This window comes from Paramisgurnus dabryanus, chromosome 5 (assembly GCF_030506205.2).
Source record: "Paramisgurnus dabryanus chromosome 5, PD_genome_1.1, whole genome shotgun sequence".
NCBI classification, from domain to species: Eukaryota; Metazoa; Chordata; class Actinopteri; order Cypriniformes; family Cobitidae; genus Paramisgurnus; species Paramisgurnus dabryanus.
Genome location: NC_133341.1, coordinates 7,045,815 through 7,334,172, shown reverse-complemented (window position 1 = coordinate 7,334,172; position 288,358 = coordinate 7,045,815). Strand labels below are relative to the sequence as shown.

The following is a 288,358-nucleotide window of genomic DNA, read 5'->3' as shown; positions in this document are numbered from 1 at the left end:
GTATCAAATAGTAAAAGCAGAAAAAAAGACAAAAAGACAAACAACACTTCAGGGTGGGACAAGGCCTAACGTTCGTTAAGCAGAGAGCACCATCACTCACACGTGCACACACGCACCACAGCACACTACAGCACGGCACACTGTGAACACAGCACTGCAACCAAATAAGGAGCCCACCACCTTAAAGGAACAATCTGCTGGTACGGCCAACCCACTCCTGAAGAGGAAACAAAAACAAATAAGTAACCTTTAAAAGACACAGTAAAAAGAACATCACCTTTAACAATATGGGTTTTTCATAGAATCAACTGCCCCAAAAGTTGTCACCGTAGGCGCCGCGTCCGGTCACCCCAGCTACCACACAGCCAGCAGGCTTTAATATGCAGGAAGCCAGTACACTGGTTACAGAGGCAATGAGAACTATACTGAGGGGAAAACACCTCACAAGTCACCAAAACAAATAGAAAACAGTTAACTTGGCTAATAAAGAAAAAAACACAAATTATAGCTCAAGACTCAAACCAATAAAGAAATAAAGACCAAAAGAATTTAGATTCCATTAAAGTAAGGTAATCAAAACAATAATCAAAAATGAATAAAGAATAATCATGCTAATAAGAATAAATGAAAATTAGAAAATCAAAACCAAGAGAGTTCAAAGTAGAAAAGTAATGCTAGTGGCAGTCAGGTAATGACTACTTTGTCACACGCCAATGTTGAATCAGTTACTCACGCTACAGTTGGAAAACACCACGCCCCAAGTCCAGACCACGGTCCAGCTGATCCTGTAAATACTGCAATGCTGCAACAATAAACTATTAGCATATGAGCAGCGCAATGTTAATCAGCTGGTATAATCCAGCAATCGCCGCAAACAGCACAGATCAGCCGCAGCACAGAGCGCCACCCGTCAGAAATGCAAATTAGAATTCCCAGCTGAACCAAGCGAAGCAGACCATGCAGAGCGAAGCAGGCAAAGCAGAGCGATGCAGGCGAAGTAGAGCACAGATGAGGTAGCGCGGAACCCCTCAGTAGGGTTAATACAGTTCAGATGACGTAGCGCGAAGCGGCTGCAGTTGAAAGAAAATTGTAAAGCCAGCAGTGTAAGCAATGCACATAGCGCAAGGAAGCCACGCAGCCAGCAGCAAGCCCACTACAGCAACCCACTGTAACGTCCCTTGCACCTTGACCCACACCTTAAATAGGAAAATAACACACTTTACTCAATCAATCATTACAGCCTTTATAATATTAGGAGTAAAGTCACCACATACCTGTATTGGAACTCACGGAGCACAGATGGAGACGTGTAATATAAACGTCTCCATTCACGCAGCGATTGACGGGTTTCCCGAAAAGCTCCTCAGTCCACCCTTAAGTCAATGAATTTCATCAAGCCCAGTGTAATGCACCATAAACATTGCAAATCATTCACTGAAAGCAGCCCTTACCTTACTACCATTTGTACACAAAACCCGGAAGTACGGCGGCTCGCTCGCTGATGGAACAAACGCACCTGCATAACGTGAACTGAAATGCTTTTATAGGCAGATACCTGATCGTCAACAACACCCGCATCAGCTGGCTAGATGACGTCAGGGGATAGCAAACCGTACTACTACATTCTACCCCCCCATTCGTCGTCGTCGTCCCGACGATGAAACAAACAAGACTCTAATTCCAAGGCCTAAACCACGCCATAACTGCATTAGTCCCACAGGCTGGAGCATCTGGAGCACTTACACTTCCAGCTCCTACCGTTCGTGGCAAATGGTGCACATTAGAATGTTGCCCTGCCCCTACTCGTCCTGTCCGACGTGGAACCACACCTGGTGGGTTAGAAGTTTGCCGGGAAGGGGGAGTCACTACAGGTGCCAACTCAACATTGGCTACTTCTGTAGGTGCCGGAGGATCATTGGCATGCACTATTCCAGCTGGTTCTGGCCTTGCTGCGTTTTCGCTCTGAGCTAACGGTACAACTCCCCAAGTCCCCATCTTCAGGTTCCATTTCAGTCTCCAAGGGCACAGGTGTATCAACAGAACTTTCAGAAAGGTCATCTGATACCACCTCCCCTTGGGCCCGAAGTTTCAATGCCGACCGATGAACATGTCGGACTTGAGTCAAATTGTTTACGGGAGCTATTGTATACACAGAACCCCCAGATGGAGGGGCTTTAACCACCTGATATACAGTGGAGCTCCAAAGGTCATGAATCTTATGCCTACCTCGAACCCCATAGTCTCTCAAATAGACAAACTGGCCCTTCCCTAACGGCAGTTCTTTTACCCGTTGATCATGGCCTGCTTTACGCCGGCTTGCTGCAGCGTGCAGCCGCTCTCGGGCACCATCAACCGCCACCTGCAACTGTGCCTGATGCTCCTCAATCCACTTGTGGACTCTACCTGGCACAGGCTCTTGTACTTGCCCGAGCAAAAAGTCTATGGGCAACCTTGGTTCTTGTCCAAACATTTAAAAAAAAGGGCGACTCGCCAGTGGCCTGGTGGGGAGTGGTGTTATAGCAAAACACAACCTGTGCCAGGCAGGATGCCCAATCTCTCTTACGGTCAGTGGGCAAGGTCCGCAGCAAATTGTGTAAAGTCCGATTGAACCTCTCACACTGGCCGTTACCAGCCGGATGGTATGGAGTGCTGCGTGACCGTCCTACCTCATACAGGCTACACAACTGTTGAATCAAAGTGGACTCAAAATTGCGGCCCTGGTCGGAATGAATCCGCCCAGGAACCCCAAACTTGAAGAACCACTCCTCCACCAAGACCCTAGCCACAGTGCTCGCCTGCTGATCCCAGGTGGGAATGGCCACTGTAAACTTACTGAACACGTCAGTCATCACAAGCACATTTTCTTGTCCAGCCTGGGATGGCTCCAACACCGTAAAATCAATAGCTACAATCTCGTTTGGACGAGAGGCCAGCAAATGCCCCATGTAGCTTCGAGGGATTGGTGCCACATCTTTAGCTTGTTGACACCGCTCGCACTCCTGAACCCACTGTGCCACATCTGCGGACATGCCTGGCCAGTAACAGCGTTGCCGTACCAGTTCTAAGGTACGTTCGACACCTTGATGTCCATGCTGCTGGTGTAAAGAAGTTAACACCTCTGGCTGTAAAGCTATTGGCACGACAACCTGAAGCACTGACTCCCCTCCATCTGGACGGAAAGCCCTTCGATATAATAGGCCCTCTTGCTCTACCAACCGGTCCCATTGTCGGAGGAGTGTGATAACTGGCTTAGCCAAAGTCCATCGCGCCTGTGGGCCTGGGCGCTGCCCTTGCCGCCAAAATCGCAAGGCTTCCCCTACCACTGAGTCTGTCTGCTGTAAGGCGCTGATATCAAGCGCTGAGCGACTAGGCCAAGCCTGCATTGCATGCAAAGTGATAACTTCCCCTGGCGTTACCCTTATTGCTCGCCTCAGCAGCCCAGGTACCACAGCACCCAACTGCCCACTATCATCGGCTCCCAGCTGCACAGTAGTTAATCGTGACAGCGCATCGGCATTCTGGTTGGTTCTACCCGCTCTGTACTGAATCACAAAATCAAAGGCGGCTAACTCAACAGCCCACCTTTGCTCGGTAGCACCCAACTTAACTGTAGCAAGATGACTTAACGGATTGTTATCAGTACGTACAATACACTTATGCCCCAACAGGTATTCACGAAACTTCTCAGCCATGGCCCATTTAAGGGCCAAGAATTCGAGCCTCATGGAACTATAAGTGGCCGTATTCCGTTCCGCAGGTCGAAGACCACGGCTAGCATACGCGATGGGTCTAACCTTCCCTTCGACTTCCTGTGACAGCACAGCCCCAAGCCCTGCATAACTGGCATCGACCTCCAATATGAAAGGACGCGTAAAATCTGCATATGCCAACACTGGTGCCGTGGTAAGCTTCCGCTTCAAAGTTTGAAAAGAGTGCTCACATTGTGGGGACCACACCGCTGTCAACTCTAGACTGCGCTTACCTACTTTACCTCGCGTTAACTCTGCCACTATATGATGTAACGGGGCTGCCAATTTTGCAAATCCCTCAACAAAACGCCTATAGTAGCTAGCAAACCCCAGGAAGGTCCTCAGCTCGGCCACTGTCCCAGGACAAGGCCACTGAGCTACAGCCTCAACCTTACCTGGGTCTGTTGCCACTCCGGAGGAAGAAATTACATGCCCCAAGTACGTTACTTTCTCCTGAAAGAATGCACATTTTTCCAGCTTTACCTTCAGGCCTTCGGCCCTCAAGCGACCCAGCACCATCCTTAACCTCTCGAGATGCTGTTGTACAGACGATGAAAACACAATGATATCGTCTAAGTACAGCAAAACAGACTGGTGCCGCTGATCACCGAAGAGCCGCTCCATCAGGCGCTGGAACGTACTTGGGGCATTACACAACCCAAATGGCATCCGATTCCATTCGAATAATCCAAATGGCGTGCAAAAGGCAGTTTTGGGACGGTCGGATTCAGAGACGGGAACTTGGTTATACCCACTGGCCAGATCTAGAGTAGAAAACCAGTGGGCACCAGTCAATGAATCCAATGTCTCCTCAATCCGAGGTAACGGAAACGCATCCTTGCGTGTTTTGGAGTTAAGCTGACGGTAGTCTACGCACATGCGTAAACTACCGTCCTTCTTCTTAACTAACACAATAGGGGAGGCGTATGGGCTGCAGCTCTCCCGGATAATTTGTGCATTTAGCAACTGACTAATATGAGTCTTAACCACTTCGTACTCTGATGGTGGGATACGTCGGTACCTCTGCCGAACTGGAGTGTCATCGATCAGGGGGATCTCATGGGAGAGCAGGTTGGTACAACCCAGGTCTCCTTCATGTGTCGAAAACACGCTTTGATACTCTCGAAGGAGAGCCCTAACCTGATTTTGTTCTTCAACTGACAGTCCTCCTAACTCAAGCGACGCTATCGGCCCTAACATATCTGATGCATCGCAAGAGGCCACCTGAGCGGTCATGGTTGAGACCTCCGTCAATCCATTTGGCAACCCCACAAAATATACTTCCCTCAACGTACCTATAACCATAGTGGGATACAGTACTACATCAACGGTACCGACGTTTACGACCGGGACCGAAACAGTACCCCCGCTCACCTGTACTAATGAGGGTGAAGCCAACAGTCCTGCAGGCAAACCGGTCTCAGTAGGTTCAAACAACACGGTCTTACCTGCAAGTAAGGAGGAACAGGTAGCTGTGACAAATGTCAAGGTGCCGCCTGAAATGCGACACGCCTTGTGCCCCCTTACTTTTACATTATTCCCGCGATCAGCGGCGCGAACAGCTTGTTGACAATTCTGAAATACCTGAATCATGTTCACATCCCCAGCCAAACTTGGCAACTCGAATAATGTGGATCCATGACGACCGAACAGTTCCCGGTAGCAGCGGCTAAGAACATTCATGCCTAAAATACCAGGCACGTCCAGGCCACTGCCCGGAGGATCACGGACCACCAATACTCCAAAATTAGGAATTTTACTACCGCACAGCTCGATATCCAATTCAAGATACCCAATATACGGAATTTCCAATCCATTTGCTGCTCGGAGCTGCAGCCAGTGACATGATTGCAGTCGGCCCTGGCCCCATGGTTCAAACATCAACCGGAAACACGTTTCCGTGATGGTCGACACCATGGAACCAGTGTCAACCAAACAGGGCACTGAAACCCCCCCAATATTTACAACAAGGCGTGGACATGAGGACACTAGTCGGGAACCCGTCTCATTGCCATAAACAATACGAGAGCCACGCGCACTCCCTACCGAGCTGTGGCTCAGCAGCTCGGTAGGAACTAGTTTTCCGGACGGTTAGGGCCAGGCAAGGACCTTGGTTCACCGGCCGAAGGAGCAACAACCAGGCCTGGTGGAGCACGAGGCGGACGACGCTCCCCATCGCACTCCCGTGCAAAATGACCCGGTTGTTGACACCGTCGACAGATTAATTGAGTTGGACGAGGTGCACGACCATGGGAAAAGGTAGTTTGATTCCGGGCGATTGTCTGGGTAAGCAAATCTAGCTGCTGTTGCTGCCTATGCAGCATTTCTCGTAGCTCACTTAACTCAGATGTACGATTTCTCTGAGCCCAACCCATCTCTGGACTTCCCCGTACCTCATACTGGATTCCACTCACCAGGGGGACTGACTGACTTCTACCCCTAACACCCCCTGGTAACCCCTCTCTTTCCCAACGGATCGCTTCTCCCCGAACCTCTAGCAACGTTACAGTGGGCTGACGTCGTATCAATTGTTTTAATTCTCTACAGAGTGCATTATCTGACACGCATTCGACAAATTGATCCCTTACAATTACATCACCATTTAAAACTTCACATGGCGACTGGTTTTTAACTTTTTCAAAAAGACCCAACAACGCCAAAGAGAACTCCAACAATGTTTCTCCTTCACGCTGTCGCCGAGAGAAAAATGCTTCCTGCAGTGCAATATACGACTCTGCACAACCATACACTTCACGCAAAGCTGCAATAATTTTGTCTGGATCGCTTTTATCAGCACTAGAACGGTATTTAATCTCGTTTCGGGCCTCTCCTTCAAGGTGGTCATAAAGGAAAAAGGCTTGCTCTTCTGGTGTCATATTACGAACTCTCATACACGCTCGGGCCTCCTCAAGCCACTCATCGAGACTGACACCAGATCTGCCATTAAAATTTGGCCAGCGTCGGTCTCTCGGAATAAATACAAAACGTTCGACTGTACTGGCACCCACATCAGCCGACCGTGGTGTAGATGGGCGTGCTGCGCTACCAGATGGTGCTGCACTACCAGATGGTGCGACAGGATCGGGCAGCTCAACCGCCGCACGCTCCTGTCGCAGCCTCTCATTATCAAGTCGTAATTGGGAAACTAAGTCCCGCATCTCCTGTAATTCGTTTTCCATGGCGTGTTACAAAAGTACTCACCCAATCACTGCTGTCACCAGTATGCTGAAAAAGAAAAGGAAAAAAAACTCTCCTCAAAGTCTGAATCTGATAACCAGTCGAATGCCCTGCCGACCATACGCCAAATGTGGCAATGCTTAACTAAGGATTTATACCAACTACACCACCCGGGGGCTACTCCCGGGACTGCCCTCAATTTAACAGCACACAGGTTTGTCACGACTGGGTCAGGTATCAGACAAGAGTTGAGTCAATCAAAAAAAAACTTTATTTAAAATGAATTCAATTTTATTCATAGTATCAAATAGTAAAAGCAGAAAAAAAGACAAAAAGACAAACAACACTTCAGGGTGGGACAAGGCCTGACGTTCGTTAAGCAGAGAGCACCATCACTCACACGTGCACACACGCACCACAGCACACTACAGCACGGCACACTGTGAACACAGCACTGCAACCAAATAAGGAGCCCACCACCTTAAAGGAACAATCTGCTGGTACGGCCAACCCACTCCTGAAGAGGAAACAAAAACAAATAAGTAACCTTTAAAAGACACAGTAAAAAGAACATCACCTTTAACAATATGGGTTTTTCATAGAATCAACTGCCCCAAAAGTTGTCATCGTAGGCGCCGCGTCCAGTCACCCCAGCTACCACACAGCCAGCAGGCTTTAATATGCAGGAATCCAGTACACTGGTTACAGAGGCAGTGACTGCGTTTACATGCAGCCAATAACCCGTTCAAATCCGGAATATTAGCAATAACCCGGTCGCGCACGTCCATGTAAACACCGGCAAAAACCCGAATATGCTCATATTCCTGTTTTTAAAATCCCGAATATTACCCCTGGGTTACCTCTTTTCTAACCCGAAACTTTGGTCATGTAAACGCGCATCGGGATATTCCAATCAAAAGGAACATTGATTTGTGTACTGCGCATGTTCTATTCGCAAGGAATCTTGGTCTTTTGAGTAGAGGAACTTCTTGTATGCGCCAAAAAACCCACAGGGAGTAGAGGTAAGCATGGCGAGAGAGATGCGCCACACTTTTAGAGCAAGGAGGAAACCAATTGCAACAACCGCGTTTTTCACGTTAAATTAATATATAGCTATTTTTGTTTTTCAAAGCATACATGTATAATAAAGGCCAAATAGATTGTCAATAGTTATGAGAGTAACTTGCTTTTTTGTGTGAATTTGAATTCAAAATGTAATACTATGCTATTCATATTTCTTTAAATACAGTGAATGAATGAAAAAGTTAAAGATGACAGAATAACTGTAGCGTCGTCTGCATCTTGATTCAGTTTCTAAGATTAAAATTACTTTAATTTAACTGATCAACACAAATACAAAGCGGCATAACTGATTGCTCACCAGCATTAAAACCACTTAGAATAAAAACCTTTGGTTTTTTCTTTGTATACAGCGTCGGCTCCGTGGATAAGGATGTTGCAATAACGCCGGTGGCTTTATTATTAACTGACTGAATACTTATACCTGACATTTAGATATGAAAGTTTATCATCAACAGTACCTGCGTGAAACATTATAAACATTGATGATCATCTGCCGACTCGACTGTTTCTGCACGTTCTCAGTCCGCTTAATTAACGGCTTTTCATTCTATCCGCGTGAGGTAAACATTTTTGTTCTGTACTTTTTTACTTGCATGTATTTCTACATATTTTCGGCAAAGTAACACTCAGGATATACTGTAAGTTATTATAGATAGCATATACGCTTGTTCTGAAAGGATGACAATTATAAAAATTATCCATCCAGCTTAATTTAGCCAAAATAATGATTTATTCGTTTTCATACTTTATAGATGTTAATTTATCTACTAATATATTATTGAAAATGCCATAAATAAATATGCATTGCCTTCTGTAAGCTATTGCATTCGTTTTGTACATTTATAGGTGCATAAATACTGTCTAATTTTTAATTTCTTTAAGACACGGTTGTGTTCTGTATTTACCGATGCTCTGTAAATATGCACTTAAAAAACCTTCTTGTTAGAAAATCGTTCTTCAATTAATTTTTTTTTTCAAAAATATATTTAGCTGAAGGCTAGTATAGCTTGTTAATCTTTTTCTCATAAAAGGAAAGACATGTAACTTAGCCTACCCTGCTTCTACATCGGTGCAGCTTGTTCTGGATTTAAATAATAATTTTATTTTAGTAAATGAAGGCGGTAAAACCGCATTGCGCAATAGTGAGCCACGCAAAATCACCGCATTACCTTTTAATCACAGTTTACATCGGGATATTGCCAATTCCATGTATACAGGGGTAACTCTCTCTGCTCACGCATGTAAACGGGTTATTCCGAATGTTTCAGAAACCCGAAACCCAACCTTAACCTGACCATAACCCGAATATTTACAGCATGTAAACGTAGTCAATGAGAACTATACTGAGGGGAAAACACCTCACAAGTCACCAAAACAAATAGAAAACAGTTAACTTGGCTAATAAAGAAAAAAACACAAATTATAGCTCAAGACTCAAACCAATAAAGAAATAAAGACCAAAAGAATTTAGATTCCATTAAAGTAAGGTAATCAAAACAATAATCAAAAATGAATAAAGAATAATCATGCTAATAAGAATAAATGAAAATTAGAAAATCAAAACCAAGAGAGTTCAAAGTAGAAAAGTAATGCTAGTGGCAGTCAGGTAATGACTACTTTGTCACACGCCAATGTTGAATCAGTTACTCACGCTACAGTTGGAAAACACCACGCCCCAAGTCCAGACCACGGTCCAGCTGATCCTGTAAATACTGCAATGCTGCAACAATAAACTATTAGCATATGAGCAGCGCAATGTTAATCAGCTGGTATAATCCAGCAATCGCCGCAAACAGCACAGATCAGCCGCAGCACAGAGCGCCACCCGTCAGAAATGCAAATTAGAATTCCCAGCTGAACCAAGCGAAGCAGACCATGCAGAGCGAAGCAGGCAAAGCAGAGCGATGCAGGCGAAGTAGAGCACAGATGACGTAGCGCGGAACCCCTCAGTAGGGTTAATACAGTTCAGATGACGTAGCGCGAAGCGGCTGCAGTTGAAAGCAAATTGTAAAGCCAGCAGTGTAAGCAATGCACATAGCGCAAGGAAGCCACGCAGCCAGCAGCAAGCCCACTACAGCAACCCACTGTAACGTCCCTTGCACCTTGACCCACACCTTAAATAGGAAAATAACACACTTTACTCTATCAATCATTACAGCCTTTATAATATTAGGAGTAAAGTCACCACATACCTGTATTGGAACACACGGAGCACAGATGGAGACGTGTAATATAAACGTCTCCATTCACGCAGCGATTGACGGGTTTCCCGAAAAGCTCCTCAGTCCACCCTTAAGTCAATGAATTTCATCAAGCCCAGTGTAATGCACCATAAACATTGCAAATCATTCACTGAAAGCAGCCCTTACCTTACTACCATTTGTACACAAAACCCGGAAGTACGGCGGCTCGCTCGCTGATGGAACAAACGCACCCGCATAACGTGAACTGAAACGCTTTTATAGGCAGATACCTGATCGTCAACAACACCCGCATCAGCTGGCTAGATGACGTCAGGGGATAGCAAACCGTACTGCTACATAGACAACCTACATGAACCACTGAGCCACTGCCGCCCCGGTTATTTAGAACAAATAACAAGACAACAAAGAACAGGAATCAAACAAACATGCTCCACAGCTTTCTGTTCTTGGAAGAAGTAAAAGTTAAAGAAGAAAAACGATAGTGTGTGTGCAAATGCTGTCTGTTGCCTTTGTATAATTGTTTATAGTGGAGTGTCCTGTCTAAATATTTTCACGCGCATGCGCTGTCGTACGCGCACTGTCCGCACGGTCTCAAATTTTGGGCTGCACGCGGACGGTCCGCGCGGCCGGCCGCGGACCCTCCTGATGACGAAAATGACGTCATGCAGACGGCGCGCATACGCGGACGTCCCTAGTATACTTTCGGCTTTAGACTACAAGCAAACTAGGTTCTGCTTTAGATTACGCAATGTACCGCATAATTAAACAGAATTTACAGTGTACCTATTTGTAACAACAGAGTACATACTAGTAGGTATAAGGGAACAATGTGCTAAGTTTGGGGTGATAAAGAAGTAACAGGATATGAAGTAGCTATCATGTAAGTATTTTAAAACTACAGGGTACCTTTTGTAATATTACGTGGTATGAATGACTTACTGTATTAGGCAAACGTTTATAGGTAATATTGAGAAATGTATAGATTTTTTTATTATGATATTATTTATCATTTTTCATATTCACTACTTACCTGATGAAAGTGTATTGTAAACAGTCGATGAACAAGCCACATCAGCAAATAAATTATACCATAATCCACATAAATTTTATTCAGTATACATGCTATATAACTGATATTCTGTAGACCATTTAGCAAGATGTGTTCACATTTATTTTACATTTTGATTAAGTTCTAAATTTTCTGTTACTTGTATTTGTTCTAGTATTAATGAATATTAATATTTTGTTCAGTGTTAAAAAACTGATACAGGAAGTGCTTCTAAACCAGTGTTGTTTACATCTAACAAAATGGTCTGTAATAGTGCAGCTAATTTATTTATTTAATCGTGTTTCAAGGCAAGTAAATAATAATAACTTTTTTTGTTTCTAAAAACAAATGGTGCTAAATAGCACTTAAAATGGTTATTTGCTCATAATCATAGAAGGACCATTTTTTAGTGCCATATAGCAGTGGTTCTCAAATGGGGGTACGCGTACCCCTAGGGGTACTTGAGGGTACTGCAGGGGGTACGTGAGAAAGTTGGAAACCTAAGTAATAAATCATGGAAATCATTAAATCATGATAATATTATTTTTATATGAAATCAGGACTACAAAAAGATGGTTTAAAAAATAAATTAACAACTTTAAAACATATTACAATTTATTATTTATTTATTGAAACACGGATCCAGAATCATGAGCGGTGTCTGCGCGCGAAATAATGTAAGTTAGGACTCGGAGAGGATGAGATAAAATGGAAAGGTGGCTTCTTAAAAGAGGACAAGCTCCTCCAACAGATGAACATGCTAAAAAGAAAGATAAAAAAACAGAGACTCAAAAATACCGCCAGTTTCGCGAAGAATACATAGGGATGGGATTTACGTCTACTCCACATAACCCTCCCCAAGCATTGTGTTTTTTATGCGGTGAGCTGTTAGCTAACAGCTCAATGAAGCCAGCTCATCTTCAACGGCATCTCCGGACTAAACATCCAGGTCAGGTCGGGAACTCACTGGAGTTTTTTAAAAGAAAATTTCATGAATTTACATCATGCCAAGAGAAGATGAAAAAAACTACAAGTGCATCAGCAAAAGCACTCGAAGCATCGTATGCTGTGTCTTTACTTTTGGCGAAAGCAAAAAAGCCATTTACCCTGGCTGAGGAATTAATTATTCCTGCGGCAGCTGTGCTCGCTGAGACCATGCTGGATAAAACAGCAGCAGACAAGATAAAAACTGTACCGCTGTCAAATGACACCGTTTCACGTAGAATTGACAAGATGGGGACTGATATAGTTGAGCAATTGGTGGATAAACTCAGGACTGGTGAATCATTTTCACTTCAATTGGATGAATCAGTTGATGTCAGTGGACAGGCACAATTGGTTGCTTTTGTGAGATACATGGATATCAGCGACATTCGCGAACACATACTTTTTTGCAAAACACTGGAGGGGAGAACAACTGGACAGGATATTTTCAACATTGTTGATTCGTTTTTCTCAGAGCACGAAATCAGCTGGAAATCCTGTACCAGTATGTGTACTGACGCAGCAGCGGCAATGACAGGTCGTATCAAAGGCCTGATCGCGCATGTAAGGCAGAAGAACCCTGACATCCTGTGGACACACTGTGTTATACACCGAGAATCTTTGGCATCAAAGAAGATGAGCCCGGAACTTAATTCCGTGTTAAATGAAGCTGTTAGGGCAATAAATTTCATAAAGTCGCGACCACTGAATGCACGTCTGTTTCGGAGATTATGTGATGACATGGGATCTGAACACACCGAACTTCTTTTACACACTGAAGTCCGCTGGCTTTCGAGAGGCAAAGTACTGAATAGGCTGTTGGAGCTGCGAAACGAGGTGGGTTGCTTTTTGTCAGACAATGCGTCCCCTCTTGCCACTTTGTTTAAGGACAATAACTGGATTGCTAAACTAGCGTATCTGGCAGATATTTTTACTAAACTTAACGAGTTGAATCTCAGTCTGCAAGGCAGGGACACTACGATTTTAAAACTTTATGACAGAGTTGATGGTTTTCTTCAGAAAGTGGAGCTGTGGAATAGACTGTGTGCAGAGGGCGATTTTAGCTGTTTTCCTCAGTTTCATAGCTTCGTTTTAAGTGAAAATATGGAGAGAAGCACATTAAAAACTTTACTGGATGGACACTTAGTTAATGTGATGTCTGGTTTCCAATCATACTTCCCTGATGTAAAAGAGAAGTCTGAGCAACTGGATTGGGTTAGAAACCCTTTTACACTTTCTCAAAGCAACGGTGTCACGCTACCTATTCATCTGAGGGAGGAGCTATTGGACTTATGCACAGACCGTGGATTGCAAACTACTTTTGAAAACTGTTCATTGACAGAGTTTTGGGTGTGTGTGAGGAGAGAGCACCCTGAGCTAGGGAAAAGGGCTTTGGAACACCTACTTCCATTTGGCTCTACCTACCTCTGTGAAACCTCATTTTCAGCAATGACTCAAAAAAAACTAAACAAAGAAACAGACTTTGCCTTGAACAAAGTTTGATAACAGCTGTAGCTTCCCTGCCACCAAGAATGTCAAAGATCTTAAGCGAAGGGCAGGCCCATGTATCCCATTGAAAATATAACTGACAATACTAGACTTACTAGACTTAAGCATACTAGACTTGTATGAAGACATGTAAAAACCTAACTGTTTGTTAAAACACACTGAAACTGTTGAAAACTGTTTTAAAAAAAGATGATACCATGTAAAAACTTAACTGTTTGTTAAAACACAGTGAAACTAATGAAAAAAAGTAAAAAAAAAATGATTACATGTAAAAACCTAACTGTTTGTTAAAACACACGGAAACTGTTGAAAAAAAGGTTACAAGGAACTTTAATTGAACAAAAAATGTCTCTGATTTACAGTTATGCCTAAAACTTAAGAATTTACATAGTTGCGTAAAGCTATATACATGTTTATAAGCAATAAACCTGTTCTGGGGCATCAGATATAATAACTGTCTCACTGTCATTTCACTGTATTTTAAAGCAAAATGTTGTTACCTGGTCAAGGGGTACTTGGCTTGAAAAATCATAAAAAGGGGTACTTCAGCCAAAAAAGTTTGAGAACCACTGCCATATAGCACCAGTGATGCACCTGTATAGCACCTGTGTAGAACCATATAGTGCTATCTAGAACCATATGTGGTGCTATAGTGGTGCTATATGGCCCCCGTATAGTTCTTCATATAGATGCAGATGTCACACGGTGACGATTTCCAAGGGGGCGGAACCAAAAGATGGGGAAGATTGGTTCCGCCCGGAAGCGTTCCCGCTCGGACGGGAGAGTAGGAACACCGGAACTTCCGGAAAACGGCGCAAGGCGAAATCAAGTGGATTGAACACAGGTGTGGATGATAAACGTAGCGGCTGGGGATTGGACGCTGTAAAGAAGAGAGAGGTATAAAAGACAGCTTTGAATACAAAGTTGGGGTAGTAGTTTTGGTAGAGGTTCGTGTGCGTAAGCGGCGGTAACAGTGCAGCATCTGACAAACCGTTTCGGTGTAGAAGAGGAAGGACCTGGGCACAGTTGCGTTGGAAACAGTAAGAGCTGTTGTTATTGGAAACGAAGCAGAAGAGGAAAACAGAGCCAGAGGCTGGGTATGTGATATTTATGAAGACTTTGGATACGGATGGATGTATGTGTACTACTGTTGTGTTTTGGAGTATCGAGGAGGAACGACTCACCGTAAGAGCTGCTGAGAAAGATTAGAGTGGTGTATTTGGACACGGGTGAAGAGGATCTCATCGGTCTAAAGGAGAAGGAGACAAAGGAGGTCATTGTTAAACCAGTGTGAGTACTCAGCACCTGGGACAGTGTGTATTGTGGAGCCATCGTGTTCAACGTGTGTTGGGAGCTTTCAGTATTTAGGTGTACGGCCCTGCCACGGAGTAGAGTGGTGGGAGAGCCGGTATTGACGATCTTGGGAGAAGCACGGGGCCGCAGCAGCGACGTCTATCTTGCTGGCTTACACTTCCAACGCCCACCGGTCCCAGGTGAAATTCGAGGAAGACGGGGCTGTGACCTTAATGTGCACATAGAGTGCTGTGGGTGAGTCTGTGCTTTGTGGTGAGAATACACTTTGAAATTAGTGCAGTGGTATGCTGTGTTTGTGTTGTCGGTAGCCTCTACCTACATTGAGTTCGCCGTGGGAGAACGAGAGGCTGTGGAAGCCGGCTATACCACCCATTGTATATGCTGTGTGTGTGTCCATGTATTAAAGCTTCCAGTGTAATACCTGTTGTGGTCATCTTTTGGATCTGGCCTGACTCGGTGAAACGGTGGTGAAGGATTGCTGTGAGTAAAAACAATATTAACAAGTGTTGTGTGTATGAAAAACCTCGTACTGTTGTAGGAAGGGTGGCGAAGGACTTATCTCACCTGTCACGGAGCCTCTTCAAAGGTGCGCCCCTGTCCAGTTCTCTGTAGCCGAATTGGAAGAGAGGAGAGGGCAGCGTTCAGCTCGGGGTGACGGTGCTAGATTTTCCCCCTGTGCAGTGCCAGAGGCCTCTGGGAAGTCTGCATCATGACGCCGTACCATCTCAAGGTTTGGAGCTTAATTACTAGCCACTTGAAGTGAAGTCACCGTAAGTCCACCATTCCCGAGCAGCATTGGATGTTGTGATTCCCTGTTGGAAGACCATAAGTTGTTACCAATTGAAGTGAAGTTGAAGGGATACAGAAACTAACGTTAACTTGCCTCTGCCTAGGAAATGTACTGCCAGAAATAAAGAGTGAAAATCCTCTGTGTTACAGCTAAAAGCCTGCAGAAGGAGAGAGAACCTGCCTACCATACCTGTGAAGTACTTACCTGTACGTCGTCACGAGCTGACTAGGTGAGAGTGAAAGCCCCAGTGTCTACTACGAAATCCTCTGTGTTACAGCTAAAAGTCTGCAGAAGGAGAGAGAACCTGCATACCATACATGTGAAGTACTTACCTGTACGTCGTCACGAGCGGACTAGGTGAGGGTGAAAGCCCCAGTGTCTACTACGAAATCCTCTGTGTTACAGCTAAAAGCCTGCAGAAGGAGAGAGAACCTGCATGCCATACCTGTGAAGTACTTACCTGTACGTCGTCGCGAGCTGACTAGGTGAGAGTGAAAGCCCCAGTGTCCACTACGAAATCCTCTGTGTTACAGCTAAAAGCCTGCAGAAGGAGAGGGAACCTGCATACCATACCTGTGAAGTGCTTACCTGTATGTCGCCACGAGCTGACTAGGTGAGAGTGAAAGCCCCAGTGTCTACTACGAAATCCTCTGTGTTACAGCTAAAAGCCTGCAGAAGGAGAGAGAACCTGCATACCATACCTGTGAAGTACTTACCTGGACGTCGTCACGAGCTGACTAGGTGAGAGTGAAAGTCCCAGCGTCTACTACGAAATCCTCTGTGTTACAGCTAAAAGCCTGCAGAAGGAGAGATAACCTGCATACCATACCTGTGAAGTACTTACCTGGACGTCGTCACGAGCTGACTAGGTGAGAGTGAAAGTCCCAGCGTCTACTACAAAATCCTCTGTGTTACAGCTAAAAGCCTGCAGAAGGAGAGAGAACCTGCATACTATACCTGTGAAGTACCTACCTGTACGTCGTCACGAGCCGACTAGGTGAGAGAGAAAACCCCTAGTGTCTGTTACAAAATCTCCTGTGTTACAGCCACAAGCCTGCAGAGAAAGAGAGAGAGAATCTGAATACTGAACCTGATATACCCTAGTGGAACGTCAAGGGTTAGATCAGCCTGCCACCGGGAACACCCCCAGGTATACTAACGCGAACCCCCACTTACCCTTTTTGTTTTAATCTGCCTCCAGGAGGAAGAGGAGGGCGCCACGAGATCAAGGAAACCAGAAGTAGGAGTCTGGCCATTTACCCGGCTCACCTGGAGGACAGACAGAGCGACCCTTATTTTAAACTTACCCTTGCCCCTTTCCCTCCTTATTTTAAATAAATTAAATAAAGAGACTTTTAAATTTTACTTACGCTTGTGTTTGTCTGGTCATTGGGTAGATTTTGGAACCTCCTCGAGGTGGAAACTAGGGGCATGGCTTGTTTACGTCTGTGGTCCGCCCCGACCTGTGACACAATATAGCACTAAAAATGGTTCTTCTATGATTACCATAAAGTGATGTAGAACCATATGTGGTGCTATAGTGGTGCTACAGTATATTGCCCCCCTATAGTTCTTCATTGGTGCTTCATAGGTGCTATATAGCACAAAAAATGGTTCTTCTATGATTATGAGCAAAGAACCACTTTTAGTGCTATTTAGCACCTTTTGTTTTTAGAGCGTATGCTGTAGCTAACCTGGCAACTAGCTGGCAACTTTTTTTAATAACACTTTATTTGAAATGCGTGAGTCACGCAAAACCTATCACCTTTCAGCCTGCTGATCCTGCTCACATCACTCACAGCTCGACTCCTCATTGCAGTGCAGTTATTAATCCCTCTTTACTCACACCCTTCTCTTTGCTTCTTTGACTGAAATGCTTGTATTGAAACATTTTACACAGTTTTATTCTAACAATGATAACACTGCTACTACAGGCAGTAATACAGCACAAAAGTAAAAAATTGATATGTTTGTTAAACGAAATGAATAGAAAACTGGAGATTCGGCACCAGCAGAGAAAACAAGACAGACAGTGGACCTAATCAACCAAAAAGCTAGCCAAAAAGAAAGTGTGATGACTTTTGTCAGAGTCAAAATGTAAACACAAATGCATTATTATTATTCACTTTTGAACAAAATCTTATTTAATGCAAAGTGATAATACATTTGCATGTTTATTTTCTCTTTTGAAAGTGTTGTTTTTGCTGTTAAGTTTTAAAATATAATGTGATTAAATACATTTCAACAGTTAAACTTAAAGGAACAGTATGTAGGATTGTGGCCAAAACTGGTATTGCAATCACAAAACTTGTGGCTAAATCTGGTACTGCAATACACAAAATGACAACATAAACATCAGTTGAGGGCTGCAACTGCACTTTATAAATGACAATATCCTGGCCAGACCACTGTTGTCATTGATATAAGTATTTGAAATTCGATTTCTTAATGTCTAGTGACATATCAGGGCCATTTTATGATTAATTGATATACATTTCTAGCATACTGTTCCTTTAAAGCCTAGTTGATTAACATTTTTTGGGGGGCGATTGGGGACAGGTGGGCCTCGAAACCCTTTGCTACCTCCAAAGTGGGAAATGGCAGAAAAAGTTTGAGAAACACTGTGTTTCTGTATTATATTAATGTTTAACAGCCGTAGCATCATGGTATGAATTATGAAGAGATGGAATTAGATAGGACACCACTGAAAGCCTAGGTGTAAAATACACTGCCTGCCACTAAAAGCAACAATACTGTATGCATGCTATATAACCATATTATATATTTTTATCAACTATATATCATACTACAACCCAACTGCATTTTCTAATTTTAGTAAACAAAACTACTTTTGCTACTTGTCTGTTGTATTTGAATACATAATGGCCCTCATTTATCAAAAGTGCGTACACCAAATTTCCAGCGTACACCTGGCGTACACCCAAAACCACGGTGACTTTGAGATTTATCAATATGGACGTTGGCGTACGGCACGCTCAAATCCTATGCCAGCTCAGGAGGTGGTGTACGCACATTTTGAGTTAGTGCAGAAATGCGCAAACAATTCCTAACACCACAAAACGCACTGTCAAACTAAAATATATGATATATTATAAAAAAAAAAAAAACATAGTAATTATAAACTTCAGTGTTTATTTTTATGCAAGATGTACTTCAATGTTTAATTTATGAGACTTTACCAAAGCATTTGATTTGTAGGCATATGTATTCCTTCAGTTGAGAGCCTGGGCGCTTTACCTGACGTTTAAGGGCAAAGCATGTGAGCGGAGCGGAGCCTTGTGTAATATTACCATCAAAGCGCCTCTCTAAAAATTCTGCTCGCTCAGCACCGCTCGTTGAACCCAGAACGCCCTTTGATAATTTGCTAGTTCGAGAATCTGTAAAAACGTCTAGCAATAAGTTATGGGAATTCAAGTCTTATACATAAATGTAAAGTAAAAAAGATTAAGACAGGAAGATTAGACAGGAAGAAAACATTGAAAGGAAGTGCGGAGAGACTGTAAAAGTTAGCAAATATTCATCCTGGAATCTGAAGCGGCACATTGCAAGAAAGCACAAGGATGTGCTACGAAAACATGGTAATACTGCATCAAAAGTAAAAAAGTAAAACATGTGGATGTCGTGGAAACAAATTGTTAATTTGAATTATATCCGGAGCTCCGTATCAAACTGGATCTTAGCTAACAAACAACTGTATGTAAATACAGAAAAACACACTACAAAAGTTACTACATCATTTTAAAATATTATTTAAAAAAAACTTAACCGAACCATTAAGCAGACATATAGGGAATGTTAATGTTCGTCACCGCAGTGTTGCATTATGGGACGTGGGCGCCATGTTTAGAGGCACCGCCGACCGCTATGCCATTTAATTGTTGGTGTGTTAAGCTAAAACTAGGTAAACTTGAAGAAGATCCAAAGAAATTGAGGAGTTTGAAAGAAAAAGAGAAGGGAGCCTATCGGGAGAAACTAAGTGCTACTGCCAAAAAACTTTATTTGGACAAATAAACAACAGATCCATATGATTAAGCAGCCCATGACTGGATCCAGACGCACCTCCGCTCACATATCTGTTATTATTACCTTGTTTTTGGATTGAGTGCATACACTTTACAGGTGTTTAAGAGCTATTAATACCTAAGTATCTTAATGATTCTATAAAAAAAAAAAAATCCTTTGTATTCTGTGCATACAGTGCATTGAATCAACACATGTTCATAAGATGGCACTTCTGTTCTTAGCCAAGTTATTAAAACAAACAAAATGCTAAATATTTAGCTAACGTTATGTCATTTTAAAGAGTCACAGTGGGTTTGAGCAGTTGCATTTAATAAAAAATATTTGTTATAATCGTCAAAATTGTCTAAAGATTTATTTTTATAACTCATGTGGTGAGGTTGATCAGAAATGAATAAATAACGTTACATAATTTACATTTACTAGTTAGTTTGACAGTGTAAGCATAAAAACAAGACAATTTAAGTGGTTCTGCTTTTATTAATCACAAATTACTGAATGACTGAAAATGCAGCAAACACACTCTTGCTGATGCAGGGATTTTTTTTGAAAAGTAAAGGTTTTTCTCCTGATTGCGGCAGGCAAACCACGCGATCCGGGGTCTTTTCGTCAGCTCCTCCACCTGCTTACCCCAAATAAAAGCTGAAAACAACTTATTCCGTTGTTCAGTTTCCTCCCTGAACGATCGTGTGACCTGCTGTGGCAGTTCTTGATCGAACAGTACTGACCAAACATATCGAAGTTTATTAAAATCTTGACAGAAAATACAAAAACAACCTCCCAACACACTAACTCAAATAGAGCGGAATAGGAGGCGATCCTGCAAATATGGCGGATTACTCGTAATGCCACACGGCATGACGTCAACTCCCTATAATTTAGATAGGCAACAGTAAATAATAATAATAATAATAATAAATAATTATTCTTCTAAATATCTGTTAGCAGCTAAGTCTATACTTAAAGCAGCTGAGGGTTGCTGGACGGTGTATTTTGTACACGCTCACTTGGCTTAAGTCAACTGTCATTAAATCAATGTCCACTCACCATTTGAATGCTCAGAGTATTCATTTTATTCAATGTGTTGCATTGTTGTAACAGCATGGCCTTGTGATACGGTCAAAAAACTGTGTGTTCACCTTCCTCCAGCAACACCTGTCACCTGAAGGAAGGTTCCTACCTATATTCACTGAATATAGAACAGTGACACCTAGTGGACACCTTTACAAGACAAATGGCTCTTACAATATCAATTAAGCGTCATTAATAATAAAAATAATACACTGTAAAAAAAAAATCCGTAGAAATTGCAGCTGGGTTGCCGGTAATTTACCGTAGATTTAAATTTATGTTATTTACTGACAACATTTTGTTCAAAGTTAAATGAACATTTAACATTTACAAGTCTTTGTCTTTACAGAGTAAAACTAAAAAAACAGCATCAAGCAAAACATTCTGGGAAACAAAATCTGAAGCAAAAAAACTGAAAAAGGTTGATGATGATTTCTGGTTACCAGAATGCTTTGCATGAGGCTGTTATTGTATAGTTTTATTCTGTAAAGATAAAGACTTGTTAATATTTAAAATTTATTTAACTTTGAACAAACTCTTGCCAGTAAATAACATAAATTTGAATCTACGGTAAATTACTGGCAACCCAGCTGCAACAACATTGTAATTTCTACTGAATTTTTTTACAGTGTAATACAAATATTACAAAACGTCATGCAATTATTAGTGTGTCTTTAATCCCGCTCTTTAAACTCCCAAATAAAAAATTTTGTTTCTTTCCACATCCCTGGTTTCTCTTCTTTGCCGTCTTCCATATGTGTCAATGTTGTAAAATGAGGGCGTGGGGGAGGTGGAAACTTGAATTTATATGGGCGTGTTATTCTAATGACGATTGTTTTCAGCCGCGGCATTTATGAAGGGCAGATATTGCACCTGAATTTCAGAGGTACGCACAGCTTCATAAATCAGGCGGTGAGAGGAGTGTAAGCATAATCTTACGCCAACATATACGCCCGTTTCTACGCAAGAATGATACATGAGGGCCATTGTGAGTATATGAAATGATTAGGGGGTATTTTGTTTTTATTATAAATATTCTTTTCATAGTATGATGTTTTATATTGTTATGTTTCATGTAAAATGCATTAAAATGCGTAAAATGTATTTGTTTTGTTTCTAAAGATGTGGGTTTTTTGTATGTTATTTAAGTTACTGTTGTAGGGATTAGTAGCATTGTTCCTGTAAGCTGCTGAAGAGAGCATGTAACACATGTACGAAAGTGACCAAATTCACATAAGACAGAAATTATGTCTTAAATAATAAGTTCGACCATAGACAAAACGATTAAGATGGCAACCTGTGTCATCTGGGGGGCACCCTAATGCCCCCCCCCCCTACACTCACACAGACACCCTGATCTGACTGGTAATATTTGTTATGCATATGCACACTGTCAGAAAAAAAGGTACAAAATTGTATACCTTTTTTGTCGCTGTGGTGGTACCCCAAGGTACCGCTTTGTACCTTTACAAGTATATAAACATAATACAATGTTGTATCTTTTGGGGTACATTACTGTTTTACCCCATAAGGTACAACATTTTAATGTGTTGTATACCCATAAAGGTACAAAAAGGTACCTTTTAGGGTACCACCCCAGCGGCAGAAAAAGGAACAACTTTGTACCTTTTTTTTCTGACAGTGCATTACGGCACAGTCTGCGCCTTTGCATTCAATCTGTACACTGTATATCACCACTCTGAGATGAAGAACTGCTTACCTTGTATCATAACCCAAACATGTTGTGTTGCGAAGATGAGTTAGATGATAATAACTTTATTGTACTGGCTGCCTAAGAAAAAAAAAAAAAAGAAAGAAAGAAAGAAAGAAAGAAAGAAAGAAAGAAAGAAAGAAAGAAAGAAAGAAAGAAAGTAAAAAAGAAAGCGAGAAAGAAAGAATCATTGCTGATTAACATAGTTGTATAACACTCATTCATTCACTCAATCATTTATTTTTACAATTCGAATCATATTGTGCTAATCATATCTCATCAAGTGCTACATCTGTGTTATAGTTATTATTTAAGCCTAATGAATGAAGGTCAGTGGATCTAAACGTTTCACGTGTCAATATAAATTCAGCAAGGATTAATAGTTGGCGGGATTTCATTTTACTACATTTTGGATTCAACAGTGTAAGTAGAATATTTTTCCTTGTGTTTTTGTGTTTTGTTGATTTAATACAGTTATTATTTTAAAAGCATTTGCATTTATGTCGAAGCAGCTGATTTGTGCTCACCTTTGATGTCCTCTTATAAAAAACGCAATAAAACTATGTTTCTTGGTAAACACCCAACTGGGGAATGTATTGATTGTAGTCAACAAGAAAGTGTTGAACATGATCTGCGTCACTGTAGAAAATACAATAAAGAAAGAAGTCAGTTTTTTTTCAGTCATCAAAGAAAGTTGATCACAAAGACTTTTATACAGCAGGTATTCTAGGGGCAAAGAAAATATATGATTACATCATTAAGTTTATAAAAGAAACAAAGCTAAGCAAAATCATTTAAATTTATCTAAAATGTATCTATTATTCATTTTTTCCACTTAAATCTCATAAGCATGTATATTGTTCCACAATGTTAGTCCAGTTAGTAGCGGTAATGCATCCATAGATATGTATAAAGGCTAGATGGCTTACCGCTGAGTCCCTAATGGCATCACCTGGCGGCCATCTTACGACAGGACGCTCGCTCACTCGTAGCATTGAGTTTAATGGTGAAGGTACTTTTAAATGACCATAACTTGCTCAATTTTCTACCGATTTTCAAACGGTTTGGTTTTTTACAAACGTTATTAACGTGGCTATAATACTGGATGCTTTGACATGTTTCATGATTTTTTTATATATTTTTAGTATAGGTATGCAGTGTCATAGTTACATCTTTGACGTTTATAATAAACCAAACCGTTTGAAAATCGGTAAAAAATTAAGCAAGTTATGGTCATTTAAAAGTACCTGCATCATTAAAACTCAATGCTAGGAGTGAGCGAGCGCCCTGTCCTAAGATGGCCGCCAAAATGCAGACGTTCCACTCAATTGGCCAGCAGGGCGGGCGAGCCATCTAGCCTTTATACATATCTATGAATGCATCTACAAGTTGGTTTGCCAACCGCCAATAAGCACCAAAGAAGAAGTAGAAGAAGAAGAAAACTACGTTTCCCATAAGCACTCGCGTTGTGGTTGGTAAATTACCCACAAGTCAATTCGTCATCTATTTCACCAGGAAGGTCGTTCGTTCGTTCGTTCGTTCTGAGTGCAGCTCGCAAACCTCGCACACATTAATCCTCAAACAATGCTCGGACAAGCGGTGAGAAGATTTGCAACCTCCGCGGTTCGCTCCAGTCACTATGCTGAGGGACCAGGGAAGGTAAGGACAATATTGAATGTTTTAGTTAGTTTCTGTTTAAAGCTTCCGCACATGTATGATCATCGATATTGCGGCCTGCTGTAATAAGAAGCCCGCTCTGAGGTCGTTTCAGTTGTAACTTACGTTAAGTTATCGTTTTTAAGGATTATTTAAGGACCACACGTGGCTATATTTTGTATAAATGTATTTACATAACTAATGTTGTGATAATTAGCATTACAAAATTGTATGAAACCGCCTGTACTCCTAGTTTAGCTTTGCTTAACGTTAGCTTGGCATGTAGTGACTGATCAGGTCACAGCGACTTTGTGAACTCCTTATGAAACATTTTATGTGAATTTAAAGTAAATGCATTTTTTTGTTATTTAAATGGTCCTTATGTTTACTCCGTGTGTTTGAAGACGTTGTTTTTTCTGTTATCAGTTGTTTGAATAATGTCTAGTTGTCATGCAGTTCTGTTCAACTGCTGTTTGATTATCTTCAGTATATAAGTTGCCTTACATAACTGCACGTTTAAAACCACTTTAACCAACAATTTTCACGGAATGTAAGCTAAACCACTCTCAGTCGATGTCAGTGAAGAATCCTGGCAAGGTCACAGCAAGCTATATTTAATTAAAATTTAATAAATGTAATATTGTCTCAGGTAATGTATATGGCTTTATTCATTGTTCTATGTCCACTTTTATTCATTAAACTTTTTTTATATCCCAAACTTTTTGCAGAACCTGCCATTCTCCGTAGACAACAAGTGGAGGCTTTTGGGCATGATGGTGCTGTTCTTTGGCAGTGGGTTTACCTTCCCATTCATTGTTGTCAGGCATCAGATCCTGAAGAAGTGAAGCTCCTACCAGTCACTCTCTGTAAGATATTCATTAGAATTCAAATTGAATTAAGCAACTTCACTTTAACTTTGTTTTTGTCCTCCCCTTACATTTATTCTTTCTAATTTTCTTTTACAGCACAGCTCTCATCTTCTATTATGGATCCTGCATATAATGTTATTGTAAATAAAACAAAAGATTACATTATCATGACGTTTGTCTGTTTTTTTAAGACTTGAAGCATAGGTTAAAAAGTTATGTGAATAGTTTCTGCTATGTTACAAATGAGCTATAAATGTCTGCGTTGTGTTTGGGGATTAGACGGTATGAAAATTTCATATCATCATTATTATAGTGACCAAAGTTATCACGGTTATCAATATTATCATGGTTTTGTTAAGATGAGATGGAAATGTTCAAAAAGAACTGATACACACACTAAAAACATTTCAACAAATTTATTTTTGAAAATCACAATTTAATATTTCATGTCCCTGAAACTATTTTTGTGGTAAAAAAAATAAGATAAATCTGTCTAATACGTTTACAGTGAATGACAACAATACATTATCCCTTAAATGCCGCCTTGTGCAAAAAACTGTTGCGTGTGTGCGCCTGTGTCAAACTGATTCTGGCTGGACAGGATTTACTGCGAGTTTTCAAAATCATGGTAACCAAACACGTTTGTAATAATTAAATTTTAAACGATAATACTAACCAGCAGAACATTTTATCGCGGTAAATCGCGAAACCGGTTATTGTCCCATCCCTAACTTGTTATATATTGTAAAATATGATGTACAGTAGTTTGGTTCAGGGTCGGGTGGCAATAAAAGCTGCATTTTTTTTGTTGCTAATTTGACAACAGCTGCTAATATAGCTTACCACACAGTATATGGATGGTTTTAAAAACATGAATTTGTGAAATGATAGTAATTTTAACTGGCAGGAGACTTTCACAGACCTGGCTTTGTCATTATTTGTCACACTTATAATGTGAGTTGTATTGTGGGGTATAGTTGGATGCTGCACATTTTGGTACATATAGAAGGTAGGTCATCCATTTATTCTATGCATACATATAAAAATACTTTCCACTGCTGCAGTTTTCTCCCAAAACAATTAAAATATTAAGGGAATGTTTTAAGAAATGTTTTCATGGATTAAATCAAGTTCAAGTGAGCATTATTGTCATTCTGCTATATGTAGAGAGACAGTACAAAAAAAAAAAACGTCTATGTTGTGCCTCATATGACCATGATGCAGTACATTTGACTCATACAAACTTGCATCTAACTGGCTGAAAGAAGTAATCTCTACATATATCATGCATAAATATTCTGGTTTTAACAAAAACATTAAACGAGCCTATTTACAATCTGCTCATTCTTCATGTGATTATGATATTTAATTAGTATTCAATTGTAATGTAAAGCATGCCCTAGTTTCTTAAAGCACCTATAAAAGGGCATCGGGATAGAATAGGCAGGCTGTGGTGTATGTAGCCCTATATGTTAATGTTTCTTGCGGAGTCTGAAGTACATTTGGAGTACTTTATAAACAGTATTGCACATAAGGTAAAAAACTTAGCAAGAGGCTGTTTATGAAAAGAAAGAATAAAGGCTGTAAAAAAGCTTGCATTTATACTATAGTAGAAGTTCTGTTGCAGTACCCATAGAGCTTCCTAAGCTTGAGAGCCCTCGATAGATGAAAGTATTTCTAAAATAATGTTTTTTCAATGTGGAAAGTATTTAAATAGAATGTCAGTTGGAATTCTGGACATGCAGTGAGAAGTCACTCACACCTTGATTGCCTGGCTTCTCAATATAAAGATATAAACAAAAACAATTCTGAGTGGTATTGTTGACCCTCCACACCTTGCAGTTTTTATACTTCTGCTGCTGAATTTTGATATGAAACCATTTCAGTTCAATTAACCTTCTACTGCTAAAAGCTATCAATACCTGTGAACAAAACAAGGAGGGAGACACAAAGCGACAGGCTTAAATTCAAAAGAACTAGCATTATAATTTTATTTCACTGGTTGCTGGCTCAGTCAGGTTTTATACATCATTCAAATGAATGGGGTTTGCCATTTGTAAAGGGACCAGAGGGGCTGAGAACAATTCAAACCATCCTGTTCAGCATTTTCTTTGGCTGATGGATCCTGCTAATTTCCAAAAGAAAGGAGAATACTGAGACCATATAGGCTACTGAACTGTTCTGGCCTATTTCCACTTTTGACTATTCTTCTATTAAAAAACTTTGATAAATGTCACATTAATTGTCAAAGAATTTATGTTTTTAGGAAACATATCACTTTACATATTAATTTCTATTCCTGTCAGGGTTATGATAAACTTTTGCCTTGTTTTATAAACACACTCCACTGTCAAGTTCAGTGTGACTTTCAAGGCTTCATTGTGTTTTTTGTGTACTCACTTAGACTAACCATTTATGTATCGCTATAACACTGTGTTGTCCTTGAGAACAAAGATGATATCGCAGCCAGTGCCAGAACACTAAGGTCATAAAGAACAGGCTATTAAAATCAACCAGCCCTAAATCAAAGTCTGCAAGATTGTATGATAACTCTTCCCTAGACATAGACCCTGATTAAAATAAAGCATAGCCATTAAAAATCAATTCCATAATTGTATATTAATGTTTAATGATTTTGGACTGTCATGCAGCACTATAAAGTTAATGTACCATCAAATTTGCCATAAGCAATGAAAATCAATGCAACAATACGCTGAGTTTGTTAATTGTAGATAGATTTGTATTTGCTTCAGCTCTGAAGCAAAAATGTCAAATTCTAGTACTTTTAATAGAAAGCTATCATTTTGCTCCTTTTTAATATACTAAGATATTTGCATTAGCCTAACCTTTTAATATCTTTCTTGCTTCATGTGGCTGTTTTACGACATTATATTTGTTAGCCGACATAAACCATACATTGATTATTGATTAACAGTATCAGTACTATACAGTTATGTATACAACAACACAGTATATAAAATTATATATTTTTTTACATTTTTAAAAAATATTCTCATCACATATTATTAACTTCAGAGGAAGCATCTCCCATAAAATTACTTTTGTGCTGTCTTTGCACATTGGTTTCAATCATTAGCCAAATGATGAAATTATTCTAAGATAAACACCATTACAAAGAACAAACTGTGTATTCTTTCAAGGTATCGGTTGTGAAGGATTCACTATTGTCAGACACCTTTAGTCTTATGGTGTGTGGGAAAAAGCTACACTGTAAAAAAATTGCTGCCTTAAATTTTTTTGTTGAATCAATTCAGAATTACAAGTCATGTCAACCTACTATTATTTATCTTGACAAGAGATGAGTTACTAAAACTTATAGAATATAGTTGAAAAAAGTCATTCTTCATTTTTTAAGGTATAACAGCTCATCTCTAGTTAAGAGAAATAATAGTAAGTTTAAATGACTTGTAAATCTGAGTTGATTAAACAACAAAAAATTTATAAAATAATTTTTTATAGTTTATTTCAATTTTGGGGAAAGTATCAACATATTTACATTTTACATTCTAAGCTTTGAAGCTGGTCAAAGTAACTGGAACAGAAAAAAAATAAAAACACCTTCAACCCATTTTTTTTATTGATTAAATATATTCAGTTTTTTTCCATCCAGGGGAGAGATGGATATAGTTTTTTCAACCAATATACATGATTCTGACATCTAATGTTGTTATAAAATTAACATGATCTGTTCTGTTTTGTAGACATTATACAGTGTTTTACTGTTATTTGTAATAAGTCATACAGAGTGAGGGTGTTAACACATAAATTACCTGGCTGACTGTATACAATTATTTTATAATGTTTTCTTCTGCCATGTTGCTTTTGCATGGAGCTTGGGGGATGTTTGTGGATCATTATTTGTTCCTTTCCATAGGTGCAAGCTCTCTTTACCACCCACAGACAGGAATAGACATATTTTGAAACGGTACATTTCGGCAGCTATACCTTTTCATTTGTTAGCTTCTACCTGTAGTGTTTTGTGCATTGGCAAACATCATGTGGCCTATTAAAATATACCTTCACAAAACAAGTTATCACGTACCAGGTGCATATGTGTTCCACTACGGACGTAGCAGATGTGACTGTTCCTTATGGTCAGAAATTCACTTGTTAAGTCTGACATCTTGCAGTGCTTCCGGAACCAACCGTTCTCAAATTCCATATGGAAATAATTAAAAATCACTCTAACATACCTTCATATCAAAATCTCCATAATAAAATCGGAGCTGACCAGACATGGAATCATGGACAAATGAGTATAGATGCTTGGACTGGTAATAATATTCCTTATGTCATGACTTAGTGATATAAGATGACTATTGATTTGGTTAGTCAATCTGGTTAACAAAATTAGCAAAAAAAATAAATAAATTGGAATCACTGTAAAATGTAATAAGTTGAGTTAACTTAAGGAAACCGATTGCCTAAAATGATAATTTAAGTAATGTATTACTTTTGAATTGGTAAAACTAAAGAGTATTTGTAGCCTAACTTATCAAGTACAATTAAGTACTGGTGACTCAAAAACATTGGTTGAGGTAATTCTCATTAGAGTTCTTTACTAGTAAATATAAGAAAACGATTGCCTAACATTTTTAAGTAAGCTAAACTAAGAAAAACGAGTAAAGCAAAAAAATGAACTTTGTCTTTAAAACATTCATTTTATTGTAACAATGTACAAAAATATCAAAAATAAAGAATTTTTAAAACAAAAAAGTTGTTGGTGAATGATTAAAATAACCAATATTCAAACCTACAATAAAACATTTGTGTTACTGCAAACACAGATAACATACTGATTAAAACAAACATTTTTGTTGTGGGTATAGGAATTTGTCACCCATCAATCTGGATACAAGACCCAAAATGCAACAATTGACCCAAGACCTTCTTGTTTCTGCTTTTACAAAAATATGAAAAACAAGTTTAGTTACTGCAGTTCTAGTTTTTGTTTCCAGGCTGGCAGTTGACTAAATTTCCCTCACAAAATCCAACAACAGACTTACAGTAACACAGTCTTGTTTCTGCCATCATAAACTCAATTAAACGCAATTACAGTTTTATTTCAGTGAAAGAAACGAGGTGCTGCGTCATGGTCCACAATGCAGTGGTATGTCCAGAGATGGTCAATATTTCAAAATGGAAATCCATTGGATCCATTAAAAAATTTATACTTTAAAATTTAATAAGAATTTAAAATGTACTTAAAATAAAGGGAAGTGCTCTGTGGTCACTGGTCATATATCGGCTGGACATCACGATGATGGGAGGCCAGTAGATCAGTGGTTTGAAGAGCTTCATGGAAGCAGGAACTGGATCTGTTAGTCTCAGCTTCCTCAGGTTTGAGGACAAGACAGGGAGAGAGAAACAAAATCCTATTAGCGTATTTTTCAATGTTGAAAAGCCAAACATTGAGTCAGCTTCATCTCCACACTTAACACAAATCAAATTGGGTGAATTTTTGTGTAATTTAGTGAGCATATTTACGATCCTATGAAGTCCTGTTAATTTTGTGACCTAATGACCTTTCCCCCTAAGACCACTACCAGGCAATTTTGCTTTTCTACAGCAAGTAAAAATTATCTGGTCAGATCATCTTTATATATCTGAGTGTTCAAGATTTCAAACGTATAATCATTTTAGAGAATCAACTGCTATTTTAATTACTTTGAACAAAAATGACTGCATTCATTTACCATCGTCAGAACACCGTGAACTAAGTATGTGTATATTAACAAACAACAGTTATAAGTTGAAACGGATATTATTAATAATCAAATCAACAAAACAATTTTTTATTTTATTCTATTATTTAATTTAATTATTTTCTTTTATTTTTATAGTGTTATAGAATAAAATTGTGTGAAATTTAAGTTAACTTTAATTTTCATTTATTGCTCAATTAATAATTTATAGGCAAAAGAACACAGTAATAAAAATTCCCCCTGCCTATTGAATGCGCTGCACCCAGTCCAGTAGGTGGCGGTAATGACCCTTCAGTTGCCAACCCCCACTCAAGTCAAAAGCGCAGTATAACTAACTTTGAGCGCGAAACTTGCTGTGTCTCATTTAATTTAATTTCGATTTAATTTTTTTTTTCAAATAAACTGAATTGTGGGCTATCTGCAGCAGCAAACGATACACTTCATGTATCCTTTAAATTCCTGTGAGAGAAGGGCACATTCGAAGGTCGCCTACAGAGAGTCCTTACTTACATTTCTGAAATGAGAGAGAATCAATGACGTATGCAACCTTAGAATGCAACCTCTAGAGCAGTGGTTCTCAATTCCAGTCCTCGGGACCCCCCTCCAGAATGTTTTAGATGTCTCCTTATATGAAACACCTGATTCAGTTCCTCCGCTTGTTAGAGTGTTAATTAAGGAGCCTGATGAGTGAAATCAGGTGTTTCATATAAGGAGACATCTAAAACATTCTGGAGGGGCGTCCCGAGGACTGGAATTGAGAACCACTGCTCTAGAGGACGCAACCTGTGATGAGACACAGCGACTGACAGGGAGGGGACTGAGAGGAGGACAACAGCAGTGACAGCGGGGTTTTAGAGGTAAGTTTAATATATTCAGTACGTTTTGGATAAGTTTCTTGCTGTCTAGTTTGTTTCAGCTTAAGTAGTCATTACCGTTAGGGGAGGTTTGCAAGTTTATGTCGTAGTAATGTACAGTAGCATTACCTTGCGGCTTACTATGGTTTGATGATGCTTAATTTTTTGTGGGTGTTTTTGTAAATATGCCTTAATTTAATGTTATTGCACAGAATTGTTCAGTCATTATTTTGGATAACCTTATGAAGCCTGTTCTTGTTGTTAAGGAACAGTGATTAATATGAGTTGTTTATGTAGCCTACTTGGAAAAGTAATTCTAGAAAAAGAATGTGTACAGACATTTTCACAAACATTGTTAATATAACTGTTACATTTGCATGTAACTTGTATAGAAAGAGCAGCTTTCTGGCAACAGGTGGTGTGCTGTAGTAATATATTTAAAAGGTTCATATCTCATGTATTTTTACATTCCTTATATTTATCTAAGTTACTTATGTAAGAGTTATCCTTCTTTTAGATATTTGCAAGATGGTTATGTTTAAGCACACATTGCAGCAGGCTAAGCATTTATAGCTTGACATGACTAGAGTCAATACCTCACCCAAATTCCAACCAAATGTTTGGATCAAAACCTAATAGTGCCTAATAGTGTTTTTCCCTTAATTTTTTCTCTTTTTGTAGGCCAATCAGAGTGATTTCCTGAGTTCTCTCACATATGGTAAGAGTGAATTTCTGCCAGTTGATGCATGTTACATGTGTATATTTGGAATATACAAATTTGCCACTCACTAATTAGCTTTAAACAAAATGCTCACCACAGTTCTTAAAATGTATTAAGTTAGTGTTAAAGTGAAAATGCACTAAAGATAACAAAAGGTTAAGTCTTGATAGATAGAAACTTAAATCAGTTATTTATTTTGTAGGCTATTGAAGATATGGTATGCATAGTATTTTGTATTTATGCATCCATTACATTAAAATAGCCATTTAAAACAAACAAGTGAATATGCACAACCAGACAGGGAAAATACATGTATATGAGATCTTTAACCCTCATAAGCCCCGAGTTCCCTGGGGGTAAAAATGACCCCAGAAATTAAAGCATAGATCAGCCCAAAAACTTAACACATGGCATGTGGAACACTCTCAAGTCCATCCATTGCTATAACACCATCCAAAATTAATTCTTTATCAGAGAAATCCAATGGCAAACCTTGTGGAGACATTGGGCTGTCCTCTGGCATAACAGTGAGAATTCCTATCGATACTTGAGGTGCAACAATATCACAGTCCTAAGAATGAAAGAAAAGCAATATTAAAATACAAAAAAATTATATTGCAAACGAAAACAGGGCCTCAGTGGGAATTGTCAGTGATAATTCAAACATTTTCTGCAAAAGCATTATTAAAACATTTAATAGAAATGTCTTTTTAGTAAACAGTTACATCCATCCCATTATCGGTTTGGTTTCAAACATGACTCAGGTGATTAAAGAAGCCTCCAACACTAATTCTAAAGTAATGGTGGAATGATACAAACATTAATGCAGTTACTGTGGTGTTGTTAGTAGAATATCACATAGCTGGGAAGAGCTCTTAGCCAATCAGATTTGAAAACCAGAAAGAACTTTTTTTATATATATATTATATTATATATTTTTTTCTTTTAAATTAAGTTTATTGTTACTATTGTTAAAAAAGAAAACCCTTTCTGTAGACTTCATTTGCATTAGATATTCTGAAACTTTTATCCAGCTGTGCCTTTCTTTGATTCGAAAACTTCCAGAAAACGAGAAGTATGTTTATCAAGGGCTGAGGAGAATTCTTGCTTGAGGTTTTTGCTTGTGACGCGTTTGAACTCAGCAATAACCTATGAAAAGAGGAGAACAAAGGAAACAACACATTAAGACTTGAAACATTTTTACATGCCCTAGATAAAATGTGTCTTAATTACCCGACTTTCCCTGAAGAGCGCTGACCATCTTTGTAAAGTCTCTTTTACTCCAGGCTCCTTTTCAACCAACTCTTTTCTTCTTAGTGAAAAAGTTATGTCAATGTACTGTGCTATCAGTGTAGAACTTTGGTGTCGTTTCTTCATTTCATCCACAATTTCTAATAGTTTTGATTCCATGCTGCTTTCATTTTCACCAGAAGGCATATGGGGTATAATTGATCTCAAAACTTTTGGTTTTCTTGACATTTCTTGGAGAATCTTGGCTTCCTCTTTTCATTGAATTAACAAGAACATCTGTTCATCCAACTCTGCCTAGTTTGCTCCTGTTTTTCCTTTATACTGTTTTTCCATCCAGTAGAGGAGCCTGGTTCAAAAAGACATGGATGTTTTTTGACAAGCGCCGAACACTATTGAAATCTTCTTCACGGGGATATGCTTTAAATTTGTACATAGCCTCAGCAATCTTTTCAAGCACTTCATGTTTCATGTCCCTAGGAACATGCAAGTATGTCTTATCTCTAAAAAAAACAAAGAGGTTTCCTTGGCGCTGTCTGTATTCCACATCCACGTGTGGCATGACGAGGGGGGTTGGGGAAATAACTTTGCGACAAAACAAAGATTTTTCATAAACTCCGACTACGCCACCCCGGGGCTCACACCCAGGGAAATATTCATTACACCCAAAAGGGCGGTTAGGCACACAAGTTCTTTCCTCTTTAAAAAGAAGAGTGAGCAAGAGACGTGGGTATAGTACAAAAATAGATTTTATTTACACGTAACCCCTTTAAAATGAGCACTCCAAAACATACAGTCACTCCACTTCAAAATGCATCACAATCACACACACTCAAAATTAAGGTTAATGAAAACAAAACAAACATATAGTAACCAGCAGGGCTGAGGTTCCCAACGGGAATAATCACTTAATCACGACTGGTGTTTACAAAAAGGCACACACACACACACACACACACACACACACACACACACACACACACACACACACACCCCACTGTGCATTCAGATTACACAACCACACACTTCAAGTGTTACACAGCACCCACTGAGGAGGAAGCACCACCATCGGACAGATCCATCCACCCGTGGGACCCCAGCTCCTGCAACAAATCAAAACAATATGAATAATTGGGTCACACAAAACAAAATGGTGGCGACCAGCCTTATTTCACAAAGCCGACGACCAACACACACACACAATAAAAGAAATTACATTTATAACAATTAATAAAAGTAATTATACTAGTCCAAACCACAGGGAAATAGTAAGGCAGTACAGAAGATGTATACAATTAACAATGTTTTAGATCACAATTATGTAATTAAGTAAGGCTCTCGGGAACCAGCTATAATGAGCAGTCCAGAATGTCAACAACATTGCTCATAACCCAAAAACAGGTTTACAAACACAAATGATAATCCCCAAAATTAAGGAAAAACAAACAAAAAGACGTAAGTTGATGCATTAAAAGCAGAGCCAATGGAAAGCGACTCGTTTCTCTCACACCGAGAGCGAACCATGGCTCTGAGATAGTAACGTCTCACGTGGAGCGTAAACGCTAGGCTCACAACAGAACCAGACAGTACACAGTCCAGGGTGCAATCGCACAGATAATGATGTCGGTGACAGCGGTGCAATCAAAAGACAGCGCAATGGGAGACGCAGCGTAGAACGAAAGGGAGGATCCTAAATTTAACAAATATAATATTAAAACTACACACAACATCATACCCTCAAACATTAAAACTTCGTGCTAGACACTTACCGAGAAGTGGTATCACCCCAGACAATTTACTATTTTAAGGCACAGGTTAACCAACAGCAGGAAAACCAATAGCCAACTGAGGGTACACCATCACGTACACCACTGACAGCACAAGGGCACCAGCATGACAGACAACACACTAAAACCAACACAACATTACTTTTAAATGACAAACATAGATTAAAACTGCTAACCATAGCATGTTAGAAAGAGCTCACCTGCCGATAACGTTGTAAACACCCAGGGGGAAAACAGGACATGACGCATCCCGGGCAGCAGCCAATCGGCTCTTAAAAAGGGACTGCCCCTTCCTGATTGGTGAAATCAGCTGTCAATCACAGCTCACCTAATCCTGCTACACACGGAAAAGCTGGGAATTTCAAATGTTTATGTCCATGGATAAAAGAGGTGTAAAAGGTGACTCTTATTGAGAGATAACAGAAATAATGTTGGTGTCGGCCTGGCTCGGTGTAGGTGATGTAATGGAGATTACCTTCAAAGTAGGCTTCTCAGGTTAATCTGCAATGTCAGTAAGGTTAACAAATGTATTGTTCAATTCAGCGTCTTCATACTGAAGAGAGAACATGTATGGAAGATCAAGATGCTGCCCAAGGTGTTCAGTCAGGGAGTCCAGGGTTTGTGGTTTGCTGGGAAGCGTGACCTTCCGGAAATCATTTTCAGTCACAATCACTCTTAACTCTTTCACCGCCAGCGTTTTTAAAAAAAGTTGCCAGCCAGCGCCAGCGTTTTTCATGATTTTCACCAAAGTTTAATGCCTTCCAGAAAATGTTCTTCTTTAAATATATAAACATACAATATACCAAATGAAAGAACAGACACTCTGCTTTCAAACAAAAAAAAAAACCGTTTCATCCTACCTTTAGTGGTTCTTTTGCAATCAGCTTTTGAAAATGGGTAGGTTTTTGCAAAAACACCATATTTTGAGCAAAAAGCAGAAATAATTCAATTTTTGTGACGGACTTTTCATAGAGATCCCATTCAGAGCGATCTTTAAAACAGACACGGACATGCAGCAGCTTGCCATAGGGCAATACTTCCGGGTTTAAAAAGTTGCGAAAGGGCGCCATCTGGTGGATAATAGCGGTATTGCGGAAAGACGGAAAATCTCGTCATTGGCGGGGAAGCGTTTTCTCTTAATTGACGAGATATCTCGTCAATGGCGGGGAAAGAGTTAAAACAGCTCTAGTCTCCATTATGTCATGTGGACCTAAAAAATATTTGAGAAAACAAATGATTTTGAATGTTCCAACAATTTGCCTGAAATCAGGTACACCTGAACAGGAGCCAACAGGAACAACTACATCTGGGGCCCGTTTCAATAAGGAGGTTCAACCAACTCCGAGTTTAAACTTGAACTCTGAGTTGACTTACTCTGAGATAGTAAACTCTGAGTTTTCTGTTACAGAAAAGCTGATCTGAGTTAGTTAACTCAACTCTGAGTAGGTTGACTCTGAGATAAGCGTGTGCACAGCCACAATGAAAAGCCATCATCAATGAAGCTCAGATATTACGATTTACCATGGCAACAGCACGTGACAAAGAGGTCTTAATCATTTTTACTACTAAAACTGAAAGTGTTACTGCAAGTGTACAGCAACTACGAGCATATATTTTAAAGAAAAGAGTTGTTTTTGTAAATTGTAAATGTGTACATTTAATTTTTCATCACAGTTAAAATATCCGAAGTAAATAAACTGAGGACTGTACGTTATTATATTCATTTACATGCAGATGCAATCCATGGACAAAAAGATGACAGCGGCTCAGCTAAAAATGAAATCAAGCATAATACTTTGTAATATAAGGCTACGAACTTTACAAATGTTTGTCATGAATAAAAAAAATTCACCGAGCCGGGATTCGAACTGCGATCACCGACAGTACGTCTGCCCTAACTACTGCATACAGCGCTACCCACTAGACCAGCGATAATGACGAGTGAATATGTAAGAAATGTCAAGACAACTGTATAGATGTAAGAGCACCACAAAGACTGATATTAATATAAGGATGTTTATATATCTAAAATGACTGCAAAAAAATAATAATTTCGCTCACATAAATGTAAGTGGATATGACAAAAAAACACTCGGGGTCTCAAAATCCTCTCACGACATAAATCTAACTTTCTACAAATGAATGCAACATCATCCTCTACAGGATTCTCTATAAAAGTACTCAACATTTTAGTCACTAAGACGGTCTATGCACCTAACTAGTATATCATATTAGCTTTACAAGTCATTTCAATTTACTGTTTTAATGCTTTAGTTGAAAGTTTAGTGTAATATATAAAAATATAAAGTATTAAGTTAAAATGGTTTGCACTGGCAATTTAATGATAACTTAAAGACAGCTAAAAACATTTTACAGTGTACATAATAAAAATGTGCGGAATGAATGAATGTACTAAAGCAACTAAAAAGATTAAACACCGCTACTCCTTTAAAAAAGGGGAGGAGACCGCAAGAAACTCAGAGTTTACAGGATAAAACCTGCTCCCGACCAGGTTAGGTTCACAGAGTAAGTTACCCCGGAAACAGACTCTGAGTATAAGTTACCTCTCCTTCTGAAACAGGCTTGACTTACCCCGCTGTCTCGGGTTCAACCTACCTCCCTTTTTGAAACAGAAAACTCAGAGTTTCCCTCATTTCAGGGTTAACAAACTCAGAGTTTTCACTTAACCACCTTTCTGAAACGGGCCCCTGGACAGTACTTAATGCCATCAATGCATACTGAGGATGTAACAAGGACAGTGCTTTGAGCACCAAAGTTGTTCTGTATAACATTCTGAACATTCTCAGGAAAAGATGAAATCAGTGTAACTGCAACTTTTTCCATCTGCACAGAAGGTTTGAAAAAAAGAAAATGAATCCATGTGGTACGCCATCATTCTTTGATGTCGGACTGACAGAGTTTGAGGGACATTTTTGAATTTTTCAATTCTTTGTCAAATGAATGATTTGCTTGAAGAATTTATGTTTGCCTTCAAAACCCATTGTCCAGACATCTCTTAAAGGACCATACATTCTTATACGTTGTGGGTAATGCTCACCTTTGTGCTCTGAAATTTTATCCCCAAGGAAATCAATAGTTTCCTCAGTGAATCTGAAGGCCGTCACCAGTTCCAAAATGTCTTTCAAAAGCATTCAAATCTCCCATGATGGATCATTCTCTGGGATATCAAATCCAATCATGAGGGGACGAAGTCTTACCCAATTTTCATGACCATTACCACCAATTGTGCCTCTAGAGGCAAAGGCAACTGGAATAGTTTGAGGCTGATCAGTCTTGTCCATGAATTTGTATGGAAACTGCTTGATTGTTCTGTCTGTTTTCATTGATCAAATCATTAAGACTCACTGCCATTTGATGACACCCTCGTAGGGCGCACTCACACTATCCAAACCAAACCGCGCTCGGGCGCGTTTGACCCCCAAAGCCTGGTTTGTTTGACTAGTGTGATTGCTCTGTTCCGCGCCCGGGCGCGGATTGGTTAATCGCGCTGCGGCCGTGTTGCAGAGGTGGGCCGGAGCGTGGTTCACTTCGCGGAAGGCTGTGATGTGAGCAGAATCGCGCCTGAGCGCAATTCAAAAGATGAAGACGTCAGTTGCGCGACCACTCACCTTCATCTGCCTCCGTAAAAACCTTTTGATGCGAGCAGCAGGGTTACGTGCATGTCCGAGCTGCACATGTGAAAAAAAACTAAGCAATATGATGACATGTGACAGGGCTGTTTATAATCGCGCAACAAACGACTCCGAATAAAAAACACAGACTTATCATTACGGTGGGTTCCAGTGTTAAGAGAGCGCGTTACTTCCTGCATTTTTCAAAATAATCGCATCTTAATGACGAAAGCATGCCTGGACTCGGGTCGTTAAAAAGTAGAGTGTGAGTGCGTGCACCTGGGGTAGTAGGGAGGGGTGACAATCACTCTGGGGCATGGTTTGGTTTGGATAATGTGAGTGCGCCCTTAAGAGATCATGCATGAGGTCAGTTGGAAAGCTGCCGACAGTGTGACAATAGTCTAGCTCTCTCTGAAGTCACAACTACCTTTCACACCATACTGTTTAACCAAACTCTTTTAAAACTTTTTCAACTTGCCTGTAGTGATTTTGCTTGGTCCTGGATTCAAATGCTCCTGTCCGTACCTCTCTTTGTTGAAATTCTCTCTTCTTCACCACACAGAAGCGACAGGGGTTTTCCATAATAAAACTCTTTTGGAATCCTGCCAAAGAATGGGCACCAAAATTATCAGCAGACACACAGAAAATAGTTCCCAATACACATTCTCCTAAAGGCTCTACAAAGATGCCATGTTTCTCTAATGTTTTCAGGTCTGGTACAAGAGAGTGTAGAACTTTTTCATATCCATATTGTTTCACTGCATTAGCTTTGCATAAGATTGCCAACTGAATTGCATGAAGAGAAGACCGATACTTAGAGGGAAGATTGGCAAGGACCCTGTAAACATTTCTTGTTTTCACAAAGAACATCTTGTGTTTCTTTTTTGAAGTGCCAAGAGGATTGGCAATCTCAGATTCATCAGTGTAAAGGGTAAAATCTTACATTTTTCTGCCATCAGAAAATTATTCTCAGAGTAGTTAGTGCCATCTCTGTAAGAGCTTATTCCACATGCACTGTCATCTGGAGCAAGAACTTTATCAAGGACCTCTGATCTGTTTAAAAGCAGCTGTAACATGTTTAGTTTAGTTTAGTTTTATTTAAAATTTGACAAGACAGGACATTGCAGAGCAAAACCCTGAAATGTGTCAAACATACACATACTCCAAGAAAAATATCTAAAATATATATATATATATATATATATATATATATATATATATATATATATATATATATATATACAAGAGATACACAGATAAGTCATCTATTCAGCAATCTTAGAGCACGAGGAATAAAGGAAAGTTCATGGCGTTTAGTTTTACTTCTGGGTACATCAAATGTTCTGCGCCGCCGGAGAGAATAAGCAGGAGTAGAAGCCGTAGGCAGGAAGCAGTGCAGTGGTGACATACTATCCTTAACTCTTTCCCCGCCAATGACGAGATATCTCGTCAATTAAGAGAAAACGCTTCCCTGCCAATGACGAGATTTTCTGTCTTTCCGCAATACCGCTATTATCCACCAGGTGGCGCCCTTCCGCAACTTTTTAAACCCGGAAGTATTGCCCTATGGCAAGCTGCTGCATGTCCGTGTCTGTTTTAAAGATCGCTCTGAATGGGATCTCTATGAAAAGTCCGTCACAAAAATGGAATTATCTCTGCTTTTTGCTCAAAATATGGTGTTTTTGCAAAAACCTACCCATATTCAAAAGCTGATTGCAAAAGAACCACTAAAGGTAGGATGAAACGGGTTTTTTGTTTGAAAGCAGAGGTTCCGTTCTTTTATTTGGTATATTGTATGTTTATATATTTAAAGAAAAACATTTTCTGGAGGGCATTAAACTTTGGTGAAAATCATGAAAAACGCTGGCGCTGGCTGGCAACTTTTTTTAAAAACGCTGGCGGTGAAAGAGTTAAAGCTGTAGTCTACGATGTTGAAAATCGGTTGAGAAAGCCTGATGCGGTTAGTAAGTTTTAAAAAACTCATCCCGCCCCTCTGTGCTACCTGATCCCTCCCACCGGGAAACGAACTGAACAACGTCACTCATTCAAGCTTTGATCACTTGTAGTAAACATCAGAACAGAGATTTACCGAGCAGTAAACACATAAAGCCTTGAAGGAATGAACAATTACAATTATGATTGCAATTGACGTTATTTACTTTCACAACAACGTTTGGCATACGTTTCCCCTCCTGAGCTTCAAGGAATGACTTTGTAAATATAATTACTTTGACCCGTGATACGCGATGCTAAACGGCTAACATTCCAAAGCCGACCGGCAGCATGAGCATGTTGTTGCCAGACTGATAAAAAGATTTATGTAACACCACACACCAGGCACGTGCACACATAGACATCAAAGGGGGCTTGAGCACCTGCCCTTTTTATTCCTGGAGAGAAAGTGCCCTTTTTTTCTTGGGTGTTTTTAAAAAATAAAATAATATGATGTTTATTCATATAACAACTGATGTCTGTCTGTTTCTTGTGTTTTTTACTTGTTGCTTATTTAATTTAACATGAATTTATTCAGGAATCATTTAAATGAGATTAAAAAACTTATATAAAGAAAAACAGCGCTATTTGTGGCACACAAACGGTTAACAGATGAGTCCCGCCTCCAAAATTCACATCGCTAATATGATTGGCTTTACCTTTCCTTAGTCCCGCCTCTCTAACTAACTTTGCTTTATGATTGGCTTGTCTATTCTCGTGCTGCATCATTCGCGCTTCAAGCGCCAAATCTCAGCCTGAACGAGACGCGATCATGTGCATGATTATGCAGGCAGCTACCGGTAAGTGTGTGAGGAAGAAAGCATTCTTATATTAACAGTTTTATGCACAAAATATGGGACACGTTGTTACACATAACGATTCAGGGACATTGTTTTCCACGACAATCCCATATTAACCTGAAGAGTTGCAAACTTGTAACAGTATAGTGTATGTAGTTTAAACAGACTGCACATAAAATAATAAAGCACAAACAATAAAATAATTGCTAACTGCAGTAGTAAGCTTTTTTGTTTGCGTTTTTTGTAATGGCTGTTAAATAAGTATAATGTGTTATACTGGAGTGCTGGAGTAGATTGGGAAGAAATCTGATGGTTCAGTATTTTACTTGCCCAGTCTGAATTTTCACTGACATCACAAAAAAGTAAAATATAAAATAAAAATAAAATAGGCCTAATCTATATTTGTTGTTTCTGACATGTGTAACCCTAATAAATATGAAACCTAAGATTAAAGGTGCCATAGGATGTGTTGTCATAATATGTTAAATTGTTCTTTGACAATTACATAGAAGGTATGTGGCTTTATTAAGTGCAAAATTATCCAGAAACGTTTTTACATGTCTATTTACAACCCTAGAATTTGTCATTTTAATTAAATGGTCTATTTTTGCCCTATTTGAAAGGGTCATGAATAATAATGTTGAGCTCTGCTCTGATTGCTCTGCTCTGAGAGGCTCATAGAGACAGAGCGCCGATATGCAAATTTGAAAACCACGCCCACCGGGGGGGAAAACAATCCAACCGTCTCCATTGACTTTGTATTGCGAGAGGCTGCCTCCTTGTCATTTCTGGCTTATAACAAAAAACAGAATAATGCCTAAAAGCTGCTGTGTGACAATATGTACAGCTAACAAGCCAAAGAACCCAGAAATAAGTTTTTATAAGCTGTCGAGCCGTAAAACCCAGCTTTTAAGGAGAATAAAGTGGATCGCCGACTACGTTTCCCCCTAGTGGACGCAGTTCTACTAATAGAAGTACTATGAAAAGTTGCCTGTTTCCACTTTTGTTTCTTTAAACGCTCGTTTTATGAGGTCGACAGCTTAAAAAAAACTTATTTCTGGGTTTTTTGGCTTTTTAGCTGTACACCTTGTCACACAGCAGCTTTTATGTATTATTCTGTTTTTAATTTTAATCTGTAAATATGTTTTTATAAGCTGTCGACCCCAAAAACGAGCGTTTAAAGACACAAAAATGGAAACAGGCAACTTTTCATAGTAATACTATTAGTAGAACTGCGTCCAATAGGGGGAAACGTAGTCGGCGATCCACTTTATTCTCCTTAAAGACAGGGTTTTACGGCTCGACAGCTTATAAAAACTTATTTCTGGGTTCTTTGGCTTGTTAGCTGTACATATTGTCACACAGCAGTTTTTAGGCATTATTCTGTTTTTTGTTATAAGCCAGAAATGACAAGGAGGCAGCCTCTCGCAATACAAAGTCAATGGAGACGGTTGGATTGTTTTCCCCCCCGGTGGGCGTGGTTTTCAGGTTATGACGCGCGGCGCTCTGTCTCTATGCCAGAAGCTCACATTAGTAAACAGACCTTATATTTTGAGCCCTTATCAGACAAAAATACATTTTGAGTAACAACTAACAACTAATCAGCTAAACGCTAGCATATGATATAGCATTTATTGGCATGTAGCGCTAACTCAGCAGTTACAACTTTGTTTTTAGCATTTTAACAAATTTGTAATTAATGTGTAATTTAATGTTTTCAAAACATGCACATTGTGTAATGGCTTCCTTTGCTGCTCTATAAACCTAGACTACTAAGGAGACCATGGTGTCTGTGTAAACTGATTATTTTGTAGACATCTTTTAAAAAAGGAAACAATTGCATGAGTTTGAGGAAGATAAAATTAATTAACTTTTTAATAATTTTTTTAAAAAGGAAGTCAGAATTGTGTTAATATATATACCCTTTGTTAAAAAAAAAGAAATATACATAATTATGAAAGGTGCACTTTATTTCACTTGAGCCCCTGCCCCTCAAAATGTCTGTGCACGTCCATGCCACACACAATCTTTGTAAATATAATTACTTTGACCCGTGATACGCGATGATAAATGGCTTCAATGCCGACCGGCAGCATGAGCATGTTGTTACCAGACTGATAAAAAGATTTATGTAACACCACACACAATCTTTGTAAATATAAGTACTTTGACCCGTGATACGCGATGCTAAACGGCTAACATTCCAATGCCGACCGGCAGCATGAGCATGTTGTTACCAGACTGATAAAAAGATTTATGTAACACCACACACAATCTTTGAAAATATAAGTACTTTGACCCGTGATACGCGATGCTAAACGGCTAACATTCCAATGCCGACCGGCAGCATGAGCATGTTGTTACCAGACTGATAAAAAGATTTATGTAACACACAATCTTTGTAAATATAAGTACTTTGACCCGTGATACGCGATGCTAAACGGCTAACATTCCAATGCCGACCGGCAGCATGAGTATGTTGTTACCAGACTGATAAAAAGATTTATGTAACACCGCACATAATCTTTGTAAATATAATTACTTTGACCCGTGATACGCGATGGTAAACGGCTAACATTCCACTGCCGACCGGCAGCATGTTGTCAGACTGATAAAAATATATTTATGTAACCTCACACAATAAAATTATAAATAGATGCGTACCTGTTCAACAAAAAGTCAGCCGTGTCGGCGTCGGTTTTCAGCCCCAAATCTCCCTGAAGCTTCCTCCAACGGTCAATTGCGGACCCTTTATTGATTCTACTTAGAGTCCGGCATTTTTCACACTTTTTTTTTACCTCTGCTCTTTCCTCTACAGACTTCCCTTTTCTTCTAACCTTTACTGTAGGGACAAGAAGCTTGCTGCTGTCAGTTAGTTTTTTTTCCATTAGGTAGATGTTGCTGCTTCGCTAGCTAACATACACTGACACAAATGTCATGTCGCAGGTACGAGAGGGGCGGGGTGGTGAGCGATGGGGTGGAGACGCGATCGCGAGGTGGATTTTCAAGCGTACGGGGATTTGATGAGAGCAGTTAACCAATGTAAGCTGTCCGGCCGGACAGTTTACATTGGTCAATTTATCTGCCGCCGTACACCCAATAGACTGAATGGATTTTTAAAATTCTTTTTTCTCTTCTTATTGTTAGGATTTTACTGTAGAACCATAACCAGCATCTAAACGAGTTTATTAATAATGAACAATCTTTGAAATCGTAGACAATAGCTTTAAGTGTCTTAGTAAGAGTACGTATTGTGGCATCCTCACGCCTCTCATTTAGTGTTGGGAGAGTTGAAGACGGAATACCTATTATCCGACAACACCGCTTTTGAATCCTCTCCAACTCCTCAGAGAGACTTTTAGGAAGTCCACCCCATACTGGACTAGCATACTCAAGAACTGGCCAAATAAATGTCAAATATACTTGCACTAAAGCATCAAAAGGAAGTCCAGCTTTTTTTGCAGCACAAAGATAGTGTCTTCTGGGGCGTGCCTTTGAAATCATGTACTTAATGTGGGCATCCCATGACAAGTCAGATGATATTTAGACTCCGAGCAATTTAAAAGTAGAAACTCTGCTAATTGCATTCCCTGAAATAACAGGGGAGGGAGGGGAGGGAATGTTGTCCTCTCTTCTGGCACTGATAACCATGTCCACAGTCTTAACTCCATTTATTGCCAATGAGCGTTCCTGTCCCCAATCCACTACAGAATCCATGGCCTTCTGAGTGAGTCCAGGTAACAATCCCATTAGGAACTCTGTTATTGTTAGGTCATCAGCATATTTTACAGGTATCACAGACGGAGGTAAATATGAATCCAGGCTATTTATGCATTAGACAAAAAAAACATGTTTAAGATTGGCACATATGCAAAAGACTATGATTATTTGTCGAGTTTGTATTCTATTGGCATGATGTCACGAAGTGACTTCATACAGCGGAACCCAAAATGGCAGAAATAGTTCCACCCGGACCATTGTCCATGAAACACACAGCCAGTTCCGGCAACTCCGGGCAAAACAAATTTGGGGATTATGAACAGGTGTGCAAAGCGAACGTGGCGATTGGTGATTGGACATTGCGGAGAAGAGGAGACACATAAATAAGGCATCAGGAAGACAGTAGGGGAGAAGTTTATTCCGGCAACGCTGGGGCTGAGACGGAAGCGATTGGTGTGTTTGGAGAGACGTATTGATGCGAATATTGCAGACTGGGCGCAGTCAAAACAGGGGTGAAGAAAAACGGAATTAAGTGTTAAATCATTCCTTTTGAAGTATTTGCACTGATATGTACTGTTTACCTTGAAGAGACTGTGTACATTGAGAAGCCACCGGAAACGCATTGATAAGAGGAAGGAACGGAGAAATTGTTGTACTATCGACCTTGGATACACCAGACATCTGGAAGAGAGAGGGAAGTATTAAGTGTCAATGAAACTGTGAGTTACGTTGGAATTTTTGTCTTGCCAGTGACACCCTTTCTAATACTGTATCCCAGTGTATTCCCTGTGTGTCCGATCAGTGTGTGAGCAGCCCCACCCGTGTCAAGGATTGGTGGGTGAGCCGGAACCGGCCGAGAAGAGGAAGGAGTGGGCTTGAAGATTGTGCTCTCGACGTTCTCATATGGTCGTCCTCTTCACCAGCCTTTCGACTATTCAGGACGATAGCCCCGGCCCAACGTGGTGATTCCGACCTTAAATCACTGTGAGTGTGTGAAGTGCGGTGGGTGAATCTTTTGACGTGTACACTTAAGAAATTGTAGTGTTGTGCTGTGTCAGTGTTTTCAGTGATCACTTCCTAGGCCGAAGAGAGAGCCTTGTCATAGAGGAGTGGATTGGTGATGTTGGCGGCTGTCTTATATATATATATATATATATATATATATATATATATATATATACACACCCGACTGCGACCCATTAACCCATTCCCCCGCCTGGAATATTGTGTGGAGTATGGAAAGAGGGAAAACTTGAATTAGCTGTCTTTGTGTATAATTATACATCTGTTGAGTGCTGTCAGATGCCCGCCCCCGTCTAGATCTCTTGTCCTGCTGTTTGGAAGAGAGGAGAGGGAAGCGATTGGCCCACTCGAGCAGTACATCACATGGTGTGGCGCCTTACCTCAACCTACCCACCTTTGTTATACCATCTGTGGGCGTGCTAGGCCCAACGGTGCAGCAGCCTTGACCTGTACCTCCATCTGCCCTTCTTGCCTGAAGCAAAGAGGTGTTGTATCTCTCCCTAAATGTTCACTGAAGTATTATACTGTTAAAGGGAATCTGTGTGTTTGTCTGTGTCACAAGGCGGGGCTGGCTGCTGCTATAACTAAGCCACGCCCCTTCTTAACGTCCACCTCGAGGAGGTCCCCAAAGCCAACCCAATGACCAGACAACACAAGTGCACGTAAATATAAAAGCATAAACTTTGTTTAAATTAATTAAAATGGAATATGGGAAATGGGGAGGGGAAAGGGATTTAAAACTAAACTTCTTCGTTCTGCCCTCCAGGTGGGCCGTGAACGGGAGAGGGCAAAAAGGTGGGGGGGGCAATGGAGTCAAGTGTCCAGAATCCAAGACACTGCAGGGGGTGTGGGACTCAAGCTCCTCCGCCTGGCTTTGGGTTCCCGTGGCGCCCTCCTCTTCCTCCTGGAGGCAGAGTGATCAATAAGATAAGTGTTGAGCTTTCTAAAACTTCCTTCGTCACGTACCCTTTTCTGACCGACACCAGGTCTCTTCAGTACGAGGTGCTAGGAGGTGGTTGTCGTGAGTGTTCCTTTAACTCACGTATATGTCTCCTCTCTCCCTCTTTGCAGGCGGCCGCTAGAACACAGAAGATCAGTTTATTATATTTCGATGGACTCCCTCTCACCTTTTCTGCCGGGAACGACGTACGGTATCTGCAACACAGGTAAGGTTTTGTTAGTTCCTTTCTCCACTCTCTTTCTCTCCCTTTCTCTCCACAGGCTGCGGACGGGGGCACAAAAGTCGGTTGTTCAGACTGCTAGTTTCCTCTCACCTCTCCGCTTGAGACGACGTACAGTAAGTACGGGACAGGTAAGGTTTTCTCGTTCTCTTTCTCTCTCTTTCTCTCCACAGGCTGCGGACTGAGACACAAAGTGGGTTATTCAGACTGCTAGTTTTCTCTCACCTCTCCGCTTGAGACGACGTGCAGTAAGTACGGTACAGCTAGGGCTCTCTCGTTCTCTTTCTCTCCACAGGCTGCGGACTGGGACACAAAAGTGGGTTATTCAGACTGCTGGTTTTCTCTCACCTCTCCGCTTGAGACGACGTACAGTAAGTAGGGTACAGGTAGGGCTCTCTCGTTCTCTTTCTCTCCAAAGGCTGCGGACTGGGACACAAAAGTGGGTTATTCAGACTGCTGGTTTTCTCTCACCTCTCCGCTTGAGACGACGTACAGTAAGTACGGTACAGGTAGGGCTCTCTCGTTCTCTTTCTCTCCACAGGCTGTGGACTGGGACACAAAGTGGGTTATTCAGACTGCTGGTTTTCTCTCACCTCTCCGCTTGAGACGACGTACAGTAAGTACGGTACAGGTAGGGCTCTCTCGTTCTCTTTTTCTCTCTTTCTCTCCACACAGTAACACTCCTGGTCAGATGGCAGTCAATTTATATAGGCATTGTATTTGGATGAAAGGTGGTGGACTTACAGTGACCAGGCTCTCACGATTCGCCGGATGTTTCGAGACTGTTTGGTTAGGCAACGTCGGGGGCAAAACCTCCCAACGGCTGCTGCGGCTTCAAAGGGAAAAATGCTACGCTGTCTCACCGAGCCGAGCGCTGCCCTCTCCTCTCCACTTCCTAGACTGTAGAGGAACTGGACAGGGGCGCCGCTTTGAAGAGGCCTCGGGACAGACGGGATCTACTCCACCTCACTCTGCAACAGTAAGCGTTATGTAGATGTATGTACAAGCAGCATTAATTCTTTAGTTGTACTCACACAGCCTCTAACGGTCAACTCTTCACCACCACTCTGCAGAACAACCCAGATACAAAGGATGACTGCTGACGAACACCACGGTAATACTACACATCCAGAGCTCACTCACAGCATAGGCCAGGTAATAACGACTGACACCGGCAGCCTTTTCCTTCTCCCACGGCGAGGTTAGCGAAGGCAGGGGTTTTCTGACAGTACACACACAGCAGTACACAGCACCACGTCAAAATGAAATTTCCACAACAACACAAATTCACCCACCGCACTCCAAAGTGAACACTTAGGACGCCCCGTCTTCCTCCACTTAACCGGAGTCCGTTAGACGATGTTTAGCACGGCCCAGTCAGCATTCACATCGCTGTGATAGCCCAAGTTTTTCTCCTCCGGCTCACCCACCACACTGTTTAGGGGTAGGGCCGTCCTCCTTTTCCTAGAGTCGTTCGCTACGAAACAGGTTAGTATACAGTGTGTCTCAAACTCAATGTTTCATACTCACAGTCACTGTAAGGTCTTCTCTGATGCTCTCCTTTTTGATACACACAGGCGATTACTTCCAGCCTCACAGAACAAGGCGTTTCTTCCCCCAACAGGGTTGCACAGAGATTTCACTTGTATCACAATATCCTTAATATAGCAAACACTCACGCTAACTCCGCTTCTCCTTTTGTTTCGTTTCAGTATCCAGTAGTCTCCAATCGTCTTCCAACCACTATGGTTTACTTCGTCCCACACAGCCACGCCAGCTTCAGCCTGAGAGGAAACAGCCCAACAGTAAACACACCAAACGAGCTCAACAACTGCACCCAAACTGTGGTTTTGGATGATCCTTTATACTGCCCTGCTCGTCGTTTACTCCAATCATCAACCGCTAATGTTAACTACACACACCTGTGTGCAATTCGCTGATTTTCCCGCTCACGGCGCTTACTGGAAGTCCGGTGTTCGTCTTTTCCGGTCCGGACGGAAACACTTCCGGGCGGAACCAAACTCTCCTATTTCGGTTCCGCACCTGGAAAGATCGTCACCGTGTGACATCTGCTGCCAGTCTGCAGGTCTGAGCCAAACGCTCTGTGTCGTCTACGTGTTCCACTACTTGTTAGAAGTCAATGTCAAAGTGTTCCTTAGAAGTCTGTCCTAGTGAGGAAGGCTAGAAGTTTGTTGTGTGAATATACATCCTCTCCAGCCACCTGAGCCTCGAAGAGCTAAAGCCTGATGTACGCCTATCTACAGGCCTGTGAGTTGAATCCATTCCAGCTAAAAGCCTAGGATACTCACCCGTAAACTTACCTGTACGCCCAAATCCAAGAGCCCAGTGTACCTCCTCGTATATTCACACGTACGCCCAAAGCTAAGAGCCCAGTGTACCTACCTGTATACTCACCTCTACGCCCAAAGCCCAGTGTGCCTCCTTGTAAATTCACCTGTATGCCCAAAGCCAAGAGCCTAGTGTACCTCCTTGTATACTTACCTGTACACCCAAAGCTAAGAGCCCAGTGTACCTCCTTGTATACTCACCTGTACGCCCAAAGCTAAGAGCCCAGTGTACCTACCTGTATACTCTCCTGTATGCCCAAAGCCAAGAGCCCAGTGTACCTCCCTGTATACACACCTGTACGCCCAAAGCCAAGAGCCCAGTGTACCTCCTTGTATACTCGCCTGTACGCACAAAGCCCGAGCTCAGTGTACTTATCTGCATACCTACCTGTATACCTACCTGTACGCCTCAAAGCTCCAAGTGCAGTGTACTTACCCGTATACCTTCTAGACGTCTCCAGCTCCAAGCCCAGGCACGCACCTGTATACCCTTTGGATGCCCAAAGCCCCCAGCCCATCGTACTTACCGAATACCTTCTAGACGTCTCCAGCTCCAAGCCCAGGCACGCACCTGTATACCTTCTGGATGCCAGTTAAGGTACTTTCCTATCCACTCACCAGTGTGCTTACCTGTATCTGCCCTTTACGTCCAGGGAGGGAGGTTGGAGCGTTCACCTGTAGTCCACCTGGAAGACACAAGGAGCGAAAGCTGAGAATACTCACCTGTAATTCAGGTGTGGATAAAGAGAGGGAGGGAGGAAGTTGGGAAGACCTACCTGCAAATCCCAGTGAGAGTCAGAAGCGACTCAGATACAAAGCTCTCCAGTCCCAGAGAGCTTGGTCATTTTAAGAACCCCTTTCCCTTCCCCTTACCCTTTTAAATTAATAAATATTGTTTTATTTTACTTGCTCTCGTCCGTCTGGTCATTGGGGTGTTTTTGGGACCACATCGGGGTGGAAACTGAGGGAGGAGCGAGATTCACGATAGTGGTGGTCCGCTCCGACCTGTGACAATAACTATTGGAAATTTTCTGTCAAAGTATGATGCTCTTTTATTGATGGTAGATAGAGGCTCACCAGAATCAGTCATTTTTAAGATAATTGATTATCCTTTGTGACAACTTTTACAATGTCTTTCAAAACATTCAAGTTGTCTTTGAAAATCATTCAGGTCACCTCCTTCATATTCATCCTGGCCAAACTCTGTAGAATCAACTAAATCATAGCAAGAAGATATACTCTTGCTGTAAATCTGAAAAAATATTTTGCAACAATATTTTAAAACATGGTTCACAAGTTCCTCTACTTTTATGAGGATTAAATGTGGAATTAATTCTGCTTTCAAAATTGCAGTCTTTGTATGGTCACTGAACTATTTCATTATTTTTCAGATGTTGGCGTAAATTAGCCTGGCTCCGCCCTCCTACGTGCTTCCGCTTAATTTTCATTTCGCTTTAGCAGTACGTCTGGGATTGCTCTATAGAGTTTAGTTTTCTCCTGCAAAAATCTGCAGGACCAATCAGCGAACAGATGGGGGTGGCTAAGAATGATGACGTTGAGGCTGTGCGTCAGTTTGAGTTGTAGTTCAGTAATGGCAGCGGAGAAAGACGTGAGAAAAGCTATTCGGTCCGTTGTTGCAAAACTGCAGAATATACAGAAGTTAAAGCCAAAGCAAGAACCAGGTTTGCTAAGTTTTGTTTGTCTGATTATTCTGACTTCTTGTTTCCGGCGGTTTCGGTGCATGATATATGCTTTGGCAGATCCTGAGTGACTCTGGGCAGATCCAATAGTTTTAAACTTCAACAGAGGACCCTCCTTAACGGAAGTAACGCTTTAGAATGGAGCGTGGCCAGACTCTCTGTACAAATGAAATGAATGTACGAGAGTCTGGTTGGACCAGGCTAGGCATAAATGGCAGGGTTCTTTAAATTCACAGAAAAGACAATGACATATCAAAGGTGTTGGTTCTGATCCACTTGTTTGTTTTGCTTTATCAGAGTGATTTCTTGTTAAATGCACTTTTAGAGCATTGAATGATTTAAAAGAGCACAAATAGTCTGTGTGAAGACAAGGAATTTGATCTTGTGTAGCTTCACACACATATATCAACACCAATTATAAACTTGTTACTTCTCCATTGCATACTTATTGCGTAATTGACCTATGGCTAAGTTATGCCCCCTCCACTCACTCGGACAAACAAGCAACATTCAATGACAGGCGGTATGGCAGCTGTGACAGTAGGAGACATTTCACATGAGGCAATTGATGATTTTTGGAGACAGAAAGATATATCATCTCAGAGTTTCCAAAAGGGTCTTAACTATGCATTGGAGGATTGTAAACGCGATAAACCACATCTCGTTGCCATCATGATCAAATTAAATATGTACAGGTCTAAGTTGCATAAGTTTCCAAGACAAGCCTTTGTATCATCCTTACCAAGAGTACTTTTCCGTTAGTTTGGTGCTACAGTGTTTACATGAATCATTCAGCACAACATTGCTTTTACAAATAACATTTGTTAACTCGGTTACTTACAGATACGTTAATGACGTTAAGTGACATGATGTACAACGCAGCTAGAAGCTAACGTTAACGCTTTCTAATGTTAGGCTAACGTTACGTTCGAGATGTTAAAGATAACGTTCAATGTAGACATCAGATGTAGACATCCGTGTTTAATTTATAACTTAATCCAGAGCAGACACTTATCTAGGTTGAGATATGGCTTGGGAAAGGGTAAAAAAATATGTGTAAAAAATACAAAACGTCACCCTGCCTCTCGTGATACCTAGTGTCGGAGTTGCATGTACCCCATGCACACCGTTTGACCATTTTAAAGTTAAAATGACAAGAAAAACATATAAAAACAAATGAAAACTAACTAACTGCAATGCATTTTAATGGACATAAAAGCAGAGAATGTCCGAGTGTATTGGGTTAGGCTATGCGCACAGTGATTGGCTCATCGCGTTTGGGGGCGTGGTTTAGCCATAGGTCAATTATTGAAGTTATAGACTATAACTTCAACTAATCATTTACACAAATACTTGTATTTCCCTTATGTTTTTGTTACCCTATCCAACTCTGCAACTCCCTAAAACACTTTTATCTTTAAAGCCAGACGATTGCCAATTATTAGATTGCTAAGAGCAATCCAACGTCATCAATTTGATATCAATATATTAACAAAATAGTACTGTTTAAAAACTTTGATTAATATATTGTTATTTTGTAATGACAATGTAGCAGTTAAACTATAGTATTACCACCACCTATTGTATATCTTGTGCATTCACAACACTTAAATTTTTAAGTAGGGCTAAATTAACAAGTTGAGTTTAAGCACTTTGTGTGGGGAAAAAGTTGGAATTACTTAGTTAAACTAATGTCACCAAACTTAACAAAATATGTTAAGTTTACTTAAATATTTTAGTAAGCTCAGCAATTACATTTTACAGTGTATAAATCATTACAATACTTTTTATTGCATAGGATAATAAATAAAATGTATAGTTGATTCTAAAGGCAGTGTGGTTCAGGTTTGAAATTCTGGTTAGCAAAACTACATTTTAGAAAGTAGAACAGATTAGCAAGTAGAACAATGTTCAATTTTAACAGCTGTTGAGATTTAGATACCAGAACTAAATATATGTCTCTCTCGCACAAGCCTGATTAGCTATAGAAGAGAAGAGCTAATTCCTTCCTAAATCATTCTCTGGCTTCACATATGTCTGTTGTCACTGTTGGCAGGTGTCCACAAATGTTAACACTGACAGAGGATCCAATTTTCTTAAGCAGCAGTACTTCCAATATAGCCTTTGTTCATAATTAGTTTTTGGGGAATGGAACATTTTATAAAATTATGTGTTATACATATGTTAATATGAAGGCTTCACCTTTTTATGGAAGCTACGCAAAACATTTGCATAGCTTTTTAACCAGAAAATGTCTGACTACATTTGTCTACAGTAACTTCAATCCAAGTGAAAAACATTTATAACAAATAATATTAAAACAATCACAACAAAAATAATTTCACAACAATATAAAGAGAGGCATACTGAAGCAAGAGGTTTAAAAGCCATCTTTATAAAATGTTACAGTACCTGATGGGGAGTAGGCCTGCTGCATAATAAATTAAACAAAAAGGAAGGTTGGGGTTATAAAGGGACTTCCAACCTCAGCAAAATCTTTTAGTATGATATAGAACCTTAAAAAGAGCTGCTGAGAATGTGGATCAACCTGGTACAAACATAGCAAAATTGTAGTGCTTACTCTTTGTTTTTATCAACAGTTGTGCTGAGTGATGTTTTTTGTCATCCAGGCATTGATGACAACAGTAAAAGGTTGTCATTTTTGCAATTTGCAGCTTCTAATGCTGTAGTCGTATGTACCTGCCTTGACTCACACAAAAGCTGTATCAGCTTCTACAGTAGCAGAACCAATTCACCATATTCATTAGTTGTATAGTTTTCAGTTTCCCTCCTTTTTTATTATCATCATGGTGTATATTTTAGTTTAAAACCTGAAAGACACAGTTTGTTGTTTGAGTTTTGGTTGTAATTTTATTTTATTATTATTATTATTATTATTATTATGTATTTATTTAACTCTATGAATCAAAAGTGTATATGAAGGGCTCAGATGTAAAACCCTCTTAGTCCGCCTTGCTAATTCTTGCAGATTAGCATTTTTTATTAGACTCTTAATGGAAGTAATAGCAAAAGTAATTGATGAACGTATAATGTGTGTCGATAGCATTTGGTTAATATCATTACCTAATTTTTGACAGAGGTGGCTTTTAGAGGCTTTTGTGTCTAAAGCTTTTCATATATCCGTTTATATTTCAGTGCTTTTAGGGGATATTGTTGTCTATATAATTTGTTTTTACATCACAATCCCCAAAACATGGCCTGGTTTTAAAAACAAGGCTTCGCTAAATAAAGAACTTCAATTCAATTTAATTCAATTGTAGCTTAGTTCACTTTTAATCTTTATCTGTGTCACTAAAAAAAAAATAAAGCAAAATCCTTCACAGCATGACTTTTTGTCTTGCAAGGAGGACCCTGGTCTTTAAAGTCAAGGCTTCAGGCTTTTAAATTGAAACAAAGAAAGTGCTACAAAAGCATTGCTTATTTGATTCATTTGAACAAAATAAACCAACATCCCAACAAACAAGCAGTGCATATTTGATATTTATATTTATAATACATGTACTTTGTTTTGTCTTGGTTTAATGATCTTTCAAGTATTTATCATAATATTTAATTAGTGAAAAAACACTAGAAGAAACACACAGAGGGAACAGATTTTGACAGAACACAGGACATCTTCTCTACTTAATTTCTATTCTAATTATTAATAGATTTCCATATGAATTCATCGCTCTAGTATGTCCGTTTAAGGGCTTATTGCAATCATAAAAACCTACGTTTATCTTCAAATGGTGTCTTCGACGATGGTATTATATAAAAATAAAGGTAATCTTTTTTTGCATTCCTATTCTAATCTACTTAACAGCACAACAGGACATTTTCTAGTGAGTTATCTTGCTCGTTTCACTCGTGTCTAATTCATTTCCACTGTTTTTCTGCAACCGCATTGGGCGCGCAGCTTGCAGTTATGTAACTGTAACGTCTACTCCAAATTGGTCTATAAAAGTCAATGTGTACCTTCAGCTGTGTGCTTACCATCATTTGACAAAATATCTTCTTTTGTGTTCAGAAGAACAACAAGAGGGTTAGGAACAGCGACGGATTGACAATCTGTGCATTCTGGAAAAGTCCAGATTGGCCGTCCAACCGAGGGCTGTCGCCCAGCCATTGGCAAAAAAAAATGCAATATGAACAGCCAACAGCAGGGGCGCTAATACAATTACTTATATGCTGCTACTTGTAAAAAAACTGCCCTGCCTACTAACCATTATGTGATTGGTCCGCGGTTTTCCAGAGTCAAATCCGCAGCAGAATGGCTAGCAGAAAATGTAAGGAGAAAGGTGGATGAGAAAAAGAAAAAAAAAAAGAAGGCAAGTCTCTCAAGACTGATGCAGCACATTGTAAAAAGCTCACAGAGCTTTTTGGTTGCAGTGCAACTGCCAGCAGCACTACATCCCTTAGCCAGACTGATGAGGGACAGACAGTAGTAGCAGGACACATTATAATAGGCTGCCTTTATCCCTATCTTAGCAAATTACATAGTCAGTTAGCTATCAACATGGGTGTGCATGGGGTGGAACGGTACATGTGTATTAGTTTTGGCCGAATCAGTACGGGTGTCACGGTTCGGTGCATGAATTTACACAGAGAATACATTATATAAAATAAATAAAACTTGTGGAAATTAATGTAATGCAGAACTACTGTTAGAGAGAGACGTGATGTGAGAGTGTGTGTGTATCTGGTAATTATCACGTTGTGGGGACCCAATGTCCCCACAAAGATAGGAATACCAGTATTTTTGTGACCTTGTGGGGACATTTTGAGGTCCCCATGAGAAAACAAGCTTACATATCAAACAGGATGATGTTTTTTGAAAATGTGAAGTAGCAGAAAGTTTTTGTGATGGTTAGGGTTTGGGTTAGGGCAGGGGTGTCCAAAGTCGGTCCTGAAGGGCCTGTGTCCTGCAGAGTTTAGCTAAAACTTCCCTCAACACACCTGCCTCAAAGTATCTAGTCTGCCTATTAAGACCTTGATAAGCTGGATCAGGTGTGTTTGATTAGGGTTGGAATAAAACTCTGCAGAGACACCGGCCCTCCAGGAGCAGGAGTGGACACCCCTGGGTTAGGGGAAGGGAATAGAATACACAGTTTGTACATTATAATAACCATTACGTCTATGGAATTTCCCCACAAAACATGAAAACCCAGGTGTGTGTGTGTGTGTGTGCGCGTGCGTGTGTGTGCGTGCGTGTGTGTGTGTGTGTGTGTGAGAGAGAGAGAGAGAGGCGCGATCGAACAGTAGAAACATAAAGACAATACATACTCTGCCATTTTGTTCATACAGGACATCATTCAAACTGCAAAGTGTTTGCTTATATTTGTGTACACTCGCAATAAAACAAAACATTGTGCTTTTGTCAAACTGTAAACTCTTGTCAAACTGTAATCTACAGATGTCATCTAACCAAAATCTCTCTCTCTCTCTTTCACACACAAACACACACACACACACACACACACACACACACACACACACACGCGCACACACACACACACACACACACACGCACATTCTGGTTTCCATGTTTTTTGGGGACATTCCATAGACGTAATGCATTTTATTCTGTACAAACTGTATATTCTATTCCCCTTACCTGCCCCATTACCCTAACCCCAACCATCACAGGAAACTGTCTGATACCTTAGATTTTCAAGAAACATCATTCTGTTTGATTTATTAGCTTGTTTCCTCATGGGGACATCAAAATGTCCCCACAAGGTCACAAAAATACTGGTATTCCTATCTTTGTGGGGACAATTGGTCCCCCCAACGTGATAATTACCCGGCCGCACACACACACACACACACACACACACACACACACACACACACACACACACACACACACACACAGTTTAAAAGCAAAACATATTTATCCAACCCCATTTAAAATGTATAATAGCATTGTGCATTTTTTATGGCTGAGGCTTCATTAATAAACACAACTTTATTATCATCTTTGGTTTTGAGATGTTACTTGTTGTGAATACCTTGTCTAATAGTCTGACAGTATCCTGGCTAGTGTCTGTTGCACAGACGGGCCTATTTGGGAGAAAGTACAGGGCTGTTTTTTAGCCCCAGTCCGTCCCTGGTAAGGAAATGATGACAGAAATTTCATTTTTTGATAAACTATCCCTTTATTGCCATCAATTACCCTTTTAGTTTGAATACTTTAAATAATTGAAATGATTATTGCACTTGAGGTATCTGCACTCTGAGTTAAAGACTACTTTAGTCACTAAGTTAAACTTTTGTTGCAATGCCTAAACACTGTTAACCCAGGGGCCTTTACCATGAAGCCGGTTTAAGTGGATAGCCAGGTAAGTTTAAGATTAGTTTGCGCCAACCCTGGGTTTTAGGTCCCATGAAAGTAGCACGGCTTTAATCGGTGTTCGTCGCCATGGTATCTTACGCTGCACGGCTAACCTGCCGTAAGGTTATGTTCTGGATTCGAGATCTGAGACTGCAGTTTGTACTCTGTTACAATGGCTTCACCTTTTCTTCCCAATCCTGTGGACATCGGCGCACAAATTGTTAGAAAAGCAGGTAACACTTTATTTCGATAGTCCACTTTAGACATTTTACTGATTATAAGAAACTTTGCAACTACTTATCAACTACTTATCAACTACCAATCTTTAGATAATTAGTAAACTGTCTGCTTAATATCTACTAACACTTGATTGCGATGATATCTCAACAGACATTCAACTGTCTAGAAGTATCTTTGCATGTGCATGTCAACTTATTCCACTAACCCAAACCTCTTCCCTAACCCCAACCCTTACAGTCTACTAATACTCTAATGACAGTTAGTTGACGTATAGTTGCAAATTATTGAAAGTTAGTTGACATGTAGTTGCAAAGTTATTTATAGTTAGTAGAATGTCTAAAGTGGACTATCAAAATAAAGTGTAACCGAAAAGCACTTCGTAGAGAAAGAGTTTTTAGGGACAGACAAAATCCTCTTGACTTTCATGATGATTATTTGTATGAAAGGTACAGATTTTCCGCGGAAGGAATAACATATATTTGCGAACTTCTTGAGCCGCATATTACAAATGTGACTCGTCGAAGCCATGCCCTAACTGTACCACAAATGGTATGTATTGCTTTGCGTTTTTTTGCAACTGGTACATATTTGTATGCGGTCGGTGATGCGGAGAACATTGGAAAAAACACAGTTTGTCGAACCATTCGCAAGGTGGTCCTCGCACTGCAAGGTTACATAAATAGTTTAATTGTGTTCCCTGGACATTTATCGCCCATGTCCATAAAAGAGGGCTTTTATAAAATTGCCGGTAAGATATTCATAGGGTCACATCACATGAACAACTGTAACATTTCACATTGTTTTTTTCCCTTCAAAAATCAGATTTCACTTAGAGCTCCTAAATGTATTAGTAGGTAAATGTTAAAACTGGTTGTATTTATTTTTTTCATTATTTTAAATAATATGATAGGATTCCCTAGAGTCATAGGAGCAATAGACTGCACACATGTTGCAATCTCCACAGCTCTGGGAGAACATGAGGCAGATTATGTGAACAGAAAGTCCTTTCACAGCCTTAATGTTCAGGTAGGTGTACTATACATGCAAGAATTGTTTTTTGCATTAACAGTGATCTTTAACGTAATAGTGACTTCATCAGATAGGACAATGATTTACTGTACATTTGATCTGCAGATGACTTGTGATCATGAATGCATGATCACAAGCTTGGATGCCAAATGGCCTGGCTCAGTGCATGACTCACAAATTTTCCGTGAGTCTGTGTTGTGTCAGCGATTTGAGGAAGGCAAGTTAAATTTGGTAAAGTACAAAAACACTTTAACATGTTCATTTTAATTGTGACAGCCAAACTAACACAATTTTACCCTTTTCTGTTCCATGACAGGGACTTTTGATGGCCTGTTGGTAGGAGACAGAGGATATGCATGTCAGAGGTTTTTGCTAACCCCCTATCCTGACCCTCAGACAAGGCCACAAAACCGCTTCAATGTGGCCCTCAGTAGAACCAGGGTCAAGATTGAGATGACCTTTGGCATCCTAAAGGCACGATTCAGCTGCCTTAGGCGCTTAAGAGTATCACCAGAGCGGGCATCACAGATAGTGGCTGCATGTGCCATTCTGCACAATATAGCCACTATCAGAAAGGAGAGAGTACCACCACAAAATCACCTTCTCCCTAATGAAATTGACCCAATTACAGTTGACCACCCAGCTGGCGCAGCTGTCAGAAATGCTATCACAACTCAATATTTTACTTGATAAAAATCACATTGACACTGCAGATAGGTCTCAAACTGTTTTATTTTTCATGTCATGTGGCTGGGGGGAGAAAAAGCAAGAGAAAGTTACATTAATAAATATTCATAGAGTTCATACTGAAAGGTTACTAGGTTAAATAAGTTCACATACTGAGGTCTGTTTGTTCCAGCTGCTTGATCTCCAATTTAATTTTTTTAATTTGGAGTGTTTTCAGCTCACAGTCTAGCTCCTTCAATTTGCAGTCCAGTTCAAGACTTCTTTTGTAAAGGGCCCTGACTGAGTCGGTTTCCACCTGAAACAATTCAAATCACAAACAGCCAGTAAAACTCTTCTGGAGGTTATTAAAAAAAAAAAAAACACACACAAAAAGTGGCATGACTTTTTACAAACATAACACTGACTTATTTATGTCAAGTGTTTAAAGCATTACCTTGTTCACATTCCTTCTATAGCCCATTGAGGAAGAAAGGGCTTCAGTTTCTGGGGCAGGTGGTGTAAAATCCTAGAAAAAAAAGATGTGTTCATGTGTAAGGGCCAGTCACTTATGACATTCAAATGTGTGCAACAATAAAAAGCCCACTGCATTCACCTCAGCAACTGTGTCAGAACACACAAAAAGAGTGTCTTCATTTTCTTCACCCTAATAAATAAACGTAGTAGGCCAATGTAAAACATAACTATTATAAATCAGGTTAAGTTCATGGTGTTCTGTCTGCTGCATACTGACCTCTGGGCAGGAGACTGTGTGTACAAGAGCTGGCCTCATCAGGGACACTGCATTTCCCTGTACTGCAGAACATAGAGTCAGCCATATTTAATACTTTAAAAAGTAGCAATGCATTGCACACACATACCCAGTGTTACTTGCTTCGAGGAGCCAGCACCAGGGTCAGATTGCACAGCACCTGCAATCCCATCCATAATCGGCCGCCCCTTATTGTTACTCAGAGCCAACTCCTCTGCCACAGAGTATTCTGGAGCAGACCCGGCGCCAGACACAAATTCACGGACGGGGATTTCATTTTTTCAGGGGGGGCACAAATGAGAACAACCTCACTGCAATGCATAATATCATTAATTATGAATTAAATGGACAAAAAAGCGAGGAAGAACTAACATACCTCTCCATTAACGCAATACAAGGGAGAAGTCGTAAAGATTGAACCTAGCTTACTAAAGCAATCTAGACGCAAATAAAACACGTCGCAGGGCTCGACATAACCGCTTAATATCAGAGACAAGTGGATTTTTTAAAAGGCCACGTGAAAGATAATTTTACTTGCTCGATCGAACAAGTAGCCTAGTCTGATTAAAAACGCCAATAACAATCACCAAAAAACGATAATGATTCGGCATACTTTAGTCTCAATGGCGACCGAACGTGCATAATGTTATTACGCAAAGTTAAACAAATAAGCACAGCATACACAAAGTGAGTTAACAAAGTGGGTTAAACATACTGCGGTAAAAATTTGGATTTTTTTAATAACATGATACAATTAAGCAGCATCACATCACGATTGAAAATGTGACAGATTTAATGACAGTTCACTAAACAAGTAATTAATATTAAGCCACTTACATTTTAGACGCAATGTTGACTGTCTTCATGGGACCAATAAAGCCTGATTGCATCGGTTTGGTTTTGTCAACTCAAAACCAATCCTGAAACCCCGAGTTTGTTCAGCTACCTTCATGGTATAGGCCCCTGAAATTGTCTTTACTCAAACAATCAAGGAAAAATCATTAATATTTTCTGTTTTGAAGCCAAAGCTTAAATTGATTTGTTGATTTAACTGTTAACCTTACAAAATCTATTAAAATAAAACATTCAAGTAAAATGAACTTAAAATTATTAGTTCATGTTGTGAGGAATACCCATAATCCTTTGCGCTTGAATATTTTGATTATTTTCTGCTTTTTCACAAATTAAAAACTGATAAGAACTTTCTCTATTCAAATATTTGTTAATAAAATGTCATATAGGTTCAAGCTCTTATATTATTGATGTTTTTTTGTTGTAAATTATAATTTTGTGAAGTCACCGTTCAGGTGATCAGTGTTTCCGTACATGAACCCTGTTCAAAACATTTTATTGTATTTCTCTCCACTGTACTTACAATGTATGTTAAAACACATTTTTGTGTGTTTCTGTGGAGAATCACGTTTATTCAATGATTGACTTAAAATCAGTCATTAATTTTTGCTATAATATACCATTTATAACATTAAAAGTAATACAAAGTGATAAAAACTAAAGTTATATGCAACAGGTTTCCTCACACATTTCTAGTAATGTCATCTAAACTGGGTTAAGAGTGCAGGAATATTGGAAGAAATTAAAACATTAAGTACATTAAACTTAAAATTAATTGTTATTTCAACCAGGCAAAATCAACTTTTTTAGGGCAACGAGTTTCCATAAATGTTTTAAGTTCAATCAACCTGTATGGGCTTACAGTGAATGATTTCCATGATATATACAGCTTTGAGTGGAATTTCCTTATCTCAGATCAGCTATGCGACCGACCTCTTTTTCTGAAATATTTTTGTGTGTTTCTCGCGTGGACGAGCCTTACAGAGGTTGTAAGAAGTTAATTACTTTTTATAGAGGCTAAAAACTGTCTTTCTGAAACCGTTGCTTTATAAGACCATTGCTTTAAATTACTCTTTTCAGTCTCTCTGTAATATTGCCTGGAAATAACCATTCAGTTTTAGCTTATGATAAATGAGCTGTGTTCTGTAATTCTCAGATTTTATTAAATAGATTAATCATAAATTCATTAAAGATGTATCCATTGGGTTGAGCAGCAGATTAAATAAGTAGCCTATATGGCATGTCTATTTCTGTCTGTTCGTCTCTTTCTGTCCAAATCCTTGAGATATTGAGTTAATAAAAGTTCAAAACATGGAAAAGAACAAGCTGAAGAAAAAAAGAGTGAATGGCCTGCTCTCATGCAACAGTAGTTTGTTAATTTAATTGCAGTTAGAGTTGGTCAGATTGCCTCAGGGATATAGCTGACTGACATGATCAAATTAAAATGAGAATTAAAATGCTGCTCTCCAATGATTTCTATTTAACCTTGTGGTCTTAAATAAATATCTTTTACAAACATGTTGGCAAAGTTAAAAGATTGTGGGCTTTCTTTATTAGTTAGGTTAAGGGGTTGGATAATAGTATCTCTTTATAAGTATACTGCATCTGAATGTGTTCGTGTGGATTATGCTTTGTTTACATTGTGGGGACTGCACTAAAATGTCCCCAGAAGGATAGTAAAACCTGTGTGTGTTATAAACTGGATATAATATCTCATGCAATTCATACATCATGGATTTCAATATGTTTGCTTTGTGCTTTTATTGTTGCTTTAGCTTGTTTGAATAGGAGCCAATAGAAAGAAATATCCCAAGTGACAGAGCCATAACCCTGAACACATACACACAGATAGTTTAGCCATATTACAAACACTTACAGACACTCTCTTAACACTTTTAAAAACCATGTATGCTTCCCACTGACAAAAAAATTATATAGTATAATTTAGAATTCACATGCCATGGATGGGTTGCCATAATATCACTTTTGAGTCATTTTACAGAAATATTTATCTTTGGTATAATAAGCTGTCTTATTATTTATTTCTTTTTCCAACATTTAAACTTAAACCACATTATTAGATTACTCTTTGACTTTATGAATTCATATAAATCACAGCTTATGTAAATGTCACGCCCAAGGGGCTGGCTATGCTTTACTTAAAGCCACGCCCCTTCTCAACTTCCACCTCGAGGAGGTCTCCAAAGCCAACCCAATGACCAGACAACAACGATAGCAGGTAATATTAAAACAATCTTTATTTATTAAATATTTAAAATATGCTTGGAAATGGGGAAGGGGGAATTAAAACTAATATCAGGCTCTGCCCTCCAGGTGGGCCACGGCCGAGAGGATGACAGGGAGCACGGGGGCAACTGGGGTCCGGGACGTGGGACTCAGGGTCCGGCCTGAGTCTAGTTATCCGTGGCGCCCTCCTTCTTCCTCCTGGAGGCAGAATCAAAATAGAATGAGTGTGGGGGTTAATGTCCTGGTTGCGTACCTTGGTCTCCCTCGTGGAGGCTTTCGTCCTCGTGCTCACACGGTTCTTTGTCGTGTCACTCCCTTTTTCTCTCTCTCTTCACAGACAACAGCTGGGACATAAGACACAGTTAGTTCAACTTGGCTTTCTCACCTCTTCGCTGATTACAGCCTACGGTAAGTATGAGGTTCACACTGTTCGTTTCTCTGGTATTCACTCTCTTCCTCTCTCTCTTCACAGACAGCAGCTGGGACATAAGACACAGTTAGTTCAACTTGGCTTTCTCACCTCTTCGCTGGTTACAGCCTACGGTAAGTATGAGGTTCACACTATTCGCTTCCTCTGATATTCACTCTCTTCCTCTCTCTCTTCACAGACAGCAGCTGGGACATAGACACAGTTAGTTCAACTTGACTTTCTCACCTCTTCGCTGGTTACAGCCTACGGTAAGTATGAGGTTCACGCTGTTCGTTTCTCTGGTATTCACTCTCTTCCTCTCTCTCTTTACAGACAGCAGCTGGGACATAAGACACAGTTAGTTCAACTTGGCTTTCTCACCTCTTCGCTGGTTACAGCCTACGTTAAGTATGAGGTTCACGCCGTTCGTTTCTCTGGTATTCACTCTCTGTCTCTCTCTCTTCACAGACGCAGCTGGGACATAGGACACAGTTAGTTCAACTTGGCTTTCTCACCTCTTCGCTGGTTACAGCCTACGGTAAGTATGAGGTTCACGCCGTTCGTTTCTCTGGTATTCACTCTCTTCCTCTCTCTCTTTACAGACAGCAGCTGGGACATAACGGAGTGCCTACACCTCACTCTCTGCAATAGTGGGTAATAGGTAGATCAACGCATCAACACTAATGACCTTTAGTTGTACTCACACATTCACCAATCCTTCAGTCCTTCACCGCCGTTTCTTCAGAAGTACCCCAACGTCTGGACGGGAAATCGTTTCCGTAGCACCGCTTCGTTATGTGGACCGAAAGCGTATACACAGCATAAATTCTGATATCTTCTGCTAAGACCGGCAACCTCTTCGTCTCCTTTGACAAAGTGTACGAAGGCGGGGGTTTGTCTGACAAGACACACAGCAATACACAGCAGTACACAGCAGTACACAGCACCACGTCAAAAGTGTAAGTTTCCACGACACAAAGACTCACCCACCACGCTCAAGTGCACACAAAGGACGCCTGTCTCTTTACACTTTGCCCAGGTCCAGTGGTTGATGGAAATATTCGGTCTAGCTGATGGCCTAGTCCAGGGGTTCTCAAAGTTTACATTCAAAGGTCCGAATCTGAATTCTCATCATTTTCATAGGTCCGGAAAAACTTTATGTAAATCATTTGTTTATATAACAAATCAACACAAACAGTTTGGGAAAAACATAAGTGTATTTTGCATTTAAAGTAAAAATTTTTTTAAACATAAACACAAGAAATATGCAAAAAGTAACCAGGTGCAAAATACAGAGCAATCTAATTAGAGAAATGGCACAGTTTGTTCTCCATCAGATGCATAAACCATGGCAAAAAAGTGTGGTTGGTAGGCAGAGACACTGACCAAAATTAGGGGTGCACATATAAATTGGTTTATGATGCTTGCTATGCTTCTCATGAATTACGGTGAAATGCCGCTACATCCAAAAGCCAGGGGGCGCTCTCGGGCAGAAACTTAATATGCGCTGCAGACGAAGAACAAGACACACGCAGCTCCAGGAAATGTCTTAAGGATATATTTATATTGCTGTTCTTCAAACCTTTTCAGGTATTTTCATGATAATAAAGAATATGTATAAAGATTATGTTTGACGAGTGTTGCTTTTTCAAATGCATGTTTTAAACGACTCAAACCAACAGTGATTGCAGATTGATAAGGACTTACTGATCAAAAGCCGTAGTACGTGAAGTAGCTGTGCATAATAGGGACTTTAAGCAACAGCTGAGAATGGAACGGCTACGGCGACCGGAAGTATGCTGTCAGACCGCCGTAGCCAAGAGCGTAAAAATCACTAAGCAACCGTAAACAGGACAGCGCAACGCGGTATTAATTCATTTATTAAGATACAAAAATATGTAATTTAAAAAAGCAAGAGAAGGATTGCTTTTGTCATTAAATGACAATCTTTTGTCAGAAGAAGAGTTTTTACTATTTTATAATGTAAATAAGTCTTAAAACCTAGATTTAAGCAAAACTGAAAATGTTGAATACTTAAAATCTTTAAAATTAGCTTAAATTTAAAACATTTGAACACATATTATATAAAAGACTTTTGGTACAATCATAAACTGATGCAATAACAATGTCATATGCCATAAAACATAACATTTATTTACATAATCTCTCACGTTGTAGAGACTACGGCAAATCAGGGCTGCGTTCAGCCCCGACAAAATGTTGCACAACGTTAATTAAACTGAAACGGTGATGCATTGAACACCCTGTTGTGATGACGCAAGAGTTGCAACTACGGTAGCTGAGAGGCCATTCTTTGTGTTCTTTTTTATATGTCTCTAAAGCCTGATGAAATCGTTATAAATGTGTGTTTATTACTGTAAAATACCCTCAATGTTTCAGTCACTGACCTTGCTGTCCAGAATGAAAGACAACATTCCAACTTGAACCCATTGAGCGAGCTGTCTCTTTACTATCGCGTGGTTTTATACATCTTGCCGCTGATTGGACCGACATTTCTGACACACCCACCAAACAAGAGAAAACGCTTCTAAAACCTGTTGCATTCCGTTGCACACCGTTTCCAGGAAACATGTCGTTCAACCCGGAAATCGTAGCAAAACGTTGCGCACCGGTGTGAGATTGAACGTGCCCCAGCTGTTCTCCCGTCGTAGACCGTTACAGTAGAACGTCGCAAAGTAGCAGTTAAATTTGCGCATGCGCAATACAATGCCAGAATGCTGTTGCCGTTCCACCAGAGGCTGTTGCTTAAAGTCCCTAATATCTGGGTGTGATGGCTACAGCGTCACACAGGAAATTTTTAAATAACTCGTTTTATTTTCGGACCAGGAATACTCTTAAATCTAAAAAGAAAACAAAACTAAACGAATGGTTTACACGTTCAATATGCATTTGTAATGTAGCAAATGCTCACGTTTAATCAATCACATAGAAATTAATGCACTTGTAATATGAAGTGGACGCGGGTCCGGATCAAGTTCTCGTCGGGTCCGGATCCGGACCGGAGTCCGGACTTTGAGAACCCCTGGCCTAGTCGCTGTGTTTAGCTTCCGTCGGATGTTTCCTCGGCTCACCCACCACACTATCTCAGGGGTAGGGCCGCCCTCCTTCTCCTGGAGGTATCCACTGAAAATACAGGTTAGTGTGCAAGGCGTCTTCACCAAATGTTAATACTCACAAACACCGTCAACGATAAATATCGACTGTCCCTTGTTTCTGATCCACACAACAGGCAACATTAATCCTGCAAAGCAGGGCGTTTCTCCAGCGTTTACTCAATCCACTTGCAGGTCTGTACTCACATATACTCCGTTCTCTTCTTCTGTTATGACTGTGCTTACGATTCCATTCGTTCGTTTTCCAACCTTTAAGGTTCACAGCATAGTGATGGTCAGTGGTGTCAAAAGTATTCATATTCATTACTCAAGTAGAAGTATAGATACTAAGGTTTAAAAAGACTTTTGTAGAAGTTGAAGTATCAACTCAAGCTTTTTACTCAAGTAAAAGTGAAAAAGTACTGGTTTCAAAACTACTTAAAGTATAAAAGTAAAAGTAATGAAGGAAAAAAATGTCATTACGGAAAAAAGCCTAGGCTGCGCCACAGGGGCCTATTGTGCACTACACTATCTCCTCTAAAAAATGTTTCTAAAGGCCATAATAACTATAGTGTTATATTAAAATGTTAATGTTAAAAAAATTGGGATGCACTAGGGCCAGGGGTAGGCAACGTCCGTCCTGGAGTGCCGATGTCCTGCAGATTTTAGCTCCAACCCTTATAAAACCTTGGCTACCTGTAGTTTCAGGTGACTTTATAAACCTTTATTAGTTTGTTCAGGTGTGCTTGATTAGACCTGGAGCTAAACACTGCAGGAGTTGCCTACCCCTGCACTAGGCTATCTGTTTCAACCACATAGGGTATATGCCCATTAAAAATGAACGCATTTCAATACAATGCAAACAAATACATTAAAGCAGTGGTTCTCAAACTGGGGACCGCGAGATGGTGCCAGGGGCCCCAGTTTTATAATATTTTATGAAAAACATTACTTTATTATAAATTCTGTGTAATTAAACCTCAGAAAAATAAGGCTACTAAACAAAAGCAATACATTGTATAATTGAATATGTTTTGTTTAATTCAAATTTTAAGTTTTAGAATGTTTATGTCATACATTTTCTTTTGGGGGCCGCAAAGGAATCCACTGTACACAAGGGAGGCCGCAAAAAAAAGGTTTGATAACCACTGCATTAAAGAACCAAATATGTGTACTACTGAACATTAACATGTGTTCCATAGAGAGGAAGATGATGACTAGTTGCCTATAAATATTGTAATGGTGCAAAAAGTCAAACTTCAGAGCAGGGCCGCTGCTGGCAAAACTTTTACAGTGGTGCCCTCTTTAGTTAAAAAACAACAAAATCACACACAACTATAGTATGTGTGAGAATAGAAATATGCTATTGTTATCATTTATAATTGTATTTTGACAGTAACACAAACTACAAATATGCAATTATATATTATAGCCTATATTTCTGCATCTGTACTTGTGTTAGCTAATGGACTTTAGCTTAATCGATTGTGACAAAGCTGATCTTACATGTCAGTATAAATCCAAGCAATTTTGGAGAATAATTCTCCAAAATTGCTTGGATTTATACTTATACAAGAAAGACATAATTATTATGTCTTTCTTGTAAGTAAATTAAAAGTCAGGTTTAAAGAGCACCTATTATGGGATACACGTTTTTAAACCTCCTTTTGTGTGTTAGTGTGTATTAGTACATGCTAACGATATTCAAAAAGTACATACCTCAAAGAAAACGATGACGCGAGTTATCGTCTCTAACGTTTGAGGACTACAAAAAACACTCGGATTGTAGGCAACAGTTTACTTCCTGGGATTAGTGACGTAGATAAGACCAACATTATCATAGTTCAGCCCTCTCTGCTTTGCTTGGGTACGCCCTCAAAGACGGGGGTGGGGAGCACCGAGTCAGAAGAGAGCTAAAATGGCGGAGGTTGGGAGTCCCTGCTTTGACTCTGTTTGCAAACTCTTGTTTCATCGTTTAAGCGATTAAATCTCTCGAGTAGACGCTGTCTCTTTAGATGCGAGGGCAAAATAGCACTTTATGGACTTCCACAGAGGACATCATGTTTAATACCGTTCCGGAAAAATCCAGTCAGAAGTTGTTCACGGAGTTTTCACAATAACTGCTTCTCATGAACTGAAGCTGGATTTGCGCGACGTCTCCTCCTGAAAGTTGGATTTCTGTGCACTTCTGGATCACAGGCTGTAAGTATTCACGTTTATTATTTGCCTTTTACTGTACAATACGTAACCGGTAACCGGAGATTAACATAATGTGCGTGTAGAGCTAAGCTTGCAAGCTAATTGTTTTGTGTTGTAATACTGTATTTCATAAACAACGTACCATATTTACACACTTGCATGTTGAATTATGCAGACTATCGTTTTTTTTATCGATGTTGGTTTAGACATGTTTACAAACTTGCTAAGTTGCTAAGCTAAATACAAATACCAGCTAAACTGTTACCGGTAAAATTTGTTCTCATGATCAAACTCAAGAAACTCTAAGTACAGATGATTTGTTTAAAGTTATATGTATTTTACTGTTGTATTTACTTGAAGCTTTCTTAGATTTTGAAACGAAGTAAACACGTAATGTGTGTTGCTAATGTTGGGCCATGTAATATGTAATACATTAACGTTTTAATGAATAGTCTAACGATTTATAGTCGTTGTACTCTATTGTTATAATATGTCTTTTTGACTGAATACATGTTTGTTTTATTTGTCTATATCCTAGATTCGCAGCTGGACACATCCTTCTACACTGTATGCAAACATGCAACATCATTACACACAGTACAAGGAGTCAGACTGGCATATGAGGAGCAAAGGTGTGTAACACATATGATGTATTCAGCTAGTGAAACCACTACCAGTCTTAGATGTATAACTGATGATGACAAAGTTTTTTTTTCTCTGCATAATCATAGGAACCCAGGCAGTAGCATCGTTTCACAATGTTTCCATCACCATCATCAGTGGATGCCTTTGCCTTCCGTAGCCTGAGATTTCAGATTTGCAGCAAAAAAAAATTATTTTCTCATTTATTGGAATGCTGTGCAGGTATTTAAGTATTTTAGTAACTGTGTTAAATAAAGTAGTATTTACTTTTACAATAAATTTATTGCTTGTTTATATTTTTACAGGTTGTACCTTGCAACCATCCATTACAATGTCACCAAGCCGTAACAAAAGCAGGAGAGGGAAAGTACAAGGCTATGTTCCCAAAACACACAAGTGACATACCGTAAGCAGTAATGTTTTATTTCAAATACATTCATAATTAAAAACTTAATGTATGAAGCAGGGAAATAAATGATCAAAACAAAAGATTTATTGACTGCAATATTTCTACAGTTATGTGGAGGATGTGATCAGGCTTGTGTTTGATGAGGTATTTGAAGATAAGCTGAAGGAAACCCCGATTCCAATGGACCTGGCATCACAGTTTGAGAGACCTTCAAAGGAGGACGTGATTGCATGCCATCTTCAGTGCAGGGGTCGTCGAAAGCCAAAATTGTGACCGATCTGATCAGGAAGCTCCAAGCATATCTGGAGAACAACACACGACAGGATGATAACCTTATAGTGTCGTCTTAAATAGCACCAGCTGACAAAGCTTTGATATGCCATTTATCTGAATAGATAGCTGTAAGAAATGAATTGAACAATTTTTGAAACAAGAGCACAATATGGTTACTAAAGTATGTTTATTTGTATATTGTTTAACATTTAAATATATATTTGTAATAAATAAATAAAACTTTTGACTCACTATTATATTTTCTTTAAAGTTACATCTTTTGATCTTTTGGGTACTTTGCTACTATAATGATACGTTAGTGTTATTGGTTTAAAAATGTAATAAAACTTACTCTAGTCCTGCACCTCAAAGGCTTATAGTCGGTACAATAAATGTTCTGTGTGTAGGGATTTAGACAATTTGTGCAAAACCTGGATGATGAATCACGCAGGTAAGAGGCCCTGGAACCTGTTGCATTCTCCTTAAAACCTAATAAGTAAAAACATAGCACTTATAATAAAGTTTACCATGGTGAAATAATGTAGAACATTCATTTCAATTAATACTTTCTTTGTGCTACATTTGGTGTTTCCATATAGTTTGCACAGTGATATAGTATGTAAGCAGTCTTTTATAATAAAGTTTACTATAGTAAAATAATGTTAACAAATGAAATAGTTTTATAATCATTTCAAAAAATACTTTCTATGTGCTACATTTGGTGTTTCCATATAGTTTGCAAAGTAATGTAGTACGTTATAATTACCTTTTGGATGTCTTTGCAACACATTTACGTCTTCGTTTAGCATTCTGGCAGAGCTAAGGACACCTAAAAAAGTTAAATCCAATCGCGTTCATTGACGGAGATCGTTTATATCGTAACGGCCGTCTGAACTCTCTGGATCTAGCTTGAAGTGGTAAGGCAGTACAGACACCATCGTTTATAGAGAAATATAGCGCTTGTTTACGTTGCCTGTGACTCTCAGTCAGAACCGGAAAACCCACGCGTAGTCAGGGGCGTAACCTTTCAAACACACGCCGAACCCAGTTGACCAATAACAGTTGAGTAGTCATCTGACCAATCCGAATACACTAGACATTTTGGGAGGCGGAGACAGGAACTAAATCCGGGCGTTTTCCAGACATGCAGAAATCGGTGAGGTATGTAAGCAATTTATAAGACTCACAGTGCATTAGTTCAAGTTTTAATAACATGTATGTACTATGGGATATTACAATAACGTGCTAACGTGCTAATTTATTAGCATAATTGGTGCTCTTTAAGGAAACAGTTGATGTATATTAACAAACGCAAAAGTTGGTATGTATGGTTATGTGTTTGATTGATTTAACACTCAAGCATTCAGATAAGTAGGTTTTGTTAATGCAAATAACATTTAGGGCAGTTATTGGCATATACAAAACAACAGATGTCTTTAGCATAGATATCTTTGCCATGGCTCAAAACGCAACGCAGCACAATGTCATGTAAGTTGAACAACTGAAGTAAATGATATAAATTAGTATTGTTACACTATTTAAATCACACAGATGAGTTGGTGTCAGCAGCCAGCTATACATTTACACATGCTTGTGAATGTGAACTGACCTGAAAGTGATGCGCAAGTTTTTTTCCTACTTTTCCATTTTTAGACAGAATGCCGCGTTCTGTTACTGTACAAACAGATGGCGGATGATATCAAAGCATCGCGAGAGCAAACTGCTCCGCATGCTTTCTAATCGCTCTCGCGGTTCTTTTATGTTTATCTTTGCAGCACTATCAAATAAACTTTTGATCATCTGCAGTCAGCTGGGGGCGGGGATTGCGTACAAACCAATAGGGTCTCGGAATGGTGTATGTTTATACTTCTCATCCAACCACAATCGCATTCATCTGGATGATGCAATTTCTCAAGATAGGTTTTTTTAACGATGACAAACTGAATGTAAAAAAAAGCAAACAAGCCGAAATTAATGGAAGTAACGAGGCGATTTTTAAAATGTAAGGAGCAGAAAGTACAGATAATTGCGTGAAAATGTAAGGAGTAGAAGTAAAAAGTCGTCTGAAAAATAATTACTTAAGTAAAGTATAGATACCTAGGAGAGACGCTGAGAGAAAGACGAAGAGAGGAGTCGCAAGCCCGAAGCTCCGTTGAGCTTATCAGCTAAATCCTATTTTTTCACTATCTTATTCCTATCTATATAATATAACTTATTAGTTTATCTTAGGAATACTTTACCTTGACGATTACTGAATTGTATTACTAAGCGAAACGATTTTATCACTTGTAACACCCAGTTTTAGCATATAGCCCTCTAGCATTTCTTACCGTCTGTTTACTTAAACCTGCCTTCTTTGGCGATCTAATGGCGGATTCATCCGAGGTATGCTTTTCTGATCTGTCCACACCAGATCGGGAAGCTGTGAAGGAGGTGCTGCCCGGCCTTCGCAGAGTCAGCGTGCCTCACATCACCCTGACCACAGACACTCGTAGGCGGCCGAGGCGTACTGCGAGCCAGCACCCGTCTCGATGCAGCTTCACGGACCGCGTTCAGGCGAACGGAGACGCCATCGCCCAGCATGAACACGGTAAGACTCCGCTTGTCATTGTAACCTGCACTACTTGCCACATGTACAGTTTAGCTTCTTCCGTCAGCATAGAGGGGTTTACATGTGCTAAGTGTATTGAAGTAGTAAGGCTGACGGAGAAGGTTGCTGAACTAGAAGCGCGCATCCGAACGCTAGTTGAGGACAGTAAGACCGCTAATGTTATTGTTACAAACACTGTTTCGGGTGCGCCTAGTGTTAAGCGTAATACACATGGCTCGGTTCCGACTTCAGAGTCAAGGCGGCTGACTAACTGGGTGACTGTCAGGCGGCATAGTCACATTCGGCACCCAAATCACGCTCCTGTTTTAATATCAAACAGATTTTCTCCACTCAGCAATACACCGGCTGAGACGTCTGTTAAAAGTGCCCTGGTTATTGGAGATTCTATACTCAGGAACGTTGACATTGAGGCACCAGCCACCATAGTCGATTGTATACCGGGAGCCAGAGCGTCTGACATTAGATCCAAATTAAAAGTGCTGGCTAATGCTAAACGTAAGTTTTCTAAGATTGTTATTCACGCCGGCACGAATGACACCAGACTCCGCCAGTCGGAGATCACCAAAGATACTATTAAAGAGGTGTGTGAAATTGCAAAAACAATGTCAGACAATGTAATTTGCTCTGGTCCCCTCCCCGCCTACCGGGGAGATGAAACTTACAGTAGATTAGTGTCTCTTCATGGCTGGATGTCAAAGTGGTGCCCTCAGCATAACGTAGGGTTTATAGACAATTGGAAGCATTTCCGGGGAAGACCTGACCTGCTAAAGAAAGAAGGCCTCCATCCGTCTCCGGAAGGTAGTGCTATACTCTCTAGAAATCTGACCAATAGTCTTACTTTTGATATAGTCTGACTATCCAGGGCCCAGGTCAGGAAACAGACAGATCGGCTTACCCATCAGTCTGTTAGCTGCCTTGACATGTCAAGATCACATATATCCCAGCACATAGAGCCTTTTTTACCAGAGTACCAACACATCTCGACTGTGTCTGTTCCTCGAACAAATAAATACAGAGCACCGTCTACCTCGTCTCGTACAAATCTTATTAACATAAAATTAGAACACAATACACTAAAAGATGAAACTCAACTGTTAAAATTCGGCCTTCTTAACATTAGATCGCTTACCAATAAAGAACCTATTATCAATGAAATAATTACTGACCAAAACTTAGATGCACTCTGTTTAACAGAGACCTGGCTTAAAGCAGACGATTACATCAGTTTAAACGAATCCACCCCACAAGACTATTATTATAAACACGTTCCTCGCCTAAAAGGGAGAGGGGGTGGTGTAGCTACAATATACAACAAAATGTTCAAAGTAAACCATAAATCAGAACTAAAATTTAATTCGTTTGAAATAATACTGTTAAACATGGAAATAACTGATCGTAACAACAAACAGCTTTCGTTCATTTTAGCTACCATATATAGGCCTCCGGGCCACCACACAGATTTTCTTAAAGAAATAGCAGACTTCCTATCTGAGCTTACAGTCACTGTAGACAAAGCTCTTATCGTTGGTGATTTTAACATCCATGTGGATAACTCAAAAGATGCATTAGGACGTGCGTTTATGGATGTTCTAAATTCTCTCGGTATTAAACAAAACGTGTCTGGACCCACGCATACTCGTAAGCACACATTAGACTTAATTCTGTCACTCGGACTCAATATTAATGACATCGAAATATCACCCCAGAGCGATGCCGTTTCAGACCATTGCCTTGTGTCATACACAATACTTCTAGATAGGACCGCTCAGTCTACAACATGCTACAGATTAGCCAGAACAATAATTTCCACCACTAAAGATAGCTTTATTAGCACTCTTCCAGACCTGTCTCAAATGAAACATGTAGCAGATAACCGTGAAGATCTGGATATTATAATAGAAAACCTGAACAACGTTTGCTCTAGCACGATGGATGCCGTTGCTCCCATACGAAAAAAGAGAATCAAAGGAAAAACGCCAGCTCCATGGTATGACCATCATACTGCAGCCCTTAAAAAAGTAGCTAGAAAAATGGAAAGAAACTACCGAAACACAAAGTTAGAAGTATGGCGTTCAGCATGGAAAGAGAGTGTTCAACACTACAGACAGGCTATTAAAACCGCCAGATCTACCTATCTCAGTACGCTTATTAAAGAAAATCATAACAACCCTCGTTTCCTCTTTAGCACAGTTGCGAACCTGACTAGAAAAAAAGAACAAACAGAAACCAATAGTAAATTACAACACAATAGTAACGACTTCATGAACTTCTTTACTAACAAAATTATTTCTATTAGGGAAAACATAGAAACTACGCAAGCAGCCACCACTCAACCCAATAGTACATTTACCACTAGATTATCATACGAACATCTTGAGTCATTTAAACCTACTACAATAGAAGAGCTCTCTAAATTAGTAACGTCATCTAAATCATCGTCCTGTATATTAGACCCCATTCCCACAAAATTACTAAAAGAGGTATTTCATGTAGTGTCCGACTCGGTACTAAATATCTTTAACTCATCGCTAGAATTAGGATACGTTCCAACAGCTTTCAAACTAGCAGTTATTAGACCGCTCATTAAAAAACCAAACCTTGACCAGGGAGATCTTAATAACTTTAGACCAATCTCAAATCTACCTTTTCTTTCTAAAATATTAGAAAAAATAGTGGCAAGCCAGCTACGCACATTCATAGCGAATAATAATACATATGAAAAGTTCCAATCAGGATTCAGGCCCCACCATAGCACAGAGACAGCGCTGCTTAGAGTTACAAATGACCTCCTATTAACATCCGATCGTGGTGAAATCTCAATCCTTATATTACTAGACCTTAGTGCAGCCTTTGACACAATAGATCACAGAATCCTACTCAATAGACTAGAAAACTAGATCGTATCTAACCAATCGATATCACTTTGTTTATGTAAATGAGGAAGAGTCACATCACTCCCCCGTTAAATACGGCGTACCTCAGGGATCAGTTCTAGGCCCTATCCTATTCTCGTTATATATGTTACCTCTAGGAGACATTATCAGGAAACATAACATAAGTTTTCACTGCTATGCGGATGATACCCAGCTTTACATCTCGTCACATCCTAGCGAAACCCACCAGTTTGCTAAGCTAACAGACTGCATTAGTGATATTAGGGACTGGATGGCACATAACTTTCTTATGCTAAACTCCAATAAGACAGAGATACTTATTATTGAACCAAATCGCTCCAAACATAATATGTCAGATTACAAGTTGCCCATAGATGGCTGCACGGTGGTGCCATCTTCCACGGTTAAGAATTTAGGCGTAATGTTTGACAGCAATCTATCTTTCGATAGTCATATCTCCAACGTCTGCCGCACAGCATTTTTCCATCTTAGAAATATCTCAAAAATACGCCATATGCTGTCTGCATCAGATGCAGAAAAGCTTATCCATGCTTTTATGACCTCTAGATTAGACTATTGTAACTCGTTACTCGGGGGATGCCATGCAAATCAGGTAAACAAGCTACAGCTGGTTCAAAACGCCGCCGCAAGAGTGCTTACTCGATCTAAAAAGTATGACCACATTAGTCCAATTCTGGCATCTTTACACTGGCTACCAGTTAAATATCGCATACAATTTAAAATATTACTAATCACCTACAAAGCCTTAAATGGCCTAGCGCCCTCGTATATAAAAGAACTACTATCAGAATACAATCCACCACGTAAACTGCGATCACAAAATTCGGGTTACTTAATTATCCCTAGAATATCAAAAGTGTCTAAAGGTGGTAGATCCTTTTCCTACTTAGCCCCTAAGCTCTGGAATGATTTACCAAAAAATGTTCGAGTATCAGACACAGTCGATCAATTTAAATCTAAACTTAAGACATTCTTCTTTAACAAAGCATTCACATAGAATGTCCAGTAAATGTACTTTTCCCGCAGTAGTTATTTTGTCTAGAACAAAGCACTCACATACCTCATACGGGTAATTTACTCTTGCCGCAATAGTTAGCCTGTCTGGAACCGAGCTGAATTAAACCACTATAATGTATGACACTTGCATTACATGCGAACGGCCCCTACGCTAATAGAATTCTGTTTTTGTCTCCCTGTCTCGTCCTCGACTCTGAGGACAATGAGACAAACAGACCCAGTTCCTGTTGCTGTGAAGGTCATCGCACCACTAATCAACTGGCTGTCCTTCAACGTGACGCCCAACCGATGCGCGACCAACGGCCACCGGCTGAACCAGTTTAATCCGCTTACACGCTTCCTATCCCTACCGTGTCTATATATTATAAATATAAATATTAATCTCTCCCTAGGGTTTTTTGTCCTTCTAGGATTTTTTCCCATTGGGTTTTCTCCTAGGGGGTTTTTTAGTCCCAGGGAGAGTCAGCCAACTTTGGCTTAACTTAGCACTTTACTGTATACGTTACATTATTAATATGCTCGCTTACACGGTTTTTTATCCTTAGCCGCTATATTCTACTTCTTATACTATGTATTGATTTTCAATGTTCTCCTCTACATCTACTCATGTAAAGCTGCTTTGCAACAATTAACAATTGTGAAAAGCGCTATATAAATAAAATTGAATTGAATTGAATACCCAAAATATCTACTTAAGTAAGGTAACAAAGTATTTGTACTTCGTTACTTGACGTAGTTTTTGACCTCAAAATAAAGCAGTGGTTCTTAACGTTATTCCTGGAGGCCCACTGCCCTGCACATTTTGTATGTCTCCCTTATTTAACACACCTGATTCAAATCATCAGCTCATTAGAAGGGATCTTCATGAACTGAACTGAGTCTGTCAGATAAAAGAGACACACAAAATGTGCAGGGCAGTGGGCCTCCAGGAATAACGTTAAGAACCACTGCTTTAAACATCATCAAACAAGCAATTGTCAATAAACTCAGATAAAAGGCAATATTCCTTTTCCCCCCACATAGAAAAATGGTCTGACCCGAATGTATAAATATGCAAGACAATTGTCCCGCCTTCCCTAAGGCGGAGTCACAAAACCAGGAAGTAGTGAGTATGCCACATGCTATACAATGGCCATTGTTAATATACTCTGTTTGAAATAAAATGTGTTTTACCTCAAAATTGCCTCAGTGTGTTTCAATATACATTATTGGGAACTATTGCAGGTACTCTGCTTGGCACTGATCAATAATATGTGCACCTATTAATGAACAAAACATATATGTGCACGGCATGTACGTGTTCAGATTGAATTTAAGCACATAAAACACAACAAACAGAACCCAATGTTAATGATTGTTTAAAAAGACAGGTACCCCAATACACATAATTGACATTCTACCATGAGTAGCATGATAGTAATGACAACATACAACCCGTAATAACAATATATCTTCAGGAAATGGGAAGAATGAAGTTAAGTGATGTAATCAGTGTGATAATTATTTCAAAATGAATAGTTTTTGTTAAACGAAAACACCAGTTATACAAAATTCAATTTTAATTGTAGAAAAAACTGTTTTTGACCTCAAAATAAAGCACTTTTCCTCTGTACTTGACAGTGGGCATGAGCAATTCTGTGGTGCTTGGAATTCCGTATCATTAATGACTCAAAAGAATGAAATTGCTCAAAAGTGTAATATTTCTGTAAAGACTAGGGACAGAAAAATGGACATTTCCATAAAATGACCCTGTTGTGTGTGGGCTAGGTTATTTGTCTGTGGAAACAAGCAGTATGTACTGTATGTCACAGATGTTGACTTTGAATTGGAGAAGTGATATTAAAGGTACAAGCCTTGAAAGCAGACAATCAAACCCATATATTGTATTATAAGGTACCCGTACAGACACTTGGAAAAGGTCTGTGAACGGCCGGGCAAAATGAATGGGGGGGTCAAATCATTGCTTCGAGCTGTAGAGAGATATACAGGGTGTATGGGTTTTGAGTGAAAAAAGGACACAGACACATGTATATACGTGTCGAGCACACAAGGGCTTATATTTGTATACTTTATATAATCGTATACTCCACAAGGAATAATATAGAGATAGGATCAAAGAACAGACACTGAACAGACACGGATAGAATTGGAAAAATAAACTGCGGAGAGTGAATGTGGCATTTGAAGGTGGTTTGGTTCATGAATGGTGTGGGCTCAATTCTCAGTTTAACTCCGGTCATGGGGCATATTGACTACCACAGAAAAAATATGATGAAAATAAAACCAGACTATAGAGCTAACATTACATTTACATTATGAATTTGGCAGATGCTTTATGCAAAGTGTCTTCTCATGTCTGCAGAACCTATAAATGTAACATGAGCTTTTATTCTCACATTTTCTCTGCCAATTGCTTAATAGTCAGGGAGCCAAAGTCTCAAAAATGGGTTGAACCTGGCATGGTCTGCCATACTTTTTATTTGGGTTTTTTTTCTGTTAACTTTGACCCCGAGAACCAATCATTGGAGGGTCTGCTCTGCTGGAAAAAAAAAAAAAAAAAAAAAAGCAAAAATTTTTTTGGCCATTTTTGTGTATGCTTCTGTCACAGGCCGGAGCGGACCCGAGATGCTAAAGGGTCACGCCCCTCTCTAGTTTCCACCTCGAGGAGTTTCCCCAAGACCACCCCAATGACCAGACAGACAAGTATACTACAATTTAAAATGTAACTTTATTTAAATATTTAAAAGCAAGGGGGGAAGGGGGAAAGCGCAATTTAAAACAAATTTCTTCTTCTCGCCTCCAGGGCGGTTTGGACCACAAAGCGGGGGCTGGGACTCCTTTCCAGTTTTGTCCTTCAATCCGTGGCGCTATCGGACATCACAAAGGTAAGTTACTCACAAGACTTGGGCTTTCCATTCACTTCGGGGCGTTCACTGGGACACAGGTGAGTGGTTCACACTGTTAACACGGTTCGTTCCTCCTTAAGACGTTGCTGTAAGCAAAGATAGGCGACACATCACAAAGGTAAGTTGCTCACAAGACTTGGGCTTTCCATTCACTTCGGTGCGTTCACTGGGACACAGGTGAGTGGTTCACACTGTTGGCACGGTTCGTTCCTCCTTAAGACGTTGCTGTAAGCAAAAGTATGTTACACACCACAACGGTAAGTTACTCACAAGACTTGGGCTTTTCGTTCACTTCTACAGACAGTGGGCTTTCGCAGCGGCATCCGTACACAGTATACCTCCACCCGTCTGCTTAAACTCCTTGGGTGTCGTGGGGACTGATGAGTCGAGTGACACAGAGCCGAACGCTTCCCTAGCTCCCCCTCCTTTTGTAATAACAGGGGTCGCGAGCTGGGGCGAACTCTCGACAAGGCTCCGCATACACCCGGGGTTACTGTTGGATTGATCTATACACAACTACGACCCTCAATCCGTACAGTGCACATTGACTGCTACTCACTCTGATGTACCGCCGGGCTTCGCCACTGCCTGCTTGCTGGAGTGGTGGGACTCTTGCTAACACACAGGGAGGCAAAACAAAGGAAGTTTAGTTTCCGCTTCTCATGGGGCTCGGGCCACAGCGTGTTCTTTCCTTCTCACGACCCGTCCGGGGCCAGGGCAGTTTTGGTCGCTACAAGCACAGCATACACAGCAAGCTTAGTGAAAACACCAAATGTTAACCACAACTCACCCACAGCACTCTGCACACACACTTTACGTGAATTTACGGACTTGACCGCCTGGCCTCGACCCCCTCGTGAGGCTGGCTGAGCGTTGTTCTGGCCACAGAGAAGACGGGTTGGTACACAATTATAATCAATGCAGCCCCTGTATGTTCTCAGTTACCTCTTCGGCTCACCCACGCTTCTTGTATCCGCAGGGCCAGATGACAAACAGCACACGGTTCCCCAGTTGAGTTTCCTGCCCGGGTTTCCGGCTGGTCCGCGGCTCGCCCACACTTCTCTCTTCAGTGGGGCCAGGGACCTTCAACACACTTAGAATGTACACCAAGCAGCTCTTCTTCTAAATACTTCATCAACACACATCAACTGTTACTCACTCTTCGTTGTCAACACAATCCTGCAACAATGCACTCGATGACTCGGTATTAGCCCACTCACAAGTGAAATTGCCCAATAATCTCTTCGCGCGGTCGCCTTCTACCTCTTTCTTCCCCAAGGGATCGATGTAGGTCAATAAAGCGAGTCTGCACAGCAGCAACACAGCGCACACAAAGTACACCAAAAGCACCCCGTTTGCTGTCTTCAAAGGTCTTTTTGTACTCTGCCTTCCCTCCTCGTTGACCTATCGTCAAACGCTGTCTTAATCGCCCCCACCTGTGTGTAATCGGGCTTGATTTAGTGCTCGGGGAAACCCCGGAAATTCCGGTGTTCGGAATCAGTCGTCCGCGCGGAACTCGTCTTCCACACTTTTGGTTCCACCCGCATAAATTTTCCTCAAATCCTCAGTGGGTTGGGTAAGCTGTCAATAAATGCATTCCCGATACACAGAACAAATGTGCTGACAACATCCAGTGAAAAAAAATAACTCTTAAAACACATTTCTGCATAATTTAGCATAAATTTGATTTAAAAAAGTAGACATTTTCTCACTTTTTTCCAATATTTTCATCTTTTCTTCATTGGCAATCAACTATTCCCCCAAGTTATGACATCTGTCAATATGCCATTCTTTTCACCAAACAGTATACTCATTCAACAGAAAAAATTATAAAAATCCAAGCAAAATCATTGGGTCTGTGATGATTTCACTACTAGTTGGCGATCAACAGGCTCAGAACCTTAATAGAATTTTTGGCTACTTTAAAAATTCTGAAAGACACACTGGATAACATGATTGTTAATGTCTTGATTGTTGTGTGAAGACGATGGATATCTTCCTACCTGTTCATGCCATTAAAGAAGCTCTGACAGGGAACTATAATGTTGCTGCTTCAGATCTTACATCCCTCAGCACCTACATACTTACCGGATGTGACACAGTGAGCTATCTGAGCTAAAGGTGGGCCTACACAACTGCTATTAAACACCTGACAGACATTCTGCCGCTGTGCAGGTTCTGTGATCTGAGGAAAGCCAAGATGTTCAGGAAAAGGTTATAACAGCAGCATGGCGATACATGGTGTCACTCTATGACAGGAGTGACTTTGGTGGTACTCTAGATGCACTGCAAGCTCATCTCTTTGTGAGCATCAAAGGAGACATGCGTTTGCCTTCGACCAACTGAAGATGTCTTCCAATTACACCTTCGCCAATCCCTGCATCAGTTGGCTGTGTGTAAGTGGGCCAACATGGTTCCGCCAACCTTCCCAGCTGCCACTGATTTTGGGAGACAACTTGTCAATGGCAAATTTGTGGCAACCATGATGCTGAAAGAGGCAAAGCCTTCTGAACTCAGACACAGCAAATACTGCCGCTGCAAGAAAAGCATGCATGCCCGAGGATGCTCCTGGGCAAGAGCCAATGTGAAGTGTGGAATTGCATGTCTCTGCACTGGGGATGTTTAAGGATTGAACTTGCACTTGCAGACAGGAACATGTAAGTAGGCTGCGCGCGTGTGTGTATTAGAGAGAGAGGGGGTTGCATCTTTTATCACACTGCTGTATAACCCACCCTGTCGTTCTTGTTTGCTGTCTACTCAGGTGGTGAGGGTGAAGGTCTGTCCCCAGAGCAGTATCTGCAGTGTCCCACCCTTCTGATTATCCCACATCACATGTACCTGCATCTAGTTAATTAAGTTATGTTATTTTTTTCCGTTAAAGGGACATTTCACCCATGGAAACATTAATGTTTATTGAAAGTGGGTCATATTTGTAGTCGAAATGTAACATACATTTCATGTGGTGCTTATTAGGGCGCATTTGTATGGAAGACAATAACTCCCACAATGCACAGCTCTGTAAGCCACTCCCAAATAAAATAGAAACACTTTATAGTCAGTCGTCTGTTTGTCCCTGCAGCCTTTGGCTGTCACTTCCAGTTGACCTTTGCTATTCTAAAATATGTATCTAGAACGCTGCTGTCAATATGCAGTGCAAAGCTTGGGTGGTTCACCACACAAACGTCCATATCCTCATCTGATGTAGAAATTTTGTCCAGAAGAAACTGGCATCTTTGAAATTCTCTGCAGCAGACAGACTCCATTTCTGTGTCTGTAGGCGCACAGCAAGAGCATAGGCACCACCAGTCCCTCCCAGCTAGAGTCAGTCCAGGCTCCTTGCCTGCAACAAGCAGGTCTTCTACCTCGGTCTTCTACCTCCTGTTCCTCCATCTGCCTCAGCTGCTCTTCCCTGTATTGTGGCTCATAAAGATAGCCACGAACATCCGAAAATCGAAATCACCCTCTTCCATATCATATTGATAACCTTCCACCATTGTTGGAAAACATCAAGCCTGGCTCCACAGCATCTTTTAGCTTAGATTCCAAAAAGATGGCAGCTGTATCATTTATTTTCGTGTATTTTCGTAAGTCCCACCCACTAATCTGTAGCGAGTGTGGGTCCCACCCATAGCCCCCCCCCCCTGGAAAAATAAGTACAGAGTGTTTGTAGTCTTACACCCGCGACAAAGATATAGCAATTCCTTCTTTCAATGACGCAAAATGATGATTTTTACATCATTGAAAGAAGGAAGTACAACACTGAAATCTGTATTTCTCCCGTCTCAGGGGAAACTGAAAATGATGCCAGACCATTCAAAAACATGACTGGGTTTCTAAAGCTACAAAGCTTAATTCAAATGGGTAAAGTGTCTCTTTAAAGTTGTAATAGTTGTCATCTGAGACAATAAAATAATAAAAGTCATTTTGCTGTATTATATTTATTGTGTGACACATTTCCATTGGGAGAACAGGGTTATGTTGAAATTAAAAAGATCCCTAGACCATGATGTTTAATAATGTGGACATTAACAATTATGTTATCCAGTGTGTCTTTCAGAATTTTGAAAGTAGCCAAAAAGTCTGTTAAGGTTGAGCCTATTGATCCCCAACTAGTAGTGAAATCATCACAGAACCATTAATTTTGGTTGGATTTTTATAATTTTTTCTGTAGAATGAGTATACTGTTTGGTGAAAAGAATGGCATATTGACTGATGTCATAACTTGGGGGAATAGTTGATTGCCAATGAAGTAAAGATGAAAATATTGGAAAATATTGGAAAAAAGTGAAAAACGCCTACCTTTTTGCATTAAAATGATGCAAAATTATGCAGAAATGTGTTTTAAGAGTTATTTTTTCAGAGGATGTTGTCAGCACATGTGTTCTGTGTATCAGCTTACCCAACCCACTGAGAATTTGAGGAAAAAAATAAATTTTCACGATTTTCTGATAAAAATAAAGGGTGCATACACTAAAATGGCCACCAATTTTTTTCGCGATATTTCCAGCAGAGCAGACCCTCGAATTATTGGTTCTTGTGGTCAAAGTTAACAGAAAAAACACTTATAAAAAGTATAGCAGACCATGTCAAGTTTAACCCATTTTAATGAGCTTTTGAGACTTTGGCTCCCCGACTATAAGTCAAGCTCAGACTTTTATGCGTTACACTGTAAAACATTTCTGAAGAAATTACAGTATTACTGGCAACTAGCTGCCAGTAACTTACTGTAGATTTTACATTTATGTTATTTACTGGCAACAGTTTGTTCAAAGTTAAATGAACATGAAGCATTTTCAGTTTTTATCTTCTACAGTAAGTTACTGGCAACCAGCTGCATAATTACAGAATTTTTTACAGTGTACTTTGCGCTTACTTCCGAGTGTGAAATTTATCTTTCACACGTGGAGACATGAACAAAACTGCGTACATGTTTAAAGGGTAAGACTACCTGTGTGGGTTTTACGCGTTTACATGACCCCACACGTTATCAGTTTATTAAGCATAATCAGCGTAAGACTCTGCATGAATGCAGTCACTGTAGTGTCCTTTAATATATATCATGTAATCTTTAATATTTATTTTATTTTTAACATATATTGTTAACTATATTTGGTTTAATATGATATTTATTGAAAACATATTAGAATGTTATAATTATATAGGGTAAATGTATTTAGATACTTTTAAACATAGTTGTGCCATTATCAACCAGAATTTACCCTATTATTGTGTCTTTGACTATATTATTTTTATTACACTTATGTTCCCAGAGAACATAAAATGTATACAACAATATAGCTTAAAAAAGATTTCCTGTCGGCTTTTTGAACGACTGAATAGAAAACCTGAAAAAATCTACAAATCCCATGTAAACACAGTTTTCTGCATATGTTTATTAATTTGCATGTTAACTCATAAAAACAGGTTTCGATAAAAAGCTGATTTTTGATAGTTATCTGCTTATTCTGTGCATGTTAACGGCACTCAGTGATGGAATCAAATGTAACCCTGCCTGTGAAATCCAGGGTAAAGTCTAATAATCTAATAAAGAGATTAGGAGGAACGTTTGATTTCACTCATTGATTTTACATTGATTTGAGCATAGCTCTAATTTGATCTCTGAAAACTGATGAGAACTGTTTGGGCGATGACAATATGGTCTGTTCCCTTAAGTCGGTCACTACGACATCACGTCGTGACCGACGAATTGGGAACTCACTTAGAGAGACCAATCTGCTTCGTATACTACTAAAACGGCAATGAACTTGGCATTGAGATATTTGCATAATGCTGGCGCCGCCCCGCCAGGTGCGTATATAAGCAGCAGGTGCAAATATGGAAATTAGCTTTTTTGCTTCGAAAGCTGGCATATCTGCTACTGAGAAGCTACTCTCTGCTCTTCTGGGAACGGTTGCTGAAGTTGGTTTGACAAGCAGTACTACCACAGACGCCGCAGTTCCACTGCTCTTCTTTATTATTTTGAGTTTCAGTGTGTGCGTTGCCTTTCCCTGTGCGCATTACCAGCTGAGCACCTATAGAGTGATTTCCCTGAAAGAGTGATACGTGAGAGCTCTGTGTCTTTTTAAAGACAGCCACTCTCTCGTATATTCGGAGATCAGTGTCCTTTTCAGGATAGCTTTTCCTCCGTGCGATCTTAGATGCAGAAGTACAGGGGTTCCAGAGACAGTCACGAGCGCTGTTTTCGTGCTTGGGCATCGAGCACCCGAGGCAGCATTCGTGGCGGGTTCTCGTTCTCTCTGTGAGAGCACGACGCCCGCGCCCTGCAGTGCTGAATGCCACCATGGTGCGGCTGCGAAGCGCTCGCAGGACGCTCTTCGCATCACTACGCTGAGCAGGTCGAGGGATGCGTCCTCCACCTCCCAGCCTCATCGTCCTCCAGTTGAGATCCCGATGGAGACTGCAGAGTCATGTTCTACGATTTCTGCCGAATCCATTGGACCTCCTTCTGGTCCCGTCACTTCTGCAGCATCAGAGGGGAGCCCCCTTTTTCCCTCCGAGGCGGAGTCGTCCCGGAGATAGCGGCCGTGCCCGCTTGAGCAGCAGAAGCGGTAGAGTTGGAGGGGTTAACCCCCCTCTGCCCGAACTGTCCCCCCTGCATGATTGGTTTTCCCGTGGGCACGAAGAGCTGACTCGATGGAATTCTCGGCCATCTACGGCCGTTCAGCCTTCACCCCTCACCTCCCTCGCTGATGGAGCCGCTAAGGGTTATGTCAGCTTCCTTTCGGTGAGCGGAGGGTCGTGATGCAACTGTGACCTGGAAGGACCGTTCGACCCTTCCTTCGCAGGCTTGGAGTCCGAGCCTGTGGAGAGGCGGCATCCGTTGCATGCCATCCCTTGCATGCCACGGGGCTGTGCACGTCTTGAGATCAGCGCGTGGGAGGCCACGACCCTTGATCGTGCGATGTCCACCACAGTGGTCCAGAGCGCCACCTTTGGCTTTGTCTGGCTGATGCGATTGACGCAGACAAAAATAACTTCCTGAATGCTCCTGTCTCACAGACCAGCCTCTTCGGCGAGTCCGGGAGTTTCCACGACGCAGGCGATGTCTTAGGTCGTGCCCCGGCGGAGGAGGGCTGCCCTGGTCCACCAACCCCGGCTCCTCAGTCTGCCTCTCGCCGAGGGCGTCCTTTCGGCGGCCACCTCCGTTCCCCCTCCTTGGACCCCATCTCGGCAGCACAAGGGAACCCGTCATGAGCAGCTCGCCCCCCCGCTCAGCCCGCTACCCGTGGCAAACGGAGGTCCTAGCGGCCCGAGTCGGGTGACCCGGAGTTGAAGAGGATCACTCTTCGGAAGAGAGCCGGGTGGAAAATCTTTGGTTTCATTTTGTTCCACCGGCTGTCCAGCCGGTACCCACATAACCACACTAAGAGTGCATTCCTCTTCCCTCTCCAGGTCTCCTGAGGATCGAGAGAGCCGTGAGCGGGCACACACCAGCTCACCATCTTCCTCTAACGCCAGCCGGTGTTTTTCGGAGTCTGCGCTCTCCGCTGAGGAGACCGGACGACCATCACCCTCCCCGGAGTCTGCGCTCTCCGCTCAGGAGACCAGACGACCATCACCCTCAGCGGGCTCAGGTCAGTGTCACACACACACACTGTAGATGTTCATGCTCAGGGCACACGCACCGGCAGTCACACCTGTCCCGCTCCACTGCCCCACCGCTGGTACTTCGGTACTGCCGTTAATTCCCATCGTACGGTCCCTGAGTGCTTGGCTTCAGCTCACCAGCCCGTCTCATTGGGTTTTACGCACAGTCCGCCTCGGTTACGATATACAATTCAACCGGCACACCCCCAAATTTGGGCATTCGTTTCACTACTGTGATAGCGTCCGATGCACATGTACTGCATGCAGAAGTCGATGTACTGCTGGCGAAGGACGTATCGAGCCGGTCCCTCTTACCGAGATGATGAAAGGGTTTTCCAGCCTTTATCTCATAGTTCCCAAAATACGCGACGGGTTTCGACCGGTCTTGGATTTACGTGCCCTGCTCTCCAAATGAAATCCTTCAGGATGATAACGCCAAAGCACGTATTTCAATTTTCAGATCGGTTTGCAGCCTTAGACCTGTAAGACGTGTACTTCGTGTGTCCATCTCCCCTTGCCATAGGCCGTTTCTTTGCTCTGCGTTCGTGGGGAAGGCATATCAATACTAAGTACCTCCATTCGAGCTGTTTCTCTCTCCCCGTGTCTCCATGAAAGTGCTAGACACAGCATTAAAACCCCCGAGAGAGAGCGTTGTTCGCATTCTGCTTATATTTACGTTGGCTTATAATAGCTCGTTCTCGGCAGACGCTGCGCGAACACAGAGATTTAATGCTTCGGCATCTCGCTCGTTTAAGTCTTCGGTCAACTGGGAAAAGAGTAACTTTGCCCCGTGCAGAGGATCTTTTTTCTCGGTGTGGAAATAGACTTGATCGATTTATCGGCATGTTTAGCAGAAGCGCGCATCCATACAATTCTGACTTGCCTCGATTCATTTCGAGGGAAGAACACGGTCCCTCTGAACAATTTCAGAAGCTCCTGGGCATATGGCAGCTGCCGCGGCTGTGACACCGCTCTGGCTGCTCCATATGAGACCGCTTCAGCGTTGGCTTTACGATCGAGTCCTGAGGAGAGCGTGGTGCACTGGCATACACCGTGTAACCATTACCCCTGCGTGTCGTTTCAATTTCACCCCGTGGTCAGACCCAGCGTTCTGAGGGCAGATATGCCCCTGAGACAGGTCTCCTGGCATTCTGTATCACATACGATGCCCCCTGAACGGGGTGAGCAGCCACGTACGACGGGCTTGCAGTCTTAGAGGTGTGCATAGCACCCCAACTGCTGCGAGCTGTGGGCTGTATATCTGGGACTCAAACGCTTTGCTATGGGAGCTGCGAGGGAAGGATGTATTAATTCGCACCGACAACATTGCAACTGTTGCGTATATCAACCGTCAAGGCGGTTTTGCGCTCTCGTCACCTGTCGCATCTTGCTCGTCATCTCCTCCTTTAGAGTCAGAAGCATCTGAGGTCCCTTCGTGCCATTCATCCCATGCTCGCCCCGGCGAATAGCGACTCCACCCCCAGACGGTTCAGCTAATTTGGAAGAAGTATGGTCGTGCGCAGATAGATCTGTTTGCGTCGCCGAACAATACCCATTGTCGCCTGTTTTATTCACTAACCGAGGGCAGCCTTGGCGTGGATGCGCTGGCACACAGCTGGCCGCGGGGGATGCGCAAATACGCATTCTCTCCAGTGAGCTTAATCGCACAGACGCTGTGCAAGGTAAGGCAGGATGAGGAGAGCCTTCTACTGGTCGCGCCTTACTGGACGACCAGGAATTGGTTTCCAGAACTGATGCTCCTCGCGACAGCCCCTCCCTGGTGAATTCCCCTGAGGAAGGACCTTCTTTCTCAAGGAAGGGGCACATTATGGCACCCACGCCCCGACCTGTGGGATCTCCATGTATGGTCGTTGAGCGCGTGCAAGGTTTAGGTGATTTATCGCAAGCGGTATCTAACACCATCGTCGCAGCACGAGCGCCGTCTACTAGACACGCGTTTGCGCTTAAATGGAACCTTTCCGTCGATTGGTGCTCTTCGCTATGCGAGGACCCCCGAGAATGCCCTATTAATGTCGTGCTTACATACCTTCAACACCGGTTAGATGGTAGGCTGTCCCCTCCCCCATTAAAGTTGACGTCGCCGCTATATCTGCACATCACTTTTTAATAAACGGCAGATCGGTTGGCCAGCACGATTTAATAATTCAATTTCTAAGAGGCGCACGAAGGCTGCATCCTTCGCGCCCTCCCTCTATTCCTCCTTGGGACCTGTCCATGGTGCTGAAAGCCCCCCGTTCGAGCCTTTGTAGTCTGTGAGTCTGAAGTTTTTGTCAATGAAAACTCTGACCCTGCTTGCATTGGCCTCTGTTAAGAGGGTAGGTGACCTCCATGCATTCTCCATCGACAATTCGTGCCTTCAGTTTGGTCCTGCTGTCTCGAGCGTAACACTCAGACCCAGACCAGACTACGTGCCCAATGTTCCCACCACTCCCTTCAGAGATCATGTGGTGAGCTTGCAAGCGCTGCCCCCGGAGGAGGAAGACCAAACCATGGCTTTATTATGTCCCATACGGGCACTGCGCCTCTACGTGGATCGCACGCAAAACCTTAGGACCTCAGATCAGCTCTTTGTCTGTTACGGTGGTCAGCAGAGAGGGAAAGCTGTCACTAAGCAGAGGATGTCTCATTGGATAGTTGATACTATCGCCCTTGCTTATAATCTGCAGGGCATTCCTTGTCCATTTAAATTGAGAGCTCACTCTACTAGAAGTGTTGCCTCATCTTGGGCACTCGCTCGTGGTTCCTCGCTAACAGATATCTGCAGAGCTGCTGGTTGAGCGACACCTAACACATTCATTAGGTTTTACAGTGTTCGTGTCGAGCTGGTCTCTTCTCACGTTCTATCCTCATCTGGGAGATCACTGAGCACCGGCTCGCATGTCGGCTTGGAGCCTCCGACTGGTGCTTCACATTAAGTGTCAGTATGGAAGGCCATTAAGACAAAAATGCGTAATGGTTTGATTTGTCCTTCCTCCGCTGCCCTGGCAGCCTGATGTTGCGGAGCATCCGCTGCCAGCCTCTCACTAGCTGCATCCTCGCGAACCTATGTGTTTGGCTCGGGCATCCACAATGCGTCCCTTTTTGAGTATTTTTCTGTGGGGTTAATCCTACTAGCCCACGTTTCCCTCAGCAGAGCACTGCTTTGCTTACACAGCCACGGCTGTCTTTTTACCTCAACTACGGTTGACTTTCGCCCACCGTCAGCCCTTAACAGTGAGGTGGCTTCCGCAGCGTTCCTATCCCGCTCAGATAGGGTGCTTCCCAGTCGCTGGCACTACTGTGGGGATAAAGGAACATCTAGTGCCCGGCCTTCTGCCTTAAAACCTAATTCTCCTTCTCCTTAAGTGAAACCGGAGGGCTTTAAGCAGACACTGGAAGAGGTCAGCCCTCAGTGGCGTTTTGGTAGGGATTCCCAATTCGTGTAACCCTCGTTCCCTGAAGGAAGGGAACGGAGACGTCACGTCCCGTCGCCACAGGGCTGCTCCCTGCTGTTTTTTCGGTCGGTCACACTTTTCGGCTTTCTCAGCGAAATGAAGCTAATTTCCATATTTGCACCTGCTGCTTATATACGCACCTGGCGGGGCAGCGCCAGCATTATGCAAATATCTCAATGCCAAGTTCATTGAGGGTTACATACGTAACCGAGACGTTTCTCAGGAGGAAAATATGAGAAACATGGGACATTATCAGAAGTCCTAATTTGCTTTACATCTAATCCTGTCTAGGCAGAACAATGACATTTTTAATTGTTTTATAAGAAACAAAAATAATTGTATTTGTGTGGTAATCAACAAAAAGAGAAGAGAGACTAATGCTAATTAATGGATTTTACAAAATGTTTCAAATCTGAAGTAACAACCACAAAGTCACTGTAATCAGTGTTTAAGTAATATTTAGGAGACCACAAAAGATTAGACTGTTGTGTTCTTCTGCACTGGATAATACATTCTCTCCATTCTGTAATATATCCCACCCCAAACCTTGTCTTCTTTGACATGGTCTTTTCTATCTGTTCTCAGAGCACCAAAGAGGAGGAGTTAGTTTATGTGTGTATATGTGGCTAATGACTGCTTATATCTGAGCTCCAGCTCCAACAGGGATGATGATATGCTGTTCAGCAAAAACATCAAAGTTTGTTTATCAACACCCTCAGCCTTGATATAGAATCACAAGAAATGTTCCATTGTGGTCTTGACTTTTATCAGGATTCAGTTTCTCAGAGTAGATACCCTTACAAAATTAACCATAATTTTTTGTACACTAACCACACTTGTACACTGGTTTTTGGTGTATTTATTACTATAAGTAAAACCATGGTTTTACTACACTAATCGTGGTTTAACTGTGGTTTTTGAAAACCATTATTTTGTGAAAACCATTGTTTTATTACAGTACCATGTTTTTTTCTTGCTATAGTAAAACCATGGTTAATTTTTGTAATTTTTTGTATTTTTCTTTGTAAAGACATTTAGTGCCCTTTCTGAATCATCCTACTTTGCTTGAACAAATGCCACTCCAAACATTTCACTCTAGAAGTTCAAATTTCAATCTGCTCATACAAACAAAACAGAGTTGCAGTGGCGGACGGTGACTTGGGCGCTCGATGCGAAGTTCGTCACAACATGTATGTAGCCCATCGTTTGTGTGGTTTTTAATTTCAAAATATGTTTTCTGTGTGTTGAGTAATCCTATGTGCATCACGTGTCTTGTTTAAAAACACAAGCAACACATATGACACTCCGAACACATGAATTAGTGCCCCTTGGATGAGCAGTCACGATACGCCATGGTTAAAAGTGTTTACATTATTTTGGAAGTCAATAATATCTTGACATCAAAAATAGTATTTTACCATTTCTTTATGTAGATTGAACTTACAGTTGTGATAAAGTATAGCAGTAACCTGATAAATCACTATTTCTAGTAGTAGTAATATTTCTGCCTTGCAAATTATTTACTAACAGATAGTAGTGAAATAGAAAGATAATAGACCCATTAGTCCCTTTCACACATACAGTCTTTACTGGTAATTTACAGGTAAATTGAAGTTAACAGGTCATGAGTGTTAACCTTTCTGGTAAAACAGTGCTGTCAAACCAGTAAGAGAGGTTGTAAGGTTACCAGTAATCTACTGGTAATCGCTACGTGTGAACAAAATATATAGATTACTGCCACTTAGAAATGACAACGTCAGACCGCGCTGACAGCTTCGGGGCAATCATAATGTTTTGATACAGATGACACGTGAAGATTGCACACCTGAATTTAAAACAAGTTCGGTATTTTACACTTAAAGCCCTGTTTTCAGATTGTTTATGATGAAATAAAACAGTTTTGACTGAAATTTGGACATATGATGCTGGCCCGAGAATTTTTTGGGTGTTTGTTGTATCACCTCCCACCTCTACAATGGCTGCATAGGTGCAATTGAACAATCCTTCCTAAAATGCATTAAACTTTCGTTTACAAAGACGTAAAAACTCACCGCGTGGTCAGGGGTGTTGACTGATATGCTCACACAAAAATCGCTGCAAAAGATGCTTTCCAACAGGTTTATCGTAGTTTTTGTTCAACTCCATTGACTTGTATTAGATGTGCTGGGAGGTACAGTATTACTCCGCAGGTAACGTTGTTTGTATTCTTGCAATTGGCAGAGGTGGATTATCGCCACAAACTAGGCTGGAGTGTCTATATTCAAGCTATATTTTGAACAGCTTAATATTCATTTTCTTTGCTTCCCTTTAAAAGAACAAGACAGATTTGATCATTTTTGTAAATGCTTTGATTTGTAATTGAATGTGTAATTTTTTAATACATCTGATAAACTCTATATATAAAATGTTTGCACATTTTATTAGAACACTATTTTTGAACACACTTGTACTCTATAAGTATTTCATCCAAAAGTTCACTTCTTGTAACGAAACAAGCTCCTTTAGTTCTCTTTTTCGGACCAAAACACAAGCGTGTAACTGAATGAGAAAATTGTAGGCTAGATGGATTCCTAAGTATCTCTAAGTGGTAAGATGGACTGTAGTCTTGTCCTGTCACCTCCAGAGCTTGAAAATTTCTGATGGCCTCTATTTTGGGTTCAAGCTACACCACTTTACTCACTACAATCACAGGCATTACCATTTCTGTAAGAGACCCGTTTTTGTGAGAAGCTATTTCCCCTCCTCTATAATAAATGCATTCCATGACAAACAGTGTTCACATAAAGTAGAGAAACTTTTTTCACATTCATTGTTTAAGAGCTTGTGAATTCATAATATAGTAAAATGTTAAAGCATAATATTCAGTAATGGCACAGACAAATAGTATAAAGACATTATTTAGACTGGTCTAAATAAAATGCACTAACAATATTTAGATATGAATAACCCAACAATGTCAACTGTAAATTGTCCACCATTACATTAATACACTCAAGTGTTCACTCTAAAAACAAATGGTGCTAAATAGCACTAAAAGTGGTTCACGAGCTCGTAATCATAGAGGAACCATTTTAAGTGCTATATAGCAGTACCTGTGTAGCGCCTGTGTAGAACCATATTGTGCTATATAGAACCATATCTGGTGCTATAATGGTGCTATATCATCCCCGGATGTATCTTCATAAGCGGTTCATATGTGCTATATAGCACTAAAAATGGTTCCCCTATGATTACGAGCTTTTAGTGCAATTTTGCACCATTTTTTGTAGAGTGTAGTAGCTTGCTAGCACAGCAAAAATTGGAGGGTATAAAAGTTTTTAAAGTATAAAAGTCACTATAGAAAGCCATCATAAAACATGAAAACACAACTGTGTGTGTTTTCTGATTTGCACACAATGGGTGGAAATCACCGGTTCAAAGACTATAACTCTTCATGTACAATATTAAGCACATTATGCATGCATGATGCAAAATTAACTCTAATCAAAGGCATGATCATTGTGACATATGCTGACAATCTATTGATAGTGATTCACAGGAAAAAATGTCGGTCCAGAACCAATGCTCAAATGGCTACAACATTTACATTTAGGCATTTAGCAGAAGCTTTTATCTAAAGCAACTTACAAGGATTAGGTCAAGCAATTTGTTTTATGGAGACAATAATAAAAATACATACAATTTTAGTTACTGCAGTCAGTAACAATAGTATTTTTGCAAAATATGATTTTTTTGTTGCTTTTTGAATGTTGCAAGAGATGTGGCTGACCGGACTCCTATAGGAAGCAAGGAGTAGTAAAGGAAAATGAAATTTGAAATGACATCAGCTTCTTTTTAAACTGGTGATGACACCCAGGGAAATACACTAATGATTTTGGTGAAGATGGTTTCATTGCCAGGACTGGTATTTGTTCATTGTTGGGTTCATTGTCTGGCATTGGGGCCAGCACCTTTGCCATATCAGCGTAATTAAATCAATAAATCAAGGCATGCTTCAGATAGACACACAATTCAGAAGTCCAACACAAATTTTATGTATTTTCCATTCAGTGCCAGTGTGAGAGAGGGGAGCGTCATTTCAGTCCTTCATTCAGAGGAACTGAAATGTTGCCGAGAATGTGCCCGAGAATTGTAAACAGGATTTATGTATTTTAATTAAGCATTTGCACTTTTATTTATGAGTGAAGAGGCAAGGCTAAGGGAAATGGCCCGTTACTAGAGTCGGGGGAATTTGCTTCTGGTATATCTCATTGTTCCTAAGAGACGGGGACACAATCCTTGCACCCATGCCAAGCATAACATCACGCTGTGTTAGGATCTGAAAGTCATGCAACTTTATGGGTGCAATCGAATCAGGTAATTGAAAATCTATGGAATCAATGGTGTAGGTAGTTAAAAAAAAAGAAAATATTTATTTCTATTTAAGTAGAAAAGCTGGAAACCGAGGCAACAGAATGATCTCCCGGGTGATTTTAGCATTCACCACAAATCTACATCTCAACAGGTGTGAATCTCTGTATTTTCTGTCAAGCTAGTGCACTATATTGCTTCCTGAGAGTGACACAACTTTTGTAATGTCTATTGTATGCCTGTTATGAGGTGAGACCGAGGCTAGCACATCACATTTAAGTAAGATCTGTCAGAGTTACTTTCTGCTGCAGAATAAGTCTCTTCTGTGGCATTAATATAAGATGCCATATTAGAACACTATATAACTTTGTGACTCAAGTTAAAGTGAGACTTGGTGATAGGCGAATTGGGAGAGACATTCTCATTGTCCTTCATAATAAACTATTCATAAAATTGCTGTCCTGTCACTTTTATGGTTGTTCTCTGACTGTCTATAGCTTCAGTGGGAATATATAGTCTTCCAGCAAAAAAAGAGACTCTCACTCTCTTTCAGAATTAACCATTGTGTGGTTGCCTTTGTTGCTGGGGAAAGAGCGAACCCTGCTGGAGAGAGGAAACACATTTTTGTTACGTGAACGAAGATCCAAGTGTCTTGTTTGTGATTATTTTATTAAAGGCTTTCCTGTAGAAATAACAAATCACTAGGTTAATCTTTGTGTGCAATGTAAGCCGACACAAGAAACAATATGTAGCCCATTCCTTGTCCCATTTGTGCGCTGTTTGCAAGTTAATAAATATAAGCAGTGCATTCTTTACTTGCTGAGATATTGTTTTACTATACAGTAATAATTTAATGTGCTTTCATATGCACAGGCCCCATTCTCTTCATAGTTTATATTTATTTTACAATGTTATTAGCAGCCTGTAAACGGCATCTTACAAAGTGAATGCTAAATTCAGTGTAAATATGATTTGATGAATCGAACCTGTTGTAGCAAAAACAACAGCTCTCTTATATGGGTATATGGGTTTAGTATTTATTTATGTTTTATTTTTTATGATTTATATTCATCAATATTAAATAATTTTCAACATCGTTGATTTAACGTTAAATCAATTATCTCTGCTACCTAGCTACTGTAATATTTTCACTGGATGCTGTTTGTGCCATTTTATTGCCATTCCAACTAGTGTATTGTGTAATACCAACATTAACCAAATGGGGGCAACACAAACACATTTTCTCTTTAAAAAAGACAATGCAGAATGGAGCCATTGTAAGTTGATTTTCCCATCAAATAATATTATTATGTAATTAATCCTCTCTGGCGAAATATTGAAACTGACTCTTCATAGTTAAGTTTTTTAGTAGTGTGTGTATAATACAATTTAGTAATGTTTCTGTTAATTTGCCCCTCACAATAAAATTTTTAGAAATATTAAACAAACCCAAAAAGACAATTGGCAGGAATGCAATGCTACAGGAAGTACAATGATCAGAAAAAAATATATAATTATAAAGAGATAAAAAAAATGCTTTGTCATGTTTATATTCTCATGAGATCTTATTCTGCAAATATGTCATGACATTCATTTTTAACAGGGCCTGCACATTGTAGTGGATTTCTTTTGATCTACTGATGAACTAATAGAATTTGTCACTGCTTAAAGGCGGCCACTGCTTGCTATGAGGCGGCTGCTGCACGTGCTGGGTCCTATAGGCTTTAGCTTAATTTTGATGAAATTATATTCAATTTGGTTGCACATTTTGTCGTGGATATATCCCTCAAATGTGAACTGCAGTCCCTTTTGTCTAGCTCTCTCAGATATTTCACCTGTTCGCCAAAAATGACGAATTATGACTAATTGTGCATACATACTGTAATACACTTGCCAGGCGCGAAAGCTTGTCAGGCTCAGCAACAGTAACTAGGGTGGGTGGGGCTTAGCGAAGGGTCAATTGTTTCTGAACTGGCAAGCCAAATTTATCTGATTTATAATATCAGGATAAAAAGAATAACTGCTTGAATACAAATATACTTGAAATTTTATATCATACACTCTAAAAAATTGGTGCTAAATAGTACTAAAAGCTTGTTATCATACGGGAACCATTTTTAGTGCTATATAGCATCTAAAGCACCTATGAAGAGCCATTCGGGGGTAAAATAGCAGCGCTATTGCACCAGATATGGTTCTAAATAACACAATATGGTTCTACACAGGTGCTACCACAGGTACTTAAAATGGTTCCCCTATGATTACGAGCCAGTGAACCACTTTTACCGCTATTTAGCACTGTTTGTGACTTTGATTCATTCTCTATTTGGGCAAGAATATATACTACTTTAAACAAATATATATTTCACCCAACAGGGAACATTCTGACATTATTTACGTACATTAAGTTGTTTCATATCTGTTTGTCTGGTTACTCAGTTTAATTGCAATACATTGGGGAAAGGAACTTTCTAACATAAAAAAATTGCACCATAGCAAATCGGAGGGACTACCTTCATATTTTTTTCCATTTCCTATTGATTTTCACTGAATAAATTATTTTAAAAGTTCTCTTTTCTATTCTACATGAAGGTGATTAAAACAGTCCATATTTAAACAATTACATGTAGCCTACATTGCAACTCATCTGCACTTCTCCTCATCCTCCATATGTTTGTATTGAATTCTGTTTATGCTTATCATTCTGTATTTTGTATGGCTGTGTGTGTATAGAGCAGAAGGCTTGAGCAGTTCAGGACAGCAGTGCTTTCTGAGGGCTCTTGAGTATGCGTCACAGATGGGCAGCTGTCATGTGCACTCAGCATCAGTATAATCAGAGCCACATATGGCTCCTGATTTTCATTATAGAATCTAAAGTTCATACTATAGAGACTAAACATTGCAGAGATTAAACCTCATATAGAAAATATCAATTTTTTATTTATTAATCATTTTGAATTATATGTCCTGTCCTGTCAGTCGATAGAGGATTTCACTGGCAATGCCAAAGTCAGGGGTCTGATTTCCAAGAAGCATAAAATGTACCATGAATGCTGTTTTAAGTCATCTGCAAGAAATATGTAAATGTGATTTATGAGTTTATACATAGTACAGAATCAGAGTAGAATTTTGTAATTCAAAATAGTTGAAAGTGTGTTGCAAAGAAAATTTTACCATGCTTTTGACAATACTGTAAATAAAAAAAACTGCAACAGAACTTATAGAAATCTTAATAACTCATCACACTCTCCCACAATGGTATTATAAAAATGCAGAAAATGTATGTTATTAAAAAAGATAGGTGTTCCAATGTGTCAAAATGTGTTTCCTATACATATTTGCTTTTAAGTGTCATTCTAGTATTATTTCTTATGTTGTAGTTCTAAACAAACAAATGCCAAATAAGAACTGGCATAAAATTGCCAGACAGATAAAGCAGTTTTAAAGCTTATCCCTTTGTTTGGCATCATTTATTTCACACCATGCTGCTATATGTCCAGAGGGATTTATTTGTATGAAGCAAACATGACTTAAAATTATGTCATTATTTTCTCACTTTCTGATTTCACAATTTCTCTGTTCTGATGAAAACGAAGGAAGATATTTTAAATTTTTTTGTAACTAAACCGATGAGCCACATTCACTTCAATAGTAGAAATAAATAATACTATGAAAGTGAATGGGGCTCATAAACGATTTGTTTACAAACATTCCTCAAAATATCTTCCTTCGTGTTCATCAGACCAAAGAAGTTTAAACAGGTTTGAATCATCATGAAAGTGAGTACATGATAACAAAATATTAATTTTTGGGTGAACTATCCCTTCAATATAGCATGCTTCATATTGCAGTCGTCAACCAGAACCACATACAAAAATTCCAGTCAGTGCAAAATGCAAAATTAATGTGCAGGGTCACTATATTTCCATTGTTATAGCCACAAAGCTGCACTCTCAGAAAAAAGCAAAAAGCTGGCGTGGGATTCACTAAAGACTTGCAGTGGATAATTTACGCTGAAAATGAGTAGCCTAGTTATTTTTGCGACTGATCTTATTGCATATTATGCATTTCTAGGAGTTTCCTTTCAGACGCAAAATTTGGAAGTAGATTATTTATAGAGCACCTCCGATTCACGATTTTACATTTCCTTTGGTGTGTAGGTGTATATTAGTACATGGTAATAATATGCAAAAGTAACGTACCCCAAAGTAAACAATGACGCGAGTTATCGTCTCCAACCTTAATCTCTTTTCTTGGACTACAACAAGCACACAGATTGTAGGCAACAGTGTACTTCCTGGGACATTGTCATAATTTCTCCCGCTTTGACTCACAGCCTGTAAGTGCACTTCTGTCAGCATTGCATTGTGAGCGAATCTTTCAAACATGGTAAGGAGCGTCACATTTCTGGCTGGCGTCAGAGGTATTCAGGCCAATCACAACGTACAGATTAGCTGGCCAATCAGGGACACAAAGCTTTTCAGGTGGATGAGTTTTGTACAAAATCAATGCGTTTAAGGAAAGAAGTATATCTAGAGCTACAAAAATGTACGGTATGCGGTAAGTATTGCTCTTATTATATCTAATTATATTATGGCTAGACATATGGTCAGCATAAATGGGTTGAAGGTACAGATGTCTGGGTCTGCTGTGTCATACACTATAAATACAACATAGGGTCATTAAGAGAAGTCTTGAATGTACTGTATGCATCCTTTCACTCCATGAACTGGTGGAAGAATATTGATTCAGTTTACTCCTGAGTGGCTTTATTGAATTCTCTTAGAGAATCTTTGTCATTGATCGGCAGCAAAAGTCACTGTTGCCATTGATACCATCGGATGACAAAGACCAATCTTTACACACTATGTGGTTTAGCTTAATTGTTAGAGATTTAACAAGTGATATGCTACTTTAATGCATTGCTCTATATTTCAGGGGATACGTCAAGTACCTTTGTATTATTTATTAGCATGACTAGTGGCTTAGCTATGTTTCTTCCATGCACCCACTGTCAGAAAAAAGGTCCTATGTACTATTTAGGTATGTAAGGGTCCAAATATGACCCCATCCATCCGTTTGGCCCAACGGCGGAATCCAAACGAGGATTATAGCGCGTTCTGTCTTTTCCGGCGCTTGCAGATGACGTTTTGGCATTATGCAATTTTGTATTATTATCTGACTCCAAGATAATGTTAATATAAATCGGATTGAGAATTACTTTTAACAGTTACAGAATTTGGGTGGATGTTTGGTCATTCTTGTTTAGCCCTACTTGTTATTGCATCCGTTCATTCGGCTACTCATGTCGCTTTGGACTCACGCACCGGCCGTTTATTAATATTTAATAATCATGCGGGCCCACGATCACAACCGAATCAGGCTTGGTCGCTGCTAGAGGTTAGACCATATGTTCAGAAGGCCGCTCTTACACGTGCTCATCTCTGAACATACTTTATTTAGTCCCCATAGAGGTGCAACTTAATTATTACAATATTTATTTCTAAACAGAGGCTCACGACCACTATCATAAAACAAACTGACCGTCTTCTCCAATGATAGCTTTGTATAATCGTGTCATAATTTAATATGCAACTTAGATAGATTAATATTGAAATAACCAGAGGCTGAGGCTCATCTGATTTAGAGTGGTCAGACAACATTTACTTGTTACTCTAAACAGGAAATTAGCCTCCACGCATCTAATTTAACTTAAACTAACGCCAAGTGCTAGTCGGATCTCCAAAATCCTCCGCTGATGTACTACTATGCCATCTAGTCTGGGATTTTGGTCCGTAATACTAGCCTGATTTTCAGACATTGCGGTAACAAGGATACATCGTAATTTACTAATCATGTCAATAACTTTCGTAGCAACACAGAATAATCCAAACACAATTTATTAACCAGGTAGGTAAAACATAATTCAGAAGCCAATTTACATTCCAATTCAAATACGAAATAAACAAAAACCGTTGCATACCTGGTAAGGAGATGGAGATCTGGTTACAGGTTCCTCAAAGTAAAATGACAATACATGATGCTGTGCCAGGACAGCATCATGGGGGTACATTTCTCGATATTGAAAGTCCCGCCTAAATCTTCTACACATCTCCTTAAATAACCAGAGAACAAAGCACATAGGAATTTGGTACTGATTGGTTGTTGGTAAAACTAAGGGCTGTCCTTAATCTGTATACAGTGGGTGATTGGTTTATGCTTAGAAAGGGAGGTGTCTATCAACATTGAATGAAGTTTCACATATACTTTAACATTGAATTCTGTTGTTATATGAGTGAGACCTGTAACCACTTGCAATGAGACATTCCAATAGAAAACAAATAAGATACAGATTTTAGATTCTTTGTGCATGTAGCATTTCATATACAGTTTGCTTTTAGAGAAAAGAATACAAATGTATGACACCCTAAAGGTGTGTCTTTGAAACCCAAATGTGTCTCAGTGGGAAGTCCACTGTGAATCGTGGAGAGAGGCTTTTCTCGCGCACTCACTTTGCCCCCATACAGTGTCCTTTGGGGAGGTGCTATCTTATTTAGGAAATTATCTTACAGCTCCGCCGCTTGATCATATCGGAGAACATAACAGTCCCGATGAGATCAACATACAGTAAGATGTTAGCTCTTGGTGGTGTCCAATCTCTGTAGTGTTCGTAGTGTTCAAGTTCAGTGTGTCAACCAAGGCCTGCGTGCTTTGTTCAATGAATGTCCCATTCTTTTGCGAAAAAACCACCTGTTTTTAGACGTTCTGTCCCTTTGAAGAAAGTTGTCACCTCCGAACGGTGATCTCCTCTGATTTCAGACATCGTCAGGTGGGGATCATGTCATTGAAAATACATCACTGTGTGAAACACCTGCACATCTTAAGGACCATTCATTGATTGAACATTGATCAATACTGATAGACTCAGCAACATTATCAAGAGATTCATAGGGTAAACCATAAATAAAATAAATAAAAAACATAGCACATGATACCTTGATGTGGAAAGTGCAAGTGGTACGGTCTCACCAGGTCAAATATACCTGATCTATAAAATTACCAATGTTCTTTCCCACTGTTGTATTTGGAGTTTAGTTGAATTTAAATGTACTTGGTCTCTGGATATTGAAGAAGAAGATGCAAAAGATCAGGTTAAAACAACAATGCATAACATTGAGGTATGCATATTATAAAAATAAAACCCAGAAAATAAAATATTAAAATAACCTTGAGATATGCATGTTACAGATTGTATGAAAATAAAGCCCAGGAATGGTTAAAATGATCTTCGGGTATGCATGTTATAGATTGTATGAAAATAAACCCAAAAAATGTAAAAATAACCTTCTTCAGGTATGCATATTGGGTCATGTGAAAATAAAAGAAAATAAAAACCAGAAAGTGTTAAATAACATTCGGGTATGCATATATTGGGTCATGTAAAAAAAAAATAACGGAACATGTTAAAGTAAAATTTGGTAATGCATCTCATAGGGTGTATCAATAAACGTGATAGTAAAATATTGCTACAATAGATTTAGGTATGGGCATGGTAGACCATATATAATAATAATAATAATAATAATAATAAGCACATAATTTTGTAATCATACCATGCACACATCTATCATGAATGTTGAGGGAACTCTGAATTTTCTAATATAAGCACCTTGTAGGCCTAAGATTAACTTAGTATATGTTCAGAACATGTTGAGTCCATGAGCACAATTGAAGATTCAGAATCTCATGTTAGATTTCTATGTGTGCAGGTATGTGCCTATGTGTATATGTATCTGTATGTGAATGTGTATGTATAGTCCATACATTTGAAGATTTAGAATCTCAGATTTCAATGTGTTTGCGTGTATAAGTAGGTGTATGAGTGTAGAGATATGTGAATACTTATATAGGTGTGTATCTGATATGTCGGCTAAGTCACATTTGATATTAGGAGTTGAGATGTAAATGGTTTGATTGATTCTTGAAAATTGTTTGTGCTGTTGTTTAGTGATAAGTTGAGGATCAGGGCGCCACTGGTCCCCACTTATGACCACAACAGTCAGATTATTGATTTGAGATTTAGACAGTAAGTTTGTTATTGCAATTAGAAACATAATCATCAAAGTGTGACTTTGCCATGTAAGTTTCTTATGAATGTTGTAGTTTTGCTAATATGGGTGTGAATGATATCACTTAGAATTTGTGTTGGATTAGATGTCCCTGTTTGTGTAACAGGAGAATGTTGATTTTAAATGTAGTGTTAAGTTTGGAATATGTTGTATGGTGTGTAGTGTTTATGTCTGGATAGTCTTTACGTCTATACCAGATGTGTTACGAGATTGTTTTAGTCAATGTGTGTGCTGTACAGTCAGTGTTTGTCTGAAAGATGGGTGGATTTTATCTCTAACAATTAGTGTTGCAAATTTTGAGGCCATGTCTATTCATGATGGTATAGTGTAGTGAGGTGTAAAATGGCCTTTGAATGTCTTCGCACCCATCCTCAGTTTTCTAGATTGTTTTTCTGCAGGGTTCGCTGTCTTTGATGTGGCCAGACATCTCTGGCCAGGATTTACAGCTTTCAACCTGATAAAAAGACAAACAGAGAAGCAATTTAGTTTTTAACCCTTTATGCAATTTGCATTAAGACATGCGGTACAATTTCTCCTTTTGGTGATCAGTCATTAGGGAATAGATGTACCATTGTCATATTATTTTGCAAATTTATTTTCAGAGATTAAATTAGCTTTACATCCTTTGGTCAGAGTTTTTTTTTTTTTACTACTGCTATTGCAGTGTAGTCCGACAGCATATTACTTTAGGCTGTGAAAGCATCTAAACCCTTGCTGTCTGCTGTGAGCATTCAAACTCCATTTCTGCTGGAGAACTTTCCCATAAGCTCAAGTGGCTTCATTTTAAGTTGCTCAGTTCAGTCAGACCTGTGGGCAATTCATCAGCTCATCACACCTTTGACTGCTTCAGATCTCTGACCCAAAAGGACTCTTTTGTTTGATGTGTTCAGCATTTATCATAGGTTTAGTTACCAAATGATTAAAATAGACCTCTGTATTGGATTAAAAAAAAGGTTAGGGATTTCCAATGAAGGAGATTTGGTTCACTATCATCACGAGTGTCATGTAATTTTTCAGTGTTCAAACATGGCAACACGTGACAGCATGCTCCGCTCCTTGACACACTGTGTAGTGAACCAATTCTGTGAGTTTGGCCTGTGTAAGTTATTTCATATAGTATACATACATGTAATACACCACAATATTTACCATCTGAGGCCTGTTTGGCCATTATAATATAATGTGTATTGCAACTTGAGCACAATGTAGATTACATTATATTAAAAATAGTATTAATTAAAAATACATTAATTACTGATCTCTTAAGGATTACCAGATTGATGTTTTTAGTTTGCAAGATGTTCCTTTATCAATGTATTTGAATGTGAAAAGGTTTCAAAGCCCTGGACAGACTGGTGTGAGGCACAGATGTTCACTGGTTCATGCTAATGTATTCCTCTTAAATACAAATGTCTCTCTTTAAAACAATGTTCTCTCTTGAGAACAATGGATAGCCCGTTATCTGGGCGGGGTTAAGCCACTTTTGATCTCAGTTGGGTTTCTCACAGTGAGAGATAAGACCATTTGTGTTTTATTGGCCTGGAACAACATTACATTTTCTTGCAACAATTTTAAGTTTTGCTTAATTGTATCTCATTCATGGAGGAATACTGCATGATTTAGGAGTTATAATTGTGATATGACTTACTAATTCCATTCTATCCTCATTCAACCCAGAGTGATCTTTTAGAAGGCTCACTCACAACAACTCATTTAAATCATTTCCCTACTTGCTCCCTACTTGCTTAATGTCCAGCATTCAATTACACCTCTATGCATTGGGGATTTTTAAATCCAACAACACTGCCTTCAATCATTCATGCATTTCCTTCATTCTCCAGTTTAATCACATTATCTCCTTAATTCATCAAATATAGATTGTACACTGATGTTGCAACATTTAAAACCCTTACTATCTGTGTGCTTTTCACATCTCAGTTGTCCAAGTCCTCCTTTCACATGCAAACACATTCATTGCATTGCAGTTTAAATCATCCAACATCATTGTTTAATTGTTAAAAGTTATTTCGGCACTCTTTCCAGGTTGTGCATTTACTGTCACAACATAAACAATTGTGTAGAATTTGGTGATTTAAATTTAGATTCTAGATGTTTTCCTTGTTTGAGAATCAGAACAAATTTTGGATGATTTAACTCCAATTTAAGACAATCTTTTGTTTTCCGTAGGCATGTTAACAAAAGATCTTAACAGAGCAAAGCAATTCATTCTTCATTTAACATCACACAGCATTTCCTAATAATGTGGTTTCATTTCATTCTTAAAGGCCCCACCAGATTTGATTTCCAGTCTAACATTAGGTATATTTACAACCTATTTCATAAATGTGGGATGTTTAAAACATTCCCTTAAACATTTTTAAAAGGCAAAGAAAAGATTGACTTACCACATCAGCTGAAGAAATAAGAAGATCAAACCTTTAGCTCCATGAAAAGACTCTTATTCTCCAGGGATCGAATCAGTCGTACTTTGTACATTTTGATAAGATTTTCTCACTGGTTGAATATCACGTCCCGGGAATCACCACTTTGTAAGGGTCCAAATATGACCCCATCCATCCGTTTGGCCCAACGGCGGAATCCAAACGAGGATTATAGCGCGTTCTGTCTTTTCCGGCGCTTGCAGATGACGTTTTGGCATTATGCAATTTTGTATTATTATCTGACTCCAAGATAATGTTAATATAAATCGGATTGAGAATTACTTTTAACAGTTACAGAATTTGGGTGGATGTTTGGTCATTCTTGTTTAGCCCTACTTGTTATTGCATCCGTTCATTCGGCTACTCATGTCGCTTTGGACTTGGTCGCTGCTAGAGGTTAGACCATATGTTCAGAAGGCCGCTCTTACACGTGCTCATCTCTGAACATACTTTATTTAGTCCCCATAGAGGTGCAACTTAATTATTACAATATTTATTTCTAAACAGAGGCTCACGACCACTATCATAAAACAAACTGACCGTCTTCTCCAATGATAGCTTTGTATAATCGTGTCATAATTTAATATGCAACTTAGATAGATTAATATTGAAATAACCAGAGGCTGAGGCTCATCTGATTTAGAGTGGTCAGACAACATTTACTTGTTACTCTAAACAGGAAATTAGCCTCCACGCATCTAATTTAACTTAAACTAACGCCAAGTGCTAGTCGGATCTCCAAAATCCTCCGCTGATGTACTACTATGCCATCTAGTCTGGGATTTTGGTCCGTAATACTAGCCTGATTTTCAGACATTGCGGTAACAAGGATACATCGTAATTTACTAATCATGTCAATAACTTTCGTAGCAACACAGAATAATCCAAACACAATTTATTAACCAGGTAGGTAAAACATAATTCAGAAGCCAATTTACATTCCAATTCAAATACGAAATAAACAAAAACCGTTGCATACCTGGTAAGGAGATGGAGATCTGGTTACAGATTCCTCAAAGTAAAATGACAATACATGATGCTGTGCCAGGACAGCATCATGGGGGTACATTTCTCAATATTGAAAGTCCCGCCTAAATCTTCTACACATCTCCTTAAATAACCAGAGAACAAAGCACATAGGAATTTGGTACTGATTGGTTGTTGGTAAAACTAAGGGCTGTCCTTAATCTGTATACAGTGGGTGATTGGTTTATGCTTAGAAAGGGAGGTGTCTATCAACATTGAATGAAGTTTCACATATACTTTAACATTGAATTCTGTTGTTATATGAGTGAGACCTGTAACCACTTGCAATGAGACATTCCAATAGAAAACAAATAAGATACAGATTTTAGATTCTTTGTGCATGTAGCATTTCATATACAGTTTGCTTTTAGAGAAAAGAATACAAATGTATGACACCCTAAAGCTGTGTCTTTGAAACCCAAATGTGTCTCAGTGGGAAGTCCACTGTGAATCGTGGAGAGAGGCTTTTCTCGCGCACTCACTTTGCCCCCATACAGTGTCCTTTGGGGAGGTGCTATCTTATTTAGGAAATTATCTTACAGGTACATATATGTACTTCTGTGGTATGTACATTTGTACCATAAAGCAACAATTATGTATTTTTTGAAAGGGTACCACCCAATGACAGCTTTTGTACTGTTTTCTGAGAGTATATGACAGAAAATGTATCACTATTATACTGTTTTTGCAAATTACAGTTAACATCGAGACTAAATGGTCAAAACTAAGCATTGACTTTATTTTTTGGAGCGGATTAGAAAGGCAGGCCAATTCAGAATACATCTTGGGGGATTTTCTATTATTTAAAGTCACCCTTTCTGTGGACTCAATACGTTTTGACAGCAACCATAGGCGGCTCATGAATAAAACTGTGGGTGCTTAAAAGCAAGGGCAGATTGTGATGCACGTGTTGCCACTGGCAAGAGGAGATGAGCTGAGCGAATGTCTCACTTTTGTATAATCATGTGACAGGTTTCTTTTTTTATTGCCTGCTTCTAATAACCTGAGTGATAAAAAATGTTATGCATAAATGCATAAAGCCTTTTATAAGCAAACATTCACAAAGGCACAGTATTTTAATCTCAGTATGAATATGCAATTTTTATTACAAATTATATCATCTGCTCACCAACTCCTGACACAAATAAAATGATTTATTTTACATTTTGATATGTGCCTGGTGCCCCTGATCAAAGTTATCCAAGCTGAATTTGTGAATGTTTAAATGTTTGTGTCTTGTCTGCTATTGAAACAGGCACAGTAGTTTCACTTTTTGTGAATGGGACCAGTGCACCCACTGGCAGATGGACCACAAGCACTGATTTTCTTTTATTTAGAACCCTCCACTCCTTTAATTGTGGATTTATTAATAAAATGCTGAATATCCATTTTGTTTAGATAGCCTGCTATTCAGCATAACTAAACAAGAAGAGAGTTCACTCGTACTACAAATTTGCCTTAATTTTCTCATTCAACCCACTGGCTATTCTATAATGATTATATAATGAGTATGATTTTAATTTGATAGCTAAAAATGAGCTACACTACATATAGACACTTTCATCAGATGCGATTACGCATCTGGACGGAACTTACAGTAATTTATGGTCTGTTTAATAATCTGGCTAGTGGCTAAACTAAACTCTGGGACAAATACCTCATCAAATATGTTTTGAGTTCCTAAAGACAAGGGGAGACAGCGATCATGGATCACCGTTATGTGAAGGCAAGGTTGTCAGCGATCTGTAGTTAACATTGTATACATTATATAGTATACATTTTACACAGTAATGTTAGCTTTGTGTAGTTTTTGATGAACTAGGTAATCTACTTGTTGTTAATTTTGCTTGTTAATCAAAAAAGTTATGTTTGTTCCATGAAATCCATTTGTTTATGTTGTTACTGCTGAAACCATCTATATATGACGCCAGACCTGGGCGATGTCGGGGAACCGAACTTCCAAGCCGCCAACTAACGCTCGAGTGCTCATTGGCAGACCAAGGTTCCCAGTGAAGTCACCATGAGCTCACAAGATGCTCATAATGTTGTCACAATGTATGACTAAAAGTGGGTCACACTAAACTAAAAGTGTATCCACACTGCACACTCACAGTGTGCTCATATGAAGGTCACAATATGATGTCACTGCACTCTCACTGTGAGCTCATACTACGCCATAAAGCACACGTTATACAAAGTTCCAGATTTCGTTCAGAGAGCCAATATGTTAGCATTTGGGTTTATCTATTAACAGGATCTTCTACAGGATGATCCCACTCTGTTTGTTACTTATCAAAAATAATTACAGCAGAATAACAAAGAAAACTGTACACAAAGACTGTCCACAATACATCAACATGCATCATTTTTGCCCTGGTATTATTCAAAATCCTTAACGTGTAACAAGAACATTTTAACAATATCTTCTTTAGGATGACCCACACTCTGTTCATGTCACTTTTCAAACTGTTTCACTGGACATTTATTAAGAAAACTATAGGCAAAGTCTGGCAACCATACATCAACCATACATCAACATGCAGCATTTTTACATTGCTATTATTCAAAATTCTTAACGTGTAACAAGAACATTTTAACAATATCTTCTTTAGGATGACCCACACTCTGTTCATGTCACTTTTCAAACTGTTTCACTGGACATTTTCAAAGAAAACTATAGGCTAAGTCTGGCAACCATACATCAACATGCAGCATTTTTACATTACTATTATTCAAAATTCTTAACGTGTAACAAGAACATTTTAACAATATCTTCTTTAGGATGACCCACACTCTGTTCATGTCAATTTTCACGCTGTTTCACTGGACATTTTCAAAGAAAACTATAGGCAAAGTCTGGCAACCATACATCAATACATCAACATGCAGCATTTTTACATTGCTATTATTCAAAATTCTTAACATGTAACAAGAACATTTTAACAATATCTTCTTTAGGATGACCCACACTCTGTTCATGTCACTTTTCAAACTGTTTCACTGGACATTTTCAAAGAAAACTATAGGCAAAGTCTGGCAACCATACATCAACCATACATCAACATGCAGCATTTTTACATTGCTATTATTCAAAATTCTTAACGTGTAACAAGAACATTTTAACAATATCTTCTTTAGGATTACCCATACTCTGTTCATGTCACTTTTCAAACTGTTTCACTGGACATTTATTAAGAAAACTATAGGCAAACTCTGTCAACCATACATCAATACATCAACATGCAGCATTTTTACATTGCTATTATTCAATAGATATTACTGTTCTTTGTCTTTGCTGACCACCTCGACCTCCTCTCACACAAACTCTTCCTCTCAGACTTCTATCCATTGTAGGGCCTCACAAACCAGTGCTCTCTGAACTGGCTTACTGTATATGTTCCCTCACATCATTAGCCACAAGTGTGATCAATTTTGAGTTGTTGCGTTCAAGTTGAGACACTTGTGCTTTACACTTTTTACCAATTGCTTACACACGGTTTCAAAACTTTAGACACAATTTTCAAAACTGCACACACGAAATGCAAAGTAGCTCACATGTCCTTCAAAATGGAACACTGCATTCAAAATGCCACAAACACATGTCAGAATGAAGCATTTGCATCAAATGGCAAACATGGGTTCAGGCAACTGAGCATTTGGTTCAGACAATTGAGTTTAGTGTTTTAGCAATTGAGAAAAACTGTCATTCTCATTGTTTTGGACAAATTGAAATTGCTTTGATTCAATCGGACAAATTGAAATTGCTTTGATTCAATCAAGCAGATGATTATGTACAATTGTCTGCTTTTTCATTTTCAAGAAAATACATTATACTGGTTTCTGTCTTACACCTCAAAACATTTAGTAATTAGTTCATTGTGCAAGTAATGCAAAATTGGTGACCATCTGTTACTATAAGCATGAAGCATGTATTCTATTGTTTTTTTTTTTCTAATGTAAAAATAATTGATAAATTCCTGTCAAGTGAATCCTGAAATTTGGATTTTACAAAAATTTTGACATTTACACTGTACTCTAAAACATATTTCTAAATCACAATGTGTGTAATTTGTTTACAGAAATAATGTGAAAATGTAAATTCATCCACAGTTTACATCAAAAAATACTGACACATATAATTGTGTACACTAGGTTTATTGACAACATGGGTAAACATTTTGAATGTCTTGTTCATGAACAATGACATACATACAGACTAGCAATTTTGATGATGGTAAAATTTACTTTTGAGAGATGAAATGAGGATTTTGAACAAACTTTTGCAGGACATCCATGATACTTACTACAGTATACAACAGTGAACTGGCTTAGATTGGTTGTGTCACATTATTTGAAACTGGTTAAATCCATTTTGAGTGGTTGTGTTTACAGTTTTTTTCAACTGCTTACACACAAAATTATTACTTGTCACACAATTTCTAAAACCAGACACTCAAACACCAGAATCACACACTAAATCTGCAAAACCATAAACTCATTTTTGTCCTTTTACTCAGTTTTCAATTTCATTACACACTTTTTGCAAAACACAACACACAATTTTTCTATGCAACACACAAAAATCTGACAGGAAGATTTTTGATTTCCTTTTATAAACATAACCAATCAAAATGCCACACTAATTCATCAGTGCTTCGTACTAACTCCTCACATGTGCAAACACTTGTTGCTTTACTTACAGTTTTTTACGATTGCTTACACACTATAATTAAAATTTTCCCACAATTAGCAAAACCTAACACTCAAGGAGCAAAACACAAGGCTGGATTTGCACAACTTTAAGCACATTGTCAGCTTCACACTATTTTCAAAACATTACACACAGTGATTTGCAAAACACTAAACACACTTGTATACATTAGACACAGAAGTCTATCAGGATGTCACTTCTTTGCAATTCCAAAGCACTGACTGTCAAATGACCACACTTATGAGCCAATCTGTTAAACACAGCCATCAGGTGCACAAACACATGATTGCTAAATTGTACACACACCAATCAGGTTTAAGCACTATAAAAATGCAGCAGGTCCTGCATGAATTCATATGTATTGATGAGACAGGGTTCAAAATCACAAAAGCAAGAAGGAGAGGCAGAAATATCATTGGCCACCGGGCTATAATCAGTGTCCCAGGGCAAAGTGAAAGTATTTCACAGCATGCGGTTCTTCTCCATCATGCCAAAATGGGCCCGTAGAACACACCTCACATTTTCTCATTTTTGGACCGATTGCACTACATTGTCACAGCAGGTATGAAATGCACCAGATACAATACACTGTCATCTCTGACAATGTGTCATTCCACCGCTCTGCTTTGGTCCAGAACTGGTTTCAACACCATCCACAGTTGACAGTACTATACCTTCCACCATACTCTCCGTTTCAAAACCATATCAAAGAGTTTTTCTCTGCATGGCGGTGGAAGGTTTACGATCTCCAGGCTCAGATACCCTTCATTCAGGCCATGGAGGACGCCTGTGACCAAATCGACACTGTAGCTGTGCAATGATGGATTCAACATTCAAGACGGTTCTTCCTGCGTTGTCTTGCTAATGAGGATATTGCTTGTGATGTTGATGAAATTCTCTGGCCAGATCCAGTTAGGCGAAGAGAGAATGTATAGTATCCCTGCTGAAAAAACAGCATAGACCAGCACCATTCCCATGCTGGTCCATGCTGGTTTGGTGCTGGTTTAGCTGGTGGTCACCGCCATACCAACACCAAAACACATTATATGCTGGTCTTGCTGGTATGACCAGCATGGGATGCTGGTGCTGGTATGCTAATGCTTGTGATGTTGATGAAATTCTCAGGCCAGATCCAGTTAGGCGAAGAGAGAATGTATAGTATCCCTGCTGAAAAAACAGCATAGACCAGCAACATTCCCATGCTGGTCCATGCTGGTTTGGTGCTGGTTTAGCTGGTGATCACCACCATACCAACACCAAAACACAATTTGCTGGTATGCTGGTTTTTCCAGCAGGGATGACCGTAGTATTTTCTTTATTTTTTATGTTTGTTGTTGTTGTTATTTACTGTACTTGTAACCTGTACTGGATACAGTATTTTATATTTTTTTCTGTTGTTTGCTGAGCTAACAGTGTTATGCACACTACTGTAGTGGCATGACAACTGGGACATGTTTTGTTGTGATTCTCCATGTTTGACTGATTTGGGTATGAAGAGAAATCAGTTATATTTAGTTGCACTTTCTCTTTGTACTACATTTGTAGTACTCTTATCAATAAGAATTAGACTTGCTAAAAGTGTTTTAGGTTAGCAGCAGCAGTGTGTAACTGGTTAAAAAAAATGAATTCTTGTGAAATGTGTGTGTTTCTTATGGTAACAAAATATTGTTTTTATAAAGTTGTGTATAGTTTTGACAAAAGTGTTCCATTTTGCAAATGATCTGAAATGTTGTGCTACTTTGGTGAAGGGTTGTGTTAATTGTGTGTAGTGTTTTGACAACCCGGGCCCTGTTTTCAAAATTGTGCTTAAGCAATCGTAAAAAACTGTAACAACAAAAAATCATGACTTTAGGAGTGGCCTATAAATAGGCCAAAGGTCAAGTAATAGCTTTTGGACAATGAATGCCCATGCCATTCTCCATAAACACATTTATGTGGATAAGTGTGGGCTTTAATCTCAGTAAAACCAGAAGAAGGGGAAGGAATGTCATTGAACAACGTGGCGGAAACATTACAATGTGTGCTACAATTTCACAAAATGTTAGTTTCCTGCACCATCACGCCACACTTGGCCCCATAACACCGATCACATCATACAATTTCTGGAAACTATTCATGACATGCTTGTTCAGGGTCTGCAGAATGAAGACCAGGCAAGATTTGTCATCATCATCTGGAATAATGTCAGGTTTCATCATGCCTATCAGGTTTGCTATTCATCCCCAAATTTTGTTGTCTACCTGCCTCCATATTCACCATTTCTAAATTCTATTGAGGAGTTTTTCTCCACATGGTGCTGGAAAGTTGGATACGCCATACAAGAAGGTTCTTTTCACGGTGTCTGGCAAGAGAGAATATAGCATGTGAAGTGGATGAAGTATTGTGGCCGGACCCAGCACGGAGGAAAGATGGAGCCTTTATACACCCAATCATCTCCACATGCAAGCACACACGTTTGGTTTTACACTACATGCAACAACACTACATTTTGATGTATTTTTTCCTTTCAAACTGTGTACACTACACTCTTAAAAAAAATGGTTCTATATCGGACCAGAAATGGTTCTATCACCCGCTTCATATATGGAACCCCCAAATGGTTCAATATAGAACCACTTTAATGGGTTCATTAAAACGAACCCCAAATGGTTCTTTGAATCAAACTTAGATGGTTCTATTTAGAACCATTAAAGGTTCTTTATTATTATGAGTAATTTATTATTGATAAGAAATTATAACCGATCCAGAAAATTATAAAAGTTTACTATTTATTAATTGTATTATACAGAAATATAAATCTATAAAAATTACTTAAAATCACATCTCTTTATTCTGTATTAGACAGCAAAACTTTAGTTTACATTTAAAATGTCTAATTTCATTCAACCATTTAGTTATTTAATTATTTCCATTAAGCATTTCACTTTTTAATAAACATACATACGTTTATATATATATATATATATATATATATATATATATATATATATGTAGCCCCTATCCTCCGCCCCTTTACACAAGACCAGAGTTTACGATAAGGACCTGGGTTCTTTTAATACTAAATGATCTTTTAATCCTGTCTTCTACTAATTAATTAGTCCTCCAGTGATTCACTTCAAAACTGCAAAAACACACACACTCACAAATCAACGTTTAAACACAGATATACTGTATTGAATGTCTTTTGAAATGAATAGTTTTTTACTTGAAATGAAATATGAAATGGAATGAAATATGAATCAATATCAAAATCTGACAATGTAAATGAAATGCAAATAAAATAAATAAAATAAATCAAACAAACTTCTGTGTGATTGTCTTTCTTTTAACTGCAACTAAACACTTTCTCACTGTATCACTGCAGGATTATCAATCTTAAATCACCGTAGTGGATTTAAGTCACAAAAGTTATCCACATAACCACCAAACAGACAGTTTAAAGCTTCAGTTACTCAAAGTTATACTTTACAAATTAACGTGTAACTCGTTTAACTTTCTGTAAGCTCAAATAACTCTTTACATCTTTTAACGTATCCAAAACACATTAGAATTAAAGAAAAGGAAAAGACCGGTCACCTTGTTATTAGTGCACTTGAATCTCTTTCACACGTGCACGCGCACACACATACACAGTACACACATCCCACCCCGTTGCAGGCCTGATACGGAGCTTGAGTGCGTAGTGGCCGGGAAAACAAAACTGGCCCCTTCGCTCTGAAGAGCAAACAAAAAGACTTTTTGGTCGTTTACCTCAATCTGGAAGCTAGTGTGCGTTGAAACACATTCACGTTCATCACATTGAAATGGTCCTCAGTGTCACGTGCGTGCCGATGTCTCAGTGTGCAACAGGTTCGATGGCTGTTTAAGCACCAGACGCTCACAAAGTTACCAGACGATGCCCACTGACATCCCGATCCCGAGAAACGAAGGTCCGCGTAATTGTCGTGAAAATCCGCTCGGTTAAAGCAGATAACAACAGCAGTTTCAGTCACAATAATACCGTAAGTTATGCCGATGTGCACCGCGTTCAACTCTGACCGAGCCAAACATGGCGAGACTGCAAACTTACTTGAAACAGTACGAAGTAAAACGATCCACCTCCTCAATGTAGAAATACGAGCAGTACTTCTGTTTACAGCAAGATTCACGTTTTAAACACTCAAACAAATCACTATATATCACGTCTTTCCTCTCGGTCACTTTCTATCGTCTCTCCTCTCTTATCTCTCGAACTCTCTCTGAGCATCTCCCAAACAAACCCTCCCTTCCGACAATCTGATTGGCTCAAAAACATGTCAATCACTTTTTTGTCCAATGAACATCAAATGACAACCCAAACTGATGTTAGACACGTTTTTCTCATGTACAAATCAACCAAACTATAATATAGCAAAGTAAACAAAAACAATACATTTTAAACAAAATCCAGTTTCAAAATACATAGAAAATAAAACATTTTATAATACATTCACCCTCAGTAAATAAAGAAAATAACAAATTTATACATCAGGGTTACATTCTCCCCCTTCAAATGGTCTTCATGCCCCCATAAGACCAAACTTAAAACATATGCTTATACATATCAAGAGGGGACAGGTACACATTTACAACGTGTATGAAAGGAATCAACATGCCGGGTTTCGTAACTTATCCGAATGACAAGCCCACGATGTACTAAAGTAATAGGTCGATTTGTAGGTACTCCTGGCTCATCATAACTGAGTCGAATGACAGGTTCAACTTTGCGTCGGAGTCTGTAAGTATGCCCACTCTCTTCAGCTTTATCAGAATCATATGAAACAGGATGGTCTCCCCCTTCAGACTCCGACTCCACTGCTTCAGACACAACAGACTCAGCATTGTTCCCCACCAGTTCATCAGTTACAACAGGTGGTTCTTCTACATCACTCTGCTCACTTACAGACATGTTATCTTCCACTAACTCTACCGGATTGCTATCACCAGTTTCAGGCTCTTTTCTGAAGGAATCCAGTATCTCTTGGCAAATTTCTAAATCACCATAATACATTTCATCCTCAGAACTGGATAAGCTGGCTGAAAGATCTACAGATACATGAGGTAACTTAGCAGTCTCTGTTTTTGATGCTTTTCTGGATTCTCTCACTGCTCGCTCAGCCCTTGTCACAGGTTTACGAGAGACTTTTTCTTTCTCAACAGAATTGCCAAACCGAACAAACTCTCCGATCGGAAGCAAATGATCTCTGTGCAACGTTCTTTCTCGCCCAAACCCATCCTCGGGTTTCACGCGATATACTGGCAAATTAGGCAATTGCTCCACTACAACGTGTGGAACGGAACTCCACCTATCTTGAAGTTTGTGTTTCCCTTTGAGTCCCAAATTTTTAACCAACACTCTGTCTCCTTTAGCTAAGACCTGATGCCGGACTCTACGGTCATAGTAAGTTTTGTTTTTCTGGTGGTTTCTCAAAGCTGCAGCGGAAGCTAGTTCATAGGCCTCCTGAAGATCAGCCTTCAACTTTTGAACATACTGTGTGTGCGTGGTATTTTCCTTCCCATAGGGAAAAAGTCCAAAACAAACATCAATGGGCAAACGAGCCTCTCGCCCAAACAACAAAAAATAGGGCGAGTAACCCGTTGCCTCATTGAAAGTGCAATTGTACGCGTGTACCAATGAGCTAACATATTGGCTCCACCTTTGTCTCTTTGCTGACTCCAGAGTGCCCAACATTGACAAAAGCGTCCTGTTGAAACGCTCTGGCTGTGGGTCACCCTGGGGATGGTAAGGTGTGGTCCTAGACTTTCGTATGCCTAGCATTCTGAGAAACTCTTGAATCAGTTGACACTCAAAATCTCGCCCCTGGTCAGAGTGTACCCGTGCAGGCAGACCATAGTGGACGAAAAAATTCTCAAATAGGACCTTTGCCACTGTTGTTGCTTTTTGATCACGAGTGGGATATGCCTGAGCGTAACGAGTATAATGGTCAGTAATTACCAACACATTTGCAAATCCCTTGCTGTCAGGCTCTATGGATAAAAAGTCTATACAGACTAAATCAAGGGGGCCACTACTGGTTAACTGATTCAACAGGGCAGCTTTCTGTGGGATAGTCTTACGGGTAATGCATCTACCACAGTTTTTCACATAGGACTCAATCTCACTACCCATTTTCGGCCAGTAAAACCTGTCCTTTATCAATTCAAGGGTCTTGTCAATACCTAAATGACCGGACTCATCATGAAGAGACCTTAGAACTGTCAGGCGATACTCTTCAGGCAAGACTAACTGTGTACATTCTTCACCCTTATCTGTCTGCGTTACTCGATACAAAACATCATCCAAAAGGCGCAATTTTTGTTTCTGCCGCTGAAGTAGAGTAACAGCTGGGTTAGTGCCTTTCACCGTAGACACTACATTACCGGTCTCTAGTTCCCTCTTTACCTCACCAATTACAGAGTCGTTATTCTGAGCCTCCTTTAAGTCAACCATAGATAAAAGTTCTAAGGCCTCACCACCTAACTGCACAGGACAAACGAATGCTGCAGGGAGGCCATCAGGAGGGACTCCTAACTGATCGGCTAACCTGTAAGGAGTACTGGAAGGGACATCAACTTGGGCAAGTTTGCATACCGCTTTAACACCAGAAGGGGAGATCTCAGCCCACTTAATGGGAGTCGTGTCATCATGTGGATTGCGAGACAATAAATCTGCATCAGTGTTAATGCGACCTGGCTTATACTGAATGGTAAACTCATATGTGGCGAGAGCGGCCAACCATCGATGTCCAGTGGCGTTCAGTTTAGCACTGCTCAGTACGTAAGTGAGAGGATTGTTGTCTGTACGGACAGTAAACCTTGCCCCATACAAATAATCATGAAATTTATCGACAACAGCCCATTTAAGGGCAAGGAATTCAAGCTGATGGATGGTGTAACGCTGTTCTGTCTCACTCAACTTACGACTGGCGTATGCAACGGGGCGCAACCCGTCCGGGTTTTCTTGATTAAGAACCGCCCCAAGACCATTCATACTTGCATCCACATGCAAGACGTATGGCTTGGATGGATCTGCAAAGGCCAAAACTGGCGCGTGTGTCAGTCGGTAAATAATTTCGCTAAACGCTTCTGTACATTCAGGAGTCCAGCGATCTCCAAACGGCTCCGACTCTTTAAAGTACCCCTGAATGCTGGCGGTCTTAGGTTTTGTTTTTCCCTTACCAGTGGGTGGAAACCCTTTAGTTAGGTCAGTGAGTGGTCGCACTACGGAAGAGTAACCTTTTATGAACCGGCGGTAGTAACCGCAAAAGCCGAGAAAAGACCGCAGTGATTTCAAGTCATACGGCTGCTTCCATTTTGCTACTGCCTCAATTTTTGCAGGGTCAGCCGCAATACCCTCTGCTGACACCATATGGCCAACATATTTGACCTCAGGCTGGCAAAATTGACATTTGTCAATAGAGACTTTAAGACCGCACTCTTCCAACCGATCGAGAACTTTGAGCAGACGCTCTTCATGCTGCTCTAATGTTCGTCCAAAGACAATGATATCATCAAGATAGACGATGGCTTCGAGGAGGTGCATGTCCCCAATGGCCCTTTCCATCAGCCGTTGGAAAGTAGCTGGGGCCCCAGTGATCCCTTGGGGCATGCGTTCGAATTGGAAAAACCCCAAAGGGCAGATGAACGCGGTTTTCTCCTTATCCTCCTCGGCCATCTCTATCTGATAATATCCGCTCCGGAGGTCCAGGACAGAAAACCATTGGCTACCAGCTAGGCAGTCCAATGCGTCATCTATCCTGGGGGTCGTATACTGGTCAGGTATCGTACGACTATTTAAAGTGCGGTAGTCCACACACATCCTCACATCACCATTCTTTTTTCGAGCAATGACGATGGGAGATGCATATGGGCTCCGCGACTCTTTAATGATTCCGGCAGTCATCAAATTTTTTAAATGCCGACGAACGTCTTCAACATCCGCAGGGGCGATACGACGTGAGCGCTCACGGAAAGGGGTGTCGTCCCTCAGCCTTATATGATGTTTGACCCCTTGTGCTAATCCCACATCAACTTCGGATAGCGAAAATACATTCACTCTTTCAGATAATTTCTGTCTGAGTCGATCTTTCCACGCCTGCGACACAGGGGAGTTACCAAAATCAAACGCTTCTGGATCAAGTAGTTGATGGTCTTTTGGTGCCTCACGCGCGTCTCTTACTGTGTCTGTAGCATAAACTCTGCCTAGCACTGTCCCGTTAGGTATAGACTTTTCCTTAAATGTGTCATTGCGTACCAAAACTCTGACTTGGCTTGTCTCCATGGCTGAAAAGGGAACCACTACAGGAGGAACTAAGACTCCAGCAGGAAGGACATCCTCTTCAGGACCCTCTACCAGATAAATATCTTTCTCCAGGGGAGACTGACATTCGATGCGGCCAACTACACATTTCTCGGTCTGAGGAGGGAGTGTAAGAGGGCTATCTCCCACCCACTTCACCTCACCGACAGGCTTTTCTTCAAGAGCAGCAAGGTTACTTGTAGGGACTAACCTGTCTGTTACCCACTGAGGCTGTATCCGCATAACATGAGAGGTCTTGGGCCCTGTGCTACCAGTACAAATGTCAGCTAATCTCTGGAAAAAGCTGGCATTGGTACCAACAATCAACGGCGTTTGCTTAGGCCCTACTGGATCTGGACACACCAATGCAAGTACCGAAATCAACTCAGATGAGCCCATTAGCGCCTGTGGGAATTCCACATCCACGACAATATACCCCCGGTAAGGGTAGCTGGATGAGCTCAAACCCCAGATAGCCAACCCATCAAGGTGATTTAATGGTACTTGGGGTAGGTGACTTAAGTACCATTTCTCAAAGACAATGGTCACCTGTGACCCGCTGTCTAACAAAGCCGAACAAGGCTGTCCATTAACCTTGACCTCAACTGTGGATGATGGCCCTACTAGACCAGCTGGTAGAAGACTAGGCTCAGGAACCTCAACTAGGCTTTTCTTGGAAAAACAATTACTCTTCTCTACATCAGTATCTTTCGGTGCTGAAGAGGGTTTTCTTTCTTTGGATTTGCGAAGTACTTGTAAAAGTTTCTGAATGACTAAAGCAGAATTTGTGGCATGCTCACATCTGTTGGCAATGTGGCCATCTCCACCACAATTGTAACAGAAAAAGCCATCACTGTTTTTACCTGCCGATCTTGACGGAGCAAATGAACCACGGCTCACCGGAAACTCTTGAGCACTCGGGCTACTCGCCCCCACACTAAGCACAGACAATTGTTTCTGTAGTTGTTCTACTTGAGCTTTTAGTGCTAGCACTTCTGCATTAAGCGGGTTATCTGAGGGCCTCACATCAGATTTGCTTTTAACCTCATCCCTTTCTGAGGGCCGTGACAGACCAGTGCTGCCAAGTTGGAGTCGTAACTCTTTAGCATCTACTTTCACATTGTCTCGATTTGACAGTGAGCCTTTCACTCTGTCTTTTACTGTCTTATCTTTCACACTGGCACCCAGCTTACGTCTAGCCGCTTCATTTTCTTCCTCTTCTCGAATCTCATTAAGAAGTTTAAGAAACGTGGGGGGGGTTTCTTTCCGTTCATGCAGCCGCAATTTCAAAAGCATCAGATCTGATTCAATCGCACCCCTTAACAACTGTTCTACTCGGGCTCGATCAGCTCTCTGAGGCATTAACCCTCCCCTTTTAATCACTAATGTTAGCGATTTTTCTTGTCTACGGAGGCCTCTCCAGGCTCTTGTCGAAGCAAACGGAAAGCAAAATATAAGTCCTCACCTGACTCGGAGGTACTAAAAGCACTCTCTAAAGCCTCAATATACTCAAGTGCTGTAGCATCTGGGTTGTTGACTCTTACCGCTTTGATCACCTCTAAGGCTGGCCCTTTAAGGCTCTCCACAATGCGTTTGCGCTTCTCCTTGGTGGAGCATTCTGTCTCAAAAATCATCAATCTAGCTTGCTCAAGCCAATTCTCACTATTCTCTTCACCTACTGGGGTAGGCTCGATACCTGAAAATATGCGCAAGCGACGGTAGGCTTGACCATCGCTAGTAGGCTTAGTTTTCTCCAACAATTCCCCAATGGCGCGAATAATTGTCTCAGGTGATGTAACATTTGAAGCCAAGGGGTTAATCAGACTCTGAAGGTCAGTGATGCTTTTGCCCTCCCTACTTAAGAACTGAGATAATTTGTCAGAAAAAGCATTCACATTAGGATCCTCATCTTTTACCACAACAATTTTCCAGGTGTCCCCAGAGGATGGCAACACCTCAGATGGCACCTGGGTGGGGCAGATTTTCTCTCTGCACTCACACAATACTAAAAATGTCCCAGGAACTGTGCCTTCTTTCGTTGCGCGAGCCCGCACTCGACCAAAGACTTTAACAGTTTGCACCGTGTCTTCGATAAACGCAACATCAGTGTCAGATGGCACACCGACAAGTAAAATAGCATGTTGGGGATCAATTTTCTCATTTGCGCACCAGCTGCGAAGTTCTTTTGAATGATCGTTCTCTGACATTTTGCTTTTACCTTTAGTTTAGAAGACAGGAAATCCCAGCGGAGCCTCCATTATGTAGCCCCTATCCTCCGCCCCTTTACACAAGACCAGAGTTTACGATAAGGACCTGGGTTCTTTTAATACTAAATGATCTTTTAATCCTGTCTTCTACTAATTAATTAGTCCTCCAGTGATTCACTTCAAAACTGCAAAAACACACACACTCACAAATCAACGTTTAAACACAGATATACTGTATTGAATGTCTTTTGAAATGAATAGTTTTTTACTTGAAATGAAATATGAAATGGAATGAAATATGAATCAATATCAAAATCTGACAATGTAAATGAAATGCAAATAAAATAAATAAAATAAATCAAACAAACTTCTGTGTGATTGTCTTTCTTTTAACTGCAACTAAACACTTTCTCACTGTATCACTGCAGGATTATCAATCTTAAATCACCGTAGTGGATTTAAGTCACAAAAGTTATCCACATAACCACCAAACAGACAGTTTAAAGCTTCAGTTACTCAAAGTTATACTTTACAAATTAACGTGTAACTCGTTTAACTTTCTGTAAGCTCAAATAACTCTTTACATCTTTTAACGTATCCAAAACACATTAGAATTAAAGAAAAGGAAAAGACCGGTCACCTTGTTATTAGTGCACTTGAATCTCTTTCACACGTGCACGCGCACACACATACACAGTACACACATCCCACCCCGTTGCAGGCCTGATACGGAGCTTGAGTGCGTAGTGGCCGGGAAAACAAAACTGGCCCCTTCGCTCTGAAGAGCAAACAAAAAGACTTTTTGGTCGTTTACCTCAATCTGGAAGCTAGTGTGCGTTGAAACACATTCACGTTCATCACATTGAAATGGTCCTCAGTGTCACGTGCGTGCCGATGTCTCAGTGTGCAACAGGTTCGATGGCTGTTTAAGCACCAGACGCTCACAAAGTTACCAGACGATGCCCACTGACATCCCGATCCCGAGAAACGAAGGTCCGCGTAATTGTCGTGAAAATCCGCTCGGTTAAAGCAGATAACAACAGCAGTTTCAGTCACAATAATACCGTAAGTTATGCCGATGTGCACCGCGTTCAACTCTGACCGAGCCAAACATGGCGAGACTGCAAACTTACTTGAAACAGTACGAAGTAAAACGATCCACCTCCTCAATGTAGAAATACGAGCAGTACTTCTGTTTACAGCAAGATTCACGTTTTAAACACTCAAACAAATCACTATATATCACGTCTTTCCTCTCGGTCACTTTCTATCGTCTCTCCTCTCTTATCTCTCGAACTCTCTCTGAGCATCTCCCAAACAAACCCTCCCTTCCGACAATCTGATTGGCTCAAAAACATGTCAATCACTTTTTTGTCCAATGAACATCAAATGACAACCCAAACTGATGTTAGACACGTTTTTCTCATGTACAAATCAACCAAACTATAATATAGCAAAGTAAACAAAAACAATACATTTTAAACAAAATCCAGTTTCAAAATACATAGAAAATAAAACATTTTATAATACATTCACCCTCAGTAAATAAAGAAAATAACAAATTTATACATCAGGGTTACATATATATATATATATATTTATATATATATATATATATATATATATATATATATAAAATATATTAGTATTATATCTCACAATCTAAAATGACAGATACCCAGTTAACATTACAATTAGATCAAGTAAAAAGTTGTACAAGTAAGGGATAATGTATTGGCAGCATGTCATCACAGAAAAAAGCCCCAACAGTTTCTTCAGGACAAATGTCACGAACACATTTAATCATTTGTAAATTTAATGTCGGATATGTAATTAATAGACATTGATATTTAATATTTGTGTAATATAAAACTGTACATGTCAAAATGATTTGCAGCATTGGAGTTTTTAGTTTTGAGCAGTAGTAGAATGTCAAGACTGGCCAATAAGAATCTAGCATTTTAGAGAACCGTGTAATAAGAAATGGTTAATGTAACACATAAGATCAACACAAAGTTGCACAAACAGTCAATATATGATCAACATGAGTTATGACCTTAGCATGACAAATAACTACCCAGACTTCTTATAGAAAGGGATTCAGTTCTTGGGAGTTTGTAAACAACAGTCTTCAAAAACACCCACACTGATGTGCACTGCTTGGTAAAATTAATGTTCAAAACATAAAAAAAGTTTAAAACATGTCAACATCACCAAGGAGGGTGTATTGCTGGAGTGACTGTCTGTCAAAAACAACGAAGGCTTGATGGCAGAGATCGCCATCTTCCAATCCAAGGACAAATGGGAATGGTTTTGTCACCTCAGCCTCTCAGAAGAATGCAACCATGTTGGTCCCAACCTGTTGAAAACAGACAAAACACTTGTTACCCCGGATTTCCACCGACTGCGGAGCGGCTGCAGATCAGCTCCGCTGCGTTACGTCTCTGCACTCTGCCGTCCGTCAATACCCACCAGTTCCGTTTTTGTTGCAGAGCGGCTGCGTGCTGAAGTGACGAGGACTCATGAGGTCTCGCAAATTCACGTGATGATCGCGCGATACCTAGTTCTGTCTCTGCTCATTATGCCGTTGAATTATGATGTTTTTACAAACCAGCCCAGATCACGAACACGAGATCTCGCGTAGATAGAGCAGTACATCAAATCCATCCAAAATTCAAAAAATAAGAAGGCTGCAAAAACATTTATATATGATCTATCTTTAATGTATTTATTTGAAACACCCCCTGGCTCTGTTCCTGCTTATTATTTGTTGTTTCAGTATTAATGACTTTATTTGTGTGTGTTTGTAATGTTTGTATTGCAAAGATTTAATTAAAAAAAACACGAGTTCTCGTGAATTCAGGTATGATCACGCGATAAAGTCATGGCTCCGCCCTGCGGAGCTGTCCGGCATCCGTCAAAAATAGAAGCTCTGCGTATTTGTGCCGGAGGGCTGCGGATGGCCGGAGCTTTGACGGATTCGGAGCGCAGTCAGTGGAAATACACACATTGACTTAAATGGAAACCGATTGACTCCGCCGCCGTTCCGCAACGGATCCGCAGCCGTTCCGCAGTCGGTGGAAATCCGGCGTAAAAGGCAGGCAAAGACTCTAAATGCATGATGCAGCATTATTATACAAAACCAAACAATTCATATTTCATACACACAAATGTAGTATCTAGTTTAATTGTAATGAAATGTATAAATTTCTGTTTTATATCAATAACCTTACAATATACTCTTTGTTCATGCCAATAACTCAGATTCACAGTAATTTCAGATTCTGCCACGTCACTTTACCTGGCAGTAAGCCCAATTTTTTAGATTTTGCAAAAACCTGCATACTTGCCCTTATTACTTACAGTTTTTTACGATTGCTTAAGCACAATTTTGAAAACAGGGCCCCGGTTGTCAAAACACTACACACAATTAACACAACCCTTTACCAAAGTAGCACAACATTTCAGATCATTTGCAAAATGGAACACTTTTGTCAAAACTATACACAACTTTATAAAAACAATATTTTGTTACCATAAGAAACACACACATTTCACAAGAATTCAATTTTTTTGGACCACACACTGCTGCTGCTAACCTAAAACACTTTTAGCAAGTCTAATTCTTATTGATTAGAGTACTACAAATGAAGTACAAAGACAAAGTGCAACTATAAATATAATTGATTTCTCTCCATACCCAAATCAGTCAACATGGAGAATCACAACAAACATGTCCCAGTTGTCATGCCACTACAGTAGTGTGCATAACACTGTTAGCTCAACAAACAACAGACAAATATAATATACTGTATCCAGTACAGGTTACAATTACAGTAAATAACAACAATAACAAACATAAAAAAATATCTGAAAATATTGTAAAGAAAATACTAAGGTCATCCCTGCTGGAAAAAACAGCATACCAGCAAATTGTGTTTTGGTGCTGACCACCAGCATTCCCATGCTGGTCCATGCTGGTTTGGTGCTGGTTTAGCTGGTGGTCATCAGCATACCAGCACCAGCATCCCATGCTGGTCATACCAGCAAGACCAGCATATAATGTGTTTTGGTGTTGGTATTATGGTGACCACCAGCTAAACCAGCACCAAACCAGCATGGACCAGCAAGGGAATGTTGCTGGTCTATGCTGTTTTTTTCAGCAGGGATACTATACATTCTCTCTTCGCCTAGCTGGATCTGGCCAGAGAATTTCATCAACATCACAAGCAATATCCTCATTAGCAAGACACAACGGGAAGAACCGTCTTGAATGTTGAATCCATCCTTGCACAGCTACGGTGTCAACTTGGTTACAGGCGTCCTCCATGGCCTGAATGAGGGGTACCTGAGCCTGGAGATCCTAAACCTTCCACCGCCATGCCGAGAAAAACTCTTCGATAGGGTTTTGAAACTGAGAGTATGGTGGAAGGTATAGTACTGTCAACTGTGGATGGTGTTGAAACCAGTTTTTGACCAAAGCAGAGGGGTGGAATGACACATTTTCCCAGATGACAGTGTATTGTATCTGGTGCATTTCATACTTGCTGTGACAATGTGGTGCAATTGGTCCAAAAATGAGAGAATGTGAGGTGTGTTCTAAGGGCCCATTTTGGCATGATGGAGGAGAACCGCATGCTGTGAAATACTTTCACGTTGCCCTGGGACATTGATTATAGCCCGGTGGCCAATGATAATTCTGCCTCTTCTTCTTGCTTTTGTGATTTTGAACCCTGTCTCATCAATACATATGAATTCATGCAGGACCTGCTGCATTTTTATAGTGCTAAAACCTGATTGGTGTGTGTACAATTTAGCAACAGTGTGTTTGTGCACCTGATGGCTGTGTTTAACAGATTGGCTCATAAGTGTGGTCATTTGACAGTCAGTGCTTTGGAATTGCAAGGAAGTGTCATCTGATATATTTCTGTGTCTAATGTATACAAGTGTGTTTAGTGTTTTGCAAATCACTGAGTGTAATGTTTTGCAAATAATGTGAAGCTGACAATGTGCTTACAGTTGTGCAAATCTAGCCTTGTGTTTTGCTCCTTGAGTGTTAGGTTTTGATAATTGTGGGAAAAAATTAATTATAGTGTGTAAGCAATCGTAAAAAACTGTAATATAGCCAACACTTTATTAGCATATATTATGTAATGAATACAGGGCTGGACATTAACGTTTGTCCCTAAAGTTAATGTTTGGGATGTGCGAGTGAAAGACAATTTTTCTTGTCCGAGTTTTAACTCTACTCGTACTTGTAAACATGTCTTCTTGCTAGTTCACAAACAAAATATTAAATGTTTTAGGTTGCTTGCAAAGCAAAATGTGCAATACTTCCATTACTTACATAGACTTAAGATTTTCTTCCCACTTTTGTAGACAGGAGTTGGAATATCATCATGGGGTTCTGTAGAGATAAATGTTTAGGTTAAATTAGTAACTTTATTGTCATAATACACAGCAAACAACTATTGTATTCCCAAGTGTACCTGGAGGTGATTTGTTGATGCTCCTGGTTCTTGGCTGGGAAGTGCAAGATTCTGTCTGGAAAATGCAATGCCCAAGTTTCAAATAGCTTTTCGGCATGGTCAGGAAATAACACAGAGAAGTCTGGTGAACTCTGAAAATGACAAATCATGCATTCATTTTCAATAAAACTTTAATGTAAATTTATGCGATAATGAATGCTATATGGGCTAGCTTGTCAGTGAACTACGGCGTGTAGTTAACGGTGCTTCACCTGTTTTCAGATGATGGCAATTTACTACTAATCACAGAACCGGCTTTACCGATTAGATAGGCTTGACAATTTTATACAATTAAAGAGATAGTTGTGCCAAAAATGATATTAAACCCATAAATTACTCACCTCCAAGCCGTCCAAGATGCATATCTCCATGCATATCTTTCAGACTAACACATTTTCAGTTATTTTAGAAAATGTTTTAGATCTTTCAGTTAATCAAATGTAAAGTTATGGGGTCCACTCTTTCAAGTCCAAAAATATTTGCATCCATCTTTCACAAAATAAATCCATATGGCTCCACGATAATAAACAAAGGCCTTCTGAGGGTAATCCGTGCAGTGTTGTTGTAGAAATGTAACAAAAATAACTAGCTTCTGCTAATGGCGCCATCTTGGTCATGTCCGCATTTAAGATGAGAGCTGTCCTGAATAGGAGAGGAGGAGTCTTGGATGGCAGTATTACCGGAAGCTAGTTAATTTTGTTTATAAAGTTTAAATATAGATATTTCTACAACAAAACGGCGCGGATTATCATCGTGGAGCCGTTTGGATTTCTTTTGTGAAGGATGGATGCACATTTTTTGGACGTGAAGGAGTGGACCCCGTAACTTTACATTTGATTAACTGAAAGATCTAAGACATTTTCTAAAATATCTCAAAATGTGTTCGTCAAAAAAATGATGGACATATGCATCTCGAATGGCTTGGGGGTGAGTAAATCATGAGTTTAATATAATTTTTGGGTGAACTATTCCTTTAATCGTGCAACCGTGACATACCACTTTTGAAAATGACATACTCACAGCAAAATAAGAAGGGATTCTTAATAAAGAAATGCTTTGATATGCCTCATTGTAATATCAACATATCACTTTAAATAATAAAAAACAAGTGCATTTTCATGTTACCTGTAAATAACTTTGTAAAAGCTGGTATCAGAACCTCAAAGTTACATTGTTTTAGCTTCTCCAGGAAAAAAATATCCATCTTTTATCCATCAGGGTCTGTGGAAAAGAGCCAAAACTGTGATTTAAGTGGGCATCATCAAAAACATTTGAAAAAGATAAAAATGTCTGTAACTTACACAGACCAAATGAGAGTTCACAATATGTGACCCTGTCTGTGAACTCAAGGTTAAAGTTTCATGATCTAAACATGATATTAAAAGCATCAGTTTGATTTCAACTTTTACAACAAACGATTATTTATTTAAAACGTACACTTTCTTCCTCATATTAACGTTATCTGTTTTAAACTGAATTTCTAAACCATAAGAATACGTTACATTGTAACGTTTCAAAAATTATTAAAACAAGCCATGTTTTAGACATATTTCATAAAACGTTTGATCAAACGAAATATTTAAATCATTTAAAAGCAAGCATAAACATCGTTTAGATTTACTGGGCATTACAGACTAGCCAACGGAAGCTAATAAAACTAGTTTAATAGCAGTTATGTCATGTGAACCATCATTACTTTTGCATTCAGAAATAGTTTAAATGATTAAAAACAATGATACAAACCTTTTCCTTCAAATAAATCAAAGATAAGTCGATGAAAAACCGTTCATGAATCCTGAGGTGAATAGTAAACTCCCGCTTTAGGTATCGTTTTATTTATTTATTTATTTATTTATTTTTATTAAAGAATTCAAATTACATAAGATCAAGGCAGACAAACAAAATAACACAACAATACAATACACAGTAAACATATATAAAGCCAGGGGGAGGTAAATGAGGAGTTATACAAAAATATTAAAAGATTCAAATATTGCATATGTTTTAATTGCTTTCTTATTACTTGAGAAAAAAATTGTCTTTACATACATTTTAATTTCTTTTTCAAGAACCAAAAATAAAGGTTTATCTTTACGGTATTTGCATTTATGAATATAAAACTTTGCATAAATTAAAATAAAGTGAATGATAAAATATTCTTTCCTTTTACTGGAGGGAATCTTCTTAATACCAAACAAAACATTTTCTAAGTATAGAGAAAAGGAGGGGTCGATATGTTCAATTATGAATCTAGATACATCTTTCCATAAGTTTCTTACATGAGAGCAGTGCCAAAAGAAATGAAATAAAGTTTCTTCTACTGTATTACAAAAATAACAGTTTAGATCAATATCCTTTTCGAATTTAATAAGAAATGTATTCACATGATAGTATCTGTGTAATATTTTAAATGTAATTTCCTTTACTTTATTCACTAATAAAAATTTGTTTGGTAAATTCCAAATGGTCTTCCATTCTAGACCTTCCACCAATCTATTCCAGTAAAATACACAATTTGGAATGGTGACAATGTCTTGCTGCAGCAGAGAACGAGTAATTCTATTGACATTAACAATATCAGGCTTAAAGAGAAGTTGTCCTATTGAATTGTCAAAAACATCAAAAAAAGGAAGGGGGCACATTGCTGTTTTGACAAATAGCTTTGAATAACATTAGCACTCCTGTAGGAATTGCGTCCATTACAATAGAATATTCCTTTGGTGTCACTGGAATTCTTTGAGTAGCAAGAAATTCAGAGTAAGTTAACAACATGCCCTCTTGATTGAATAACTGATTTACTTGCAGTATACCTGCTGAGAACCATTTCTCCAAAAACAAAGATTTATTTTTAAATAAAATATTGTAATTGTTCCAGATTAAATACCTATGTGGTGAAAAATTATGTTTGTATAGGAGGGACCAGGCCAGTAACATTTGTTTATGGAAGCAAGATAATTTCAGAGGTATCTTTTCAATCTTATAATTGCAAGCTAAGAGAAATCTAAGGCCACCTACTTCTGAGAAAACAAAGTTTGGTATAAAATTCCATAAAGAATCAGGGTTTAAGAAGAAATGTCTAATCCAATTTATTTTAAAAACATTATTTAGGGTAGAAAAATCAAGAAAGTTCAACCCACCTAATTCATAAGTGTTCATTATTATAGATTTCCTAATATAATGTGTCTTGTTTCTCCAAAGAAAATTAAACAAAGCAGTATCAATTGCTTTACATAGCTCCTTTGAAACATTAAGTGAAGTGGCAGAATAAATTAATCTAGACAGTCCTTCAGCTTTACTTAACAGGACTCTATACCTTTTAGGGATAAATCTCTTAATAGCCAGTGATTTAACTTTGCTTTAGTCTTTTTGAGAATGGGGTCAAAATTTATATTACATCTGGAATTTTGATCTTTTGAAATAACAATCCCCAAATATGTCACAGATTGTTTCACTGGAATATTAGCCACCAATTGTAAATTACAGTCTTTTATGGGTAATAATTCACATTTAGTTAGATTTAAACAAAGACCCGAGGCTTTAGAGAAGGCCTCTACTACATTAAGAGCAATTTGAACCTGATGATGATCTTTCAAAAAAAGTGCTGTATCGTCAGCTAATTGGGATATTGTTATATTTCTACCAGCAATAGATATACCTTTGATGGGACTTGACCTTATATAAATATTCATAATCTGAGTACATACCAAAAAAAGATAAGGGGAAATAGGACAGCCTTGTCGAATTCCACGTTTTAAATAAAATCTAGAGGAAGATCCATCTTTAAGTTTAATAGAGCTATTTGCATTCTTATACATTGTTTGTATAGCTTTACAGAAAAAGTTTCCAAAACCCCATTTTTCTAACGATTTAAAAATAAAGTTATGCTCTATTGTATCAAAGGCCTGATAGAAGTCCAGGAAAAGAATTAATCCATCATCAGTACTTAGATGAGAGTAATCCAATAAGTCTAACATTAGTCTTATATTATTTGAAATATGTCATTTCTTTAGAAAGCCAGATTGTGCCTCATCTATAAGAGGGTCTATAAATGTCTTTTTTTATTAGCAAAAATTAACGCAAGTATCTTATAATCATTATTTAATAAAGAAATTGGTCTCCAGTTGTCTAGTATCAATGTGTCTTTTTTTGGTTTTGGAATCAACGTTATTAATCCCTGAGTTAATGTAGGTGGGAGAATTTGGTTTTCTATAGCTTCTATATAAACCTCTTTAAGAAAGGGAGCAATAGAGTCAGAGAAGGTTTTATAAAATTCGTCCGTTAGGCCATCAACTCCCGGGGATTTATTAATTTTAATATGCGTGATAGCATTTAAAACCTCATCAGTAGTAATTGAACTATCACAGTGTTCCTTTTGTAAGGGGTCAATGGTCTTAATTTCAGAAATAGAATTCAGGAGCATAGAGGCAGAATGCTCACAGAATTTGGATGAGTATAAGTTTCTATAGAATTCAGTGCAAAATGCTGAAATTTTTCTCTGATCATCTGTAATGGCTCCGTCTATTTTAAGCTGCTGAATTACATTATTTCTGAAATTACATTTTTCTAAACCAAAAAAATATGCAGAATTTTGTTCTCCCTTTTCCAACCATCGCCTCCGTGACCTAATAAACGCTCCTTCTGCCTTATTCTGATATAAATTGTCTAGTTCCAGTTGTAGGGTGACCAATTCAGCTTGTTCATCTTCATCTAAACTTAACTTTGAAGAAATAACAGCTAATCTTGAAATAACATTGTCCTCATTAAGACGTCTTGCTTTTGCTATTAAACTTCCCTGTTTTCTTAAGTATTTGGCTCAAATACTCAAATGTAAAACATTCCCAGTTACTACAATATTTCTTTTCTGATAATGCCTTATTCCAATAACATAAAATAAGATTTTTAACATCTGTTTTAATATTTTCATACTGCAACAATGAACTGTTAAGTTTCCAGTATAGACTTTTACCCATAGCCTGTGAAGAAGTGCTAAAGTTAATAGAAATAAGAACCGCCTTATGGTCACTAAAAGGAGAAGGAAGTATATTGACAGAGACATCTAAGGATTGTATACTTGCTGACACTAACCAATAATCTATTCGAGATTGTCTACTGCCGGCTTTATTTCTCCAAGTGTATGTAAATAATCCTGGAAACTTTACTCTCCATATGTCAACCAAATTAAATCTTTCTATAAAACGTTTAAGGTTTGCATTTAAGGTATAGGATGGTCTTGACGGAAAACAGTCAATAAACCCGTCTAAAGCGATATTGAAATCACCTCCTATGATAAAAGTTAAATTTGGAAATTGTTTCAACCCATGTAGCATATGCTTTTCTAAAGTTTCAAACAAAATATCGTTTTCAGTTTTGGAGTTATAACCATAAACATTCACAATAAAGAATATAGAATTATTAACTTTAATAGTCTGACACACAAAGTGACCTGAACTGTCACGTTCCGTATGCAAAATCTCCCCGGAGAATCTGTTCTTTAAAGTGATAACCCCTGCAGAACGTTCCGATCTATGCGCACACCATATATCGTTACCCCATTGAGTCCTCCAAAAACATACATCATCTGCAATCGAATGAGATTCTTGAAAAAAACAAAAATCAGTTCTATGTTGTTTAGCAAATAAAAATAAAGCTTTACGTTTAACATGTTGCCTTAACCCCCTGGCATTTAGCGTAACTATAGATAACGACACAACGAAAGAAGTAAAAAATAACCAAAATGTAAACGAACTTACAACATAAGGTGCAAGGAGAGACCGCATTTAGTCACATAGTATAGTGCACTCTTAACCAAGTATTGTTTTTGTTGAAAAAAAAAGATCTTTCTTTTTTTAAGTCCTCTTTGTCCTTGATGGATACAAGACTATATGTTGGCTCCTCTCAAATAGGACCAACAGGAAAACACAAAGAGGGCAACGATCCAACATAAGTAAAGCATGTGAGAAACCAGATGCTATTCCTTATCCATCACTTTGGAAAAATTTCAGTCCCGGCAACAAAAGTGCGTCCGCCAACAAAGTAAGCAGTTTTCCCCTGATGACGAGCTTCTTTAACAGAAGGCCACAGCTGGAGGCGTCGTTCCCTATCGATCTTGGAGAGATCTTCCGCAAATTGCAAACCATGACTTTGCAGGTACTCTGACTTTTTCGCTGCTTTCCAAATAGCAGCCGAGTGATTCTCGATGTGAACTGGGTAATTATTCCTCTGGGTTTATCAGGGCTCCTGTGCTCCTTTTCTTTCTTCCGACCAAGACGATGCACTGTGTCAATAAGACTGGAAAGCCTTGTCTTCTCTGTAGGTAAGATAGCTTGACATATAGAGATTGCTTCTTGTCGCACATCTTGTTGGTCAGCCTCAGGAACCCCGAATAAACGCAAGTTCCATCTACGTGAATAACGCGTGAATAATGCGTTTCTCGATAAAGGCAGATTTCTCCTTAATGTCCTTTATCTCAGCACATGCAAAGTCGATGGTTTTCTTCAGCCCTTCAATTCGCAGACTGTTATCAGAAATCAGTTTCTCCAGCGCATCTGACCTAGAATTAATGAGCTGGGAGAGTTGAGCGACCATATCCGAAGTTTCCATTACGACAGCCGAAGTTAAACTCTCCGATTTACCTTTCTTTGATGCAGGATATTTGCTAGGAGTGACAGGCAAAGGTGGAAAGTCTTCGATCGCCGATATATAATCATGGACGTTGTCCTCCAGTGGGTTTTTCGTAACTGTTTTCAATTTTGTTTGCAATCGTTCCCTTTTCCTTTCAGAAGTTGCCATTTGACATCACAACTTCTTTGTTAAATGTTATATTATATTAAACAATCCCTTGAGTTAAAATTAACTTTTTAAATCTAGCGGTTCTCCTTGTGCAGCTGCTTAGGGCGCCATCTTGAACCCCTCTTCCGCTTTAGGTATCGTTGCAGTGAGAGGCAGAAGTTCAGCTGACGCGTCTGTGTGGGGGAAGGGAGCAGTTCTCTCTGGGGAAGCAGAACACTGACACCCGGTGGTCACGCTGGTAACATTCCGACTTTGTGTAATTAAACTTTAAAATTGGCGTTCACTTTACAAACCAACTGCAAATTTGAACATTATACATATATATTCTCGCCTGAACTTATGTTTAAAATACATTTTGTGGACTAGAGAAAGTAATATTGAGAAACAGCTATGTATCTATTAAGCTGGCTCTGCTTCAAAATTACCCAACATATAACCCAACAAGTTGGGTTACACAAAAACTACCCAACGCTGATAAAACAACCAAACAAAATAACCCAACTGGCTCACGTTTTTTAGAGTGTAATATCGTTTCAAAAATGTAGAAAGTTTACTTACCTCAGGGTACCAACAAGCAGAAATGCCGGTCCGGAGTCCGAACTCCTCAGTGTGAAAAAAAAACCTGTCACGTCTCGAGCCTCATCTTCGCTTATGGTGCAACGCATATATACGCCACCAGAGGGCACTTTTGCGATTATTTGTTTTTAATGCCCCTTTAGGTTAAATTAAACATTCACAATATAGAATGTACAAAATAAAGAAAACACCTGGTTATTCACCAAAAACGCAAACTGCACTGTAAGTTTCATGCTAATGTACAAACTTGCATAAAAAGCTCACAGGAAATAAATCATAGCCTAATAATAAATATGAATAGCCTATTTGCTGACTCTCTCTTTATTTTACCACAGCCTATTGACACAAAAAGGTTTGTGAATGAGTTGTGTAGGTTTGTAAATGTAAATGAGTTGTGTAGGTCTGTATTGTGTAATCTTTAGTTTACACTTCAGTCACAAACGTGAATTATTGAACCATTTTAATAAAATGGGTTCTTTGCCCTCCAAGGGCTCTATATGGAACCCTTTTTTTGGTAAAAGGTTCTATTGGCCAAGTAAAGAACCCCATGGTTCTATATAGAACCTCAAGGAACCTTTTTTTTTAGAGTGTAGTTCTACATTTACAACCACAAAAAGCAAAAAATTAAATCATAAATAAAAAGTGTGGTTTCAATTTTGCTTTTGATTTTACTTTATATATTCGACAGCTCTCTCCCAAATACATTCAATCATGTACATGGGAGCTTTTACAGTTTTTTACAATCACTTTGCTACTATTTTCAGAACCTTGATGTCATTTTTCACAACTCTAGACACAAAACTCACAACCAAAGATCAAAATGCACATTTTTCAAAACTCTTAACTCTTTTCTCAATTGCTTGGATACAATACACATAAAACTTGGATCATTTGTTCATTCAACCAAAATCACATGTTCAATATGACACAACTTAACATCAAAGTACTACTGTTTCAAAAGGCTATTCACACATCACATTTCAAATAAGTGTCTATTCATTTTCTTACAATGATCTAACTATCAATCAATACAACTGCCCAAAATGATAAGTAACTGTTGCATTATTCGTAATAGTTGTATGGAAACAGACAAAGAATCTTCCATGTTTACTGAAAATCATGTAAGTTTTAAGATAATGAGGTTCATTGTAACCAATAAGCATGGAGCATGAACCAATTATCACTGTACTGTATAGATGCAGGCCCTTGTAATTGCTTGTCCAATTATGCCAACTTGTTACTGATGATTGAGTGCAGATTGTGAAATGATGTGACCTATGTTGTGATTGTACTGTAGTGTTTTCATCAATACATTACAAACTTTGTTCAATGATTCCAATCATCATATTCTCTCTACTACTGCAGAACTTTTACAGATATGTATTTGCTCTACATGTACCATAATGAAATCTGTATCACCAATTTTGTTCTACAATACTTAATGATTGTACAAACAATGACTTAGTGAAACTATCAGTTGCTTGTGTGTGGGTGATCTATAGTTATGTTTCCATGGTATTTCACAGTAAATTTGTGTTTTGAAACAATGATTGTGCAAGTGCAAGATGTCTTTAAAGATGTGAATGCACAATGCAATGTTTTGAACACTAGACAGCCTGTGTTACAAGTGATTACCGTTTTGAGTTTTGTATCTAGAGTTGTGAAAAATTACATCAAGGTTCTGAAAATAGTAGCAAAGTGATTGTAAAAAACTGTAAAAGAAGAGCTTTAGGTTTTGAATAAAAATGTGTATATGACATATTCAGAAATATAACATTATGGTAAAGGGGTTTACAACGTAAGACAAATGTTTGCTTTTAAAATATGTTTGTGATATTTTGACTGTGGTGTTTCATTTTGAAAGAGATGTGAGGCATTTAGCATTTTGTGTGTGCAATTCTTGAATTTGTGTGTTAAGTTTTGAAAAAAAGAGGAAAACTTTGAAAAATGTGTGTAAGCAGTTGAAAAAAACTGTAATCAATGACATGTGTGCTCTATTTGTGTTTGATTGTTGCCGCTTGTGTTTAGCAGTATGCATGATATGTGTATTAGAGTGCAGAATGTGTTTTGAGAATGAATATGTGTGTGAAGTGTTGCTAAAAAGTCTAAGTGAGATCTGCAAAATGTGGTTTATGATGTGAAATGGTTTAAGGTATTGACAACAGACTGTACAATTAGATAAATCAGTTCATGCAACTGAGAACTTTGTTCAGCCAATGGGTTTTAGTGTTTTAGCAAATGAGTGTAATAGACATATGCTGTTTTCTTAAAGCTGACTTTTATTGTAATTGCAAGAAAGACATTTAGTAATCCCAAAAAATAGCGGACATGTAAGATTAGCGTTGTCACATTAGATTAAGGTAAAGTCCATTAGCTACACAGGTAAAGATGCAGAAATATAGACTATATATATATCTAACGGCATATTTGTATAAATGTAGTTTGAGCTGCTGTCAAAATGCAAGTATAAATGATATCAATAGCATTCTAATAAAGTTGCATGCAATTTTTTTGTTGTTTTTTAACTAAAGGGGGCACCACAGTAAAAGTCCGCTTAGGGCAACCATTTGACCAGCAGCGACCCTGTGTGTATGTATGTAAAAATTCTTGTATGTGTAAGCCTGGAGAGTCCCTACTCCTGGCATCAAATCTAGGTGCCTCGGTCCGCAGGATTTTCATAGAGATACACAGCAAGTTGCTGTTCTTGTTACACGTTAAGAATTTTGAATAATAGCAATGTAAAAATGCTGCATGTTGATGTATGGTTGATGTATGGTTGCCAGACTTTGCCTATAGTTTTCTTTGAAAATGTCCAGTGAAACAGTTTGAAAAGTGACATGAACAGAGTGTGGGTCATCCTAAAGAAGATATTGTTAAAATGTTCTTGTTACACGTTAAGAATTTTGAATAATAGCAATGTAAAAATGCTGCATATTGATGTATGGTTGCCAGACTTTGCCTATAGTTTTCTTTGAAAATGTCCAGTGAAACAGTTTGAAAAGTGACATGAACAGAGTGTGGGTCATCCTAAAGAAGATATTGTTAAAATGTTCTTGTTACACGTTAAGAATTTTGAATAATAGCAATGTAAAAATGCTGCATGTTGATGTATGGTTGATGTATGGTTGCCAGACTTTGCCTATAGCTTTCTTTATAAATGTCCAGTGAAACAGTTTGAAAAGTGACATGAACAGAGTGTGGGTCATCCTAAAGAAGATATTGTTAAAATGTTCTTGTTACACGTTAAGGATTTTGAATAATACCAGGGCAAAAATGATGCATGTTGTATTGTGGACAGTCTTTGTGTACAGTTTTCTTTGTTAATCTGCTGTAATTATTTTTGATAAGTAACAAACAGAGTGGGGTCATCCTGTAGAAGATCCTGTTAATAGATAAACCCTGTAGGCAAAGTAATGAATTAAAGTAATGAACAAGAAATTAATGTTACAATACATTTGGAAACACTTAAAAAAAGAATATTTTTGTCAACAATTGAAAGTGAAATGTCTCATACTGTGATTAGACAATTTATTTGTAATGTGTAATATAAAATAAGTTGTTAATACGTTTATCTTGTTATTGGGTAAATGAACCGATTAAATAGCAAAAAAATGACAGGCGGATGAGGTCAAACACGCGAGAGCGAGTCGAAATTAGCCTCCATATTATTTCTCGACCCGAAGTCGAATCGCGTGGGTCTATGTCAGCTTTTTGGCCGCTGTAAGTATCCGTACCGTAATTTTACTAAATGACGTGCAACACAGTTTAGGTTGCGGCTGGCTTGACCGTGCATTTGCAGATGACGGGCCACTTGACGGGGGTCTTTTTTCACGTCAGTTTGGGTGACTTGGGTTTGAGGGTTGGATTATAATTTCACAAAGTCATCTGAAGCCATTCCATAGCTTAATGTGAGGAACAGAAGTCTATTTACATAATTACATTAAAGTTTACGAAAACCCGTTCCCTCCTCCCTAAACATAACATGACGTCTTTAAGCAATTTTCCTTGTGTTGTCAAATAGGCTAGACCCCAATATACTCAGACTTTGTCATAATGTATTACTTTAGTATTTGTATTATTTGTAACAGTATACTTATGGTAAATAAAAACAAGCAAATTGTTCCAAATTTTGGTTTCTTCATGAGGTCTGTAACCAAGTTTTCCTTTGTATAGGGACAGCAGAATTAAAGGTGCAGTGTGTAATTTTTAGAAGGATCTCTTGACAGAAATGCAAAATGATATACAAAAATATATTATCAGGGGTGTATAAAGACCTTTCATAATGAACCGGTATGTGTTTATTACCTTAGAACGAGACCTTTTTATCTACATACACTGAGGGCCCCCTTACATGGAAGTCACCATTTTGTGCCGCCATTTTTCTACAGAAGCCCTAAACGGACAAATTGTTTTACTAAGTTGTCTCCGACGATGACATGTTTGTCTGGTGGCGGCTACCGTAGCTTCTCTATGTGTTTCAAAAGCGAGGGGTGAGCAGTGGACTAAGCCATTGGTTGCATTTCGTGACCTCACCACTAGATGCTGCTAAAATTTACACACTGCACCTTTAAAAAAAGAAAAAGCGATATTACCAACTTCTTTCTAAAGAAGCAAAAGTCAGGTGCAGATCAGGGCCAAATAGATCCCAGTTGTTCTATTTTTGCTGTATACTTAATACATATATAATTGTGTACATTTTGGAAAATAAACAACTTTAATCTATATACATTTTGTGGAAAATAATTAATTTTTAGTGTAATTGAACACTTTGTATATTGACCCCCCCCCCCCAAAAAAAATAATACCTTGCCACCCCTTTGCCACCCCTGGTTTAAAAGTCTAGCTCCGCCACTGGAAAGAATATGCAGTTTAAGATTGTTTCTGGTGAGTTGTGCAAAACTTTAATTATGATTTTCTATGTATGATGTTGGTTTATTTGTATTGTAAAGGACCCCCTCGAAAATGAGATGGTTCATCTCAAGGGGTTATCCTTGAAAATAAAGAATAAAAGAATAAAGAATAAAACCTGATTCCTATTTCTTTAGACATTGTTCTTCGGTTAACTGTCCGTGGCTAGAAACGCACTTCTCCAAACTTGTTGAAACGCTGAATAATTTATTGTACAAAAAATGGGTTAAAAACAATGACAAAGCGGTTCCATAATTTATATTAAACTCAAAAGATATCGAAAATAAATAGTATTTAATGTTATTATGGTTAGTATGTTTAATTAGATTTTTTCAAAGTGGATACAAAACGAAATAGCCTATTGCATCATTCCGTAAATAACTGCGCAAAACTTATGGATACTCCCATCAATGCTTTCAATTTCAGCTGTCCATTTACATAATCAAGAAGATAAGACTTTTTTTATCCCGAGCTGGAGAAATTCACTTACAGCAGCTCCAGATATAAACACAGCATTCAACCAAATAACGAGTCGCGCTGTCGGTAAGCGCTCACCTGCCTTCATTACGATAGTTGTCATGTTTGCCCATTATAGTTTTAAATTATTATTATGCTATTATTATCATCACCAACACACAGTGCCTGCTTCCAGGGGCAGAGTGGCAATCGGGAGAGTCTGGACTTTTCCCGGTGGGCCGGTAGTGTTTTAAGGCTGCGAGGGCTGGTCTGATAATAACCGTGCTTTCAGTCTTTAGTCATGCACTCCGGCCACACTAAAATTTATCATATATTTTATATGCTTCAGCGCTCAAAATGTATCTGGCCGCAACGCTCTCTCTATCAAGCCCGTCTCCCCTGGAGTTCTATCAGCCAATCAAAAAATAAAGAAAGAGGCTACACAATAGCCAGGGCCAGATTAACACTTTGTTATACCCTGGGCAACAATATTCAAGGGCCCCATCATCACGACCCCAGGATCACCATAATATGGTCATATACAGAATATATTACTGTATTATACAGTAAATATACTCAATACTTCAAATTCTAACTGTCATCAGGTGTATTTTGATTTACAAATATTTAAATGCTCATACAAATGCACTACTATGTCCCCTATCAAATACATTCACTCACATATGATGCTATGAATACTAAACACATCAGCATCTGTATAATCTCCGGGCTGTAAAAGTAAGCTGGCGGTGTAGAAAAATCCTGGCTAATTTAGCTGAGTTGTCCTCGTCGTTGACGGAAGCTCACTTAACAGAACTTTTTAATTAATACACATTTAAGATGACCATGGATTAACTCTAATTTGCATAGTCATTCATATAAAGAGCTTATTTTTTGCATATACAAGCATTGTCTAAAAATGAAAATAGGCTTTTACTTAATTATTATTACAAGACCATCATATAGCCTATATATTAGACACCAAACCAAAGTGAAGAAAATGATCTTTAATTTGCAAGTCTGAACTGAACATCAACGCAGACATGATTTTCCTCACAGAAGTTTAAGATCATATACATCCTGAACGTAGATATATAAATGAACACAGGGAAAGGAAGTTTAACACTGTGAAGCACAAGCAAACATGCTGGAAGGCAGCTAAAAACCATCAGGACATAAACACCGGCTTATTTTATTTTATTGGAGCCTTACCTCCAGATAACGTAATAAACTGGATTGATGATTTAAATGTTGTTTACTCACATGTGCGTTGTGAACTCTCTGGATTTTATGTTGTGCACTGCTCCACTCGTTCACTTGCCACATGGTCGGTTTGTTTACAGTATCGCGTGAGCAGCTACACTGCAGGTTCGACTTCATTTGGCGCTAAGCAGACCTCTCGATGATGTCAAAGTACCGCGAGAGCGATTCAAAGCAGATTTCTCCATGTGATACCTGGAATCGCTCTCGCGCTACTGAGCTGTCACTCGTCTGTGTGTTCTCTGGTCCCCAGTCACTTTCGCGCCGCTTTAGTAATTTGATTTCATACGCCGGTCGGATTGCGCAGATACGTGCGTATCACGTAGACTATACCACTGTTTATACTTTACATTTTCTGCGTTTCTGATGTCCTTTTCCTTTTTTAATTTCTGCTTCGCGCTCCAACTTAGCTTCTCGTTTTTTCCTGTTGTACCAATGCCTTGCGTCACGTAATGCTCGTCGAACCTTTGACCCACCTCATGCGGACTGACCAATGAGGAGAGGGTCTTAACCTGAGGCCCGTCTCTTCATTGGTCAGTCCGCATGGGACTCAACCGCTCTTAACTCACGTTCAAAGTAATAGGCAGCGCAGCGTCTCTCTTTGCAGCGCAAAAACCCGTGTTGACAGTTTGTTTAATATAAAGCGGCCAGCGGGAGATTACCAGATACAGTATTTTGCTCGTGCCCTTGCTGTCCTGGGCCCTTTGGAGGTCTTGGGCCCCTGGGCAATTGCCCAGTTGCCCGTATGGTTAATCCGGCCCTGACAATAGCCAATCAGAAAATAGGACTGTTGTATCTGGGTAAGATTTAACGCAACAACCAATAAAAAGCATAGCCTCGCACACCACAGAGGAATGGAGCTCCGAGCATCACTTTGAGCAACACAGAGTAAGTCTGATCTCTGTTTTAATGTTACAACAAATGCACAACTTTGACACAAACAATGACAACTTGACTGCTGTTAGAGAATGTTTCCCAGATAATCAGCATCAGTTTTTCACGAGTGTCTGTAACTTAGCCAACAGTTTACAGCCTGTTCACTGACAACACCTGCTCAGAACACGTAAATTAGTTTAAGCCTCGTTATATTTTCGTTATCACACGATGACTGACATTTTGTCACATAAAATATCTCTCTCCAAACAGGCTTAATAATTTTATAAGCAACTGCTTTGCAACCATAGTAAGCTTAATCTTACCTAAAACTAGGGAACTGTTGTTGACTTTAAGATCTTTTACATAATAATTATTACACTTGGTATTTCATGTTGTTTTGCAGTCATTTTATTGTAATTTTAGATTTCAGCGTTTGCTTATTTACAGCGAACCATTTTCTTTTTTCTTTTTTTTTGACCACAGAGGGCTGGTGGTCTATGAAATTTCCCGGTAGATTTTTGGGTCCCACTCCGCCCCTGCCTGCTTCTCCTTGAACGAGAAATAATGCGCGTGGCTCGGACTCCTTGCACATGAACTTGCATTGCACTGACATTTCCTGGCAGAGATGTTGTTATTCGTGCAGGGGTTTAAAACCAGGGAGTGAGTCGGTACCGTTCAAGAAATCAGAGCACCTGGGCATGACACGCTTCATGTTTAAGAAGGTTACGGCCGTGACATCACCGCAGCTGGCATCTTACTGTGGTGATGCGGTAACGCGTTATCGTCACAGCCCTTATGTGCATAGCTCGTCTTCCACGCTTCAGCTATGGTCAGAACTGTATGTTGTGTCCAGTGCAGTGTACAGAGAAGACCCTGAAAGACTTGCATTTCACAGAGGACGCAAGTCCTGATACGATACTTGTACAGACAACACATAGGCTGAATAAACAGATAATGTTCATATAAAAGTAAGTGACTGGTCGGTGTATGTCTTCAGCTCGTTAAACTGACGCCTCACTGGATCAGATGTGTGAAAATACACACATACATAACAGCGGACCAGACACTTTTAGTGTTTGAAATTTAAACATTGCATGCGAATCTCATCCACGCGTCAGTTCGTACCGTCTAAATTGTTTACTGCTCAGAAAATGTACAGAGGGTAGACGCCAGGCGCACATTTCACCGTGACAGCGCCACCCAGCACTTGTGGGCCGGTACAATCGACGCAGTAGCCTATATGTACAGATATGAAGCTAAGATTCATCCAAACAGTCGCCAAGTTTGGCTAAATGGGTCTAAAAGTCGCTAGATGTAGCAAAAAGGTCGCTAAGTTGGCAAGCAACACAGTCGCTGAGTTGGCAACACTGCTTCAGCCAATCCCATTTTTTGAGCAAGTAAACCCAACCCACTGATTAACATTGAATTTGCATAAAAGTTGAAAATAAAAGTGAACACGAAAATTAAAATGAAAATTAAAAAGAAAAAGGACCTCCACAACGAGTGCGTCATCTATCTGGGTCCTGCCCACACCGAGGCCGTGCTCTCCGAGGCGGGCAGCGCCCACTGCGAGCTCCTTCCCATCGCGGTGCTGCGCTCCCACCTCGATATCTTCAAGAGGAAGGCTTCCCGTGCTCTCCCGCCTAAACAGTAGTGGAGCCGTGAAGTCGAGAGGTGCCCCGAGACCGAGTCCACGCCGTCTCCCCGCCTTTGTCCTGTCACCTTTGTCCATGAGGACCAATGGCCCCTGCCGAGTGCTAGCACCATGGTTTCCTTTGGGTCCGGTGACACCGTGTAGATGATGTCATCCTCTGAGGAGTTAGAGGATTGGGTGGCTTCGGATGACGCATCAACACGACTCTGAGCTCGTCCGCATCCTGACTCAAGCTACAGCGGAGCTCAACATTCAGTGGTCGCCGCCGTCAGAGCCTCAAATCAGCTGTCTGGATGAGTGGTTCCTGCAGCCCGGGCGCCGTCAACCATCCCACCAGCGGCAGGCGGCGCCCTTTTCGGCTCTGATGTGTAGTGGTTTACCCAGCGCTTCACTGAGGCACAGAAATCGTCGCAGGCTATGTGGCATTTCCTACCAAAACGATCTGCCTCAGCGTCTGAGACCGGCCGCCCAAAACCCCTGCCAGCTCAGCGCCCTAAGCCAGCACCAGCTCAACCCCAGCAGAGAGCTGAACCAGAGATTAAGCGCCAGCGTCCTGCACGACCGGCTGGTCCACCTCAATGCCGCGGTCCCCATCCTAGGATCACGCTGGACCCGGCACCGCTCCCTGAAGAGAGTATGAGGAGGAAAAGAGGCTCTGGTCCCGCTTCGGCCGGCCCGCCCTCGAAAGTTCTGCGTGTTTCAGTCCCCTTGGGCGCTGGAAACACCCTTGCTGTTACAGCGAAAAACAAATTTTTACCTTTTCACAAAAAGAGCAAATTTCCTCCGCTGTACACACACACACACACACGGCTCACCATCCATAAGCATATCGACGCTCGCCGGCAAACTTCACATTTGGCAATCCACCCCCGGTATGCCGGGCTGGATTCTAAACCTGATCCAAAGCGAATTACCTTGACGACTGGTTTATTCTAGCCCAGTCAGAGAGGGAAATTATCGCACACAAGACCGTTGTACTCCAGCATTTGGAGAATTAAGGGTTCAAAATCAACCTCCAAAAGAGTTTGCTCACCCCCACGCAGCGGATCGCGTTCTTAGGCATGACGCTCGACTCGATAAAGATGTGAGCATGGCTTACACCGAAACGCGCACTCACGGTCAGACGCGAGGCGGCGTCGTTCAAAGCGGGTTCACATCTCCATCTCAAATGTGCTCATTAATAGTGTTCAAATAGACATTACTGTGACACTTACCGCTATGTTTAGTTTCAGGTTGGAGCTTGAATTCCTGTACGCTGAGATGTCAGTTCGTTTTGGTGCACACAGCATGCGATCGCATTATGAAACTATTCTTATTGACCTCTTGGAGTGAAAACATAGACCGAACTTGAAGCCATGTTTGATCTGCCTCAGATCTCGCATATATGTATTAGTTTTCCAAAAAATTTAGTCAAGTAATGTAACGAAGTAAATGTAATTCGTTACTACCCATCTCTGCAAGTAATAACACTTAAACTTTTTAATAACACTTTTTTTTGGAAAATCTGTACATATTAAATGCAATTTTATGTTAATCTTAAAGGATTGATCTTCTGATCATGTCATCCAGCTGGTTTTTATTTTCAGAAGGAAGGGCAAAATTCTCTTCTATAGGACGCTTTCAATTAGGCATGTCAGCTTAGTAAATTTGAAGGAAGAAAGATTTTCATGTTCTTGTCAGTCTTGCAACCCTAGGCAGGATAAACATGAGCTGATCGTGCAATGAATGCTGGGATAAAATCAACTGTAAATTCCATTTCTGAAAGTGACAGAACACAAAGTGTGTGTTATGCGTGTTCCTGTGTGTGTGTGTGTGTGTGTGTGTGTGTGCGTGCGTGCGTGCGCGTGCGTGTGTGTGTGTGTGTGTGCATGCGTGTGTGTGGCATTTGTTATAGTTATAGACATCGATTCTATACAAAAAATTACATAAGGTTGCAACAAGACACAAACACGGCTTGGAAAGTGATTGCTTACTACACAGCCTGAAACAATAAGCACATAAAAAATATAATTCCAATGATGTCAAAGCCCAAGAGAACACTTTGAAAATATTAGTTTTTATGAATATTGAACATCAAAAACTAATTATGGCACAGTTATATATATATATATATATATATATATATATATATATATATATATATATATATATATATATATATATATATATATATATATTGCAGCATTATTCTCATTCTTAAAAAGAAAAAAAAGCATTCTAATGTCTCTGTATTACTGTCCCGCTTTAAAAATTATTCCTCTCAGAATAGATCAGCCAAGCTAACGTGTCATTACTCTCTAAACACCATACATGTTATTTGTAAAGCAAGATGATAAATTAGGCTAGCACACATATCTTGTTCTACTTCATTCTTTTGTGTCTCTTGGGGAAAATACTATGAAAACAGCTGCCTTTCTGGAGTATGTGGGTTGCTTGGTTCATTGGGTTGCTTTCCTCACAGTGAAACAAAATGGTGTTTATGTTGCAATTAAATGTCATTTTGGAAATTAATTATCACCCATAAACACTATATACTGAATGTAATTTAAGTATGTATGTCATTATAACTTATACAATTTCAAATTGTTCTTTAACTTGTGTTTTACATTCATACTTTAGATAGCTCTTGCCTTATAAATATTTCATAAACCTTTGCATAAGCAACCAAAAACCTAATTGCAGGCCCATATAAAAGAACAGACTACTGTGTAAATTGTGAAGTGGCCCAAAAGCAAAGCATCATTGGTGAATGCCAATTTAATTTCCCAAGCCCCACTGGGGAACACTAGCAAGTGTGGGGTGGATACTTTATATATTTTCTAGCACATTTGCATCAATGAGAAGATGCCCAATTAAAATGAAATGGAAGACAAATTCATACAGAATCACACAGTGAGGAAAGCTGTATGTGAAGTATGTTATTAATTTCAAGAGTGATGGTGTGGAATATGAGCAAAAAGGTGGGACTTGGTTTGTCTTGAAAGGCTTTAGTCAGATAAATCATGAGCATATGCATGACATCTATGATGTTTTCAGTAAAGAAGAAATGTTCCAAGTGTTTTCTAATGGTCTTATGACCAGACTCCTTCAAAAAAGATCTAGAAATATGGGATGTTTCAAAACAGATAAGCACTCTAAAAACAAAACAGTGGTAAATAGCACTAAAAGTGGTTCACTAGCTCGTAATCAAAACATTTTAAGTGTTAAGTGTAGAACTGTAGTACCTGTGTAGAACCAAATTGTGTTAAGAAGAACCATGTGTGGTGCTATAGTGGTGATATATCAACCCCGTATTTTTCTTTATAGGTGCTTTATATGTGCTATAGCACAAAAAATGGTTCCCCTATGATTACAAGCTTTTAGTGCTATTTAGACCCAATTTTTTTGAGTGTGCATAATTAAGATATCCAGACCTAAAAGTTAATAAGATTGCTGATGGTTTTGTCTACAACCATATTTTTATCAATGTGTGCAAAAGCCCCCCATCCTCCAGTGCTTTGACTTGTAAACTGCTTAAACATTCATAAAGTTCACTCATTTTGGAAATATAAAATTCACATTCATTTATATTTAAGGGCACTGGCTGGGACATTTTCCCTACCTAGACTTTAAAAAGTGAAAATGCTAAAATTCCCAATAGACACTTCCTGACCTAGACTTCGTCTCATGCTGCCTGTTTTAACTCATTTTCTGCAAGCCTTTTTTAAGTTGCCTGCCAGCATTTTTGTGATTTTCACAAAAGTTTTACAAAATGCCTTCAAGGACAATTTTCTTCTATAAATATATAAACATTCAAATAGGCTATTTTAAGATTAAAAAGATTGCGGAGTTTTAGGCCGGTCTGGATCAGCGTTTTGAAAAAGATGTTTCAGTATGTTTTTTGAAAAAGATTAAAAAAGAGAGAAAAAAATGAAGACAGTATAAACGTTTTTTTCCCCATTTTGTTTGTTTGTTTGAAAGCAGAGGGTCTGTTCTTTTTATTTATAACTCCGCAATCTGAAATGCCCAAAGACATTTCCAACATTACAAGGAAAATTTTCACAATTCTGAATCACAGAGTGCAAGTGTGTTTAAATTTACATTTTTGATGTTGACTCTGCAAAACTGTAGCTAACATAATCAGTGTTAGTTTTTGTCACACGTAAGATTAACATGAAGGGAATAACATTTTATTTACCCTTAGTGCGGGTAAGTTTTTTTTTACATATATTAAGGTAATGGTTCAATTAAAAGACTGTGTCAAAAGTACCTGCTGTAAATTAACAAACTATTAATAAACCTATGTTACCAAGGCATAACAGTTATACGTTTATATTTAATTAGGAAATTAGCTATCATTTTGAAAAATTGTTTAAATATACTGTATACACAAAACCATATTCGCACTGCTGCGGCAGGCCATATTTTGTCCCGTATTTCAATGTGAGAAAGTTGGCAACCCTAGTTACAGTAGCCTCAAAAGTTAAAATGCATTTCACTTCACTAGATAAAATGTTAAGTCAGGTGGCAATTAAAGATATTACAAGCAGCACGAAAATATTTTACAATTTTAGTATAGAGTTGATATTCTGAAACATTCTGGTTTTTAAATGTAGTAAAAAAAATATTTCCATAATAATATGCATACTTTCTGAATGAACATCGTACATCCACCCAAAAGTTTTTGTGTCCATTTTTTTTTTAGCTTCGATGGAATAACTAAATAGAATGTAAATAATAAATGTTAATTGTTTCTTGTTATTATGAACAGATCCTATACAATACTGTTCTCAAATACCCAATATTTTTGGTTACACACACACACATACATACATACACAAAGATGTACATAATGGCAAAGTGACAGACTAGTACTTCTCAGCAGGTGCATGTGCTCCTCTGCTGGTCTAACACTCTAAGATGGACGATTAGCAGCACCCTGCTTTCAATCTCACTGCCTGGCAGACGCCATGGCAGCAGCAGCCTGTGCAGCAGGACAAAGAGCCGTCCCTCTTCCCTACAAATCATCCACACAACACAAACTGGCTTCCAGCAGAGCGGCCCAATCGCACCACTGAGGCAACACTGCCTCACTCCAACTCTGAGCACAAAGGAATGAATTATTACAGATTGTATGGGCGAGAGTGTTGATCTTGCACAGTTTCTTGACAGTATACTGCACAGTTCTGATTATAGTTCAAGATTGTGCAATAGTGTAAATGAAGAATAAGCAAACCTCATGTCTGCCTGAACAATGTTCTAAATAAGTAAACATTTGTTTCGTGAAACATCACACAAAATGTATTTAATCCCTGTGAAACTCAATCTTGAAAATTGTTTCTAAAAAACATTATATTAGAAATGTATTGCTAAAACACGCCGCAAATTTACTGTAAACTATGTGAGATTCAAACAGTTTATCCACATTTTTTATTCAGGTTGGGCAAGGCTAAAATGGTGGCTCGATGACGCATTTTAGCCACCGTGCATGTGCCTGCCCCTAACGCAATAGCAAGCATTCATTAAGGTTGTAGCGGTCCTTGAAAGTGGAGAGATATGGCAGCTTTCCTGTGAGTTGATGTGGTTTCAGCGCTGACAGCAGCCAAGCCCTTGTTTTTTCAAGATTTTAATAACTTATTTTATTTACTTGCCATTTTTTCCATCATTTAAATTCGGTTGGGTGGTTAATAACACATTTTTATGTGGTGTGATAAACTCAGAACACATTTAATATTTGACTGGGACTTTAAACAAACAAATACTACAATGTTGAATTCTCAATTAATGTTTAAAGCACAAAAGCTTTCATACCTGTAAGTCTTAATAAGCTAGTCTTAACCTGAAAACTGGTTCAGTAGCTCCGGCATGAAGAGTGTATGAATATTCACATTAGACTGGAGCAATCAAGTCCTAGTGCAGCACTGCACATTCTATATCTGATTTACAAAATGTGCATTACTGTTACTTTTCATTGACTGTGGTTAAGAACCACTTTACTAAGACTATCATCTTACACAATGTAAAGAATATTCTGAGAAAAATATAACCTTGATAATTTTTATTATAGACTTGAGTAAAGCTGTCAAAGATTAAAATTAAAGTGAAATTAGATGGTGAAATAAAATGTTATGCTAATTAATACATTATTAAAATGCAGACCAATTCCTTATATTTTGAAAGTGTAACATTTATTATAATACACATTATGAACGGTCATATGACAAGAAAGAAAAATCTTTAGTGCATGATAAACAAATGATGTGAATCTAATTGTATATGATTAATAAGAAAGACTAAAAACTTAAAAAAAATAAAAAGTATTGCACAGTAAATATGTTAACAAAAATATGCAGTAATTTTATTATTTAACTTCTTGCAAAGTTAATTGCAAAGTGCACTCTTACAAAGGGCAGGAAGCATTTTGAATGAGGAACTTAGCAAGTACTATGAATTTAGATGGCCTCTCACTCTCAAATGCCTGTTTCTTCATGAAATCCTAGACTAATATAATGATGCTAAAGTCATTACTCTGTGGGCATCGTACAATATGTGGCACTTTCTCTGAATGCTTTTAGGGATGACAACTGCATTGTACAGGTAGCAATAAAAAAGGCAAGTTTTTCTTTGCTCAATCTGACATTTGAGAAATGTAATTGGGCTACATATAGTCTTCTTAGCATTGGAGGCAAATATGTTTATACTAAGAGCTATAATGAACACAAATGTATCTGCAAGCCCTCAGTTCCCATGACTACATCACATTAATGTCCGATAATATCCAGCAACATCTTTCTTAACTCAGGCAGAGCTGAAATATGTCATAACACTGTAAAACCATATAAACTGGTCTCTGTTAAGTAGTATTTTTTTTAACCCTTTTTTTAAAAACCATGGTTTTACTACTTATTAAACAAATAAACCACAGTTACTATAGTTAGATCATGGTTACCAGAAATCAACCATTGTTTTACTAGAGTAATTATAGTTCTTTATAGCCGTGTTTTCTTGGAGTAAAACCAAAGTTTACTACACTTTTACAATAAAACCATGCTTAATTCCCACAAGTATAGGAATAAAAAATTTAGGGAGTAATACAAAAATATATATGATTCTAAATGTAACATTCACACATAGAATTTACACTAGACAATTTAAGTATACAAAATGCATGTTTGCAATAATCCTCAATGCTTTGTGAGATCTAATCAAGTGACATTGTGATGGCTCTGGACAGTATACTGTAATGGCTTTACTTGATCTATTATCTGTATTTGATACATTTGGACTATTCTAATCTGATAAATAGGTTGATAGCACTTTATTTTTCAGTATGTGTACTTACCTTGTACATATATGGTAAATAAGTTGTACTTACCGACAAATGTGTGGTACTTACTTTTATGTATCTATATAAAGGTATCTGTGGTACATACTTGGTAGTTATTATGTAACTCTAGATATGTACTGGGTAATAATAGAAACATACTAATAGTGTAGGTTTACTGTAACTAACGAGAAACATTACTGTACTTACAAATAAATGTACAATATAAGTATTAAGTATTTATAGGCAAGTTAGGGTAAATGACAGATATTTATATTGTACATATATGATAACTAATATCAAACACTACTGTACTTACAAATTGTATATTCACAATAAGTGTGTACTAGTGAATGAACCCAGTAGTTAATGGGTATGATAGTCAATGGTTGGGTTTGCCTCACACTGACATGTATATGATGCTATATCTTAGGTGGTAGGTCCTATGTAATAACTGTGTAAAAAGCAACACTTTATTTTACAGTCCTGTTTCCATGCAGTTACCATAGACGTACTAGTGAATGTACCCAGTAGTTAATGGATACGGTTATTTAATGCTTGGTTTAAAGGACAAAGATACTGAGTACCAAAATGGCACATCAGTAATGTTTGTTCTTAGTTATCATATAGGTATGGTGGTATAAGTATAACTTACACTTATACAGGTACTGCAGGTACCACACACTTATCGTGTATACAATTTGTAAAGTAGTGTTTGATATTAGTTATCATATATGTACACTATAAATACCTGTCATTTACCCTAACTTGCCTGTAAATACTAAATACTACTATTGTACATTTATTTGTAAGTACAATAATGTTTCTCGTTATTTACAGTATACCTACACTATAAGTATGTATCTGTTATTACCCAGTTCTTATCTAGAGTTACATAATAACTACCAAGTATGTACCACTGGTAAGTACAGTAATGATACCAATTAATTACCATGTAGATACCTAAAAGTAAGTACCACACATTTGTCGGTAACTACAACTTATTTACTTTATATGTACAAGGTAAGTACACGTACTGTAAAATAAAGTGCTACCAATAGGTTTTAAAAAATAAATGGGTTTCTCAGATCCTCTTATTTGAGTGACAGATCCTTTTGTGTTTCTGTAAACAATATTCTGTAAGAAATGACCCCATTGTCAAGTAAAGTCCTTAAGGCTCAGTTTTAGGTCCTATTCTGTTCCTATTGTATATTACTCCCCTTGGTGAAATAATTCATGGTTTTAATAATGTCCTATCACTTTTATGCTGACGACATTAAGAATCACCCATTAAGATCTGGTGAAACAATAATTATTTACAACTAAATACAAATAAGACTGAAACCCTAATCATTGCTCCAGACCAAAACATCCTTTAAATTTACAGCACTTCTGTTATTTAAAGTCATCTGTCAAACTGAGCCTATGAAACATTATTGTTTAAAAAATATCAATGTCTCTGGATGGTCAATATAGACAGCTGGTTTTTATCATCTGAGAATCTCCAAATTGAGAACATTGCTGCCTAAAGCTACTATGGAGCTGATTATACATGACTTTATTTATTCTCGTCTTGATTACTGTTTTTCTATTTTTACCTGTTTTAACAAATCTTCAATTCACTTTTTCATTTTTAGTTTTAGAGCACTAAATGGACTGACCCTTTAATACATCACAGACCTTTTGACCCCTAACTCTGACCTAATCTCGCACTCTTCGTTCAGATCAAAACCGTCTGAGGGTCCCCAAAACATGTCTTAAAACTCAGGGAGACCTGTCCTTTCAGACAGTTACCTTTTTTAAAAAGCAACATTTGCAAGACATTTTTATTTAGACAAGCTTTTAGTTGATTAGGCATTTATGTTTAAATCTGTGTGTACTGTTTTTTTGCACGTTGTAAAGCACTTTGTTATTTGTTTTTATCTGTGATGAGTGTTAAATAAAGCTTACATACTTACTTACTTATTCTATATTTAATCATCTTTCATTGGTAATTTTCCTAGTTTCAGCATACGCATATATGAATTTTAGCTAACGTTATACTGATTAGTATTTTAGGATAATTTATTCACTAACAGTTATAGGCTATAAATATTTATTTTCACATTTCATAATAAGGGTAAACACAATAACACCGAAAAACAAAAACGTTACTACAGTAATTGTGCTGTGACAAAAAAATAAACTATTTTAACATCATTTAGCGACTATGCTTTTTAATCAATCTGAATTACTTCAGTCGCCATGACCTCCGTTGATCGCGCTCAGTCGATTGCAGATCCCACGATTGGTATGGGCGCATGTGTCTGAATCGGTTCGGCGATCTGCTAGTTCGGTCTGCGCATGAGCGGGGACGCACAGGGAGAGGAGTGGGACTGGGAGCAGCTGTGGCAAATGTTCCAACAGTCCAAGCAATCTCGAAAAGAAGGAGAAATTTACAATAGAAGAAAAAACACGCTCAATAAGCGGGCTCGAGTGAGAAGAAGCGTGCCGAACACCAGTGTTCAGCTGCGAAGGGCTTAAACTAGCAAATCGCTCGTTTCTCAACTCATTGGAAACAAAATAACAACCACGAAAAGACTGACAATAAAAGACAAACATTCCCGCGGGCTTCAACCCACAACTGACGCCAGACCGAACAAAGATTCAGTACATCAGCACTGCGTCTACTCGGACGTCCAACATTTTTTCTTTTTTTTTAAGATTCTTTCTTGTCTTTGTGAAAACTCAGGAAACAATGAAGACCTAACTCATGTGTTAGCCGCTGAGCTGAGCTGGCCCAGCGCGAGAGAGTGCGTGTGAGTGTGTGTGCAGGAAACTTTCTAAATTTGCTTAAAAAGCCTGGAAAAAGAAGCTTAAACAGAGTTAAAGAAGAAGCTTAGGCTCTCTTCTCGTTTTTTTTGCATGGAGGTAAGGGGCGAGGAGAGGGGATCGGACGGCAGTAGAGGCCCCGACTCGACCCACTTTCCCCATTACTCCAAACCCGCTCGAGTGCGGGTCACGGATTCTGACGTGATGATCTACCCGAGCGCCGGAGAGGATCTGGCAGGGAGAGCTGCTTCTGCTGGCTGCGACTCCCCCTCTTCAGACGGCCCAAGCAGCCGGATGTCCCCTACCGACGGGCCCGCGGTCTTCCCACCTTTACCACCGCCGCCGCCGCCGACGAATATATTCGGGCCGCACGGGAGTGTGGATGAAAGTGATCAACAGGATGGACCGGAATATGAGGAAGAGGAGGTTGTGTTCCCTCTGTCCGCGCCGCCCACCAACCAGTAAGAATTCATCTCTTAATAATTCATGACGGGAAAGCATTGCTTACTGTATGGGGGTAGAAGTTGTGGGCCTGCTATGGTCAGGTTTTTGGCTGTGTCCTAAACCGGGTAAACTTCCTGCGTAGACAGCATTAGGAGCGGTGATGTACAAAAATGTTTTCTAGGTAGGCGGCCCATTTGGGTTGAGACAGACCCATTGACACACATTCAATAAATGTGCAACAACTATTAGGCTACCATTCGCGTGCGTAAACGCATTGAACCGATTACTATCCAAAGTTACTTTAATATTACTGACTTCATTCACAGGATGTGACTTTACTGTAATATGGCTTTAGGTATAACTTCACCACTTGTCATGCTATTTAATCATGGGTATACTTTTAGTTTAGGACTATTAAGATGGCTGGCATGAACTCCTGCTTTCTTGTTTTGATCTGTTAATGGGATTGACATGGTGGTTTTAAATGAAAACTGTGTCTCTCTATATGGTCCTGTGATCATATATCCAGACCCTCCTTCTGCACACATTGTGAAACCATAAATTCTGATAAATGCCATAAATGCTGACTTGTTTGTGTATATCAGCCATAATCACATTAGATCAGCATTTGAATCAGTGCTGGAATCTATTGAAAAAGTGTGCGTTAGTGCCACATGTCTTTCACATGCCTGTGTAATAAACTAAGTGGTTGTGTCCCTTTCATATCTCTGGTTGCTCAAGAGCAGGCTGGTAATATTTGATTCTGACATTTAATATTGTGGATGACTTGCTTAATTTTGTCTAACTAAGCTAATAAAACATGTTAACAAAAGAAGTGAATGGCTATTTCAGCTAGTGGTCAGCTAAGGTAGTTTTAATTTGGTTCTTTATTGTATTTTTAATGGAAAAAAAGTTTAATAATTGACAGTGGCTCTCCATTTAGGGCGAACCAATAAGAATTCACTTCATTACAATGATATTTATGGGTGGCTTGCTAGTCACAGACTAAAATGTTTGTTGGAGCTTTATTCATAAAAAAAAAAACACCTTGTACTCTGACATATCTTAACATATATCAGTGCCATTGTTTTGTCTCAAGATGCACACCTGTATTGTTTTTGTAAGGTTTGTTAGGTTATAACTATATACCCTGCCAATAGCCACTTTTGCACTATCAAGCCGGTGCGAGCCAGGGCTTCAAATGGGCCTCACGGAGCTAATAGCCTCTGACCTCCAGCTGCAAGCCAAAATCAAGACGCGACTGTCAGGCCAATAACGCGGCAGCGCTTCAATCCGCTCTTAATACACCTACCTGGATCTAATGCACACAATCCCGCCAGTTTTATAGTGAGGAGGAAGTGGGTTCAATCCGACAGGAGTAAGATAGCATCATCATACAACAAACATAATGGAAAAAAACCTGTGGCTGTTTGCACGGTGAAAGTTAAGATAAGAAGATGGAGATGTTTGCCTCGTCCGCGGTGCTACTATGGAAGTTGGCTGCACACAAGCGATCTCGCGACGAACCAATAGCCTCTTTCACACAGTAGTTCTGGTAAATTACCATAAATTTTAAATTAGAATTAATTTACCAGTAAATACAAAAATGTGCTGTTCACACATGCAGTGAAGTTCCGTCTTTTTACCAGTAAGACATCATTCACACATCAGTTTTAAAATACCGGTAAACTCGGAGAGAAAGCGGAAGTTACCTGTGGCGCTGGCCGACGAGCTCCGTCTGTGTCGTATTTGTAAACAATGGCGGGTTATGACTTAATATCCACGGTCCGTATTTTGTTGTTTTCACATCTGTGGCAAACGGTCGCGAAGTTGCTCGTGACAAAACAACATTGTGTTTGGCGGCGTCAAACGGAACCTGCTTTTCCACATTAGGCTTCACAGAGAATGTGCTAAGGACGTCGGCAGTTTGGCAAATAGATGGTAAGCTGTTTTAAACAACTTTGGTAAAGAAATGCGGATGTTAGCTTCAGGTGTGCTCGACTTTTAAGCAGCATGTGTGTGGAAATGTCCTAAACAGTTCAGGGTTAAACGCGTCATCTGTTTAAAAACGTATACTTTTGATGTGCAATTGTTTAGTCATTGAGGCTGTAATCTAAGGCTTTTTTTTAGGGATGTCCCGATCTCCACTAATAATACGTGGCCGATCACATTTCTGAATCGGACAGCCGATCTTATTACAGCTATTTCATGTACTACGGCTTTTGATCAGTAAGTCCTTATCGATCTAAAATCACTGTTAGTTTGAGTCGTTTATAACATGCATTTGAAAAAGCAACACTCGTCAAATATAATTATTAAACATATTCTTTATTATCATGAAAATACCTGAAAAGATTTGAAGAACAGTAATATAAATATATCCTTCAGCCATTTCATGGAGCTGCGTTTCATCACAGCTGCGTGTGTATTGTTCTTCGTCTACAGCGCATTTTGGATGTAGTGGCATTTCACCGTAATTCATTGAGAAACATAGCATGCATTATCGGCCGATCGGTCGGAGCATCCCTACTTTTTTTTAACATAATCCCTTCTGGAAAATGGTTTATACAGCCCACATACATAGAACAGGCAGATATTTTGCTATTGAATGTTGTGTTAGTGCAGTTTATAGGAAATGGGTCTAATATAAAATATAGTTTATTTTAAAAATCAAAATATCGGCTTATAAATCGGCTCTTTTCGAGTTAATATCGGCATCGCCCCCCAAAAATCCATATCGGTCGGGCTCTAGTTCAAATGCAATGACTATACAGATTCGGTCGACAATTTTTAATAGGCAGTGTCTAGACAAAGGCTTTATGAGCCTGTTTTGAACATGAAAAAGTAGATCTGCATCTAAAGATTATTTTCATAATCGATTAATCAGGCGTTTATATTTTAATTAATTAAATAATTGATTAACAACATAAATATTTCTAAATTCGTTTTTTCACTTATAGCTATATAAGGCACTAAATTATGGTATTCACTTGTAGAAGTGTACTTTTAAATGTGGAAAAGCCAGACACTACTACAGAGTTTTACTAATACATTTTTATTTTATTATAAGCCTTAAATACATTTGTTTTACAGCTTTTAAACAGACATCTTTACACATACATAAAGTCTTCAGGGATGTGCTGGTGAGAAAATTTTGCCACAGATTAACAAACTCATTTTAATCTTCTAACTTAATCTTCGACCTTGATGAGAATTAACATTATTTGTAACAAAATAAATAAACCATTATGATATGAAAGTGATATACATGCTAGGGGTGTCACGATTCTCCAAATCCTCGATTCGATTACATTTTCGATTCTAAGGTCACGATTCGATTCAATTCTCGATTTTTACTTTTTTTTTTGAAAGACAAGAAATGACAATTAAAATGCCATTAATATTTATTATTATTATTATAGTTACACATTAACATACACATTGCGGGCTTTTCCTCGCATGGGGGTTTTTGGGCTTCACTTTACGCGAGAGAACTTGTAAAGAGGATTCCTTCTTGCACGCACATGGACTTAATGCGCACATCATCTTAATGCGGACTGGCATCTGAAATAAAACCAGCGGGTCATAAGCAGCTGCGCTTCTCTCTGTCTCACGTACATGCGCTCTCGCATCTGTCCGAACCCTAAACATAAACTAAAGTAGTAATCCTTACGTATTTGTTCAGTTTTATGCGTTTCATGGGAGCTGAGGCAAACTATCCCTTTTGTTTAAAATATAACCCGCTGCATCTTGGCGCCTCTCTCACTCTCACGCACATGCAGAGAGCTGCGCTCTGTCTAAAGGCAGATCAGTAGGTAGTAATCCTGTTTATGATATGCATTTCAAGGATTTGTAGCAATACATCCCTTGTGTTTAAAATATAAATATCTGAGAGGTTTTTCCCCTCTTGGCAAGCCGACTGGACGTGACATGGGGGCGTGACAGCATGGACGATCCCATTTTTTTTAATTCGAAGTTCGAGGCTGTGACTTAATTTTGATCGATTTCGATTTAAAATCGAAATCGTGACACCCTTAATACATGCGCTGTTACAGTAATAAAGTAAGGGATTTCCCTTTTGATTTACTGCACTATAGGGATGTCAATTTATGCAATTTCCCATATTCGATGATCATTTAAATTAACGATCAATCAATCGAATAATCGTTAACAGTAATAGTGCAATAAGCCTTCACTGCAGTGGCATATAGCCAATGACATAAAAGTGTGCATAAAAACGACAGCTTCCTCACGCGAATTAAAAGATTTTATTTTGTCTAAATAACATGCTAGTGGGATTGTAAAATGAGTCAATGTAGTTGTTGTTTTGATAAAATCATCAATTTAAACTTATCTCGTAATGAAATATAATTACTAATAGACACAGTGTATAACTCCGCCTCACATGGGCACTCTGCAACAGACGCATTGAAAGTCCATGTCAAAATAACAGTTTTATTATCATCAAGTGTTATTTATCAAGTTGTTTACCTCGCTTTCCGAGTCGTTGATACACTGTTTGTAATTATATCCAAGAAGCACACGAAGTGCACTTTTCTCGTCGTCACCTCAGCTTAGACGTACTTTCAGCAAAGATGCTTATATTACGGAGATGGCAACCTTCCATTAGAAAACACGCAGCTCCTCAGACAGCCAGTCAATAATGATGATCAGTGATATATGTTGCGGGCATTCAGGTTGTAACGACAGTCAGTTACAGTTTACATTTGACAGTTTCTTGCCATAATTTAAGATTACATTTTAATCTGTTCATTAAAAGCGGCTTCTGGTCTCCTTCTCTGTATATAGCAGCGTTGCTATGCTAATCTTGCAGGCTTCCCTGAATAGGGTCTTTGCTTTCAGTATCCTAAACGTATTTGCATTTTCTGCATCGGACCTTCTCAGATCCACTGCGGATGTCATTTCGTTGCGTTGGCAGCCAGCCAGCCTCGTCTAGCATGACGTTAAAAAGCACATGCGTGTGCTTGGCATCAAGCATCGTTGTGATCATAGCTACTAGTTTAACTTTTGCGCGCTCGCTTAATTTTTTTTTCTCCGACTGTATGTGTTTTGCGCATGCGCCGCACACACGTGCATGATCTTGTTTTTCAACAATCGTTAAGTTTTATCGAGTAAATTCTTATCGACAATTAATCGAAGATCGATTAATTGTTAACATCCCTACTGCACTACTACCACCAGGGGATACACATTATTTACACATAGCAAAATCTTAACCTATGTCCAAAGTGACAATGCCAACTACTTGCCTGGAAAGCATAACAATAATAGAGCAGTTTTAGTCTTGTTCACTTATCCATTTGGATCCTTTTAATTATGTTGTCAGCTCTACGTAAAGCTTATCAAAATGGAAAATACATTTTAAAGAATAGTTCTATACACTGTAAAAGTGGTCTAAATTTCACCAAATACTCTACGAGTTAGACCTGGGTTTTGTGCACTGACACTTTACATCTCGCAGCCCTTGAGATACACTGTTGCAGTAGACTGGTGACCCAAATAGGATGAAAGTTTCTTCAGAGCTTCCAGCTGATTGACTTTGACAGACACAACTGCCTATAAAGCTCAGCTGTGTTGCTTTCTGAAGCATCAGTGCTGAACCGGAGGAGCTCCATAAGTCATTACCGCAAATATGCTTGAAATATCATGATATAATTTGAGGCTATATCTGTAAATACAATACCTAGTTAGGATGTAAATGATTTGTTGCAGGGTACATACTACTGATCGACTGATATATCGGCCGGTCGATACATTGGGCCGATTTTTGCAGGTTTTAGGTGTATCGGCATCGGCCAATACGCGGCTTGCGTTCGCCGATAGTTTTTCTCCGGCATAAATTACAGACAGGTGTCCACAGGCAGCTCTGTGTTGCTTGAGATGCTGCCTGCAGCCTGTGCATTGCTCCTCCCCCCACTAGCAGAGTGGAGCGCTGCAAGCCTGCTCTGGTAAGTTTTAAACTTCAAAGCATCTTTTAACTGTTCGACTGAAATATTATCATTTACTTTGGAAGTGTAAACACGTTGCTCTGTATGTGCGTGCAACCATAGCTAAGAAAGTTTGGTGGTCCAAATGGAAAATGCGAATGCCTATAAAACTGCTAGCCATTGTATTTAGGGAGCTTCAAATAGCTTTTAGACTAACCGTATCAGGGCTCGCAAAATTTTAAAATCCATGGTAGCCCTTCGGGCAGACACTCTTTAATTTTGGTTGCCCGAAATGAATATAAGTAGCCCGAATAAAAAAACACACTGTTTAATGTAGAACATTGATAAATCCTGGATTTCCATGTAAGCCAACTATTCCTGCCCATCCCCAGCTAACAATTTGGTTCCCAAAACGTTCCCCTATTTTCCAAGGTTTTTGGTTAGCCAGGAATGTTTTCTTTAGGAAAATAAACATTCCCCTAATGTTATTTTTAGGTTATTTTAACGTTTCCCTAACGTTAAAATAATATAATTTTTATATTACTGAAATATTATATGAATGTATTATAACACTTTACATTTTTTTTTATAAAAAAACAACCAGTGACTTTAACACAATATAAAAGACTTAAAGCAGATATTTATTAAAAAGGAATAAACATTTAATTCCCTTAAGGTTAACAGATCTTACCATAGCCGTTTATTTTCGCTAGAATAATGTTATACTCTGAGGTAAAACGTTATGACAAATAAACATTCTATTCGCTTTAGGTAAACATATCTTACCACTGCTGTGTTTAGTCACCTATCAGCTTCTAACATCATATAGTCTCAATAGGCTAGACGTGTCAAATCGATCGGAAATCACTCATATTTTCCTTCTCACATATTTAAGGATGCCGAAATACATGCAATATAATGACCTAACTAAATCTGAGACAAAGCAAAAACATAAAAATATTATTTCCTCCCCAAGATAGCCCGACGGGCAGGGCAGAGATACATTTTGGTAACCCGACAGTAATTCACAATAGCCTCTGGACGTCGGGCTAGGGATTTTGCGAGCCCTGCGTATGTATACGGCAGCTGTTACGAACACTGGTCATAGGATTAAATAGTGCTGACGTTGTTCCGTGATTCCGTGGTATTTGTAGGAGTTTTATTCAGCGACCACTAGTCTGACGTTTGGACGCGTGCTCATAATGCTGCAAGCGAACGCAGGTCATGTGATCAGCCGATCAGCTGGTCATAGTTGGACAGGGTGGGTTTTTAATTCTCATCTCCATAAATATATGTAGTAGTAAAAGGCTAAAAATCAATATCCATTGCTGACAGTTTCTCGTCATTGTGGAGAGAGCAGTTCATGGTTGCATACGTTCATGGTTGTTAACGCGGAATTTTCGGCAGCGAAAGAAATTGGACGCGAAGCACTTAGTTCCGAGCAGTTCCCACATTACTTTTATGTGACTGGAGAATAGGGCTGCAGCTATCGATTCTTTTTGTAATCGATTAATCTAGCACTGAATCGATCGATTAATCGAGTAATCGGATAATTTTTTTGTGTGTTTTTAAACAACCAAAACAAATAATGCATAACGAAAATGACTTGGCTGTAAAATGTTCAAGCATTTGGCTTTTATTTCTTAAAAAACAGAGGTATTTGGCTCCAAGAAATAAGCCTATTTATTTCAATTTTTTACCCATTTAGTGTTTATAAGTGCCAGTGCCAACAATTAAACACTTTAATTTATTAATATGCACAACTGGTTTCATGCTGTAATCTAGCCCTGACATCAAAGTAAATATCTGGTTTATGTACATTTCTACACCTGCAGCATTTACCATTAGGCTTTTAACATATAATATATCATTTCTGGGATGAGCCTATTTGCTATGGTAACAACCTGTGTGTATGCGCGCACGTGCACTTGTGTTTGTGTGTGTGCACGCGTTCTGTGCGTGAGGAAGAGTGACACCCCAGTCAGACGTTCAGTTGCTTCATTGCATTTTGGTACTGCAGAAATACATACATTACTTTTCAATAGAACGCTGCATTTGGTTTGCATCACTTGCATTGCGGTGCATTTTAGGTTAAGAATCCGTTCGAAAAATCACAACATCACGTCCCGCTGTATACAGTGAATGCATGCTGAAATTATTGTTGCGTGGCTACATAAAAGTTTAAGCATATGTGATGCATTGCGCGATCGGTCTGACTCGCGTGAGAGAGAATAACTTCCTTATGCTAAACTCCAATAAGACAGAGATTATTATTATTGAACAGAATATGTCAGATTACAAGTTGCCCATATATGATTGCACTGTGGTGCCGTTTTTTGGTACACACACCTGTATTGCATGCGTGTGTGTGAAGGGGTTCTTTTTTAATCTATACTGTCCTGCAATTGAACGTGAATACGTTTACTACTTAAAAACATCAAAGCTAAACATCATATCTAGTCAAACCGCATAACGACATCGCTACAAATACAGTATGGGATTAAAATCAACGGAAGCTACGTTACCTTGTTTCATCGACGCTTGGTGAAACAGCAGTGGATGTTTTCGGTTCAGATGCTGAATGTAATGATCCCAAACTTTAGACATTCTCTCTCTGCCGTTTATGGACATATTCGCTCCGCCATCGCGCCAACTAAATTCAAAATGTACCACGCGCTATGATGTGCTTCCTGAACATTGAACAACGGTCCGTGTGAATCAGATCTAGGCGCGTGTAGTGCGCGTCATAGGAATTTAACGAGGCTTCGAGGCAGAATTTTTGCCTCGAGGAATTTTTTGAATCGAGTAAATCGAGTAACTCGATGAATCGTTTCAGCCCTACTGGAGAACTGTTATTTTGTAAGTTTTGTCAACATTTCCGTTCACTGGGAGCGCAAAGATACATGCACTCTCTCATCCATGTCTCTCTCACTGCACCTCTGTCACGTGCAGGCGCTCTACTATCTGACCGAAGTCCGAACACAAATCCTCATGTATTTGTTCAGTTTTATGCGTTTCAAGCGAGCTGAGGCAAACTAACTATCCCTTGCATTTATTTGCTCTACAAAAGATTAAGTTAAGTGCACTAAAACTTAGACCTAAGCATTAAATAGGTTGTAAATAGTTGGTTACTTTCAAGGAAAAAGTACAGTGTTCCCCTTGTTATGCTGCCTGGTTGCTGCTACTGTGTGCAATAGTGTAATTATTTTATTTATGCTTAGTATTTTCAGCAGCACTGAATTTTCTTACTTGTTCTACCTCACCTGTTTTTACTATTTGTTAAATATAGTTCAATAAATGTTTCTTTTTTAAATTAAGAGTTGTAACGTTTGGTTTTATCATTGTGTCATTTTTATGATGTAAACTGAATGAGCAAAAGCAGTATCGGCTCCAAATATCGGCTAAAGAAAATCGGCAGCCTGTATCGGTCATCGGCTAAGGCTGATGGAAAAAAAAATCTGTATCGCCATCTGCACAAAAAAAATCCATATCGGTCGATCCCTAGTACATACACTATTTTATTAAACTACACATACAATAAGTTATATCCAGTGTTATCCAGGCAGTTAGCGTATTGTAATGAGATGAGTGTTGTGGCTATATCCATATATTTATCCAGTTTTCCTGACTGGGCACCCCACCTGATATCTAAGACCTTTATTCTCATCAGTAATGTTTTTTGTGTTAATGGAGAAGTTCTCCCGCTCTCTCTATCTCTCATTTCTGCCTTCTCGTGTTTGACTGTGTGCTCGACTTCTCGCGGGGCCACGTAGACCCATCAATAGATTAATAATAATAATAATAATATCAATTTAAAAAAAAATTAACTAAGTGCATGATGACATAAAACGACACATCATGCAAATGATCAGTAAAAACCAGTGTTGCATTTCGTTTTTTTCGCGTCTGAAAGACAATCTACCTGTCTTTCAATGTGAAACCGTGATATATAATGAGCTTATAGAAATGAGATAAAAAGCTGTGAAGGGGGGCTGTTCTTACGCATGCGCTCATTTCTTTAGATTCTTAGTCGGTGAAAACATCCTCTTTTGCGCCTTTTAAGATAATTTCTAACAAAAATCAGGGGTGTCAGTTTGTGTTGAAAAGGGGTAGGGACAAAAGATCAGAAAAACATAACAGCAGGACGGGAAAAATATTGAATAACGGTGCATCAAAAATGGGCATAGCATAGGCCAGTCAACAACACAAACATACTCCGCATAAATCCCTCAACAATGTCGACTGCACATGTAACAATCCCTGCAACACCAGCTTATCCGAACAGTGCAAAAGCACCCTACTGTAGAAAAAAGCAGCCGTTAGGTCAATGATTACAATGACATTCATTACATATATAAAAGAAATCACACCATAAACATACAACCCAACATACAATTAGGGATGCAGCGATTATAGATTTTGATGGTACGGTTATAGTCTGATAAATAATCACGGTTGTACGGTTATTACGGTTATTAAGGATTCATTTATTTTACAACATTAATGTATAAAATCACATGAATAAATTTTTGAACAATTGCTAAATTTTTCTGTATTTTCAGTTTGTGTATTTTCTCTACAATTCTTGGACAAATGATAATAATAATAACTTGGCTGGCTTTGACTTAAACCGTATAGGTGCCTTTGAAACCTGTAGGCTATTCATTTTAATGATCTTTTGAATAAATGTAACTTTACATTTGGACTGAATAAAGTTATATTATTTTGGTTTGTTTGAAGTATTGAAGTAAAATATATGAAGTAAAAATGATAAGAGCCTCTCAAAATGAATAATTACACAGGGTCATCCTGAACCAGGTACTGCAAGTCATTTTGACAGGTGAAGCTTAATATTACACAAAAGTCAAATATAAATATTAGGGGTGGCAAGATTAACGTGTTAACTAATGCTATTCATTAATTAATCATTAACGCGTTAAAATAATTCAACGTAATGAAATGCAGTCAGACCACCAGGAGCCCCGCCCGGGTTTGATCCGCGAGCAGGAGGTTTTTAATGCTGTACAGAGTAGACCGATTGGAGTGTGGCTCTTTCACGTACAGATGCAGGTGCGCGCGCACACATCCACGCACACGCACACACAAACCAGATGCACGAACAACCAAGAGACGCGTCACGCGCACATATTCTTTTGAACGCGGAGCTTTGTCATACAATGCACAATCCAGATGCACGAACAACCAAGAGACGCGTCACGCGCACATATTCTTTTGAACGCGGAGCTTTGTCATACAATGCACAATCCAGATGCACGAACAACCAAGAGACGCGTCACTCGCACATATTCTTTTGAACGCGGAGCTTTGTCATACAATGCATCATGACGCATGCGCCTCTTGGTGGTTCGTGGATCTGGGTTGTGCGTGCGTGAAACAAAAACACGCGGTGTAGCGAAGGCTTTACGGTTACTTAACCGTGACATTTTAAAGCGCGGTTAATAGTGAAACCGGTTAATCGCTGCATCCCTACATACAATATGTGACCCTGGACCACAAAACCAGTCGTAAGTCGCACAGGTATCGCTTGATTTTTCAGAACATTTTAACCAAATGCTTTCAAAAGATGGTGGGGACAAAATCAGCCATTTCAAAAAATGGTGGGGACATGTCCCCAGCGTCCCCAGTGTAAATGACACCTATGACAAAAATATTTAAAGGCTGAATCTAAAGCAAAATATGCTCCTACAATTGGTGATATTGTCTTACTTGTAAAATAGCCCATCCATATAAGAAACTTTACTAAAATAATGCAGTACATAGCCAAACTAACAAAACAGTAATACCCACTGTGACCCACAGCCTATCATTTTATTGTTTGACTGTTCAGTACTGTTCATATTTACATAAAAGTAACTTAAAAGTTACTTTTCCTAGTAACTAGTTACTTTTGATATACAGTAAATGGTAGAGTAATTCAATTACTTTTAAAAGAAGTAACTAGTAACTGTAACTAATTACTAATTTTCAGTAACTTGCCCAACACTGATGTGAAATAACATAAGAAAAACATTCCAAAATTGCAGGTTGCACGTGTGCGGGTAATTGGAAAACAAATGCTCGCGCTGTCTGAAAAATTAGTCGCACTCTGGACTAGAGCCTTACTAGCACATACAGCTGCACACTCAACACAGTACAAGAGTGAAAAGGGACCCCTCTCAAACAGTGTCGCGCCACGCTGCGTTCCTCCCGTTGTTTAAGTGACATAAACCGGTATGGGGGATATTAAAAAATGAAATCATACAAAAATAAAAACTGGTATTCGATATGAACTGGTAAACCGCCCACTAGTTCATATTACTGCATCCAGTCAGCAAATGCACAATTCTTGCCATATGTTTTGACATTTCATCACATTTCAGCTCTTATCTGCTCAAAATGGCCTGTGGCAGAATAAAAGTCTGTGTAGGCATATGGCTGAGTGCACACTTACAAAGTGCAACGCCTTTGCAGTAAAGAGGAAGCAAATATGTGTGTCCCACACACTGCAGGTGACATTAGCTAAATGCAGGGTCAGTGAGGTGTAACTGTGTTTGGTGAAAAGACTTTCAAGAAATGTCTTGATCATATTTCTGCCTATTCAGTGTTTCCCCTAGGTCAGGGGTGTCCAAACTTTTTTTTAAGGGGGCCAGATTCCAAGTTGTCAATACACATGGGGGCCAGATACTTACGTTTTCATGCTTCCATGCATTCATTAAGTTGGAGGCCTAATGCTAACCATGTTCATCATTATAATAAAATGCAACTCTTAATTAATAATTATTTATTTTTAGGTCAGAGTTAAACTTTGTTGTTCAAGCACATATTATATCAACATCAGGGTTTTAAACAATTACCAAAATTGAATTATAAAAAAATTGAAATTGAATTGAATTTAAAAATATGAATGAAAGTGTATGGATTAAAAGAATAGCTCAAACAAAGTGTGACACAATACCAGTAAACAGGTTGCAACATTTTAAACGTCACTTACAAACACTACAGCTTATTGACAGGATAATACAAACTTCAGGGTTTATCCAATTACAAACTGATAAAAATATGGATGAAATGCATAAGGAAAAGTTATAGGTCAACGAAGTGACACAAGAAAAAAAATTATAAGCAGTAAAAAAGTTGTAACATTGTAATAATAAAAATTCAACTCATCAACAGTGAGATGGATGGTATAAACATCAGGGTTTTAAACAATAATGTAAACTCCATTAATATAAAATATGAAGGAAATGGATGGATGAAAATGTATAGCTCAAGCTTAGTGTGACACAAGAAAATAATAAATTATAAACAGTAAACAGGATGTAACTTTATAACGGTCACCTGAAAACTGAACAATTCAGTGAGATGGATGGAACTGCGATCTGCACTGCAGCACATTTGTGAGATCTGGCTTAACAGCCGTGGTCACAACCCGTATAACGTCTCGCAGATGGGCATCAGTTATTCTGGACCTCAAACGGGTTTTGTTTAAGTTCATGATAGAGAAAGTCTGTTCACAAATGTACGTGGACCCAAAAAGGCTCAACATTCTCTTGGCAAGTGCTCGCAGTGTGGGGAATTTCTCTTTGTTTAGTTGTCGATAAAAGTCAATTTGCGAAAGCTGCTGATGACGGAAGCGCAACTCATCATCGCACTGCAAGTCTATGAGCTCTAGCTGAAGTTCATGTGCAACATCAACGGGATCCACAGAAAAAGGAGATGCGAAGACATGCATATCTTTTTCAATTATAGTAAAATCTTTAAAACGCCAGTTAAACTCAGCAAAGAGGTCTTCGATCACGTTTGCATACTTCCCTATTTTCCCACATGTTTCTTTTGGGAAACAGTCCATTACCTCTTTAAGTGTAGGGAAATGTGAGGTGTTGATTTCACTCTGCGACAGGTGTCTTTTGAACAGTTGAAGTTTAGTTGCAAACGCCTTGATGTGAGAATACAGCTGACTCACCACTGCATCTTTTCCTTGAAGGCTGACATTTAGTGCATTTAGGTGTTTGTTAATGTCAATTACAAACGCAAGGTCTGCGAGCCACTTAGGGTCAGACAGTTCTTTCATCGCATGACCCTTTTCGTCAAAAAACTGGCCTATCTCCCTCCGAAGCAAGAAAAAACGCTGCAGCGCATTTCCCCGACTGAGCCACCTCACATCGTTGTGATAAATTACATCTCCATATTGCGCCTCTATGTCGGAAAGAAACTGCTGAAACTGGCGGTGGTACAAAGCTTTGGCACGAATGAAGTTAATGGCTTTCACCAGTGGTGAAACAACATGATCAAACTTAAGACATTTTGCGCACAGCACTTGTTGGTGAATTAAACCATGAAGTTTAATGGCATTGCCTCCTTGCTCGCTGACTTTGTTGCATAGCAGTGATGCTAACCCACTTCTTTCTCCCGTCATAGCGGGCGCCCCATCGGTAACAATTCCGCTTAATTTCTCCCAGGGCAGTTTCATGTCATCAACCGCGTCAGAGACACACTGCAGTAAATCCACACCTCGTGTCTGCCCCTTAATACTTTTGAGGTCCAGCAGCTCTTCTGTGATGTTCATGTCCTCATCAATTCCTCTTAGAAAAATGAGCAACTGGGCAGTGTCTGAAATATCGGTGCTCTCATCACACGCCAAAGAAAAATTGTCAAATTTATGGCCACGTTTAGTCACTTGTTTTTTTATGTCGGATGATATTTCTTCGATTCTCCGTGCGATAGTGTTGCGAGCAAGGCAAAGATTCGCAAACTCTTGCTTCTTATCTGGGCAGATGTTTTCTGCAATTTTCATGACACATTCCTGGACAAACTCACCCTCAGAGAAAGGTTTTCCATGTTTTGCGATGAGGATTGCCACCTCGTAGCTTGCTCTGGTAATGTTTTCGTTGGACTCTTTTGCCCTGATAAACAACCGCTGCTGGGAAACCAGAGAGGCTTCTAGTTGTTTAACTTTATCCTCTCGTTCACTGTCGGAGAACTTCTGATAGGAGTTTGCATGCTTTGCCTCGTAATGCCTCTTCACATTATACTCTTTCATAACAGAAACAGTCTCATTGCAAATTAGGCAAACGCAATTATTATGACTCTCTGTAAAAAAATACTCAGATTTCCAGCGCTCATTAAATCGACGGCCCTCTTTATCAACCTTGCGCTTTTTTGATGTGGCCATCGTGGCATCCTGATAACGGTTGAACTGTCACTCACTCGAAATATATAAGGCCTACCGCTACACCTGGCCTAAAACCCAGTGCTGCCACCTTGTGTTGACATTGTAAAACTGCATGCTTTGTAAATTATGTATTGCGGGCCACTTTTGTTATAGTGTAATTAACACGTTGCGGGCCGTTTAAAATGAATCCCCGGGCCGTGATTGGCCCGCGGGCCGGACTTTGGACACCCCTGCCCTAGGTTTACAGCTTTGGGGGGGGTGATGGGGTTTGCTGGGTATGTATATATAGGGGTTAAATTGTGATTTGTTATGTGGGGGCTCTGTGGGGAGGGGTACTTCAAGGGGTGACATGTTTAATACTGATGACAGCAAAGCCACTGGTGTGTTTCAATGACATTCTGGACCTATGATAGGATTTGATTAAGTTTCAGCTTTAAAGAGGTTGACCCAAAATATTTTAAAAAGAGCATCTGAACTTTAAATGATGCAAGTCTATGAGTTTGACACCCTATATCAATTTTTGCACATGTCATTATGCACAATTGATCAAACTTTGAAGGAAGTTAAGAGAATCAACCTCCTTGAATAATTCTAGGCACAAGATAGGCTACCCAAAAAGACCTAATTAACAAGAAAAAGTACAACACAGAGAACTGTATCAGCAACATGTCTTAGAAATTAGCCATAGAGATTCCCTATGCTGGTCAGCAGCTAGTAAAACAATCACTTAAAGGTTTGATTTGTGTAATCAAAATACATTATTTTATTAAACTATACAATGAGTTATGTCCAGTGTTATCCAGTTAACATACTGTAATTAGATGAGTGACATACATAGTCTTCTATTAAGTTTTCTCAACGTGGGCACCATTCTTACCTCGCTCTCTCTCTTTCTCACACACACACACACACTAGGGGTGGCATGGTTCATGAAAAAATCCGAACCGTTCGGTTCGCTTTTCTCGGTTCGGAGCGCGTGTGTGTCACACGGTTCAACGGTTCATAGCATGCGCAATGTAGCCTCATGCCCTGTATGTGACCTCAGATAGCGTGTTTAAAGAAGAGGTGACTGGTTTGGAGAATAAGTAACTGCAGGTTATGTTACGTGTATAAATGGCAAGTGGGAGAGAAAAGGAAGTCTGCCTGCAGTTGGAAGATGCGCCAGCGTCGTATAAGTTTGGTGTGTGAAAACATTTTTATTTCATGTTACCTATGATGACAGCGGAAATAAAACAATAGATAGAACTGCAGTCTATGGGTTGAATGTGTTCGAACAGCCCCAGGAGATCGCCTTCTCTCTGTCCATTTATCTAATCTGAGGTACTGAACACATTTTACATCTTTTCGTATTCAGCGCTATTTTTAGCCTTTCATTGATAAAACGAAAGCGGCTGATTTCCGCGTAGTTTCATTTTGCTAGCGTGTGAAAGTTGCGCGATCTTATTTCATAAATTGCCCCTCAAAGTAATCACGACAGAAGTAGTCAAAAGTGGACAAGAGACGGATGTAAATATTACAGGTGTAAACTAGGGATGCACCGATGCCACTTTTTTGGAGTACGAGTACGAGTACTTGCATTTCAGTACTTGCCGATACCGATATCGAGTACTTAATAAAAAAACATGATTTAAATTTACAGGTAACAGCTTTAGTCATATCATTTAACAAAAAAACAAAGGACTAGTTTTCCAGTTTGTTGTAAACTCTGCTTCTTTGGACAACACAAGAGGCATTAACCCCTTACACGCCACTCAAACATAGACATTTCTCAGACCGTGGTATCGATTCCAGGTATCGGGGGACTTTTAACGAGTACGAGTACTTTAGAAAATGTGGTATCGAGGCTGATACCCGATACCAGTATCGGTATCGGTGCATCCCTAGTGTAAACCTTATGTTTCTCTCTCGTCCACATATTCTCTCTGCAGTATTTAAGCAGCCTCTCAGTGATAAATCTAAGAGCTACACTGTGACTGAAGTTGACATTTTGATAAATGCAAGTTATCTTTGTGTGCTAAAAATGCACACAAAGTTCATGTAGATACACATTCTCTTTTTTGCCAAATAAATGAAAAGCATGTTGAAATCATCTATGTCTTCCCTCTTGCTGTATCAAAATCTCATCTGGCTTTCCTCAGGGATGGTCCCAATAATGTGCTTAAAGTCAAATTCAGTTTGTGCATGATTACATGATATAACTTTTTTTTAATACTGTATCCTAAATTATGGATAATTAATACATTAATAAGATAAAACATTTCTGGAGTGTTAAAAATTAAAAGAAAAAAAACAACAAGAACCGTACTGAACCGAGAACCGTGACCATAGAACCGTGATACGAACTGAACCGAGGGTTTTGTGAACCGTGCCACCCCTAACACACACACAAACACACACAGCTCTCCAATGTCAAATGATCCTGCATGTGCGTTTTTGAAGCTGCTCTGAGATTTTTAACTTGCGCGAAGATGTGTTTAAAGGGAAACGTGCGTGTTTTCGTGGCAATTGCGCCACCTAATTCGCGTCATTCGCAAATTCAGAAATATGACAGCATACAATGTTACTGTTACACAGAGTTACTACAAAACACGCGTGCTGCGCGGGCATATAGAGAGGGAGAGAATGCGCGTGTGTGTGTGGGAAAGTCATGACAAACTAATCAGTCAATCGTCTTCCAACATATCCGTGACTGTTGAGGTTTACGAAAAAAAGAAAGTATACGGAGGAACGGACTTTGAAAACACCGTCACCTTTTCAGTTATGTGGGAGAGAGGCGCGCGCTGCAAACAACATGACAGAGAGCAGCAGTAAATTAAGCTGAACAGTAAAATATAAATGTGCGCACTCCATTGGATAATTGTAAATGCGCAAACACATGCTGAAAAGACATGCCATTGTGGAAATAAGATAAATATCATATTACATGAGGGTTATAGTTTGTTTAATAAAATAACAAATTGTTCTCTGGCGCTATAAAGAAAATCAAATCAAATTTACTTGACCTTCAAGGGGGGGGGGGTCGAGCCGTTAGGAGGGCGGGGCGTCCCCCTTATATAATGGTAGGGGAAATACTGCTATTACTACACTAAAAAATGGTGTGGTATAAGCCAAAATGTATAAATACACTAAAGTTTAAGATATGCATTGCTGCAGATAACCAAGCATGTTTTAGACATTGTGAAATTTAACTTTTTCCATCATGTTTTATGTTGATTCTCATGTTTTGTCTGTAAGAGCACAGCGCAGTATAGGTTAAGCAAACCTAGCACATTGTGGCACATGTGGGTTGGGTGAGGTCTTGCCTCTTAGAATAATCTAAACATAGTGCTTTAGACAGCCGTGATCATTCAGGCCTCTCTGCTGTGCAGTTCATTCATAAACAGTGATGCCAACACCAGTGTTTTAAATATTTCACAGATGCATTCTACTTCCTAACAAAGACAAAAAGGAGAATATATGAAGAGCTCAATATGATCAGCCAAGCTTAATATAAACAGCCATATGGATAAATGAGCTAGTTGATTTTGAGTTTCCACAAAGATTAGAAAGGATTTTGAATCACCCTTTCCCTCAAGAGCTTGAGAGAGCGAGCGAGAGAGAGAGAGAGTGTGTTTGATTTTGGGATCAACAGAAGTGAACATTAGCCGTTTCTCAATGTCAAGGAAGGATCCTCGGAAGACAGAATTTCAAGGGTGTTACGTCATCGATGTCCATCGAAGGACTGTTCCAATGTCGAGGATCCTCGAAATTTCAGCCAAGGACTGAGTCCTTCGTTCGAGAAATCCCATATACAGGAAAGGATGCGTATGTGTATCCTTCACGCGCTGAAATCACCCACAATCCTATGCGCGCAGCACCTAAAGCACACCTTTCAATCACGCAATGACGTGCACTTGCTAGCCTGTTCCATTTAACGTGTTCTCCGAATGCTGCCAGAAAGTTTTAGATGTCTCCTTATTTAAAACACTTGATTCAACTTCTCAGCCTACTTCAAAATGGTAAACATGTCTCCCTAACAAGCTGATGAGTAACATCAGGTGTGTTAAATAAGGAGACATCTAAAACTTTCTAGGAGGGGGGCCTCGAGGACCAGGATTTGGAAGCACTGTGCTAGATAAGCAATTACTTACCAAACTTACCTGCACTCATGGTCTAATTGAGCACCCATGCTGGTTAATTACCTTTTCCGAAAAGCAGGTTCTTTGAAAAGCCATGTGGCACACTGAACTGTATAGACTGCTGGTACAGATTAGAAAAGACAACTATTTCCTGTAATAAATAGCCTTAAACAACATATGGTTCATTCGTTTTGATTGTATTCATAAGCTTGTCAGTATGAGTTTAGTTTAGTGAGCAATTTTCTTTAATAAGCATTAGGGATGTAACGGGATAAAAAAATCACGGTTCGGTAGTATTTCGGTAGGATGCCCACGGTACGGTAATTATTGAAACATTTACAAGAAGGAAAAACATATGAAGACTTGGAAAAACTGCCATAAGTGTACATTAAACAAGACTGAACATTACAATGTACAAAGTTTAGTGTAGTGTTTACAATTTTCATAAAAAGGACAAAAATAATTAGACCATGTAATAAAATAAAAAATAAAGTTTCAGTTTAGTTTGTCAACTTTAAACAACTCCCAATCAGTCAGGTTTTAAGAATTGAGTCACTCCCTCAATTGACCTAGTTTTTATTATTATTATTAATGCTAATGCTTGATACTCCTATGAAAGCAACAGTTGTGATTGTAGAATCAAGAAAAGATGATGGGTTTTAAGCGGGTCAATTCCTGAAAACAAAAACAACCCAGTAAAAATGAAAATAGCAGCTTACTTATTGTAGCTGGACTTAGAGCTGAGGTCAGCTCACTCAATGCAGGGGCGCGTTTCCCAATAGGAAGTCTGCAGCCTCCATAGGTCGCATTTAGTGATCGACCGATATATCGGCCGGCCGATACATCAGGCCGATTTTAGCAGGTTTTAGGTGTATCGGCATCGGCCGATTCGCGGCTTGCGTTCGCCGATAGTTTTTCCCCGGCATTAATTACAGACAGGCGCCCACAGGCAGCTCTGTGTTGTTGGAGGCTGCCTGCAGCCCGTGCATTGCCCCTCCCCCCTCTAGCAGAGCGGAGCGCTCCAAGCTTGCGCTGGTAAGTTTTAAACTTCAAAGCATCTTTTAACTGTTTGACTGAAATATTGCCATATACTTTGAAAGTGTAAACACGTTGCTCTATATGTGCGTGCAACCATAGCTAAGAAAGTTTGGTGGTCCTAATGGAAAACGCGAATGCCTATAAAACTGCTTGCAATTGTATTTAGGGAGCTTCAAATAGCTTTTAGGCTAACCGTATGCATACGGCAGCTTTTACGAACACTGGTCATAGGATTATATAATGCTGACGTTGTTCCGTGATTTCGTGGTATTTATAGGAGTTTTATTCAGCGACCACCAGTCTGACGTTTGGACGCGACGCGTGCTCATAATGCCGCAAGCGAACGCAGGTCATGTGATCAGCCGAACAGCTGAGCATAGCTGGACAGGGTGGGTTTTTAATTCTCATCTCCATAAATATATGTAGTAGTAAAAGGCTAAAAATCAATATCCATTGCTGATAGTTTCTCGTCATTGTGGAGAGCGCAGTTCATGGTTGCATACGTTTATGGTTGTTAACGCGGAGTTTCGCGGAATTTTCGTCAGCGAAAATAAGAAATTCGACCCAAAGCACTTAGTTCCAAACAGTTCACACATGACTTTTATGTGACCGGAGAAGTGTTTTTTTGTAAGTTTTGTCAACATTTCCGTTCACTGGGAGTGCAAAGATACATGCCCTCTCTCATCCATGTCTCACTGCACCTCTTCCACGTGCACGCGCTCTACTATCTGACCGAAGTCCGTACACAAATCCTCATGTATGTGTTCAGTTTTATGCGTTTTAAGCGAGCTGAGGCAAACTAACTATCCCTCGCATTTATTATAGGGCACTAGGGTATGTGAGGTACAGAAGTGGGGCAATTGGCATGTTATTCAGAATTCTTAAGTTGTTTTTTGATCAGTATTGCTGTTTACATTTTCCTTGTCTTCTTATTAAAGACATTTGCTCTACAAGAGATTAAGTTAAGTGCACTAAAACTTAGACCTAAGCATTAAATAGGTTGTAAATAGTTGGTTACTTTCATGGATAAAGTAAAGTGTTCCCCTTGTTATGCTGCTTGGTTGCTGCTATTGTGTGCAATGGTGTAATTATTATTTTATTTATGTATTTTAAGCAGCACTGAATTTTCTTACTTGTTCTACCTCACCTTTTCTTACTATTTGTTAAATATAGTTCAGTAAATGTTCCTTTTTTAAATTAAGAGTTGTAACATTTGGTTTTATCATTGTGTCATTTTTATGATATAAACTGAATGAGAAAAAGCAGTATCGGCTCCAAATATCGGCTAAAGAAAATCGGCAGCCTGTATCGGTCATCGGCTAAGGCTGATGGAAAAAAATCGGTATCGGCATTGGCACAAAAAAAATCCATATCGGTCGATCCCTAGTCGCATTTGCAGGCTGCATACGTCATGAAGACCGTCTTATTTCAGAATATTAATATTTTTCAAGTTGACAATTATTCTTATTTAATCGTATATTGTTGTAACACACTAACATGACTTGCGAATGTAATACTCAGTTAACTTAAATACACCAGGCATGTAATGACGGATGCAGCCTGCATATGCGATCTAAGGAGGCTGCTTTCTAATTGAGAAACGGCACATACTCTCCTCATTCACGGATTTACTCACACTCGTTTTTTGTATGTCCATCACATTTTGTCCTTTCTCGTTTCTTGTCACAGCGAACGTGAACTTTTTCCACACATCAGATTTAAAATCCGCGTTTCTTTTGCTTCCGCCATTGTCGCTCCACTTGTAGAGAGGCATCAGAGTGGCACGCGTGGGATTATGGGAATTGTAGTTCCCGCATCCCTCCACTCGCTGCACTTGGCTGGAAAAAAACTACACGTGTTGCCCGGAAGACCTAATATTTTACCGAATCACGTGACCACGGTTGTACCGGAATTTTTTTATACCGCAATACCACGAAATGTATAATACCGTTACATCCCTAATAAGCATTACTTTGTAATAGGCCTGTGCAAAAATATTGATACAGCTAACTATCGTGATACATTTCCCCCCGATAGTGTATTGATATTTCAATCTCTACTATGGATTAGTGTTGGGCGATATGCCCTATTTTGAGATCGTCCTATCGTCAGCCTCTGAGATCGGCGATACACGATAGTATCGGGGGGCGGGGCAGTAGTTTACTCATTTTTTTATTTGTTAATTTTTTACTCATTATAAAAGTCACTTGATGGATGGACAAAAAAGAACAAGAGCAACACCGTCATGACCGCAACCTTCTTAAAACTGATCCCATTAATGCGAGCGCGTCATTAAAACTCTAACCATGATTACTTAATAACTGTAAAAACATGCATCTGCGCACGCACATACAAACAATTCAATGCAGACGTGTCAAGCAGTGGTGCTCTCAGATGAGCCTTTTTAAATGCATCGGTCCAGCGAAACGCGATCATATTTTAAACACAAACATATAATAAACACGAGGGATGTATTGCTACAACTTCTTGAATCCTTGAAATGCATATCATAAACAGGATTAATACCTAGTGATCTGACTTCGGACAGAGCGCAGCTCTCTGCACGTACGCGAAATTGAGAGAGGCGCCATGCAGCGGGTCATATTTTAAACAAAAAGTAAAGTTTGCCTCATGAAATGCATTAAACTGAACAAAGACATAAGGATTACTACTTTATTTTATGTTTAGACCTCGGACAGACGCGAGAGCGCGTGCACGTGAGACAGAGAGAAGCGCAGCTGGTCATGACGCGGGTGCTAGAAGGAGTCCAAGACGCGCTTATTAAGTGCATACGTGCAAGAAGGAATTCTCTCTTTACAAGTCTTCCGCGTAAAGTGAAGCCCACAAACCCTCATGTGAGGAAAAGCATGCATTGTGGATGTTAATGTAAAACTATGATGATAATAATAATAATAGTAACCATTCGCCAACTATCGTCATGACTATCGCCATGAAAGCCTGCCTTTGGCGATATGTCTGAAGATCGTCGATACACGATACTATCGTCTATCGGCACAACCCTACTATGGATATTTTTAAAAACCCATCAACTCCCTCTGTGTGCTTCAAACGACCTCCTCCTCCGCCGCTGCTGTACTTGTCACTGTCCAGTTGTCTGTTATATACAGCCATTCAGCAACATGTCAAAAGTTAGTGGGAGTGAGAAAATGGCAGAAAATTTGCCAACGTGTGGAAGCACTTTGGCTTTAAAAAAAAGTAAAAGAAAAACAGCTCTATTTTTTACATTTTTGATAAAAAAAGTAAAAGTATTGGAATGTATCGCAACATGCAATGTATTGTATCGTATTGTGACACATTGTATCATGACACATGCAGTGTTTCCCACAGATCTGAAATTTACTTGTGGTGGTAGCTGGTGAAAAGGGCAATCATTATTATCCACCGACAAAAAATGGTCTACTATACATGTGACAAAGAAGTAATAATGTGTGACACAACACAATACTTTGATTTATTAAACATTAATATTAATTTCACATTATAGTTCATTAATCTAACCACCCCAAACTTTCTTTGCCATAAACAAAGCTGACACTGTTTGTCAAAGCACCACGAAAACACTTTATGTTTTTGCACTGATATATGAAGCAATTTGATGACCCCTTTTATCAAACTCAATTATATACAATACTATGTATACTTTAGCCTGTTAATAGACAGTGCAGGTCTATAGATTATAAATGTTACTGATGTTATAAAGTTAATAATTTCTATTATATAGGAACTTTTACTGCTTCTGCTTTCTATTCCTCTTTTGCCGATTAAAAAAAGCTTAATCCACTAATTATTTCAGATTTAAAAGTCTACTTGCTGTCCCGATGACAGACTTTACATTACAGCTTTGCGTTTTTTATATCCTGAATCAGCTAGAGCTTTGCTCATTCAGTATTAGCACTGCTTTTTGCTACAATCTCTGTGCAAACTGTTTAGATTTTAGTAAAGATATGGTCTATTAATAGTAAGATTATTAAAAAATGGGATGAAGAAAATGAAGCGGCGCGTGGTCGTGACAAGAGCCAGTTGTTATGCGCTCGCGGCCATTCTCCGATCGACTCGGGTTTTACACACAATATTAATCAGACTTGGGACCCGAAGTTAGGAACTAGGACCGACCAGGACCCGACTGACCATTTAAAATATAAACCCGGAACCGTACGGGTCCCGCGTCCTCAGTGAAGAAAGACCTCTAATGGTAAAACTCTGCTCAAGTTCAGAAACATGAAAGGATACAATGTGACACTGAGGTTGCTTCGCGTCGCACCCAATTCATTGAGAAACAGAGAGCATGTGAACGGACACTCAACGGGAGAGACACAACGTGCTTGCATGCAAAATGAAGCCAACTTGGATGCTATAAACACATATGCACATAAGCATATGCAACCATTTTGGTCGCAGTGTAGTTCCCTGGCTGCTTTTTTCCCTGGGCGGGTCGCAATTTACCTGGGCGCACCGCTCAAGTAGGGCCTATGGATGGGAAACACTGCACATGTATCGTGATATGTGTTGTATTGTGAGGCCATTGCCAATACCCAGCCCTACTTTGTAAGCACTTACAAACTTCTCATAAAATGTCTGATGTATTTACACTTAACAGTCATCTTGTTACTTGTTTTAAAACGGCACCTGGATTTACTCAAGTGTTGCACATGTTTGTTCATATTCCATTGCTTTTAGACATTCTTTTCCACCTGTTTTTGTTAAGAAGAATTGTCATTGTGGTCAAAGTCTATAAGGCTATTTACACCTGTTATTAGGATGTGTTTTCGTCGATCGGATCACAAGTGGAAAACGATGAAACACATCTTAATAACAGGCGTAAACAGCCTTTATGTGTGTTGTTTTCTTAATCGGTTTTGAGAGCATTGCAGTAGCCATGCCCAGGTCATGATTCATAGAAAGCACACAAACTAGGGCCCTATGGTCTCAGCAATGCAGAAATGCAGACGGAATCACAGAATTCAAGCATAAAAATTTTATCTAATGTACAGTGCGGAATGTAACAGAATGTGGCAAATTTTGGATTCCATTTTTTTTTAAACCCATTAGACATAATTTTTAAATGCTATTTTTTTCACGTGGTTTCATTAATTGGCACAGACACATTTTCCTTTTATGTAATGAATGTTAAAAAAGAGCCCTCACAAAATGATAAAATGTATATCTTTAATGCACTATAACTTTTTAAATAAAAACCACTACAAAATAAGTGCAAATGCACTTAGGTTATGTTTTTGCTATTTAAAAAAATATTTTTGTACGTTTAGTTTTGCCTTTTTAAAAGAATGTCATTACTGAATCATGAGTAGTCATTTCACCTTGTCCCTTTACCAGCAGCCCTGTCATACTGCACAAAATATGTAAATATTTGTGTTAATTTTAAATTCACCTCAATTTGATCCAGCTGAGGGTTGGGTACCTTTCACATTTTTACCGGTTCCGATGCCGGTACCTGGATTTCGATACCGGTACCCAGCGGTACCTTTTTCGGTACTTTACTCTGACTTAAGTGACTTTTAGTGGACATAGTAAGCCCAAACCTCTCATTTTCAACATTTTGTTATTTATTTCGAAATGTTTAATAATACACACAATCTTTACAAAAAAAAAACATCCCTATAACATCCATGGCATATGTCTTACATATAAATAAAATAAATAAATAAAATAAAATATATAAGTAAGACAAATGATCAATGAACCTAAACGTCCTAAAAACAACATAAAAGTAAACTTTTATGTAGAAAACAATACTAGCAGTTGATTTTTAGAAAAATCAGCATGTCAGCAGTAGAGAACACTCGCTCTGAGGATGTAGAAGAGGACTTGACACAGAGATACTTTTTTGCCAATCTGGCCAGCATTGGCATTTGGTCCGCATGTGGTTAAATGTGTTCGAACAGCCACACGGACCGCCTTCTCTCCTCCTATTTATCTAATCTGAGGTACTGAGCACAAAGTTTTACGTCATTTCTGACTTTTAGCGTGAACACACAGTCTTTAGGCTTTCATTGATAAAACTAAAAGCGGCTGATCTCCGCAGTTTCATTTCGCGAGCTTGTGAAAGTTGTGTGATCTTATTTCATTAATTGTGCTGAAAAATTTGAGAAAGCTCCAACATATTCATGTACAAAACACTGTGCAGCATGTTTACTTAAAACACAAGCAGCGCCATAGTATTAGTTCGCGTCCATTTAAACCCGTCATTACTCCAGCTAGGGCTGTCAAAATTGCTCAAAAATGAAGTTCGAATATTCTCCCTAAAAAACCCACGAATATTCGAACTATTCGAATATCTGGTTGCCCATTTTTTCAACGACGTTAACAACGTTTAACGACGCATTACGTCAATAACAGGACAAATTAATATAAAGAGACATAACTACTTCTATAGGTAGTCTAGTTAAGTTTAAACTAGGGATGGGCACGAGTACTCGATTGCTCGAGTACTCGAACGTGGCATCGATGATCGATCACGAAAACGATGATCATGTGGGTTTATTTATTTATTTATTGTGGATATGGTGGCATTTGGGTATCTGGTTAGCGTTACGAGCGCATGTGGTAGTAAAGACTGGGTCTGGAGATGCGTGTTTGACGTCGTGTCGAGCTACGCAGACCGACGTATGACATCAGTAGCATTACCATGCGTGATTCAAAAACAAACAGATTCCGCGCGACCGCGCATCAGCAACCCGCCGGTCTGCGAATGCGCGGCACCCCGCGAAGCTGGTCACACCTCACATCACTGAGGCACTATGGTTTAAAAGGATGCCGTGATCTTCGGAAATACAGTCAGTCAGTTGCAAAATGTACAGCGCCGTCAAAAGTTCAATGGGTTATCATCTCATATTTAAACATCAAATGTCAAGAGATACCAGAGAGCCATACGAGCATTTACATTACATCTTGACTGAGGTAATAGGACGACAAGACACAGCTAAATGCTAAAATGATAGCTGCTTAATGTTATGAAGCTTGTGCTTTGACTGGACGTGTTTAAAAGTGCGCTGTTTATGATGCACATCCACAAAGGGAGTTAAACTTCCTTTTTTAGATAACTTAGTTGAAAACTTAGTTGAAGTCTTGCATTTATGCAGATAGATGGACGTTGTACATATATGTTGTATAAAGGCTTAATATTATGCAGAGTGCGTCATATAGAAAGCGCTTCCGTTTGTGTTTGTTAACCCTTTAGTTTCATTCCATCACGCAGCTTTTCCTGTTAGAGGTTTCTGTTAAAAACATTTAATTCATTAAAACTCTTGTATGTGTTCATTGTTCTGTCATAGTTTCTTCAAAATTAAGTTTTATTTGAGAGTTTTTAATAAAAATATTTTCATTTTCACCATGACGTGTACGCCCCTTTGATTGCCCCGCCCCCAGTTAATCGAGTACTCGTTCTTCAGACCTATGGATTAATCAAAATGAAAAAATGACATAAATGCACATCCCTAGTTTAAACATATTTGACAACGTATATTACATACACAAAACAAGTAAATCAAGAGACATCAAAATGATATGGTACCTCGGTTACATTGCTTGACAAAACTCCCTGATGCCTGGTCCATCCACGACACTGATCGGTCTCATGTCCTTACAAATGAACAAAATTAATTTCTCCGTTATGACCTCTTGTTGTGTTGCAGACAAATAGCTTGTGGCGGGCGATGCAAAGTAAGTGTTAAGACGTGACTGTTTAGCTAGAGTTCCACAATTGTGGTCTCGTACACACTGCAAACTTTCAGGAGTGACAACCGCATTTAAATGTGAAAATATGATGATTGACACGGAGATAACCATAGCAACGATCTGCCGTCTCACATGCTTATCACTCACAGCTTTGATGAAAATAATTTAACAGCATTATGTTTTGCAATAAACCTCCGATGTGTCGTTGTGTATTGTACGCATTTGTGAGGCTGCGTGCGCTCTTGCAGTGTTGCCAGGTCCTCGTCTTTTTTGTACTCGCATACCATTTTAGCGCTTAATCGTTTATGGCTTTTGGCTCATGAAGCGATCAAGTTTTTGGTGTTGTTAAAATGTGAAGGTGCAGAATTTGTCCCAGAATTTTGATCTTTGAGGTTAAGCATTTGGATTTATTTTGGTTTATTATTGGATTTTTCTTGTTCGCTGTTTATTTTAGTGCAAGATCTGGCAACACTAGTCAGCAAACGCTTGTGCCTCTGTTATTCTTTGTACCGCGCATACAGAAGACTTTTCCCCCTTGTAATAATTTATTTCTTCAGAAGAGAGACCTGTCATGTCCATGATGCACGTTTAACTCTTTCACCGCCAGCGTTTTAAAAAAAAGTTGCCAGCCAGCGTTTTTCATGATTTTCGCCAAAGTTTAATGCCTTCCAGAAAATGTTCTTCTTTAAATATATAAACATACAATATACCAAATGAAAGAACAGAACCTCTGCTTTCAAACAAAAAAAAACCCGTTTCATCCTACATTCAGTGGTTCTTTTGTAATCAGCTTTTGAATATGGGTAGGTAGGTTTCTGCAAAAACACCACATTTTGAGCAAAAAGCAGAGATAATTCCATTTTTGTGACGGACTTTTCATAGAGATCCCATTCAGAGCGATCTTTAAAACATACACGGACATGCAGCTGTTTGCCCTAGGGCAATACTTCCGGGTTTAAAAAGTTGCGGAAGGACGCCACCTGGTGGATAATAGCGGTATTGCAGAAAGACGGAAAATCTCGTCATTGGCGGGGAAGCGTTTTCTCTTAATTGACGAGATATCTCGTCAATGGCGGTGAAAGAGTTAAACACTTTATTAACTAGTTGTTCATTTCAGTTATGTCTGTAAACGTGGTTGTCACTGAAGTTTGCGGGAGTTAATGCGGTTGTAGAATGCGATTGTTAGTCCCGTAAGTTACTGAAGTGTGTGTGTACAGAACAGGATTAAGCATTAAAAGTTGAAGTGACAAACAAATTAATATGCAGTGTGTACAAGATGCCATGCTCATTTGGGTGCACATTTTCGAGATGTGACATCATGTTGCTAGTGGTCGAATGGTATGCTAACAACTTTTTCTCGCGGCTCAACAATTTAACCTCCTACCGACCAAAATCCAAAGTACTTCCAGATAGGGCTGCACGATTCAAGCTAAAATGTGAATCCCGATTTTTTCCATGGGAATTGAGATCCCGATTCTCTCACCCGATTCTCTTTATTTTAACAAAAACATTTATTATGCACTTAACTAAAAAATGTGCTACAGGACTTTCAGTTATAATAACGTTTCTTAAAAGTCTCTTTTTCTTATTTTAGACCCCTTAAAATTTAGAATAATTTAAAATTTGTTAGCTGTTAAATTGCCCCTGTGCTTTTTGTACTATCAAACTGGCCAACCTTAAAACTTTAAAAACACTAACGTTAAACCTTTAAAAGACTAAAAGATCAACATTTTGAGGCATCAGAGAGAAACGCAGACATGTAACAATGTTCCCCTCGTGCGAAAAACCCTTTCTAATGGGGAACGCAAAGAGGCCGTTTCTCAATGTGAAGGCTGCAGCCTCTCTGGAGGTCGCATTTCTAAACTGCGCATCATAAAGACTGTCTAATTTCAGAATATTAACAATTAACGTTATAAAGATGACTAATATTTTTAGTTAATAATAAATTGTTGAAGTATGTTAATGACTTGCGAATGTAATGCTCCATTAACTCAAATGAACCAGGCTTGATGACGTATACAGCCTGCATGCGACCTCCTGAGGTTGCAGCCTTCCGATTTAGAAACGTCCGGAGCCTGAGGTAAATAATTTCCTTGCCTTTTTTCGAAACCAATGTTGTTGCATCTTCACTTTCTCCGTCGCCACCAGGATTTTCCACAGTGACACTCGTTTATCCTCTCTTTTTTGTGAAAATTGCCGCTCCAGATCCACCAAGTATACGACTGTGTTTAGGTCTGCCGCCTTGTTATACGTCACGCGAGTGACAGCGGAACGCCGCAAATGAGATGAGAGAGAGGAGAGAAACGATCGGGTCTGATTGGTGAATGAATAGGGTTTGGTTTTACCCTGTATGAGTGTGTGTTAGCAAGTTTGACTGATATTCTTGGGTTGTTGTAAATACGTGAACACTTGAACGCAAAAAACTAAATACAGGGAAATACTGTAAATGCAAGTGAATCGCCGTCATTTAAAATGAAGATCGCCTATATGTATGAATCGAGATCGTGATTCTTTTTCGATTAATCGTGCAGCCCTACTTCCAGACATAGCTTTTTAGATTTGTGGGGGTTAAAATCGCTTTCTCTGCTGCAGTCGACTTTCTGCCATCTTCCATGCAAGACACGTCAACTTTTAACAGTGACAGACAGTGTGACAACTGTGACCTGTCCCTGAACCAGGCGCATTAGTGCGCCCACTTACAGACAGCCACGCCTCTACTACCGCGGGCTTTAAAAAAATTATAATAATTTATTCGAATATTAATTTTCATATTCGAAATTCATTTTTTTTAACTATTCAAATATATATTCGAATTTAGAATATTCGTTGACAGCCCTAACTCCAGCTTGCGTTAAAACGAAAGCAAAGGGACTTCCCCGCAGTCTCCACGGACCACCACTCAAAGTAATCAGGACAGAAGCGATCGAAAGTGGACGAAAGAGACGGACTGGTGTTGCTAAATACCAGGTGTAAACAGAATTAGTCTCTCTCGTCCACAAGTGATCCGATCGACGGAAACGCATCTTAATAAGCTTTTATATAAGCTAAATAAGCTGTGCTTCTAAATAAACACTGTGTTTAAATAAGTGCTTCCTCAGGTTGGATGTATTACCACTGCTTGCCTTGCACTTACTGTTACAAATATTACAGGTAGCATTGTCTGCATCATCCTTTGTGAAATTTAACCACACGTTAGATCGCTTTCTGTTAGCCATTAAGCAAGTTGCAAAGGGGTGTCACTTACCACACGATCTCTCTCTCGCGCGTGCACCACTTTCGCTACGTACCAGACTCACACAGCGCGCTGACATGTTCTCTCAGGTACCGAAATTGAGCACCGATTGATTTTATGTTAATCGATACTGGGTAGTACCGACGCAATTCGGTCGGTGCCTATAAAAGTACAGAGGTCGGTACCCATCCCTAATCCAGCTCACATTTAAATCTAACTAAACTTTTATTTATCAGTATTGTATCAGCCACCCTGTTCTCTAGATATAGAAGCTGGCATTGACCACAAAAATATATATATATTAGGGCTGTCAAAAGATTAATCGCGATTAATCGCATCCAAAATAAAAGTTTGTGTTTACATAACATATGTGTGTGTACTGTGTATAATTATTATTTATATATAAAAACACACCCAATCATGTATATATTTAAGAAAAAATTGTTATATTTATATATAAAATATTTATATTTTTATATAATATAAATTATAGAAATGTATATACAGTATTTAAATGCAAATATTTCTTAAATATATACATGAATGTGTGTGTATTTATATATACATAATATTTATACACAGTACACACACATATGCTATGTAAACACAAACTTTTATGTTGGATGCGATTAATCGCGATTAATCTTTTGACAGCCCTAATATATATATATATATATATATGTGTACCCCTATTGAATATGGTATAAGCTTAACTTTTTTATTTTATTCAATTATTAAGTTACTTAAAATCTAATCCGAGAATCCTTAAGGACTCTGAACTTTAATGGTCAGAACTTTAACCAGCACATAACAGTGAAGTCTCTTTTAGTTCATGGCACCTTTGTGAATCGGTGTACGGCACTATAAGGATGTATAATCCATACCACGTGTGACCGCCGTTTTTGCTTCTGCTCCACTATAACTACTCAATGAAGATGGGTTCTGTAGTCATCCATCTGTGCAAGAGGACAGTACTTGTGTGCTGACTCTAACAAGCTATGACACTTCATCATATGTGAAGGAAAATCAAAGCTGTTTGGCAGCTGCTTCCAGATCTTGTTCCTTCCATCTCTTCAAAGCATCATCAAACCCTGCTGTTTCAGCTCCAGTCTACCTCACTATCATTTTGAAAAATGCTATTTAAATGGGCATGGACGCTGTGAGAAGAACGGTGATGAGTGGAGGGGGCAAATGATATAAGCTTAGATTTACTTAGATTAGCAGGATTACAGAAATAACTAAACAGAATATAATATTTAATTTAAACAAAGGTCAAGTAAAACTTATAGTTGAAATAATAGCGTGTTAAGTCCTCAGGACATGGTACCTCAGAACAGATCAAAGTCCACCTGCCTCCCATAGCTTTCCCAAGCAAATTCAGTTGATGGATTCTAGTCCTGACAGCATCGCGGGGAAAATCATTCAACGTATTTACAGAGCATGCGTAATGGCGCAGTCACATTTACTCTACTATACAGAACCGTATCCATGTGCGATTATCCTGAGCCCCAGACACCCCTCCCCCGGCTGACCTGGCCACATGGAGCACATGCACGCGTGTGCGTGCGCACACACACACAAGTGAAACGTCTCCGCATTGGATAAGAACACACTATCTTATAAATAATAATGAAATACCGGTGGGCATGGTTTTCAGGTCATGACGCATTGTGCTCTTTCTCATGTTTGCCATGTCACAACAGCCCGTGACGTTTACATGGAGTTTAAACCCGGAAGACAAAAATATCACAAAAAAGCTGAAAATTAACTAGTTTTCTCCTAATGTTAAAATTAGCAGATAGTAACATTGTCTTCTATGATGTGCAACACAACTAACTTTGTTAACATCTAAAAAAAGTGTTGGTTAGTGTTTCATGACGCTTTAAATAAAAAATTGTTAATCCAAGCAATTTGCAAAGTAGTTATTTGTTGAACAAACCCATAGGTTACTGGGTTTATGACCTACTGAGTTTGCTTACTTTTTAGAGTATTTTTTTTTTTGCTTTTCCCAAAGAAAGTATGTGCTTGTCAAGTTTACATATTTGGTTATGAAAGTTTAAGGGTCTATAATTGGCAATGCAGTTGTTAAGCCTTAGCTTTTCCCCAACCAATCTTAACAACCCATTCATCCCCTCCCTTCCCACACTGTGTGCTCTCCTTGCTGAAGCATTTCACATTCATACTTTGCATCATTTAAGTGACTACCTTTACAGAGGAAGGACATAAGCAGGCAACAAATACAAGGCATCTTACAGGAATTCAGAAAATTTCAGGAAATAGCCTTAACTTTCCAGCATCCCAAAGAAAAGCGGATAGTCTATAGTAGTGTGGGGATTGCTTGACTTTTGGGCATCAGCTAAGACTGTGCCGAACATATGCAAGGTGGAACACATGTGCATGTTCGCATGCAGACAGAGTTTCTGCTTGCTAAACTGAAGAGCCATGTGTCGAACACAGTGGAACAGCAGGTTCTTTGAACATGGCAAAGACCAGATTTGAGGTCTGTGATTGTGAATTATGCCCTGCGATGCAGAGGAGACAGATTCGGTAGCAGTGGAATACTGTGAGTGAGCAAGAGCGAGCCGGATACCCCAGAATGCAGCAGAGGATGAATTCTGTGTAAGTAGGAGATGAGTGCTTTTGTTTACTGCTCATACTGACAGAATATGAAGTTAAGTTATTTTGGTTTTGCAATTTATTCTGTTCTTACTTTTAAGAAAATATTATTATGTTAACACTCCTGGAGTCTCATTAATATTGATGAGCAACCTTTTTCTTTTACTTGAGTTGGGGCAATATATTAAACATTAATAAAAAAGTACAGTTTATTGTTCAGAATGGGAGACAGGATCCTGGATGTCAGCTTGCAGAGTAGTCAAGGGGTGCAGAGCTGTTACTTGTTGGTGCTAATAAGTGATGGCTTAACATCTTTAAAGCCCTTGTCACACACAGATTGCGGAAAATGCATCCCTGGGAATTTGCATTTGATTTTGGTTCATTCATCCTACCAAATGAATTTCCGAATCTGTGCATGCATTCACACACATTCCATAAAGACCCTGTAAAGTCCTGCACTTGGTAGTTTTTTTTTCCCGCAGCATCTTACAATTTCATGCAATATATATATCACCTACCCCTATCTTGTTATGAATGTTAATCTGCATTTAAGGGCGCCCTCACATTATCCTTACCAAACCATGCCCTTGCAGCGCGATTGTCTCCCCTCCCTACTCCCCCAGAAGCATGCACTCACACTATACTTTTAATCATAAAGCCTGGGTGTGCTTTCGTCATTAGGATGCAATTGTTTTGAACAAAGTAGGAAGTAAAGCGCTCTCTCTAACACTGGAACCCATCACAATGTTAAGTCTGTGTTTTTTATTCATTTGGTGCACAATGACACACAGCCCTCTCACATGCCATCATATTGCTTAGTTGGTCTGCAAGACGGGCAGGGCGCAATTAACCAAACTGCACCCGGGCGTGGGACAGAGTGATCACACTTGTCAAACGAACCAGGCTTTGGGGATCAAACGCGCCCGAGCGTGGTTTGGTTTGGATAGTGTGAGTGTGCCCTAAGACCTCTGTGAAAGCTAAATGGTAACTCTTTGTTGTGATGGCACACGCATCCTCACCATGGCACACCCCTTATGCATACACAAGATGCGTTCTGTAAATGTTATGGCAGTGTTTAATAGGAAGTGCTGTGTTCAAAATATTGATATTGTATTGGGAAATTGTTGGCGATACACAGCCCTATTAGTAGGTCCCCTTTACTTTAGGGATCCCAAAACTGATTATGGGATGTGTTTGTGTTCACACAGAAGGCACGCTGACAATTTTCTGGGACTTTTCCTGTGTCAGCGTCCTGTGTGAAAGAGGTTTTTGAGGTAGGCGAGACCCATCAAGAGGGACAGATGAGTTGAGAGCGCTTAGGAGAGCAGGAGAGAATGAATATGGCCACTCAGTCAAGTCTCAAAACGGCTTTACTGCCCTTATTTCCTCTAAGATTGAGGCTTTATAAATTGAGAGGTCTCGGTCCTTCCTTCATGGCACAGACTAGGGGTGGGCGATATGACCAAAATCTTCTATCACGATAGGATTAATTTTATATCATGATAACGATATGTATCACGGTAGAGTTTTTTATGTTTTAATAAGGTTTAAATCTTTAATACCATAGAAATGTTCATAATTCTCACAAAAAACATATACAAGCATAGAAAGAAGATAAAAACAAACAAAACTCAAGCTCTCTGAAGATACACAGTCAATAAGAATGATAATAAATAATTATGCATGTATGTATAGGCCTATATATATTTTTATTTAAGGTAGAAAAGTGATTTAATCAGGAGCAGTGAGAGATTTTTTTCTCAATCCTGTTTGATTAACACAAGTGACAGACAGGAGCAAAATTAGGTAACTTCCCCTTTAAGACCAAAGTCCGGATCCAATACACTGTTACACATGCGCTTTCTCTTTTAGCTGTTTACTTTCTCTTAAGACCTTACTGGTCGTGTTTATGATGATGCTTGCAAAGACGGGAATTTTGACGCATATGTGTATTTAAGGCCAATAAAGCGGGAAAAAAGCTCACGAGCTTAATAAGCAGAGGTCGCGCGACTTGCGCGCTCCTCACAGACAGAAAGAGCAGCGGTTGCGCGACTTGTCCGCTCCTGACACACAGAAAGAACGCACGCATACAGATCTGTTGTCTGTGTTTCAATGGCTTAAAATAACTTGTTTTAAAACTGCAGTGCTTAAATACGTGTACAAACGTTACGTTTTCGCGACCACACGCACAGGAGCGTGACGTGGGCACGTAACCTCGATAGAAACGATAGTCCAAAATCTCTACCGGTTGACAAATTTCTACCGGTTAATTTTGTCTACCGGTTTATCGCCCACCCCTAGCACAGACTATGCCCAAAAAGGTAATGTCCTGTTTTTATTGAGCTGACCAAGAAGATATAGACCTGTGGGGATATTGTGGTGCTTCTCTAGTATCTTGTCTGGATCTTTAGTAGTCTTTTTTTGTAAATAATTCAAAAGACTCTTCCTTTCTAAGGCTGTTCAGATCTAAAAATACACGTATTGTCTGAAAATTATAACATATCTAAGTGAAGCTGAAGTGCTTTTTGCTTTAGCGTAGGTTTAAGTGGCTGAACACTAAATCTTCTTTTTACGGAGTTAATTTTTTTTTACTTTCTGTGTGAAGTACCACTTCAGAGGTAGTGTCATTGTGATGTCCTATGCACAAGTTAACAAGCATATGGATAGCTAGTGCGTAATTTCTCACTTCTATTTGTGGTTTAGAGCTCCTCATAACCAGTTCATAGATCTTTATCCATTTTCCTAAACTGCACTGTAACCTTGACACACATCTTCTATTCAGTTTATTCAGACTCTAATTTAAGCTGATGACATGCTTCTGTATATAGTGATAATCTATTTTATTTTTAAAGGTGTGCTTTGGATCTGAATGTCATCTGTTAGGCGTGTCACTTGTCCACCTTCACTCATTTCCTGTTCTTTTGTTTTTTTTGCAATGAATTCTGGTTTTGTGGCAAACCACAGACCTCTGTGTTTGTCACGATATTTGTGAACATATGAATTTTTCACCTGCTTGCTTGTTCTAAATATAGTCAAATTACACCACAGCACAAATGCGTCAATGAATGCCAATATACACTAATAATACCTGACCGATAACTACTCTGAATCACACAGCCGATAATATGCACAGCTATTTCATGTACTACGGCTTTTGATCAGTAAGGCCTTATCGATCTGAAATCACTGTTAGTTTGAGCCATTTATTACATGCATTTGAAAAAGCAACACTCGTAAAACATAATCATTGTACATATTCTTTATTATCATGAAAATACCTGAAAAGGCTTATAGCACAGCAATATAAATATATGCTGAAGCCATTTTCTGGAGATGCGTGGAAATGGTTCTTCTTCTGCGGCCCATATTGAGTTTCTGCACAAGAGCGCCCTCTGGCTTTTAGATGTAGCAGCATTTCACCGTTATTAATTGAGAAGCATAGCTTGCATCATCGGTCGATTTATTGAGCACCCCAAACGGTACATTCACACGGGGCGTAAGCGTTAACGCTTAACGGAAGGCTTGTCTGAAGCGTGGCCAACAGCCAATCACTGTGGCCGCAACACAAGCTGCGGTATTCCATAAACGTAATTGGCTGGCTCTGCCTAGGTTATTTGCATAAGGCGATATGATTGGCTGACGCACGCGTTGCCGCTTGAAAAGTTGAGAAATGTTCAACTTCTGCCGTGAGCAACGGCACTGACGCGGCGCCGACGGATCCACAATTCAGTTCGCCAACGCTTGACGTCACCCATTAAAAGTGAATGGGAAGCGTCAACGCTTACGCCCCGTGTGAATGTGCCGTAAGTATAAAAGATAAAGGGTTGGGTCTTCCATTGATTCCTGATTGCTGTACAACTTTTATTGTACATTGAAATGCTATGAATGTCGTAATTCCGATGTGATGATAAAGCCGTCAAAAAGGTTCAGCTGTTATTGTATGTACCTTTAAAGAAATAGTTCACCCAAAAATTTAAATTCCCACAAATTCTTAAAGGGACAGTAAGTATGATTTACCACCATCTAGTGGTGAAATTGTATTTTGCATTCAAAGAGTAGTGCTCTCTAGCGCCTCACTTTTCCAAATGCGTGTTGCAACTACGGTAGCCGTTATGTACTCACTGATCTCCTTGTCCATTTCAGCTGGTTCACGTGTTCTGAACGTAAACGCGTTGTGGAAACACGTTGGTAGGCTATTGCTTTTGGTCCCTCTCTGCTATTATAGTTTATCAATACGGCATAACGACATGGAAGCCTCCTTGGACTTACCCGTTCAATGTAAGTAAAGAGAAGAAATTCTAAGCTTACAAAGAAAAGTCAGATCATTGTCAGAGGTCATTTGACGCCAATGAGGACATATTTATGAATAAAGACATTGATTTTGATTTATAAAAAATAAAATCCTACTTACAGTCCCTTTAAAATTCTCTCAATTTACTCGCCATCCCAGTTGTATATAACTGCATTGCATTTTATATAAACATTTCTGTCATTTTGTCTTTCAAAGGATGGTTGAAGCCCCAAAAAGTAAATGAATAGTAGTTTATAAAGACATGCTGTTAACTTATATTTTGTTGGTTTAAGAACGTCTGTTGTTTTAAAACTTGCCTCATGTCTCACTTCAAAATAGGGCCGCAGGATATATCGAATTTTTTTAGTTATCGTGATAACAGTATATGTGACTAATTTTACGCGTCTATCATTTGTGTGTTGTAGGTAGGGGTGTGACGGTCATTATATAACCGTGAGACCGACGGTTATAGTTGAACACCGTCATTAGAACTCTATAACCGCCAAAACCGTGTTATTAAAATATTTTTTTTATTTTATCATAAAGAATTTTTAAATACTAATTAAAAACAACTGTTAACAGTCTGTGTTACACGCCCCCTCACGTTCTCACGCAGTGAAAAATACAGAGCGGAGCAGACACTGACAACGCGCCGACATACAGGACAGACCAGGTTACTTTTCGGTTACTTTTGAGATTAAACATATTAAACAAAGTCTCGCCTTTCAAATCATCTCTTCCTTCTAGTTAATTTATAGCATCAAATAAACATGAATGACCATGAGAAGGAATGTTGTTTTAACCACGGAAAGGCATCAGTACACTTCGCTTTTCAAGTTCAAATCCTCCCATGCTAATCTACTAACTCTCTTGAACGCACATTCACTGCTAGTTGTCTTCCTGTTAATTTTAAAGAAACGTAGAGCAAGTAGCTAATCAGTGTCTAGTTTATTCAAACGCCGGGTGAGCACTGTGCAGCACGTCTGCGGAGAGCGTTTGCTGCGCGTGGCCATTGTGCTTTTACACCGGCTGCGTTTAATAACAATCTCAAGTTCACATTACTTTCTTTTACCTGCATTTATGAGCAAAACCTCTTCAATACGCTTTTTAATCCACATTGTTTTCGTGCTGTTCTGGTCCGTGTAATGACAGATACAGACACAATTACAGAAATAAAAAGCCCAATGCACAAATCTGTTTCTCTGAAGATTATTAAAATAGATGATATGAGGATTAATTTATGCTGGGCAGAGTGACAGCGCAGTCTTCTGTCAACAGTGTGTTTTTTAAATATTTCATTGCTTTCTGTTAAATTGTTCAAAGTTATTACTGTTTAAAACACACTTGGCATCACATTCATGATTTTATGGTAAAATGACACTTTCCTGTCAATCCACAAGCATTTAAACAAACAAAACGCCCCCCACCGACGGTTATGTGACGAACCGTCACATTTGACTCACGTCATAACCGTCATCACCAATTCTGAAACCGGCACACCCCTAGTTGTAGGGGTGTCCTCGACTAAGGATTTTCATATTCGAATCAGAATTGTCGAATCTTTCCATAGTCGACCGATAGTCGAATCATCTATGTTTGTGTGTATGGGTTGGGAGGGGGCCAGACCAGGTAAAAATTGGGAACTTTTATTTTCTTTCACAAGCAGCTAGGGTTGTAATGGTATGAGATTTCCATGGTATGATAATTGTCTCAGAAACTATCGCGGTTTCACGGTTTGGCAGTATTAAACACTTATTATTATAAACATTAGCTACAATGACCCTTAAATTAATAAAAAACAGATAGGGGGTTTGGGTTGAACATATTGTTTATTATGTCAAACTTTTTTGGGAAAAATTCTTTAGTTATTAAATTATTAAATTCTTAATATATTACTATTTTTAATTTTATTTTTTAAAATAAAATAATGAAATACTTATTAAATTATCTCAGAGCTGCTCTGGATATATTCATTTGTTCACATCATCATATTGTGAGTGAAATAGTGAGTGGGTATAGTTTTTATTATATATCAACTATAATCAAGTATAATCAACTTAAATTGAACTGTAATCACTTGAATGTGCTTTAGTGTCTCCTTTTGTTGCCACTCTTCGCAAACATTTCTTGCAAACTGGATATCCATCTTAAAGAACAACCCTGCATTTGTGTTTTGGATACCCAAAGTATTCCCATACTGTAGATTTTAACTTTTTTTCTGGTGGGGGATAGAGGTTAGAATTTGTAGTCTCTGGCTCTGACATTTTCTCTGCTGTACGTAAAACGAGTGGAGGAGTCTAGCAGTCAAGTCGAATTAAGTTGTGTGTGTGCAGTGACACATGTGAGATCTGCTTTATTATTTTTTCCCCAAAACCGTGTATAAGCAAATGTTTATGGTATGATAATCGCGAAAGTTAATATCATGGTATACCGCCATACCGGTATACCGTAACAACCCTACAAGCAGCACACATAAACAACTTTCTGAAAAAGTGACCAAAACTGTCTTTCAAGTGATGAACAAAGAAAAAACTGACGATGCATTTATAAATATATTTTTAAGGTAAAATGTAAGGCAACATTTGTTTAATTATTCCTCATAACATTTGAAAGCCACGGTCTACAGAACATCAAACAAAAAACATTTTGATAACTAAACCTAAAGAAATAACAAATGTGATATTGCCTTGGAAACCCCGGCTACAATTCAGTGTTTTTATTTAATTTGGAGATTTAGCGCGTCAAAGCCGTCATGACCAAATAAACTACAAATGAGAAATGACATATAATTTGTGATTGTTACTGTAAATGATAAAAAACTAAGCTTTATATACAATTCATTAAAGTTCATTTATAACAAGAAAAACACTGAAAATAATGATTTATAGACACTACGCGTTATTATTTAGCACATAAATACCTGCTTGCTTGCTTTGACTTTGACTTTGATCATCTCTGTATTCATTTTACTTTTGACAAGATAACCACTCTGTTTAAAATACATTTTAAAAACTTATCCCCGTCAAAAAACATCAGTTTTTTAATGTTTAGTTTGATGAACTCCTAAATATGAGACGCAGAGCACCTAGCCCGTTTGGCTAAATTGCATGTGCAAGCATGGCCAGCACGCAATAGCGCAACATCGATACAATGAAAAGCAATCCAAAATGTACAGACTTAAATTAGATCAGAATTTACATTTATAATAAATACAATTTTGTAATAAAATAAGGTCAGAAGTAACAAAGTGCAAAATGCCTGAAGTGCACGGAAACAAAACATAAGCCAAATAGATAAATCAGATAACGCAGAGTGTTTTATAAATAAAATAAAATAAAATAAAGAAATTATTAAAAGAACGGAAGTATAGCCAGAATTGCCAGCTTTGTCTTTATAATGTAGAAACAAAGAGGCAATGGTTTATTAACATAGGAGCCTCTTATGGACGTGTAGCCCTGTCACATTTATTAATGCATTTTGAAAATATTTATTGAAAGCTGCTACTTCACAAATTATTTGCAGCATTATAATAATATGCTGTATATTCATATATTGGGAGAAAGCTGTTATATGTGAAATCAGCTACTGTGTGCACCCATATACAGCCAAAATTGAATGATCCTAATTTCATAACACATCTGCGATGATTCGACTGTGAGGATTGGTAGTAGAATCAGGCTTCTCCTATCGATGCATCGAATCTTCGACTATTCCAGGTCACCCCTAGTGTGTTGCATGCTTAGATTGTCCAAATTAGACCAATCAGAAGGGACCTTACACTAGGGCTGTGACAAATAATCGTGCAAATGGGCTTTTTCTCTCAATTAATGAATTTAATGAATTACGGTAAAATGCCGCCAAAATTCCAGAAAATGTCTAGAGGCATATTTATATCGCTGTTCTTCAAATTGTTTCAGGTATTTTCATGATGATAAAGAATATTTTGAATGTTGAGTGTTGCTTTTTTAAATGCACATTATAAACAATTCAAACTCATAATGATTTTATATTGCTAAGGACTTCCTACTGCACAGTGCCGTACTACATGCACTAGCTGTGCATTATACACAGAATCGGAGCCTTGCAATTCAGAATCGGTTTCAGACAGGCAACTTTACATTTAATCAAATGACATAAAAAAATGACGTATTTTGCTATTATGTCTTTGTCTACTATGTTTTCTGTTCATGGAGGAGGACGCCAGCTAATGATCATGCACTGACACGATTAGGCATTCCTTAAGATAACAAATGCTGTACTTGTCTATATACCATCTAGGGATGAAGTGGCATATGTTATTTACCCTCAGGCCTTTTTGTCTGTACAGGAACTACCTGACCACTATACCAGAGGAATGATTAGCCTAAAGGCCATTTCACAAACAGTCTAATGTCATTCTCTTAAAATTATGCCTGTGTTAATATTCTTGACATTTGAAGAATTTTAAGGCCATAATAACCTATGTGACCCGTCACGGAAACCAGGGACTCAAGTCGGCAGCACAAGTTTCGAGAAAATGAGAAACAAAGTTTTTTTTTCGAAATTTGTGATTTTCGGTTTATTGCAGAATCTGTTAGTTGAGATCACGAAGAAGCCTCTCCATGTTTGAGATAGCAGTTTTTGTATATTTAAAAGCGTACATTTTGCGGTTAAAATAGGCTTGTTTTTCCGGAGATTCTAGCGTGCAGCGGGGGGCGTCATTGTCTGTGTGTATATTTACATACTGTATAAGCTTGTGTTTTCGCCTCCGCCCCCACAGGGAACAGCGTGACTACTAAATAAGGATAGTTCGCCCAAAAATGAAAATAATGTAAGTAATGACTCACCCTTATGTCGTTCTAAACTCGGAAGACCTCCGTTCATCTTCGGAACACAGTTTAAGATGTTTTATCGTTAGATTTAGTCCGAGAGCTTTCTATCCCCTTCATTGAAAATCTATGTATGGTTTCCATGTCCAGAAAGTTAATAAAAACATCATCAAAGTAGTCCATGTGACATCAGTGGGCAGTAAGATTGTGTTGATGCATCGAAAATACAGTTTGGTCCAAAAATAGCAGAATTACGACTTTATTCAGCATTGTCTTCTCTTCCGGCTCGAGCGTGAAGTCACGTGACTGTAGTGACGCGCTGCCCTGTTCCTCAGATATGTTTGCTAAGTTTTTTTTTTTTTTTTCAAACTTATAGCCTGCGTCTCCCCAGACTGTAAAGCTCGGGCGCACAAAACAAAAGAAAAATAAAAGAAGCTGGGGCGGAACAAATTACAGTCAGCCGCATCGTACGTCAGCCGCGTCACTGACTTTATGCGGCGCCGCAGTCGGAAGACGTCAAAGTACCGCGAGAGCTCTTCAAGAAATCTTACGGAGTAGTTTAATTTCGACTCGCTCTCGCGGTACTTTGACGTCATCTGTATGTCAGTTCTTGCAGCGCAGCATGAGTCCAAACACACAGAAGTTACACAGATATCGTTGTATTCTTCATATAATTGGCTACATGTTTTGTCTATCAATATTTTCCATGAAGTCATTGGCTGATGGAGGAACGAGCGAGCCATTGGTAACCTCTCTAAAGGAGGTCACGTTTTCGACGGCGCTGTTTGGATGATCTATTATACTACTTCCCTATTTTAAATACAAACTTTGAAGGCGGGTTCATGTGTTTAACGGAGTGTAAGCTCATATACCCTTACATGTTACGATTTAAATAGTCTTCAGATTATATATTATATTGTATTACCAGACATTCATGCGAAATCTGATGTAAACAATCTATATTTCACGGATTATACGCATTTGTGGACAAATATGGTCATTGGATAATCTGAAACAGACTGGATTCGACTTGTGATCCCCACAAAGGTAAAAGAGTCATGTTTATTTTTGCGGGTTGTCATTTGGTCATAAAATACTACATATGACGCTAGAACATCTCAAAAAGGGTTTTACAGGGGGCATGGCTTAGCTAAATGAGATGTAAATGAGCCCTATTGTCTCCCCCAGCTGAAAAGAAGAGTCCATTTCGTCTCGATTTTCTCGGTTTGAGTATTTCTGAGTTCCTATATTCAAATGGCCACAACTTCTCCAAATCTTATCAGATTTCCATGTGTTACACATCGTTGGAAAGCTTAGAAACTGCACTTTCAGAATCTGTGAATAACTCAAAATGCCCAGATCCGACTTGTGTCCCTACTTTCCGTGACTGGTCACCTATGTGAAAAAAATACATGCTCCAGAACGTTTATGTTCCCGTTGGTTTAATGCAAAATACAGTTCATTTCACAATAAATAAAAGCACCAGGTCTGTGTGAATTTTGTTTCTTTAAAAAAAAAACACGTTTGTACCCAAAGGGTGCTTTTATTTACATCAAAGGTAAAAATAACTGTACCTAAATGGTACATAATAGGAGTTTTTTTAAATAGGGATGCACAGAATGTTTGGCAACCAAAATAATTCGGCTGAAAATAGCAAAAAAGTCACTTTTGGTGATCAGCCGAACAGGTAAAAAAGACAGAATAAACTTTACCGAACAATGAGGTCTTTGACGAAATCAAATGGCAACCAGCAAAACATGTTGGTGAAAGTATTTAAAAGTAAAATAAATCAGGAAAATTGATTTGGATAATAAAAAAACATGTTTGATATTCACCCTTCGAATGTTTTATTATATTGAGCAACGAATTTTCTCAAACTAGGGTGCATCCATACTTTTTAAAGGCTATTATCAGTGCTGGGCAAGCTACTTGGAAAATGTAGTGAGCTAAGCTACCAGTTACTTCACATTAAATGAAGCTTCACTACACTGAAGCTACCCCCTGGAAAATGTAGCAAGCTAAGCTACATCAATAGTAGCTTGCTACATCCAAGCTACTTTTTTATTTTTAACCAGTTTTATTATGTAAATATTTATTCAGTTTCAATTTATCATTTTGGTAATTATAGGCAATACTATGGATGGGTACCGAAACCCGGTATTAAACTTGTCCCGGGGCTAAATTATTAAAGACCGTAGTATCAGTAAGATCTGACGCTATCGGTTCTGCTTTCGGTCCTGGAGAAAAAGATAAAAATAAATGTTCTATGTATTCTTGAATAATAATGTTTTCGTGCACATTTTGTCTCACCAAACATTTCTAATTTGAGATAATATTAAGATGTTTGTCTGTGAGATCTGCGAGATCTCTCATGCGCGCCGCGGAGGCTGTCTGTCACACACACACACAACGACGAGCGCGGCGCATCCATACGCATAACAGCACGAAAACTCCCGCTTAATAACAAGACTGACAATGGCGGATGGAGCAAAACGTTCAAAAGTGCGGTTATACTTTACTAGAGTTGATGCAGACAACGCTCATTGTCATACAGGTAAATGCAACAAGATGTTTGCATGTAAGGGCGGAAACACAAGCAATCTGTCAAAGCATCTTTTAAAAGTACATTAGGTGCAGACAGAAACCGTGTCCAATTCAAGGGCTGCGACCTTCTAAGCATACGACCTTAAAAGGTGAGGACTCTGTCTGTCAAGGTGGCAGCCTGAGAAGTCCGCGAAGAGAACTGAAATGAGACGGTCTAATCCTCGGAGGACCCATCATTTGCGTCACCTGCTGCACGCGCCCACCGCGCCTGTCAGGCATGTACTGTATGCTAACATCATGTTGAATCAACGTTGTTCACTTCATTTAAAATAAATGTACAATATCCCTAATTGGTTACCTTACGTTGAAATTCTGTTGACTTCTTTTGGGAGAAATGACGTTATGCATTCAACATATTTTCTACTTTTCTACGTTTTAAAATCCCAAATAAAGAAAATTCAGTATGTAAACATTTATTTGGCTAAATGCACAGCACTTCAAGTTAGTTTACAAAATAGCCTACAGATAAATATCCTATTTAAAGTATTTTTCTGCAGCTTTCACGCTGGTGCATTAACAAATATATGTATATTATTTAGAAATTATATCCAAAAATTTATTTGTAATAATGAAATGCAGACACATAATTAACCTAATCATGTGAACATAGGTTCATGATCAAATGTTAACATAGGCCAAAGTACCGATAAGAATACCGTTAAAGTACTGGACCGTTAAGCAGTATCAGTAAGAGTAGTAATACCGTTAAAATCTTAACGATACCCATCCCTAGGCTAGGCTTGTTGCGATAGTCTGTGAAACGGTGATTACCGGTGCTTCAGCCTCTCACCGGTTAGATCACTTGCCCACCGCGACACCGTCTTTCACCGGCGTTTTGATATTTTCTTGTAATTAAATCATTTAGTTTGGTTAGAGAGAGCAAACACTTACAACTGAATGTGTCTGCTGGCTGAATCCAGCGGAGCTGAACGCGCGTCATCACAGAGCAGCGGCTGCGGGTGTCAGATTTCATTCCTGTCAGACTGCGGCGAGCAGACGATGGCAGAAGACGCGTGCTTACTCGTTTTTGTTATAAGATACATATATGATGTTTAATATAGGCGAGATCGTTTTGTTGTTGTGTGTTTCATTAAGAATAATAATAAACCCATCATTCCAGCAGCGCTTTATGGAGGAATAGCCGGTTGCTCTGCTTGGGACTGGCGGGTTTCTGTCAGAAGTACCTGCGCACATTGACTCAAGCACTTAAACCAGCTGTTGCACTCACATTTGCACGCAAATTCATACGCGATTTAACGCAGCGTACGCAAGCGCTGGATTTAAACAACAGTTGCATCTAATTCAAAAGTGAAAGTAAAATGCGCACTTCTGTGCATTTATAAGCCCCTTCCACCCGGTGAAACCGGTATAACCGGGTTTGTCACGCACTGATTAACCGGTGGGAAAATTCTGTCACCGCAACAACCCTACCCTAGGCAATACAAGCATAATGTAGGCCTAGGTACTTCACATTTAAGGGCTGTTTGCTGGACTTATCCTACTCCCAGAATAAAATGCATGTTTGAGCTGCATTTATTCAAAACACCTGGCCCTGACATATCTTAACAAAAGGGTCTCCACCTTGGGCCCGCAGGCAGCAGGTAGACTGCACTGAGTCTGTGAGGTGCCCGCCAAAGCACATTCTATTAATAGTTTAAATTGTAATATTTATTACATGTTTTTATATTAGCTTCTCTTGGTGACATAACCCAGTCAGAGGTAGAGCACGAGTCCTCACAGAATGCAAGTGTTAATGTTTTGTATGAATGAAGGCTGCACAACTCAAAAATACCGAACAAACGACGTCCTGTGTCGATTCAAATGACGCGCTTATTCTCAAATTCAGGAAGACTTCAGAAATGTTTGGAAAATTGTAGCTTGTGTGGAAGCTACCTCACTACTTGGTCAAAAAGAGAGATTAGCTACTGAAAAGCTATTTGATTTAGAAAGCAGCTAAGCTACCGCCAAGCTACTGAAAAATGTAGTTAAACTACTAGCTTCGCTACTTGTAGTGAAGCTACTGCCCAGTACTGGCTATTATCCAAGTGACAGCTTTTGTACCTTTTTTTGACAGTGTTCATAATGTTCACCATTTAGGACCCCAGCACCTCTTCATTTGCCCCACCTCATTTGTGTTTTCACTAGCCTGTGATTCATGTGACCACAGAGTTTTAATAGAGCACATTATCCAGTCTTCTTATAACCCTGTACTGCTGATGTCATTCTTATAGCGTACAGAGCTGCAAGGCGGTGAAAACGCTGCCTCTAGGAATTATGAGGGACTCTCCTTCTGCTAACAGTGCAGTTTTACTCTGCTTCAGTTTAGGACTGCTTCATGAGTCTATTTAATAAATTAAAAAGCGGGAAGGGGAACTTATGGCGCTTTTCCATTGCATAGTACCCCACGGTTTGGCTTAGTTTGGGTCGGGTCAGCTTACTTTTGGGAGCTTTTCCATTGGGTGAAGTACCTATTACCAGATACTTTTTTTCATACCACCTCGGTTGGGGTTCCAAGCAACCCGAGCTGATACCAAACGTGACACGAAAACACAGTAGATCACTGATTGGTCAATCGTAGGGCTGAACGATTTGACCTAAAATCAAAACCTAGGTTAATTTAACATTTTACATCAGTTACGATTAATGAGCAATTATTATTATTCTTTGCCTCATAGTTCGCTGGCAAGGTTTGTATTTTAAATATGCTCCGATATTAAAGGTGGGATATATTTTTCTATTGAAAGGGCATTTGTTGTTATCTTTGTGATTTTAAAAGAATTAAGTGAAAAGGAAAGTATTAGTAATTAAGGTTATTTATTTATTTATTTAAGTTTATTTGTATAGGGACAGATACAATAAACATAGACAAACTGGAGATACAGTCCTCAAAGCATGTACCACAGTGCTTGTAGCTGAAGCTAATTTGCAGCATTTGTCCCTAGAAGGGCTTTTTTAACTATAATTACATTGACAATAAAATGGCAATCAAGAATAATTTAAAAAGGAAAAAAGTTAATTAACAATTTAATTAAACATGATTACGAGTTTGTTGCTAAATTAGCCATGATCTGGTTGCTTTTTAAAAAATGTTAAAACTGGCCACAGATTTTGCAATCAGGTAATGAATTCCAAAATTTTACGCCCTTCACTGAGAGGGCCATCTGAGCAAAGGATGTACTACAGAAAGCGATTTTGCAATTTCCACTAGAAGCCGCTCTAGTGGCCCTACCACACCGCTGTAATCTCTCAATCAGTGCACATAAAGGCTTAGGGGCAAGACCATTTAAAAATGGACTTTACATAATGGAAAAAAATACAATTTTCAAAGCTTAAAATCTTATATCTGCTTAAAATCTGACAATGGTGATATTTTATTTGCTTTCTATCCAAAATTTTCAAGGCTCTATTATAGAGTCGTTCAATCCGATTATTTGTTGAATAACTCGTCTGGGACCAAACTGCCAATCCATATGACATATGTGATAATATCATAGAATTTAAAAAACAGAAATGCATGATCATAAGTTAAACAACTTCTTATTAATTTAAAACTAATAAGATTAGTCTTTATCGTTTAACAAAGCTTTTTCACATGGCTTTTAAAATTTAATTGAGAATCCAGAATTATACCAAGATATTTTTTTTCTGATACTTGGTCAATACGCTCACATTTTTTAATTGAAAAGCATATAGACTTAGTTTTTTTTAGTATTTATGGTTAGATAAGAGGCATCAAGCCAGGCTGACACATTTTCTAAATTTCTAGTTAGTTTTTCACTTATCTCCAGTAGGGATGGGCGATATGGCCTAAAATCCATATTGCGTTATACATTGCAGCCTCTTGCGATAGCGATATGTATTGCGATATAATAATTCCAATAGACTCGTTTCAGAACAGGTTATATAGACCCCTAGAAAAGCCAAACTGCTAAAAAAGTAAGTAAAAGTAAACCGTTATGGCCAGATTAGTCTTGTTACCTCTCTTAGCTGGAACTTTTGCCTGACACACTCTACAGCACGGCTGTCCAGACTTTTTTGTGTGGTGATCTACTTTTAAAATGATAAAGCCGACAAGATCTATCTGCTAAAAAACACAGTTAATTATTTTTATAACACTAAACACTTTAAATGCTTGTAAGGACTATACTGCATATATATACTGCATGTTTCACAATTACGAGACCATAATGCCAATTTCCCGCATGGAGCAGTTAACTTATGTGCGATCTACCAGCATTGCCGTATTGGACACCCTTGCTCTACAGAGTATATTTTACAGCTGCATGTTGGACGGCTTAAATCCAAATAATGTTGCATCTGTCTTTTTCACGAGTTCCTCTGTTTCGCTGACGCTTTCATCCATGTTTATTCGGCTGCAGCTCGTGGCTCTAAAGTTTGCGGGTAGATTGTGTCATCAACACGCATTATCGCGATAGTGCAATAGATTTAAAATCTCTATCGTATGCCAATTTTCTATCGTTTATATTGCATATTGTTTATATTGCCCATCCCTAATCTCCAGACAGGTTTTACCAGATGAGTAAATGACTGTATCGTCAGCATACGTCTGAAGATTCACATCAGGGCAAACTTCTAGAAGATCATTAATATAAATACTAAAAAGAATAGGACCTAAGATGGTTCCTTGAGGAATTCCCATTTCAATTGATTTAGAGTAGTGCTGGGCGATAATTCGATAACGATAATTTTACCGATATAAACTTTTTCGATAAAACGATAAGGACAGTTCGATAAGTGATCGATAATGTTTACGCCTTTACGCACTGTGCGTAATGTTGCGCGAGCACTTCCGGATGCGGCACACGCTCTTGGTTTACAATCACAGTGTCAGTTAGACTTGAAGGAGTGGAAGATGAGGCAAGTTATTCATTTATTAGTAGAGACCTATGATTTTCGCGATGCAGATAACGCGGACGGAATCATGGAATCCAAATGCGCGGAAACATTTTCTTGTGTGTAATGTTGGACGCGCAAACAGGGTTCGTCAAACACAACAGACACAATAGGTGCAGTATACTGTACTTTCATTCAGCGTCCGCCTTGCGCACGCACACGTCCGCACAGCTTTAAACGTGTATTTACAGGACATTCACAAATTCAGGAAACTGAGGAAAAGCAGCAGATCCAACACTGCAGGGAATATAGTGTTTGCCTATGTGCGCTCCCACAGCAACGTGACACTCTTGACATCCATTTATCAGCGTGTATAACTCGTATATGTATAACACACGCGTGATCACTGAACTAAGTTTTCTTCCTTGTTTAAGTGAACATAAACAGCTGTTACTCAGTATATTGAAACTTAAAGCAGTCTGTCTTGGGTCTTAAAGTGACAGTAGTCTGCTGCTTTTGTGTCAGAAATGTGTTGATTTCATAACAAATAGATTTACATTTAATTCAGATGCATTAAAACAAGATTTTAGTATTTGTATTCGTCATGTTCTGAATAAAAAGTAGTTTAAAACCATTATTAACTGTCTGGTTTTTACAATTTTCATTCAGGAGCAAAAATCTGCCTTTAAATTTGACAGGAGTAAAGATTTGTTATTTATCATGATAATTATCGATATCGACTGATATGGAAAACATTTTCTCGATAATTTTTTGGGTCATATCGCCCAGCCCTAATTTAGAGGATGACCTAATATTATTAAAAACTATACTTTGTTCACGATTTTTTAAATATGAGTCAAACCACTGAAGAGATCGTTTCGTTAAGTTATATTTTGACATTTTTGATATTAAAATGTTGTGATTTACGGTATCAAATCCCTTTCTTAAATCCAAGAATACAGCACCAACCAGAAGTCCTTTATCAAGTGAGCGCTTAGTATTTTCCAATAATAAAGAGATAGCTGATTCCATAGAATGATTGTGTCTAAATCCGAATTGCAAAGTATGTATAAAATTATTAGTCTCTAAATATTGCAAGAATTGTTCTGATACAGCCCGTTCCAGCACTTTGGAGAAAACCGGAAGAAGGCTGATAGGTCTATATAGACTTGACCATATGCAGTTGCTGCAAATGTTATTATGCACAATTAGGGCTGGGCGATAATTTGATAACGATAATTTTACCGATATAAACTTGTTCGATAAAACGATAAGGACCGTTCGATAAGCGATCGATAATGTTTAAGCACTGTGCGTAATGTTGCGCGAGCACTTCCGGATGCGGCACGCGCTCTTGGTTTACAATCACAGTGACAGTCAGACTTGAAGGAGTGGAAGATGAGGCAAGTTATTCATTTATTAGTAGAGACCTATGATTTTCGCGATGCGGATAACGCGGACGGAATCACGGAATCCAAATGCGCGGAAACATTTTCTTGTGTGTAATGTTGGACGCGCAAACAAACAGGGTTCGTCAAACACAGCAGACACAGGTGCGTGCAGTATACTGTACTTTCATTCAGCGTCCGCCTTGCGCATGCACACGTCTGCACAGCTTTAAAAGTATATTTACAGGACATTCACAAATTCAGGAAACTGAGGAAAAGCAGCAGATCCACCACTGCAGTGAATATAGTGTTTGCGTATGTGCGCTCCCACAGCAACGTGACACTCTAGACATCCATTTATCAGCGTGTATAGCTGGTATATGTATAACACACGCGTGATCACTGAACTAAGTTTTCTTTCTTGTTTAAGTAAACATAAACAGCTTTATTCAGTATATTGAAACTTAAAGCAGTCTGTCTTGGGTCTTAAAGTGACAGTAGTCTGCTGCTTTTGTGTCAGAAATGTGTTGATTTCATAAAAAATAGATTTACATTTAATACAGATGCATTAAAACAAGATTTTAGTTTTTGTCATGGTCTGAATAAAAAGTAGTTTAAAACCATTATTAACTGTCTGGTTTTTACAATTTTCATTCAGGAGCAAAAATCTGCCTTTAAATTTGACAGGAGTAAAGATTTGTTATTTATCATGATAATTATCGATATCGACTGATATGGAAAACATTTTCTCGATAATTTTTTGGGTCATATCGCCCAGCCCTATGCACAATTGATGAAACTTTCAGAATTGGAAATTATGAACCAGAGATTCATACAACCCACATGACTAATTCTAGCCATAAGATACATACATATAAGTTATATCCAGATAATGAGATGAGGGGCAGGGAAATACACATTGTATCCTTTACACGTTTCTTGTCTTCTATTCAGTTTTCCTTAACTGGGCACTGCTGTCTCATCTATAATCTTTCTGGTGTTAATGTAGATTAGATGTTCTCCCGTTCCCTCTCTCTCTCTCTCTCATCTCTGCCATGTCTAATTAAACCTGCTTGCCCGCATCTTCTTGCGGTTCTGATGTATGTGTTGACTTTACCCGAGCTGCGTAGACTCATCGACAAATTCAACTGAGCGCAAGGTGACATAAAACTTTTATGCGTCATTTAAATTTGCGGTAAAAACCTGATCGCACATTCCGGAGTTTTATCACGGGCACCCGCACATGCGCGACTACTTCGTTTTTCTTTGGCACTAGATGATCTGCTCAGTTAACACTGTGTTAGAGTTCTCCTCCATGTGTCTCTATGCTACTGACTGGATGGGGCGGAGCCACGTAACATCACACGCGGTAGTATGTTTTAAAGAGAAAGTATTAACAGGATTAAAAACCGAAAATAACCGACATGATAAAATAGGGTCGGTTAACGATTCTGAATTTTGGTTTCGGTTATTTTTCAATTAATTGTGCAGCCCTAGTCAATCGTCACTAGCGTCATCACTAATGTAAAGACAGACATGAGAATCCCTCACCTTTCGGCGAAATTTGCCGTTTTGAAGCCAAAAAAGGTGACCCACGTGAATCGTGTAGATTCGATGAGAAAACATTTTGGGGGGGAGGGGGGTATGCACGCGTTGTTTGTAGACGCGCCCTTCGCCGTCATCCAACCAATATACCAGACATTAGGTTGAGTTCGTGCTGCGCAAGCAGGTGACATCAAAGTATCACGAGAGTGAACCGAGAAGTCATACGGAAGTCTGCTTTCGAACGGCTCTCGCGCTACTGTGATGTCATCCGCATTTCTGTGTTCTTCGTCATACACACTTGTTGAAGATGCGTAGAGCAACTGCCTTCTGGAAGTAAAGTCAACACAAAACGCTGTAAAACTATCATTGTAGAATTCTAATGCGTCAATCAATTAAAACAACACATCTACACAGACTGGCACTGCAAAGTGACCTGAAAGATTTTTTGTTGGAATGGATTGGAACGAATTATGGACATACTCATCGCTTGTAAGTCACATTGGTTTACTAGTCTACGGCTGTAAGTACTTAAATGTAAATATGGTGAAACTGCTAAATATTGCATGAAATGCTGTAATAAGAACATACTGTTACTAATACTGTTAATAAGAAAGTTTATCGTTTACTGTAACATTTAAGCGATTTTAGACTATTTGAGCAACAAAGTTCCTAAAGTGAACTGTTTTCAGTGCGCATACGCGCACAAACTCCAAAGCCCACGCACTGAAACACGCGTTTCAAAAATCACCCAAACACATAATCTTTTTGGGCTTGACAGGAGATATACGCACAAACTATATTGTAATACCACAGTCTCTGCAAGTATTCTCATAAAAACAGTCCAGTGTTTCCTCTAGGATTTTTTTCAGCTGTGGCGGCAGGGGGCGCCCATGATGATTATACATGTAAAAAAAATGTTTAATGTAGAATATAGGCTACAGCAAACTAACATGTATTTTTTTATAATTTTCACGCTGTCATTTACTTTTCCTTATATTTATAGCATATTGCTTTTCTATGTTTGATCTAAACTGTATTTTCTTAAAAAAACGTTACACAGCTACAAACGTAGTTCGGATATTTCATTGTAGTTTTAATGTAGTGTGCATTGCAAGTTCGTCCTCGTGTTTAGCGTACAGAGCTGTTACAAAGTCATGCAGTCCTGTTTGATAATCCGCAGCGCTGTGAAAGACAGATCAACTGACCAGTTATCCGACATCAGCAGCAATTTTATTTCACACCCGTACCATTTGACATAAAGTATGGGAAGCCGAACTCCTCAAAAGAAGGACGAAACTGCGCCACTCGATTGATCCGCGCTGCGCGGACCAATTATATGCGCGGCCCAATGGACAGAGCCGCGCGACTATCTGGATAGCGCAGAGATGAGTTGTTTACTTGCGCCACCCGATGGATAGCGCAGCGCTGACCAGTTTCATCAGAGCAGCGCGACCCACTGGGAAGCGCAGCGCGACTCTGATGAAATAGACTCGATTTACCCACAATTCTCTGTTAGTATACAATTTATTTCCAGTTTAAATAACCATTTTGTTAATTTTGCCACAAGACAACTTAATTTACTAATATGCATAAGTTAAAACAGCATCTAAATACTTATCAGCTTGATTGGTATAATCGGGTAACCATAAATGACAATTTCTTCCTCTTGGTAGTTAATTTAATAGAGGTGACCACACGTCTGACGTAAATTATCTCTGTTTATTATTATTTTTTTATTTTGTGTTAAAGATATGCACGAATTCTACTATTCTGTTATTTGACATTAATAAAAATGATTACAATATGAATGGCAATGATCAACGATTTTTTTATCTAAGTGCTCGTTTTATATTTATAATATCTTATATGGTGTTCTCATCTTATATGCTGCCGTCATTTGTATACTTTATGCATTGCAGTTACATTTATTTTATTATTTTATTTTTGTAATAATTTTTAATGATTTAATAATGACATTATAGCATTATGCAATTGTTTTGCATATATTTTTCTGGTAGTGCCAGCTGCATTTCTTGACTTATCAGGAAATGTGGGTTTGCAAGTTACTTTGTTAGTCCCGCACTGATAAAGTGACATAAGCTGTATATTTGTTAATATCTCAACACTCTAAAAAACAAACGGTGCTATATAGCACCAAAACAGTTGCTTTGGATCGTAACGATAGAAGAACCATTTTTAGTGCCATATAGCACCGGTGAAGAACCAGTGAAGCACCAGTGAAGCACCAGTGAAGCACCTGTGTAGAACCATATAGTGCTATGTAGAACCATATGTGGTGCTATATGGCCCCTATATGGTTCTACACTGGTGCTTCACTGGTGCTTCACTGGTGCTTCACTGGTTCTTCACCGGTGCTATATGGCACTAAAATGGTTCTTCTATCGTTACGATCCAAAGCAATTGTTTTGGTGCTATATAGCACCGTTTGTTTTTTTAGAGTGAACTGTTCCCAATAACCAAGCACTGCTATATAGACCATTTTGCAAGTCGTAAACAATTGGTCGAAGCTCTTCGTGTTTCAGTTTTTTAACACGTTGGGATAAAATACAACAACCAAAATAACTGAATCAAAAAGTTAAACAAACATCTTTAAGATATATGTGAAATAAAGAAAACAGTTACAAACTGAGACAGGAAGTGTTTCTGGACCAGCGTTGTTTACATCTTGCAAAATGGTTTAAGTTGCTTCTTTGAGAGAGGGAGTGGAATTCGCACAAGTTGCCTGCCAATAAATAAACAGTCGAATAATTATACTTTTATTTTTTATCTTTAAAATATAATAATGTTTTGACAGCACTAACACGGTTTTGTCCCACTAGCAGAGAATTGTGGGTAAATCGAGTCTATTCCATCAGAGTCGCGCTGCGCTTCCCAGTGGGTCGCGCTGCTCTGATGAAACTGGTCAGCGCTGCGCTATCCATCGGGTGGCGCAAGTAAACAACTCATCTCTGCGCTATCCAGATAGTCGCGCGGCTCTGTCCATTGGGCTGCGCGTATAATTGGTCCGCGCAGCGCGGATCAATCGAGTGGCGCAGTTTCGTCCTTCTTTTGAGGAGATCGGCTTCCCATACAAAGACTGTGACCCCGAGCCGGTCACACCGCAAATCGCGCAGTTAAATATAAACCTTTACCGGTCTTCAGACAGATCTTAAACAGAAATAAGCACGGGAAATTTAAAAACGAGTCGAATTTTGGTCTTGGATGTAAGACCCGCATTTTACTCTTGTCTATTGAGTCCCGACCTGCATCTACAACACAAATGACACGCGAATAGTCTATTACACCCGTTAGATCAAATATTATGCAGTTCACCCGCGGGTACCCCGACCCTGCTGTTTCGTCTGAAAACAGATAAAACAGTCTCACCGTCTGCCTCAAGTTTCTATTACCAACGTTCTTCTCTTCCACGGGAATAATGCAAGTTTCCTTACAAACAGATTTGACTATTAATGTCTTGCAGTCGCATATAAGTAGTATTCAGTATTTAGCCTTTTGTTTTTGGACAAATATCTTATCATTTAATGTGAAACTTTGTAAGTGTCGATCTAAAGCACAGACGATTGACTGACAGCTGAGCGGTCAGCAGCGCGCTGCGCTTATAGCCTATACTGAATAACTAATGGCCAGATAAGTTGATAATATGAGTACAGTGATTCCAAATGAATGTCCAAAAAACTCGTGATATGTTAAATCAAAAGTTTAATAATGTCTTTTCTCGCAGCCCTGCGCTGTGTTGGTGTAGATATGCGCCGGTGAACATCATATGCGTGATGACCTTGTAGCTTAAATTACCCTAAATTTATAGTCATAAAGATAAAAGTAAAACAACATTCGAAACTTCAAATGATGTATTTTTATTTGTGTAAACTCACAATAAGGAGAAAACCTTGTGCTTATTTATAATCATTAAAAACATGACGTGCTTTCTGCTGGTTTGGTTTTAGAGCGCGTCACAAAAAAAGAACAGAAACTCAAATACTTTTTTATTCGTTTAGTCAATTTAATAATTATTTAAGTGCAACTTATTTCGTATAGGCTTATTTATTTTATTATTATTTCTCAAAACAGAAACGTAGCTTAATAATCCTCTGTTGATTTAAATCTATTTGTGCATGAAACTAAACCCATGGAGGAAATTATGATATTTTAGGAGATTTATTTATAAATGAGTGAACAACGCAAATCCAGAAAGTAATTTATTTCTAGACAGCCAGTCTCGCAGAGCGGACATTTCGGTAGCTTTTTTGCGAGCTGCCGCTGTGGGTTTTGTCTAGAAGGGATACAGCAAATGCCGAAAAGTTAAGGATTAGATTTGGAGGTAGGATTATTAGGATGAAAACAGCGGTTCTGGCTAAATTAGATACAAATACATCCTACAATCGTGTGAAATTTTGTGTTTAGAGTTGGGTTTGGTTAAAGGATTAGGATAAAACAGTGCTCATCCAACGAGATTTCGTTTGCTGTATCCCTTCTATCCACAACCGCAGGCGTGGCGGGGATGTTTTAGGAGTGGCGGGCCGCCACGGTTGAATGTATATAGCGGAAACACTGCAGTCATTTATTTTACGTGAGCAGTTGATTATATGTGTCAGTGTATAGATCAGCGCTTCTCCACCGGTGTTAAAGGGACAGTTCCTCTTATAAGAATGCTTATGTTTGTGTCACTACGTTAATCAAACTACAGAAGACAAAAGGAAAATCACCTTTATAGCTTTAAAAAGATCAATTATATTTAATTTATAGAATGAAAACAGTGTTATGTTAATTTGATACTGTTTCTCTACCTAATCAATACTGTTAGATCTTACTTTATTTGTTACTTTGTTCTTTTCTATTTTATATGCTTGTAATTTCTTAATTTGTTCTTATTTTATTTTCCCACATCACTTTTTTGCTTATCTGAAAATGATTCAACCCCCATGACTCAAAAACCATAATGTAATTCATTTAACCAGTACTATGTTGAAAAATTAATTCATTTTAAATTATATGTAGGCATTCAGGTCCACCCTATTCCAAGGCCATCTTAAAATTGTATGGCCTTACGACTGATGGTCAGATTATGGCAAAATAAAATTATTGCAGATGTAAAAATAGTAAGGGAATGCTACTTGTTACAGCTTTCCACATTTATTAATCCATTTAATTTAACATGGTTTCTGTTACTAGTCAAATGTTTACATTTTAAATTTTAAATCTAAATTGTCGGTCAGAATGAAATAATTGAAATAATGGTCATAATGTATTTTTTGCGCATGTTATGGTGTGCATTTTGTTTCGGCGTACGTGGAGGGATGTTGAGTTCCTTCCTTCTTTTTTGTCCTTGGCCAATCACATGCCTGAAGAATAAATAAGTTAAGTCACAGCATGTTCCCTAATGAGGCCTAATATTTATTCTGGGGGGGTCCTCCCACCTTGCGGCCCCATCAGAGGCCACATCGGCTCTCGAGCACCCTTCTCACCTTTTTCACCCCTGACCCGTTTTCATGCCTGTATTAGGTAAAGATTAGCTTTACCATTAGTGCTAGCTTGCTTGCGCTGTCTCAAGGAAAAATTTTGTCATCTGTGCTTTGCTATAAGTTCCCAAACTCCCTTTTAGTAGTGATGCACCGATGCATCGGCCGCCGATATTTATCGGCCGATTTTTGATGAATTTGAAACCATCGGCATATCGGCAATAGCACGAGAAAGGCCGATACCGATTGTTTATTAATTAACCGCATAAAGTCAATGAATTGCATGTCTGTTGTTCAATTTAAATGTTTTAATGTTTGGGTGTGCACTAGGGCTGTTCCGAATACAATTCTTTGAGCTTCAAGTCAAATCTTCAAAGCTTCGGAAGGAGGGGCTGAACATATTTTTCTCTTTAATAAAGGCAGGAATCTGTGTGCGTATGTAGCGGCGTGCCTGTCACGCGTGCTGCGAGAACAGCATTAGTGAAACAAAACACAAGCAATACTTTTAATAAGGTAACGTTAGCCTAACATTTTTCTAACAAACAAACACTCCCGTATCAGAACTTTAGAAGCATAGTAATTACTGATAACGTAAAGGGTAACTTAGGCCATTTAAATAAAACAACGTAAATAAATGAACGAATGAATGAAGTTCAACAAACTGTAATAAAACGGTAGCATACTTTCAAAATCAAGTTTATTTACTAACACTTACACCATCCAATATGTTTTTCATCAGTAGAACAATAAAGAAGATATTTTGCAGAAACCCCAGTGCTCCGTCATGCAAGTCAACCGATCCACCACTTTAAACATGTATATCTAATACAAAAGTAATCCCCCATAACTCCGTGTGACATTTTGATGTCTTGTGAAGGAAATCAATCAGTTTTTGCAAGAAACTGAACGTTATTTACATCACTATTAGCGTGAATGCCAAAGCAGGAAGCGCGCTTTCCGTTCGAGGCGATCTCTTTCTGATCTCTTCTACTGGTGGCGTTTGATGGCTGTTTGCTATGGATGTTGGTCTCTCTGCGCCACCTATAGAGCTGGAGCGTGAAGCCAACCAGCTGCTTTAGTGGGGCAAGAAGTCCAACTTTTTTGAAGTAGCAATATTTATACTCTGTTTAAAGCAATAGCACTGGCATTATTTATGTTTATTAAAGAAATCCAATATATATGTAAAAAAAAATTGTTAATGTTGTTAATAAAAGAAATGCTGAATAGCAAAAACCACCTTTGAAGGTTGTCATGTTGTCTTATTATATTTGTTTTAGCTTAATTCGTGCCTCTTATTATGTTGGTCAGTTGAATGTTAATTAGATACAATCCATGTTCAGTAAAAATAATTTGATGCAGAAATAAACTAGCTAATAGACCAACTGTATAATATTGTATAGGCTACAAGTGTTTAATATCGGCATCGGTATCGGCCAGAAGTTGTCTGCTTAAATCGGTATCTGTATCGGCCCAAAAAAATCCTATCGGTGCATCCCTACCTTTTAGCGATGAAAAACATCCACAGGTTGAGAATCAGGAACACCTAACAGTTTTTCCAAACCTGCAGTTTGTGGCAGAACATTCGCAATGAGCACGTCAGTATTATATGCTTAAATGCAACTTCAATGAGGCTCAGCGGAGTGCGTCAACTACTACGGTGTTTAAACCGAAACTGTCAAGAGAGATAGAGGTAACCTTAGTGCTAAACGCAATGCACAAACATCTATTTGTGGTGGCCAATTTGAATTTGTGGTGGACTGATAAATAAATAAATGAATGGGAATGTACAAGGACAAGCTCACTTGTATGATGTCACAGCAGTATGCAGCGCAAATATAACGACACGCCTATAATCCCTCCCACTGCAAAGTGATACCAAAGTCGATGGAAAAGCTAACCACGCCAAAGTGAGGTGAGCTGACTAGAGTTGTTCCGATTCCGATAACAGTATCGGAAATGCAGCCGATACCACCAAAAATTCTGGCATGGAATCGGCGAGTACTTGAACCCATGTACCGATCTGATACCATTTTATTAATAAACCTAGTTATGCCCGTTATAGCTAACGCTGCAAAGCGAAACTCATTTCTTCTTCGCTGCTCCGAATGCAAACACCAGGAAGTCACCACATGCGTGAAGCAACCACTGTTTACTTTAAGCGGCGAAGAAATTTAAGCATGCAGCCGTATGTCCGCTGTTTGTTAGTATTTCAGACTAATAAAACATCGACATGTCTCAACGGAATCCGCGTCCGCAGATTTCCACAGGGAACTCCGCGGATTTAATGCCCGTGATTGACAAGCACACATACACCATGAGCGTGTTAGTGACCGGTATGTCATTGGCAACAAACGCACATACCTCGCACGTTTGTGAGCAGCATTGACAAGTACATAAACCCTGCGCTTGCTGTTTGCTGTGATTGTTTTTAATAATAATAATGAGCATGAACCGTTTGATATTTGAGATGAAATAAAACTTACCACTGAGTTAAGCAGACCTGTCTCTGTCGTCTACATGGCGCAACAGTCAGCACTCAGCACATCATTTCAAATTTGTTTAGGCTACAAGATGAATGCTCTTGTTATGTTTAATATAAAGTTTACAATATACATTCTCTAATTTCTTCTAAAAACATTTAAAATCATCCCACAGAATTCCGCAGATTTTTCCAAATATTATAAAACTAAAATACCCTTTCAGTTTACAGTGTTAGATTTGTGGCTCGTTTTCTTTTAGGAAAAATAAATATTACTGTCAAATGTCTTTCAGATAATAAAAATACTCTAGTTCACTGTATGTATTTGTTCATATTTTATACAGGAATAAGTCTGAAGCACACCATGAAACCGTTATATCCATTCATGCAGGGCTAGTAGTATGTACAGCTGTATATTATACAGATTAGGGCTGTCACTTTTTATTCTATATTCAAATATGCATTCGAACATGACGTGAAATATCCGTATTCGAACTATAAATAAACCATCCGGTTTTTAAAATGCCATGTGTAGGGCATTTTTTACAGTAACACCTCGTAATAGTAAGAATGCTGAGAGTGAGACCGACGACGGCAACTGTGCGCAAGAGAGGGAATCAAATGGGACCAAAATGAACCTCATGTGCATGTCAAGATAGAATTATAGTTTGTATATAAAATGACATATTGTTTATAGTGTTAAATATTATAGCAGAATAAAAAGCTTGTGTTAATACGTTCGCATTGAAATTAGCATGTATTACAACGCAATGTAAACTTTATATTAAACAACAACAGCATTTGTCTTGTAAACGGATTTGAAATGATCATGTGCTGACTGTTGCGCGTCACATTGACGACAAGTGAGATCTGCTTAAAGTGGTAAGTTTAATTTCATCTCAAGTATCAAAGGGTTTGTGCTCTCTATCATTGAAAACGGGCAAGCAAACAGCACGCGCAGGGTTAATGTACTTGTGAATGACGGCTCACAAACGCGCGGGATATGCTTTGTATGTGTGCTTGTTGTCAATCACAGTTCTGGTCACAAACACGCTCAAGCGCGGGATATGTGTGCTTGTCAATGACGGGCATTAAATCCGTTAGGGATGCACCGATGCCACTTTTTTGGATTACGAGTACGAGTACTTGCATTTCAGTACTTACCGATACAGAGTACTTAATAAAAAAACATGATTTAAATTTACAGGTAACAGCTTTAGTCATATCATTTAACAAAAAAACAAAGGACTAGTTTTCCAGTTTGTTGTAAACTCTGCTTCTTTGGACAACACAAGAGGCATTAACCCCTTACATGCCGCTCAAACATAGACATTTCTCAGACCGTGGTATCGATTCCAGGTATCGGGGGACTTTTAACGAGTACGAGTACTTTAGAAAATGTGGTATCGAGGCCGATACCCGATACCAGTTTCGGTGCATCCCTAAAATCCGTGGAATTCCGCAGAGTTTTCTGCCGAAATCTGCGGGCGCGAATTCCGTTTGCGTCTGCCTATATACTCCTGCTGCTATTTAAGTTGTCACATTATTGTTTGTAACTGTTCTGAATCATTTTTTTATATATATATATAAATTATATATATATATAAGTTTGTTATTCATAAGTTGATAACCTGCTGTTTCAAACATTAAGTAAAAAAGTAATCCAGACAACCCTGTTTATGACTGTCACTGTTAATAATTTTGTGATTGAATCTCCATTAGGGTGGGTTTTTGATGCGCGTGGGGGGGGGCCTAGATATTAGAATATATTCGGATACATTGTATGATATTCGAAATCCGTTCGAATTTGATTTTTCTCAAAAGTGACAGCCCTAATACAGATACACACCCAGATATCGGATCGGTACTCGGTATCGGCCGATACCCTGAGCCCAGGTATCGGAATCGGTATCGGAAATAGAAAAATGGCATCGGAACATCTCTAGAGCTGACCTGACCCAAACTAAACTAAACTGTGGGGTACTATGCAATGGAAAAGCGCCAATAGCCTACTTAAAGGGCGATTTATAGTCGTGCGTAGGTCCTACGCCGTAGGCTATCCGTAGCCTGTGCATAGCTCTGCGTAGCCTGACGCGCACCTCACAAAATTTCTAACAGCGCGTCGGCTCTACGCGGACCGTAAGCGCTGTGATTGGTCCACCAGAACCCCTCCCGTCAGGTAAAAAACCTGCGTCATAGGTATTTCCGTTTGAGACTGTGAAAACAAAGATGAGCCAAGTTGAGGAGTGATTTAACTCAAACTGCAACATAAGTCGCTGTTTATTTACTTCCATCATTGCTGGTCTACTCAAATTATACACAACAAGTTGCTATTTCTTTTTCGTTTGTGGGTTAACTTGCTTAGCTTCTTCTTCTGTGACGACTTCTGCTGCTACTGTGGTTACACGCGTGATTACTGCCAACCAGCGGTTTCGCGTGCGGTTGCACGTCGACGCGGACGGCGACGCACAAGTATAAATGAAAACCGACGCGGAACCTACGCCGTCGCGGCTACGCCGTAGGACCTACGCACGACTATAAATCGCCCTTAAGGCTGCAATGTGTGCATTACACCTATACAGTTATCATTGCAGCTGATGATGTGGCCAGTAGTTTATATAACCAAGGTTTATATTACACCTGGTTTAGAGTGCCACAGGAATGACCCGGAAGTTAGCAGGACACTAGTCTCAACCACAGATGTCATGCACACGGACCGTTGGCTGAACGTCTAGTGCATATGAAATAGTTATAAAGTTTAGAGAAGTTCGTAAATGATGGTTGTTACACATCGGTCTGTCATCGTGACAACATTTCCAAGCCCTTAAATGTGACGCAGCACAAAACGAAACATGGTTGGTTGCTTTACATGTCAGTTATATGGACTCTTGGGTGGTTCAAAGCTGACAAGGTTCCTAGACCTTCTGTAGGAAGACTAGCGGGATAGTGGTTTTCAGGCCAAAAAGCCAGTTAATTTAGATGTTTGATTTATCACAAAAAATAAGATCTGTGTTTAACAAAGCATTTTGACACTTGCACGTTTTTTTCTAACAAGATAATTCTTAAAAGTTGCATGAGGATTTCGAAGTCTTGCGTTTTTGCTAGAAACAATAAGCTAACTTTAGGCTAAAACTGAACTACACCACAGTCTCTCGACTTCAATGTCATCACCACCAAGCTTCTGACTTTATTAAACATGTTTTCCTGATAAGGAAATACCCTAAGGATGAATTTTTGTTGAAAATTATGTCCAATGTTGCATTGTTTCATGCGTGATAACATTTAAAGTCCAGAACAACGTTTGTAGTCACATGTAGTAACTTGTTAACAACCACCCTTTTAAAGACATGTTAAAGCTTTAAAAAAAAGCATATGGGGGTATTACTGGTGTGTTTTATGTCATAGAATAAAATGTGAAATATCTTGGGCTGGTATTAACCCACGATCTTATTTAAGACATTCAACCAAAACCCAATTCAAAATATCATCACAGAGTTGTAGGGTAGTGATTTACAGGTCAGTGATTCCCTGTTTACTCCAACAGCGTCTAGTAATGTAAGAGCGACATGATCTCATTCATTCTAATGGAGGTTTGGCTACTTTCAGTGACATTTTGCTGTGATCGTGCCTACAGGAAAGGTACACTACTTTTTTCTACTTAATTGGCTTTTACTGTGAAAATGCATCAGAAAGCTGCTGCTGTTTGACAGGCATGACAAACATAACTCACTTTCCCCTACAAATGATTCCTCATATTAAAAAAGTGAGCTTAAAGTAAGTGAAGAAGAGCAGCATGCCCATATGATGAAATGTGACACTCCATCTGCCATCAGTGTGGTAAACTAAAGTGAGCAAGATTCTTAAAATATCTCATAGTGTTCCTGTGTCATAGTCTCATCTCACACCTCCTCCGTTCACCCGCTGTCACTTCCTCCACTGCACAGCAACACATCATGCACACATACAGTATATGTTCTGTCTTCTTTTCTGTAATTATCTTTAACATTTAAATAGTGTGTATGTGCTGTGTGAGTCAATGTAAAGATTATTTACAGTACAGTTGTACTGGGAAAAAATGTATTTCATTTAAATTTGTGCTTGCTTTTGAATCAGTATATTCTTTAATGCCGTATTTAGGAAGGTTTATTAAAACCATGTTAGCAGCTTTTTAATGTAAGTGTCTGTAGATGATACATAACATAATGCAAATAAGATGGACGGGTGAACTTAAGAAATTAGTTGCTTGGGCTGCCATAGACTTGCGGTTGGAAATATAAGACACTGGCCGTTAAACCAGATGAAAATACTAGTTAACACTTTCACTCCTTCGTATTTCAAAAGCATTAAACAGATGCTCTGAACGCACATACGTTCACTATTTTTACAAAACACCTTAATCGGACAGGAGTGCAAATTTTTCCTCTCTTCAGGGATCTAAAACCTCTAAATGATTAACAAGTGTTGTTAAAAAGCTAATGTTTAATTTAGAGAGCTACATGTTTTACATGGCTAAGGCTTTGGAGTAAAAGCCTTTTAAGATTTTACGCTGTGCTGAGGCACTTTATCAGAGCAATATTTCACTTTCCATATTTCTAGATGCAGGGAGCTACACTGCGACCAAAATGGTCGCATATGCGACCTTTTGAACTGCCGTTGCGACCCTAATTTTTAATGGGTCGCAAATGTGCTACCTAATGTTTTAGACAATATGCTATGATTTACTATGAACATTTATTAAAACAGAAATGTGGATCTTAAGAATACGTTTTATAACGTGCTCTGAGCCATCAACACGTTGGCTTCATTTTGCGTGAAAGCACGTCGTGTCTCTCCCTATCAGTGTGCGTTTGCGTGCTCAGCTGTTTCTCAATGAATTGGATGGGACGCGACGCGACGCAAGCGCAGTGTCTTCCTTGTTTCTGAACTTGAGCAGAGGTCTTTCTTCACTGAGGACGCGGGACTCGTATGGTTCCGGGTTTATATTTTAAATGGTTTGTCGGGTCCGGTTAGGTCCTAGTTTAATTACTTTGGGTCCCAAGTCTGATTAATGTTGTGTTTATAACCCGAGTCGATCGGAAAACGGCCATGAGCGCTACCGCGCTAAAGCTCGAGTGCAGATTCAGCGTGCCTCCGGTTTCTATGGCGATGGTTCTTGTTACTACCACGCGCTGCATTTTCTTTCTCACATTTTTTTAATAATCTTATTATTAATTAACCATATATTTTCTAAAACCATATCCATATTAAGTTTGGACAGAGATTGTAGCAAAAAGCAATGCTAATGTCAAGCCAATTGCACTGAACGAGCAAAGCAATGTAAAGTCTGTCCCCGGGACAGCAAGTACACTTTTAAATCTGAAATAATGATTGGATTAAGCTTTTTAAATCGGCAAGAGAGAAATAGAAAGATAGGCACTTTTACTGCTTTTGCTCTATCTAATAGAAATTATTACCATTATAACATCAGTCATAACATCAGTCACATTTATAATCTATAGACCTGCACTGTCTATTAATATACTATACATAGTATTGTATTATATTGAGTTTGATAAAAGGGGTCTAATTGCTTCATATATCAGTGCAAAAACAGTAAGTCTTTTCGTGGTGCTTTGACAAACAGTGTCAGCTTTGTTAATGGCAAAGAAAGTTTGGGGTGGTTAGATTGATGAAATATAATGTGAAATTAATATTAATTTTCAATGAATCAAAGTATTGTGTTGTGTCACACATTATTAGTTCTACATCACATGTATAGTAGACCATTATTTGTCAGTGGGTAATAATTGCCCTTTTCACCGGCTACCACCACCAAGTAAATTTCAGATCTGTGGGAAACACTGCAACGTTTAAGAAAACAAGGCGGCATGTGGTTTAAAAGATGGCAAGTAAAATAAAAAGCATATCTGTATGCAATACAGTTTCATTATTGTTCATTATTATCCAGAGCGCCTTAATATAACTTGAAAAAAATATGTGCGACCAAATCATATTTTGCGCCAGTAACTGAAAAAGTTGGTAGCGCAAGTGCCACCAGTGGAAAAGGTTAGTGTAGTTCCCTGTAGATGGGCTGTTGTCAAGTGAAATCTACAGCTGTAGAGCCTTCTTATTTTTTGTCTCTGTCAAGTGAAATAGTGCTCGCATACACTACTTTCCCATAGATCATTTTCAATCTGTGCAGGGATCTTTTTGGACCAGATACATTACATTATATCAAAGCTCTTCATAAATATTAAGTACATTTTAAAATCAGTTGAAATAAATCTTGGCTTGATTGTGTCAGCATATACAAAAAACAAGTAAAACTTAAAAAACACAACATTGTAAGTGCCATTTAAATCAGTACTGATGGACTAAAATAGGAAGAAGCAGAAATCTGTTGCATTTCTAACTTAATCTCTGGTTTCTTTTAGATGGTACCATGGAAAGTTGGACCGAACCATTGCAGAAGAGAGGTTGCGTCAGGCTCGGACACCAGGGAGCTACCTCATTCGGGAAAGCGACCGCCGGCCTGGCTCCTTTGTGCTGTCCTTCCTCAGTATGACCAACGTGGTCAATCACTTCAGGTGAGCAGTGCTGCCTGGACCATAAAGACCTCATTGGACAATTTTTCTGAAAGGAACACGCCCACATTTTGGGGATTTAGCTTATTCACTTTATCCCCCAGGGTTAGATAAGTCCATACATACCTTTTCCATTTCAGTGCATGCTGTAACTTTGTCTGACGCACCCTCACGCTAGCTTAGCTTAGCACATAGACTGTAAATAAATGGCTCCATCTAGCATACTGCTCCCTATAAGTGACAAAATAACGCCAACATTTTCCTATTTATATGTTTTGATTTGTATAGTCACACTGACTACGTTTACATGCTGTAAATATTCGGGTTATGGTCAGGTTAAGGTCGGGTTTCGGGTTTCTGAAACATTCGGAATAACCCGTTTACATGCGTGAGCAGAGAGAGTTACCCCTGTATACATGGAATTGGCAATATCCCGATGTAAACTGTGATTAAAAGGTAAATGCGGTGATTTTGCGTGGCTCACTATTGCGCAATGCGGTTTTACCGCCTTCATTTACTAAAATAAAATTATTATTTAAATCCAGAACAAGCTGCACCGATGTAGAAGCAGGGTAGGCTAAGTTACATGTCTTTCCTTTTATGAGAAAAAGATTAACAAGCTATACTAGCATTCAACTAAATATATTTTTGAAAAAAAAATTTAATTGAAGAACGATTTTCTAACAAGAAGGTTTTTTATGTGCATATTTACAGAGCATCGGTAAATACAGAACACAACCGTGTCTTAAAGAAATTAAAAATTAGACTGTATTTATGCACCTATAAATGTACAAAATGAATGCAATAGATTACAGAAGGCAATGAATATTTATTTATGGCATTTTCAATAATATATTAGTAGATAAATTAACATCTATAAAGTATGAAAACGAATAAATCATTATTTTGGCTAAATTAAGCTGGATGGATAATTTTTATAATTGTCATCCTTTCAGAACAAGCGTATATGCTATCTATAATAACTTAAATTATATCCTGAGTGTTACTTTGCCGAAAATATGTAGAAATACATGCAAGTAAAAAAGTAGGCTACAGAACAAAAATGTTTACCTCACGCGGATAGAATGAAAAGCCGTTAATTAAGCGGACTGAGAACGTGCAGAAACAGTCGAGTCGGCAGATGATCATCAATGTTTATAATGTTTCACCGAGGGTACTGTTGATGTTAAACTTTCATATCTAAATGTCAGGTATAAGTATTCAGTCAGTTAATAATAAAGCCACCGGCGTTATTGCAACATCCTTATCCACGGAGCGGACGCGGTATACAAAGAAAAAACCAAAGGTTTTTATTCTAAGTGGTTTTAATGCTGGTAAGCAATCAGTTATGCCGCTTTGTATTTGTGTTGATCAGGTAAATTAAAGTAATTTTAATCTTAGAAACTGAATCAAGATGCAGACGACGCTTCAGTTATTCTGTCATCTTTAACTTTTTCATTCATTCACTGTATTTAACGAAATATGAATAGCATATTACATTTTGAATTCAAATTCACACAAAAAAAGGAAGTTACTCTCATAACTATTGACAATCTATTTGGCCTTTATTATACATGTATGCTTTGAAAAACAAGAATAGCCATATATTAATTTAACGTGAAAAACGCGTTTGTTGCAATTGGTTTCCTCCTTGCTCTAAAAGTGTGGCGCATCTCTCTCACCATGCTTACCTCTACTCCCTGCGGGTTTTTTGGCGCATACAAGAATTTCCTCTACTCAAAAGACCAAGATTCCTTGCGAATAGAACATGCGCAGTACACAAATCAATGTTTCTTTTGATGGGAATATCCCGATGCGCGTTTACATGACCAAAATTTCGGGTTAGAAAAGAGGTAACCCAGGGGTAATATTCGGGATTTTAAAAACAGGAATATGAGCATATTCGGGTTTTTGCCGGTGTTTACATGGACGTGCGCGACCGGGTTATTGCTAATATTCCGGATTTGAACGGGTTATTGGCTGCATGTAAACGCAGTCACTGTGTACAAATAATAAGGTCATATGAGATACCGCAATCTTTTAACAGTATACATACTAGGAACTATATTCTCAGAAGACGAAGCACTGCTACATGGGCGGAGTGACTCTGAGCAAACTCTCTGCTCCTCACCCCACCGGGTTTCTTGGGTGCTGCGAGCAAATCACTCCGCCCAAGTAACAGTGCTTCGTCTTCTGAGAATATAGTTCCCTGTATGTATACGGTTAAAAGATGGCTGTGTCACTTATGACCTTATTATTTGTACACAGTGTGACTATACAAATCACAACATATAAATAGGAAAATATTTACGTTATTTTGTCACTAATTGGGAGCAGTATGCTAGCTGGAGCCATTCACTTCCAGTCTTTTTGCTAAGCTAGCAGGGGCTGCATCAGACAGAGTTAAGGCATGCACGGGGATGAAAAGGTATGTATGGACTTATCTAACTCTGGGGGATACAATGAATAAGCTAAATTCCCAAAATGTGGGCATGCTCCTTTAAGTACACAGAACCCTGTTACATCCAGTTAACATGTTATGTCCCCTCAAAGGCACAGACATTTTTCAGTACTTATTTATTTTTATTTTTAAATGGAGCATAATGCAAAAAAAGTTTTTTTCTCATCCTGCGTTGTTTATGCTATGGATATAAATGATACCATACATCTATAAACCTCTCTAAATGATTGGATTGTTTTTTTATTTTTTATTAATGAATTGGGTCAAATGAGCCATCCTGATAGAGGGAAATAGAAAAAATCTATATTTTTACAAAATCCTGAATTTGTATAATTTTAATGAGTTTTCATTTTAAGATATCTTTATATTCTCACTCTTTTAGGAATTAAATATGGAATCACCAAGCATAAAAATATTATTATTTGAATAAACCTTGCAAGTGGGAATGTATCAGTAATTCAATAAATCACATCTCCAAGTACTGAACCAATAACATTGTAGACATTTATAGCAAAGGTTCCAGTTAAGGCTGTTTTTTAATTTCTTGTCTACCTCATGAAGATCCAGTTATGAACGAACAAGCACTGATGTAAAATGCATTGTTCATATATGGAATATAGTAGGTCTATCTTTTATTAGTATAGTTAGGAATTTTAGATTTGTGTCAACGCCTGCAAAGTATTACATTGTGTCTTTACAATGAAGTTCCCTATCTAAATAAACAACTATTTGCTAAACATATTCTTATTCTGTTGCTGCATGTATTAGTAATAACTCACACATACTTTATCTTAGTAAATGTCAGTCTAATTCATTCACACATTGTTTGAATTTCATGAGGTAAAGCAAACATTTTGGTGCTCGTGTGCATGTGTTCAGGATCATTGCGATGTGTGGGGATTACTACATCGGTGGACGGCGCTTTTCATCCCTGTCAGACCTCATTGGTTACTACAGCTATGTGTCTTGCCTGCTGAAAGGTGAAAAACTGTTGTCCCCGGTGGCTCCCCCAGAGGTAATCAGAACTTTTTAGGAAATGATGTTACAAAAACAACAGGTTATATTATGGATGACTAGTCAAGCAACTGTTTGATCACTGTGGTTAGTGAGTTTATGCAGACATTTTGTAGCTTCTTGGAAGGTTGTATTACACAGAAGCACAGGTAATTGAATGGATAAGACCCTAAAGCTTGATTTGGATAAATGCATAAATGCCTACTGTACATAAATGGAAAGTAACTTTGCACTGACCCTTGCGCACGCGTGAAAACAGACTTCAGGCTTTAGACTCTGGGCATATTGCAGGTAACTCCTACACTACGTTTACCCTAAAATGACCATTTAAATTGCACCCATTAAAAACAACAGTGCTGTCTATACTGCAGACACATTATTAATATATGAGAGTGTTAGTATGCTAACACTCGTTTTTGTAACATTCACTTCAAATAATAAATAAATTTATTGACCATTGGGGCCAGATTTACTAACAGCTTGCGCCAGCCCAAACCATAATTTTCTCGTTAAATGACGACTGTCTGAATTTACTAAAGACATGCAGTGGATAATTAGTGCTGAAAAGGTGTGGTCTAGTTATTTTTGAGACTAACCTTATTGCATCTGCATTTCTAGGAGTTTCCCTTTCAGATACAATATGTATGGGAGGAGATTATTTAAATGATTCAGACAACGCAATGTAATAATGTTTGTTTAATGTTTGGTACTTGTGTCATTATTTACCACCGAAATTAAGCATGTCTTAAATCAGTTTGCACTTGAAATAGCAGCAATTGTTGCTTATAAAAGAGGCTTTACAGAGATCAGAGGGAGCATTGTACAATGCAGAGAATTTTTTAATACGTAACAATTTATGTGGAATGCCAAAGGAACATATTATTTAAAAATATTGTTTGCCAAGCCGTGTTATTTTTTTATTTGCTGGAGGAAATTAAAGGGGGCCACTAGAAGTCATCACACAAATACCAGGTGTTTCAAAACGTCTTGTAAACCTTAATTTTTGTCCTCCAGTTTCAGTGTATCTTGGAGTTCACACCCTGAATTTTCAGTTGAGATGTCCGTGGTGCTAAACTTAAGTGCATCAGGCGTTAGTAAATCACCTGCACCAGAGGAGCATCAGATTGGACACCCTGATCTATTACATGTTTAAAACATTGGCTTCTACACCCCTAAAAGGGAGTGGGGCTGACTATCAGCTGTAAGGGTTGTGTCTACTAACAAATATCGTTGCCTGTGTTGCGTATGTGTGGTGGGGGTCTATCCAGATTCTATTGGGGTAGGGGCGTGTTTGTTTCTGTGATTTTAAATGTCAACATTGGCTTTCAGAGATCATGTACCCCACCTTTTAAGTGCATTTGCCATAGTTTTTCATATTAGAATATTTAAGAATTGCTAAGGAGCAAGATTTGATTTTAGCAAGGTTTGACCAATAATATGGGTAATTCTCTAAGTTGCTATAACCTGTCAATGTTTTTGCAGCCAGTGGAGGACAGGAGACGTGTGAGGGCCATACTTCCATACACCAAAGTGCCAGATACTGATGAGATCAGGTACAGACTCTCCAACAAAGTCACTCTAGATCATTTCAATTTATTATTATACTCCATTTAGCAAAAAGGTGTCCTGCATGTTTGATTTGTTATTACCTAAACATGTGTAAGTATACATTTTTTAAATAATATTTTCAATTTCAGCTTAAAATGCAGAGAAAAGTAAGCCATTCTTCGGTTGAATTCCTTTGAATTTGCAAACCCTTGCATTATCCCATTGCATCAACCCTACAACCAAGTAGATGGTTAGTTACAGGGCTCTATGCTAACATTTTCCCCAAGGAGTACATGTTCTCCTAAATTAAATTTATTAGCACACAAAGAAATATAGGAGCACAGTGGGAAAAGTTGATTAATTGCTCAATTCATATGGATTAGTTTTATGATCTTTTATGAACTTTTTCCGAAGCATCAAAGGTGGTAGTTGTGTAGGCTCTCAATGGAGGGAAAGAAATCTCCTAATTTCATCAAAGCGTTATTCATTTGTGTTCCAAAGATGAGTGAAAGTCTTACGGGTTTAGAACGAGATGATGGAGAGCAATTTATGACAGAATTTTCTATTTTGGGTGAAGTACCTGTTTAATATCCAAATATAATTTTTAGCCTACTTCAAAATATATAAAAAGAATGAACACCTCAATTACTATTAATGAATATGATTGTGTGTTGAGCGGCTACGACTAGTGGTGTGACGGATCACAAAACTCGTGGTTCTGATCACATTACGGTTTTGAGGCACGGATCATATCATTTTTCGGATTAGCAAAAAGGGGGTGGGAAAAATATAATAATAAATAAAGTAGCCTACTTAAATATTAAATTTCAAAAACTTGTATTTATGAAATGTAATAAAGTAAAAAATATGATAATATGCTTTGGAATGTATGTTTTCCAAAGAAAAACACTGATAAAATACAAATACTTGAAAAAATACTTTTAAGTAAAAAGTAAAATACCTGTGGTCAGTGGACTTTGGCATGAACTATCAATTTACTTCTCCTTTCAGTGTTTCTTGGCAGTCTGTAAAGCGATAGCTCCGAATTCTTGTTAAATCTGTTAATACAGTCTATCGCACAACAGCTTTTTCCCATTTAGACTAATAATATCGAAATGTAACTTAATATGAATTCACAACATCATATATCAGTCAGCCTCCTGTATATAAAAACAGTTTATAAATAAATATAAATAATACATTTTACAGTAGGTCATAGGTCTGCAGCCTTCTCCCCCTACTGGACGCATAAGGAACAACAGGGTCGTAAAACTGCTTGGGGCGTATATCTACCGGCTCCAAATCTGCAGCTGCCCATATAGGTCACTCACGCACTGTGCTCCTAAATTATTTTACATGTTTGCACATAACTATTTTTAGATGCAAATGCGAGTGAAATACTTGCACTGTAGAGCCCTGAGTTAGGTTACTCACCCAAGTAGCCTGTTAGGAGGCTTCTTTTTTTCTTTGTTGTTCAGTGGCATTCATCACCCAAACCAGTTATAGCTTTGTACCATAGTTTGCAGTTTTAGTGTCTTATTTTCTGCTGTAAATGTTTATACAATTGACGATATGTTCTCTATACATATAGATTATAAAGCTGACTTATTTCGCCCCAAATGTTAGACCTTTGCAAACCACATTTAGGACATTTAAAGTTGGCATATGATTTCAGCCCATTACCTGTTATTAGCAAAAGATGATTTAGATGTTGATTAAGCATAATGTTTCCTTTGTAATCTACATGTATTTATTGTACTAAGTTAAGCAATTTTTTTCTTAAAGAAATTATTTGGAAATAAAAAAACTGTTCTGTTGTGATCTATAAAAGTATACATTTATTGTGTGTCTTAAAGTTTTCTCAAAGGAGACATGTTTATCGTTCACAATGAACTGGAGGATGGTTGGATGTGGGTTACAAATGTCCGGACAGAGGAGCAGGGCCTTATAGTGGATGATCTTGTGGAGGAGGTGGTAAGTGTCTCTGTCTAATATAATCTGAGTTATTGCTCTGTTAAGAGCTCTCTTATAAAATAGGTGGTGACAGATTTCTATGATTTCTTATGGAGCTTCGTTAATGGCTTAAATTTATTTTCAGGGACGAGAAGAAGATCCCCATGAGGGGAAAATGTAAGTTAATTTCTTATAAGTAAACGCTAACCTTTACAGTTTAAAGGTCAACAAAGGAATAGCGTTAACAATAGCAATCTACACCTTAAAACAGTAACTAATTGAAATAATATTGTGTTAAATGCTAAGTTTGTGTTGTTATTACACTTGAATTGTGGTGTAAACATTTTGTAGCCTTTGGAAAATAAGAATGTAATATGTATGTGTAATTGTATTACTCAAAATTAGTTACATAGTAACTAAATATATTTTTATAGATTTCTACTTGAGCTTAGATCGTTTTCTAGATATTAATTTGGTTCATTGTGTTGTACCTTATTCTGTCAAAATTGATTGAAATTTTTTTTTTATTGTAAAATTATGATTTTCTCCACCATTCCAAGTGGATGCCTTGTGGTATTTGTGCTCACTTAGTTTGTTTGCCATTGCATAATCAACATCTGCTAGAATCTGTGTCAAAAACTGCCCTGTAGTGCATGGAGATATCCATGAATAAGACTGGGGCCACATATTTGATCAGAGATGAATTGATGCATTTAGATGAAATCACAGTTTTGATTCAGACCTGACTCATCAGGCCCGGGGTGCTGCCTCATGTGCTCTTCCCATATACTGTCTCATTTCCTGTTTTCTACTGTATTTCCTCTTTTATCCATCATCCTAGCTGGTACCATGGGAAGATCAACAAACAAGAGGCGTACAACCTGCTAATGACAGGTACATGATTGTGACATTAACCACTGGGTATTATGTTTGTGTTGTCAGCATAAAACCCTGTTCATATTCTTCCGGTCAGATGATATTACAATGCTGTACAACAATCAAATGAAAAGAGCAGGCAATGTGTTTGTTTTTTAGGAACATCATCCTGGTGTTGTATAAGAAAAAGTTCACACAAAAATGAAAATGCAAAGTCCAAATGCCATATATATATATATATATATATATATATACAGCGGACCATTCACGCAATGTAAACAAACATGGCGGCGCGCTGAGTACACGGAATCCTAATTTTCCTCATCTACTTTGTACTTCGTGAACAACAAACAAAACAAAATAATACTTTAATAGCATTGCTAAACCTGTGATGGTTTTCTGTGACGGGAAAGAAACGTAAGCCATCAACATCTAATAATTTCCGCGAGAGGCACTCCGCTGCTTGTTCTCCAGACAGCATCAAGCTTCTCATGCTAAAACATTGACCCCAGAGGATCTTATGAAAACTTTACATTATTTTACTCAAAGTCAACGAAAATCGAGCGGGACCAAAACATTTTACACCTGATCGCTGTGAAAATGTAAAGAGACGACGTCAAATATAACCGCAGCAATGTGTTCTTAATATAACAAAGTAAGTGTTTTGGTTAATGCCATTAATGTTTATTTTTTAATCATTGTATACCACTAGTCAACTAAATAAATATAAAATGGTAAAGATGAATGCACATTTATACATTGATTTAATAGATTTATAGCATTTTGAAATAAAAAACTGTCATATATATAGACCATTAAAGGAACAGTATGTAGGATTGTGGCCAAAACTGGTATTGCAATCACAAAACGTGTGGCTAAAACTGGTACTGCAACCACACAGCTGGTGGCCAATATACCAAACGACAACATAAACATCAGTTGAGGGCTGCAACTCCACTTTTTAGATGACAATATCCTGGCCAGACCACTGTTGTGAGTGATATAAGTATTTGAAATGAAAATGATTTCTTAATGTCTAGTGACATTTCAGGGCCAATTAATGATTCATTGATATAAATTTCTTACATACTGTTCCTTTAAGACCAGGGTCCTCATTTGGCTGGATTGTTAACACATTTTTCTGTGGTGTGACAAACTGAGAACACATTTAATATCAAACTTCAATACTTTTAGCAGTAGTGCTTTTAAAGGAAGCTATGTGAGGGAGACTGAAATTTCTGTTATTTACTGACAATTTTCCGCTCTGCTGCACCTCTTAAATCTCATGCGTGCTCACCACTGATTCTTCTGCTTCATAGTAGATGTGGCATGCCAGGGAATATGCAGAATTGAGGAAGATGTCTAAGAGCTGTTGCAGTGGGTAGATTATCAGTGAATAATAGTTTAAATTTGTATGGCTGTATAGCTTCAGAAGACTTTTTTTTTTAAGTTTAAGGCTTTAAGCATTTAAGTTTGATGTAAAGGGGAAATATCATAAAAATATGACTTTTTCCATGTTTAAGTGATATAACTGGGCCCCCATTGCTTTTAACAACCTACAAAATTTAAAAAAGATGACCCTGTAACTTATTGCGCTTTTCCATTGAATAGTATCACACAGTTTGGGTCAGGTCAGCATACTTTTAGGGTTTTTTCCAAGGGTGCAGTATGTAGTATCCGTTACTTTTTAAGTACCACCTTGGTTGGGGTTCCAAGCGACCCGAGCTGATACCAAAACGTGACACAAAAACACTGTAGATCACTGATTGGTCTGAGAGAATTGTCTCTACCAGCATCATCACTATAATGTAAAAGATTAGCTTTACCTTCGTGCTAGCTTGCGCTGTCTCGAGTAAACCTGTTGTCATCTGTGCTTTGCTGTAAGTTCCCAAACTCCCTTTTAACAATGAAAACATCCACATGTTGAGAATCTGAAACACCATACCAGTTTTTTCCAGACTTGCAGTTTCTGGCAGCACATTCGCGACACGCACGTCCGCATATATGCTTAAAGGCCGTTTCACACGGTACGCGGCAACCGCGAGTGTTTAGTTCTTTTTCAATAGGAGACGTGCGGAAAGCGGCGAAACGACGGCGGTTACAGAGGTGACGCGGAGTTGGGCCACACGCCTTCCTCGTGCACCCAAAATCCTATTCCTTCCCCGGACATGGTACTTTATGACAGGCGCCGTTGAAGATAAACATATTTGCACTAAATGCTGCACAAAACGCTTCCAATACAAGAGAAAAGCTGAAGCCGCGCGGCGATTTTGCCGCTTACCGCGTACCGTGTGAAACGGCCATAAATGCAACTTAAATGAGGCTCAGTGGAGTGCGTCGACTGACACCACTGGTGTTTGTACAAAAACTGTCAGGTAAAACAAAATGTAAAAAAATAGGTCATTGAAATTTGGCTCCCCTTGTGATGTGAAGGGAATGTTATAATAATAATAATAATAATACAGCAGCTTAATCTGCACTATCCAACCACGGCACTGCCATTAAGTGCAGAGATCAGCTCATTTACATTTAAAGGAAACAAGACATCTTTGCTCACACCTACAAGTGGCAATTTTAGCATGCTATTTTGCTATGCTATATTCTTTCTTTTTCACACATTTAAACAGTTTTTATTAAAATCACATTTATTTTCTTTTAATTGATATTTTAAATTCATGTATCTAAGATTTTTTTGTTTCTCATTTCTATGTAAAGCACTTTGAATGACCTCTGTGTATGAAATGTGCTACCAAAGATTTATTTTACATCTTAATAAAAAAAGTCTTGTGAAATGTCCCCTTTAAGTTATTGAGGTTTCTTTTTTGAGCTTTACAGTCTTGGTCATTATGATTCACAATTTTATGAAAAAGAAAATGTCTATCATTCTTAAATTTTCCAGCAGCATAAAGGTTTAGCGTGACGTAAGGATAAGTAAAAAATGGCACAAGTTTCATTTTTTGAAATGTATTATTTATATTATTTATACATTACGAAGCACTTTGGAGTTACTTGTCATGTGACCTCATTGAGACTTAAACGAGGCAGATGACACACTATAAATGTTGTTTAATATCGATTTTCCTTTTGCTCTCTACAGTTGGCCAGGTATGCAGCTTTCTGGTCAGGCCATCAGACAACACGCCAGGGGATTACTCACTATTTTTCCGCACCAATGAGAACATCCAAAGGTTTAAGATCAGCCCGACTCCCAACAACCAGTATATGATGGGAGGACGGTACTATAACAGGTACAATTGCAGAAAGCGCTTTGAAGATATATGAAAGCTTCTCCTGTGCCTTTTCATAACAGGCTTCATTTGGTATGTTAAATCTAGAAGTGTTTGCTCTGAGCTTTAATTTTTTTTTTTATTCCACGTGGCTGTTAAATGATTTATTCTGATTTGGTTGAGAAATGTTCCACAGGTATGCATTATTTTTCAATAAACGCACACCTGACCTTGTTAAATTCCTTAAAATAACCACCAGAGCAATGTCTTGGCAATGTCTGGGATAACAGTGGTATAAGCGGATTAATTTGAAAATAATGCACACTCTGCTTCACATCGTGCCCCATTACCACCTTGGGCGTGCATTATTTTTGAATAATTCAACGGCCCTCATCAATTAGTCCTTACATATTATACTGTGATACTGACGACCGAAAACTAAAACTTTTGCCATTTGCAAAATTGCCATGTTATTCAAAAGCACTAAACTCACAAATGACATGAATGACTTTAAATCCCGGTCTATTTGTGTGCCACAGCGCTGGTTAGAATGTAATATTATTTTGTTTTAACAACAATAATGAAAATCTAGATTTACCCAGAGCGGATTTGTCTAACAGCTTTGCCTGAATGCTTTTCCTGGCAGTGTTGATGAAATTATCGAACATTACCGAAAAGAGCAGATTGTGGAAGGCTACACGCTGAAAGATCCTGTCTCGGTCCAGGTAAAGAAAAGGCTGAGATATTATTAAAGATGTGAATAGCAACAATGATACTAACATTTATTTGTTCTTCAGCAACAGGAACAAGTCCTCTCCGACCTGGTTGACGGCAAAGAAATCTATAACACTATTCGACGGAAAACAAAAGATGCTTTCTATAAAAACATTGTGAAGAAAGGGTATCTTCTCTTCAACAAAGGTACTGCAGGCAAAAGTAAAACTAATTCCACAAATTATTAATTGACTGATAGTCTGCACAGTAAATGTGTTTGTAAGGCATGATCGCTCGCACTCAGTGCAGATGATCACAGGAGGATGTGGGTAACCTGTAGCGCACGTAAGCCCGGTGTGTCTGTGGTTTTCAGAGAAGCTTTGATCACCTCGGGAACCACACAGCAGGGCTCTTCACAGACAGATCACGAATGAGCTAAGCAGAACAAAAAAGCGAAGCGTTTACTTGAAATGGGTTTTCTGCATAAGCTGTCTTGCTCAATGTCTGTTCCTACCAGTGACTGTGCTTAAGAGATTTGGTAGGTTGTACGCCACGATCAAAGGGAGAAGTGACGTTCTGGGTATTCAAATGAATTTGGCGTAGCTTTGACACGTTTTCGTGTTAATATTCGAATGCTGTATTCAGTAAGTCTTGAAAAAATGTGTTGTTCTCTTGTGGTTTGGCTTAAACCAAATTCTCTGAAGTTTTAAGGGTGTGCACACCAAGCTTTTAAAACGCGACTGACAGCTTTCTTCAGCTGAGCGCTTTTGGTTGCTGTGATACTTCTGCTTTGTATCAGTCATTGTCCAATGCACCGGTTGGTTTTTGTGTTATTGTCCCGCCCCTCCTCCACTGTGATTGGAGACGAGCCAAGCTTTTCACCCAAAGTTGAACATTTTTCAACTCTCAGCGATGAGCGCGGAAAAACTGCCGGACGCCGGCTTTCAGTGCGAAAAAAACGCCAGCTTCTGCCGTACACCGACTTCCAGTGTAAAAGCTTTGGTGTGCACGCCCCCTTAAAGATTGAGACAGATGTCTTGCTTTCTTTATCTCACACACATGTGCAGGTAAGGGGAAACGCTGGAAGAACTTGTACTTCATTCTGGAGGGGAACGACGCTCAGCTCATTTATTTTGAGAGTGAGAAAAGAGCCACCAAGCCCAAAGGATTAATTGACTTGAGTGTGTGTTCTGTGTATGGTGTTCATGACAGTTTGTTTGGCAGGTAAGCAGTTGTAGTGCATTGGCATATACGTCACAAATATGTTTAAATAGGAAAAATACTGATGTAACATATTAAACACATCTAACTGCTATTTTGTATGCGCAGGCCAAACTGTTTCCAGATTGTGGTTCAGCACTTTAGTGAAGAGCAGTACATTTTCTACTTTGCCGGGGAAACACCTGAGCAGGCCCAGGTACACTGCTGGTTTTATTTACATGGCACTCAAATCTTATTTATGTTCTGAAATGAATGGTTTTCTTGAATGTTATGAAATCAGGTCCAGTCATTCAGACTTTATCTACAGTCACTGTCATGCCAAGAACATGTCATTCACTACAACCTAATTGCAGAAGATGGGACAATGACATACTTTGCTTCTAATTGTGTTTATCTTTGGAAATACTGTATTTTGCACATTCCCTCAAATTCTGTGCTTTATTGCTCACTCTTCTTCACATTCAATATTTGCTGTATAAGTCTATGTAGTTCACTGTGTCTGGGAAATAATGAATGATATAGGCCAGGAGTGGCGAACGTCGGTCCTGGAGAGCCGCAGTCCTGCAGAATTTAGCTCCAGCTCTAATCAAACACACCTGAACAGGCTAATTAAGGTCTAAAGAGTTACTAGAAAGCTACAGGCAGGTGAGGGTTAATCCGGGTTGGTGCTAAAATAAAATCTGCAGGACTATGGCTCTCCAGGACTGAAGTTCACCTACAAATATCACCTTTGTGGCCTGACTGAACGTATTCATCTTTAGACAAACCATGTGTCCTGCATTCACAGGATTGGATGAAATGCTTGCAGACATTCTGCAATAACCTTAGGAAACCCATACAGACAACATCCAACAAGCGTTTGCGTCAGGTAAGAGATGCCAACCGCCTGGTCTGAATTCTCACTATTTTATACATTTGAAGCTGTTGTCCTGCTGTAATTGTGAATCGAGTTGCTTGAAATGCTCTGTGAGAAAAGGCCACAGCTGAACCATCTCTGTGTTGGTGAGCTTGGGGATGTAAACCTCATTAACACCACCGTATCCCTGATCTGGACTACATCTAAAAAGAACACAGAGATATTTTTAGAAATTACATTTCATTGCTTAAATGACATAGTTCTTTATACAACACAGATTATTTCAAAATAAGCTTCACGGTAATACACAAGAACGATGCAAACTTTATCTTCTCTGGCCAAAATCATTGCAAAGCATAGCCAAATCTGTAATCTCCGTGTGCCGTTTCCTCCTATTAGGTGAGCAGTTTAGTCCTGTATGTCGAGGAGGCCCACAAACTTCCCATCAAGCACTTCACCAACCCATACTGCAACATATCACTGAACAGCGTGCAGGTGGCCAAAACTCACCCTAGAGAGGGACAGAACCCAGTGTTTACTGAGGAGTTCATATTTGAGTGAGTTTTGTTATGCATCTTATATTTGGAGAATGTTTGTAAGATACATATAATGATTGAAGTGCTGATGCTTTTCTCTCTCACAGTGATCTGTCAAGCGACATCAACAGATTTGAAATCAGCTTAAGTAACAAGACCAAAAAGAGCAAAGAAAGTGATATCTGTGAGTATCGTTTGTTAGGTTTTTGTTTCTGAAAGCAGGTTACCCAGTGGGTATTTTATGTAGGTTACTACTTTTGTAAAACATTATCTATTGTTTGTCTTCAGAATAGTACACTATAAAATTCTCTCTGTAGTATACTACTTCAGTTCCTTGCACAAGTGTGCCATCTGCTGGTGGTGTTTGGAAAGATTGATTATAAGAGTATTTTGTATCTTTGTTCAGTGTTCATGCGCTGCCAGCTGAGCAAGCTGCAGAAGGGCCAGATGATAGATGAGTGGTTTCCTCTGAGCTCCTATGTGCCTCTGAAGGGAACTGAGCCAGGCTCACTTCGTGTGAGAGCACGCTACTCCATGGAGAAGATCATGCCGGAAGAAGAGTACAGCGAATTCAAAGAGGTGATATGAAGGAAAATATTTACAAAATATTTGGATAAAATGCTTTTGTCCAAAGCGATTTACAAGTGCATTTAAGGTATCATTTTTAAATTGGTATGTGTGTTCTTTGGGAATCGAACCCACAAGCTTTGCGTTGATAATGTTATGCTCTATCCATTTGTAATATAGCAACACTACGTAAAAACATAGTGTTAACAAAATGAGAATGAGGTGATTCATTTGTAAATAGTTTATTTATTTTAAATGTGTATCATTTATGTATTCCTTAGTCATTTAACTTAGCCCTTGAAATAAGTCACCGTTCTGTGCCTTTATGATTTAAACACTTTGTTAAATTTCAGTTGATAGCAGACATATGTCCCAGCTTAGCTGATACCTCTGAAATGTTAAATTTGCCTTTATGTTAACCGTAATGCATTGTTTGTCAATTCCCAGCTCATCCTGCAGAAAGACTTTCATGTGATCTATGGTTTGGCTCATGTGTGCGGACAGGACCGTACCCTGCTGGCCAGCATCTTACTCCGGATATTCAGGCATGAGCAAGCTGAAGCTCCGTTACTGAGGACGCTTAACGACAGAGAAATTAATATGGAGGGTAGGACACACTCAGTTTATTATTCACAGTGCTGTATTTATCAGCAAACATGTCACAGCTGCATTGAGGCTGGACAGTATGCTTGGTTCATCATGTTTTATCAGTGGGCACCGTGAAAAGCAAAGCCTTTGCAGTTTTGTTTGTGCCTTTGCTCACTTCTTTAAAAAAAGTAAATTATTTAGCTGATAGACTTGGAAAATTGATTTATTTGAGTAGTCTGTGTCAAAAAAAAGTTCAAAATTTGCAGCTGAGTAGGGCTGTCATGGTAAAGAATTTATGAGTCCTGTTAATGTGAAAGCTTAGCTTTTTAATATTTATTAGGTTGTATAACCTCACGCTCTTGAAAGGTTATAAAGCCATGTTAGCATGAGCTAATTAATATTCATAAGTTAAGTCTTTAATAAAGTCAGATAGTTCAAGCTAACATAACTCGCTGTTTTTGCTTAACTTATGTTAATATTGAGTATCTATAAAGTATTATTATATCCAAAGTCTTTAGTTCTATTAGATTTATAAAAGGCAGATCAGCTGTACCAATTGTTTCCGAATAAGCTCGGCATCTACCACGGGCGGAGCGAGTCACAAGCAAGCAACGAACACAAAAAATAATCCCACTACATGGGGATAACTTATGATTCACTACATGTTTGTGTCGTTTACATTATATGCACGTGCCGATTGCCAACAAAACACAGACATTTAATGCAGTTTTACATAGCATTGATTTCATGTCAGCTCTTGGTTTGATGTGTGCATGCGCTATTCCCGTTAAAGTGCCCATAGGACTTCCACTGTACTTCCTGCACTAAATTAAGCAAGATTGTTACGTATAATTCTTTCATGTTCAAAAAATCGTTTTTGAAAATTGTACGAACCCTGACGTGGATCCAGCACAGAAATTCTCTGTCATACTGCATGCAACTGCTTTTTTGACACTTTGCCTATGTACACTTAGCGTTGTTACACAAGTTTGACACTGGGAGAATGAATGGGACATGTTTTTATATTAAATCTGTTGATGTATCTTTCGCGCTCTCTGACGGGCATGATGGGCATTTAATAACTTGACATGTTTAATCTGAGTGATTTCTGAAGTTATTTACGCCCGCCAGTTGTGTACGAACATTGCTTTGTCCCGCTATTTTGTATGGAAGTCTATGGGAAGTCTAGTTTGTTTCCTCCCAAAACTGGGCGTAAACCTGTTCAGAGACATTCTATGACGTTGAAACATTTGTGTGTATCAGAGTAACACTCTTCTAAAGCAATAAACCGTGTGAAGCCATGATTTGCACTGAACAACCACTATTAGATGTTTTAAACTCAAGCAGCTCAACCAATTATTAGTATACCTTTTATAATATTTTTTTGTGCATTACTTTAACTTTTTTTGGAATATTAAGACAATGAAATCTTATAAAGGTTGTACTTGCTATTTTATTGTCGTTACATAGTGAGTGACATAAAATGGTCTTAAAATGCCAATAATATCAACTATTGCCTTTATTTCTGGGGCAATTGTATGAAAATTAGCTATCCTGACAGGCCTAACCAAGGTTGCTACGCTACTATTTATAACCAAAAAGCTTGACTGACAGTTTTCTGAGGTGGTACTAAAGTATCAATTTGTTTGATATTCCTAGTTTAAAGCCGACCTATAGCTGTTTTGTTCTGGTGTTGCAGATGAAGCGACGACGCTGTTTCGTGCCACTACTCTTGCCAGTACTTTGATGGAGCAATACATGAAGGCCACAGCAACACCTTTCGTCCATCATGCCCTCAAGGAGAGCATACTGAAGATCATGGAGAGCAAGCAGTCCTGTGAGGTAATGTAACGAAACATGCCATATGGGTTTATATGTTGTTACTGGCTTAATTTTCTGTTGAGCATCTCAAGCTTTGCGCTATCACAGAACATTTGGAGCATTCCCTGCAAAAACTCTTTACTGTAATATGCACCTTATAAAAAAAACTAAATGCATTACGCTAAGCATACTGGAGGAAAAATGTGTTTTAATTTTCAATTGACTTCATTAGGTTTCAGTTGGATAGTTGATTAATAGACTGTATGATCTCCATATTCTTGGCCATCATGTCAAGTCATCTTTGGTCTCTTTTTACAGCTGAATCCATCTAAACTGGAAAAGAATGAGGATGTTAATATGAATCTAGCTCACTTGCTCATTATCCTGTCTGAGCTGGTGGAAAAGATCTTTATGGCTGCTGAGATTTTGCCTCCGTAAGTACAACAGCACATTGTTCAATGAACACTGCAGTCTGATAGCAGTGCTATCTGACCAAATGGTCTATTTCTGGTTTTCCCGAGCTGTTCATATGGCATTGCGTGTCTTACAGTGTTTATGCATACCATATTTTTCGAACTGTAAGTCACAATTTTTCATAGTTTTGCGGGTCCTGGAACTGAAGTTCAGGTCTGATTTATACAACAAAATTATTTCATATGAACCAAGAAAAACCATTTCCCTCTTGAGTCCGCTATATGCTGCTCCTGTATTTATTTAATTAAATGGATTCAGTGATGTGGCATGACTTCGGGACCTTTTTGAACTTGATTGGCTTGTAGTGTTAATTTAGCCTATTCAGCCTCTCAGGTATGTTCTGTATGCTATTGTGTATCGTGTAAATAACTTTTTATGTTACTTGTTAACATGTACGGACATCTATTCAGCCTGCTGTTTTGTGCTATTGTTTAGTTGAATAACTTGCATTTCCAGATTAAATGTCTGTTCTTCGGCTTGGATTTTGTGAAATCATTTTCGAAACAAACGCGACATAGTCTAGTGTGACTTATATATGTTTTTCCCCTTCAAAACACATTTTTCACTGATGCGATTTATACTCCGGAGCGAATTATAGTCCGGAAAATACAGTATCTGTCTATATAATTCTAAATTACTTGTACACACCATTACTTTGCAGTAAAACAGTTTATATAACCTTGTCGGCAGGAATACATGATTCATATGGCAAGCGTTGATCAAAAGCTCAATTATCTCTTTTCTAGGACCCTGAGGTACATTTACGGCTGTCTGCAGCGGTCTGTGCAGCAGAAATGGCCCAACACTACAATGAAGACCCGGGTTGTTAGGTAAGGCGTTGTCAAGCTTGCATTTGCATATGTTTACTAAGGAACATATTGCAGAGTGCCAAAATCTGTTAATCTCTCTTCTCTAGTGGTTTTGTCTTCCTGAGGCTCATCTGTCCTGCCATTCTTAACCCCAGGATGTTCAACATCATCGCTGGTGAGTGCACAGGCTTTTTCTTATAGGTTCAACCCATTTAGGTCAAGTACCGACTGTACATTACAATATATAATATTTCACATCAATTTTCTATTTTGTACATGCAAGAGCCTGACATAATAGCACTTAATGGATGAAATATGTTGTATTTAGGGATGTAAACAGTTAATCAATTATCAGTTAATTGTCGACAAGAATTTACTCGATTAAATTAAATTAATTGTTGGTTAATTAAACAACGCCGGCGACAAGATTCCGGCAGGCTGCGAGATTCCCGACACAAACTTGAGGCGGCAAAAAAAAGAAACCAAACATGAGGCGGTCAAAACAGAGTGGAGTTTGGGAGCATTTCAAATTAATAAATGATGACAAAGATGCCCAATGTAAACTCTGTGGTACTACGATGAAGTACAACAGCTCTAGTTCGCTAAGATACCACTTTCATAACATGGATACAGCTGTATGTATTAACTGCTGTGGTGGAATGGCGAGTATGTAATCACAGGAAAGCAGAGGGCATTACAGGGTGGGTCAGAAATAATTTTCTAAATTAATTTAAGTTTTGTTTGCTGCTTTAAAACAAATTTCTTTTCATATAATTGGTCTCATAATTGTAATGGATGTTTTGTTGATAGGTTTTGTGAATATAAATGAATAAGAATTTTAAAAGCTTCACCATGCATCTCATTGATGCGTAACAAATACACCACCATGCTACCGAATGCCAAAACATAGTGAGTATCACTTACTTTTCAAAAACCAGCCTTGCAGTGCCCAGAAATTAAATTTACATGTGCATTCAGAGCAAATTTAACATCTTATTTGATTTTGGTGTGATTATGGCTTTTAAAAATCAACGTCATATTAATTTTTAATAGACTATTTTAGCCGGTCACGTTTTTTGACAGAGGACGTGCGTAAGGGAACACACAAGCACAGACAACAGCGACAGGTAAAGGAAAAGATCATCAATAAGAACTCTGAACAATGAACTATAAGAAACATAACAGCATGAAATGGCTGAAGAGGATCTCCCAACATTAAAGCAAGAAGCGTTTATGTAGGCTAAAGCTATACATCACCTCTTTTGTCCATGCGTTATTACGCTCCAAAGTAATAACGCATAGCTGGTACTACTTGTACGATTTAAATCGCTCCGCGCCAATAAAGATTACTGTTTGGCGCCATCTTGTGACAAACACTGGACAACCACAACATTTTGACATTAATTTTAACATGTACGGAACAAAACAAAACATTTAAATAGTGGATAGAAGAAGGAACAACGACAAGACACAGAAAGCTTACTGAGACTGAACTTGACAAAATAGAGCATGACAGCTACGAAGCCAACACACAAAAAAATACAGAATGGGCATTAAAACTTCTCAAAGACTGGCTTAAAGAGAAAAAAATTGAGACAGACAAGTATGAAGCAGAGGATCTTAATAAGGTATTACGGTCATTTTATGCATCTGTGCAAAGTTTCGCGGAAGGATAAAAATTTTAATTTAAAACAAATATGCCAATAAAATGTTTCAAATTCATATTCAGTCCAGTTTTTTTTTGTTATGTGGCAAGTAGCCGTGTAATAAGCGGGATAATGTCCCCGCTTCGCGTCGGGTCCTGATCACACTGTCGGGGCTTATTTCCCAATAACTACCGGCTGCCTCTACATTATCCCTTACATAATCCACACTCATTTTAAAAACAGAATTCCAAAAATATGTATCATATATTTGTATAATGAGTTTTCACCACATAAATGCCCATTAGAGTAAACTATTTAATGAGAAGTAGATAATTTTCAACATGAAATGCAAAATGTATCATTCTCATCATCAAATGTGCGGTGAAACAATTACTTAATCGCCAAAAGCCTCAGTTACAGCTGTCAATTTGTGCTCAATTCTGTGTGTTTCGGCAGTGTGTTTCAGTCACCAGATACAGTGGTGAATCAGAGATTTTAAAATTGATAAGTTGACGTGTTTTTTAGCCATACACTTTAGCCATTTTTTTACTAACAACATAACTCCCATAATTGTTAGTTATCTACATTATATTATTTAGTTTTGGATATTTAAAATTGACCATGCAGCTGCTTCACAGAAAGTTCTAAAACTTCAATTTAAAATCTATTAATCAACAAGAATATTCACAATTACAATATCAAGGTGAATAATATTCATTTATGATTTTTGTCATAACCAACCGGGCAACCTTAATAGGAATCTATTGCAAAATATTATAATGTCATAACTTCCACTTTGGCTTTGCATGTCTCAGTGGTTACTCACTCCACAAATTAAGAAGTTGCAATAGATCTAGCATGAACATCATAAACATATAAGTGGTCAATTATTGAATAAAAAGTGACAGAACCTTTAAAATAATGTAGTTAGGGGAGATTAAATAATTATCTGATATACCATGCAATACTTTATATAAAACAAAGCAATTGGTGCCCTCTGCAGGTTGAGATTTCAAATCATCCATGTGATATAATTCTCACTTTAAAAAGTAATTATTTAAAAGTAGTAGGTAATGCATTTCATTTGTGAATTTAAAATTGAATAAAACCTTAAATTAAACTGAAAATATTTAATCATCAAAATTACAGATTGCCTACCAATATTAACATAAGTGACCGCTCTATATATAAATGATACATAGGCTACTCTAGATAAAGAAATGGACTAACAATACGTTTTTTTTATATGCCATCTCGTAAAACAGACAATTTTATGAAAAAAAAATGTAGTACATTATCGAAAGCCAAAATCGTAATTAGTTTTATTATAATTAGGATTTAATTTAACTGGATATGTGTGTTTCTTTACAGACCCTCCATCTACCACAGCAGGTCGAACACTCACCCTGGTGGCCAAGTCTGTGCAGAACTTGGCTAACCTGGTGGAGTTTGGTGCTAAGGTACTTTTTTTTCTCATGCCGTGTTATGTAGAATGAGTTACACACACATACATTACAATAGTCACTGTGAATAGTACATGACAGAGGAGTTGAGAGGATTTCATTGTGATGTATTTGTGTTGCAGGAGCCCTACATGGAAGGAGTGAATCCTTTCATCAAGAACAACAAACAAAGGATGATCATGTTTCTGGATGAGCTGGGGGTAAACGGCCCTACATCCATTTTTCGTGCCAGCATGCATTTGCCTACAGCACGGTTAAGTTGTCTGAAAAAAAATTTTCTCCCCCCAGAATGTTCCTGATCTTCCAGAATCGACTGAGCACTTTAGGACTGATTTGTCCCGTGACCTTGCTGCCCTGCATGAGATCTGTGCTACTCATTCTGATGAACTCCGCACCCTCAGCAATGAAAGGGGAGCCCAGCAGGTATGTGTGTCTGTATGTTATACGAGTTATCCACCTGCTTCTTGATGTAAATGTGGGCGCCGCCATCTTTGAGCTTTCCTGTTTATGACTTCCGGTGAGCCACTAAAGCTAATGGTAGTCCATTGCGAAGGAGACAAGTGTGCCGTTTGGACTGGTTATTTAATGTTTATTATGAAATCCACGAAGACCGACATAATTTGTGCAGTTAGGGGTTGCCATAATAGCTAATACAAACGCAGTATATATCTACAAAACATTTGCTTTTACCGTAATCCATTCACAAGAGTGTGTATGTGTCGCACATGCACTCATGATCTGTTTTCACAAATCCATCCAGTAAAACCTTTCATAGAAACTGCCAGTAAACAATAAATACAATAATTGGTAATAAACAACTAATATTATGCTGATAAAAATATGCTGATTTAGCTGATTTATTTATTCTGCTGCTATATATTATTACAAAATTGCGATTACAGTACAGAATATATACGACATAATTTGCTTAGTTAATGTTCATAATAGTTCGTAATGTGTTTTGCGCGTACTTTTGTTATGTTTTAAATGAAAAAGCAAATACTTTAAAAACTAAGCAAATAATTTTATAAGCTCATGTCTCCGCGTAGTGCGTCAGAAGCGATTGTAATAATATTTTCATATAACGAAAACAATACTCAATACATGTAGTAGTTTCATATGTTTATTATGGTTTGTTCAAATAACTTGCATTGTGTTGAATGAGAAAGATACTGCTGACTTAAGTTTAAAAAAAAAAACTAACACCAAAGGGGACAGTTGTGACATTTTAAACCAGCCCCTAAAAAGTTAAAAACACAAAGTCTTGGTAAAATCCATGTACAAATACTCGACTGATTTTCCCATTGTAAATATACTGATATGTCTCTGTGCTTTTATATTTGCGCATTGAAGACCCGTCACCTCCAATCAACAACACGAAATGATTGAATATATCTTCATATACCAAGCCAATTCCCAATTTCATCCTCACACTGGTTCATACATGGTAGGTGTAGTAAATATTAACTGTTTAAATCATGTTTTATGCGTGCTCCCACTAAACTGTTTTCTACCGACTGGCTATTAAACCGGAAGTCTCGCATCGGAAAGGAAATACGTCACATCACTTACTTCCGCATTCGAGAAAAAGGTGGATAGGCAACTGTTTATTTTTGCAACATTAACCCTGACATCCCGATGGTAATGTTTTGGCTGGATTGTGTATTATTTTGTTTATTTTATAAAGTAGCTACTTACCAAATGAATAGACATGAATTACTAATTATTGGAAATTGTTGTATTATATGGCATTCTTGTTGGTTGATATTTAATTGATTTTGCTCCGTATCTTTCTGCAGCATGTACTGAAAAAACTGCTGGCCATCACTGAGCTCCTCCAGCAGAAACAGGTGCACTATGCCATGTCCAACACCAACAGGTAGTTCCACCTCCGTCTGTCTGTTAGTTTGTCTCCGTCTCCATCGAGTAGCCAATGGGACCCCAGCATGCTCCACCCTCATCACCATGCCAACTCCTGCCCCTCCCCATATTTTCCATCACCACATTTCCTCTGTCTCATTGCCTGTGCCACGAGAACTATGCAAACTACAGCTGCAAAACAAAACGGCTGGACTCTGAAGTCTGACACCAATGACTTTTATAATCCTGCACCCAAATTGTTCGGTTTGACTGTTCTCAGTATCTTGGGTACATATCAGTCTAACAAACAGGTCGAACGAACGACCCGGAAAGTTTGCAGAAAGGTGTTTTTAAATACAGGTTGCCAAAGTGTATCTCTTTGTCTGCTTGATCTGAAACTGATCTGAACTGACACAGCTGTAGCAGTCCTTCTCTATAACTGGATAATGAGCTATAATGCTTTTTATAGTGTAATTTGTTACTGATTTTCATGGCCATGAATATGCAAAAAATGTGTTTTTCCCTCGTTCCGTTCAGTTTGAATTGTGCTGTAGACTGGATTTGTTTTTCTTTTCATTTTACCATCCTCAGAGAGTATGATTATTTTATCAGAACAAATTCTCTTGCTGGAATCATGAGTATATAATTTGAGGTAACCTGATTTTGTTTTCCATATTGTACAATATAGTTCATTAATAGAGTCTTCCCTGAGAGAAATTTAAAGCCAGGAGAAGTGAGAAGTGAAATATTCTCAGGAGAAACGTTTAAGGCAAAAAAATGTTTACAGCATTACATTTACTATAGTCCAGACTGTATCAGGAATGCATGCACTTATTAAACACGTTTTATAAAGTATTGACTGGCTTCTGTCTCAGATCAGCCTGTGAAAAACTGCTTCTGAATATAATACGACAACTGTTGTGCTGCCTCTAACTGTATTGTATTGTCAAGATATCAGTTCTGGAATAAAAGATCGTTTTTGTTGCATAATATTGACAAAGTAACTAATAATCCCAGTGCAACAATTGTGGGGTAGCTGGTAAGCAAAATGTTGATTCAAAACCTATAGGAGGTAATCCATATACTGTATACCCAAGCCCTTTAGAGAGGAGTCTGCTCCAGAGGTGTAAAGTACTTGAGGAATTTTACTTGATTACTGTACTTTTTGGGGGTATAAAAAATAAGTATTATTTTTGGAGATTTTTACTTGAGTACAATTAAAAATCAATACTTTTACTTAATATATTTTTTTTACTCCTTACAATTTTATTTACAGTCAAAAAGTACTTCTTTTATAGAGATCATTTTATTTCCCCTTGCTCTTACCAAACCAACTGAATTGCGCTGATGGCCAGTTTAATTTAAATGTTGTTTATTCTGGAGCCTTTGGACCACACTAAGGAATCCGTTCAACCAACAGTTCATCTGATGATGAAGATTTTTTTTTGCTTCTTTAAAACCGACAACACATGAAGTGTGTTTCTGTGTGACAAGTTCCCTGTTATTTGCAGCCTCTCTATCAAGATCAAGACATTGTTAACACTGCCAGTCCAAATCTGATTTTGCTGCATATCCAATTTGACAGATTCGCTGTCCATATTGTGTATCACAACTGTTCAGATCTGATCTGTGCGTCATAAAGTGTTCTGCCGTTTTGGATTATCTGTGTTTACGTTTTAGGTCACGCGAGAGCATGACGTAACCAAAAAGTTACACAAATGCAATCAGGGCGTTCAGACTGAAATGAATTTCTGGAAATATATGGATGTAGCCTGAAACGAATGAAAAAAAAAAACTGATTTCATGTGTTTTTTGGCCGTTCACACGTTCTAAATGTGATTGGATTCCTATCGGATATGCACCAAAATCGTATTTGGACTGACATTGTGATCAAGGTCTGATACACCCCTTAACAGAGCTTGAATTTTGAAAATCAGATTCTGCTTAAGTTAAATTCATGGTTTTACAACTTTACAAGTAGCATGTTGCATACTGAAATTAGGTATTAGTCTTACAGTTTGACAATGAATACAATTGAATACAAACAATTAGATAAAACTGTTATATAATATGTGGTTCATTCACTTCATGTTTTTAGAGATTAAAAGCTTAAACAAGAATCTCTAGTTTTCATTCTTCCTGTTTCTTTTACTTTTTTTGATACTCAAGTACAGTTTTAATGTGGTACTTTTTTACTAGTATGATACTGGCCAGATACTTTAACGTAAAATTTACACTCCGTACTTGTATTTTCACTTAAGTAACATTTTTGAGTACTTTTCACATTTCTGGTCTGCTCTTGACTCCAGTGTGCTTGGTTTAAATGGCTCAAACTACAAGCCATCCCAAGTAAAAATGAAATACATTGACATATAAAAGTAAAAGTATGTACTTCTGTGCACTTGGAAAAAGTATACTAATTGGCAGTTATACTTAAATATAGGCTGCGCCCAAATACCCACACTTGCGGTCTTTGCACTTGACTACTTGCATGATGTATTTGGCCTGTGTTCTAGGGGACATGAAGATCCCAAGCGTGCATGTAGAAATATTCACCCGATGTAAATCCAGCAATTTGGACCAAAACTTGTTTTATATAAGTGTGTGTGTGTGTGTATATATGTTTTTCTTTAAATGAAATGAACATTTGCTGAAATTACACTTATCTGAAACTTTCAGAAGCAGACTTGTTAAAAACTAATATAGGTGAATGCACAAAATGAAGAGTTTGTTTATTCAGTAGTCCCTGTAAACAACACTATTATTGTTGTTTCTAATTATGTGATAAAAGCAGGTTTGATGGGATTCGCTTGGCTTTAAGTACCGCTTCAAAGCGATATTTGAGATAGTGTGGGTTTAGGGCACTGCACTTTGCCAGTTAAAACGTGACAGTCTTGCACACTTAATTCATGTTACCTACATGCGCTCTCAAGTGGCCAAGACTGCAAGTGTGAATATTTGGATGCAGCCATACTATAGCTATCTGAAAATAGAACATCTGTGTATACTTAATTACTTACATGTTCTTCAGTTTAACTTTAATACTTCTCAAGATTACTTTTGTATATAGACCCTTTTACGGTTTGTACACAATGATGACATTGCAACGTATGCGCGCGCATATTGGCAACGGAAGTACGGCAAGAATCAGCAGTGAAGCAACACAGACGGAGAAAGTTCTTTTAAAAAGTTGACTATCAACTTTTTCAACACAGCTACCAGATCCGGTACTATAATGGAGTGGATAGAAGATGTTAGCAGATGGCCAAATATAAATTGGCCAGATACATATATATACGTATATTAGTATATTATATTAGTGCAACCAAACGCAACAACCAGAAGTTTTGATGCTGGGAAACCGTTTTGATAAACTTTTGAGTTACTAACACACGCAGGCTATTTGATCACGTGGGCTGTAAATTAACACGTGGGCTGTAAATGAATTAATAAAAAAATAAGTGCATAAAAAAGGGCATTTTCACCTGAAATCACCCTATTTAATACAGCGTGTATAAAAAACACTGAATATTAAAAAATATTTTATTTTTATAGGGGAAGAAGTTTCATATTACACAACATTTTTTTTATATTTACAATCTTGATTGGCTAAAAGTTCAGCACTTTACCCATAGTGATAGCAAAATCAGGTAAATTCATAAACTCTTTCTGATGAAAGAAAAACCACAATTCATTGGCCTCGCCGCTTTAAAAACACTGGAAAAGCTACAATGTCGTTACAATGCATCCAAATCCTCATCAGTCCACTCCTGCAAAATAAACAAACAATGAGACTGCAGAATATTTTAAGCACATGTGAAGAACAAATCAAATCTTACTTCTTCAGTAATCATCTGCTTTTTCACAACGTGATCATCATCTTCATATCCATGTTTTCTTTTCCTGGAGGGCAGGAAAAGAAGAGAACCATTTATGAAGAATCCTTCACATCAGATCACCATAAACAATTTCTCATCTGGGGATTACATTCATTTTGACTGTTTTTGGTCACACATACAAGCATGCAATTTAGTGCATCATTTGTAGCTCATATCTCTGTTGTTAAAGGTCATACATGTAGTCAATGTCCATGTCAATTTGTTATTTAACTGAAAATGGAAAAGAGCACATGGTAGGTATTTAAAAGGGATATTTCACCCAAAAATAAAAATTCTGTCATCATTTACTCACTCTCATGTTACAAACCTGCATACATTTATGTGTTCTGATAAACACCAGGGAAGATATTTTAAGAAATGTTTGTTACCAAACCGTCACTTCCATTGTAGAAAAAAGAAACAACATGAGAGTGAGTAAATGACAGAATTTTCATTTTTGGGTGAACTATCCCTTTAAGTAAGGGAAAATGTATAGGCATGTATATGTATGGTTGTTATCGAAAAAGTAAGCCTCGACGATGTGATCAGGACCCATCGCGAAGCAGATCAGGTCATGTATCACACTGAAGGGCTTATTTTGTGATAACACCGGCTGCCTGTACGTTATCCTGGTTATTACATGACTATTTACCTCAAAAGGAAGGTAAAGAACATTAAATATCGATAAAAAAAAATATTTGCTTATTTTTAATGAACGCAGATAAAAAAACACAAAGTAAAACCCGTTTTCTTTTGGTTTTAAGATTTTTAAGACAACACATTCAGAAATATCATGTCATACATGTTAAAATATATTTATATTACATTTTTGTGTAATATTAAACTGTACCCATCAAAATTATTTGTAGCATCCGGGTTACCGTGCATTATTAGTTTTGAGCTTCAACCTGCAAATGTTGCGAATGGCCAATCAGAATCAACCATTCCAACGAGTTGTGTAATAAAAGGTGTGAATTAGTAGCATAGATAATGAAAAAAAAAAAAAACAGTAAAAGCAACAAAGATCTTTACTGCGTTTTATTTGCTATTGCACACAACAGATCCTCAAAGCTAAAGATCCTGAAAGTTCACTGTATCTAAATTGTTCTTTATATTTTGCAGAACTGAATGTACCTTTATGGCTGTAGCCACTACCATCCAGGTCCTCTGAAAGAACAGACTGATAGCAAAGACAACAAGACTTGTTTCTACCCAAATGCAAAGGATTAATGATTAGTTAGGTGACACACTGCCACAGATTTCAAAATCAGACCCAAAACCTTTAGCTCACAGATGAACCATCAAGTGGACAGTTAAGAGGCTTTATTTCTGTATAATTATCTTCTGGATCTTCCTACACTGAAAATTCCAAATGTACTATTTAACCAAATGTTCAAAGATCAGACATATGCTGTCTGGTTTCCACTTAGAGAGACTCCAACCACCTCAAGGACTACCAAGAGAAACAACACGGACCTGTTTGACTCTGAACTACATCACTGAAAATGATGATGGTCAGGCCATCAATAGCTAACAGACCTTGGAGATCTAGATGAGATATTTCGCACTACACTGCTCTTGACCATCAGGGAAGCAAGATGCACTTATGGTGCATGCCTTAAAAATGTCTACACACTGTTTTACCTCACAACCTCTTCCTGTTTTTAACTGCAGTTTCAAGTGCATGTAGGCTTTGATCCTACAGATAGAGACTGATTCCCATCTTACCTTCTGAGCTGGTTGGCTTGACAAGATGCTGCATCCTGCCTTTTATCTCCAAACGGATATTTGTTTGTGGCATGACATGTGAGAGATCAGTGAGAAATATAATTGTTTTGCGGAACAGATTAAGGTTGTGGCACTTCGCTTGGTGCATGTGTCTACTTACCTTTCCCTCTGTTCTTCCACCAAACCTGGTGAAACAACTTTAACTCAACTTGAATATATTGCTTTACTTCAGAATGAGCAGAGTACATTATAGACTTTCTGGTTGTACGAAATAAATGAAAAATACCAAGACCCACTGACCGTTAAGTACATTACATTTTATATAACAATCAAGTTTAGAAGAGTGTATTTGTGAGTTTCTTGACAGGATGTCGATAATTATTCTTTGGATCTTAATTGCATAAAACCTCACTTTACAGGTACTTACATTGTCCTTTATGGGCTGATCCTTACAATTAAGTGTTGAGATGGTACAGTAATAGCAATGCCATGGTAATTTGAATGAGGACCATGGAATATGAAAGAAGCATCTTGGAGATACCACATAGAACATCATGGAATTTTCATGGTACATGTCCAAAACAATATATGGTATTACCCACTGTAATTTTTGTTAATGAAAGCAGATGTAAACTCATTAATGCAGACTTAAAAATCTCACCTAGTTTGTTGTTGTCATCTGTTATTTGGAAAAGGGACTATTTACAGTACATTTAGCTGAATATTATGACCCAGAAGATCTCAGAAACCGCATGATGCAGATGTAACATGTTTTTTTCTATTTCAGGTTGCTCATGTATTTTATTTTTCTATTTTATACTTACAAAACACAATTTTGCATCTTAGATACAAAACAGCAAGTGACTAACCTGGCTAAATAAAACTCTTATTATGATTAGGTTTGTGTGTTTTTTAAACTGGCACCATCCTCTCATCAGATTCCAGAAAGCTGGTTATGTGACATACCAGAAGGTTAAAACTAAAAATGCCATTATACAATTGCTGTGTGCTCTGGGTCAGTCATTTTCAAACCGTTGCTAGGGAACCCACTGCTCTAGGTTAACAGTAGGAGGTGGCAAGTTAACCCCACTTTCTGGAATACACCCTAGAATGTTAAAGGGGTAGTTCACCCAAAAAATTTAATTCTGTCATAATTTACTCATCCTAATGTTCTAAACCTATTGACTTCCATATTATGAAAAAAATATTCTGGAAGTATTGTGATAAATGATGGTAAGCACAAAGTTGATGGTACCCATTGAATTCCAGCATTTTTTTTTATCCTACTATGGAAGTCAATGTGTGCTGACCATCATTTATCAAAATATCTTCTTTTGTGTTCATACAGGATTAGAACGACATAAATGACAGAATTTAGATTTTTAGGTGAACTTTCCCTTTAAAAGAATGGTTAATGCCGACTTTGAAATATAACATTACTGTAATTGTTAGTGATAAACTGAAGAAAGGAAGTCACATGCATCTGAGCTGACCTGGGGGTTAATTATGGGTGAACTATTCTTTTGTGTGGCATTAATTTGACATTTTCCCACCAAAGCTTTCGGTAAGTTTCCTTAATTATACTCACAAGTTTGTAGCAAATTCAGCATGAATCCTCTCCAGCTTCTGTTTGCAGACATTGACCTCTTCAGTTTTAGGAGGCTCATATGCTTTAATAAGACTTGTCATACCTATAATTAAAAATTATAATATTATGGCCCAGGGGTAGAACAGAGTCACTATGATGTGCCTTAACAATGGATGATGTAGACGTCTACCCTTAAAAAACAATGTTGTGCAATGCAACAAATCACAACTAATCGGCACATCTGAAGTTTGAAATACAGTTATGTGAAAGGGAATTTTAAACCAATGATATTCAAAGATTTTTTTAAAGTAAACATAATAAAAGAGGGATTATTATGAGGTAATTAACATTATGCAACAAATGCTATCGAGTATGCTATTAGTGCAAGTGTTGACTGTTTTTACATAGTGACATCGTAATAGTTTAAAACAAGAATAAATATAAATAATATAATATAAAAAATACTTACATCTCATGGAATCATACATCTTTGAGAGGGTCTCTTTGTCCGCCTTAAGTCCGATGCATTCCATCAAATAACTATAAATAAATAAAAAAAAAACATCAGCTTGTCACTTCCACTGATAGGTTAAAGGGGACATTCCACAAGACATTTTTAAGATATTAAATAAATCTTTGATGTCCCCAGAGTACATATGTGAAGTTTTAGCTCAAAATGCCATATAGGTAATTTATTGTGGCATGTTAAAATAGGCACTTTATGGGTCTGAGCAAAAATGCACCATTTTGTGTGTATCCCTTTAAATCCAAACGAGCTGCTCAGGTGGGCGGAGTCTCAAGCGCTCTCGCTTATGCCTGGCTCACACCACAGGATAATCGGGCCGAATTTACCCCGATTTTCCCCACCCGAGAATCTGAGGGAAAATCGGGCAATGGACCTTGATCGGCTCCGAAGTTCGGCCCAGATTATCCTGTAATGTGAGACGTTTAAAAGTCTAAACTTACACCTTGCAATATGCTCTCAAGCAAATCGGGGCCGCCCCGATCTTATCAAACATGTTTGATATTTAGGATTTTAAATCCGCATAATTACGTCAGTACTTTCACAATAATCAATGAGACGGAGATGATTGACAGCTTTCAGGACCGCGAAACAAGCTGCAGTACGGGTAGACAGCGCAGCCGGAGAAATAGTTTGTGGAAGTTAATGTTTCATTCTACTTTCATTCCGCCACAACTGCAGCTCGTTGGGGCAGACAGGTGATTTAAAATATCGAAATGAATTCCTCGGTTGATTCACGTTGTTCACTCTTTTATAAACATTATCTAAAATATCTTAAAAACAACAGAACATGATGATTGTCAGTCACATCACGCACAATAGGCATACACAAAATATGTTGCACTTAAATTTAGTAAACCATATGTTATTTTTTATTGGTCAAAGTTCACCCAAAATATTGATTGGAAGAAAGTTTGGGTATTACCTAATAAGTATCTTATTACAAATAAAATTAAAGAAATTTCATTTAAGATACTACATAAATTTTACCCTGCAAAACACTTTTTAACCAGATTTATTAAGGATATTGATGTGAATTGTTCATTTTGTTTATTACAACCAGAAACAGTCCCACATATTTTCTGGCATTGTCAGTATACAAAGAGGCTTTGGTGTGAGGTTTGTAATTTTATAAATGTTAAAGTAATGTCTAACTTCAGCTTATTATATGAAAATGTAATATTTGGGTTTTTGAATTACGATTCGAAGTTGGAAAATGAGGCTTTCATAATCAACCTGTTAATTTTACTTGTGAAGTACCATATTCATTGCTGTAAATTTAGTACCCGGAAACCTTTTTTCTTGGTAGTATTAAAAGAAGTTGAATTATATATAAATACTATTAAGGAAAGTAAAAACAAAAAAGCTGTCAAAACGGTCTATCTGTTTGACAAGTTTAAGTTATTGTGATTTAGCAAGGCCTTTTTTTTTATATATATCTGTATAATCTTGTCTGTATCTTTATATTGTTTTTATTTTTTAATTTATTTAATTCTATCTTGGACGATGTATGTGCAATTGATGGCTTACTCCTGTCCCTGGCTTTTTGTATTCTTCTTTGTGTTATTATAAAAAAAAAAAAAAAAAAGTTGCACTTAAATAATTAGCATATTAACAAAACGAATTTAAATTGATATTTAAATTCTCAACCAGACTTGCTCCACAAACGCACAGAAACTGATTGCTGAAACACCTCACACTTGTGAATCTGATGCGCCTCATATCCAGACTTACAACGTTTCACATTAAATTACATATTTGTCCAGAACCATTGGTAATGTAAATACTGAATTTAACACTAGACACTACACTGCAAGATAGAATAGATTAGAATAAAATAGAAACTTTACTGTCATAATAAAACTATAATGAAATTTGTTTAGAAGCTCTCAAAGACCAGTAGCCTCAGAAGAATAAACAAGAAAAATAGAATTTACATAGTATATAGCTAAAAATAATATATCACTGCAGAGCAGTATATATACAGTGGAATTAAATAATGCAAACAACAGTGCAAAATAGAGTTTAACCAAGCATAGGTCATTTGGCAGCAATGCTTATAAACCTACAATAATATTCCTGTTAGGAAGAAACAGGAAAACAGAGCATTGATAGAAATAGCATACATCACTTAATAGTAACTCCTAAATGTGCAAAAAAAAAAAAAAAAATTGATATATAGGCTAGCCAATTATATTTAAAATATGTTTTTAAATAGATGTTTAAATTTAAATAAATCTTGCATAAGGATTAGACCTGAGTTGGTGCTAGATTGTGCATACATCTACAGTATGCATTCAAACACTGCCTGCATAACACATCCTTAAAACATATCATGATCATTGCCATAAACAAGAGCTGAGGAGGAGAAATCGCCTAGGTTTCAAAATGAAAGCTGCTACTTTGTAAATATTTAAAAAGAAATCATAATAAATGTATCATAATCAGGGCTCAACATAAAGGACTGCCCGGTTGCCCAGGGCAAGCGTGAGAGACGTTCAGGCCAGTAAAAAGAATTGTCACTTGCCCGAGCTGGCCAGTGCTTCATCCTCAGTCACTAAAATATATTTTCATCAATGTATATTATTTAACATCTTGGAAGCAGACATTTACTTGAGTAAAACACGACGAAAGAACCGATGCAATATTTTGCACCGTTTGCTGTCAGTTTACAGGTAAAGCAGAAATGTTGGGAGCCTTTTTTCGTTGCAACATGTCTGTTGTAAATGTATACAATTATATTTGACTTTTGAATTATTATTTTTAAATATGTGACACTGACTTTTTTTTATTGGGGCCAGTGAAATTTTTGGCAGGGCTAGTGAAAACCTGAACCACTGGCCCAACTGGGCCAGTATAAAAAATGATTTGCGTTGAGCCCTGATAATCTTCATTCCTTTATATACTCTTCTCCTGAGGTGACGTGAAGTGCTTGCTCTGGCAAGATAATCCTAATAATATGCTTTAGTGTGTGATGCACTAGGATTTTAAATTCCTGTAGTGTGAGCATGTTTAAGATTTGAGAGAAGAATATCTGACAAGATTCTCCTTATGTGTGTGCTGCAACCAGATTTCATAATCTGCCAGGATTTAAAAAATCATGTAGTGTGAGCCAGGCATTAGACATGACAGAGCATCGAGGAAGATTCTCTCACAATCACGAAAGAAGTTAGTGAGCGATGTTCAGCATTATATATTTGAACAAGTTTAAAAAGTCAATCATCTGTTTTATGCATACTAAATACATGTTTATCAGCAGATGGGCAACATTGTGGAATAAAAATAAAGAATTTTAGGTCTCATGCTGCTTTTAAACAGGCACAATGATTTTCAGCATGTTACAAATAAAATACACGTCCACAAACACTCAGAAGTTTACTTTTTGACCAAACCACACAAGCACATTTAAATGATCTGTAATAAAACAACACGTTTAATGCTTAAACTTTAGAGAAACAGATCAAATGACATGTTTAAGTTTATTGTGTACACATATTGAACACATTCGCTTTTCGGTCAGTCTCTCATCTATCTTGTAACTCCTCGTATTCATTTGAAACTTCAGAGAAACATTAAACAACATATTTACTTATTGTGTATGATAGTGAATACGCGTTGTTCACTCACTCTGTCTCGTGCAGTGCATTAATCCTCGTGTTCATTCATATAAACTTCAGAAAAACATATTAAAAAACATAACTTACTTGAAAGCGAACCGTCACGTTGCTCTCTCTCGCTCTCGTTCATTCGCTCACTCGCTCTCTCTCACTCACTCGCTCTCTCTCTCTCTCTCTCTGTTGCACTAAGGTAAGGTTAATCCTTTAGAACATTAATTCAATCTTTAGAAATATTATTAAAACTACAAGTTATAAGATTGTAGGCTCCTGTTTGTGTTTGAGGGAATACAAACGCGTCATGCTGTCAGTCATACTTTCTCTAGGTCACTCGCACTCGAGGTAGCGTCATGGTTAGATAGCGTTGAAGGGGCGGTATCATTATAATAAGATCCCTTACCTACGTCATGGGGGGAGCGAAATCCGCATGACCTATTTATTCACATGCTTGCAGAGAGAGCCTTACCAAAACAAAGTTACAGGGTTGCTATATTTCATGTTTTCTGGGTTGGTAGAAGCACTGGGGACCCGATTATAGTACTTAAACATGGAAAAAGTCTGATTTTCATGGAATGTCCCCTTTAAATGAAAAATTTCTGAATGCTAAAAAAAATGAACCTACGTCTCCATCTTGAGCCCGGCGCGTGCAGCACTGTTCAGAATGGAGGTGAGGGCAATCTGAGATGGAGAGTAGAGGAGCCCAGCATCTGTCATTGTTGCTCTGTTGAGAAAGTCTTCAGCACTCTTTCTTAGCATCTCTGGGTTCTCCAACAATGGGTATCTTGTCTGACGATACATAGAGCGTGCAACCATATCAACAGAATACCCATTTTGAGAAGTTTCTTAAAGAGAGTGCAATTATGGTGCAATAGCAAGTACACACTGGAACAACTACATTTGCTTAAGGGACAGTTCACCCAAAAATGAAAAATCTCTCATCATTTACTCACTCTCATGTTGTTGCAAACCTGTATAAATTTTGTTGTTTTGATGAACACAAAAGGAAGATATTTTGAGAAATGTTTTTAAGCAAACCGTTTGTGGAAACCCATTTACTTCCATAATGTTTTTCCCACTATAGAAGTGAATGTGGTCCATGAACGGTTTGGTTACAAACATTTCTCAAAATATAATATAAATATACAGGTTTGTAACAACATGAGGCTGAGTAAATGATGACAGAATTTTCATTTTTGGGTGAACTATTACTTTAACTAATATCATCGCTTCAGAAATGACAACACACTAAACATCTCATAGAAGTCATACATTTGCAAATAAATACAAGTAGAAGCCTGGCCCATATACTCCTTCAGTCCTAAATGTATAAACCACTGTTTTGCACAACTTTTAGTAAATCGACATGGAACATAACTTAAGACAATCCACATTATTATACAACACAGAATGGCATGCCACTCTTCTACATGACACTCACCTTCAGGTCAATAAGAAAGCCCTCTAAGGGTCGATAAGGATTGTGAACAACCAGATGAAAATTAAGCTGCTGGATAAGAAGAAGTTCATACTCCAAAATCTGTTCCAGAGCCTTCTCCTGTGCTGCTGGGATCTCCTGAAGGTTTCCCACAAACTGAGAGCTAGAAACATTAAACTCGTCCACTTTACAGGAGAGATAAGCACATGTCAACCTACAAAGAAAGGTAGGAATTAATATCACCAAAACTTTTGAAACTATTCATTCACTTAGTACATACATACTTCACAAAGCTCATATACTTACATTATTGTCCGAGGGTGATACTCCATTAAGGAGTTGTTCAAATAGAATCTACGAAAATACATACAGGCTGTGCCCTGAAAGAAAGATATGGGTTACAAAATGGCAAAAATGGAAACAAGTCCGTAGAGTTCATGATTTAACTTATTATAAATGTGTATTTAATTACCACAACAGATTTCGGCATTGCAGGCTTGAATATACTGCAGAAGTCCAGTAATTTTTTCTCATAGTGTCTAAAAAGCACCTTTTCTTCCCGTTGATCGAGAAGCAATGATTCATTTATACCGGGCTGAAAACATGACAGAAATTATGAGAACTGGAAATTACTTATTACTGATACAGTTAAAATGCAGTTTCAGCTGCTTGTGGCTCAAGTGCACTGGTCTTAACAAAGTGTTAGATCATGATTTTCAGCATTGTTTTAAAAACCTAATTATTGTAACTTACTTTACCGCTGGACAGAGCTTTAGTGGAGAAATTCTGATTAGCTTCCTGTCTTAATTTGTCTAAAGTTTCCTCTTTATCAAATGTCCAGAATTTCTTCTGGGAGCTGTTGTGAAACATGGTTGACCCCAAGACTGAAGATAAACAATACATTTAAGATTATACAACAACTACGTGCGATCAGTCATGAAGTAAGGCCAGTATAAGACAAGCAAGCAAGAGCAAAATATTATCTACTGACTAACGTTAGTTAACATTATTTAAGTTAGTATTACTGAGTGAACTACAGCAATAGATTTTTTAAAAAGCGACTTTAAAAATACCTTACAAACCTCGCCTCTTTCAGGCAAACGGTGACTCTGCCGCGTTTTAATCCAAGAATAGAAGAACAAATATGAACCGGTTTTCAAGGATTTCCCTGCTATCTTCTTCTTCGATGAGTTTTATTGGCAGTTTGCAATCAATGTGCATTACCGCCATCTACTGGACTGAGGTGTGATCACATTGGGATGGAATAATAATAATTATATTTAAAAAAAAAAAAGAAAAAAAAAGGATGAAAACTAAATTCTACTTGCTAATTGGGTTTCTTTAAGGAAAGCTAAAACCGCCCTAACTGAGGACTGTGTGCTGGTTACACTCAATAAGTTTTCCATTGTTAAGTCTTTATTTACCGCTTTCTTCATGTTTTCCCTTTCCCTGGTGTATTGTGTGCATTCTAGAAGAAGTATGTGTTTTACATTTTCTGTTACTCTACAGTTTGTGCATATTCCAGTCTGATGTTTTCCTATAATCCACTATTTAAACTTGTATATCCCATCCTCAGTCAGTGGCGTGTTTACCCACCACGCAAACCACGCAATTGCGTGGGGCCTCACGGGCTTGGGGGGCCCCCTACTGGCCACAAGGTGTGGGAAAGTATGTCACGTTTATTCAGACCCGAATCTAAGGTACGGATAAAGCACGCGCGAGCGAGAGATGTGGGAGTATGCACGTATGGGTTAGTATCACTGATCTATATAAATGACTGGATTGCGCATAGAACGCTTGACGTAACTGCGTGATTTGAAGCCAGCGCAGAGTTCGAGCCGCCATCTTGGTATACCCAACCGGCAGAGAGCGCCATTGACTTCCATTCAAAATCATGATCAAAATTTACCCCCTTTACCACGTATCATTTACACAAGGTTAATTTTTAGGATATGTGTACGTAAATTATTTGTTAATTCTGGTGTTATTTGCAATGTTTATGTTTTAATCGGGCAGGATAATGGATTTATAAAAAACCGTTAATGTGAGTGTGTCTGTTGCATTTGTTAATGACACGGGTATAAATAAAGTTTTTTTTGACATTCAGCTACACTGTGACGGTCAGCGTTATATCTCTAAATAAGTTTAGGTAACTTGTAAGTTTAGATAACATAATTACAAAACTAGCAAATTATTGCATGCACATACGGTACAAAGCATGATTATTTATTTAGATTTCAGAATGAGCACGTTTATTGTCATTAATACTAAATATGCTGCGGTCTGTCTGCTGATCTGATACTGTAATAAAGATGAATGTATAATAACTGTTTAAAACGCAAAATGTACAACTTTCAGTAAATAACTATTTACATGCTTTGGACGTTTGTGTTGTTATAATGTACAGGGTAACTTCACATATAAAAACGAAGACGAGTAAAGTGATGTTTTATCATTAAAATCCGATAACGTCCATTGATTTAATAGAACGTTTGGGTATACCAACATGGCGGCGCGGTGGCTTCACAAGTGTGACGTCATGCGCAATCCAGTCATTTATATAGATCAGTGGTTAGTATGCATCTCTGTGCTCTCGTAACTGCACAACATTCACTCGATGGTCAAGTTTACTTTAAAGACTTTGGGCTTCACACCTGTGATTGGTGGTTCGGTTTGATGACACGCATCTTTTGTTCCACACTCGTACAGGTATAAACATGATAAAGACACCACGCAGGGGTTTTAATCACGTCGAAAATAGACGACAAATCATATTCTGTATCTCATCATTGTCATTAAAATATCATCTTTAGTGTATTTCTAGTCTATATGCTTGTTGTATCTCACAGTAAGTTTGTTTTTGCAATATGAACATAAGAGTTTTATGTGATTCCCATCCATAAATTCAAGCAATAACCAACTTACAATGTTGTTTGCTGGTGTTAATTAGTTCAGTTTGTTAGATCAGTATGAATCTTAATCTAATGCTTCCTCTTTTTCCTCATTTAGTTTTTTTTAGTAAGATTTCAGACACTGAAGTTGCAGTTTTAATTACATTGTTTTAAATACATCCTATAATACATTTGCAAGCAAAATATATATCTGAGAGGGGCGTGAAAAATTTTTTTAAACCAAAAATTTTTGTCATACCAAACTAACAATTTAGTGTTATTTTAAGCAGCGTAAAACAAAATAAACCAGGTTTATATATCTCACTTAATTCTATATACTGAATATTATTGTTGTGCAATTAAAATGAAAAACCTTGGGCAATGCTGGGGCATGGGGGCCCCGGTTCTTGGACTTTGCAAAGGGCCACCAAAATGGTAAACACGCCACTGTCCTCAGTCTTGTAAACCATGGCTGCGTCCGAAACCGCATACTGTATAGTAGGTACTGAATTAGATGAAGTACCTACTTACTTGGCGTTAAAACAGTAGGTACTGTATAGTATGAATCCTGGTAGTATGAATGAGATTCGGACGTACTACATCCGCCATGTTGCTACATCACATACGTCATCATCACATCACGTCATGTCATTTCAGCGCGAAAACAGCCGCGTGCCTCTTCTTCTTCTTTGGATAACTCCTCGTCCGGGGCATCATGGGATAGTGAAGCGTCCATCGTATATAGGTCCTGTCCCAAATGGCACACTCCGGACTTGTGGTCCTCCTCAGAGTCCACACTTTGATGACATCACGTAGTCCAGACTTTAGGGACCCTTAATGCGAGTCCACGTGGGTGCAACGGAGTCGTATTTTGGGACAGACTCGAGCGTCACACCGGAAATAGGTAGAGAAGTTGCCCGTCAGTGTGAGCTCCTCCCTTCCGTCGTCTGATTGGTCTGATTGCTCTTTCGCAAGGACTTCTGGGTTGGTAAAGTGCGCGAAGCCTGCGGCAGTGCGGGCTTCGCTGAAGACCGCATCAAGGGGGCAAAGGAGGCGCTGATGAGCACACTTCAAAGCGTAAAAATGACAGATGGGACACCCTACGGACTCTTGGACTAAGCGAGCACGCGCAATTTAAGGCCACGAGACCGAAAGTCCACATGAAGTGCGCCATTTGGGACAGGGCCATACACTGCAAAATCTAACCGGAAGTAGTAGGTCATCCGGGTACTTTTCACATACTGTTTTTCGAATACTATGTATTCGGACATACTACTCGCCTCGCCTTCGCGTACTATATAGTATGTAGTAGGCGGTTTCGGACGCAGCACATGTTTCCTCCTGTCTTTCCAATCCACATGTCGCATGCTTTTTACGATCATTTTACGTCACCGGCGCGTCATCAAAACGGCCAAGAGGGAACATTTTTCGCAACAAAGTTAAACTACATTTGCATTTTTTTTTTTTTTTTGCACAATATAAACATCACTAATGAGATTATATTTACATTTAGTAACCCTAATTTGAATGGCATGCCAACTAATTTGAACTACTTTAAATGTTCCATTGTCAAATAATTTTCTGGCTTCTAAATAAAATTTGATCATTTATTTATGATATATTCTGTTTTTTCTCATTGTAAACAGAATATGGAATATATAGGAAATGTTTAATAACAAAAATATTTGTTTTATTGGCAAAATATATTCATAAATGTAAATACCAACATTAAACAATTTTATGTGTGATCTTATGCTGCGTTCCAGGCAACCTGTAACGTTAACCCGTAAATCACGACTTCAAAACCACGACTAACAAACTGGGAGTACATCGATTCGTACAAGTTCACAGGTGGGAAGTCACGGGTTTGGGTTTGACTGCCGTTCCAGTGCACTTTCACAGGTAGAAGGTTGTAAAAACACTTACAGGCTGCCTGGAACGCATACTCCCAGTTTAGAGGCGTAAGTCGTGGTTTTGAAGTCGTAATTCACGTGCTCAAAAACCTGCCTGGCTGGAACGCAGCATTAATTATTTAATTATGACACCAACGAAGATTAACAACCAAAATCAAATTTGTGAATCTTTATCATGATCTAATTAATGTTATATAAAATAGCATTTTCATCTCGTTTTAATGGTTGCCTTCCTTCCATACTTTATACTTGTATTGTCTTTGTGTCACCAGTTTGAAAATGTTTCAAGTTACCCTTGTTTACTAGGCTAAAGCAAAGGGGCTAAAGGTGCACACGACGAAGGCATTTTTTGTCCTCATGATGAGAGTAAGCGGTCCAGTCCATCTAATAATCTTACGGTGGCCTAGATCACTTCAAGACGTTGGGTTTAAACACCAATTGGTGTTAATAAACAGTGCAAACAGAAAAGGAAATACAAATCTTAGACTTTATTCAGTCCTCAGAAAGACATTTACTATACATGCTTCCTTTTAATTTCTGGAAATATTTAGTACGACACATGAAGCAGGATACAAAAAATTTGACATTTTTTTGATTTTGCTCTCTTCCGCGGTCGCGAACAACGGGAGGGACTGACTTGCAGCCGACATCTTACTCCAGATTGTAAAATCAGTATTTTTTCTCTGGCAAGCCCAATTAAACTAATAAATGTGACCATTTAGTGCATTAGATATGCTGTGATATGCACTGCCAAGACGGTCAAAAATATGGCGGAAGTGACGTCTTTGGTACCCATGTATAAACAAAGCTGTTGTAAAAACGTAATCTGCAGCTGCAGATAAAACCACACCAACTTTTACAGTCAATTCTTCTTTGAGCTGCCGCCCACAGCGGATACAGGACGTCATTTATAAAGTTTACAAAATCAAGTAGCCACAAGCATGGGGAAGGGCAGGAGCCCAAGGGAAGAGATGTTAGTCTCACGTCTTACACAGGTTCAAACACAACATTGTACAGAATATGAAAACATCTGGGAAAATACACAATTTACTAATTTTATTTTAATATATTTTTATTTTACTAATTTTAAAATTAATATTCAATAATTTTTTTGAAAATATTGGGTTAAGTGAAATAATTTGATAGGGTTTACTTATTTATTTATTTGTATTATTTTTATTTTTGTATTACTATCTTTTTATTTACCTCTTTCCTTTGATGTCATTCTAAGCCGCCATTAAATAAGAGAAGAAGAAGAAGAAGAAGATGTCATTCTAATGCCCACAGTCTAGTAGGTGGCGTTAATGCGCGTTTTAGTCGAGTTGCCAACCCGCCATTAAACCTGAAAGAAGAAGAATGAGTTGCCGCCATATTGTATACAGTTCAGATCGGCACTGTAAGCTTTGCAGTAAATGCACATTTAAACCGATTTGGCAACTGCCATAAAACTCTTAAAGAAGCAGCAGCAGCAGGGTAATATGACTTTAAACTATACTGCATTTTCAGTTTAAAATGTATCAGCATGTTTAATGTTGTTTGCGCGCGCGCGCGCGAGAGAGAGAGAGAGAGAGAGAGAGAGAGAGAGAGAGAGAGAGAGAAAGAGCGCTAGCGGTTTCCTATTTATAGTCTTATGCATATGTAAACAACTGATTTCAGTAACAACTATCTGATAAAATCTACGTAAGATATGTTACATTTAACTTATTACAAAAACATTTGCAAGCTGAAACGATGAGATACATTTTAAAGTACAGTAGTTGCATAATAACAAAACGGGTATAGGGATGAAACGAGTTTGATTTTTATTCAACAAACTTGTGTGCTTAATAAGTTGTCTTTTATTGTATTTCAGTAAGCATGTTAGTGAGGGTGGCATGCAGAGGAACCCAGAAGTATGTGAAGGTGACTGAGACTAATGGAGAATATAACTATCATCAGTTTCACCAGGAAGGTTTGAAAGCCGTTGTTATAACCTTTACAATTAATAACCATAATCTTTGTTATGTACATTTGTTGTAATGTAATTAATACATTTAATTTGCATCCTTACATATATAATGAAATAAGTCTCTCTGTCGACTATATAAACATTATCATGTGATATCTAAATCAATCTCATCCTAACACAGTGATTAAAAAATTTGGCCTACCATATGATGTAGACGTGACATACAAGGATTCAACAGAGACTGAGGTTGATGCAGACATTTTCAGTGAACTCCTGCTGCAAGGCAATGTCACTCTCACAGCCTGTATGGATGACGGTGTGTCTACGTACATTGGTTTGATATTTCATATGAAGTTTTCAACCACAATCTCATTCTGTGTTAAAAAAAATGAAGCTTCTGTGAACACTACAATATAAAATTAATATCTTGGACAGCAAAAAAAAAAAAAAAAAGGAGTTTACATCGGGACTATGAGTGTACATTTTAACATACAAGTACAAATGTTTCTTTTGGAAGTTCTTCAGTTAAAATGTACAGCTACCTTTGACAGGATATTTGGGCGAATTTCAGAGGTCTTGATAAAGAAGAGTCAACACTGCAAATATTTACTCTTTGCATAAACAGTGTTAATAAAGGCCTCTGACACTTATGACATGCTTGTAATTATACTCAGTATATTAACGTAACATCTGACAAAAAGATCTAAAAACACTGAAGCAGCAGACTTTGTGAAAATAATATTTGTGTCATGTACATATATTTTTATTTGTAATTGTGTAGTGAAGGTTTTAAAGCATTTTGTTTTCTGAACAGTTATTTAACTTCTGTATTTTTGTTTCGCACTTTTCTGTCTAGATTTGTCAGATGTTTCGATGTCATCATATGCGTCATTTTCTTCTAACGCATCAACCTTGTATATTGATGAACCCCTAACAAAGAAAGCAAGACTGACCGAAGACTGTACTGATAAACAAGAAGCGAAAAATGTAAGCTTTTCCAGAACAAACTCTTCATTGTTGGCTGTTGCTGATTTCAGTTATGGTAATAGTAATACATATGTATATGCATATTTAATCTACATTTGTCTGTTTCTTCATGTTACAGATGGTGAATGAGGTTCTGATGTCAAAACCCGGTGGAGCCAAAATTATGTTCGAATACAGTAAAACCCAAACCTTGTCAGACAGCACCCGCAGACAGTTGGTTAACATGCTTGTTGCTGACATGATTGAAGTATATGGGTAAGAATTAAAATATACATGGTGGACTATTCATAGCATTTAAGTTAAAGTAAAAATTGACTGGGACTGAGGTTTTTTTGTTGTTGTTTCCAATTCTCTTTCTCAATCAATCTCTCTCCTCCATTACCTAAAACAGAAGGGCACCTCCACAAACCGTGCGAACCAAGTATGCTCTTGGAATTGTTTCTGTGTTTCCTTACTTGGAGGACCCATACTCTAAAAATGGATATGTAAGTTGCTTCTAATTATACACAGTTATATAGTTAAGTAAATTGTTTTAAAGGTACCATAGAATGTAAAACTTTAATTACCTAGGCGTAGATGAATAATAAAAGTTCTGTACATGGTAATGAGATATTGTGAGCCTTAAACACGATTGTTTTCTCTTTCTTATGTAAACCTTGCATAAAAACCCCAAAAACATTTACATTTAGGAATTTAGCAGATGCTTTTGTCCAAAGCGACTTACAAAGATTAGGAAACAATAAAAATCGATGTGTCATAGGGAGGCAATAGTACAAAAGGTGTTTATAACAAGATACAAGTTTTCACTATTCTTAAACAATACGTGTTTGAGAGAAAAGAAAGAATTAGTTTAGGTATTAAAGATACAGCTTGTCTCCCTGTGACAGACTCTTCACAGTTTGGTTTACTGTTTAGAAACACCTCTTTTAAAAGAGACGAGGGACACACAGCGACAAAGTTGCTTATAATGTGAATGTACCTTAAGGGGAGATGAAGATGAGACCGGGTCAGCCATCTCCCTGACAGCTGGAAAACAGGCCAATCTCAACATAACACCAACTGTGACGTTAGAGTCATGATGTATGCCCCAACATTAAATTACACATTACATTAAGTACAATATTGTTACAATGGTAACAAAGTTGTGACTGCTGAGTTAGCGATATATGCTAGTTAATGCTATATGTTAGCATTTAGGCTGAAGTGAAACTCTTGACGCTACAGTTACGTTTTGCAGTTCCATATAAAAAACACACACTTCCCACTCAGAAACGTCAATTAACAATCTATAAACAATTGATTATTCCTCAAATTCCGTATCTTCATCTTATACAGGCTCAAACATAAGGTCTGTTTACACGCACACAGATCTTCTGAAGGAGCTGCTCTAAGAAACAGCCAATCAAAGCAGAGCTCAACATTATTATTCATGACCCTTTCAAATAAGGTAATAATAGAACATTTAATTCTAAGGGCAAATCCTAGGGTTGTAAATGGAAATGCAAATTTTTTTTCTGGATAATATTTGCAATATTTGAAAATTCTGTCACCATTTACTCACTCTCATGTTGTTACAAACCTGTATAAATTTCATTCTTCTAGTGAACACAAAGGAAGATATTTTGAGAAATGTTTGTAACCAAACCGTTCGTGGACCCCATTTACTTCCATAGTATTATTTTTTTCCTACTATGGAAGTGAATGGGGTCCACGAACGGTTTGGTTACAAACATTTCTCAAAATATCTTCCTTTGTGTTTATCAGGAAAAGGTAAATTTTACAGGTTTGTAACAACACGAGGGTGAGTAAATGATGACAGAATTTTCAATTTTGGGTGAACTATCCCTTTAATAAAGCCACATACTTTCTGTGTAGATATCAGAGAACAATTTAACACATTAGCCGTGTTTGCACTATCGGGCTTCAAGCGGGCGTGCCAGTGCCTGCCGAGGCCTGTCGCGTTTACATTGTCACTTCCGGGGCATGATCGTGGGCACTTCCTGGTGCTTCGTTGGGGCTTAAGGCTCGGCTTTTCTGGCCCGCCAAATACCTTGGGCCAGAGCAGGCTTCTCGGGGCTAGGGGAATGGTAAAGGTCAAAGGCGGAGTTTATCTGAGTCTCTGGCAAGATGCGCATTCATCTGTCTACAGATTAAACTGTATATTTAAAACTTTTAAAAAAATGGGATCACCAGGAATTTACTGTTCAACGGGATCACCAGGAATTTACTGTTCAACGGAAGATGCCTGCTATGTTTTTACTTCGGACTGAAGAAAATGATCTGCATATGTAAAAAACAAAGACCCGTTACAACGCCGAACTCGTCATGCTAAGGATCCGGCACACACCGGAGCAAACATCGGGAGAAGTTTATAAAGTTTCGGGCACAGAACAAAGTGTTTAAAGTGCAACAGTGCTGAGAAATTAAAGATGTGTGTTGGATCATCGATTCATCGTCCATGTATTAAAGAAGCGATCACTCGAGTCACGATGGTATCTACAGTCGGTGAGTTAACTTGTTTACTACATAACGTTTACATACAAAACACTTAAAATACAATACAAATAACGATTGCATAAGTGTCTTACATGGGTGTTTATTTTGTTTTTTGTGTTATATTGTCATCTCTGTTGAATTTTTTAGTCAGCCCTTAGAAAAAGTAACCATGGTTTTATTATATTAGTCATAGCCATGCTTTCTGGTATTTTGGAGATTAATTTTACTCTTAAAGCAAACTTTATATGTGGGTATACTGTATGTGTTTTTACAAACCCTTTATACAAAACGTCACATGTGCTGCTATATTTTTTTGTGTCCGTTTTACAGAAAAAATGCCAACGTAAAGCTTTCAGTTTGTCATCCAGGAGTTTTTATTTTGTATATGAGAGATGACACATCAACAGATGCAAGAGCAGAAGATGAAACGAAGATGATGATGATGAGACGACAGGAGCCATCAATGTTGAAATCCGACGAGAGGAGATGTCTTTAAATACACCTGTTTGTGCACTGATATAAACTACATATGTAAATAAAGTACCCCGCTATTATTACTAAGGCTGCTTGTCAGTTTATTGAAAATGATTGCTTAATAAGGATCACATCCCAACGAAACACAGAAATGCTAAGATGCAACAAAATGGTAAATATAACCATCATTAACTTAACCACTGTAACATAGCTTTTTAAATACTTGTGTATATTCCCAGTTGATTCTTAACGAGCAAATCTTCTAATGATTTCTCAAACGTTTTGATTTTTGAGATGCAAGTAAAGTGATTTTCAGTCCTATTCAGCTATTCGAGGCAGTTCTTTAAAGACAAAAGTATTCATTGATTGACACATTATTGAAATAGCTATTTGACCGTTACCTTGTGTTTCATGTGATGCTCAACTATTAACGTTTTCATGATTAAAGATATCACACCTCTTATAATGTGTAAGTATGTTTACATCGCCATAGAACTATAATTACACTTAACGTTTACACTTACACTTAAAAACTACACTTAAAAACTTAACATTACATATTTAGACACGTGCATACCTGTATTTTAAAATAAGATTATTTTACATGTAAAACTAGAACTTGTTATATTCTTTAAAATGTTGTGTATATAGTATAATGGCACATTAGGTAGATGAACGCATTGTGTGTGTAATTAATTCGTAAAGTTTACTTCTTAAAGGCGCTCTAAGCGAATTGACGTGTTTTAGACCATAAAACATTTTTTGTTACATACAGCAAACATCTCCTCACTATCTGCTTGCTGCCTGTCCGCTGATCAAACTGTAAAAAAAAGCGATCTCTGTAGACAGCCCAGGCTTCACAAACGGCAATATCAACATATGGCCAAACCTAGCACCACAAAACAAAACAGGGTTCCGGCCAATAAACGACAAAAAGGATTTGGGGGTGGGGGTTGGGCGCGTTCATGAAAGCACGGAAGGGAGGGGGAAGGAGTTAGCTACGCTCCGTCTGTTTGAAAACAATTCAAATGTCAACAAAAACTAACGTCTCGCAGATTCGCTTAGAACGCCTTTAAAGATCTGATATTTTCTCGTCGTGAGATCGCTTGTGTGCAGCCAACATAAACTGCAAGAGTAACACCGCGGATGGAGCAAACGTCTCTATCTTCTCATCTTGGCTTTCACCGTGCAAACAGCCGCCTCAGTTATGTTTGTTGTATGATGATGCGATCTAACTCCCATCTCCTGTCAGATTGAAGTGACTTCCTCACGGTAAAACAGGCGGAGTTGTGTGACGTTAGATCCAGGTAGGCGTATTAAGGATGGGTTTTTCTGAAGCGCTGCGGCGCTATTGGCTTGACAATGCAAACACGTCTGGATTTTGGCTACGCAGCTGGAGGTCGGAGGCTATTGGCTCCGTAAGGCTCGTTTGAAGCCCTGGCTCGCACAGGCCCGATAGTGCAAAAGCAGCTATTGTGTCAATGCATTCTTTGGCACCTTTAAATAATTTTTGTTTCAAGGCAATCCAAGGTTGATTTTGCGAATTCATTTTTACATTTTAGGAACATTTCTATGATGCATCAAGTGGTACTGGTTACCTGGCCTGGCGTTTAAAGACAGTGCAGAGAAATACTCACATTGGTGAAAAACACAGACCTGAGTCACCTGACACTAGCAATGGACCATTGTCAGAGAGGGAACCCTTTTCAACCACAGAACAGCTGACCGGTGATGAGTACAGAGAGGCAATATCAGTTATGAAACACACTTCAGATGACACGGTAATTATGGAAAAAATGAAGGCAACTTTCCAATACAGACAGTCTATGGCTCGTAATCCTCAGATGTCCCAAGATGTCTTAGACTTGTTCCCTAGGTTTCTGGACACACCTGGCCTTGTAAGTATAAACTTGTCTGTATCATACTCTTGACCATCAATGTATTTTTGTGGTATTTATTTATTTATTTATTTTTTTCGTTTTTCCTGTATAAGATTAAACAGGATTTTTCCATGCTGTTTGGAGAAGTGATCTCGGAAAAGTTTCTGGCAAAGTGGTCAACTTTCTTCAAACCCAAAGTAATCAATGAAGCCAAAGGATTGTCCACTAATTACCACATTGAGGAACTCATCAGAGATGCTCAACATGAATCTGATGATGGTGAGATGAAATAACATTCACAGCAATCATATAGGTGGAATTCCGTCATGTGATGGAATTACGTCATGCCGCCATCTTGAGGACCTACCGAGATCCAGTTAGGGCTTTTTATTCGATATTTGAATATGCATTCGAACGTGACGTGAAATATCCACATTCGAACTATAAATAAACCATCCGGTTTTTAAAATGCCATATGTAGCGCATTTTTTACAGTAACACCTCGTAATTGGAAGGAGGCTGAGGGTGAGACCGACGACGACTGTGCGCAAGAGAGGGTTTCAAATTGGACCAACATGAACCTCATGTGCATGTCAAGATAGAATTATAGTTTGTATATAAAATTACATATTTATGTTTATAGTGTTAAATATTATAGCACAATAAAAAGCTTGTGTTAATACGTTAGCATTATGAAATTAGCATGTATGAAGATACTTTCATCATTTTTACAACGCAATGTAAACTTTATATTAAACAACAACAGCATTTGTCTTGTAAACATGTTAGAAGCAGGGTTATCCCTGAAATTAAGGGTTATGAAATTCCCGCTCTGAAGCAGGGTTAGCACCACTTGTGCGGGTTTAACCCCGCATTGCGGTGCCAAACGCATGCAGGGTGAAACGAAGCAGGATTAGAATGTTGTGACTCAATGTTTAGCAACAGACAGCCAATCAGAAACTGAAGAGCATGTACCGCATATCATAATCTGTGTACTTAAAACACTTAAATTGGAGTACTTAAAACAGGAGACTTAAAACATCCAAGAGTGATTTACGTTGCAACCTGTTCTGTGACTGATGCAGAAGCGGGGGACAAGCGGTTATTTAAAGCCACAGTGTGCTATTCGGTCAGTAATTCAGTCATGACTGTTGATACCCCAAATATGCAAATGAAAATGTTTAGTGGTGCAACGGATCACAAAACTCACTGTTCGGATCAAATTACGTTTTTTGAGGCACAGATCGGATCATTTTTCAGATCAGCAAAAAAAGTATGGAGAAATTCTAATAACAAATCAAGAAATTACAGATCGGATCATTTTTCAGATCAGCAAAAAAAGTATGGGAAAATTCTAATAACAAATCAAGAAATTACAAACATTAATAAAAAATAACAAAGTTGCACATTAAGTAAGGTCTAAAATCATTAGGTACAGAAATCAAATGAATCATAACACTACATTTATTTGGATTAATTAAATGTATTTATTATATTTTAAAGCTTCAGAAGTGATTTTCTCTTTGTCTAGGGTTGTTTGATTAACATTAATGACACAGACTTAAGTAGGTCAATTGAGCTTACTGTCTCTTTAAGAAATATGCACAGAGTGTGTGCACTACTGAGTCCCCTTAAACGAGCGCACACACACAGACAGAGGGCGCATTACAAACGGCGCAGCATAACAGTCGTCCCACATAAAAACGTTACTTTTTTTTTCATTGCTCTATTAGCCAAATGTATTAAAATAAACTACAGTATGAGAGAGAGTAGCGCAACTCTGTGACGTTTACACATCGAGAGTTCTGATCTTTGAAGGATGATTACGTCTGACTTGAGCTGGACCAGATGCATTCAACCGCACGTGCGTTTGTGCGTAAAGTAAACTGCTTACTTTAGCGCCTTTTTGCAGTTAAACTGTTTAAAATCACTTGAATGTTAACATTTGCAAACCTTTGAAACAGTAACAAATGATAAACTTTCCCTATTTAAATTTGCGTATTAATCAGCAAATCACATGCGAGCCGAACCGTGGGTCATGAATCAACTGCGATCCGTTACACCACTAAAAATTTTATCCCAGGGTTAAGGAATACACAGTGTTAAATATCAGATTATGAATACCCAGGGTTATCTCTTAACCCCTGGTTAAGTATGAACATTTTGAAATGGATAACCTTTTTCACAAACAATGTTCTTAATGCTCGAGTTCATGTATAGAGACACAGGTGATACTTTGAGCAAAGTATCATGTTGTGTCGAGCCTTCTTAGTGTTGTAAAAATAGCGATTTTGATGCTCACAACATATTGAAGGCATAGCTTAGTTGTAGTTCTTTTGCAACCACTTCAGGTACTCAAAATGGCGGAAGACAAGTGAGTGACGTCAGCTGAAACGCGTCTATAGGTACAAGCACCAAAGATGATCATGACTGTGGTGCTACCTGATCCATGATAACATTTTGAATTCTGGTTTTGACAATTAAAACTAGAGATTTGGATACTTTTAGTTTAAGTCAAATTAGTTTTTTATTTGTATTTTTTGGTTCATATATAAGTATAAAGCAAGTTATTACCAAAACAATTAAGTTAATGTGTTGAATAAAGATTTGGTTTTATGGAAACATGTTTATGTTTTACCTGTAGACTCAACTGGTTGGGACAGCGACATCTCAGCCTTACTGTTGCTCCTCTGTCTCCTACCCCCAACTCCAAAAGGCCAAAGAAAGGCAGGCAAAATAAGTCCCCTTCAAGCAGCTGACCATCTAGTAAGATTTCTGAAGGTATGTTTTTAATGTATTGGCTAGGAAAGGATGACACTTGCATATAACCTGTTCATGAGATTCACTTTCATTGTCATGTTTTTTTTTTCAGAAGGGAACCAGCATTCCAGCATTTCTGGAGAGTTTTGGATCTGCACAGCCTTTCCTGTTATGTGTGGGAGAAAATAAGAAGAGCCTACAGAGGTTCTTCATTATTGTGGACATGAAAGCAATTCCGTGCAAGGCTCAGACATCTGTGGGGGCATTTGATGAACTTTTTAAAGCACACTTTGTGTTCAGCACATCATACAGTGAAAGTTTGTCAAGCTTTTACACTTTCATCCAAACTGCCATTTACAACATTGATGCTGGTACCTCCAAAGAAAGGCCGAGAGTCAGAGAGTTGCGAGCAAGGTTTCTTAGTGGAAAGAATTGATTTTTATGAAACTATGTTCAAAGCAGGTTTACATGTTGTTGTTTTACAGGATGTGTGTGTAGACCATGCATGGCATTATTTATTGTAATGGTAATAAAAAACAGACTGTTATTGTGATTGTTATTAACCCTTACAAGTCCCTAGGGGTCAAAATTTCTTCTCTTTAGTTAAAAAATGTCTCCCTTCATCTCAAGATTTTGTGACTTTTCTACATTATCTGTCTATATCCATATTAAAAAACTGGGCTTGATTTAGTCGTTCTGACGGTGTGTAATTTTTTTACAGAAGAGGCCCTTGGAGGTCAAATTGACCCCAATTGAAAATGAATGGGAAATTCAAAAAAATATTTTTTTGTCAAAAAAAAACAATGTATCCAGAATAAATCTGAAAATTTCAACACAAAAAAAGAAGGCCTGGTACTAGAGCACAAATGCAATATAGAACACACACACACAAAGGTATGACTGCCACAGAGAGCATTTTTTATAGAATTTGGAAAAAAAAGCCACAGATGCAGAACAAAGATGAAAATTAGTGGGCTCTAATGGTCACATAATTGCATGCACACACACATTAATTCAAAGTCACACAAGCACGCAGACACACACACTTGCATTGTCAAATGTCTGTGGCATTTTGTAAAAAGAAACATTTCAAAATACATCAAAAACTTAAAAAAATTATACTGTTTGAAATATGTCCTTTAAAGTTAATATATATATATATATATATATATATATATATATATATATATATATATATATATAAATTCACTAAAGTCAGTGTTCGACTGGGGGTTCCCGGACCTCCTATAAGCCTTGAGGCCTGGTTTTTATTAAAATTAAAATACTACATGAATTAAAAATTCTTATGTTGCGCTGTCACAAAACGATACTGTCTATTATTTGTCCCAATTTCGCAATAAACTAATTCAAATGATTTCTGTCTGAAATAAATATAAACTCGCAAGTGCGCCTCATGCTTTCCAGGAGGAATTGACAGACGAGTTTATGTCTCTGTCTGCGTGTGGATTATTTTTACCTCAGTGGCGGTAAGACTATTTAGTATGGAAGCCCATTTCCCCCACATAAGAAAAAAAATCTTTTTAATTATGAGATAAAAAGTCGAAATGATGACTTTAAAAGTCGTAATTATGAGATAAAAAAGTCAGAAATATGGCATAATTGGTCATTGTTGACATAAATATGGGAGGCCGTTCAGGAAATAATTAATTCGTAATGTGTTGAAGGATCCTACCTTAGATCCTCACGTGCAGAATGTTTTTATTATTGTGTTTTTTTAGTTTTATTCCTAATCATTTATTTACATAATCAACATAATCATTTTATAATCATTAGTTATACATATAATTAAGTATTTAATTATTTTATATTATTTTATCATTATCAATTTCTTTATTATCATTTTTATCATTATATTTTCATTTATTCATTCATCATTATATTTCTATATTTTATTATATTATTAATTAATTCATTCATTCATTATATTTCTATGTTTCATCTGTCTTATTGATTTCATTGTTGTTAAGTCTTATAGTGGTCTCGCATTTGTGTTGTCATGAGCTGTCCTGTCTCTCTGTAAACAGAGATAGATAAAGATAATATTTATGGAAGCTCAAGGTTTTTGGGATGTTGCTATTAAGCATTTTGGTATAACAGTGCATGTTGAATTCATGCTTGTTAGACATGGGTTGAACGAGGTTTGAACATTGAAACATATGCAACTGAAGCTGTCCATCAATATAACTCTGTTCTATTTTATCATCTAAACCTTCGTCTCATGTCCTCTGCTTTTGTGTTTTTATCAGCAGTTTGTGTCTTTATCACTATTGTCCTGTCTATTGGGTGTTCTACTACCTATTTGTACTATATGCAGTGTTGTAATGTAACGAAGTAAAAATATTTCGTTACTGTACTTAAGTAGAAATTTCACGTATCTGTACTTTACTTCGCTATTTAAATTTATGTCAACTTTCACTTTTACTCCACTACATTTTCTAGATAGAATGTATACTTTTACTCCGATACATTTTCACTAAGCATATTCGTTACTCGTTACTACAAAATAAAATCAGAAGAAATGTGTGCGACCTCAATAAGGGAGGTTTTGGCGAATCAGTGCTTCTAGATTACATTTCGCACGCTCCGCACACTCTATTTCACGTACACTCCCGTGTCGAACCCCGACGATGAACAGGGTGAGAAAGCTAACGTTATACACCCATGGCGGTATTTGTAAGAAATGTTTGTGTACATTGGAATTAACGATTACCGAATAAAGCGCGTCTTAAGGTCTTGACACACCGGGACGTTTTTCGTGCGCGTTTATCGTCGCCGTTTAACGTGACGTTTTTCTGCTTTCACACCCAAAAGATTTTTACTGCCGAGTGAGGTGCAAATTCACCCCCTGGACATTAGATGGCGCTTAATACAAAACAGATATATGCCGGTACACAAGGGGGCGCAGCGAAACTTTATACTTCTGTTCTGACACTCACTTGTCACACAGAAGAAGAAAGCCACACGCTAGTCAATAACAAGTCATATGCTTGCTTTTACCAAAACATGGATATTACTAGTAGCAGCTCGATTTCTAACAGCAGCAACTGTACACAGCAACTGTGACTAATTCAACTCACCAACAGGACTCAACATCAGTTACAGGGGCGTCGCTAGACCCCTTTTACTGGGGCATGTGCCCCAATGTAAATCTTCTGTGCCCCAGTGTAAATCTCAAGTTTACATTTTAGCATTTAACTTTTGTATTCATTTTCAAATATAATCGAGGAAAAACGGATCTATATGCAATGTACTTACCCAATTCACGTTTGAAAAAGCGACGCAGCAGTCGCACTGATGCGTGCACACACCAATTCAAGTCCGTGCGCATCTATTCAGACATGCGCAGCCGCAAACAAAAGTTCAGGTTAGGCTACGCGATTGAGTTGACTTATGAAAACATGACGAGACTAAAAAAACATGAGTACGTTTGTAAATAATAATAATAATCTTTTTTTGACTCGATCGTTATTGGCTCATGTGATGGGCATTAGAAATGTTTTGTGCAAAGCAGGGAAAGGGAAGCAAAAAATGAGAGATGATGAGTTTAAGACAAATTACATCTTTACCGAGTCAGGTCTTAAACATTAGAGGAAAAATCTCAAGTCTATGGAATTGCATTGTTGCTGAGAAAATCAACATAATGTATGTGTTATACTGTTCTGTATTTTCAGATATGAAATTAATATTTAGTTCACTAGCTCTAAGACATTACATAAACAGTTAGCAGTAACTAAGATTTTATTTTAGTAGCAGTCATAAAAAGAAAAATATTTTTGTAAAAAATAAGTTATTAATCATTGTTATGTAAAATGCAAATGTGCATCAAAATATTTTCTCTGCTGTCATTATTATCAAACATTTTAGGCTTCAAACATGTTAATAATGTTAAGCATATGAAGATACTTATACTTATAATACTTAAATATTTTTAAATACATGTTTTTTCTTTCCCAGTACTTATTGCAGTGTAGGAATAGTGGGTTAAGAGAAGGAAATTGTATAGAAGTGTTGCACACGGACACTGCAGGCTTTCAAGAAAAAAGTAAAAAAAAAATGGGGGGCCTGTGCCCCAGTAGAGCTTTATATCTAGCAACGCCCCTGATCAGTTGACAGTATGATCATGTGAACTACGATCTTTTCTGATAAAAGCAAACTGTGCATTAGAGTTATAGTCATTATAATTACCATTTTGAAAACGGTGTGTTTATATGTATTCTTTGTACAAACAATATCTCCATGTCCTTAAATACATTTTTTAAATAAAATCTATTTGATTCTATTCTTTTATCATCGGCTAATATATCAGCACTCTCCACATAAAATTTACTATTTTGATATAACACGTTATATCAAAAAATTAAAGCTCTTTTACAAAATAAAAGGAAATAGGTGATCCGATGTGTGTATTTTTAACTAATCTTCTACAAGCACTTTCTGTGTTAACAATTTTCTCACATTTCCTGCCAAATGTATTGTATTTTGTGATTTGGCTAAGGAAGTAGGTGTGTAGTTATTACAATAAGAGATCAACAATACTGATCTAAAAATATATGAATAGTGTCAAAATGGCACGTTATTTACAATTCGTTTTTTAATCAAACATTTATTTTTGTAAAATGAACTGCAGTTTGCAATGACAATCAGAGACATGACAGTAAAATCAAATAAAACAGGAGTCAGAAATGTTGGTCCAGAAAAGTCACAATGGCTATAGTGCAACTGAACGGTAGTGCAAATCAACATTTAGAAATTAGACATTTTCAAATGTATTTCTAAAATGTATAAACACTTAAAATACATAAGTAAAATGGTATATAATAAACATTAATTTGTGTGAACAAGAACTGGCAGAGCTGTAGAGCAAAAAAGTTACAATGATAGAAGTCTAAGTGAACTGTAGTGCAAATAAACATATGTATGAAATGTACATGTTCAACTGTATTTCTTGAATGTATAAACATTTAAAAAAAAACTAAATAAAATGGTATATAATAAACATCTATAGGTGTGACCAAAAACTGGCAGAGCGCTCCTTCTGTGCTCCTCTTTCTTCTGTGCACTGCTTTAAATTTTTTCCCTTTAGCATCTTTTGATAAGAGGTACCTCTCCAGAGATACGTCTCGGACTGTTTTCTTTTGTTTAGATTGGACCTTGTCACGGCTGGTGCTGGATGATCCTGAAGACGTGCTTTCTGGGGCCTCCTCACTTTTGCTCACATCATTTTTAGCAGAAATATTGCTGTGAACACTGTAAAGATAAATGTAGTTTTCATCAGAATCAATCTTTCACACTGAGGGCCATGCCACGATATCCATGAGGTCAATATTTGATTACAAACGTAATTTAGATTCATGGTATTTCATCTGACTAAACAAATTAGGTTAGCTATACACAGAACACAACCTCCTAAAACCCGAGCTTTGGTTTGGCTTGCATTTTAGATTTCTTCCAGCTATTTTGGGGTTAGGAAGAAGCAATGAATATAATAACCAAATGTTTTTCTTTAAAGATGAAGCAGTGTAATTGCCCACGTTTGTGTACAACAGGTTCCAGTTACACACAAATTATTATGGTGCAAACAACAAAACGTGATATCACACGGTGTACAGGGAACATGCCATGGTATGAAGTTAATCACTGTTCAATGTCAGTGCATTACATATCGTAATGTAATGCACCAATAATCATTTTTTATTACTTGCACAGTTATAATGTAGATTTGCACTACTGGACTGTCTATTTCATACTCCCTGTTCATTTGCACTGCTGGACTACTTGAATTGCATCGTTTGCACCCCTGTACTATGTAGTAAATATTAGAATAACTATTCACTGCACAATAACTTATGCCATTGCACTCTTAACTGACTAGTTACAATCCAAATTCATTCATGCACTACTTACCTATTAATTTCACTACCGTTCTGTATAGCTTAATTTATTATGTACATATCCATTTGTAAATTTCTGTATATTATGTTCATGGTACCACCCATAGTAAGTTTTTACATCGTATTACATAATCCTGCACCTACGCAAATACTGATATCCTGCACTTTTTATAATGCTTTTGCGGTTGTTCACGGGGGGTCGGTCAAGATGGCGACCGTGGAGGATGTGAATTTGTGAGGCTGAAAAGTTTCTTCTCCAAATTCCTCGTTTTTTGGTTTATTATGTTATCCTGACCTAGCAGTAACTTAGTAACTTTGTCTACTCTATTTTGGAGCTGTAACTGGTGATAATATAGCTACTTATTGGTTAGTTTAGATCGCCGTTTCGCGCAGGCTGATTAACATCATTGCATGTTATGGCGGGAAAACGCAAAGAGAGACAAAGTTCAAAAAAAGATCCTCAGGAGGTGTGGGTGGATGCTGAGCAGGAAGTCGCGGAGATGCACAACTATACACAAATTCATCAACAACGTGAAACTTTGCTCTCTAAAGGTTTGACCGAACTTGAGTCTGCTCCACATACTCCTGACCCAAAGAAATCAAAGAACGAGCCATCCCTCCTCGACCTGCAAAATAACATCGTCAGAATGCTGACAGAAAAAATTAACGAAAGAGCTGACGGGTTGGAAAAAAGAATTAAAAAGAACTCTGATGGAATTGAGGCTCTCCAAAAATCCACGGAATTCTTATCTCGTGAGATCAATGACATTAAGGCAGATCTGACTGGATTGAAAACTTCGAGCGATGGCCATGAAAGGAAAATATTGGATTTGGAGACTAAAGTGAACGAAATGGAGAGATATAGAAGGCGCTGGAACTTGAGGCTTTATGGTCTTGACGAACATGAAGGTGAAGACATCAAACAGAAGATCGTGGATATCTGTGCCGCAGTGATTCCAGATGAAAAGGTAAAGTTCGCTTCCGAGATTGACGTCGTTCATCGCATAGGAAGGAAGCTCGATGGGATTCAGAAGCCAAGAGCTGTAATACTTCTGTTCAGGTCCAGGCACATCAGAGATTTACTGAAAAATGCAAAGAAAAGCGGTTTTTTGAAGGAAAAGAAGCTGAGGTTTGCTGAAGATCTGACGGTAGTTGATAAAGAAATCAGGAGTCAGCTGTGGCCAAGCGTTGAAGCGGCACGGAAAAAAGGAAGGAGGGCATATTTTGTCGGGGTCAGAGCGTTTGTGGACGGGAGGGAGATTTTTGCGAAGTAGGCTAGGCAATGACTTTTATGTTTGATTTTTTTACTACAGCATGTTTTTCAGGTAAACATTAATGCTATACAGGGGTTTTGGAGATGTAAGCTTTGGTTTTGAAGGTGTTCTGTGAGTATGAGTTCACTCGCTTTTTTCTCTCTCAATGTTAGGGGCAGGGGCGGACTGGCCATCTGGCACACCGGGCAGTTTCCCGGTGGGCCGACGTACTTTTTGGGCCGCTACATCTCATACTATCTTTGTCTGCTGAGCAGCCCAGTTAGCGTCTTTTTTTCTAGACAGACCGACCCACTGACATTTAAGCAGCAGCCCATTGGTTATTTTTTTTAATGACATTAAGCTGGCCCAATGACTGCCCAGCCCAGTCATCGTCTTTTTTTCCCTAGATAGACCGGCCCATTCAGCAGCAGCCCATTGGTTATTTTTGATTGACATTAAGCTGGCCCAATCGCCGCTTTGGTCTCTGTGCAGGCGAGCATGCGTCATCGGTCAGTTCACGTGTCAAAATAGAGATGGAGATAACACGCAAGTGAGGCGCAGAACTGCGCGACAAAAGAAACAGGCTCTTCAGCAGACGCTGCAAAATGTGTTAAAATAACACAGTAGGACCTTCAACTCGCGTCGCTGGTGATGATGATGGTGGCGGTGGTGGCACTGGCAGCGCAGCACCAGCACGCAAAGTGTGTCAGTGAGGAGAAGGAGAGAGACGAGAGATAAGTGCGTGCGGTAAGCAGAACTGCTTTCAAAACCCCTTGATAAAACACAAAACACAAAATTATGGTGATAAAGCTGCAATAAAATAATTGCACTCTTTGCTCTGTGACTACGAGATTGTACCTGATTCGTAGATTTTTCGTTGATTGTCTGTTTCAAAACGTATCATTTCTCTTCAAGCAAAATCAAACAATCCAGGAGATCTGCTTACAGAAAAATATATGTTTATTGTTTATAACAACACACTTGACAGATAATCTTAAAAATCTCTATTACTGTAATCACACAAGTTTAGTTCAGTGAATTTAGTGAATACTTCCTGTAAGTACTGCAAGTAATAATCAGTTTTCAATATTACTGTAAGCAGGACTTGTATTTTGTAAAAAGTCAGCAATCCAATGGCAAATTTTGCCAATTGCATATAACTTGTTTTAGGTTTCATAAGTGTGGATTACTAAACTAAACTAAACTAAACTAAACTAAACTAAACTAAACTAAACTAAACTAAACTAAACTAAACTAAACTAAACTAAACTAATAAATAACATGTTCTAGCAGTGTTTGTTGTGTCAACTCTCACTCTTTTCTGCTATTAATTGGGTTTAGTGCTTTTATGGAATTGGAGTTGCTATTGCTACATATTTAAAGGCGTGCAAAGATGGGTGGTATTTGTAATTATACACTGCAAAAATGATTTTCAAGAAAAAAATTCTTAGTATTTTTGTCTTGTTCTCATTAAAAAATATCTAAAAATTCTTAAAATAAGATGGTTTTTCTTAATGAGCAAAATGACCCAAGAAAAGAAGTCTAGTTTTTACACCAAAAATTTTAAATGTAAGTGATTTTGTGCATAAAACAAGCAGAAAAATCTGCCCATGGGGTAAGCATGGGGAATTTTTTGCATTTAGTGTTTAAGAAAATGTTCAAGATTTTTTGCTTACCCCATTGGCAGATTTTTTTGCTTGTTTTATGCACAAAATCACTTAAATTTGATATTTTTGGTCTAAAAACTAGACTTATTTTCTTGGGTAATTTTCATCAAGAAAAAGCATTTTAATTTAAGACTTTTTAGATATTTTTACTGAAAACAAGGCAAAAATTCTAAGATTTTTTTTCTTGAAAATCATTTTTTGCAGTGTAGTGTGGGCCGGTTTGGGCCAAAATGCCAGGGCCGAATTTTTGTCCCAGTCCAGCCCTGGTTAGGGGTATGAGAAATTTGGTTAAAAGAAAAGCAATTTTTTTGTTTTGTAAAAATTTTGTTTCTGACTTTTATTTCATCCAAGAGACACATGCATCTGAATCAGATTTTCAGTTTTGGAAGAGTCAGTGGGGCAACGATATGTGGATGTCATACGGTAGCAATCACTCTGCAGGTGTAGCAATTTTAAAGGGTAAATTTAGAGGAAAAATTATCAAAAGTTATTCACATTCCTTGGGCAGATGGGTTATTTTGACTGTCGAACTTAACCAGCAATTTTTTGTTTTAGGGAATATATATGCAACCAATAGTGTTGAAAGAAATAAGAGTTTAATACAGGACTTTGAAGAAAAAATTAGACACGTACTGGATAGTTTGCCTGACGCGAAAATAATTCTTGGAGGGGATTTTAATTCTGTTTGGGACAATAACATAGACTGTATTCCTCCACGTGGAAATAGTTTAAATAACTTTAATGATTTACGTAATTTGTGTTCAGGTTTGAATTTAATTGATATCTGAAGGATTAAAAATCCGACTAAACAAGAATTTACATGGTGTTCTGGTGACAGGAGTAAGAAATCTAGGATAGACTTTTGGCTCATTTCCAGTGTACTAGAAAATCTAGTGAGCAAGATTACTATAGAAACCTCTGTACTCACTGATCATAAAGTAATTTGTTTGGTTATTGCCTTAAATGAAAATATTGGTAATATAAGAACACAAACATACTGGAAACTAAATAAGGCAATATTGGGAGACGAGTTATTTAAAAAAGAAGCTAAAAATATCATTCTGAGCTGCTGGGATAATGCAAAAAAATCAAATAAGTATGGTACCAATTGGGAATATATGAAATATCTTATTAGAAGACAACCCATTGTTAGGGGAAAATTAATAGCACAATCTAAAAGAACTACAGAGGAACAAGTATTTGTATAGTAAAGAAGATGAAGGCGGTAATAGGAGGCTATTTTTTGAAAGCATTGAAGCAGATGCTAAATGTATAGGTCAGGATAACATGACGCTATGTGACAAAGATATTTCTATTGAAGAAGTTAGATTTGGAATTAGTAAATTAAAGGACAATAAATCTCCCGGTAACGATGGTTTTATTAGTGAATTTTACAAGGAATTTCAAGAACAGTTATCTGAATTTCTGTTGTGTATTTAATGAAGCTATAAATTGCGGTGAATTACCTCCGTCATTATGTCAGGGATTGATAAGTTTAATACCAAAAGCTAATAAGGACACAACTCAAATTGATATTGGAGACCTATTACATTACTTAATAATGACGTAAAAGTATTTTCCATTATTTTTGCAGAAAGATTAAAAGAATGTTTAGAACAAATTATAGATGATTGTCAATCAGGATTCATGAAGTGTAGACATATAAGTAATAATATTCGTTTGGTTCTAGATTTAATAGATTACAGTGAATATATTGATAGTGAAAGTTTTATTTTTTTTGTAGATTTTTATAAAGCATTCGATACAGTTAGTCACCAATTTATGTTTGAGACATTAGATTTTTTTGGCTTTGGTAATTTTTAAAAAAAAGCCATTTGTACATTATATAATGGGTGTAATAGCTCAGTAAAACTCAAAAATGGCACTACCCCTAGATTTCTTTTGGAAAGAGGTATAAGGCAGGGATGCCCCATATCTCCTTTTTTGTTTTTATTAGTAACCCAGACAATGACTCTTTATATTAACAAATATAATTTTAATGGGATTAGGATTTCAGAAAGAGAAATAAAATGCTGTCAACTGGGAGATGATACGTCAATATTTGTTAGAGATTCGTTACAAATTAAAAATGTGATTGATTGCTTGAATACTTTTTCATTGGTTTCAGGGTTAAAACTTAATTTAAATAAATGTGAGTTGTTTCCTCTAAAAAACTGTCAATCTCTTGACATAAATGGCATCCCTGTAAAGAGTGTTATTACCTACTTAGGAATTAAAATATGTAAAGATGAAAAAGAAAGAGGTCAGCTTAATTTTTATCCTGTGCTTCAAAAAGTTACAAATAGATTTAATCTATGGTTAATGAGAGACTTGTCAATGAACGGCAGAATTCTTTTATCAAAAACTGAATGTTTATCTCGTCTGCTTTATCTTGCTATTTCATTAGAAGTCCCTAATAATATAATTAAAGAAGTAGACAAAAATCTATTCAATTTTATTTGGAGAAACAGATCTCATTACATTAAAAAAACGTACATTGACTAATTCGGTTGGTAATGGAGGTTTAAATGTGCTTGATTTCAACACTTCAAATACAATATTAAAGAATAGATGGATTAAACATTATTTTCAGTACAAAAACAAAATTTGGTACTTAATCCCTAATTTAATTTTTGAAAAAATGGGTGGATTTGCTTTTCTTTTGCAGTGTGATTACGAAATTAGTAAGATTCCAGTTAGATTAAAGGGGCGGTGAATTTGTCGATTTTATTGTTTTATACTGTTGCCTGATGTCTACTTCTGATGTCCGCGTGGTTTTTACATTCAAAAACATCAAAAACAATAAGTAATAGGCTATTTTGTAACATAGAATAGTGGCTGTCTGGAGAAATGGTTCGTTTGAAGGGGCGGGCCGCATTGAAGACCTGGACGTAAACACCCACTGCTATGATTGGACGGCTTCATTACCCATCATTACATGTGGGCAAATGTTTTAAAAACATTAATGTGATAAAAATAGCAGCCGAACACAAATATGTTTGAGCCACAAAAGATTCTGGGTGCTAAATATGATACACATAAATGACAATACGTATATTAAAGTAGAAACAAAACTCGACGTGACTAAATTACCGTATACAACACAGTAAGCGCGCATCAGAATCTAAACTGCGGCTAATAAATCCTTATCAATAACTTTGTATAATTCGATTGTGCTTGTGAGGTTGCTTTTACATTCACGTAATGTTAAATACCACAGTTATATGATAAAAAATAAGCTTTGTTGAGTGTTTGACCTTTCAAACGTAACTCGCCTAAATTACCGTATACAACACAGTAAACGGGCATCAGAATCTAAACTGCGGCTGATAAATCCTTCTTTATAAATAACACTGTATATTTCTACCGTTAAATTACAGTCGTGTTGTTAAGTGGTGTATCTTTATTAATCGTTTAATGTTTTTAGTACATTAAAACAGTCAAACATACGTATTTAGACACGGATGTTACAACAGACATATCAAGCGATCTCTTCTAACAAAGCAATAGTGAAACGCAGTAACTTAAATAAAGTAAAATGTCTTACTGTGTATAATGCTGTGTCATTGTTGTCAGATCCAATATAAGTGGTGCTTTTAATCACAGTCTCTCTGCAAATCCAGCATCAACTTCTTTCCAAATAAATCCGTGTACACAAAGTTAACAAACACTCCCCACACGAGCTGGAACTTCTTAAAAAGCAAACTTTTTCCAGGCATTTAATGTTATGTTCCAAGCCTCCGAATTAAAGTATTTAGCTTCTGTGTTGTTCCCACGCGGTTCTTCCACAACCGAAAATGCGTTCCCAGTCTATCATAACAGATCACCGCGTCAAAATAAAAGTCTCTCAGAAAAAATGTATTTAAAAGTCATTTTGGTTACATTTGTCAATCTTTAAAGACATATTTACTTGTTGAGACACACGTGTGTCACGCGAAGCTGTGGGCGGGACTTCAAAAGTGGTCCTTGTATTTGGCTATGGGGCGGTGCTTCAATTCTACTTTGACGTCATAGATTTCCGAATTCCACACTGGCTTGTTTTACTGGCTTGGTGCCAAAAACTGTTATATTTCAGTAGCACGGACGTTTTCAGTTCTGAAACTTGCAGGATGTTCATTTAAGTATGATGACCTCTTATATAACAAATTATCAAGTTAAAATTGAGTATTTGATTCACCGCTCCTTTAAGTAATTTTCACAAGCAGGTTCTTCTTTCTTGGCTCCTTATCTATAAGCATAATTTTTCTCCAAATAAATGTATAATTTGGAATAACAGGTTTATAACATTTAAACATAAAACTTTGTTTTTCCAAAAATGGGTTGATAATGGTATTATGTTTGTTAAACAGTTGTTTAATGAAAATGGCCACCTGTATACATACGTGGAATTTCTTCAAAGGTACAATATTCCAATAGTCCCTAAAGAATATTGTATAGTGTTCGATGCTATACCATCTGGTTTAAAATGTCTGTTTAAAGGATATGTGTATAATGAGAATGTGAGTTT

General features: G+C 38.5%; 7 protein-coding genes and 1 long non-coding RNA gene across 11 annotated transcripts; 4 read left to right on the top strand and 4 right to left on the bottom strand.

Annotated features, from left to right (window-relative positions):
• Positions 1-24,157: 24,157 nt before the first annotated feature.
• Positions 24,158-25,371, top strand: cox7c (cytochrome c oxidase subunit 7C). Its single transcript, XM_065266838.2, has 3 exons — positions 24,158-24,340; positions 25,066-25,203; positions 25,303-25,371. Exons 1-2 carry the CDS (start codon positions 24,266-24,268, stop codon positions 25,180-25,182), a joined length of 192 nt encoding a protein of 63 aa, XP_065122910.1. The 5' UTR covers positions 24,158-24,265; the 3' UTR covers positions 25,183-25,203; positions 25,303-25,371.
• A 44,681-nt stretch (positions 25,372-70,052) lies between these two features.
• On the top strand, positions 70,053-74,792 carry LOC141282182 (uncharacterized). 2 transcript variants are annotated; one of them, XR_012336675.1, is made up of 3 exons: positions 70,053-70,431; positions 70,531-70,847; positions 70,958-71,092. XR_012336675.1 is itself a non-coding variant. In XM_073814616.1 (2 exons), the coding sequence occupies exons 1-2, from the start codon at positions 70,377-70,379 to the stop codon at positions 74,586-74,588; spliced, it is 1,107 nt and encodes a 368-aa protein (XP_073670717.1). In that variant the 5' UTR covers positions 70,140-70,376; the 3' UTR covers positions 74,589-74,792. The 2 variants fall into 2 exon arrangements, 1 of the variants encoding a protein (XP_073670717.1); XM_073814616.1 differs by lacking the exons at positions 70,531-70,847; positions 70,958-71,092 and adding an exon at positions 73,537-74,792 and having other exon boundaries at positions 70,140-70,431.
• A 47,205-nt stretch (positions 74,793-121,997) lies between these two features.
• LOC135744736 (paraneoplastic antigen Ma1 homolog) lies at positions 121,998-122,816 on the bottom strand. Its single transcript, XM_065263050.1, has one exon. It carries the CDS (start codon positions 122,814-122,816, stop codon positions 121,998-122,000), a length of 819 nt encoding a protein of 272 aa, XP_065119122.1.
• Positions 122,817-124,795: 1,979 nt separating this feature from the next.
• Positions 124,796-129,689, bottom strand: LOC135744752 (uncharacterized). Its single transcript, XR_010530837.2, has 4 exons — positions 129,470-129,689; positions 128,306-128,436; positions 128,164-128,223; positions 124,796-125,175 (listed from the first exon to the last, which is right to left on the bottom strand). It is a non-coding gene; the product is annotated as an uncharacterized lncRNA (long non-coding RNA).
• A 24,671-nt stretch (positions 129,690-154,360) lies between these two features.
• Positions 154,361-253,408, top strand: rasa1a (RAS p21 protein activator (GTPase activating protein) 1a). The gene is made up of 26 exons (XM_065263059.2): positions 154,361-155,438; positions 223,121-223,273; positions 226,611-226,746; positions 228,228-228,298; positions 230,150-230,267; positions 230,392-230,423; positions 231,088-231,140; positions 234,220-234,370; positions 234,996-235,074; positions 235,147-235,270; positions 236,131-236,287; positions 236,393-236,480; positions 237,072-237,152; positions 237,540-237,697; positions 237,784-237,860; positions 238,083-238,255; positions 238,691-238,850; positions 240,531-240,673; positions 240,971-241,086; positions 241,873-241,956; positions 242,043-242,110; positions 244,953-245,041; positions 245,167-245,244; positions 245,333-245,467; positions 246,844-246,923; positions 251,905-253,408. The coding sequence occupies exons 1-26, from the start codon at positions 155,071-155,073 to the stop codon at positions 251,951-251,953; spliced, it is 3,021 nt and encodes a 1,006-aa protein (XP_065119131.1). The 5' UTR covers positions 154,361-155,070; the 3' UTR covers positions 251,954-253,408.
• On the bottom strand, positions 168,386-170,541 carry LOC141282206 (general transcription factor II-I repeat domain-containing protein 2). The gene has a single exon (XM_073814784.1). The coding sequence runs from the start codon at positions 170,539-170,541 to the stop codon at positions 168,724-168,726; it is 1,818 nt and encodes a 605-aa protein (XP_073670885.1). The 3' UTR covers positions 168,386-168,723.
• Positions 250,430-260,867, bottom strand: ccnh (cyclin H). 2 transcript variants are annotated; one of them, XM_065263061.2, is made up of 10 exons: positions 260,753-260,867; positions 260,424-260,554; positions 260,143-260,265; positions 259,977-260,050; positions 259,674-259,884; positions 258,858-259,021; positions 254,568-254,638; positions 254,099-254,201; positions 250,744-250,807; positions 250,430-250,674 (listed from the first exon to the last, which is right to left on the bottom strand). In XM_065263061.2, the coding sequence occupies exons 2-10, from the start codon at positions 260,538-260,540 to the stop codon at positions 250,642-250,644; spliced, it is 960 nt and encodes a 319-aa protein (XP_065119133.1). In that variant the 5' UTR covers positions 260,541-260,554; positions 260,753-260,867; the 3' UTR covers positions 250,430-250,641. The 2 variants fall into 2 exon arrangements, with proteins under 2 accessions (XP_065119133.1, XP_065119134.1); XM_065263062.1 differs by having other exon boundaries at positions 260,744-260,866.
• A 4,939-nt stretch (positions 260,868-265,806) lies between these two features.
• LOC135744714 (uncharacterized) lies at positions 265,807-275,709 on the top strand. Of its 2 annotated transcripts, none has more exons than XM_065263023.2 (10): positions 265,807-265,947; positions 266,327-266,425; positions 266,604-266,738; positions 267,279-267,409; positions 267,528-267,664; positions 267,801-267,894; positions 271,942-272,277; positions 272,373-272,538; positions 274,904-275,040; positions 275,132-275,709. In XM_065263023.2, exons 2-10 carry the CDS (start codon positions 266,332-266,334, stop codon positions 275,453-275,455), a joined length of 1,554 nt encoding a protein of 517 aa, XP_065119095.1. In that variant the 5' UTR covers positions 265,807-265,947; positions 266,327-266,331; the 3' UTR covers positions 275,456-275,709. The 2 variants fall into 2 exon arrangements, with proteins under 2 accessions (XP_065119095.1, XP_065119094.1); XM_065263022.2 differs by having other exon boundaries at positions 266,604-266,756.
• The last annotated feature ends 12,649 nt before the right edge of the window (positions 275,710-288,358 follow it).

Excerpts from the sequence above, each read along its gene's own strand:
- LOC135744714 (XM_065263022.2), top strand. The coding sequence starts at position 266,332 with ATGTTAGTGAGGGTGGCATGCAGAGGAACCCAGAAGTATGTGAAGGTG. Across the intron at positions 266,426-266,603 it reads TCATCAGTTTCACCAGGAAG|TGATTAAAAAATTTGGCCTA; the intron begins GTTTGAAAGCCG and ends ATCCTAACACAG. Across the intron at positions 267,665-267,800 it reads GACATGATTGAAGTATATGG|AAGGGCACCTCCACAAACCG; the intron begins GTAAGAATTAAA and ends TACCTAAAACAG.
- cox7c (XM_065266838.2), top strand. The coding sequence starts at position 24,266 with ATGCTCGGACAAGCGGTGAGAAGATTTGCAACCTCCGCGGTTCGCTCC. Across the intron at positions 24,341-25,065 it reads ATGCTGAGGGACCAGGGAAG|AACCTGCCATTCTCCGTAGA; the intron begins GTAAGGACAATA and ends AACTTTTTGCAG.
- ccnh (XM_065263061.2), bottom strand. The coding sequence starts at position 260,540 with ATGTTTCACAACAGCTCCCAGAAGAAATTCTGGACATTTGATAAAGAG. Across the intron at positions 254,202-254,567 it reads GATGTATGATTCCATGAGAT|GTATGACAAGTCTTATTAAA; the intron begins GTAAGTATTTTT and ends TTTTAATTATAG. Across the intron at positions 250,675-250,743 it reads AGCAGATGATTACTGAAGAA|GAGTGGACTGATGAGGATTT; the intron begins GTAAGATTTGAT and ends TTTATTTTGCAG.
- LOC135744736 (XM_065263050.1), bottom strand. The coding sequence starts at position 122,816 with ATGTCAGAGAACGATCATTCAAAAGAACTTCGCAGCTGGTGCGCAAAT.
- LOC141282182 (XM_073814616.1), top strand. The coding sequence starts at position 70,377 with ATGCAACATCATTACACACAGTACAAGGAGTCAGACTGGCATATGAGG. Across the intron at positions 70,432-73,536 it reads CTGGCATATGAGGAGCAAAG|ATCGGGAAGCTGTGAAGGAG; the intron begins GTGTGTAACACA and ends TGTCCACACCAG.
- rasa1a (XM_065263059.2), top strand. The coding sequence starts at position 155,071 with ATGGAGGTAAGGGGCGAGGAGAGGGGATCGGACGGCAGTAGAGGCCCC. Across the intron at positions 228,299-230,149 it reads CCAGATACTGATGAGATCAG|TTTTCTCAAAGGAGACATGT; the intron begins GTACAGACTCTC and ends TGTGTCTTAAAG. Across the intron at positions 245,042-245,166 it reads TGGTGGAGTTTGGTGCTAAG|GAGCCCTACATGGAAGGAGT; the intron begins GTACTTTTTTTT and ends TTTGTGTTGCAG.
- LOC141282206 (XM_073814784.1), bottom strand. The coding sequence starts at position 170,541 with ATGGCCACATCAAAAAAGCGCAAGGTTGATAAAGAGGGCCGTCGATTT.